This window comes from Etheostoma spectabile, chromosome 12 (assembly GCF_008692095.1).
Source record: "Etheostoma spectabile isolate EspeVRDwgs_2016 chromosome 12, UIUC_Espe_1.0, whole genome shotgun sequence".
NCBI classification, from domain to species: Eukaryota; Metazoa; Chordata; class Actinopteri; order Perciformes; family Percidae; genus Etheostoma; species Etheostoma spectabile.
Window position 1 is genome coordinate 14,540,170 of NC_045744.1, and position 203,303 is coordinate 14,743,472.

General features: G+C 39.4%; 5 protein-coding genes across 7 annotated transcripts; 2 read left to right on the forward strand and 3 right to left on the reverse strand.

Annotated features, from left to right (window-relative positions):
- Positions 1 to 352: 352 nt before the first annotated feature.
- On the forward strand, positions 353 to 18,401 carry acss2l (acyl-CoA synthetase short chain family member 2 like). The gene is given in 18 exon segments (XM_032531962.1): positions 353 to 614; positions 768 to 963; positions 2,633 to 2,724; positions 3,117 to 3,220; positions 10,499 to 10,571; positions 10,716 to 10,791; positions 11,742 to 11,826; positions 12,224 to 12,361; positions 12,564 to 12,734; positions 12,911 to 13,044; positions 14,342 to 14,474; positions 15,151 to 15,207; positions 15,475 to 15,555; positions 16,070 to 16,178; positions 16,355 to 16,423; positions 16,669 to 16,845; positions 17,747 to 17,821; positions 17,919 to 18,401. Coding segments are annotated over 18 exon segments (2,022 nt in total). The 5' UTR covers positions 353 to 490; the 3' UTR covers positions 18,047 to 18,401.
- A 13,668-nt stretch (positions 18,402 to 32,069) lies between these two features.
- On the reverse strand, positions 32,070 to 59,889 carry LOC116699415 (microtubule cross-linking factor 1-like). The gene is made up of 10 exons (XM_032531959.1): positions 59,759 to 59,889; positions 56,630 to 56,731; positions 55,233 to 55,457; positions 52,066 to 52,236; positions 48,201 to 48,368; positions 45,337 to 45,612; positions 43,964 to 44,296; positions 43,205 to 43,281; positions 41,205 to 42,774; positions 32,070 to 32,823 (listed from the first exon to the last, which is right to left on the reverse strand). Exons 1-10 carry the CDS (start codon positions 59,801 to 59,803, stop codon positions 32,620 to 32,622), a joined length of 3,171 nt encoding a protein of 1,056 aa, XP_032387850.1. The 5' UTR covers positions 59,804 to 59,889; the 3' UTR covers positions 32,070 to 32,619.
- Positions 59,843 to 109,035, reverse strand: LOC116699416 (ras-related protein Rab-12). 3 transcript variants are annotated; one of them, XM_032531960.1, is made up of 7 exons: positions 107,597 to 107,657; positions 98,983 to 100,058; positions 93,586 to 93,810; positions 90,935 to 91,093; positions 66,970 to 67,029; positions 65,054 to 66,436; positions 59,843 to 60,316 (listed from the first exon to the last, which is right to left on the reverse strand). In XM_032531960.1, exons 2-7 carry the CDS (start codon positions 99,826 to 99,828, stop codon positions 60,245 to 60,247), a joined length of 2,745 nt encoding a protein of 914 aa, XP_032387851.1. In that variant the 5' UTR covers positions 99,829 to 100,058; positions 107,597 to 107,657; the 3' UTR covers positions 59,843 to 60,244. The 3 variants fall into 3 exon arrangements, 2 of the variants coding, with proteins under 2 accessions (XP_032387851.1, XP_032387852.1); XR_004334426.1 differs by lacking the exons at positions 59,843 to 60,316; positions 65,054 to 66,436; positions 66,970 to 67,029; ... (1 more) ...; positions 93,586 to 93,810; positions 98,983 to 100,058 and adding exons at positions 90,580 to 90,591; positions 102,346 to 102,909; positions 103,695 to 103,799; ... (1 more) ...; positions 104,908 to 105,046; positions 108,618 to 109,035; XM_032531961.1 differs by lacking the exons at positions 59,843 to 60,316; positions 65,054 to 66,436; positions 66,970 to 67,029; ... (1 more) ...; positions 93,586 to 93,810; positions 98,983 to 100,058 and adding exons at positions 100,726 to 102,909; positions 103,695 to 103,799; positions 104,267 to 104,356; positions 104,908 to 105,046; positions 108,618 to 109,035.
- Positions 109,036 to 110,237: 1,202 nt separating this feature from the next.
- napgb (N-ethylmaleimide-sensitive factor attachment protein, gamma b) lies at positions 110,238 to 115,651 on the forward strand. Its single transcript, XM_032532056.1, is given in 13 exon segments — positions 110,238 to 110,461; positions 110,724 to 110,791; positions 110,881 to 110,965; positions 111,047 to 111,064; positions 111,156 to 111,186; positions 111,282 to 111,391; positions 111,624 to 111,690; positions 111,794 to 111,864; positions 112,176 to 112,186; positions 112,189 to 112,253; positions 112,567 to 112,646; positions 112,918 to 113,047; positions 114,198 to 115,651. Coding segments are annotated over 13 exon segments (936 nt in total). The 5' UTR covers positions 110,238 to 110,405; the 3' UTR covers positions 114,342 to 115,651.
- Positions 115,652 to 117,891: 2,240 nt separating this feature from the next.
- piezo2b (piezo-type mechanosensitive ion channel component 2b) lies at positions 117,892 to 199,647 on the reverse strand. The gene is made up of 54 exons (XM_032531833.1): positions 199,013 to 199,647; positions 189,557 to 189,652; positions 183,801 to 183,926; positions 179,395 to 179,437; positions 176,112 to 176,274; positions 174,372 to 174,639; positions 173,025 to 173,238; positions 169,545 to 169,630; positions 166,687 to 166,904; positions 165,938 to 165,973; positions 165,135 to 165,252; positions 164,009 to 164,190; positions 162,727 to 162,957; positions 162,010 to 162,130; positions 160,804 to 160,997; positions 160,113 to 160,261; positions 152,354 to 152,527; positions 149,303 to 149,571; positions 147,654 to 147,814; positions 146,406 to 146,582; positions 146,150 to 146,272; positions 145,544 to 145,744; positions 145,248 to 145,452; positions 144,785 to 144,886; positions 144,495 to 144,660; positions 141,059 to 141,302; positions 140,500 to 140,617; positions 139,927 to 140,074; positions 139,050 to 139,139; positions 138,225 to 138,349; positions 137,894 to 137,962; positions 136,578 to 136,681; positions 135,321 to 135,419; positions 134,839 to 134,959; positions 134,655 to 134,732; positions 134,156 to 134,322; positions 133,796 to 133,989; positions 132,702 to 132,875; positions 131,561 to 132,214; positions 130,898 to 131,156; positions 130,435 to 130,614; positions 129,154 to 129,460; positions 128,673 to 128,805; positions 125,148 to 125,295; positions 124,859 to 125,070; positions 124,341 to 124,499; positions 122,658 to 122,805; positions 122,140 to 122,328; positions 121,728 to 121,820; positions 121,057 to 121,226; positions 120,424 to 120,543; positions 119,987 to 120,066; positions 119,269 to 119,461; positions 117,892 to 117,997 (listed from the first exon to the last, which is right to left on the reverse strand). The coding sequence occupies exons 1-54, from the start codon at positions 199,074 to 199,076 to the stop codon at positions 117,892 to 117,894; spliced, it is 8,769 nt and encodes a 2,922-aa protein (XP_032387724.1). The 5' UTR covers positions 199,077 to 199,647.
- Positions 199,648 to 203,303: the final 3,656 nt, after the last annotated feature.

Below are 203,303 nucleotides of genomic sequence, written 5' to 3' on the forward strand. Positions count from 1 at the left end.
AATTGCAATTATAATAACTAACATTTTAACACTTTTGAAAACAATGCTACAAAGTGCTTCTCAGTAATAAAAATATTTACTTAAAATGTCTTAACAATCAGGGATTTTGTTGTTTTCTCTCCTCCCCCCCTTCCTCAGTCAGTGTCAAACCTCCTGGTGCCTGCATGAATCCCCAGCATTCATCTGCTACCGCACACTCTTCCACCTCCTTGCTTGGGAAAATAATGTGATCAACAGGCCAGGGAGAGCTCATCCAATGAAAAAGTGGGAGTGCCCCACCCGGCTAGTCGATTGGCTGCCCTGGCCCTAAGCAGACTGTGCAAAACCTGCAGCTCAGGGATTAGAGGTGGGTCTTTATGCATGCTGAATTGTGCTGCTTCAGTACAAGAGGCCTTGTAGTGTTCTAACTTTACTCAGGAGGATCCAGACAGATCAGCAGTGACTCCAGATTAACCCATTTTCTGTCTCACCCAGCATCTGTCCTTTCACAATGGTTGTTACTGAATCCCAGGACAAAATGTACTACCCTCCTGATGACCTAAAGACGGATGCTCATGTGCCTGATTTCAACTCTTATCTGGCACTGTACAGGAAGTCTCTTGAGAATCCAGAAGGTAGGTCAAACACATCTGTATTGTAAGTGCAGTGCTTGCAGTTTTTCCACGCATTCCACCTCCCTCAGAGCCTGACTGTATTCAGTATCTCTCTGTGTTAACCCACCCTGTCTGCAGCCTGTAACACTTACCTGAAATATCACTTTGTTTCAGCTTTTTGGAAGAAGGTTGCGGATGACTTCTTTTGGAAGAAGCCAGCAACAGGACCAATGCTGCAGTACAACTTTGATGTGACAATAGGTGACATTTATGTCAAATGCATGGAAGGGGCTAAAACCAACATGTGCTATAATGTCCTGGACCGGCTTGTGAGGGAGAGGAATCTTGGTGAAAAGGTTGCTTATTACTGGTAAGCAACAATGTCTGTCGCCATGCATGTTTGCTTTGATGGGAAATACTGTCTGGAGATAGGCTATAGTATGTCAGGTATTCCAGTTAACAGGAACTGCTGTCCCCTGTGTAGATCCCAGTGCACAGAATTTTATATGATTTGGGTAGAAGGCATTTTACAATGTAAGATTACAGCAGGTTGTAAAAACAGGTTTTTGGTGTTTATTACAGTACTTCTACTTAAAACTTGCAATGAAGACTTATAAGCCTTTTGGATTTGTTTTCAATGGCACTCACAAGCTTCTGGCTTCCACCAAACATTTTAAAATTATTAACGTTCAGTAGCTTGCTGCTAACAGTAAAACCTCACACCCTCGCAATGTCACCAAAAAGGTTCCACTATATGTCGTTTTATCAATAAGAAAAGGCTTAGCAAACAATAAAAAGTGGTTATGCAAGCTCAGCCCTAATAGGAGTTCAATGGAACTGGGCACAGTTGAGACCAGCCATCACCCACACACAAGTGCCTTAACGCGGTTTACACTACATCTAAACACTTATGTGTAATATATCTGCTTAAGTGTTTGCTATACTGATTTATAGAATGCAATATGAGGATGTGGCGTGATCTATGTTAATACCCTGTTTATATTAAGCTGCTTATTATTGTCCCGACATGGCTATTAAGATTTAGATCTGATTCCCTGCCCACTACACCAAGAATTCTCCCTTGGGTTTTCAGTCGCAGGCAATAATGGTGAACATCACTTTTCAGTCTTCTTTAGCACATAAAAAAAAAATGTAATTTTATCTTCATTTAAATGTGGGAATTGTTGACACATCCAAACATTGTTTTGCTCAGTGCACATTCAGAGCTAACAGGAACATCAACAGTTAAATTAAAGAGTTCAAGAATTGGACCCTGTGGAACCCTCTGGAATTTGGTTGGCCCTGATACTGTACATATCTGCCAAGAGTCATATCATATAAGACCTCTGAAGACAATCAAATATATGCACTTTATCAATAGCAGTTATATTTATGAGTGCAGAGATTCCTTTATTTCACCATCATCATGGTGATGCCAGGTTTGTAGAGTGTGTTGGCTTCTGTCCTGCACCCGAGGCCTGTTGCAATGCTGCCAGCTCGCCTGTGAAACATTGTGCCACATAGCTTTCTAAACAACTGTCATGACAAACATCCAAACCCAATATAGACCCTGCAACAGTGGGAACAAGTTATCTCTTCGGTGAACTCAGAGAACTCACAGAATGACGTTATGTTGTCTGAGAGGGTACGTTTGGAAGGAACAGTGAATCTGTAGGGTGTCTATGTCTGCCATCAAATGATTTAAAAAAAAAAGCCAAACCCCTGGTTAGCACTATGTATTCAACACTTACAGATCGTCATACAATCTGAGACAGGTTTGCATTTCAGTAACATATTTGGGTTGCGGTCCTCTTCTATGTTGACTTCCCCGACCGCTCAGGGCGCTGGTTCAGCTGGCAGCCCACTCACTCTGACATCTCTCCATGTATAGTGCATGTATAGGTCCTGAGCATGTGTGTGTATTTCAGGCCTGTGTGTGAGTACTAACAAAAAAGTGTGTACACAGAGTGTAGTGCAGTAATTTCCCCATTGGGGACTAACAAATTATTTTTATTTTTTTTATTTTTTTTTTTTCTCAGGGAGGGGAACTCACCTGACCACCACATGGCCATCACTTACAGCCAGCTGCTGAGCCAGGTCTGCCGCTGTGCTAATGTCCTCAAGAAAATGGGTGAGAAACTAAAATATTGCATCTATGTGAAAATATGAATTGGCAAGTAGCTAAAGATAAAGATTACTTGATCCTTACAAATTACCTGTAGCAGTCCAAAGTTTTAAGTTAAACAAGAAAGACATCAATATATGCCGAAATTATTGCTAAATTAAGCTTGGACATAATAAATATAGCATGCCAAAACACAACAGATTTGCCTCTATGTGGTATGCCCAATGCACTTGTTGCATATTAGACAAACATAGTATCTGGCACATACCCAACATATTGAAACTCCCCTTAAAGCTACATTGCTGGTTTGAGTTGAGAAGTAACCCAGATGTGACCAAGATGTCATTTGTGTTATCAAAAACGTTGAACCAAAAAAAGTACTTGTTTCTTTGTTTAAGGTGTAAAGAAGGGAGACAGGGTGTCTATTTACCTTCCCATGATCCCAGAGTTGGTCTACACTATGTTGGCCTGTGCAAGGATAGGCGCTGTTCACTCCGTTGTGGTAAGTAGTACACTGAATGGCCACTTTCTTCATGCAAATTATGTTTAGTCTTTGTTTCATCCATTTTTAGAGAAGCAGAAAAGTGTGGTTGGCTACATAAAGATGTAACATCATTAAATGTCAACATGTTAAAGAATACAAGATTTTTATCTTCTCAAATTATGTGAGAAACATTACCTTCTCTGCTGCTCCAAGCAGGATTCATTCAACATTGTTTTATGGTACCATTTAACCCTTATGTAGCATGCATAAATTCTAATCTGTGTGAAAGTAATTTTTCCTCATTTCATCTCAGTTCAAATTAAGCTTTTGCAGACAATATGTAGGTAAGCAGTGTTTGCCCTGCTTCTAATCTGTAGTTATCAGCTGTTCTCTGTACACAGCACTGACAGCTGAACGGCACTAGATATATGGGTCAGATATTTACTGGCTGGATCTAGCTTGGGAAGACATTTTTAATCAGACATTTTTGCAAGAAAGCCAACACGTTTTTAGCTTCTCAATCATCATCCATGTGAAGGTTAGTATGCTTGTTAAAAATATCTCCAGGCTGCTCCAAGGTAGGTTTGCTTTATGACTTGCAAAGGCCTGTTTTGGCAGACTTAAGTGTCAGCGACCTTGTCTTTGGTCATTGTTGTACATTTTCCAACTTTTTATATCTTATTTGATATGAACATCATTTAGCAAAATAAGGATGTTTGGGATAGTAACAGCCTCTTGGATTCTCACGTGACTGTTAATGTTAATAAATTAGCTTGGCATGAAATTAGCCAGACAGCACAGCCAATGCCACTCATGCAGTGACACTTTGCTGAGTGCAGAGTCTTCAGTGATTCAGGCTGTCATCAACACTGAAACTTTATACTGTGAACTATCAACTGTGGCCAGAACACAAGCGTTTAAGTATTCTTGCTTTAAATGTAAGTTGAAAGTCAGAGCTTAATTTTAGATTTTGAATGAAGTGTAGATAGTTTTGGCCAAATTTGTTTGGTTGCCACATTTCTGCTCAGTGCACATTTGGGCTAAAGATACAGTCCAGTTTATTACAATTTGGGGCAAATTGTTAAATTTCCAGGAAATGGGGACCCAAATACAGAGAGTATGCAAAAGTCTTGTAGCTGTTGTAGGTTTATTCCAGAAAAAACAAAACAAAGTACATTCCAAAAAGCAACAGGCAAAAACTAATGCCAGAACCAACAGACAGTATCTTAAAAAACATAAACTCTAAGACAAAAGGGAGCAAGCACACACAAGACTAAATACAGATGGTAACAAGGAACAAGAGGCAGGTGACAAAAGGGCTGGGAAACAGGTGAAAGACATCCGACAATCACAAGGGCGGGAAAACTAAGGCAGGAAGTAAAACTAAACAAGACGTCACAGAAAACAAGACTATCACAATAAAACAGGAAACAGAACACATACAAGACACTTCCAAGAGACCACAAGACAAAAACAAGAGAGCGACCAAGGACTAAAACATGAAACAACACATGAACAGAATGAAATAGAACATGTACAAAACAAGACCAAAAATTGACACAACACAAGAAAAACAAAAACTTTTGGAGGGGGGCGGAAGGGGACCAAACCTGTAAGGGGGGAAAAGGAAAAAAGGTTTTTTTGGGGGAAAACACAGCACAACAGATCCAAAAAACCAAAACCCGGGGAGCCAGGAAAAAAACCAAAAAACCCCAAAGGGAAAAAAAGGGCGGGAAATCACGGGGGAAGGTAAACACAAAATTCCCGGGGGGGAAGTTTTCTGGGCGGGAAACAGAGGAGAGGTGACACACGTGAGAACAAAAGGATCAAAAGAGGCAAAGGAAACATGGGTTAAATACAGAAAGGGAAATAGGGAACAGATGGAAAAAAGGGGGAACATTAGGCGGGGGGGGACAATAAACAAAAAAAAGTAAAGCTGACTAGACAAGACGGACAAGACAGGATTTGATCCCAAAAAAAAAGCAAAAAGCATAAAAAACACCCCAAAGGGAAACTAAGAAGAATCATGACACCAACTGGGGAGAAAACCGGGACAAAAACCCCGGGGAAAGGGCCAAAGGGGAAAATACCCCAAACAAAAACCCCAAAACCAAACAAACCCCCCCCCCCCCCCAAAGAAGTACCAATTAAAAAACCCCAAAAAAAAAACCCAAAAAGAGAACAAAAAACAACCCATAAGGGCGGAAGACCGGAAAAGAGGGGCCCCAAAGGGACGGAGAAAACTGGGGGAAGAAGGAAACCCGGAGCAGGGTAAAAGGGGGCAGGGGGGGAGCAGGACAAAAAACCCAAAAAGGGAAACAAAAAGAGGATAAAAAGGAATGAGCGGAGATAGGAGAGGGCCAAAGAGGAAGGAGGGAGGGAGCGAGAAGGGCCCGGGAAAAGGGGGGAGGGGGGAGAGGGGGAAAAAGGAGGGACGAGGGGGGACTGAGAAGGAGGAGCAAAGGGGGATGAGAAGGGGGGAGCGAAGAGGGAGGGGGGGGCGAGGGGGAAAGGGGGGGAGCGCCGGAAGAGGGGGCCCAAGGGAAGAGGAGATGGGAAAGGAGATGAAGGAGGGGGGCGAAGGGGGGGACAAGACTGAGATAGGGGACGCAGGAGGGGAGAAAGGATAGGACAGAAGACAAAAAAAAGAAGGCCTAACGGCGGGCAAAAAGGAAGCCCCCAGAACAAGGGCTGAGCCCAGTAGCGAGCGAGGGACCAAAGGAAAAAAGAGAGGGGGGAAAAAGGTGGGGAAAGGGGGAGAGGAGGGGACACGAGAAAGACGAAAAGGGACGACGAGGAAAAAAGACGAGCGTAAAAAACCACAGAGACCCACTAGAGGAGAGAGAGCGACAGAGAGAATAGCGCAAACCGAATGAGAGAGAGAAGAGGAAAAGACGAAGCAGCCCCCGGGAACGAAAAAAACAGGGGGAAAAGCCCCGGACGGGAGCAAAACCGAAGGGAAAAACGAGAAAACCCCAAAAAAAAGGAGGAAGCAGACAGAGCTCAAAAAAGCGAGATGACACGAAAACAAGGACAGGGGGGCAACAGAGCAGACAAGGGGGCGGGGGGGACCAAAAGACGCGAGGGATTGGAGGAGAGGGACAGAAAAGGGAGCAAAAAGGAACAGGGGCGGGCACGAAGGGGCCCAGAGAGAGAGGGGAGAGGAGAGAGACACGGCAAGAGACAAGCACACGGAAAGAAGCGAGCACACACAAAAAAAAAACGGGGGGAGAGAAAGGGACAGGCCGAGTGCAAAAGACGCCAAGAAAGGGAAAGACAGAAAGCGCAAGACGGGAACTGCCCGACACAGGGACCAAGGAGACATGGGAGAGAGGGACCCCAGAAAGACAGGAGACACGAGCCACACCAAAAGGGGAGAAGCACGAAGAAAAAAAGGGGACAGATACAGAAAAAAAGGAGATTGGAAAAAGTAACGGGGAAGGGGAGGAGAAGACAAGAGAGGACTGGGGGAGAAGAAAGAAAAGGAGGGAAAGCAAGCAGGACGGTACAGGAGCCTAGATAAAAGGAAAAAAAAAAACTAGAAACGGGAGGGGGGGGGGGAGTCCCCCCCCACCCACAAAACGGGAGAAAAGGGACTAAAACCCAGAGGCGGGACAGACCGGGAAAAAGAGACACCCCACAAACAAAAAAAAGGGGCACGAGAGGGTTGGTGGGAGAGAAAGCGACCCGACCGAGCAAGAGAATGGGGAGCAGAAAACAATGGAGGGGAAAAGCAAGGGAGACACGTAAAAAGAGTCCAGGAAGGGGGGGGGACGAGCCAGGGGACACACAGGGCCTGGACAGAGGGGGGAGAGAAAAAAAAGGGGAAAGACGAACCAAAAACCCCGACAGAAAAAAGGAGCGAGAGGACAGCCCACAGAGGGGGAGCAGGGGCACCGGGCCGAAAAAAAACCCAACGGGAGAAAAAAAAACTAAAAAAAACAAAAAAAGAACAAATAAAAAATAAAAAAACAATGGACAGGAAACCAAAGGGGGAGGTACAAAGAAGACCAGACCAAGGAGAGGGACCGACTAAAACCAAAAGGGGGAAAAAAGACACAGAGGAAAAAGAACAACATAACAAAAACAGAAAGGGAGAAGGGTACAGAGAACGTTGATCACCAAAAACAGGGGGTCGACGACCCGGGGAAGGATTAGGGGGTTCAGGGGGTGCATAAACTGCCCAACAGAGGGCGCACCAGGAAGCGGAAACGGGCGTACAAAAAAAAAACCCCAAGAGGGGGCACTAGAGCCCAGAAAGGGTATACACAAAACCCCGAGAGGGCGATAGGATACGAGGAAAAACTGAGAGCCCCAAAGGGGGCGCATAGGGAAAAGCCCCGGGGGAAAAAGCCCCCCGGGGGCTCAGGGACCCCAAGGGGGGTTTTCCGAAAGCCCCCGGGGGGACTCACGGAAAAAGCCCCCGGGAGGGGTCACGGAAGGGCCCGCGGGGGGGTACGGAAGACCCCCTGGGAAAGGACGGGTAGCCGGGGAGGGGGGACCGGCGGAGAGTTGGGGGGCACAAAACGGATCGGTTTTGGGGGCAAAAATTGGGCGGGGGGGAACCCCGGGACAGGGGGGGAGACGGGACAGGAACGGTGACGGGGGCGAGACGTGACCGGGAAAGGGCAAAGACGGGGAAAGAACAAACACGGGCGAGACAAACACGGGGGAAAACGTAGAGGGACAAAACCTGGGACAGGGAAAAAACCGGTATGGACGGGGGAAAACAGACAAGTGATGGGCCCAAAAACAGTGACAGGGCGGGCCCCAAACCCGGGGACTAGGACTAGGAGAAGCAAACACGGGGGGGCCGGGGTTCCGGGGCCCCGGGATGAGGCAGGACCTGAGGAAGCCCGGGGGGTGAGCCGAGGGATCCCTGGGAACCGGGGGCCAGGGAGACCCCGGGAGCCAGCCAGGGAGGACGGAAAGCCCGACACCAACTTTTGGGGCGCTGACGCCGAAAGAGGGCCAAAAACGTTTGGCCCTCGGCCGGGGGGCAGGGCCCCGAGCGCCCGCCGGGGTCAGAAGTGCGGGCCCCCTTGGTCAGGGTGGGTGGTTGGGGGTGCTTGGGGGGCCTGGTCGCCGGGCGGTCAGGGGGGCCTGGCGGCTGGGGCCCCCCGGGGGGCCAGTCCGGTCTAAATAAGGGGCCGGTCGGTGTCTGGGTCAGGGGGCCCGTCGGTGGTCTTCTGGGGCCCCCGGGCAGCTGGCTGGGGAAAGGGGGCAAAATCCCGGTTGAATTAAGGGGCGGCGGCGGTCTGGGGCGGGGGCCAGCCCGGCCCGGTTTGGGGGTCTGGAGGGCTGGGGCGGCCCGGCGGGGGCGGGGGGGGGCCCTCGGGCCCGGTGGGGGTTGGGGGCAGTCGGCCGGTTTTTGGGTTTGGGTTCCCCCGGGGTCGGTCGGTGGGCTGGGTGGCCGGGGGACCGGTGGGGGGCAAGGCGGTTCCCAAGGGAGGACTGTCCAGTGCACACTCCCTGGGATCCGCCTAAAGGCGCGGGGGGGGTCCCTGTTGGGGGGGGTGGCGGTGGGGGCCCCCTCTCGGCGGGAGGGTGGGGGGGTCCGCCTTTTTGGGGAAACCGGGGGGGGGGGCCCCTCGGGGGGAAGCGGGGCTGGGCTGGGGGTCCGCCCGTCGGCGGAAAAGGCGGCTTCCGCCTCGTCGGGGGAGCCGGCGGTGGGGGCCCCTGTCGGGGGGGAGCGGCGGCGGGGGCCGCCCCGGGGGGAGCCGGCGGCTGGGGTGGGGGTCCCCTCGTCGGCGGAACCCGGGGTGGGGGTCCGCCGCGGGGGCCCCCCCCCCGTAGGGGCGGAGTTCCCCCAAGGTGGGGCGGCCGCTGGTAGGAACAAGGTGGTTTTTCGGTGGCTTTTCCCGTGGTAGATTTTCTTAGCAGGGGTTTTTCCTGGAACCGAAAAGCCCCGGGGGTTTTTTCCTGCCACAAAAAGGGCCTGATCGGGCAAATGGTCACCGGGGGGGAAACGGGGGGGTCTCCCCAAATTTTGTACAACCCCGGGGGAGGGGTACTCCAGCCCTCAAATTCCCCACGCCCCCTCCCGAGAGCGCTGGGCCGCAGGGCTCCCGGAAAACCCCCCCCCCCCCCCCCGGGATCAAACGGTTCCGCCGGGTCCCGGGAAGGGGCCAAACTCCCTGTTCCCTCTCCCACGCACCCATCATTGGGCCCCGTCTCCGTTTGGGGTCCCCCTCGTGCTGCGGCAGAACGCAGGAATTGGGCCCCCAACGGGTCCAGGGGGTGGAGAAGGGCTCGAAGGTGTACTCTGGGGTCCATGATGGTTAGATCCTTAGTGTGATGGGGGGGGAAGGGGACCCAAAACCCGGAGCAGGTGGAAGGCAAAACCCGTTTGGGGGGGAAAAACAAGCGCAAAAAATCCAAAAAAAGCAAAAAAAGGGAGCCAAAAAAAAAAAAAACCAGCCAAGGGTGGAAAACACAGGGGAAAGGGAAAAAGGCAAAAAATCACGGGGAAGTCTTATGGGCTGGAACGAGGAAGTGACGACACGCTGGAGAACAAAAGGATTAACAAGAGGCAAAAGGAAAAACTGGGGGTTTTTTTAAATCCTGAGGAACGAGGCAAAAGGGAAAAAGAGAACACAGGTGAAAACATTTGGGCGGGGCTGGACCCAAAAACAACAAAATAAAGCTTTGAAGAAAGAGGCAAGACGGGAAATTGACCCCAAAATAAGCAGAAAGCATAAAAAACACACACAGGGAAACATAAGACAGAATCTATGACACCAGACTAGGGAGAAAACCGGGACAAAAACACCGGGAAGGCCAAATGGGAAAATAACCCCAAACAAAAACCCCAACCCACAACAGAAAACCAGGCTAAGAAATTAAGACAGAAAAACAGACTACGACAATAAGAGAAGACAAAACACCCAATCCATAACATTAATTTCTTCCATTAATATTTATAATAATACAACATTGTATTGACAAAGTTAATTGCAGAGATCCAGAAACGCAAAACTACTGCTAAAATGGCATCTGACAAGAAACATGAGCAGTTGGAGGATCAAACAGTTTTTCAAACAACTTGTTAGCTAAACATCCATCACAGTCTACTGACTTGCACACAATTACAATGGTTGTGTGCCAACATTTCCTGACCAGAGAGGGATTGGTTTAGATAATCTTTGTCCTGTTTGTGAGCATGTCCCCCCATGTTACCGTGTTGAATGAGTACAATGTTATCAATATAAATGATGTACAATACAGTAAGACACACGTTGTACTAAACCCAAATTGTTCTTTTGAAGGTCATTCATTTTGTCTTGTCTTCTCCAGTTCGCGGGCTTCTCCTCTGAGTCTCTGTGTGAGAGGATCATGGATGCCCAGAGCAGTGTTCTGGTGACAGCAGGCATGTAGTGTAGCGCTCAAGTATTAGATGGTTTTCAAGTTGTTAAGAGACTCAGTGTTTAAATACCTTCTCCATGTCGGTTCACACGGTTCATCATCTGTCTCTCCATCCCTCTCCTGCACTACATCCCTTTGTAATACACAGATGGTGTTTATAGAGGAGAGAAGCTGATCAACCTGAAACAGATTGCGGACGAGGCTCTGGAGAAGTGCAGGGAAATGTAGGTCCTGCCTACGAGGCCACCAGTTCTTAGGAACCGCCATTGTTTACACTAGCTGTTGGTAATGGGACTCAAATGCTGGCATACGAGACACACACACACACACACACACAACACACACACACACACACACACCACACACACACACACACACACACACACACACACAGAGAGCAAAGCCCTATCAGCTGTTATCAAGGATGTTGAGGAAGCACTGTCCATATTACGGGGTAGCCGGGCAACATGAGATCAGATTCAATTGAGAAGCCCAAGCTGCTCGTCTCCCAGGGCAATATGAGCCTGGGGGAGATGTGTTATCAGGTGTGCAGGGGTATTATTTAAAAATAAAATATATTGTCCATTATACCAAAGACTCATGTCCCAAAACAAAAGTTGAATCCAAATTTTTGTTTTAAAATATCCCATTTTCCATATGAAACAGAGAGTTTGCCTGAAACTATTTGACACCGACCCTTATTAAATTCACTATTACCTTAATATTATGTCATGTACTTTTTAACTTTATATTATTATTATAACTTTTTTCCATTTTGTACTTCTGGTACTGCTACTTCTGACTGTCTTAAGAGGGATCCTTCCTCTGTTGCTCTTCCCGAGGTTTCTCTCTATTTCAGTTTTTTCTGTTTCTGTTTTTAATTATACAAATCAAGGGTCAAAGGACAGAGGGTGTTGAGACAGAGATTTAATCTACATAATTCATAAGTGCAGTTGAGAAAAATAGCAAAAGAAGATTCATTTTCATGTGAAAACGGGCATACACTCTGGTAGAAATTTGGTCCAATGAGAACAAAGACATGTCCCAAAAGCTCACATGCCACTTGATATTTTTTAAATACACACAAAGCAGGGCACCAAAACCACTTAGTAGCCATTAGAAGAGGTTTCAATGCCTTTTACAGCCTCTTACATCTTTTCTTTCTTTTCCTCAGTGCGTCATTCAGTGTCACTAAATGCCTCATCATCAAGCATCATGCTCTCATGACAAAAAGTGGAGCTGCATGCAACAAACTACAAGTAGGAATGTTTAAAAAAATATTCATTGCAGCCTGTTAATACTGCTCCTACTGTATATATCTAGCATAATCACAGATTCCCCCTTACCATTTATTCCATTCTATATGTAACTGTTTATTCTGTATATACTATGTATGTGCTTTTTGCACTTCTGATTAGATGTTAAGCTGCATTTTGTTGTGTCAGTACCAGATTATTCAGTAGTCAGTAATCTAATCTATTATATTTTTTTTTTTAAATCACTACAAAGCATGTTCTCTTCCAATTTGAGTATGCCTCCAATGGGCACAGTAAACCAAATTGAGTATGTTGTTGCTTGTATTTTTGTGCAAAGTTGTGAGCAAATGTAATGACGGATTTTATGTCTGGCATTTGTTCCCTGTTCTGGTGTGTTCAGACTCCCTGGGACTCCGAATGTGATGTGTGGTGGGAGGAGGCGATGAGAGACTCTCCTGAAGAGTGTGAACCTGAGTGGCTGGATGCTGAGGACCCGCTGTTTATCCTCTACACCAGCGGCTCCACTGGCAAACCCAAGGTAAGATGCTTAGGTGTATGTATGTACAGTGCTCATTTTCATACCAGGGCTCAGAACATTAGATAGTAATAACTGTTCTCTCTCTATGTCACACACGCACACACACACGTCGTCTCTTCAGCTACCTTAATTTTGAAGTCTGCTGTCTTTGTGCTGACCAATCATTTCCTCATTCATGTTTCCGTCCTTGTGTATGGTAAAGGGTGTTCTCCACACTGTTGCCGGGTATCTGCTCTACACGTCTCTGACCTTCAAGTATGTTTTTGACCATCACCATGACGACGTGTTCTGGTGCACCGCCGACATCGGCTGGATCACCGGCCACTCCTACATCACCTACGGCCCCCTTGCGAACGGCGCCACAAGTGTCCTAGTAAGTCTGAAAGAGACTTTTATTTTATTAAAAATGACCACAGAAGAAGACACAAAGAGGTCCCTTTATATACTATGTATGTGCCTTAGAGTGGTGTTGTGTGTGTGTGTGTGTGTGTGGTGTGTGTGTGTGTGTGTGGTGTGTGTGTGTGGTGTGTGTGTGTGTGTTTTACCCAGTTTTAAGGTATTCCAGTTCACCCTCATGTCGGCCGGTTCTGGGAGATCATCGAGAAGTACAAAGTGACAAAGTTCTACACAGCTCCAACAGCCATCCGTCTGCTGATGAAGTATGGACGGGAACCACTGCAGAAGTAAGAGCCTTCATCATCTGAATGTCAAAGCGGCTCAGATATATCCAGATTTCCAGAAGCTACAACAGGAGTTTGACTCACAGCTTGGTGTGATAGATGGTTCGAGTGTATTTTTACAACAGCTTTCACATGGAAATTTCCACCTTTCATTTTTGAAAGATCTCTTTATTCAGTTCTCACAGAGTCCTTGGTGGTGAGGGTAAGAAAGCAAACTGTATAAATGATGAACGTGCCTTTTTCAACCATTTTCAACACTAAATTCACAAGACTCAAAAAACATGCAAGGAAAACTCACTGTCTTAGTTTGTAAACACTTACTCCAAAGGTAAAGCTTTGAGAAAACAAGTTTTTGATAATGATTCAGAATTTGTATCAGCTTGTCAGTGCAACACAAAAGCTTGGCAAAAACAACAACACTTAAACACACCTTGAAAACAGGCACTGCTTGTGTGTATTCCTTTTCCAAACCTGTATTGCTTATTTGGGATGACAACCATTAACCAGACATTTCACACACAGCTCTAATGGAGTTCTATGGCAATAGTGTGATATTTTGGGACATATGCTCAAGTTTGATACAACTCTCTTGCCTGAATATGAACCTGGAGCCAGCAGTCAGTTTGCTTAGCTTAGTTTAAAACAACTGGAAACGGGAAAACAGCTACAGTAGTTGGGTTCTGCCCTTCTCTGACAAGACACCAGGAAGCCTGGCCCAGCCAAGAAGTAGTTGGACACTTTTTTTTACAGATTAAACCATCAAATATAAAGTGTTTATTAGTGAGCCTTAGAGGTGCTTTTAGGCAGATGTCTAATCTCCATACAGAGCTAAGCTAGCCAAAAGCTAAAGAAAGTAAATAAGCATATTTTCCAAAATATCAACTACTGCTTTAATTTCATAAACACTAAACATGTAAAACATCACCAGTGAAGGTGATAACAAATGTCAGTTGTCAGAATAAAAGAGCATCATTTTACACTGATGTCTATAGCATGTCAATAATATGAAGTAGTAGATTTGGCAGAAAATAACATGTAACGTGATTCAATCAGTTAGTCTCATTAAGATAGAGATCTATTTTTCATGAGACCTGAGAACAAGAAACATTCATAGTCAGACAACCAGCATACAAAAACAACACATGTAGGACCCATAGACCGTCTATGGTAGGACCCAACAACCAATGGTCTGTTAACCAATTAGAGTTGATATAGAAAATATAAAACCAGAGCAGTGATCAGTACTACATAATGATAGAATATAAGATATCAGAGGGAAGTTTTCTCATCTGCCTCTTAGGTATGACCTCTCCAGCCTGAGGATTTTGGGTACTGTTGGTGAGCCGATCAACCCAGAGGCATGGCTTTGGTACCACGAGGCCGTCGGTAAGGGCAGATGTCCCGTGGTCGACACTTTCTGGCAGACAGAGACCGTAAGTGCCGGAAATGCCGTCTGCCTGCAGTTAACTCACACTTCAGTTTAGAGGGTTAGAATACATTTTAGTCCATATTCTGTTTAGTTCAGAGGAAATACTCTAAAGTTGAAAACATCAAATAACAACTAAGAATTGCCACAGATTATTTTAATTTAAAGTCTAGATGTCTGGATGATATGGATGCAAATAAAATGAATGACTGCGGAAATGACGAAGCCTAGTTTAGTTGGTTGCAATGGCAAAGATAGAAAGCCGTAAACTGTATATTAGACCGGGATGAGCTGACAACAACCAGAACTAGAAATGCTTTAGAGCAGCTCCATCAAGTTCAAACCAACAAGAAACCAAAGGAAAAGTGTATTTGTGCTGAACTCTAAATGATGATGTATACAGTATATATATATAATATATATATATATATATATATATATATATATATATATATATGTACATATATATACAGTACAGGCCAAAAGTTTGAACACACCTTCTCATTCAATTTTTCCTTTATTTTCATGACTATTTACGTTGTAGATTATCACTGAAGGCATCAAAACTAACACATGTGGAATTATGTACTTAACAAAAAAGTGTGAAATAACTGAAAATATGTCTTATATTCTAGTTTCTTCTTTCTAATAGCTACCCAAAGTATCCCTTTATTTCTCTACAGGGAGGCCATGTTTTGACCCCTCTGCCTGCTGCCATGCCACTGAAACCAGGCTCTGCTGTAAGTAATATTGGCCACCTCATACTGACAAATAAACAGACATTTATATGTAAATCTTAAACACACCAGCCTCTCCACAGTTGAATATCATCAAACAAATCATGCTGGTAAGGAAGGGTTGGATCTGTCATTATTTTTTGTAACTAAACCAATGCAGGAGATGTGTTTGTAGGTTATGATCCAGGCTATGAGCTGAAAGAAACATACAGTAGCTGTTTAATAAGAGAACACAGTTATCTCACATTAAATCCACATCTTATATTTCAGACCTTTCCTTTCTTCGGGGTAGAGCCCACAATCCTCAACGAACACGGAGAGGAACTGGAAGGCGAGGCAGAGGGTTATCTTGTACGTTTTCAATTTAGTTCTTTCAATATGCAATCAGCTCACCGCCCAGATCAACAGATACACACACAATAAATATAGGGAAGAAAGAAATATACTGTTAATCATAAATATCCAAAGACTATAAGCTTAAAAATGTATATGTACTTTCTGGGATAAATACACAAATGACTATAAATGACAAGGTTAGTTCAGTTTCAATTAGTATTTGCTATTACAACTACAATTTGTTTTTTTTCAGTTTGAAGTGATGATTAGAATATTATAGATCTGATTGCACTACTAGCAATGTATTTGCTTATTTCAGTTTTTTATATTATTGTATTGACTGTATTTTTATTTACCTGACTTGATTTAGTTCTTAGTTCTGAATCATGATTTTCCTATGTAAAGCATTTTGTTTTGAAAGGTGCTGTAAAAATAAAGTTTATTATTTTTATTAATGGCAGCAATAGAAGCAGCACTAGCAGTAATACCGCTGTCATGTTCTGTATGTGTTTACTGTGTTTTGTTACAGGTATTCAGGAGGCCCTGGCCTGGAATAATGCGCACTGTGTACAGAAACCATGAACGCTTCGAGAACACCTACTTCAAGAAGTTCCCAGGCTTCTATGTAACTGGTGATGGTAAGTCAACACTCACATTTACCCGTCTGCAACACAGATTGTATGTCAGCAGAGTCTAAATACCAAAAATGTGTTTGATTTCTCACCAAAATACCAAATAGAGCCTTATAAAAGACAGAAAAAGATGCTATAAAAACTGTTTTGCAGGTTATGCAACTTATTTTCTCCTCTCTCAGGCTGCAGGCGGGATAAAGACGGCTATTACTGGATCACAGGAAGAATAGACGACATGCTGAATGTGTCAGGTACTCTACTGTGTTAGTATTTTTATAACACAGCTGATTCTTAAAATCTGGAAAAAAGGTTATTACAATCCAAAACTGAGTTATTTTTTACTTCATGTAATAAGCAACAATAACATCAACACACGTTTTAACTTGCGGCCTTTTGAGAGCATGTTCTTTCAATTTCCTGCCCAGAAACCTTGTGTTTATTGATCTCCCACATGTTTATGTTTTGTCTTTTATGACTTTGTGTTTCTTGGTGTCAGGCCACCTGATGAGCACAACGGAGGTGGAAGCGGCTCTAATGGAGCACCCGGCTGTGGCGGAGGCTGCAGTGGTGAGTCGGCCTCACAAGGTGAAGGGCGAGTGTCTGTACTGCTTCGTCAGCCTCAAAGACAGCAGGGAGTTCACCCACACGCTGGTGGAGGAGCTCAAGAGACTGGGTGAGGCTCTCCCACCGGGGGGGTTTACTCAAATCAATTGTGGTTTTAAATATTTTGTACAGGGTAATCTGTATATTTGTCTGTCTTGGTTCATCTTTGAGCAATTTCTTCAATTAAATGAGATTTGTTGATCCACAAGTACATCATATAAAAGTCACATGGTTAAAACAAGAGCTGTTGGAATGTACAGGGTTTATTATAGTGCTGTGTGGTGTGCTTTCTTATTCTCACTCTATATAACTGGGGCTTTATTAATAACATAAACTTAAATGGTAAAGTCAATTAATTTCTATGAAATATTTTCCTGCCTCTCATATTTGTAGATTTTCTGCTGCTTTGGGGTTTGGACTGTTGATCTGTCGTACAAATTGACAGATTAATTAATAATGAAACAAATGATCAGTTCCAATTGCAGTAGTTTTTGTTCTCCTTCAAATGTTTTGGCGCTCAAATAAGCAATATAGCTTTGAAATATAAAAAGAAAATAGCACAATACTTCACTGATCAAAGAAGAAAACTATAAGTATATATCGGATGATCCATTTATCACATTTACAATTTACAATCTGGATTATAGTGTCTAAAGCACATTTGCAATGTAACTATGTAAATGTTTTACATTTATATAAGTGTGTAACTGTACACAACAATGCACTTTTTTTAATTAAAAAAGATTGTGCCAACATGCAAAAAAGTTCAATAAACATATTTGAAAAAAAAAAAAAAAGATTGTGGTGAAAATAAAGCTTGGGTTGTTTACAAACTATCTAACATGCTTTTGCAAACACCATTGAATGGAGGCAGACAATTTCATGTTATTACAATTAGTTATATATTAATTTCAGTCCAGATGAGCTTTATTCTGCTCTGCACTGATTCCTTCTCTGTATTCTGTTGTCAGTGAGAACGAAAATTGGACCAATCGCCATGCCAGACTTCATTCAAAATGCTCCAGCGTTGCCGAAGACTCGCTCAGGTAAACAGCTCAACGCCTCTTTAAAAACCCCATCCTCCTCTACTCTCCTCCTCTCTAACATCTGTCTCCTCTTCCTCTGACTCTGGATCCATTTTAGGGAAGATTATGAGACGGATCCTCCGGCAGATTGCACGCAATGAGAAGGAACTGGGTGACCTTTCGACTCTGGCCGACCCGAAGGTGGTGGAGGAGCTGTTTAGGCAGAGATGTGAAGCTGCAGCCTGAACAAACACCTCTCTCTCTCTCTCTCTCTCTCAACAGTACACATGAAATCATTATTACATAACTGGGATCAGAAATGTGTATCGCTGACACAGAGACGTTTTAAAGTGTTGTTTTATGTGAAAAAAATAAAATTAAAATAAAAGTCATATCCAATGTCATTGGTTGCTTTAATGTAGGCTAGAGGTCATACATCGTGTTGTTGCTTTGCATTTGGGCCAAAATGTCAAACAAACCAAACACACTATTACTAAATTTGATATTTTCTTAAGTCTTTTCATGTCTCATATTGATGTAAGAGGAAGTTCATTTTTTCTCTCTTTTTAAATCTTTAAATGAAAGAGTCAGCTTTGCACACCTTGTTTTTGACTGACGCCCGATGTGTATTTTTAAATCTGTGATATATGTCTCTGACCTGAGAATGAAGTGTTTTGTTGCCTTTGTCATTTTACCTTCAAGCTCAGCAGCTGATTGGCTCCCTCATGTGGCAAATAAAACCCTCTACAACTGTTTTGTGATAGTTTACTTCAAAAGCCCTTTTTTCTACTGCACAGGCTTTTGCCTTTTGTCCTTTAATGATGCACAGAGCAGACACACACAGGGCTTTGAGTGCAGCAGAGAGCAGTGATTATGTGGGACAAAGACCAAGTGATGCAGAGAAGAAAAGAAGAGAGGCTTGTTTTATTTTAAGTGCACCGGATTATTTTGAAATTACAAGAATCAGTGGTCTTAAAAATAAAAAAAAAAACACTTAGATTGCAGCAGATTGTTCTGAAAGTAGCTCAGCGGAACTGCTTTCTTATTTTTCAGTAGATGTCGACTCACATACAGTCTGAGGATCTTATTTGTTCATTTTTGTCTCCTCTAAACCGTTAGAAATACATGCATGCAGCAATATATGTGTGTGTATGGTGTGGTGTGTGTGTGTGGTGTGTGTACGTGGGGAACGAGGAGAAAAATGCTTAGAAACATGGCGATGGGTAATATTACATCATCACCACCAGCAGCGGAGGAGGTTACCATAACAACCTATTCATCCCCACCTCCCACCTCCTCAACTCCCCCCCAAATTTATTTATTGATAGGTAATATTTAATCCTCCATACATCAAGAGATGTGTAATTAAAACATATTGTAGCAGCCACACACATTCAAATGTCCAATCTGAATCTATGCTCTGCACCACAAAACATCTACAAACAAAAACACAAACGTGCACACAGCTTTCCACTCTGAGACACTAAGAAGCCTACATACATCTAGCCAACATTTCCAAAAATCAATAGTTTGACAACACCCCGAAAAAGGTACAGGTAGCAACATCAATCAAAATATACAAAATTTTCTGGTCCTTACAACTAAAATATTTCCAAATATAGATAAAGTATAGATAAAGTGCCCGAAATCTTCTTATATATCCTACTCACAGTTTTGCTTTTCCAAAGTCAATCTCACAAATGGTAAGAACTGTGACAATGGATTAATAATAATACATTTTGTTTATGGAAACCTTTCTGGACACTCAAGGGCACCTTACAAGACACTACAACATTAATAATAATAGTAAAAACATACAAAACATTACTAAGTACAGATGAGTGGTGATCATGTTGGATATGCCAAAGTGAAAAAATACTGAACCACAAAATAGATGCTCTTGCAATGAAGGTATCATAATTTATTAATTATCCTTCTGTTATTCTGTTTAAAATAAATGCAGAAAAGGGTTTCTAATATTTTGCCCAACCTATTTATGTCATTATTGATGGATTGGTGGAAAGATCTTTACAACGCCGGAGCAGTTTATCAATATTTCATTGTGTGCCATAACATCATCGTCCTCTGTTGGAGTGTGATGTGATTTGTCACTTTGTCAGGACTGCTCTGTCAGCAGTGAGCAGCTCCTCCTCCCAGCCAGCCATGCTTTAAATTCAAAGTTTGTAACTGAAGTAAGGAGATTGAACTTCACAAACACAAAATGCTGTCTATGGTTAAATTGACACCTAAGGCAACTTTACTAGTAGCTATGCTAGAGTATACTTTCCTAGTCACTTTTCTAGTGTGAACACACTACATACTCAAAACCTGCTAATATTTAGTCTATTGAATTTGGGACATGTTTTTCTGTTTAAATTAGGGTAAGTCATGTAGTGGTTAGGGTAAAGGTTAGGGTATGGATGGGGTATTTATGCAAGTCGCTAAAAAATATTCTCTACAAAACACCGCAGTAGATGTGGAAAATAAACATTATGGCAAATAGATTTTAACACATTAAGTGTACATGTTTCTATACTAACTTGGAAGGAGAAGGAGAAGCAGACCAGTAGTGTGTGTGTGTGTGTGTGTGGTGTTGTGTGGTGTGTGTGTGTGTGTGTGTGTGTGTGTGTGTGTGTGTGTGTGTGTGTGTGTGCATGTGTGTGTAGCATTGTAACTACTTTTCAACCTTCCTCAAACCCCGAGCCGCCGGAGGATTACGCTCTAAAATCCTCAGTCATTGTTTTTGATGTGGTATCTCAGAAAGAGAGACTCAGCCTCAGATGTTGTGGGACCAGGACCTTTCACCACTATACATCCCAGCAAAGCCCCACTGTGAGTGAAACAAAGAGTGTCTGTGTGTGTGTGTGTGCACGTCCAAAACAAATCACAAAAACAAAAAAAGGATTCAAGGAGGCACCAAATGAATGACGTCTTTTTGTTTTTGCTTTTCAATAGACAGACAGATGGTCTAACTGAACTTGAAGCCTGCTGGACATTCGTTATTTTGAAATGGTGCTGTATGCTGAAAAGGGAGCTTTGAGGTAACCTGGTGGAGATCAATCACAGGTCACAGAGCCGCCAAAAAGTAAAGCTTGTAGCCTGTAGTAATAATAATACTGAACAAGGAGCAAGAAATTGGTTAAATTTCTTGTATATATTTAGAGTTTTCCCACTTCCATTCGGGAATACTTCCTTTCATGTTTATGCTTCTTCTACACTACATTTCAGAAGAAAATATTATACTTTTTATTCCACAACATTTATCGTATTGCAATAGTGGTTGCTAACCATTTTGGATTGCAATTCCTTATAAAAAAGCAGTTTCTGGTTGGGGCCCCATGTTACATTTCAGATGTCTGAGTTGTTCCACCAAAGAGACATTTACTCCTTGAAAAAGGAAAACTCTACTACTGATTTCCACAATTCATAAAGTAAAATCATGAATGTATTCTGCCATATTTCTCAGCATCTCTTGTTTAGCTGGTTTCATCTTTCTGAAAATGTTTTCCTTGCTGGACATTTTGTTTCTGATTCAGCGCCAGCCTGGGTGACCGTCTTGCTGGTTTAGTTCAGGGTTCGAACGGCCGTCACACTCTTCAGCACAATTGGACAGTCTGTTTAATCATATAATAGTGTATGTCAGGGGGGGATAAAATCCAACAAAAAACAACAACTTGACACCCAGCCTCTGCCACGCTGTTTCCGCAGCTTGAACATGTTGGTAGCTTCCAGCGCCGTGGTCTGAGGGCCTCAACAGGAATTCTTAGAAAGAGGACAGGCTTTTTTCCTTCACATGAATAATGATTTAACAGAAAGTGAGTGAAAGTGAGGGCCCTCCAGGCAAACCTTTCACTCAATATGAAGTCTCCTCTGGGCTCATGGTGGATCTTGGGGCTTTTTGTATCGTTGGCATGACAACCTCCAAAACCAATGCTCATTGTGTCACTCATTGTTTGAGGCCTTCGTTCAGAGCTGCAGGGTTGTAAAATTTGGCTTGAATGTTTGACAGACTGCACGCTGAACAAGGCAGCGCGGAGCGTCCCAAAGATTAATTCTGTCAGCATGACACATGGAGAATGATCAGTTTAGTAAAATTGATGATCTATGTCAGCTTGTATTGCACATGCTGTTATTTAACTGTCTGGACAGCAGGTCACTTTATTTTTAAATAGTTTTGACAGTGAACAAAGAATGCATTCCCTATTCAGAGAAGATTAATGTGTTCTTGATATTTTGGTTTGAGTTTTTTAGTATGAACAGCATTTATATAGGGCTTTTCTAGTCTTAACGAGTACTCAAAATGTTCAACCATTCACACACACATTCATACACTGGACATGTGGACTACAGGGGCCAAGGATAGAAGCGGATTGGTAGACAAACTTCATAAAAAAGGATTTACAAGTTTTTACCACTGGTTGATTAATGGTTAAAATATTTATTGATGTTTATAGCTCAGTAATAAGCCAGTGATAATAATAACTTTTGGGTTGCTAAGTGGTGAAAATCAATTTGACTGGTGTCAATTTTCACAACCTGGCAATCCCAAACCCCTATTTAGATATTACTGATCTACAAAGCATTAATAAATTATCTATTAACATTAAAAAAGCTAGGGGCCCAGATATCTCAATTGGTAGAGCAGGCGCCCATAGGTTTACTCCTCAATGCAACGGGCCTGGTGGCCCTTTGCTGCATGTTATTCTCTCTTTCACTCCCCTTTCATGTCTTTATCTGTCCTGTTAAGTAAAGGCCTAAAATGCCCAAAAAAATAATCTTAAAAAAAAAAAACATTAAAAAAGCTGTTACAGCTGTTATCAACTTACCTTAATACCTTAGAAAGTACAGCACTTTAAAGTACTAAACTTTGGCCAAACCAAATTAAATTATACAGTTTATAAATATGAAAGTAAAAATTTAAAGGTGCACCAAGGAAACGTGTTAGGGGCTTGGGTATGGGTGCTTGAGTACTTTAGTGTGAACTATGGCACTAAAAAAAGCAAAAGAAAGGATTAAGGGGGTACAGGTTAAGGGGTGAAACGGTAGTTAACCTGAGACACTTTCTGACGATGTAGAGGGGTCCTCAACAATGTGCCCACCTTCTCACCGTGGAATCCCATCTCAAAGACACTATATCCAAGTAGCTCTTGCAATTTCTGCTTGTAGCAAAGCATCTTTGATGTTTATCTTACCTATCAAATTAGTTATTAAAGAGGAGTTTTTTTCAGCCTGGTTCTTATTTTCTCATGTTTTTGTGTCAAAGACTAAGGTCAGACTGCAGGCCTTAATGCTCAATTGCAATTTATTGCTAGATCCAAATGTTTTGACTGGGTGTTAACATTTTTTTTTTTTTAAATGTAGCCCGCATCAGACTCAAGTATGAACTGGGCAGTGGACACGGCCTGAAAGTGACCTGCATGTGCAACAGACACAGCACCCTGTTTAAATGCTTATCAAAATAAACCCATGGACGTATCAAGAGAACCAAGGAGATGTAATTATTATGTTGTGCTACTACCTACTGTACCGCTAGCCACTAGCTAATAGCCGGCAGTTTGGGAAAGAGTTGTCAATAATGTTCCCGTGGGTCTGCTATGTGTTTGTTATGCACGTTCATTATGCCTAGCTAATAGCTCTGGATCAGTCTATTAGTGCATGTTATAACATTTAAAACATAATGCTTTAAATAAAGACTATTTAAGTGTTCAAGTTTAAGTTGATGTAGCCTACCTCAAAAAACTATTTTCACTGATACACAGACTTGTTTACCGCTAGCGCAGAATTGTGACTATGGTCGCTCGAGAGTGTTGAATTCCGATCTGACTGACGTTTTTTTTTTCTTCTTTTTTTTTTAAAATCTGACCTGTTAACGATATGGACCACAAATGAAAGTGAAAAAGATTGGATGCCATGTGACATGGGCTGTCACTGCCATGTGACATGGACTGTCACAAAAAAATCTTTGCCTGCAGTCTGAACTGTTGAATTGTTGTTTCCATTAGTCACTTAGGCTACCTAAGTGACTAATGGAAACAACAATCTTTGAAATTGGTCCAGTAGCACCAGGAGCAGTGAAAGAAGCTGAAATTACTATAGGCCATTGCGAACCTTCAATTTACATCCACAAAAAGTGCAACATTATGGAAAAGATCCCTTCAGAGGACGGAAACGGCCATCGCCAAACCCACCATACTCCATGTAATTTTATCATCGTAAAACATACTTCATTCAAAATCGAAAGAAACAAAATAAAACCATCAAAAGCTGTCTTGGTTTGTCTTTCCACTGTTCCAACAATCACCATTCTGGTTTGCTCTGAAGAAACCCTTAATTCAATTCAACTATTTACATACATAATATGCTGGCTCTGTACACTTTTCTCAGCTGCAGTTTACAGTGGGGCTCGAAGGTTTGGGCAACCCAGATAAAAATTTGTATTAGTGTACAGAAAGAAGTCAAGAAAAGATGGAAAAATCTCTAAAAGGCATCAAATAACAAATTAGACATTCATATAATATGTCACAAAAAGTTAGATTTTATTTCCATCATTTACACTGTAAAAATAACAGAAAACAAAAAAATGGCGTCTGCAAAAGTTTGGGAACCCTGCAGAGTTTATAGCATGCACCGCCCCCTTTGGAAAGCTGAGACCTGACAGTATCATGGATTGTTCTCACTCATCGCCTGGAAAGACCAGGTGATGTCAATCTTAAGGTTTTAAATGCCCAGACTCATCTGACCTTGCCCCAACAATCAGCACCATGGCTTCTTCTAAGCAGTTGTCTAGAAAACTGAAACTGAAAACAGTTGACGCTCACAAAGCAGGAGAAGGCTATAAGAAGATAGCAAAGGGTTTTCAGATGCCAATATCTTCTGTTTGGATTGTAATTAACAAATGGCAGTCATCAGGAACAGTGGAAGTTAAAGCAAGATCTGGAAGATCAAGAAAAATATGAGACAGAACAGCTCGCAGGATTGTGAGAAAAGCAAGTCCAAACCCAAGTTTGACTGCACGATCCATCCAGAAAGACCTGGCAGACACTGGAGTTGGTACACCATTCCACTCTAAAGAGAAACTTGTACAAATATGGTCTTCGTGGAAGAGTCATCAAACGAAAACCTCTTCTACGTCCTCACAACAAAAATCTGCGTTTGAAGTTTGCAAATGAACATATAGACAAGCCTGATGCATTGTGGAAACAAGTTCTGTGGGCCAATGAGATTAAAATGGAACTTTTTGGCAAAAGTACGTTTGGAGAAGAAAGGGCACAGAATTTAATGAAAAGAACCTCTGTCCAACTGTCAAGCGTGGGGGGGCATCAATTATGCTTTGGGGTTGTATTGCAGCCAGTGGCACGGGGAACAATTCATGAGTTGAAGGAAAAATAGATTCAATAAAATTTCAGCAAATTTTGGACGCTAAATTGAAAAAGCTGAAGTTAAAGAGAGGATGGCTTCTACAAATGGATAATGATCCTAAACACACCTCAAAATCCACGGTGGATTACATCAAGAGGCGTAAACTGAAGGTTTTGTCATGGCCTTCACAATCTGATGACCTCAACATAATTGAAAATCTATGGATAGACCTTAAAAGAGCAGTGTGTGACAGACAGCCCAGAAATCTCAAAGAACTGGAAGACTTTTGGAAGGAAGAATGGGCGAAGATACCTTAAACAAGAATTGAAAGATTCTTGGCTGGCTACAAGAAGCGTTTCCAAGCTGTGATACTTGCCAAAGGGGGCAGTACCAGGTACTAACTCTGCAAGGTGCCCAAACTTTGGCAGACGCCTTTTTTTTTTATTATTCTGTTATTTTGAAAGTGTAAATGATGGAAATAAAATCTAACTTTTTGTGACATAATATACAAATGTCTAATCTGTCATTTGATGCCTTTTGGAGATTTTTCCATCTTTTCTTGACTTCTTTATGCACATTAATACACATTTTTCTTGGGTGCCCAAACCTTTGAGCCCCACTGTAGGTGGAGGGTGAATTTCTACATATAAATTGGGTTTCTGGTGCTTTTAAACCAAAAAAGAAATGTGCAAAAAACGACATCTGTCTACCTCTAAACTGACTGCAGATCCCCAGTGTTCAGATTTAATTTTCAGCTGAGTCCTCAGACAGCAGCTGAAAACAAAAAAGGCAAAAAAGAAAATGTTTAGTCAAACACACAAAGATTTTGGAACACGAGGGGAAACAGCTCTAAAGCAATCTGACAGAGATGTCTTGACAGCCAACGCTGCATTATTCATTGCATTTGCTCTTTTTTTCTCTTTTTCAATCACAGTCAAATGTCAGAGCAAATATTCTAAACCATCATCTAAAGAGGTGGTTTAATACTTTGGGACATCAGACAGACAGTTCAACTCAGTATACTTAAAAAACCCTGGACTAGCTGTCCTCCATGTTTTAGCCGGAAAAATGATTCTGTAAGAGGTTTTCCCACCATTTGCAATGAAACTTGCAACAAACATCCTGCAGTTTTAATTTATTCATGGATCAGCATTTTTTCTGTTGGCTCCACCTGACTCAAAGCAGTAAAGATGATGACCCATTGGAAAGTTTTCACAGGTCTGGCCCCAATTTATAAGAATATGCTTCATTGTTTTTTTTAGATAACTGGTGTGTCCTGTCAAAGACCCAATGATCACTTTGGGTCAGCAGATATCTTTACTGAATGTCCTGACCATCATCCTGTAGCTTACTTTACTACTTTAGAAGAAACTGGGGTGAGGTCAGACATAAATCACAAATGTAATCCTAGTTTCATGCCATTTGCAATGATGAATGGTAGTGTGATGCGTTTTCGATTTAGGAATTTTGCATTTATCCTTTATTCAAACACTTGTTAGAGAATAACGTTGAGGAGAGGGACTAACCAAACAGCAACATAAAATATTTGTTGTTGCTCTTTTGTAGTCAGATTAAGAAGTATAAAAAAGATAAACTACTACTAAACTATTGTGGGTTTATATCTCAGCAGTGATTCAAGCTTTCTGCAACTCAGTCATTATTACGGTGTCCAAGAGAGCTCAAAACGCTGCTTTACTTAAGGAAGAAAAAGCACATAAAGGGAACATCTTTACCAATGTGACACCACATTTTTTTCAAAAACGCTGCAAATAATTGAACAAATTAAGAAACACATTCGCTAATTTGACCGCGAATGCACAACAGCATTACATGCTCTGCAAATACAGTAATGTTGCTAAGTCAGTTTGAAGTTACAACACAAGGGTGGGGACACCCTTGTAAGTGTTTGCAGTGCGCCAAGGGCCACTGTAAATTTCACATTTGTGATTCTAAACACGAGGTATCTGGTAAATCTTTTCCTCCTCTCCCACACAAGTTATATGAAGCTATAATCAGGCAACCAAGGTCAAAGGAGCACAACCAGGCAGGAAGGCAGAGAGGTACTAAACAACAACTAAACACAAAGAGCAATGGAAAGCGATTGCCAGGATGTCAAAACAGACAATCTGGAAGTGGTAGCCTATATTAAACCCAGCGGGTCGCCGGCGATTTCCTTCATTTTACGGAAATCACGAGCACAAAGTATGATTCATAATGGTAATGTAAGTGCTTAAGCCAATAAACAAAAAAGATGAGAAATCATGACAATTCCCTACCTGGGAGCTGGTCCTAAACGCTCCTGGCTAATTTATGTTCCTCTAGTCCATTAGTCTCCACCAATCAAAACAATCAAAAGGGTTTCTAATAAAAATGTATCCAAGTTTTGAATATTGTCATGTAAAATCCATTGCTAAGTGTATGTTAACTGCCTGCTAACTTCTTCCCAAAACTTAATAAAATTAATTTTCTTCTCTTCCTGTAACATGTTGCTAGGTATGCTTGTTCTCTGTAGGTTGCTGGCTACACAATAAAAGAATCCCCACCTTTACCTGTTTAGTTTTCATCCCGGGACATCTCCTGACTTAAAGCAAACGCTCCCAGCATGGAAGGCCAATGGGGTTATGTCTCTGCGCAGGCGGGATTGCTGCTGAACATCACATGGGAGCCTGCCTAAAGGAATGCATGACAAAGTTCAGTCCCTCCTTGTCAGAGCCAGCAGTCATGTGACTGTATCTTGTGAGTAAAAAGATGATGAACATTTGAATGAATGTAAAAAGGTGTTCTCTAAGTCATCTAAATGCTTCAGTATGTTTTTTTCCCCACTGTCTCATAAGTGAATAAACACATCTGGCACAATTTGGTCACTTGGAGCGCTTTTTAAAGAGGCTCAGGAACACCCGTGACATCACATACAGAAAACTAAGGTTAGGCCTAAAGGTTTGAAACTTCATACAGGTGTTGTTCGCAATGTTGGTGGCCAGGTTGGCTCAGTGGTAGAGCAGGCGCACATGTACCTTTGAGGTTTATGCCTTGACGCAGAGATCCAGGGCTTGAATCCAACCTGTATGTCTATCCCCTTTCTCCACTAACTGTCCTGTCAAAAATTAAAGGTGGAAAAGCCCAAACAATAATCTTAAAAACAAAGTTGGCCATGTGTGGTGTTTTTGCAGTGTGGCAAAAAGCATGTCTTAGTTATTGTTGTTAAAATATTAATGATAGACAAGGAAAAAAAATAGTTTTGAACCATGTTTAAACAGATTTAGTTAAGGTTGTGTTTCAATCAAATGACAAACAAGCACATTTTTAGAAACTAGAGGAACTTAGGTTTCAAATGCAGACTTATACACACATTTTGGTCTTGCAGGTCTTCTGTTATATGGTTTCCCATTTGGGTTAGGCAAATAGGCAAAAATCAAACGAAGAGAGGTAGATTTTAACAGAATATATGTTTGGGGAGCTGATAAGGGGATTGGGAACAGGTGTGCAGGTGGGGGTGGAGATGGTAATGAGGAACAGAGGGGAGGAGGGGAGGAGGACATACTGAGAACTAAAATTGGTAATCGGCACCCAAAAATAACGACATTAACGTGACCTGTACACAAATCAATAGATTAAATAACGGGACCATTGCACAAAACTGACATGAGACTGGGTGTTGACTTGGTGTTATTTGGTTAGTGTAATTTAAAGTAACATTGTTCAAAACTTCATTAGTCTGGATCAACCAAGGGCGTAACTTTGGGTTCAACATTGGGGGTGGGGGGGGGGGGGCGGATGAGATCTTCACTTTTGAGCAAAATAAAAAATTTCACTGTCAAACACTTCTGCATTGTTGTAAATTTTCCTACAATCTTTGCTTTTCTGAATCAAATTATGTTGCAAATGTAGTTATTTATGTAAATTAAATTTACAGTTTTTGGGGGGTTTCACTGGCCAATTTTGATCATCCCCCCTGTAAATTAAACAAAATCACAAATTTCCGGGTGAGCCCAACTTCCCCTGCCCCTCCCCTATGCTATCTAAAAAAAGAACTATTTAAAAAACATTTAAAAGACCTCAAATGTTGCATTGGGGTGCAGTCCCGCATTACAATTACAATGGGCAAATTTTGATTCTTAGGGGTCAATCCCACAGTGTTTTATAAAAATTTAGTTTTAGAATAGATTTGGAAAAAAATTTCTTTTTTAAAAAATTTTCCTTTTCAGTACCCGGATATTAATGAACCCCAGACACACCCGCAAAGTTTTTAAACACTCTTTATTGTACACTTTGGGTTTTGACATAATAAAGTCCCCGCCCTATTTTCTTTTTTTTTTTTTTTTTTTTTAAAAAATTTTTTTGCCCCCCCCCCCAAGGGGGAAAGCAAAAAGCTGCCTCCCCAAAGGCTTTGGTTCATAAACACCAAGGGATCCCACCTATAAAAAAAATTTAAAATCTTAAAAAGTCACCATTAAATTAAAGGGGTTTTAAGACTTGCCCTTCTCCATTGGCTTCCAAAACCCCCGTACTTCATGGATTTTATTTCCCAAAGGTCACTCCTTTTGTGCGCCCCCACTCAAACTTTAAAAGTGGAGTCCAGTGTTAGAAGTGCTGTTAAAAAATTTAAAATTTTTCGGGGAGTGGTGGGTTTTCCACTCCGGAAAAATGAAAAAGCAGAGCTCTTTTCTACTTCCTTCTTCTGACCTGCTTGGTGCCATCAGCAGCTCCCAGAGTGCAGCTGGGCCGCATTAATTATTCATCGTTATATCTCTGTGAAAGGTATACAGAGGCCTTCAGCTCTCTGCCTCTTTATCACTCTCTATTTCCAGCTCTCCACTACAACCCCCTTCCCCTCCCTCAGTGCCAGTAAAAAGCTTTGAGTTCTCCAGTAAAAGCCAACAATTTTAAATTTACAGATTTAATTCTTGTGCTGTATTTCCTGCTCAGACATGACGTGATATTTGTCTCTATTAGCTGACAGCAATATCACACTCTAGAGGCTGCTGCACCTTAAACATAAATGTGTTTTAGACATTTTATTTTTATTAAAGTTTTATTATTATTAATTCAGTTAAATTACTTCCATTTACCTAGTAGTATCTACCCATGTAGAAAGTTTTTTGCTTATTTGTCCAGGTACAGAGATCCGTCGTTTAGACTGAGTTGACAAATACATGGGCCTTTTATTTTAGTCTAAAGCTGACTTCTTAACATTTTACATGAACCCTATTTTCTAATCACTTCCTACAAGTTGTTTCAATCTAAAATCTATTCTGCATTCTTGACTGTACCGACTTCTTGCTTTGAAGGATGAGTCGCTGTCAAATACAGCCCTGCAGATACAATGGACTTTTTAAATGAAAAGTTTGAACACACCGGTTACATTTAAATTATGACATTTACTGAAAAGAGATGAATGAAAATGATCTGTAGCCATGATTTTCCCATGTAGTTGTAAAGCGCAAAAATATTAAGTTTAAAAATCATCAGGTCATGGAGAGACCTTAATCATATGAGTCATTCGGGGAAGACATTTTTTAATGTCCAAACAAGATTGAATTTAACTTTAATCATGTAGGCCTGTTGACAGAAGACACTTGTCTCAAGTGGGAAAAGCACAGGTGTAATATAATAATAAAATTAAAGATGGCTGAATCCCATTTGCTTTGGTTTCAGGTTCCTGGTAATGTGCATGCTTGCTCACTTTGAGACTGTCATGACATTAGAATAGAACAGGGCCATTGTTAATGTTTTTAGTAACACCTGAGATTTTCCTGCTCCAAAATGCCAGCAGTAACCATTTTAGCAGAAGTTTTATATGCACATAAATCAAAATGTTGTCATATAGAATGTATTGCATAAAATAGCAACTAAGGGCATGTTTAAATAAACTAGTCTAGATTTATTTTAATGGTCTTTACCTTGCGTGACAAGATGAATTCCCCGAGTAAGGTGGCACATGTGTGACCGTGATGCAACAGGATTTGACGTCTGGGAGGACACAATCTACTTATTCACATTCACTGTGTGTATGTGTGTTTCTGTCCCCCCTGACCCACTGTAATCCTGTGGTCTGCCTGCACTGTAATCCACACACACACACACACACACACACACACACACCACACACACACACACACACAACACACCACACACACACACACACACACACACACACACAACACACACACAACAACAACACAATCCAGCATCAGTCTCTGGGAAGAACACAAACTCAGGTCTACGGAAAAAGCACATAACATATCATGAGCTGCATCCAACCTTAATCATAGAAAGATACATATAAGACATGACCAACAACCACACAAAGACACAAAAACACACCCACCCACAAACACACACACAGGAGTAGGAGGTCTTGGAAATACACATTCATGTTTATTACCATTTAGTATTAACATAAGACAATAGATCATTAGACTTTTTTGACATAGACTTTTCATTTAAAACGTTCATATTTTTTTCACAATCCCCTTTTCTTGTCAAAAAAAAAAGTAATTCATATCCAATAGTAACAACTGTACAAAGACAGCCTGGTACGAACAATAATTCACTTAGAAATTCATCTTATTTAAGTCAATGCAAATCATGAGACAACAAAAACAACAGCTCAAGAGTTTCCATCACAACAATTTTTTCTTTTCCCTCCACAGCATAGCTGAGTGATTACGAACGACTAGAGCTCGTATGTACTGTACATGCACTAAAGTGCTAGTGTTCAAAAGGCATGCAAATATTTGACTGATATTTGTACATTTGCCTTCTAAATATGCATAAGGTTATTCAGTTTGTTGTCACCCTTCTTCTACATGTTCACAGAGCCAAACCTTCATCCCCACCTAAAAATAAATACATTAGCATCAGAAATGACATCATGTGTCTCTGCTTCAGACCCGATGAAGCAGAAGTAGTTTGTTTTGCTTGTGTTGTCCTTCCTCTCCTTGAAACTAAACAGAAAAGTCAGGCTTCAAAGGCTGGCAACAAAAAACAGAAGGTTTGCTCTTATTAAAAAAATAGTTTGAACATGAATTGATGCAGGACAGCGTAAAAAAATAAAAGTGTAAACAGATGAGAAGAAATGGTATAAACTTATACTAAATACCAATGCAACAGCTGACCTACAGTTTTCACCTGAAAAAGGTTCAGAATTGTGGCTAAATATGTATATATATTAAATACATATGCGCACATGTAGGGTGATGAGGAACTCAAGTGTGTGCAGGCACCTCTTTTGGAAATGTAGTTTTAAAATCTTACTTTGATTACATTACAGTACATCCAAGTTCTTTTAAAAAAAGGGTTCTGGTTCCTCGATGGTCAGCTGGTGATACTGGGTGGATCACACCCCCCTTCAGGCTCCGGCACTGGGAGTCTCTAGGTTTGGGGGGGAGGGGAGGGGTTCTGAGGTACTGGGTCTTTTAGGCTGAGCTAGAGGAGGGGGACAGGAGGTAGAGGCAGCCTCAAGCTGGCTCCTCGCCCTCCAGAATGGTCTTCCGTAGTCCCAGCGGCGGGAAGGTGAACCTCCTCTTTGAGCCCTCGTTCCACTTGGGGGAGGAGGAGGGGGAGTGGGCGGCCCAGCGCGAGGGGGGTCGGCGGTTGGCCGGGCGGGCCGGTCTCAGGAAGCAGGAGTCCAGGGGTGGAGCCACCGGAGAGCGAGGCAGGTCCTGCAAATGACAAGGAGCTGTCAAACAGGGGGGGAGGGAGTGGGAGCAAAGAAAGGACTATGGAATGTGTCAAAAATGAAAAGAATGTCATTTTATTAGGAACTTTTATTTCCCTATAGCCTCCTTATGATATTTGTATTGTTTGTGTGTTACCATTCTGTACACGCATCATTTTATATTAGTGGAGTACCAGTTCATTAGGTACACCTGTGCAATCTGAACCTGCAGTAGATCCAGATGAGGATTGTCTCATATGGCCGAAAGCTCCATAACAAACAAGTTGGTGGCCCAGGAGATTTTTTTTGTCAACTGTTTTTTCTTTTAAAAGGTCAAGGAGGAACTGTCTAGATCACTAGACTAGACACGAAGGTTTGTAGACATCAAGGTTACAAATGTAATCATTGCTATAACAAAATTGACAAAATTGAAACTGACTACATCATAACATGTATTTAAGATCTGCTACAGTACATTTAAAAAACAAAACAAATTTAGCTTAATTTTATCACCTTTTCACCTTCAAATCACCAAATCAATACTTACTGGTTTTTGAGGATATAGTTAGAGGTGTAGTTTTATTGGAGTGCATAATGCTTTGATATATTTCTAATGTTCTGTTCCCCTCGAGTACTTAAATAAGGGAAAAAAAAATTTGAGACAGCTTTAAATAGACTTTGTGCCGATAGCCCATACTGTATGAACGGATGATGAGCAATGCAACAACTGTTAATGTTAATGAAAAAATAAACTTTAAGGATTAAAGGACCTAATGATCTCACTATCACTGATTGAGATTATTTGCTCCAAAATCACAAGCCAAACACCACCACTTCAAGAAGTATGACCTGTTTTACACAACTTAAACAAGCTTGTGTAACTTGACTAATAAATCAACTGATTTCATTAACTGATGAAAACACTAGAGTAAAATAAATGATATACCCTGATAATGGTAAGGAACAAGGCTAATACTGTTTACATTAGTTTACTTTATGTAATTACAATCGTAATCACAGTACGACTAGAAAACTGGAATTATTCCAATTGGTTAATTAATAACACAGAAGTGCCTGGAAACCAAATAAACATGGACGCCATTTCGGAATGGATCAGCCAATGTCTCTCACTCAAAGTAACTGAACCACCAGTTTAATGGATATCAAGTTATTTCGTCAATGCACATTGTTTATAACCCTCACACAACTCTGCAGTCTTGTTGAGTTGTGCAATGATGTGAACAAATTGTAAACATAAACATTTCCCATTTTTGTCGTTAGTGAAATAAAATCTAATCAAATACAGCACAACAAAGAACAGCCTTAAAAAATGATCATACAGCTGAAACCTTTCTGAAGTGCGGAATAATGCAAACTACTGGGTTTATAAATTTAGTTTAAAGGAACACGCCACCGTTTGGAAATAGGGCTTATCACGGTCTCCCCTAGCTGTAGATGGGTGGGCCAATGACTTCTCAGACAGTCAAGATCCAGATGGTGTGATAAAGTCAACTGGGAAAACGTTAATCTGTATTGCTATTTGTAGTTGTTGTGACTACGCAGGCCACAAGAAGTAATTAGGTTGTTTCTTGTTGGCTCACTTTTGGTCACAACATGCTAACCGGTAACATAGGATTCCATTCACTACACTAAGCTAACAAGGAATGCGCTGGCCCACCTTTTTACAGCTAGGGGAGATTGTGAAAAGTCCTATTTCAACAAACATTGGCATATTCCTTTAAGTCCATGTAGTATGTATGCATATTAATGCTGTGGTATACACAGATTAATAGTGATGGAATCACAGAGGCTTTTATGCATTTTTCGAGTGCGACAAGAAGAGAGAAAAGTGGCTTTGGGTACGTATATTTCTCCCTTTTAGAATCATGTCAGAGTGTTGATGGGTAATTGATCACACCGAGACATCACACCACTGGCCCGATTTATAAATAGCTCATCAGGCGTAAGATTTTGGCTAAAGGACAGGGGACATCGAGCCAGCAAAGCAACAATCTAGTTCTGCTAAAAATACACGGCAGTGGCAGTGAAGCTGTGGTGATGTAAGAGTATGAACTGAAGAAAAAGTCAGGTGGATGAAAAGATAGGCCAACCAATGAGTGATGTGCTACACAAACTGCAGTCCTGATGAAAATGGCAGAAAAACAAGTCACATAGATGGATGGGCGGCGTCACCATCAATAAATAAGTTGTTTTTGAATACAACTGATGGATTGTGTACACACACCGGAAATACAGACATTGTTTAATGGGAGGCTTGTGGGTTACTACAATTTTCTATGTGATGCTAATACATCAGATGACACAACGCCACAGATCATGCACCAGTAATGCACAGGAATGGCTGCTGAAGATAGCAACGTGAACAGCTTAACATCAACTCTGACTTTTCATATGCTTCAACCTTAAAAGTGAAATCCACCGTAAAAAAACCTCTTACACTGTTAAAACAGATAATGTGATTACATCCGACTATAAGCAAGTCGACTCTCAAATCTGAAGGCCTCTTCCTGCCCTTTAACTCATCGTCAAGGAGAGTTATTAAAAAAAGGACAGATTGTCCGTCGTGTTTGTTTTTCAATTCCTGTCCAGAAAACTCTTTGCTTCAGCCACGTACCACATCTGAATGCAAAAAGTAGGATGTTTTACCTGCTAATTTGGTTTTTCAAAAGGTATTTTGCCTAATGTAGGAAATCCCTAACTGAATTACAAGTAGGCGAGGAAGGTTGAGAAACCAGAAAACTAACTACAGCACTCATTATAAAAATGCAACAACAATCTGATAACATTTTGTAACAGTGGAAGTATATCTGATGGTGAAATTTTCCTTTAAGCATGCAACATGGACCAGAGTAAGTGGTTAATATCCACAAGGCATCAAACACAACCCCGGAGTATAGAAAGTGATGAGTGTTAGCAGCGGCCTTCTTCAGTATTACTGGAGGACTTGTTAGTGTGAGAGGAAATGGCTAAGGGGAACTGTAAGAGGAAAGAAAACACTGTCTGGACAAAAGGTGAAAACTTCACAGTTGCACACATGGTGACAAAAAGAGGAGGACCTGGTAGAAACACAATGTTAGATATTATATTGTTGGGGCTTCACAAGGCCCCCCAACCTGCACTGAGGAATGTGTGAAATGTTGAAAAGAGTTGTCTTTTTTGTGTCAGGTATACTGTTCATGTTTTATGATCAGTAGTCAAGACACAATCAGATGGACCAAGTTTGCTTTAAAGGACCATACTGGTGGTATTGCAGGATCTATCCCATTAATGTCAAATCATATATATTTTACATTACTGCCAATCTTCATTTAATATCTTCTATGTGGTATGACAATCAACTTGCTGAAACTTTAGATGCATACTCCATTACAGATAATGTTTTAGTTTTTTGTAAAGCTAATGTTTTCATCATACACTAATCTATTGTAGAGAACAGGAAATGTACTGAGTTTTGATCACGAGAAACTCAAATTCTCGTTGACAAAATATGTATGCTCGCTTATTGTTTGTCTCTAAGAATTAGCGGCCTACGTTAGCTAGTCATAAACATTAAGCTCAGGTAACACTAGCGGGCAAATGTCAACTTTAGCTGTGTTTTTTTTTCAGCTAGCTACCCACTCTAATTTAGTTACCCTGAGTATTAGTTTACCTAACCTAAGTTAGCAAGTGAGCAGTCTTAAGCCAGGGTTTGACAATAGCTAATTTTAACGTTACCTAACATTTGTCCAAATATTCTTTTTTTTAATTGTGTGTGACTTTCTTTCAGGTTCTGGGATAGGTTAACATTAGCTCACTAGAACATATAATAAAGTAATCATCTTGAAGATTTTCATTTAAACAAATGTGTGTTAAGTCACTCTCTATCGCAGAATAGAGATGAAAAGCCCTTGGATTTGCAGTAGTACAAACAACAGGGTGTCTTTGACGACCTTCCTGAGGAAAAGTCATAAGCAGCGATCTCTGAAAGGCAGATACAAAAACACTTCGAAGCAATTACCACTTAATGCCATGGGTGCCGTGATAAAGACGAAAAAAAATGAGATCTTCAAGATTGTACTTAAAGTGAAATTATTTTGTAACAAACAGCCGATAGCTGTGTTTGAAATACAGTTGACTATACAATCATCATAGTAGAATTATTAATTTGCAGCCTGAAAAAAACCAAATGCTATGGCCAAAAAAGTTAACCAGGATTTAGCTTACACCATGCATTGTGAAGACAAAAAAAGTGTCACAAAATTGATGTATGGTTATTATTATCTCCCTGGTTTGTCTCTTAGAACTAGCCTTGGCTAATGTCAGAAGCCTACGTTGGATAGTAGACAGCTCGGTTTACGCATGTTAACTAATTTCAAAGTTAGCCATGTCTTTTTAACTCTAGAATTTCCTGTATAGTGAGCAGTGAAAGAGTTAATGATTTTATGTACAGCTGATATCCTTTACTACCTGTCATAACATAGCTTATGAAGCTGTACTGCCAACAACAAGAAGATTTATCAAATTAGTTGTTGCTCTCAGATGCAAAGATGCTTACCAATACAAATCCAGCTTAATGAATGTTCGCTGTTGATAATTGATAACCAATATTGTGCAAATCTCCTAAAGTTGATTTTCATACTGCCCTGGTGGAAAATTGTATTTAAATCTAGTAATCTCAAAACGTATGGTATGACATTGGAAAACAGTTTATGTGATTTATGTGGTTAATGGGATAAAACATGCAACAAAACACCATTATGGTCCTTTAAAAAAACAGATGATCTTTTACGGAGCGTGCATGCATTAACACGAAGAAACAGATGCATAGCTGTTGCACAACTTTTGACACCACTCCGATGGCTTCACACACTGTCACTCTGCCGTCCTGTGAAGCATGCATTAATGAAAAGGGTAAGGAGGGGGAGGAGGAGGGGTGGGGTCTGCAGGGCGTGAGGTGAGAGTTCCGTGTGGCTGGTGAACCCACCGCCAAAGGTTTGTAGAAGAAGAGGAGGAGGAAAAGGAACTTACATCGCGGAGACAAGCTGAGTTAAAGTCCCCAAGGAGTTGTTAGTATGACAGTTTGGTTCTGGATCAGAGCACAGCGGACAGGGAGGAGGAGGGAGAGATAAAGCCCAGAGGGGAGGAGAGAGGAGGGGAGGAGGGAAGATAGAGTGGGAAATGTTAATAGGTATATTCGGGCAAAGTAGAATTTTGATAATTCTGGCATATCAAAGGCAGAGAGGTTTACCAGAAGAAATAACGTGGCTGTGCAGTCCACACAGAAAGCAGTAAACACACACCCATTCACTTTAGACCTGGAAAAAAACACAACTGGGACGTTGACCTTAATGTAGATACACACAGGCCAGTTGGAGAGTGTTGGAGATAGCCAAACTATTAATATGAACGGCTGCAAATAAACCACACTACGGTTGGATGATATGTCCATTTACACCACAATAACAATAAGGTTTTGTCTACCTGGAGAGATTTTTCAACACTGTTTCTACTGACAAAACTCACTAATACTTAGGTTATATTAGGCCACTGCAGGCACTGTTGCAGATCAATGAGCAGAACTGCTCCTGTGCAATGTGATGAAGTACCTTGATTTGACAGGTTTTTCATTCAGGCTGGCTCTGGGGACGTGGAATGTCACCTCTCTGTGGGGGAAGGAGCAGGAACTTGTGCGGGAGGTGGAGCGCTACCAGATAGATCTGGTGGGGCTTATCTCTACACACAGTCTCGGTTCTGGACCCATACTTCTGGATAGGGGTTGGACTCTCTTCTACCCCAGAGTTGTCCAGTTTGTGAGGCGCTGGGCGGGTGTGGGGATACTCACAAGCCCCTGGCTGAGCGCCGCTACGTTGACGTTTACCCCGGTGGACAAGAGGGTTGCCTCCCTACGCCTGCAGGTGTTGGTGGGTGGGGAAACTTTGACTGTTTGTGCATATGCACCAAGGCAGTTGCAAGGTACCAAAGGGTCCAAAGGGCTACAGCCTCTGCCGTGAAAGAGGCAAAGCAGCGGGTGTGGGAGAAGTTCAGAGAAGACATGGAGAAGGACTTTCGGTCTGCACCATAGTGCTTCTGGAACCGTTCGCCACCTCAGGAGGGGGAAGCAGGGAACCATCCAAGCTGTGTAGAGTAAGAATGGGACGTTGTTGACCTCAACTGAGGAGGTAATAGGGCAGTGGAAGGAGCATTTTGAGGAACTACTAATTCCAGCTAATATGCCCTCTAATGTAGAAGCAGAGCTGGAGGATGATGGGGAATGGTGGTTCCCCTCTTCAAAAAGGGGGACCAGAGAGTGTGTGCCAATTACAGGGGAATTGCACTTCTCAGCCTCCCTGGTAAGGTTTACTCCAGTGTGCTGGAAAGGAGGGTTCGGCCGATGGTCAAACTTCGCGTTGAAGAGGAACAATGCAGATTTCGTCGTGGAAAAACGGATCAGATCTTCACTCTCACAAGGATCCTGGAGGGAGCCTGGGAGTATGCCCAACCGGTCTACGTGTGTTTTGTGGATCTGGAGAAGGCGTCCCCTGGGAGATACTGTGGGAGGTGCTGCGGGAGTATGGGGTAAGGGCGTCCCTTCTCAGGGCCATCCAATCTCTCTGTATGACCAAAGCAAGAGCTGTGTCCGGGTTCTCGGCAGTGAGTCAGACTCGTTCCAGGTGAGGGTTGGCCTCCGCCAGGGCTGCACTTTGTCACCAATCCTGTTTGTAGTTTTTATGGACAGACTATCGAGGCGTAGTCGAGTTGGGGAGTGGTTGCAGTTCGGTGGGCTGGGGATCTCAACGCTACTTTTGCAGATGATGTGGTCCTGATGGCATCATCGGCCTGTGACCTTCAGCACTCACTGGATCGGTTCGCAGCTGAGGGTGAAGCACCTCTAAATCTTAGGCCATGGTTCTCAGCAGGAAACCGATGGACTGCCTTCTTCAGGTAGGGAATGAGTCCTTACCCCAAGTGAAGGAGTTTAAATACCTTGGGGTCTTGTTCACAAGTGAAGGGACAATGGAGTGGGAGATTTGAGAATCGGTGAAGCGGGTTTGGTATTACATTCAATTTAGTGCACCAAAAAGAGAGCTGAGCCAGAAGGCAAAGCTCTTGATCTACCAGTCAGTTTTCTTACCTACCATCACCTATGGTCATTAAGGCTGGGTCGTGACCAAAAGAACAAGATCCAGGGTACAAGTGGCCAAAAGGGGTTTCCTCAGAAGGGGGGCTGGAGTCTCCCTTAGAGATAAGGTGAGAAGCACAGTCATAGAGGCCTCGGGGAAGACCCAGGACTAGGTGGAGGGATGCCCCCGCGATACCGGATAAGCGGACAAAGATGGATGGAAAATGCAGTTTGAGTATAGACGAAAGGCCAAAAAGCATAGAAAAAACTATGGTATAAAAAAAATACCTATGTATCTGTGGACAAAATCGAAAGATAAATCTAATAATGGTTTCACACAAAACGTATCTAGTAGAAATTTAAATTGGGTTAAACAAGAACTTATATTTCCTCTACAGCTAAAATGATTGAAATTGCTGAATACCAATTTTGATAACTGATCAATCAAAGTAATTTAATAAGGAAAATGACTTCTCTGTGTTTATTTATCCAACACAAGCACACACAAAAAACAGCAATATATGATCCATGTTGATGTTTATGTAACAAACAAAATAATAAACTGAATGCATTTTTCTTTCTGTTTCATCATTTAAACATGACCAGAAAGATGATTTTCTGTCTGTCTTTTATTTTTTCCCACAGGTCAGCTGAATGGGTGGTGAAGAGGACCCGACCCACGTGTCTTTGCACTGATTTCACTTTTCTTAGATGAATTTGATTAGGGGAAAACAAATAGCTTTGAAAACTGGAACCACTTAAAATTCTGGTTGATCATTTAATTGGAGAGTTGCTGATAATGATTAAGTATGTAACTTTGTAACTGTGATCTCACTCAGATCATTGCAGTGAGATTATTAAGTTTTACTTCTCCAGTCTTCAGACACATACATCAAGTTTTGGTCGGGCCTCAGTGAACGTTAAAGCACAGAAATGAAAGGCAAACTACAAGAAAGCCATAACAGTGAAGAAGAAAGTACAGAAGAAGAAGAAACCATAAAGGAAAGTTCAGTATTTTTGAAGAGGGTCGAATATTTTGACATTACCATTGCATCAGTCAGTGCTTTCGTCCTGAGAAAAAAGCAACATTTTAGTGATATTATAACGTAGTTGATAAGCTTTTTCTATAACCACAGATGCCTTAAAGTTTATCTTCATAATAAGGAAAATCCAAGGCAAAGTCATAAATATTTTTGCATGATAAAACATGGGCCCCAGAGCAAATGAATGATGAAGCGATGAATCCCGTGCGTCTGTATATTTACCTCCATACATCCAGACTGTCCTCTGTCTGAGTCGGCCTGCCTGCTGCTGTCTCTGCTGTGGCTGCTCTGTCCTCCAGCCTGCAGCCTCCTCTCCTCTCTAAAGCTCTGCTCCTGCAGCTTCTTATTAAGGATGCGGGCTGTGTTTTCAGCCAGCGTGTAGCCCGGCGGGGCCGATAGGTCCTGCCGTATGCTCACCACCTCTGGGTTTCTGTCCCCCTGTGTCTCCACTATCAGCTGCACGGGGCTGGGTGAGCGCCCACGAGCAATCCGCAAGCACTCGGTCCTGGGGTCTGTGGCGAGAGCCCCGTGTGCAGGGCTGGGCTCGGTGGTGGAGGGAGGGGTGGGGCGAGAGCGACTGGGGGACTTGTTGAACTTCTGCATGGAGTCGTAGGCCACGGGGGTGTGGTCAATGATGTTGAAGAGACTTGAGAGGCCGTCGTTGATGGTGGTATGGACAGGGCTGTCACGAGTGGTGGTGGAGCGGGCCCACGCTGACTCGCTGTTGCCCTTCTGCGGTGTGGTGGGGGTGGGAGCGCGGTTTGAAGTGGGTAGCTCAGCCTTGTTGGATGTGGACAGTTTGCGCTGAAGCTTGGGTGAGCCATACTTTGGCGAGCAGCAGGGTCGCTCAAACTTACTTTGGATGACAGGAGAGTACTGAACCTTCCTCATGCTTCGTGACGGGGAAGAAATAGGCGTGCCTCCGCCTTTTGGGGTGAGGCAGCGGTGGGGGCTGCTGGTCAGGTTCCTCAACAGGTCCGTTTGTAGACCCACATTGCTGGTCTGGGTGGTCTGAGTGCTTCGCGTGGTGAATCCGTTGGTCTGGCAGGCGGTGTCTCGGATAATGGGCCCTGGTGGTGAACGAATGGCGTTCCTCACAGAGATGGCCACCTCCTTCATGTCGTCACTCATGTTTCTGGAGAGCTGAAGCTCCAGAGAAGAAGTGTACCCCACAGTGGGGCAGATAGGAGACTGGCTAGGAGAAGTCCTCAACCCCCCACCCTCCAGGATTCCACATGCCCACCTCCCACTGCTGAACACCTCATCTGACCCGCTGGCTCCCACCACAGCTTCTCCTCCGCCCCTGGCTTTGGTCCCTTTGGCATACAGAAAGTCTGGGTCTTGGGAAATAGGGCATTCAGCTGCCCCAGATCTGGTGGGGCTGTGGAGCATGTGATGACCATAGTGCTCCACTCCCACCCCTGCCTCCCCTGCTCCGTTGCCCCTCAGCGGGGACTTGTGGCAGTGCTCAGGGCTGCTCAGGGTGCTGGTGGTCAGGGTTGCGCTGGTGGTGAGGAACCAGGACGCTGGCTGGAATGGTTCAACGAGCTCCCCTCCCCGGGCCTCGGGGGGTTTGTCTGTCCACATGTTCCGAGCAGGATCCAGGCCAGAGGCAGATGATGGGAAGTCCCAGCCCTTATTATGGAACTCCTCAATGTACTTGAGGTCGTCTGGGGACAAAGGCGGGGTGGCGTCATCTTGGCCCAGATCACCGTGGCGAGTCTTGTCAGGGAGGAACGGCGAGCTGTCCATTAACCGCTGGAAGTCGCTCATGGAGCACACAGACTTAGCTCTGGACAGGACACACAAACACACAGTTCATTAACATTCACTTCAGTTGGGACAATGAAACCAAACATTACAAAAAAACCAACCCAATCATGATCTCATCTACTTTATAGATTACCAGTAGTTTTTCACTGCAGAAAAACAAATTCTAAATAATGTATGCATGTATTTAAAAAACAGAAACTTTCACAGAAAAATCACCAGGGGGAAATCCACTGTCACTTCAAGTAAGAGTTAATAGAATCAATGGCAAGGGATCGATGTGTATGTATGAGCAACACAAATTCTGCAGGAGGCTGAATAATCTGCAGCCACTGAGACCAGTTCTTGGTGATGTATTTACTGTTGACATCAATTAAAACGCAGCAGCTGTTCCAGAACAGTTTAAACACTCTTTGAACTCAGTTTGACTTGAAGCTTTTTCATGAGGTTACCTGAACAGACTTCCACCACCCATCTCGTCCTCTGGGGTCGAAGGATCAAGTTCTCTCTCCGAAATCTCATTCAGGGCCTGAAACACAACAGATACAATAGTTAAATCATGTGGAAAAGGGTTCAGTGTAAGATGATTAATCGACAGTAAAACAATTTATCCTAAAATGAGTGAGTATATTTGTCATATGAAAACAGGGGTACCTTATATAAAACAAAGTATGATAGCGTTCTGACACTATTTGAGCACCACTATCATTTTATTGAGGGGTTTGACCTAATGAAATTGTCTCCACTAATTCTGGACTAATTAATTAATAATTTTGTATTTATGTATGTATGTATGTATGTATGTATGTATGTATGTATGTATGTATGTATGTATGTATGCTATGCTATCTACATTATTATTTTCTGTTTGATCAGATTTTCTGTTTTCTTTTACATGTTAAATATAAGTTTCAATTAATCAATTAATCAATCAATCAATCAATCAATCCATTAATTGAAAAGTCTATAAAATGTCACAACACAGTGAAAAATGCCCATTATGTCCGGTACATAATGGTTCAAGAGCAATATATAACTTATAAAGCTCAAAGTGATGTATTCAAATTGCTGCAGCTACTCTTACTTCCATCACACCCACACTTTCGTGCTGCTGTTCAACACTCCCTGTCTCCCTGGTGCAAACTGGTTTTATGTGATAAAAGCACTACATTAAAGGTGAGTTTTCTTGATGCGGCTGATGTATGTGTTACCTCCTTCATGCAGGGGAACCTCTTCTCCCCCTCCAGTCTGGAGGGTGGAGGGACCTCCAGGCTGCCGAGGGGGTCCAGGGACAGTGCGTCCAGGAACAGGTTCTCCGTTGGGCCTTTCAGCCTCAGTGCAGCCCCATGCTCCTCCAGCATGGCATCAGAGTCAGAGTGGGAGCGCATGGGGGGTGCAGGGATAGGGGTGGACGTACAGGGGGAGCGTGGCGACCGGGGGGCCTTGCAGGGACTGTCCTGAGGAGAGAAAACAGCTCTGTGGTCCGAGCCACCATCTTTGATGTCGATGCCCTCACCTCGCCGGCTGTTCAGTTCTCTCTGCATCTGCACGAAGAATATAAACAGATATGAGGGGAACAGTCAGAGAATTAAATTTACAGTTGAAGTTTACGTGTCTATTTTTATTATTTAAATTGTTTACACTTAAAGACATCAATAAATATTTTGTTTGTTTTTGTTTGTGAATGGGTTTAAACATTACAGGCTGCATTTGTGTAGCCAATACTGATAGATATTTAGGAATTTATAAAAATTCTGATAACATTTCTTATGCATTGCTGAATGATGCCTCGCTGCTTCCTGCTCTGTGTCTCTACAATTAGGGGGTGCATCAGCAGTTGTTTTTTTGCTGTTTTCAGAGTTTGTTATTTTTCCACTCCCTGCTGTATATGTTAACACTCTCACGCTTATATCATATTAACCAGCTATTGTTTCTTACTCCTACCCTGAACATCACACACAAGGTGAGACCCTGCAGTTGGTCTAATTAAATCTCACAAAGGATATCAATTATTCAGTTATTCTGGGTATTTATTGTATCTAGCATTGACTATTCTAAAGTACCAAACAATAGAGAAGATAATCGCCTTGGGTGCTTTGCCTCTCTCTCTCTCTCTCTCTCTCTCTTCTCTCTCTCTCTCTCTCTCCACACACACACACACACACAACACACACACACACACACACACACACACACCACACACCACACACACACACACACACACACACACACACACACACACACACACACACACACACACACACACACACACACACACAGCATTACAAGCAAAGTCTTCAGATCTTAAAGCTGTGGTGGGTTTTTCTAGTTTGAGCAGCTACTAAATAGACCCTGTGGTGATTGTTTTGACCCTGTGGCGATTGTCTGTTGATTAATTATCTACTGACTGACTAATCAAATATATATGAGCCTGACTTGACTTTAACTCTCCCTCTCTTTTTTCTCTGCATCTCTTTCTCTATCTCTTATATGTTCAACCCTGTCCTTCCTTCTCTTCTTTTTTCTACTAAAACTCTCTTCACTTTTTTCTGTCTCTTCCCAACTCCTCCTCTCTCTCTCTCACCCTTTCCATCTTGCGGTGGAGCTCCCTCATGTTGCAGTCCCACTCCTTCCGCTCTTGGTCAAAGCGCTCCAGCAGGTCGCCCCTCTCGCGGCTCCACCTCTTCTCTCCATGCTGCAGTTTCCAGCGCAGGTCTAGGGAGGTGCTGTGGCTGTCGGCCAGCAGACGCCGGTGCTCCTCACGTTCCAGTTTTATGGCCCACTCGGGGTCTTCGACAGGTTCCCCTTCATCACCTCTCTGAGATTCACCTCGCACCTCGCCTTGAGCCTTCTCCTCCAACTGGTTTAAAAGCAAAGATACAGGGATGTTGAGTTGATTAGTCATTATCAAGTCGTTATTATGCTGCACAGTATATACAAAGAAAATAAGACAAAGAAAAGGCAGTGTTATTAGGCAGTATCACAATCTAATACCCAATTTTTATAAAACTACTTTCGATTGAAGAAATATTCCCTATGAAAACAGTTTGCAGTAAGGTTTGTTGATTATACACAGTAACTAAGATACTGTTTCTGGAAAGAGGTGCTTCTGTCCAATCTTTTAATGAAAAATGACATTGTTGGTTTGGAGACAAATAGCAAAATAAAACCAACATAACGCTGGAGGTAAGCAAGAAAATATGTTTTTTGGATGAACCTCTGCTGCTGTTTGAAGGCACGACTGACCAAAAAATCTAAAACGATGAAACAACAATAACAAATAGCTTCTGCCCAACTTGTTTTAGCCCTGTTTGTGTTTTGCCCTCCCGATGGATCAGTATGTTTTTTAAAGCAGTAAGATGAATCATTCCTCAAAGTTTTGTACAAATCCAAACAATAGTGTCTGTTTGTTCGTACATGACATACGAACAAACAATCTTTTGCTTTTTACTTTTTGATACTTTAATCTATTTTACTAAACTCTATTGAGTTTAATAAATAAAAAATGATAAAAAAACACTGAAAACAGAAAAATTCCAGTGCTCACACAGCTATTAAATATAATAAATGAGTGTCAAAGCAGATTATAGAAATGACAAAAATTGTATATCTTATTATTCTGTGTGGCTTCCTCATGATACCAAGATCATGATAACAAGCTATTGAGGAAATGGCTCACTTGGGCTGTTTATTTAGACATACAGCCAAAATAAGACCGACTGAGATTAGTCTAGCCTGCAGCAGGGGTTTAAAAGGTTTAACCTGCTTCAATTTTCAGCTGCAACGCAACATCAGCTGCGATGCATTGTGTTGGCAGATCAAATACATGCAAGCACACATTCCTGGCAGATCAACTTCTAATCAGCCTTTTTCTACTATTAGCAATTGTAGTGACAAAAGACAAAATAAATGCTGTTGTAATAGGTTTCCAGAGTTGTAAAATCCTGTCTTAAAATATTAAACCATAATGTGCACAATTTTTCCTGTTCAAAAAGAAAAACACAATGAAATTAGGAAAATATATCATAAAGTAAATGTTTTGTAGCCGACAGAGACTCAAAACTTGAGTGTGGGCTGCCCTCCGGAATTTATATTTTAAACCACTCACTAGTGGAAGGACATGAACCTAGAATTCAGATGCACTGCAGAAATCTTCAAAGCTGTAGAGCGACAGAGAGAACTCCGGAGGAACAGAGCGTTGTAATCTTCAGATGGGCTTTGATCCCTCAACATAATGGTACAAACCAGAGTCTGCAGTACTGGAGCTGTGTGAAGAGCAAGTCAAGGATGCCTTGAAACATCCGCTTACATAACTCCCATTCACAAATGTTTGTCTTGTGTAGTTTATTATAGTGCTTGGAAACTGTCTGATTACATACTGGAGAGGATGACATGTACAGTAATAGCTGTTGACTCAACGCTAAGAGCCAAGATGTTAGACAAAATAAATATAGACAGTTATTTAAGAGGCTTGACACGGTCCCAGTGACCAAACCAGAGTATGAAACATGAGCCAGCCTTATATTAATATCTCAAAACTTAATCTTATAAATCTTATACATATAAATACACAGGTGAGGGTATGTAATTTTAATTTCTGCTCTGCTGGGCAATGTAATAATTATCATTAAAAACCAGCAGTGTAGGGGCATATTTCTTAAGTCTTAATCAGGACAAAGCACAGTGGAGCAAGAAAAGAACTGGTGTTAGCAGAAGAAAACTTAAGTAAATTCGTTCCTGTTAAGGCCCTCATCGACCTCTGCTCTGAGAAAGGATATGAAACATGTTGAAGCTGTTCAGTTTAAGAGCGTGAGAGTTAAAAAGATAATCTCACTCCTATAAAACTGATTAATTGGGTCCCAAACCTGCAGTTAACTTTTTATCAGATATAGCTGGGAGAAGACATTGCTCTGCCACTGTGGGTTTGAAATTTGATGTTCCAATACTGACACTCGTAAAAACATTATCCTCAAATTGATTGGAAGCTATTTTTTGTACATTGTTGGCCACCTGTCCTGATTGTGCTCTGCCTCTCAAAGGGAAAGAAAATCTCAAGTTGAAATCAGACACAGTGGACTGTGAGGCTCCAACTGTACCACAAAACATTGTGGATTCAATAACCTTCTCTGCCACACTGTTGTACCTTTCCTACAAATGCAGTTACCCTTACTGCAAACAGAGTATTGATCTTTTTGTCTATCATGAAATTCAAACACAACCCAAATAGCATGTGCTCGGTAGAATTGGGGTGTCAGAATACTAAGCGTTTACAGATATGTCTATAGTAGTGAAGGAAGTACACAAAAGATTTGTTGTTTTTGACTTGTTACCGCTTTGCCATGAGTGGGATGTTTACTGTCACCTCGCTGCTTATTGAATGTCCCGCTAGTTTTCTACACCAGATTGTGTCCTGTGCCTTTAAAGTGGGTGCTGAGACGCCATCTGTACCTGGGCAAACTGGCACTTCATCTCTGCCCACTTGACCTCCCAGGCGGCTTTGTCATTGGCGTAGGACTGCTGCAGTTGGCATCGCCGCATCTCCTCCTCCCGCAGCTCGTCTCGAAACTCTTCCAGCAGCGTCCGCAGGGCCTGCAGCACTTGCCGGTTCTCCCCAAACTGTCCACAGAGGATTCAGGTAAAACAATAATTTAGAAAAAGGTTAAACCAACTCACTCAGACACACATGAACATGGCAAGTTCAGCAAGTTTTGCCCTTATCTTGATGGGCTTGTCTTATTTCTTTTGTTAAGTTTATTTTTTGGACATTTTCCGCCTTTATTGAAAGGACAGCTGAAGACATGAAAAGGGAGAGAGAGGCAGCAAAGGGCTTCCGGTCAGAGTCAAACTCGGGACCGCTGCGTTGAGGAGTAAACCTCTATATATGGGCGCCCGCTCTACCAACCGGTGCGTCCCGTGTCTCTTGTTTTTATCAGTGTCTTCTGTTTCTCTTTAGCTCTTTGGGACAAATCTGCTTCACACGTGCTATATAAATCAATTTGACTTGAACCTCTCCATCTCTCTAATCTTCTTTTTTATCCTTGTCCTTTGTCATCAATCATTCCTTGACTCTTGCCATTAAAGCATTAAAATATGTACACATGGAAATATAAGTTTGTACTTAAAAATCCTAACTCAAAATTAAGTGACATCCCTCAGGAACCTCTGAGAAGAACTAATTAAATTATAATATAATAAATAATTAAAAAGTCATTCAAACTGCACCTTGGACGTTGGACAAATACAGATTTATTTTAGTCCAATTAGGATGCAGGGTTTGAGACAGTTAAGAGAAAAGCATGTTTTCCTGCTCAGAGAAGTGTGTGAAGAGCTGTTTTCTAGTGGTCCTGCTGTGGAGAGTCTTCCGGTCTTGCCGGGAGGCAGGGAAGCACAAAAGAGTCTGTGAGTTAAACGTCACCTAACTACAGCGCTGCCGGCTCTGCCAGCCTCGGGTGGGAACTCGACATGAGCTCAGGTGCTAAAAGGCCAGTGCACTTCAATCCAGTATAACAAGAGAAAAAGTGGAATTTGCATCAATAATTTTTCCTGTGAGCAGATACAACCAAAATAGACTTAACGTTTTTTGTTCTATTGTTGTATTATTTAAATATGAATCATATGAGCAAGGGTTAAAGTGGGATTTGGCAGGTGGGGAAACATCAAATTCAAAGAAGCTGGTTCGCCTGTTACTCCCGTTACATCCTTCTTCCAAAGTCATGAAAAACATTAAGAGAAATTCCAGAAGTTGAGTTTACAGTAAAACAAATTATGACTGTGTTAACTGCATGCCAAATTAATCAGAGCACACAAGGCCATATGTCCTCTTAATATGACTTGTTGTAATGCTGACAAACAATGTAGCATATAAAAGCTATTTTATTAAACTGACGCCGGCACAGTGCTCACTCCTCATAAAAACGCTACATTACATAACCTACAGCCAACTTTACAGAGATCAATAAGGGCAAAACAGCTTCACTGGTCTGTTTTAACCAAATTGTTTCTGGTCTAGTCAGTTTCTGATTGTTTTGGCAGTGACATCTGCATACAGTATGAGATTCAGAAAATCATTTTTTGTTGAATGGATTCCCTGATGAAAAAATATTTAGATTTAAAATGATAGAGGTTTGCTTTTAAAATGACTATAACTAGCAGGCCTGCCAGCTACCAGTTTTCTACCAGTGATCCCGCTTGGTAGCTAGCTAACTGACGAGCTAATTTTCCTAATTTGTTAAAACTGTGGAGTTTTCTCACACCAAAATGCACGTGTATGAATCCTTGAGGTCTAACAACCATGTTAAATCTTTTTCCTTTTTAATAAAAACACATTTTAAAATATTTTTTTTAACCTTTACCCTCAATTGTTTACATCCAGGTTTGTTTACAACTGTCTTGAATAATAGAGACGTGAATACAAAGAAGAAGAAAACAAACTCATTAGTTTAAATTATGGTGTTGTCAACAAAGAGTACCACTAGGACACCCCAAACGGCTAGCAGTCTTTCTCTGCCATAAAAAAATAGCTCATTCGCGCCATTAGTGTCCACGTGAGCACCTTTAAGGCATTACTTGTAGCACTACACGCTACTACCGCACCACAATGATTAGGCTAAAACTCACATATGGCTTGTATTCATTTTCACAGGGACTATGTCTAATTGTGATGGTGAGGTGATGGCACAGGGGATATAACACATGCCTGGTGGGTTTGATAAAAGCGTCAGCTAAAATGACATGTAATTTACATTTCTTTTTTACAAACAAAAGCTAATGCTATCAAGATGCTATAATGAAATATTTTCCCATTGGGATTATTTCTCCTCTGCACCTAGCAACCATCAATATTCAGGAGCTTTGGCAAGATGCAGTGACACTGACAAGTATTGTTTAATAATTCAAATGCCACCCACCATGTGTTAGTTGTGACACAGAAAGGTTCCAGTCAGGTCCAATTTAGGACCTTCTTAAATATCTCTGCAAACATTAATTTCACCATTGAAAGAGCTGTTCCAGATATTTCAAGCTCATTTGAGAACGATTATGTCATTGTGAAGTCCTCATGTTTGGAGCAACACTATTTTAACATATATGCAAATGTATTGAGTTCCCTACACTAAATGTGATAACATAACACCACTGTGAAAAAAACATCTGATCTACAGTGTTTACAGTACATACTTAAGCACCGGCAGCACCAGAGGGTCTGAATCAGGATTTTTACCTTACCAAGCTGCCAAACTTCCTAAATCATGTCCAAGTCTTTACTTAAAACTTTCAATGACTTCTTAATGGCTTAACATTATATTTTCTCACTCTGGCTGCAGGAATTATCATCTGCTCTGCTCTAGTAGCAATGTGTGCAAATGCTTACTAAAGCAACTCTGCATTTCTGCTCTCATACATAAAGTATAATATAGTCTACTAGGCGTGCTTGTTAAAAAACTGCTCACAGAGTAAAGCAACAATGTCAGATCACTGTACAAACCATTTTTATGATGTTATGGAAAAATCAAAACAGAGAGACAAAGTAGAGCACTTAGGGATCTGCTTAATAATGTATCAAACCCAAAATGCTTATGTACTTTCTTTAGTTTTACAGAGGGGCAAAGTGGTTGCTAGACATACTGAGAGCAAATCTCAACACACGCTATGTCTGTGTGAAATTTCCTCTGAAACATTTGACAGCCTGAAGAACAGACGCTCCTTCTGTCCTCTTTGCATTTAACTGAGAGTCAATGTTTTTGTTTGAACAATAAGCACAAAACTGGGTGTACACAAACTGGACTTTAACTAGGCCAAAATGCTCATCTGCATACTGTGCCAAACAGGCTGCCAAACATTCTATTGAACACAATGAACATGAGAGAGAAATAATTAAAGGCCGAGCTAAATGTCCAAACTCACTCAATACACCAACTCGTTCATTTCTTTGCACTACAACTTTACAGTTATATTGTTTATGTGTGTGTATTTATATGTGTATATTTGCAACTGTATAATTTATTTGTGGTAAAATCCTAATCAGCCAAAGATCTAGGCTTTATCCCAGGTGTCCCACATATCCCGGGTCACTGGACTACCCAGATATTTCAAAATGTAATTTTAGATTTGTATGATGTTTTGGGGTAATGTCATCAGTCAGTCTGTACCATCTCCGCTGTAGCTGTATTCTATTTTTCACCATACACTAAGGTTAATATGAATGTAGCTGTCAGAAAGCTTCTAGATCACAGCATGGCTCAAGAACCAAAACATTTACGGATGTTAGAAAGAGTCACTGGAGTTTTTTCTCTCCAAATTGTAAGTGCGTGAGTACCTGTCTTTGATGCCGCAGGTGTCGATCAGGTGACATCAGGGGGATGATGGGCCCCGGGTCGGGGACGTCCCCTGGGGTTTGTGGTAAACACAGTTTGTCGTCTTGATCCGACTCCCCCTCCGCCTGCTCCATTATCACTCCCAGCTCTGGGATTCCCTCCAACTTTTCAAACTAGAACAGATGATATGGCCATGAAAAGCCTGTGTTTTATTTCAGGCACTCATGTTGTCTGCACCAACACATTCTGTTTTTAGGCTCACAGTCCCTGAGCCTTTCCCAGCATGCAATGGGAAGAAGGCAGAAAAACTAGTCCATCACAGGGCTAATACACACACTCAACCTGTCACATTCACATTCACACAAGTACAGTCATGCATCTATTTAGGTTTGGTTTCTTTGGATTATAGGATGGATTATTATTTATATTTGTGTAAGTTTTTATGTCATCAAAGAGTTCATTTTTACTTTAATTGTACTGTGTAAAAAGAGCCGTATGCCAACAGAGCTCTGACAGACCTCCATCTAAAAGAGAACCAAACCCCTAAACTGCTCCAAGGGCGCCGTACCATGGCTGATCCTGCATGTGTGTTTATTAAGAGGTGTTAGCAAAAGATACATTTCATCTGCCAATTAAATGTAACTTGTGGATTGTGTGGATGTGAAAGTGTTCAGAAAGTATAAATAAAGGTTGAATAAATGAAAGTAAACTTGTTCTCTGCAGCCTTTCCCCTTTTGTGTGCCCCTTTTCCCCATATGACGTCATAAGGGGAAAAGTTACCTCCCCTTTCTCTGCTTTGCCCACCCATGAGAAAGAGACATCATGGCTTTCAAATGAGCAAAGTGGCTGTTGGTCAAGGCCACACCCCCACCCTCCACCTTGCCCCCCCTCTCTCCTCCTCAAAAGCTACAGACTCAGAAATGGCACATACTAAGGAAAGGTCATTGTGGGACTGGCTCTAGTGGCTGTAATTCTGTACCTTGGCTGAATTTTGGGAAAGAGACTTCAGATACAGTATTAGGGGACCACTAAGGTCTACATAAAAGCATCCAAATAGCACCATGTCATGGGACCTTTAATTTGACTGTTTCTAAATGTGAGCACTGTGAAGCGCTTTGAAACTGTAATGTGATTAAGGGATTTAAAAATAAACTTGAGAAAATGTTCTATTGGGATTCAACGTCATGTCAAGGGCAAGTGGTAAACTTCCCGCGAGGTACACGTGGACTCCTCACTGCTGCGCCATCTATAGACGCAAATTAGGTTTCACGACAACATTATCATGAATAAACTGATGAGAATTGAGAAAAACAAATTTATTTAAAACAAAGTATAATATAATTACATCAAAAGTGCAAAACCCAAGATAAAAGAAAAAGTAGGTAATGTTTCACAACAAAGCAAAGGGTTATGTGTATGTACTGGTTTTCCTGTAAAGTGTCTTTGAGTACCATGTAAAGTGCTATATAAATAAACTGTATCGTTATCCTTGTTGTTATTATTATTATTATTATGGTTAGGACAACAACATAAGTAGTTTCTTTGGTATTGTAATGGGAAAATTACATTTAAGCATGATTTCATATGTCCTTCTATAATATGCATGTGTTGATTATTCATATAATTATTCACAATTCTTTGCAGGGCGTATGACTTTTGAATCTCTCTTTGTGTGTCCTCCCTGAAGGAGAAGACGACTGTTTGTCTTTGCAATTTTCCTCCAAGGACAAATGCAACAAAGTCTAACAGAAACAGTTGTCCAGAGCTATGTTTATCATAGCAGGTCCCAGATCGAGACCAAAGACACAAGTTGTTCTTCTCCAGCTATAACAGAACGACCGGTAGAGAACTTTGGCACACAAAGGTCAGTTTCAAAAAGATGTAACAGCTCCAATTTGTCTACCTGGGAAGATTAATTGTTATACTAAGATTAGACTGTTTTCCAAACAAGGTATTCTTTTCTCACTGATGTACGGTTGCGAGACGCTTGTCACTCTGTACCTGATGTGTGCATTGTGAAAACTGTTCTTGTCATGTGATTGTTCTCTGCAGAAAACCATTAAAACTTCACCGACGACCAAACCTTGATTCAGTTTTGCAGCATGTCTTTATTTTGTTTTAACAAAGTCTCACTTCTAACAAATTCCTCTCTCGCTGTACAAGAAACTTCCACGACAGTATGAACAGGTGGAACTAGATGGGTAGTGTCTCTGTCAACCGACAATTCAAGGAAAAAGACTTCACAGTGCCGGCAAGTTTAATCAACTGGAAAGTGAAGCATCGACCACTGAACCAACAACCTGAACAACAAATGGAGTCGCTCAATCAGCCTGGCAACCAATTAACCAGACTATTAATCAGTCCTGCACCCTGGTGGGAAGTACAGGACTGGACGTGGTTAAGGATGAATCACTTCTATGTTGCCAGTCTTAACATCTCATTTCAAACCACAACCTGATAGGCTTTATTGCTTCCAGGATTTTAGGATTGTTCTGCACCATCTACTGTATTTGCAACATGTTTGGTTTTAAAAGAAATAACTTTAATTATATGTCACCCATGTACTTGGGACTCTGACATTTGACACACTATCTAAAAACCATTAGTACAATTCCATCGTATCCATTGCAACCATGGACCATACTACCTATACTGTACGACTACCAAATTTCCCCATTGAGGATCAATAAAGGTTTATCTTATTTTATCTTACTGACATATTCTAACATCACAATAATTTTGATGAAGCCTAAATATCCTGATATGTCAATGTGAAATACCATTAAAAAGAGTATCAACCCAACAGAATCAACTGCAACAACAACAACAAATTCACTCTCATTCTCTTCATCATATCTGCTTTACCAAACTATCAGAGTTCTTCTAATTCACAAATTCTGACATCATCATATCTGTCCGCGTTTCTTAAAACAACACAGACAGAAAGTTGATTGGCCAGTTTATTTAAAGGCATCATCTTTTCTGTTAGTCCCTCTTTCCCACTGGCCATTGAACAGCCCACCGTGATCTTCAGATCATTCTAAGTGATTCCACTAAGAGGTTTTATTTCCAACCACCCGGCTTTACTCAATTACCACCAGCATGGATACTATCTTACTTGTCGTCTTCATGTTACACACATGCATATCTTGTCAAACCTCTGGCTCACCTCTGGGTGCACTCTCTCCTCTCCAGGGTCGTCCTTGCGGCCAAGCCTCCAGTGCATGAGGATCCACCTGAGCTTCATGTAGAAGAAGATGGTGTTGCGTCGGAAGAGGCGGACCTCTTGTTGCAGCGTGGCTCTCTCCTGAGGCCAGGGCACCTCATGAGTCTGAAGTCCCTGCAGCTCCAGACCTCCCCGCTTGGCCTCCAAACGCAGACGCTCATCTTCCTGCTGCAGATGGGAACAGGAGAAAGATGTGATTCACATAGTCAGTAAAAGGTTTAATTCAAAACTGCCATATTTAATTGTTAAAGGTACCATGGCATGAAAATTTCGCTTTTTGATTTTTTTAACATTAATTTGAGTTCCCCCAGTCTGCCTATGGTCCCCCAGTGGCTAGAAATGGCGATACGTGTAAACCAAGCCCTTTGTATCTTGTTCTGCCTTTGAGAAAATGAAAGCTCAGATGGGCCGATCTGGAATCTGGCCCCTTATGAGGTCATAAGGAGCAAGGTTACCTCCCCTTTCTCTGCCTTGCCCGCCCAGAGAATTTGGCCTACCCATGAGAAAGAGACATCATGGCTTTCAAATGAGCAAAGTGGCAGTTGGTCAAAGCCACACCCCCAGCCTCCACCTTGCCCCCCCTCTCTCTCCTCCTAAAGAGCTACAGACTCAGAAATGTTTTTAAATGACTTCAGAAATGGTATTAGGGGACCACTAATGTCTATATAAAAGCATCCAAAGCGCACCATGTCATGGGACCTTTAAGTAAGTAAGTAACATCCAGTTAGTGAGTAATGTATCCAGTCATTTTAACACGTTTGGATATGTGTCCTCTCTCAATATTACAGCAGGTCTATAGGTTTGAAAAGGAACTTTACCGGATATTTAAATATTAAATATATTTTATGATAATGTTTGGTCTAAAAAAATGTCAGACCAACTATACAAAACCCCAAGATATTTAATTTCAGAATATTGAAATATTGAAACTCGTACAAAAAAATGTACATTTAAGAAGCAAGAGCAAGAGAATTTATGGCATTTCTGATTTAAAAAATTGAGTAATTGTTTCAGCACTACATGATGCTGTATGATTTTGTGTGCTTAGAATGGCAAAAAGTTATATTTAAAAAATGTTTTACTTTGACATTTTAAAGTAATTTTACAATAGTTCAAGTTGCATGTGACACACACAGACAGTGTAACTTCAATCTGAGTTTAAAACACAAAGCAGATAATTGATGTTAAAGCAAAACTCTTTCCTTTTCAATGGTGACACTTAATTAAAATCATGTTTAAACTTCAGCAAAGATAGCAGAACAAGTGAAGTGTGATACCAAGGTTCTTGTGCTCATGTTCATAATCTAAAGGCATTCAAACATGACGACTGACTTTTGTACCTGAGGAAGAGAAACGAAAGCCTCCCGTTCCTCAGTCGCAGCTCTCAGCCTCCGTTCATGATCCAGACGAAACTGGATGTCAGAAGCAGGCGTGTCCCGGAGCTGAACCCACAACAGCACACAGTTATTTTGGATAAATGACATCACATATTGATAACTTAAGTTTCTTTGATCAACAAAAATCACTAGGATTTGTGTATGAGATGGTTACGCCTTGACTATATTTGTTCTCTTCGATTTCCAGTGTAAAACAAAAATTCACTGAGAGGGACTAAAAAACATCCAATGAGATCTGACCTGACCCACAAGTGGAAACGCATTATACCTTCTTCTGTAACGTCTGCAACAAAATTATTATAATTTAATGCTGTCCATTTTAAATCTGGAATAAATATTTCTTTAGCCAGCAACTTCAAAGCTTTTTGATCAAACCTCAAATGAAAGTGTACAAATCTTAGAAATACTTTGGGAAAGAGAAGATCGATAGCGCTGTCATGTCTATCCCCTACATATAAACCTATAGCCAGCAGCCGGTTAGCTCAGCTTAGCATAAAGGCTTGAAATGTGGGCAAACAGCTAGCCTATTACTTGTCCAAAGGTAACACAAATCTGCCTACCAGCACCTTGGCAAATAAACTGCAACCCGTCTTTTTTCACTTTGATATTTGTGCAGATTAAACAAACAAGGAGATTTTTTTTCCATTCAGAGCAGGCTGTTTCCCCTTGTTTCAAGTTTTAATGCTAAGCTTAGCTAACCAACTGCAACTTTCTATTTACTGTATGAGAGTCGGCATAAAAGCAAACGTATTATTAGAAAACTATCTAAATCGCTGGTGGCCTCTTTTTTATGATGAAACATTTACTTTTGGCTTAACAGAATTAGTGACTAGAAACTGTGATGGGCAAAAGGATACTGTTACTGTATATATATACCCTACTGTATATTCATCAATCAATTAATTTTTTTTGACACATGAAATCGTACGAGGTACAATTCCTGACAGTGAATGTAAAGAGCTGCATGACACTGGCAAACGCTCTGACCAGTTAGCTTCGTCTGTATCATGGTTTCTATCACCAAAATAAAACATTACTAAAACGTCATTAGTTGTCTTGTGACAGGTATTATTTCTAAAAACGCACTTAAAAAATAAAATAAATCAAATATATCACAAATTCTTATTTTCCAAATACAGCAATCACAATAGGAACTGAATGCATGAAGTTTACTACAGGTGAAAAAACTGCTCATAGGAAAATGAAATGCTTATGTTTATGGTTTGGAATGTAATGATTCTTAAACTCGTTTACATCACATCCCTGTCTGCCCTTCTATGAAAACTCAAAGTGCAGACTTAGACAATTTGGAAATTGCAGTTTTAATGCGATTTAATTCTTCAATCTTGTGGCATTCACTATACCTCCAACAGTAAGTTGAGCTGTTCAGTGTGTACTGACCCTGAATCACCTCCCTGTCAGCCCAATGTCGAATGCAAATCACACAGGCCTACAGTGCAGTGCTAATCCTGCCATATCTGAGCCGCTTTCCAAATCATTTATTTCACCCCACAGATTACACTGCAGCAGAAATCATAGGAACAAAAAGAAATGGATGTGCTGTAACTGTAACTGTAATGCTGCCAGTGCTCTGCATTACATAACAGTGGGTAATTTCTCTATGAACACAAGCATGAGGCAGTGCTTGTGAGTTACAGTGTCCAGCGATTACATAGCCGGTTTATAAAACAGACGAGTCACTGAAGGATTTAACAGATCTTATCTGATGTGTGCTGCAGCAACGTTACCACTCGCCTCTTTGGTTGCAGTTGATTTTGTGTTTAAAGTGTATTGTGACACTTCTGTGTAAGATGCACTTTTACATATGTTTAATCTGCTGAGTCGAGTAATGAAGGTGCTGCCGGTAGTAATGAACCGGTGCAAGAGGGCATGACTGCAGTGTGCAGACTCAGCCATGATTTACTGAGTGCGTACATATGCCTAACAAGTCGATATACTGTAGCTGTGGATGACTGCTGTCTCACACTGTTTTAGAGGACAACATACTGTCCACCAGCAGACACATTTATCAAAGAACACACCATACAATTGAAACATTTGGTGCAATAAATCCTCTTAACTCTGTAGTACTATGCAACGTTCTAGTTGTTTCTTCGAAATCAATCATAAAATGTTATGGGGAACATGAAGTGAATAAAAAAGAAATATGAAAATGTAAAAACATATAAGATAAATAAATAATGAGAAGTGGCTATAGAAGTGGATATTTATTGTGAAAGTAGAGTGAGTGAATTGAGTGAAATTGTGCTCAGCATCAAAAAAGTGACTGTGGCTGGAGCGTCACTCGACATGCTAGACGGAGTGGCCTTTAGATCACAACCCCCAAAAACAAACCCCCAAATTTGATCCTCTGTAGTTAATGATCAGACAAATTGATAAAATATACAGCAGTGCTCAGAGACACTTCATATACTTTGGTTGAGATGGCAGAAGGGTCCTTACGGCATGAACAACATCTTCAGAATTGACTTTAAATAGATATAAGTAGATAAGAGTGTCATACTTTGTTGAAGTAATCAGAGATTTAAACAAAACTTTTTTTCAGTTTTTTTGTTTCCAGTAATAAACTGTGATGTCAAACTCCTCAGAATTGACCTGTACCTGTAAATGTTATCAATTGCTTCACTGTAGGGCAAGTGAGGTCTTTCTTACCATGGTGCACTGCTTCTCGGCCCGACAGACACTATAAAAACCAACCCCAGAAGTGCCCAAAATGTCTTTTTCAGTATAATGACACACATTCTGTATCACTGACTGCATTTCATTGAAGGCGCGACCATGATGTGACAACCTCCAAAATACATTTTGCAAAAGCATGACTATAGATTATTTTTATTCATATTTTTGTATTTTGCAACAGTTCACCGTGAGAAAGAAAGACCACAGAGAAGAAACCAAACCAGATTTGTCTTTCAATCAAATGAATTAATCAAATTAAATGATTGAAAATAGAGTCCAGGTCGACAGAAAGCCTGTGTACAAGGCTCATGGTGGAGTCAGTGTCAACTCAACCCCACAGGTGAAAGGGAGATAGAGGAGGGAGGCACTGACCTCTGCTCTTAAAGCCAGGGGCCTGTGGTACCTAGTGAGTCCCATGGCTCCCCTGCTCTGGGCCTGGCCCCCACCCTGGCTCTGGCTCTGGGGCTCCACGCCACGCTCCTGTCCTAGACGCCACTCCAGCTCATCCCTCTGACCGGACTGTGAGTGACGTGGGGTGGGGAAGGGGAGGGAAAGGGGGTGAGGTGTGTGGATGGTGGGTGTAAGGGGTTAGGAAGATGGGTGACAAGAGCAGGACACAGGGGTGCAGGAAGTGGTGGTGGTATTAGGGATGTTTGAGGTGGATTGTGGACAAAACAGACAGAAGACAACAAAGGGTTGAGGGGACAAAGAAAAGAGGAACGGGAAAAACAAAAATAAAACAGAAAATAGGTGAAAATATAAAAGCGGGGGGGGGGGGGGGTTAACTAACAGACTACAAGGTGTGGAGAAGAACAAACGGACTAGAGTACGAAGAAAAGCGCAAAGAGAAAGACCAACTTAAAGATGACGCCGTATGAGAGTGATGAAAGAAACGAGAGTGAGGATGAACAAAATCATGGGCTGAAACATCTGGCGGGAACACAAAGAGGAGCAAAGAGAGGGAATCGGGGGGGGGGGGGGGGGGGGAAGAATGCAAAACACTTGTTATGAAGCGCATGCAATGAGGGATACATGAGTTCAAACCAACAGCTGAGAGATACCACGGAAAACTGCAAAGCGAGAGCTAGCACGCTAAAGTTTTCCAACATATGTGTTGCCTGTGTGCACAGCCGTGTATGTTGTAGAAGCAGTCAGCCAGGGAAAGTTGCATCTTAAGCCTACACGATGCACATTGTTTTCAGACATTACAGCATTTAAAATACACTGGAGGCATTTTAGGCTTTAGTTGAGCTTTAAGACTGCAATGCTGGTTGCTCCCTTTTAGTAGCAGTGCCCACATTTTATTTCTGCAAGTTAGCATTCTTCCTAGCTAACAGGATCTTTATGCTATCGTGCCAAATAGGTATCTGCATAAGTGTGTAGGATTCAGTAATGGAAATCAATAGCAGACATATTCTCATATTTATGAATTCCATGACTTGAAACTGTTTTTGAATATATAATTTTTTTTTCTCATAATTGTCTCGTAGCAATTACATAATTACACAACCTTTAAATCAAAATGTTATAGTAATAAAACAGTAAAAATAAAAGTGAGTTCAACACGTGTTTGACAAGAACATGAGCTATAATTGCGAGAGAACATTTCTAACACTTTACAAGATAATTGCAAATTTAAAAAAGCTTGTAATTAGTGCGAATGATTCTTTTGTTTCTTCATGATCAGCATCTTGTTTAATATGCGATGAGTTTTGTCACTACTACGGAAGTCATAATTACCAGAAAACACTTAAAAAGATCATTACAAAACAGTGCTAACAAGATATAGAAATGATTATTACATGTCATATTCATACTTTCATCTCAATTTCAATTGTCTTGTAAGGATCTCATAATTACAAAATCCAAAATGTACTCAATGATGATGGTACTGAAACATAATTTTACCAATCAATAGTGTGTGGGATACTTTAATTATCTCAAGATCCACATGCTATAATTATGAGATACAAAACATTTCCATTAATTTACGAGATAATTATGAGATCAAGATCTTGTAATTACAACATACGGCTCTTGTTATTATGAGACAAATATAGTAAAATGATGGGACTTTAAAGGTAATAATTGTGAGAAAACATCTCTATGTTTTTTCCTCTGGTGAATGCGCTTGAGTACATATCTTAACTTTTTTTAAATGGACTATATATACACAACTTACTCTTTGCTGCTGCAGTGACTATTGTTGATCTGTAATGTATTACATTTAAAACTCCACTGCTCTACAACTTTGATCATCTTCAACAATTTTCAATAGACAAATCCCTTATTACTTTGAACAGGCTTGAGGTGTTAGTACAGTGATTATCTTTGACTAAACCACCCAGCTTCACCCAGACTAACCAGTGAGTCCTAGGCAGAGGAGCAAAGCAGAAACAAGTCATTGGATAGAATGAGTATGGAGGCAACTTTACTTTTTTAACTCTACAAAGCAGATTGGGTTCTTGAAGTGAGAAATGTTTGAGGAGCTGTTTGTTTTATTCCATACGACAGTCGGGCTGATCAGAAAACGCACACACACGCACACGCACGTCTGCCTGATCATGCATCACTGAGAACTAGCCTTGGAAGAGTACACAGTATGTTGACATGTTGACTTACACTAAGCTGCAATAACACAAGAACAGAAAGCAGGATGCCAGCCAGCGAGGTTCTGCCAGAGGCAACTCACACAGCACCATGCAGACGTTTTTCAATAGAGGTTATTTTAGACAGTGCACACATTTTTATGGCTTGTCTCCTTGGCAACACCAGAGAGTAACCAATTCCGTGTGTGTGTGTGTGTGGTGTGTGTGTGTGTGTGTTTGTGTGTGTGTGTATGTGTGTGTGTGTGTGTGTATGCAATAATATGTAGTGCAAAAATAATAGTTACACCATTTGTGTGTCTTTATGAGTCACACGTCATATGCTGGCATGGTGTCATCATGCAACAGTTCACCATGTCAGGAAAAGCTCTGAATCGAGTCAATGGAAGAAGCTGCTATAACTCCTTAAGTACTTACTCCATTCATACCAAGCACCCTCTCAAGCATCTTCCTTTGGCCCTGGCAGCTGCAGACAGTGAGTGCGGGGAGAAGAAGGCAGGCAGGGCTGCTGACTATGAGGATGTGCATGGAGATGCAGATGTGAATGTGACAGCAGCAGGAAGCAATAATGGTGCGGTGGTTCAAGGGAAGGGTGGCGCTGGTGCCAGTATGGTAGAGCTGGGTGGCTCATGTTGGAGCGGGGTCCTGCTATGTCACCCTGTTCGGGCATTGAACGTCTGAGTGTCTCAAGGGTTCTCTCAAGGAGTCTCTCAATGTTTCCTCCACTTGAAGCTTTAAATAATAGGTTCAGATTCTTCCAAGTAGGTCTATCTGCGTGTGCACATTACTACAGGACCCACCTACTACATGATACGCCTTCAAAACGATAGCAGTTGTTGCAGTTTGGTTAGGTTTAGGCGCCAAAACTATCCGGATAGTTTTAGGAGGAGTGAAGCGGGGATTGTCACGTAGATTGTAAGACTGCAGAAAGACCCTTTTTTATTTATCAAGTCTATCTAAAAGGTGTGTAGGATTCAGAAAATGTCACGATTTGATTTGATTCGATTTTCAGGCTCACGATTCAATTCAGTATCGATTTTGAATTCAAAAACGATACTCAATTAAAAAACGATACAGTATGTAAATGTAGTTACTTTTCCCATGTATGTATTCATGTATATATGTATTCATATCCATATTATTCATGTAGATTTGTTTGTTATTTGTTATTTTAACATCCTGTTATGATGTACTGTATGTGTATGCTGTGTGTGATGTCTATAAGCTGCTGGGACCTTGAATTTCCCCTTGGGGGATCAATAAAGTATCTATATATCTATCATGTGATTGTAGTAGACCTACAATAATATATATATTTTTTTAAATAAAATAAAATAAAATTGATTTTTGGTATTCTATGAATCAATTTTGAATCGGTAGAGCTTTAATCGCGATTCAAATACGAATAATACAATACATAATCTGTATTATAATGGTCTAATCTCAGCTCACTTTTTCTATATATTAGGTGGGTGACCAATCCAACGCTGAGTGAATTCTTCTTCACAATTATGGGAAAAAAACAACACTGAAGGATCCAAAAGAGGAAACTCTTGTGACACCTCCTGTTTATAATTCAAAAGATTAGAAAGATAACAAGACCTTGATTTCAGGGTCTGTATTCTGATTAAAAACCCAGATCAAGCAAGCATTTGCCCCTTTTCACTGAGGGAGGTTTCTGTCTCCCCTGAGCTCGCCTTAGGACACCTGCGTTACCGTTTTACAAGTGACAACTTCCCACCTGCTATAGCATGACTCCACAGTAGTAAACAAAATACACAGTCCTCGCTCTGTGCAAAAACAGTTAAGCCAAGGTAATGTGAGGCTTCAGCAGTCTAAATTAGCTACTTCATACTTAGATACTTCATATGGCCAAATCAGACTACTAAGGCCTTATATTTGGCTTTGGCTGCTTTGAAAAAGTTTGAAAAGATTTAGTAAACAGTAGTACATGGTGCACTACTGTAACATTGCCAGACTTGAGGTCTCAAATCAATGCAGCATACAATACCCATAAAACAACTCAACCTAAGTTTGGTTGGAGATTCAGGTGTGTTATGCTAGTATAGCGTCTAATGTGGCCTTGACCCTCTAGCAGAGATGAGGAGCAACTGTACAGATGTCTGGTAAGCTCACTTCTTTCTAACTTCCCACCCCCAGAATGTTTTCATTTCAAACTTTTAGTCTTGAGCTTTTTTACGTATGTAGTACTCACACTTATAGACATACTTTTTTAAGTAAAATTGGCACACTTCATACATTTTTGCATGGAACGAAGACTGGATTTTCTTCCCTATTTCTTACAGTGGAGTGCACTACTGCCAATGTGAAAAGAACAAATTATTACAGAAACCTTTAACTATCTTAGAATACATACAGGCATCTCAATATTGTACTAAGATTAACTTGAAAGAATCTCAACCTCTCCTAAAAGCTATGTTTGCCTACAACTTAATAAGATTCTCAATTGACAGGCATGGCTGTGGATAGTAAGTGTTCTGCTAGAGATGTACGGTGCTGCCACTGTTTTTAATTAGAGCTGAGTTTTTGCGCACAGTGCAGACTTAGGATCTCATTTAGTTTAGTTTGTCCTTAAATTATCAACTAATGACTACATACTTAGGGCCATTTAAATGCAACCTAAATCAATTCTCACATTTACAAACACACCAGTGAGCTTTCTTATGACTATATTGTTTTTTTTTTGCAGTTTTGAAGCAATGAAGCCATCTGGTGTGATATTGTTTTCAGTCTTAGTTTCAACATGATGTCGTCTGAACAACCAGGTGGGATGCTTTTGAAGTTGGATGCTAATAAATGTTCTTCTGTAAGATTTTAAAAGAACATCTTGTTTGCAATGGTCATCAAAAATCTTAAATATAGATTTTCCTCATCATGGTTAACTGCCATTCTGGTTGACAGGCTTTCTCCCTTATTATTGATATTTCTCTTTTTTGCAAAAGAACCAAGCATCCACGGAAAGAAAATATCTAAATGTGCTGAGAGATCTCACCTTTATAACAGTAGAAAAGAACACAAGAAGTCTATCCTTTGAACTTACCTGGAAGTCCGTTACCAGGTCTCTTCCAAAGGTGCCAATGGGAGAGTCACGGGACATGGATGTGACTGTTGACAGGAAGCTGCTTGACTCTGTGAGATTTGGCATAGGTGACAGATCGTCTGTCCTTTCTCTCAGCCCCTCCCCTACATGGTCCAGCTTTTCCATGAAGATGTGTAGCTCAGTGCTGAAAGCCTTCATGCGAGTGTTGATGGTGTCTAGGACCTGTGTGTCTGGTTTGGATCCAGACGCTGCATCTCCTTCCAGGCTCTCTCCTGTTGTCACCAGTAGCCTGCCGTCAAAGATCAAACTGTCGGTGTCCGTGATCAGACGGTCCACCGTCTTCCCAAGCCTTTCCGCCTCACGTTTCACATTTGTGAACGACTCCCGTTCTTCCCTCCTGTGGTTGGCCAATTCAGTGGCGCTGAGCTCACTGCCATCTGAGGGTTTTATGCTTCCCAACCCTGAGGTGGTTGCCGTTTTCTCAAACAGGTCTTCAGAGTCACTCTCGCCACCAATAGGGCCCTCCCTCTTGGGGTGAAGGAGAAGAAGTTGCCCTGCCTCTTCTTCCTCAGCAGCTTCTCGCCGGCCTGCATCACTCTCTGCGTCGCTGTCTCGAGGGCTGCTGTTGCGGAGGCCCAGGTGTGCAGCCAGGTCGCAGCGCTGGACGTTGGACATGAGGACTCGGTTCTCGTACTGCAGCTTCATCACCTTTCCACTTAGCTCATTGATCTGCATCCTGGCTGATTTAAGCTCATCCATCATCACCCCGCTGCTGGAGCCATTACCATTTCCCCCATTCCCAGTTTTAAATAATCCTCCCTCACTACCCTCCTCGCCAACAGAGCTGCTGCAGGGGCCAAATTTGAAGCGATTGAGTTCAGATGTCAGCTGCCTGTTGTGGTCCTCAATCTCTGAGATGGAGCGGCGCAGCAGCTCAGCCTCCTCCTCCACAAATTGTAGATGGCGACGAAGCTCACTTGCCGAATCCAGCGCATCACCACCGTATGGCGACGAGGGCATGCTGGAGAAGGGTTCCCGCCCAAAGCAGTCTCTTTCATACTGACACCGAATGTCTTCGTTTTCTGCCCGTAGGCTGCGGTTCTCCACTTCCAGCTCTACAATCTTTCTGCCCAGGATGTTGGCCTCCTCCTCCACCAGCTTGAGCCGTAATCGTAGCTCAGCCTCTCGAGTGGTGTGAGGACCACCACCAGAGCACTCAGCCAGGGGAAGGGGACTGTCCACGTCCCCATAAACTGACTTGTATTTCTGCAGCTCTTGCTCCAGTTCGTCCTTCTCCCGGCCCAGCTTTGCCATCTTTTTTCTCATCAGGCTGGACTCTTCCTTAGCAAACTGAAGCTGGCACCTGAGGTCTGCACTGTCATCCTAGCAGTGTGATAGGAAAGAGGAATCTTTAAAAACTTTAAAGGATAAAGGTGGTGATACATTTTACGTTTGTTATTGTCAACACTGTAGTTTTTAGCACACGTTTGTATAGTGTATTGAGTGGGGACTATTTACAGCAATGTAGTAATTCACATTTGGTGTTCTAGTGAGTAATTAGTGCAGCTGGACGGTGTGTGTGGCACTGACCAAAAATAAACTACAGTGTATGTGTTTATGGTAATGAAGGGACATGCCACCCAGTGCAACAGTGTGGCTACTGATGTGTTTTTAATGGTTTTTGGACAACAATGGGGCTCTATGGAACAGAGAAATAAGATATATATATAGCATTGCAGAGGTTTGGCTACAGAGGCAATACTTGTTGATCAATTCATTGTTGGTTTTGTCTTTTTATGGGATTTGTTGACAATAAGAAAAATATAGAGTATCACCAAGCTTACTGTTTAATGCCTATGGCATTTAAATTGTTGAATTGAATTAAGGACAGAATAATATTTTTAGAATTGATTTACCTGAGTTGTGGACTTCTTGTCTTTAAATGTTTCCCTGCTACCTCGTCTTCTCAGTACAGTCTGTAAAAGAACAAAGAAGAGGGATGTAAAACATGTAATCATATACACCGTTGAAAAATATTCTTCCAACATTCAGTGGTGCTGCAAGGGAAACAAAACATAACAGAAACCAACACACAGCACACTGGTAAAAGCAATACAAGAGGCTTTGTGAATTCAATAGTGAGGATCTCTGCAGTTTGGAAGATGCTATTGATATTTCGATAGATCACAATGCCAGCGTTTATACAGACATGCACAATAACTAACAATCATAGTACTGATTGTACCGCACACAAATGCAGTGGAAAAAATAGGTTCACTAACATGTATGCCAACTCGCCTAATGTGAAGCAGACTCTGCTGAAGTCCGGAAGAACATTAATATCATATTACATAACGTTTCCATCATCAGGTCAAAGCTAAGACTAATGACGAAGTATTTACTCAAAGGCAAATTGCAGCTCATATGACATAATAACTGATTGATGTATGCAGATAGTATGGTAATAGCCTGTATCAAAGGCCAACATCTGGTTACAAAGTTAGTGTTTAAACACTTTGTGTGATTTGCATGATGTAAAGTAAAACGTCACTTCAGACCCTCAGCATCTAGTCCAGAAGTACAATGATGAGGATATTCTGTCGTGCCTTTTTATATATGTAGGATGCATCAGGGTGCTTTAGATCCTATTCAGAGCTCAATATGACAGACATCTTATCCCGGCTCAGATTCAGTGACACATGGCGCTTTGACAATGCTCAGAACGGGGGGGGGGGGAAGCATCTGTCTGTCCAGTGGGGAAATCTGTCCTGTAGCTAATACTAGGCATTGCATGCAAAGCCCGGATAAAACAGGGTCCCCTGCACGCCAGCTTAGTCTTAGAGAGACTAATCAAATCAATCATTTTTTTTTTTTTTAATCAAGTCTGGTCACTTCCTTTCACCATTGGCTGCAGCTCTGACAGAGACAGAGTCAAGATGAGAGAAAGGAAAGGAGTCAGAAGAGAGGAAGAAAGTGAGGGAGAGAAAGAATTTCCCTCTATAAATGCAGAGTGCGGAGCTTTCAAGCGTGAACCTTTTTTTCCAGGAACAGATTGCTGTCCTGGCAGAATTATTTAAAGGTTCTGGTGATCAATTAAGCTGGGCTCTTTTCTAGAAGGCATAACTTGATATAAATATATTCACTCTGATGGTTTCAATCAAATTTCAATGTACTTTACAAATGCTTTGTGATCATTTTGCTTAGACTGCAGCGAACAATCATGTTTGAAGCGCTTTGAGTGTCTATGATAAAGCACTAGATAATTGTAATAATTATTATTATGTATAAAAATTGTTTAAACATAATATATTTGTAAAAAGTAAAAATTGGTTTTGGTTGATAAATGACCCTAAAAACTAATGATTATAAAAATCATTGTCAGAAAGAAATTCTCCCTTGAAGTAGATCAGAGAATATTGACAACGTTTTATATTTCTCTTATTTCAAGTATTTAAAGTCTTTCTTTGCTTGTTATGACGCTTTTCAAAAGGAACAGAACTAATTTTTAAACTCAACTCTAAAATGATTGGCAAAACCCAGAGAATCCCTTAAATAATACTGAACAAGTCTTCAAAAAGGCCCTATGATTTTGATAAGATTGTGATTGGTTTGCACACTATACATAAAGCGATCTGTTAATGTGACAACATTCAATTCAGTTTGTGTCATGTTTAAACTGTTATGGAAAAGTTCCCAGTAAAGTTGTGACTTTTGAGGGATGAATTGAATGGCCTCAGTCAGTGAACAGAACATAACTCATCAGTGTTTCAGCTGCTGCTGTTTAAGGATACAATGTTCTTCTTCTACTTCTCTTTTACATTTTTACTTCGTATAAAGCAAACTCTTCACTGTACAAGCTTTGTTGCCGGCCAAAACAGACCACTAGGACAGTGTGAATCATTCATGGCCAGACGGATGGAAAGTGTGAGGGGGAACCTGTACTGCCCAGAGCAGGAAGAGACCTTGTCTCAGTTGTTTTTGACAGGAAGGGAGCGCCCACTTAGAAACCAAACATGAACATAACCATAGTGTGGGCAGTCATAGTTACAGAAAGAGATTCAAGCCTTCTGTTTTGCCCAGTTCTGTGACACATTTTATCTTGGATTTTGTATGATAAATTTCCACTGCAGCAAAGGCTGAAGATAACTTTCATTTGCTGCTCAAAAGACCTTAGTTTCATTAGTGCTAATGCTTTGGTGATCCATGCTTTATACTTTGCCTTACATCAACATGTAACTGAAGAAAACACAGGATTTTGGACACAGAGAAGAGTTTCAAACATCTCTTCTCTGCCCTATTACAGTCTCCTTTGACATTTCTGTGTCTGATCCAAACTTAATCAAAGGCAGAAAATCACTAGATCCTAATGCAGAAAGGTTAATACCTTTTTGGGCCAATCCCTTGGCTAGCATCTATTGCATGATATGTTTGTCATGCTTGATCTCCACACGGCACAAACTGTCTGGTTTTCCCTTCAAAAGAAAGTAAACAGATGTGTTTAATCCCATATTTAACTTGCAAGTTAAAATGTTCAGGGCATCCCGAATCGTTAAATGTCAAAATGACTGAGAGCGCTGAGACACACCTCATGGCAAACTCCACTAATACACAGATTGGTTCACATAATGTACTGTATTTCATCCCTGGGAATCTTCTACAAGACTATAATTGTTTTTATTTGACAATGACAGACTGTAATTCTGTCATCCCTGTGGGGGGAGGAGAGAATAGTGTCTGTGTCACTATCTCCAAGACCAGTCGTGGTTTAATTCCCAGCCCTGGTGACGGAGCAAATCTCTCTGGGGAGACAGCGGATTAAACGGCCTCTTGTGCAAAGATCCCGGCCCGCCACAACCAGGGATCCCTGCTTACTCTATACAGAAGTCAATTTGTTGCTTGGAGAAACAACTGTGTGATCAGAGCAAAAGAACACTAATCAAATAGTTTGTCAGAGCCAATTACCTCAGTCTGACCTTTTAACTCATTCACTGCATTTCAAATAATATATAGTAACAAAACATTATCATTAACTTAGACAAACTATAGTAGCATCCTGTGAGCTTTTTACACTGCAAAAAAAGGGGTGTCTAAAAACAAGATACGAACTGATTACTCTGGATTTTGGACTAAGAGAAAAGAAGTAAAGGCTGTGGGCATTCTGATGTGCATTTTGCACTATTGTCTGACATTTCACACACACACACACACACACACAACACAACACCACCACAACACACACCAACACACACACACACACACACACACACACACACACACCACAAACATTCCTTGCTCTTTTTTTGCGTGACCATATTTTTCCACTTTAACACACAATTGCACTCATGCACACCAAAAATGCACAGAGGCACAAACACCCCTCTTCATCATCATCTGAATGCACTGCTCTCGCAAGCCTGTTAGCACGGGTTAGTGGCAGTCAGTTGTGCAATAGTAGGCTGGTAGGCAGCTCCAGCTGGTATGGGGACTGCCTGTAGTACTGGTGCTGCTGGTTTTACTCCCCTGGGCCCCAGCCAGCCTGCAGGATTAGCAGATTGTAGTTACACAGTTGTTACCCTGCTGACTGAATGCCAAGTGCTGTGTGCCCCGACAGAATGACTGACGGGCTGTATTTCTCTGTCTTCCCTTATACCTCCTTCTTGGACTTCCGATTTTTTTTGGACCCCTCCTTCTCTGTTTCTTTTCTCCTCTGTTTTTTCACATCCCACCATCATGTGACCCGTGACAGACATCTAAAATGGAGGGGGTCACTAATGGTATATATGGTTCTATCGTTCTGAATGACAGTTTCAGTTAATGAGGTGATTGTAGCCATAAAAAACCTCTTCAAAGGCCTCATTATGGTTGAGAGTTAAGATGAGAATTAAGATTTGATTAAGTTTAAAGTTGAGGTTGAGGTAGATTTAAAGCTATAGTTCATAATTTCTATCTCCCCCATGAGCAATTCCAAGAAATGAAACAAAACTGTTGGTGCGTCCATATGAAACAAGCCTTCCGTGATCGCACACCAACCCCACCCCTTCTCCACACAGCTACGGAGTTAAGGAGGACATGGAGGATTAAAAAACACAATGGACTTTTCAGAAGAGGTAATTATCTTTGCTCAAAAGTCGCCAGACGTTCAGTTTTCTGAACATAGTCATAATGAGAAATACAGAGAGACTTTTGTGGAGCTTATAGTCTTAATTAGCTTTGTATCAACTCATTTGGCAATGGCTTGAACGTTTATTAATGTAAAAAAGTTATGCATTAAAGCTTTGGATTTGGCTTTAAGATAAAGGCTAGAGTTAGGACAAGGTTCAGGAAAGGTTATGGATTAAGTGCAAGATTTCTATGGCAACAACTAAGGTTCATTTAGTGGTCAGACCTGAAATAGCATTACATTTTAAAAAACCCTTCGTGGTGGTTTTATCATGACTTCTCTGGTTGAAGTCCAGCCAGGGATCTTTGTTGTACAGTATGTTGTTCCCCGTCTCTCATTCCCCTTCTGTGATCTTTCTACCATCAACTATAAAAAGGCATGACCCAAGAAAAACAGCAGGCTGTATGGTGGAGGCTTATTGCTACAGTTACCGGTGAGAAATACAATTGAGGATGCCCAGTTTGAATGAGTTTAAAGGTTTATTGATTCAAAAACACTGCACAGTGGTAAAGAATACTATGAATATAGGTTTTAAAACTCTGTATCACAGGTCCTATCATTTCTCTTCTATCTAGACGCTTGCAAAGTCATAAGTTGAAGTGCACTCTTCACGATTTTGCTCTTGATTGAGCAACGCAGTGCATTACTGGATAAGATCTTGCTATACAACAATAGTTAAGCCAGGTTTAAAATCCGGATGACATTTCACAGTGACATCACCAAAACAATCCCAATATGGGGAGTAAGAAATATTTTGAGGGTGGAGTATGAGTGAAAATAGGAACACAGCGAGTGTATTTTCGGTAGCATCTGTACTCAACAGCTTGGCCTATTTATGATTTTGCTCAAAGACCACAACACAGCGCAGAGAGAGCAATACATCCATAAGAGAGAGGCGTCTGGCTCTGGTAATGGGATTTAACAGGAAGTGTGGGATGGATGGATGGCTGGGGCGAGTATTGGGAGAGTGGAGCCCAAAAGGAGCTGCGACAGGATGCAGATAAACCCCTTCTCAGCACTGAAAGAGAAGCCTAAGACTCCAGCACAACAGAATAGATATTACTCACCCGACGGGAGAGCTCAGAGAGATAAGTCGGCATGAAATGTTTAGAGGCAGATTATATTAGTGAGATCTGGATGAATGAGTGCTCAATCTGGAATGTAATCCGTTTCAATAAATTAATTAATACTACACAGACACTGAAATGAATGCGTACAAGTGTCACATGCTCTCATTTTATCATTTAATTCAATTTTTTCTCCATCCAAGGACACAATTGGCTGGACAAGTGATATATTTTAAAGCTCCTGCTACACCATGATTTACGGCGCTGTGTGTATTTTTATAAGGAGAATAAATCTTTGGCTTGTAGCACCTGCAGTAGGCCAGTACAGTCTAAATATACTGCATCTGGATATACTCCATCAATATGAACGATGAAACCTATTGGAATTCAATTTGATGTTGAAAATGGAACACAAACCCCATTCTGGCTACACTGAGGAAACATCAAATAGATTTGGCAGTGATGTTTCAAAAAACCCTAAACCAATCAAAGCTAACTGAATTAGAGTAATCCAGTAGAGTACGCTGCTCAGTCAGTGTGTACACGTGTGTTTGTGTGCACATACGTGTATATCTGCAGTCATCAGTCTCCCACATGTGTCTAAGAATGGGTGGCTGCATGTTTTTGTGCTTTTGCAGTCACTGAGTGCCTGCTTGTGTGTCCTATTGCATGTGTGTATGAGGCTGAGCTGTTGTGGGCTTATTTACTGTACATCTGCCAGTGCGTGCATATGTTGGCAGCGAGACAGGTTAAATGCAGCACTCTGAAGTCATTCCAATGTTAGGCCATCCCCAGCGTATATGGGAATCTTGTAAACAGACTCGGGCTTTTCTATTGCCCCTGCATCTTGACATCAATAGCTGCCCAGAGATTACTTTCCACCTCGGTGGTGAATGTGAAATCCTTATTGTTAGAACCAAGGGAATTATGATTATGAATGCCAAAGCAGAGCTTTTGAGAGGATGCCTGCATGGGACTGCACATCAGACTTCCAACAAATCAAATTTAAGTATATTACAAAATTTTGACTTGGTGAAATTGAAAATGGGCATGTTTTGGCATAAAGCACCACACTGGTCAAAAGTAAAAAATTAGACGTCACATAGGAGCAGATGATCGTAAGCTGCATTAATTCATGTTTTTACCAATGGATCAAATGGCGTAATGTGAGAGGGGTTTACATAGCTCTACGAAGCTCTGCTTTCACCGCTCTCATTGGCATCACATTTATGAGTGAAAAGGATCAACCCACTGTAGTTTACTTGCTCCTACCTACTATACTTTACCCAGCATCAAATGGCAGACAAACAAAGTGAGCACCTAGCTGGTGAATATAGAGGAGCATTTGGGCAGCTCAAGAGCCATATACTTCCCTCAGGAGTTGTTGGAGACAAAAACAGAGTTAAAAAGGAGCGTGACTACTGGACTTCCATTTGACTCCACATGACTGATAACATTATTCTGTGTCTGTAGGTTGTGTGATGCTGCTCTAAGTAAAGACATAATAGCTATATTTTAATTGCTTACATATAAGGACAAATATCCATCAGTAACTGAAGTGCTCATTTTTGAAGGGAAGTTTTTTGGTGACTTTGGTTGCTAAACATATTTTTATTTGATTCTATTTTGAAGGCCATTTATTTTTTAAACCCCTCATAATGTTATTTGATTTTTCTCATTCAAGGATTTTTGAGTCAAGTGAGAACAGTGAAAATCATCATTCAGTAGTTAGATTATTAAATTAACTCTTTCTGCATTCTACAATCTGTTTACAAATTCCATTTAGATCAACATTTCTCAATAGCAGAGTGTGGAGAGTGTTCCAACTATGGTAAATGTGCTGGTTTGTGTTTTAAGATTTACTTAAATTACTGAAAAACTTAAACTTAATTAATCCTTAAAGCACCTTCTGTAGCGCACAAACCTGCAATGTTGAACACTTTGCAACAAAGTTGCACCCAAATCTTTTCATAATTTTTTGCTCAGGTAAATTTCTGATAAAATGTACTTGTTTGAGAATTAAACAATATTTAGCTACTGGTTTAGTAGTCCTGTAAGACCATTCTCCCAGTCCTTGAATGCAGCATAATATTTATGGCTGAAATGTGATAATTGTGTAATATGGGAACTCTGTGAACCGTATCATCGCATAAATCTAAGTAACTGATTATTGGACTAAGAACCTTTTGTCAAACATATTTCAAACAACATGAATTATAACTTCTCAACCTATCTCGATAACAGACAAAGAAAGGTAAAAAAAATAACTACCTAATCTTCTTGACAAACATAAAAACAGTTGAAAATGAGACCACATTTGCATAGTAACATACAAAAAGCAGCTTTTGCATTAAACCTGTGACAATTAACAGGTGTTATATGATATGTCAGCAGGGCTGCTATTTTTGGTCGCACACTAGAGACCTGTAGGCCCTTTAGCAGATTAAATCGACACTGGCCGTAATAGCGACCGCTGCTGACATGCATAGGTTTTACATCATCCGGTGTTGCAACATGCGCACAATATGCCTGCCTGTGTGTGTGTTTGTGTGTGTATAATTTAATATTTTTTAGGCCAATATGTGTGTCTGCCGGAGGTTGCATGTGAGCTGCGGAGGGTCACTCCCTTACTGTTCCTCTTCATTAAGCCAGGCCCTGACCTCAGTCTGAGAGCTGACATGCATTAAAGAGCAGCACAATAGAGCTTTTATGGGGCGTGTCACACCGCTTTAACTCGCGCTTTACAAATCTCCCTCAACAACCCCACAGACTGGCATGCAGCTCGCGGAAAACCCGATGCCACTGTGCCAACTGGCGCAAACCAATGACACAAGATTGAGATAATGTTTAGGTGAAATAAGTAGTAAGAAATGAACTAAGAGTTTTTCTACTAATCCGATGTACAGAACGGAGCAGTGTTGTTTCATTCTGATTCGAAATGAAACAACAGGATACGTTAATTAGCTGCTAATAATAATGTTCTCGATCAGAGGATAAAGACTAAACTGTTTTCCTCAACAGTGAATCAGGTTTAACAGTGTAACACAAGCCTTGTGATTAGTCATTGTGTGTGTGTGTGTGTGTGTGTGTGTGTGTGTGTGTGTGTGTGTGTGTGTGTGTGTGTGTGTGTGTGTGGTGTGTGTGCGTGTGCGTGTGCGTGTGCGCGTGTGCGTGTGCGTGTTGCATGCATGGTACATTTGCCGTCAAACTGGTTCTCAAATGGCTTGAGTGTGTAGTGCTGAATCGGCAGATCCCACGGTAAGGAGAGGGCAGGAAAGAGTAGAAGCTACACTTCAGCGAGCACTCCCATTAGCAGGTTTAGCTTCTCTGATATGTATAATTACAACCAGCACCACCTTAAGGTCCCTTTATGACACACAGATTAATTTATATTCTGTCATTTTCACTAAAGCTCTGCCCAGTGTGTGTAACAGTAAAGTAATCTGCACATTCTGCATTTAAGCAAAAGCAACAAATGAAGAAAGAAACAGATAGCTCTGTAACACAGTGCTATAGTGATAAATGTGGGACTCTTTAATGATCAGCAGTAGAAAAAGGGGATTAAATAAAGGAAAAAGAGAAGCAGTAAAGCTTCTGTGTTATCTTTGTCAAAATAGATTAGGTTGAGACAGATAAGAGCAAGGGCACAAAGAGCCCTCTTATATCAGCCCACACTCTTAAAATCCCAGTGTTCTCATAATCATTTTCTTTGCTGATTATTATCTAGTTTAGTGGTTATGTCTCCTTCCTTCTCAGTGTTTTATTTGAATACTTTTTAAAAGCCTGACAAGGTCAAAGTATCTTGTTTTTTTTCCACAAGAAACAAGAAAAGGTTAGATAAAAGTCAGAAAAGCCCAGTATTCTGTGGACCAGAAGCCTATTTTGTCTTTGTTCTTATCCTGTAAAGCATTTTGAGACCCCTCAGGTTCATTTTGTGGCCTCTTGGAGGACTCACGACCCCAGGATGGGAACCACCAATCTAGATTAGCTGACATATTGTTTACTTGATTCTTTACATGCTTCTTCTGCTAGCAAACATAGTCTTACTGGATAAAGTATGTACTGTAATACCAAGTAACTAGTCTTTATTCCAAAGAAAAAACAGCATTAATTAAAAACAAATGCTTTTGAACTTCTAATAATTAACAATAAAGCTGTCTCTGCTGGCTCACAGTCAAAAGCTACACTGGTTGGTTGCCTTGTGAACAGTAGTAAAGCCAGAAAATCTTCTCACAGTAATTAATGACCCATTGCCTGGCTGGGCTGCCCATCACTGGCTGCCATAGTATTGGATGGTTTGAGAGAGGAAAATCAAAAAATGTGACCTGAGAATAGACTGACTGAGACAAGTGTATCTGTGTTATGGATACACTTACATTTCAAGATTTACAAAGACATCTACATGTACTGCTCTAGAAGTACCCAATAAATTCAACTAATTACTTAATTAGCTGAAAATCCAAGGAAAAAAGTTACAACACCTTGAATCTGGTACAGTTTTATTTATAGATGTTGTCTGTTAAGTGGGAGTAAAAAAACACCACAGTCAACCGGTCAGTCAGTTAACCACTTGATACATCCCAATTAATGGTTTGGTGAGGCTGTTGAGCTTTTCGTTTTCAAACAGTATATATGTGCTTATATTATACACCGTATACACTACAAAGAAAACACTGTTTTGGCTGCTTGCTTTTTTTGCATTTTTAAACTGTATTGTTACGGCTGCTGTTAGAAGCCGTTGTATGTGGTTGCTGTGTGATCCCCGGCTAGGGATTGGTTGGTGCCATGATCCTGATTGGAGCATCCACCAATCGGTGATCTGTGTTTGGGGCTGCCGAGCAAACGAGAGCTGTACCTCCATTTAGTAAGCTGCCTCTGTGCCGATCACTGTGTTTTTTAAGAGTGACAAATTGTATGTATATTGTGTTCTTGTTCTCTGTAGTGATCCCTCCAGGTTACTAGGCTAAACTGTGTGTGATCTGCTGCCAGCCATTTTGTTTGTTAGCTGTGTTAGCTGTTTTCCTGTAGCCTAGTAGTTGCAGTGTTTCTGTACTGAGAGTCAGTAAGTGTTTGATTCTGTTTAGCGTTTCACCCTGGAGTTGACAGTGGTATGTGTTTGTAAACTTGGGCTAGGGTGTAGAGTAATACTGACTCCATTTACATTGGCTGTACTTCCCTTTATTAGGTTCAGGGGTGCTGAGCTCCATGTGTTTCATCCAAGATAGTGAGTTTTTTGGGTTTTCAGTTTGTTTTCTGAATAGTTTAATAATCCCTGTTTGAAGGGATCTCTTTTGCTAATTTGTGTTTATGTTTTCGCAGCACCCACATGCCCAACTTTTGTTGTTTATGTGTTGAAATGACTCATGTAAATACCTTTTCGACCATACCAAGATCATCTGGTTTATGCTGTGTCCCTTACCCCTAGACATCAGGGACATAACATAAATGAGGGCTTGTCCAGGAAAATTAACTGACCTGTGTGGCAAAGCCATTTGTTTTTACCCAAAGAGTTAAGTGGTTGAGCACTTGAAGGAGTGTGCAGCTAGCTAATTGGGTTTTACTCTTAGCGTTACAAGAAAAAATGTTTTAAGGGAGAGGCTGACCTATCCATAAAACATAACTGTCTTGAGTAACGTTTGCTAGAGCATTAACTTCTCCGACAAAGCGCAGGACAGGGCTGCTAACGTTAACCTAAACTACGATAGCATCCGTGGGGAAATATTGCACACCGATTGTGCTAGTCATGAACTAGACTTTGTTTTTAATTTATTTATTTAATTGTTTTTAACAGACAAACACACTGTTTTAATCCTTATACTTTATAAAAAATCCATCAAGTTTCAAGCATAACTACAATATGTGCTGTTGTCTCAGCCAATTAGGAGGCCAATTGATTGATTGTGATCAGTCTGACAATGCAACTAAAACTACTCTAACCAATCCATTTTTGTGCTGTCATTCATTATTTTATTTTTTATCTGTATGCAATATGTTATCACATGAAATTAAATCTTTAGACTGTGGGATGCCTTGACACTGTATTCAAACACTGTCTCTTTAAAGAACAAAGTGACAGACTAGATGCAGCCATGATAAACAGTGAGCTGCTGCTCCTGATTTAGCCCTCTCGCTGATGTGGAGGGTTGACAAGTGCAGAACTGGCAACCAGTGGTGGGGAGGCAAGTCCCCAATTGCTAGAGGCCAGAAGGGGGAATTGGTGATTGATATTTCTGTTATAAAAGAGACATGAGGAGACGGTCAGGCGGGATGAACCGACATCAGTGAACAACTACATTTTGAACAAATTTCCAGCCTTGAGACAAGACTTATTTCCAAACAGCTCTTTTTATCTTTGTTATAAAGTGTTTACTGTAGTGCAATGTTGGGTTTCCTGTATTGTGACATCATGTACTATTTTTAACTATTTCAATTTAACTATTTTCATGGCAAAAAAGTCAATAACATACTTATAAATTGAGCAGTGTAAAACTTCTCACTAATTGACATGTTGAATTTTGCGTGCTTAATCTGTACACAAACAAAAATGTAAAAGCATCAATTTGCTGGAACTATTTCTTGGTGAACAGGCTACCCAGATTCTCCTCTGGGCCACGAGGTTGCGAGGCAAGAACTAATCAGGCTAGAGGTTGGCAGGCACACTTTTGAACTTAGGAAAAAACCTGGCTAGCTGTTTCACCCGTTACCAGTCGTTATGCTAAGCAAAACTAAGCTAAGCGCCTCCTGGCGGTAGATATTTAGTGCGCAAACATGACAGTGGTATTAAACCTCTAATCGATTGAGTGTGCGAGTGTCTACGCAACATAAATGTCATCATCAGAGGGGGTACGTGTAGGCTCTGTGTGGATAACAGATTCTTATTTGTGACTGCACGGACTTGTACACGCAGCCACTCTGCTAAAAGTGGTAGCGTAGCACTCTACTGAATGTGTGGAACATGTTCTCCAAGATAGTATTAACAGAGCTACCAATGCGTCCCTGGTGTCCCTAGCTGTCTGTTCATGCACCTAAGTTTGAGTTTATCGAATTCATGCTCACAGTTAAACAACTGAATAAAAAGCTGAATTTACATCAGTTAAGACAATAAACACAATTTTGTTCTGTGTTCCTAATTCAGTTTAGTACAGAGTACGCCAACACAAGGAAGGGTGTCTCCACACGAATGGATAGAAAAGCCACGCAAAGAAGGGAGAAATGTTAATTTCGTGTTTTTCACTATCCAGTGTTATAGAATATGCACATGGTGCACTTTCGAGACAGATAATTAACTTCCCTACTTTCATTTAACAGTGATTTAGGTGTTGTAGCCTATACTAACAATATCTTTTAGCAAAATAACATTATTAAAATTCACAATACATGTTAAATAGCTGAATTTGTTTCCTTTTAATTTCACAATTTGACTAACAACATAGTCAAGCAACAGCTTTGAATGAAATTCCACAGGAAGTATACAGTAGAAATATGAATGAGCATCCCAATTCCCACTCCACAGTTATCTCATAGCCCTTGGTGAAGCAAGGAGCCTGTAGGGAGCAGCTCCCATTTGGGATTGTGTGTAACTATGAGCTGCATGCAGACTCAGAAGGACGCCTCCCGAGGGAGAAACATGTGACAAAAAACCTCAATAAATAAATATATGTAAAAGGCATTCACTCCACTGCTCTGTTTGGAGGTCAGCCACAGCACATCTAGTCTAAAACGCCCGCCCTCCACACAGTCACAGGTGTAAACTGTGTCCATAAAAACAAATTCTATGTGTCACAAGAGTCGTCCTGTTTGTGGAGCCACACTAAAAGCTATAAACGACACTGTGGCTCAGACAGGCCAGGAGGAGGGAATAGCTGCCATGTCATCTGCCTGCAAACCCCTCAGCAGGTCCGCCGAGTATTATGGGACGGCAGACTGGCAGCGTGCCAGTGGCGCGTAATGTGCATAAAGCCATGTGGCGAGGGTGAATGTCGCTCTGCTCTCATCATGATGTGCAGCGGAGATGGATAAGAAGGGAGAGTTACACTCAACTGGAGCCCCCCCTCGGCAAAAATAATGCTGACAAATCACAAGTGGAAAGATGTATTACATTTCCCATGCTGTTCTTGTCATAGCAAAAAATCACCAGCTCAGACATGTTACACGGATCAGCTCTTTTTTATGTCTTGAACCACTTGCAGCAGCTGAGATTAAGATTTTTTCTTTCAAAGGAGACTTAAAGGGTAAAGCTCGGGTTATTTTTCTTTAAATTGACTTCATTTGGCAAACATTGTGTTCAAAGAGACACTTATTTAAAGCAAATTAATGTTTTTATATGTTTTAACTATCAGCAAATCCCACCAAAACCAATTATTGATAGTAGTGAAAAAAAGTCTTTTAAACATTTAATCAGTATGATAGAATAAAAGTGATGTTTGGTAGCTGCTAGGTCCTCAATTTTAACAGGTGAGTTTTTATGATTTTGACAGTTCCGACCACACTCTAAGGCTGCTTAATTTCACAGAGAAAGAGAGGAAGAGAAGAGACAGAGAGCCTGTGCTGTGTGCTGGAGCTTGTTGCAGGAAACAGTCCGCTGTTACACAAACTCTTGGGCAGTTAAGTGCTCGTGTTTTGTTATGGTTTTTTAAAAGCTTTCATGTAACAGTGATGCCAATAGATCCCCCTAAAACCTACACACATGTCCTTTAAAGAAACAAAACCTTTGTTTGTGCATCCAAAACCTAATCTATCTTATTTCTTAACAATAAGAAACCGAGGTTTGTCAGAGGTCATGATAATAGATAATGTATAAATAGAAAATACCTTGATATTCACAAAGATAAGACAATTGAATTCACTGGATCAAATCTAATGTCAGTGGAAAAGTGGAAAAACATTAAGACTATTTAGTCTGTGCTATATCTGATTGTGTCAGTAAACAGCCTTCTTAAGATGGCTTTCGGGCTTTAAATAAGTCTTTATCTGCAGCTTATTATCCTTCAACCCGGGATAAGCATCTAGCTAGGCCCTGCAGCCATTTCTTAGATCATCTACTATTCATAATTAACGTGAGTCAAGTTCTTTTTAAAGACGATGGTGAATAACTGTCCGTATGATAAAAACTTCAGTTTCAGTCAGTTTTTCTAGGACTTCTACTCACTAATGGCCACCAGACAACAGAGTGGTTGGTTGGCGGGGGGGGGGGGGGAGAATAAGTGGAGGGCATGGCCGTCCAGCTGGCTTGTAATGAGGTCGTCCTCACCCCCGCGCCACTTTCCGTCACTAGTACTTCACTGTCCCCTTGTGTGTCAGAAGGTTCACAATAGATTGGTAATAAGGGGGAGGGGTCCCTGGCTTCTGCACACATGCTGTCTTTTGTGGCTTGAAAATGGTAGGAGGGGGCCCAATAAAGGATTTGAAATACTTTGTTATTACCAAAGCCCAGGGGACCACCGAGCCACCAGAGAACATTGTAAAAGATAACAAACTACGAGCTCAGGTGGCAGCAGAGGCCCACAGTAATCTAGAGGGTCGTTACCTGACTTATTATCAGCCTCGATGGAGGTTCCTACCAAAGGGTTTGTGTCTGTAGCTACCAGCTGAAGTGGAGTTTCTGAAGCTGTGGAGGTTTTTCTCCCTCAGCTATACTGGATTTTCCGCTGAACAGAATAGCAAGCATTAATGAGATTGCAGCCACAGTCAAGCCCCTTGCTGCAGAACTGATTATTACTATGAAAAGGAAGGATCTTTATGGGAGTTAGATGTTTTATGGTCGCTATTTTTTGTGTGCTATGCACTTCACTATACAAGCTATTTTTTGTTTTTAATTTTATATATGACATCGTGAAAAATAACACATTTTTAATCCTACTTTTGCAATCATTTTTATTCAGTTTGTTTTGTTTGATCCCCTCTTTCCTTTTTACTCAAGTGTTACTTTAAAAGGTAAACACATTTTTATAGAAAAAAAAAACAAAATTAAAGAATGCCGCTTAGTATTTCAATTCACTATAATATATTGAATAGATAAACAGTCTGCAATATGCATGTATAAAGTTATGGGGTATTGACATCTTATGGAGCGATTTCAAAAAACACTTAAACATTTCATCAATTTCTGTGTTTATGCAATTTAACATGCAATCTAAAGCCACTAATGCTGTATCATGGTTTATCTGTATTTTACAGCATTCTGACATTTATTTATTATTATTCATGGGGGGGATTACACAAATCTTCTTGGAAGTAGCAGGAATTCTATATTATTGGAAAAACTGGTGATGATAACAAAGAAGAATTGGGACATGGCTCATGTCTTCAAAAATAAAAGGTAAAATATTAATTTCAGGCTGTTTTACACGTCTGCATGATGTAAGCCTTTATATTTTTGTTTTAAATCTTTGCAATTTAGATGATGTTCTTCTTCTTAGGGTCATAATCATACTCTCACAATTTCTATGTGACCCATGAATGATCCTTTCAGTGAGAAGTGGCAGGATGAGACTTCTTTATTGTTAAATACTATAGCAGAGACAAGAAAGACAGGAAGAGGGGATTATTTTTCAAAAGAAAAGCTATTGAAAGCAAGAAGAAGAGATGTAGAGATATAAGATTAAGATAAGATATTTGTCATAACTTTTGATTAAGTCTTGCCTTGCAGGATAACAAGCTGTGTGGGCAGGTATCTGTCTTTATTGCTAAAGTTGTCATTTAATGCTTGCATGCAAAATACATCCCCACAGAGCTGGGAGTGCCAGTATCTGTCTCTCTCCTCAGTCCTCCACTTCCTCTCATCAATAATGAGCATGCTCACTGCTCTCTCACCTCAACCTCACTCAAGAACAACAACAACAACAACAAGCACCAGATGACAGACACAGCTAGAAACTAGCTGCTGAACATTGTGGAGCATTTAAGAGTTTTTGAGTTGGTGGAGACCAAAACAGAGATAAAGAAAAATTAAAATGATATATAATAATATAACAACTCACAAACTGCAATTAATACAGGTTTTAGTAAAACTTCTCAAATGTTAAATGTTAAATGTTGCTTAAAGACAAAACACTGTATTAGAACTGTCTGATCAAACTAAGAAGAGTTGGCTATATGGCAGCAAACGTATTTTTAAACGTATTAGTGATGAGAAAGCAGTGGTATTGGTATAGTTTATTTTTGTTCAAAGAATTCAAGGATGTTGTTGCGCCTCCTGATGATTGGGCTATTGGTATATTTTTTAACACTTGGTCCAATAGACGCATTTCGTTCACCAAAAATTATATAATTTCCATGTCTTTTTCATGACAAAGGATGTGATATTCTCCTGAACTAGACAGCCTGCAGAATCCTCCTTTTAGTCTCTTGTACTAAACGTCTCTGTTGATGCAGCCCTGTATCACTCTGCTGCTGTTGGCTAGAACATGGTGACAACCCTCAGTGACTCAAACAGCCTCTGACCCCTGCCACATCAAAAGAACTCTTTAAGTTCATCAAACTGCAGTGGACCTCAGTGACTCCAAACACTGGTTTTTGACACAGAGTGCCGTGGGCTGACACCGAACATGTGACTGGGCTTGGATTATTTAAAGATGTAACAAGTGGTGCTTACGTCATCATGGTTTCGATTTAAAGGAGAGCTGCTGTTAGTTCAGGGTTGTCCTCACAACATGAAACACTTGGTCACCAGTGCATCAGACTTACAAAAAAGAGATACGTTTTAGGAGAAAATGCCAGAGAAATTGGTGTTTCTAGCCTCTCAAATGCCAGAATTCCCTGCTTTGATTTTTCTTGCATTATAGTAAACATGGTTTTTGAACACTTGTTTGCACAAAACAAACAGTTTAAAGGTGTTACGTTGGGCTGGCATTTTTAAGAATAATGTTTAAAGAATGTTTGGAGAGGTTTCCACGATAAATAACATTAACAAATAACATTTTCATTTCTCTTGCCAAATATATTTCAATTTCCTATTGCAGATTAAATATTCAGAGTTTGAAATGTCTATTGGGTTAGGGTTCATTTAACACCTAAAAGCAAATCTGCTTGATTATCTTTGCTGTGATGTTTTGTTTTTGTTTTTTTAATCAAATTCAAAATGATTAACAACCTAAAAAAGGTGGCAACTCTGAACTTACACCAGTCATGGAACCAATGCTGGAAAAAGAAACGTTTGACAAGACAAGCATTTAGAAAGCAGCTCCCAGGTACTGTTTTATCTGTCATAAACCATGATTTGATCTCAGAATTTGTAGACATTTAAAAACTCAAAACGATATATCTTGACTTGCTTTCTACAAAAAGTAAAATTGTGAATACATTTTTTTTTAGCAAAAATCAAAATTAAATGTGAAACACAGTCAGAAAAAATTAAGATTGTGTTAAAGATGAAAAAACTGTGTTTTTTAAAATTGATTTAAAATGTCCGTTGACACTCAAAAACACTTTAATTGCTGCTATAGCGAATGCTTCAGGATGTTTCATAATTATAGGGGCAGCTTTGCTACTTTTGTAAATTATAATGCTTGAGAAACATGTTCATACGGAGGAGGAATTTCATTTTTTATGGGTTTTAAACTTCAAAGGATGCCGCTCAGAATTATAACACATCACTCTGGGGTTTCATGCAGAATTGATGATTTCCCCATTTGCTTAATGTCGGGGATAGTTTGCCTTTAAGGCAACAATGTCATTGGTTCTGCTTTGCGATACGTCATACATTTTTAGCCTATTTCAAATGTCATAAAATTTGAGATAAGCACATATTACTGTCATCTAGTTGAAACCTTTTTTCAGGAATCGACTAATATTTTCACTTCACAGCAACTTTTAATTAGAGTAAAAACATGAAAACCACCAAAACAAAAGTTGTGTGGTCTCTACCTAAATACCAGTAATATTTTATAAGACACCTTCTCCTGTCCATTGTGTAAATGAAGACTTTCCAGCACAGTCTCTTCATATGGATGTGTGTCATCGAACAGATTCCGACTTACAGCAGAGTCCCTACGCTACTTCTTTCCTCACGCCTGCTATTCTTCCCATTGGTGGAGTCAGACAAGATATTAACTAGGTCAATGAGATTCCTTCGCACTCTTCCAACAGAGAACCACAGCAGAGTGGAGAGAAGAGGGGAACATATGAAGGATAAGTGAGAATCAGTGATGAGAAGAGGAGAATCTTCTTCAAAGTCAACACTTCTGCTGAGATTTTGTGAGAGAGAAGATATGAAACAATGAAACAAATCATGTCTGCAGTGACTCTCACTCAGGCATTGTTGAAGCGACCTGTGAAGAATGCAGGCATTCCCTTTCGTATCTTTGTAGTAGAGAAACAACAAACAACAAAAGACTTAAGGTTGTGGTTACACTTGGAAATGAATGGATTTCTATTTTTATATGCGTGAAAAAAAAATGCAAATACTGCCAGTAATCTGATTACCACAACAGTGCTAGTTGATATTAGTCTTTTAGTTTAAAAAGTTACCAGGGTCCAAAGTGGTGTCTTAAAGTTGCTTATTTAGTCCAATTAACCTAAGGATTTTCAATTTACAAGACAAAGTAAAGCAACAACTCCTATTTGAGAAAATAGATAAAAAAAATCTCCAGCATTTTTTCACTATTTTGGTTGGAAAATGACTGAAATGATAACTTGATTATCAAACCAGTAAAAGATTACTTTTCTTCCAATTGAGTAATTGATTAATCAACTAATTGTTTCAGCTCTACTCTGTTTTTATCTAGTTATTACATATTTTTAAATATCTAATGTTTGTGTTTCGGACTGTTGGCTGGACAAAACAAGCTATTTCAAAACATCCCGCTGGGCTGTGTGAAATTGTAATGGGCATTTTTCAAAGTTTTCGTTGACTAATCAACTAATGTAAAAAAAGTAAAAGCATATATCAATAATGAAATAATCTTTAGTTGCAGCCCTATACTAACTATGTAAACAAGAGTTTATTTATCAATGTTTTCCGGTATTTCTGATTTTTGTCTCTACTCCAATACAATGGAGGTGAATGGAGTTTTGTTTGTGGTACCAACACAAAACAAATTACATTTATAAGGCTATAATAATAACAGTTTCCAGAAACAAAGTCCTAGTTACTCAATAATCCTCAAACCTTGTAGTTTTCTTTGGAACTACCTTTTACCGAAGAAATAGCCCCTATGAAACTGTCTGCACGGATACCACAAAATACTTCTACAGGCACATCTTTGGAATTAGGGTAACTAGTCCCTTTAAAGAAAATTATTTGAGTGCCAGCAAAATGTGGGTACTAATGCACCTTCTTCAAAGAGTAGCACAATCACATAATCAGAGTGTGGTGTTTACGTGGGTAAGCACAATAAAATATGCCTACATTTCCATTGGAATGCCTCAAAAATGTGTTATAAAATATGTCAATTTTAGCTGTTTATTGTGTGATGTCTTCATAAGATCTGATGCCAAGTCGGTGCTTCTGTATGCTGGAAACTCCAGTCCCCTTGACGAAAGTATTGGCATTACAACTGGAGTTGGTCCCAGGCGCAGGACTATGGCTGCCCACTGCTCTTAATTAGTTTGGATGGATTAAATGCAAGTTACACTCCATGTATGTGTAAAATGTACTTGGCAAATATAGGATATATTATACTATTATAATATAATTATTATTTTGCCGTAATGAAAGATGAATGAAATTATCACAGGGAACAGAGAGCACCTTGTAAATCACTTGATGTTCATGTCATTCTCGTTGACATTTCATTAGTTCCATTTCATTACACATATCAGTGGGCCTTACTTCAAATGCCAGAGGAATGAAAAATCTCTTCACCAATCTTTGTTCGCCTTAATAACGACCACACAGAAGCAGCAGCAGTTTTCTCCTCAGGCTGATACTGTAACAATGGAGGATGTCAACCAGCCCTTGTAAACTGTTTAATATCAGGTCTGTAAGCTGTGGAGCTGTGGTCATATTGTATACAGCAGGGAGGAGATGGGCTTCAAAGGGCAGAAACGTCTAAACTATCTAGGGTCAGTTGCCCTTTTACTATGGTGGTGAGAAAGCTAGACAGGAAAATAAACTTAAGCTCTTTGTATTCTAAAAGTGTGTTACCACTTAACTTTAGTGGTGAAAGAACAAAAAAAGATAATTTAAAAAACTGACACACAGGTGCTTCGGGTAGAATTTTTAAAAACTAGTAAAAATCCAAAGAAGTATGTACGTACGTTTTTTGCTACATCACATTAACCGGATTCGCCAAATGGTTTGTTACACAGAACCATCTGAGAAGCTGTCATTAGAAAGGGTTTGGGAAAGGCAGGCAGTTTCAAAAAATACCTCTGTAGAACATGTCTGCCATTGTTGTTTTGAACCGTCGCGGCTGTCACACACACCTAAACAATAACCGTAGCTGCCAGTAGCTCCCTACTGGACGCTAATTGATGCGGTTGGCTGGTAGTTTAGATACAAACGCTTTAGGTTGGAGCCTGACAAGATGGATTTTCCTGTGACACGTGATCCAGCGATTTTCGCGTGATCTTATGATATTGAAAGAATCCAGCTGACGTGCAAGGTAGGCATTACATTACACCTGGGAAGCAATTCACAAGGACTGATTGAAGCAGACAGGTAACAACCTTTCAGTCCAGTTGAACCACATTCTTATTAGTAAAACATGCTCCTCCCTTCTCCTCTGAGGTTTATCTCTGTGACAGAGCAACTCCAAGAGCAGAGAGCTGATTCTTAGATTTAATCATATGCATCCTGAATTAAGTGTTTGCAAATTATCTTATCATCACCTGCTATCAACAATAAAAGAATGAACTGGTCACAGACTGTGCATTATGAATTTCACGGGAATTAAATACTGTCAAAATGATTAACCTACAGGAAAAATCCCCGACAAAGAAACTGTATTTCCATGCAACAAAATAAAATGTTGGGGTGCTGCATTCTAAATGCATGACTTTGATTAGAAAATGGGGAGAAGGGCGATGGCGTCACGTGATGTTGGAGTGCAGATTCAGACACAGCTTGTGTTTTTCTGGGACAAACCTCGGGGGAACACAAAAGAAATCTGCAATCATTTGGAGCAGCCGCAATCTCAGCCTCTCTCCGGCTCCCTCGCCTGTTTCTCTGTGTACACGAGAGTCTGTCTCATCCTGTGGTCCTATGTATTGCAAAACTGCTCAGAATTTTAGGTATGGAGCCACCACCAACACTGCAATTGCTGTGCAAAATTTTAAAAAAAACTCTCCACGTGAAGCCTCCTCTCACTTCAGTCATACTGTTCGCAAGTCATTTCCTTCCAAGTGTAGAGCGATGACTACAAAAACTGGAGCTTGCATTTGCTGCATTAGCACACCCAGACTACACAACGAATTTTCTGACTTTGTCTGAGCACATGCAGCTTTGTTGGGGGCTGATAAGTTGCCTTTAAAAACTACAATGTTGCAAACATTGATAGTTAAGGTCCTAAACGGCTCTTATTTTCAACCAGCGGAAGAACAATTTGGAGAGTCACATGACAGATCATATGGAGTCACTGTGGCACAAGCTGGGATTCAAACCAGCAGCACATGATACCACGGAAACAGTGTCATCTAGTTGTATAAAGAAAGCCACGTCTATAGACTGACTGGTCTGGTATTAGCCTACTTTCTTTTCTGCCAGACAGCATGTTGCCTGATGATGTCAAAAACGATTAGTCTAAGTAGCTGAACCCTGGCAGCAAGAAAAGCTTTCGCTCATCTTATTACCTGCGAGAAGACCTTCCTTCAAATACTCTCTCTGCTGAGCAACAAGAGATAACATTACACTTCTTGTTAACATTACCCCAAAGCAGAATGGGAGCTGTAGTCTTATAACTCAAACCATAATCATCAAATTGGATATAATAATGAAAACAATAAACGTGAAAATAAATGAAAATGTACTCTTTTTTTTAAATGTATCTGCACATTTTTGATGTTACTAGCTCAAAATGAGTCCTTATAATCATTAAATGAATTTACTGTGTGTTCAACACTTTTGGAGTTACAGGCAAAAATCATGGATCATGCATTGTACCAATGAGACTAATGTAAGATGAGATTTAGTTTGTGAATATTTAGTTAACAGATGACCTTTTTAGGGTTACTGAAATAAGTCACATATTTCCATCAATTGTAGCTTCATAGTGTATTCTGTTCCTTGAGTTAATAAGGGCGCTATCTAACATGTTTTACCCTGCCTGTAATTCGGTAACAGGTTGGCGGAGGGATATGATGATGAGATGATGAAGCACGTTTTGTTATGAGTCTTGAGTTGTTCTAAGCTGGAAGAAGTGTCATTAAAAAGAGGACCAAGTTACACAGTCAAAGCTGTCTCCGTGCTCTAACTCTATCCACGCCCCAAAAGTACTTGTATGTAATAACGACGAGTTAATAGTTAACGCTAACAATCACTAGCGTTACACTAATTTCAACAAATTTCTAAATTGGCCTAACATTCTGAAAATAATAATACAAGACATAATAGATAATAAGAATAAGAATAATTATTTTGCAAAACAAAAGGGGAAAAAAAGAGTCTTGGCTAGAGGAGGACTTATTGAACTTCTTTCCAGACAGACGTTTATGGGAACTGACTTGGATTTCTTTTTTGACACACCTCAGCTGTGAGAGGGGGGTTGCAGATTCAAGTACTATTGAGCAGAACCACAGTTCTGAATATCATCATTTCAGTTGTATTTGTGTAGTTTCCAAGTGTGGACGCATTTTTTTCTACTATTCTACCAAAATGGAGCTGTAAATAAGGACATGTTCATATTGTTGTAGGACTTTAAAAAAAACTTGCATGTAGGCTGACGTTTACTCCAAAACTCTCTGCATCGTTGCACAAAGCAGTTGTTTTGAAAGGGCTGTCAAGGAGCGTTTAAGTGATTGATGAAATTATTTCACTGCAGTGACCCTGGTGATTGATTCTATCAGGTTGGTGATCAACAATAATCCTCTTGTTTATATGCAGGTAGTTAAGAGGCCACAACATTGACTAGCATCTCATGGTAGGCTGGCGATTTATCTTGTGCAAACAGCATAGTAACCAACATCAGTTTAAAAAATATATATATATATATATATATATATATATATATATATATATATATATATATATATATATATAATATATATGAAATCACAATAGGGCTGGGCAATATATTGATATTGTATCGATATCGATATATGAAGCTAGATATCGTGTTAAATTTTGGATATCGTAATATCCTGATAAGACACAAATGTTCTGGTTTTAAAGCTTACCGTAGAGTGATATAATTTTCTAAAAGCACCAGACTGTTCTAGCTGTTCCATCATTAGCCTTTACCCACGTAGTTATATATTATATTAACATAACTGATAATTATTTATAAAAAATCTCATTGTGTGCATATTTTGCGACAGCATCAATTGTCAACCCTACAATGTTGCCACAATATCGACATTGAGGAATTTGGTCAAAAGTATAAGATATTATTATTGTGTGTATCTAAGAAATTCTTGGTTTTATTGTTGCTTTGTGTCTACAAGCGTAACACACGATTAGCATCTGCTGAGATGAAAACACAGCTTTGTGCATGAAAGCAAACGTTTTTCCATGAACTGCAACAGCCTTGTATTAAAAAAGCATCTCCATCGTCTCACCTCTTTGGTCCTCTCCAGTTCGTTGTGCAGCGCCTGTTTGGAGATCTCCACCTCGATGATCTTCTGTCTGAGAAGCTCGTTCTCATCGTCAGCTCTGCTGCGTTTGTCCTCCACGCTCTCCAACTCGTTGTGCAAACGTACCGACACATCTTTAGCCACCTGAGATCACAGGGACAGTTATGTTGAAGGACAAGCACATACAGGTCAAAGAGATAATACAAAATGGATGTATAATTATTTAAAATGTGCCTTTAACACACATGCTACACTATTTATAAATGGGCTCACATCTAAACACCAACACACATACCATACATGCACATGCATTAGACCATTATATCAAGCAGAGTTAAAAAATACCTAAATCCCACATCCACAATCGTGTCAGCTTATTTGACTACTACATGGAAAAAATGTATTGTTTAAATTATTTGTCAATCATTTTAAATTAAAGTCACTATATGTAACTTTTGAATGTTTCTGAAGCGCCGTCATTTTTCATACAATGGTCTTAAATGAACTGTAAAAAAAAAAAAGACACCAACAGTGAAAATAACATCATTTTTTAATAGTTTTTAGTAAGGCTTCTTCCCGGGTTTGATTTGCGGCAGGTAGACATTCTGGTCACAGATTTCTTTGTAAAACCGGAAAGCCTGTGTCAGGATCCAGCCTTTTGAGCCAGGTAAAAAGAAGCAGGAGATTTCTTTATACAGGCCTAATTGTATTTTAATCTTATTTTAGAAGTTGTTATTGCTATTGTTATGGCTGATTCTGGAGCAAGGCTATCACAGAAAAGAAGGAAATTTAGGTTGGAACTATGGTCTAACAGAAAGAAGGTTCTGGATTTGAATCCAGGTCGTTCCAGGCCTTTCTGTGTGTTTGTGTTTGTATGATCTCCCCATGTTTGCGTGGGTTTCCTCCGGGTGCTCTGGTTACCCCACCATCAAAAAACATGTACTAGGTACTCCTCAGATCTGGAATTGGTCTCCGGGCACTGTGATTGGCTGCCCACTGCTCCCTTGAGTGATGGGTTAAATGCAGAGAATGAATTTTGCTACATCTATGTGTGTGACAATAAAAGTACCTTTAAAAGTTTAAAGTTTACCTTTAAAAAACGGGGGATAACATGAGTCACACGCGGTCTGGCTATCAACAGAGAACACTAGGGGTTTGTAAATGATCCAAAACTCTCCCTGAATTGGCTCTCGGGTATGTAATAAGTCTATTTCATTCATAAAATAACTTTACCATGCGTGTGGTTGTACGTCAGGAGCCCACATTAAATTACGCCCCCCTTCCATTTAGTGCAGACATTTTCCTTTTACTCCATGTTTGTGTTGGCCTACTATTTTCTTTTCCCTGTAATGTTACTTGTGTAAAGCGTCTGGGTTTCATGAAATGCTCTATATGAATCTAAGTTATTGTTACCGTTGGTTGCTACAACAATCTCTTAATGCTTTGGCTTGTGGCAGTGACTGTGATACCTGGTTTATCTCAAGTTACCGTATGCAACACATGAAATGCAACAATGCATCTGTAACTTATTCTTTTATTGTAAATGAATGGTTTACAGTAAAGTGGGCAATACAGGACCATAAATAAAAGATCTTTATGACAGCAGCTTAAAGGGATATTTCACCATTGGAAAGATGAACATATCTTTAATTTGGGTCATTTATGTAGTAGAAATGTTCTTTTTTCAAAATTGGTGTCTTCTACGCCAGAAAATGTGTTTTTAAAGTTCAGCTAATGCAACTGTAGCATTAGCGCTAGGAGTGATGTAAACTCAGAGTAACACAAACATGAATTTGCGTGGAATGTAGAATATTCGGCATTCAACAGTCACAAACACGACCAGCGTTTAGCAGTAGTTGGACAAAAGCACCGCAGTTCTGCACCAGTCTGTGTCCGTGTTAACACAGCCCACCTCCACCAGAGCAGCATCTCCTCGGAAGGCTATCAGGCCCGGTAGCCAGATAGCGGAGTCCGCTACACTGGTTCACAGCCATGTTTCCACAAAAACAAAAAAACAGCAGTCTCTGAACCCGTGTTGGGAGTTTCGCTGAAGTTGGATGTAGTCTAGTTTGTTGTCTAATGATCGGACAATTGGAAGCAGGATGGATCAGACAGGTGGCCGTCTAGCTTAAGCTTTCCAACTAGCTGGAACTCCTGTCCTTGTTCAGTGTCCCCTTGCCCGGCTAGAGGCATTAGGCGACACCGCTGGCTGAGGTGCTAGTCTCCATAGCAGGCGAGGCGCAAGTAGTGTGTCGAGTATTTGGGTGGGTTGAAAACATGCAGAACTAGCTGGCTAGTAGTTCACTAGCTCTGGGCAAATATGCCTCCAATGACGATCTGAGGTTTTTTTCCCAGACACACAATACGGAAATCTCTTGTCTCAGGGGGACATGAGGGAAGGAAACACAGTCATTCAAAAATACTACCGGGTTTCTACTATTACAAAGCTTAATGCTAATCAGTGAAGCATCCCTTTAAGATGCTGTTTTAAAGCTTTACCCGGTTGCAATGATGTAATTCTAGGGGAATACTTGTAATATTTAAGCACAGTTAGTAGTTGGCAGTGGTGATTGGTTAATCCCTAATACAAAGACACAAACGTACATATGGACTGACATTGACACACTCTTACAGACCTTCAAGTCCTGCTCCAGACTACGGAGAAGCTCTCCGTCCACGTGGCCGGTCTGTGCAACCCGCAGGCTCTTCTGCTCTGCCTTCCGCAGGCGGTATTGAAGGATGCGGCAGTTCTTGTTTGAGCGGTCCAGGTCCCTCCTCAGCTCCTGCAGCTGGTAGACCTCCTCCTCCAGGTAGCTATCTCGCACCTCCTCCATCTCCGCCCGCAGCTCGTCCACTTCATCCTGAGAGAGACAGAGGAATACGGAGCTGAAACCTTAATACCAACTCCCCACTACAATTACTGACAATAATGTTATGATCCATGATGATGTTAATATCCAACATCTGTGCCAGCAAATGTTTTTTTTTCACACCAATGAAAGTTGGCATTCTGCGATGCCAATAGTAATGACTCACATGTTTACGCTGTTTTAATGTTATAATTCTGCTTTGCAAACAGCAGGAAGTACTTTTGAGTTGTGTGTGTAAAGGTCAAAGGTAATGATTTAGGTTTTGTGTTTACAAAAAAATATATACTTTTAAAAGGTTATTGCTGTGAATGATGTCTAATGTCTAATTCTGTATTAACAATAATTCTGTTGATCTGAAAGATAAATATTGTTTAGCACTCCTTTGTGTATTTCTGAAGCAGTATGGGTATAAAAAAGCACTTAACCTGAGCTACAGACAAAAGCTACAGACTCAGAAATGGCACATACTAAGGAAAGCTCATATATCATATATCATATCATAAGCTCAAATATCATGCTTTATTTGACTCTAAATGGGACCATAATTTCCTAAATCAAGCATGCTGTATTAAAGAACACTTGAAACTAGCGATTGAGACCATAAAAAGACCATATTAGGAAAATGTCTGCTAAGGTAATAAATCAAGTAAGATGTAGGATCATTTTCTCGTAGACCTCTATTTGCAACCAGTGGAGTCGCCCCCTGCTGGACATTAGAAGAAAATGCCGATGTACGCATTAACTTAATTTCCAATAACAACAGAGGGACAATGTACATTTTTCCAATTAAACAAAATAACTTCAAAGAACATTTAGGCATAAAGCTATTATACAGGTTATGCAACGTAATATACCTTTGTAGATTATACTTTTGTATGATTACATATGAATTCCAGTAATGCAAGTACTCTTAGTGCTGATGATGTAACATCCCTATATGGCTCTAAGCATCTTATCTCTTAGACTGGATGTATTCACAGTCCCCATCTCCTATCACTATAAAACAACCCAACATTGATGGAGGTAAGAATGGAAAGATTTATCTGTAGTACAATGATAGTTTGTTCGGTGTTCTATATCCACAACGTTCCACTTCCGGGATCGTTCAGGTGCTGCTGATAATTCCGTAGAATCACGCTCTTTTCGCCCGGATGTCCTTTACCTTACAGCTTTCTTTATGTTGGAATTTTAAATACCTGTCGATTTATGAGGCCTGTGGTCAACCTTTTCTCAGATTTCAGCAGGGTAAATTGAGACAGCTAGCTAGACTATCGGTCCCATCTGAGTTTCCTGTTGCATGACTAAATATACTTTTGAACAGACACATGTCCCACCAAAACAAGTTCCTTCCCAAGGCTATTTTGCATCAACACCGTGCCTCTGTTGAGCACCCATGACAATTGTGATTGATGATGAAGTTTTTCTCCCATCCCTGAATGCAATGTGGACTAGCCAGACCCTCCTTTGCAGCACTGTGGAGGAAGGTCTGGCAAAGCAAGACTATTTGTTCAGTAACTTCCAGGGTATCTCTTTACCTCCGTCCTAATTCAAAAGGTTTGACTGGCACCTAATAGAAGGACAATTGTATGCTGAAGGGGGGTTTGGGAAGAGTGTGTCAATTAAGTAAAAGTAAATCTATCCTCATTTGGAAAAGCACAGAGCCCATTGTTATCTGAGGAGGGCCCTGGAGGAAGGAGCTAATGACCTTCCACAGGGTCGGCCCAATCAATGACCAGGTTAAAAGCAGAAGCAGAGCAGCATCCTGGGAGAAGGTATATTTGGAGAATGTCACTAATGTTTATGGGAAGTGTGCATACCGAGTCATCACCGGTACTTAGTCATCTCTTAAAGGGGGTGAAGTGGGGATATCTTTACTGAGCAGCTGCTGCAATTAATTACTTTCTCAAGTGATACATTTCTTTTCTGGGACGTGTCAAACAAATTATAAAAATATCATCACAGTTTCTCACGCCCCAAGATAGTGTCCTTATAAGAGTTGTTAATACTATTGCTATTCCAACTGATTGGCAATAAAAAAAGATATGCAGGCAATCAGCTAACCAATAATTAAGTAAGCTGTGGACACAGACTTTTAGAAAAGAAATGGTAAGATTAGATTGAGAGAAAATTCAAGCAGCATCAACTTTGATAATCCATTTATCCAAAATCATTAATTTGTTGGTATTTTGAAGACAAGGAACTTCATGGGGACATTTTTTTGTAATTTTCAGACAATAACAATGACTTTATTTATTGTAAATTATTCAACAGATTAATTGATAGTGGCTGTAACAATTATTTTCATTATCAATTAATCGGACAATCATTTCTCAATTCAGCAATTCTTAATCTAAAAAAGGTTTTTTAAACAGTTAGAAATGCACCCTGATCTGAGTGTCACATATTGAAATGTTTTGTTTTGTCTGGCCAAACCCAGATATTTAATTTACAATGATATTAAATAAAGAAAGAAAATGTTACATTTGAGAAGCTAGCTGAACAATGACTGAAATGCAGGGCTCAAGACTAACTTTTTGCCTTGGCTACCCTGGTGCGGCTAACTTTTTAATTTAGGTGCACCGGCACTAAATTTAGGTGCTCCCAAATTTTTCCTCGCGTCGGCGTTCAAGCTACAATTTCAAGGTCACCTTTTTATCACGCTCCATATACATTCATATATATTATGTAAATGATTTTAAACAAGAATAAGGTGTAGGCAAATACTTTATTTGAAGCACAATTATACTGTATATAAAAATAAAAATATCAATAAAATAGCTACTGTTTAAAAGTGCTTCTCCTGAGCTGAGACCTAACATTTCATGGCTCAAAGTCTTATAGCGCCCCCCTCTTGCTGTCGCGTGCCCCTCAGATGGCCAACGACTGTAATTTGGCCTCCTTCCCCTTTGGCCTTCGCTAAACCAGCTTACCACACTCCCTAGCATCAAAATCCTCCAAACAGGCGTTACACACGTCGTGTGTATGAAATGTCTGTATCGTCACTGCGCTGCATTTTCATGAACTATACTATTGTGGCCATGGATCACATCTCTTGCCCAGGTCCAGTAGGCTCCGTCTCACACGCTACTACTCTACAAACTGAAGTTAGTTGCATTCAAAAACTTCTTCTGTGTTTATCACCGTGGCGGCCGCAATAACAGAGAGTTACCAGCGGAAACACTGGTACAAATACAGGCTTGCCTCTCAATCTTAACAATTAACAGCTGCGTTAATTAACAATTAAAACTGTAGACAAATGTAAGCAGTGTGGACCGCCGCTGTCGCCGCTGTGTCTCTCCATGTTGCTGGGGAGCCGTGTGTGAGTTAATGGGGGCGGGGCTGCGTGGAGATGAAAGACCCAAACACAGGAACAGCTTTACAGAATAACCGGTCATAACGCAACATATTGATATAACCGACATTACTCTGTTCGTGTAGAGGCAGCGGATGCGAAGACATTAGGCGCACCGGTGCATTTTTGTTTTGTTTTTTCCCATCTTGTATATACTTAAATATTTGTTCTTACATTCTTATATTTTTATTCTTATATTTTGTTATTATAATTATAATTATTTCATGTATATTGTATGTATGTATATTTTGTGTGCTGCTGTAACACTGTAATTTCCCATTTTTTTGGGATCAATAAATATCTATCTATCTATCTATCTAACCTAGGAAAATTTTAGTCGCACCCTTACAAATTTTGGTCGCATGGTTCTAGAGTGGGACCAAATTGCTTGCACTCTAGAGCCCTGAAATGGATTAATTGATTACCAGAATAGTTGGCAGTAAATTTTCTGTTTACAATTAATCAACTAGTAATTGCAGCTCTAAATGAAAATGGTTGGTTGCAGGCACAATAATCAGTTTCCTGGTGTTGTGCAAATTATGTATTGTAGGCCCAATAACACAGGTGGGAGTCCCCTCCATGACCACATCTCTTCATGCTATCAAAAGAAGCAAAAATACCTAAAATATAATCTAAAATAAAACCTGAAGCTGTCAAAATAAAATAAATGTGATAAACATGTTTTCCACAAGCAGTGCTGGTGTAGCAGTTTAGGGGACTCCCAGACATTTTGGGGCATGGGGGGAAAGGGGAGGTAGAAGAGTTCCCCTCAGAGTCCCAGCTGGCAGACCGACAGCCAGGCAGGAGGGTGTTTGAACCCCACACACATGGGACATCTGACTGTTATCAAGTCCTGTGGGATAAAGCCATTACAGCCAGAGCCAGTAAAGCTGATTAACTCTGTTTTCACCCAGCCAGAGAGAGACACACGCAGACATGCGTAATCAAGTTTGAAATAATACTCAGAGTAACATGCAAATAAACCTGTCTCCCATCTAAAAACAAAACCCTGCAAGATTGTTTGCCGCATTATCTGTTAGCCTCCCCTCCCCAACTCATGGGGATAGCCTACTTAAAGACGGGGGAAGGGTGGGGGGATCCTGCATGTAATCTTCAAGCAAGATCTTCAAACAATATGTAAAATACCACTATGAAACGTTGATAAACAAAACTCTGAATAAAAACCTACTGTGCATCTCCAAGTACAATCTGTTCACTTCATTACAGGAGATAATGTTGCTCTGGTGTCCCAGATGTAACATGGGGAGGGGGGGGGAGGATAAAATGTTGAGTATTTCTGTCAAAATAAGACTTTGGTGACTTGACAGCAACAATATATATTTAAAAAAGGCTAAGAACACATCAGGGTGAAGCCATTATCAATAAAACTCCCATCAATAAAGGTCAAACCCACAGGCAAGACCGGGAAGGGTAAAAAGACGACATGATGGATGGAGAGTAGACAGAGGGACATCAGGGGTATGACAGCTGGGCATTAAACAAAATGGGTTTAGATTTAAATAATGTGTACATTTAGAATTTGCTTTCAATCAGTTGTTTTTGTTAAGTTGCTCAAGGACACTTAAAAAACCGGTGATGGTTTGATTTAAGCCGTCACGGTCCTGTAAAGTGACAGTTTTGGGTCCTCTTTGGGAAACACCTGCTTCTGGGCTAGGGTCTATGATCATTGGGGAAAAGGGTGTGTTTTTAAATATAGATTTTAAATGGTGTGTTTATATAAAACATATGCAACAAATAAGCATAGTAGCAACGTTTGCCCGCCATGTAACTTTGAAATAACATCAACCTACCTTGAGGTAGTCGTTTTCAGATCTCAAATCTTCCACCTCCCGCAGCAGGTCCTCCTCAGTTACATTCTTGGTGCCTGGCAGTCTGAATTGGGAGCCTGATGAGGGTTTCTCCTGCTTGCGTTTCTCTCCGTGCGCCCCCTGAGCGGGCTGAGCCTGAGACATGCTTCCCTTCGCGGCGGAAGCCTCGGTTGTGCGCAATGGAGCGACAGCAGCCGTTCCGGTCGCTTCAGTCCGCAGCGGATTATCGCCTCCCACCTGATCCCGGTCACTGGAGCCGGTACCGGACTCGGCGTCGCTACTAGCGGCCGGTGCCAGCCTTTGCTCGTCAGACAGAGGCTCAGACGGACAGTCTGACAGGTCTGAGCTGCTGTCAGTCTGGCTGACCCGGCCCAGAGGCGCTGCGGTCGGTACCCGGATCGGGGATCCATGGCTGAGAGGGCCTGGGGAGCCCGAGGCTAGTTTCCCCTTCTTGCCTTTGGCGAGGATCGGACTGCTGGTGCTGTCCGCTTTGATGCCAGCGGGTTTGGGCTCGGCCGCTGCATGCTGCTTTACGGGCTTTTTTGCGAGAGAAGACTTGGTGTTACTTTTTGCCGTGGCTGTTTTCTCTTTGGCCCCGGTTGTATTGCGTCTGGAGCTGCGGTTCGGATGGACCAAGGGCACTGAGGCAGACTGCGGCTGCTTGCTGAGTTTGGGCGATTTTGGTATGATGGCAGGTGGTTTGGTGGAGCGAGAGTGCACATCCTTGATGAAAGGTCTGGCCGGGGAGGGCGCTCGGTTCAGTCTCTTCTTCTCCAACTGGTGGTTCTGCGGTTTGGTGTCGCTGCCAGAGCCATTGGAGCTCTCCATTATACACCGACACCGGCAGCAGGAGGGCGATGAAGGAAACGATCAATCCACAGCAGCGCGGAAAATCTCTCACATGCGAAACCAGAAAAACAGCCAGGTTGCTTTACCTTCTTCCTTGTTGGACTGGGGATGCGCATCCTGCGCCGTGCTTGATGTTTTACTCCATCTAGTCTGCATTCACCAGGTTGTCATTGTAGTCCCCTCTGCTTGTAGCCCCTTTGGAGGAAACACTGCAACAAAAAAAGGATCACTGGGACGGATGGGATGACAGGTAGCATCTGCAGACAGGGCTCTTAAGGCTTAAGTTAGAAAGAAAAGAGTCCGTAGGAGTCAATCAGCCCTCTTCTTCTTCTGTAGATCGGCTCTCCATCTCTCTGTTACACCCGGGCTGTGTGTGTTGGGCCCCCGCGTCTCGTACCTCTTCCTATCTGACATGTAAAATCTGCAAACGCTGCGGTGTAAGGCTCGAAGTGATTTTCTGCGGGGCGCATGCGCTGCTGCCTTACAAGCGCCCAAGCACACCCCTTGTTTTCTCTGGGACCAGGCGGGACCAGGTCTGACACGCTTTGGTGCGCATGCCCTAATGACACACACTCTATTGGCTATTGTCCACCTTCAAATGAGGTGCAGAGATGAATTCAGGAGGTACCAATACTCTCCTCTTCCCATGGCAAACCTTACACTCATTATCTATGAACCAAATCCTCAAATCAATGTGTTATTCCCACAATCCCAATCTACCATATATTATTTGTACAACAGCATCTTTCAATGACTTGAACCTCTTAAGTCGAAGAAAAGCCAATTGAATTAAAGCGTTTCTTTGAATTATCATCTCCTGGAATCCACATCCCACTTTTGGAAAGACAGTCACAGAATAAAATCAAGACGATAAAGTGGTAATAAATATAGATATCTTTAATTGCATTTCATTAGTTTAAGAATGCCACAAGTTATAAATACCACAAATCTGGTTTCAACATGCCAAACCTTTTTCCAAGACATATAACAGGTGTATTACTAAGTACAGTATTCCATCTTAAATGATACACATTTCAAATAAAAGCATTTCTTAAAATTCATATTTAAAACACTAAGTAGTATAAGGCTTGGCTATTATAACAAAGACCACAGGGTTAGTGCCAAATGCTAAAAGTTAAGGAGGGACAAATGAAAGGATGCATTCCACAAAACAATATGAAAAGAAGTTTGTGTGTGATAAAATTGCAAAGTTGTAGAATGTGTATGGTTGTTTGCTGGCTAATAATCTTTTTTCAAGATGTGCATGGATGTCAGTGATAGCTTTGTCTCAGTTTTTTGTTTTGGTGTAAAACTACTAATTTGTTGTAATACATCCTGTGCCACTTTAAGTCCACAGAAGCTTGACCTTAACATAATAATTCAACAAAAAAATCTATTTAACCAATAGCAAGTCAGTTTAGGTCATTTTAGATCAGGTGGGCTCTTCCTTACACGTAAAAACAAAACAGAAACACTCACGGTGCTACAACATTGCATTAATTTAACAAAAAAAGATGGAAGAATTAAATGTTTTTTAATATCTATGAACACAGGAGGGCTTAACATGCATTACCTAGAGTTTTTAAAGAGTAATGGGATACACCCATACTGGTCTGTAACAAACTGCCGTATCATAAATAAAACCTTCTGACCTCCTCTTAAAAATACAAACATCCCCTTCAAGCATATGAAGACATTTCTTCATCAATTTATTATGAAACTCGACTCAAATCTGCAATAACAGCCTGTCAAAATGAGTAGATAAGAGGGGATCAAAGTTTCCCAACTCTTTCAAATACTGAACAAACCTTTCTGCCCTTTTCCCCCCCAAAAGAGATACTTAAACATTCTTCTTTAAGCTGTATCTGAATTCAAAGACAAAACTAAACATTTTGCCATATTAGTAACAAAAACAAAACAAAGGCAGAAACCATGTGTGTCTACAAGCTATTTATTGTCTCTACTCCCTTTAAAAAGCCAGTGACACACACAGAGAATGCCCCTGTAAAAACACTAATACTTCAAAGACTACATTATCCATCTCTCCTTGCATCTCCATCCCACTTCAACAGGCCGTGGAGGAATTCAGAATGGCCACTACAGAGGCAACATTGATCTTTACTAAGTACAAATTGTGTACTTCTGCATGTAAGCTTAACTAGGTAAGATGGATTGTAGTGCAAAACATTACAATTTATACAAAAGTGAAATGAGCCAGTTCAGCCACTTTAACACTTTAAGGCAAAGGAATACAAACTGATATGATCCACCACCACACAACCACCTACTGATGGCCACAACTATCTGCACTTTGTCCAGTCATTACAGCAACACACCATATTTACATTATGTGCTTTTGTTTACCTCAAGTCAACTTGTCACTTAGGTAATAATACCTATTAACAAGAATATAAAACTATTGTTCCTAGATCCAGAATTCAAACTAAGAACAAGAGACGTAAGATTTAGTTATCCCTTTTCTGTAAGCTAGATGACAGGGCATCAATGTCAAACTTAGTGTACAGTATGTGTGATTAATATTCTTTAAAAGAAAGCAGGAAACTGTATGGCCCTCAATAATCACCCTTCTAGTAAAGTGTGCAACTGCTAAAAGAGGGCTTTCTACCTCGAAGGCACCTGCAGGGCACAGCTAGCCTAACGGTCCGAGGAATGAGGTAGTCTGGGTCAAGTTTAGACAGAAGCGGTGGTAGGAAGTCGTGATTCACCTGGCCTAAGTGTTAGTTTGGTACATGTCATAGTGTACAGCTACAAAACAGGAGAAGAAACCGGGGAAGATAATACTAGTTGTTGAGAGAGTCCATGAATCTTACATCCGCAGTCACTAATTCCAAACTGCTGCTGTTTGCTGCCTACTTGTGGTCAGATAGGTAGTCTGCATGTGCGTGTGTGTGTGTGTGTGTGTGTGTGTAGGATGGGGGACCACACTGACTCTCAGCAACAGCGCATGCGGGGAGGCGGCAACTCCGGAGGCACTTCCGGTTCAGGCTGCAGAGACAGGACACTGTTGGAAAACTCTGTGTTAGGAACCTCCAGAGGCATCTGAGGTATCAGGAAGAAGAGGACAAATCAGGAAACGCAGTTGATGTATTTAATATTTAGGCAGTGTTCTTAAGATCCACAATAATTTATTCTGTGCAATGGCTGAATAAGCCTCAGTTTGCAGAAAAGACACATAAGGAAAAAAAGCTTTAAAGAGTTAAAAATAATCACAGCGTATTGATAACATTCCTGTGACTGTATGAGGTTCATGATACAGATAAATGCTCTGCAAAACTTTTTTTTTTACTATAATAATCTTATCTGATGAACATTAAAAAAATTCTGGCCAAAAGTGTTGAATTTAGTGGTGCTAAGACACAGCACAGTATTGTACTGACTTCTCACTTAGATTATTATTGGCCAATATCATACAATATTATCAGCTGATATAAGCTTAACATATACACACACATACATATACACACATACATATATATATATATATATATATATATTATATATATATCTCAATATCAGCACATGTAGGCCAAGAAACTGCGGCAAAAGATGTGTTTGAAGTAATTTAGTAATAGTGTCACTATTACATAATTTGTCACACTAATCAAATCTGACTAATGATATGTTTTTATTAAAAAAATTAACATTGATAGAATCTACCAGGGGACAACACTAGCACCATCCACCCTGGTAGATGTGCTTCACTCACCAGCCAAAAAAAACAAGGGTAACGGATTGAGTGGCTGGTAAAGTGTGAACATGCACTAGCCATTGGTGGACAAAAAAAGCTAAATTTGCACACTAGGCTCCACTGATAACACACCAACCTTGCTAAGGATGTCATCCACAAGCTTCAGGAAGATTTCATCGACATTGAAATTATCCTTGGCACTAGCTTCGCAGAAGCGCATTCCACTTATTCGAGAGCAAAACTGCACAAAATAGCACAAAATGAGTAAAATTGGCATTAGCAAAAAAAAATCAATTAATTCCACAGGAGCAGAAATTAAATTGAATAACACAACTGGAAACTTAATGAAAAAGTCTCTCCTCTAGATTTAATGACATTTATTGATAAGTTATACATAATGTCAGTTTATGAAGGAGGGCTATGAAGGAGGGCTTATGTATTATTAGTGTGTCATTGAAGTACATAACGTTCATATTCAAAGACAACTCACCGGCATATGGAAAGCTTCTTCTGAACTACATTCTGCACTTTTTTTTTTACTTCCCTGCAATCGTTTGTTACTTAACTTTCAAGATGTTCTGCTCATAATACATATGAACACATCAACTACTGCATCTTCTTCTAGATAATCTGATATCAAATTTATAGAAACAGATGAGGTTTGGTTATATTACGGTGAAGGGTAGCATTTGTGTGTGTTAAACGCACCCTCTCTCCCTGCTGTCTGGAGATGATACGATCAGTTTCACAGTCCAGCTTGTTCCCGACCAGGAGAAGCTCTGCTTCCTCAGAGGCGTACTGACACAAAACAGAAAGAAGACACATCAGGAGTCACAGTGGTGTCCATGTCAGGTGACAAATAACAAGACACTGAAGTACATAAATGCCAGAGAGAAGTGACAAGTTACATTTTAACTGTTCTTCCCAGTAAATTTCTTGGACAAAATTGTTAGAAAAATAAAGGTAACACTATATTTTTTTTTTAATTTATGTTATGGGTTGCGTAATTCTCAAATATAAATATCAGTATCAGTCTCCCAAATCCAGTAGCAGTCGGGCTATAATTGAAACGTTGCTTCTGCAAAGAGACACCTTGAAAAACACCTATAGCTTGTGTAACTGCTGCCAGTGCTGGCAAGCTTAAAGACAAAGGTAGAACTTAAGGGTGAATATCACAGGAGGTATGACTGGGTTGGCAGTTATTGGATACAATTCCTATGCAGAATCCAAGAAATTGTTTTGTCACAAGAGAAAAGTTCAAAAGTTATAACACACTTTCTGACATGTCTGGTGTATAATAATGGCAGAAGCACACCCCGAAGGACAAAAAATCATGTCAGTTAGTTTACCTTGTCTATCATTTTCATCCATTTTGGCAGGTCGTCAAAGGTCTCCTGCTTTGTGATATCATACACAAGCACTATTCCCTTGGCGCCTCTGTAATAGGCTGATGTGATGCTGTTAAACCTCTCCTGGCCAGCAGTGTCCCTGGATGACATGAATGAAACCCTATATAATTAAAAGTCTGCAGGGTCACCAAGACTTCTCTGAATACCAAACAGCTGATTGACTGTTTTGATCACAGGTACTTTTTATTTATTAAAAATGACTATGAAGAATAGGAAGAAGTTTCACAAAAAAAAAACTAAGACGGACAACAAAATGGGGGGAGGAAGAATCAGTTTTATGACAAGTCATAACCAATGTGTCATTAGTTGTCTTTAGTTAGTATGTACAGCATTGATTTTAAAACACAGAATCCCACTTTGTGTGGGTTAAATCTGGTATCCACATTATTATCTGGTATCTAGCTAAAACACAACAAACAGAAGAGTTTTGTTAAAAACTTAGATATCTACAATTTGAGGAAATGATTGTCAACTCTGTAACACTAAAGTTTTACACCCCTTCCCGTTAAGCATTATAAGCAATATATGGTTTCCAACTACTCATAATGTTTGCACATAATAAGTAATAAGTATACATAATATACAATAATAACTAATTATAAGCAAGTGTTTTATTCATGCATTTGTCAACAACAAGAACTCTTCCTGTGGCAAGTGGAGGCTGGTGTATAAACCAATAATAAAAGACAATACAGTAGAAAAAACAACAACAAAAACAGCTGTTATAATGTCAAATATGTCTTCAGAAGAGACTTTATAATTGTTAGAAATACTACACACACAACTACATTATAGTGTGTTTACCATTACCATTTGTTGTGTTTATATAATGCTTTTAAATCCAGTGTTGCCATTAACTCAAAATGAAAATTAGAGTTTTAAAGCAATAGCAGCTCTTATAGGTTGATCAATAAGAAGCTACAGCACTTGAAATTAAACCAAACTAAATATAAAGCATTTTGGAAATTAACTCTTCTTCTTAAAAATGTAAAAGGTGCAAAGATATTTTCAAATGCATGTATGGATTCATTTCAGGTTATGTTATGATTCAGCAGATCATCGGAGGCTGGGTGAGCAGCATGATAAGCAGATTAAGCTGCACTCACAGTGCAGTGTTACTGTACCTTCAGCCAGCTAGTCTCTCCCTGTTCCCATTGTGAGTCACAGTCAGGCATATGAGCAGAAGAGCGGACAGAGACACAGCAGCACAATGGCAGGGTTAGGTAAGGCCAGGCGTAGCAATGATGGAGCTTGATGTGAGCAGTTCAACGTGAAAGACAAGACACAATGAGGACGATCATCTTCAACGGACAGGACAGGTAGCATGGTGGGCAGAGGAACGGGGAAAAAACGGGACGTGGTGAAGGATACATGTGATGTTAAGGTAGGCGGGTGGAGTTATATAGTCAGTTAGTACGAAATATTCCCTAAATGTAATTTGTGGCATGTCAATCAGTTTTTCAATGGCTGGACAAAAACAGTAGATGTTTTTAAAAATGTAATTATGGTCTAGTTAAAGTCACAGGACACAAGTACAGGCATAATCAAACCTCGGAAATAGAGTGGTTATCTGTTTGAGCAATAGAACAAGTTGGTCTGATTGTTAAAACTACAATAACCCTGCATGTCTCCAGTGGCTAGCTGCTATACAATTCACTGTTCACCAACAATATTTGAAGTATCAAACATGCATCACTAACTGATAAATGAGGGAACAAAAACAAAAGAACAAAATATGATATTTTTTCTTAGTGCATCTTTTTATCAGTATTATTGCAAGCCAATTTTCCGGAAAATCAGATAATAAAAATTTAAATAAAATTGCTACTATTATAAAGGCCAAAAGAGATCACTTCAAATGTAGGTGTAGTTTATAAAATAAAAAAAATACTACTACGTACATTTTCTAATTTGGGTATACGCATACACATAAGACGATGTTGACATGCCATTATAACTGCCAGCAAGGAGCTTCATCAGGAGGGCATATCACACACAGAGGTTCACACTGCCCTGACAAACCAGTGGCATCTGCTACAGTGGCTTTCCACTCGCAATAATAATTGCACTGATTGAATTGCGCAACAAAGTCACACATGCCACTACCAAGGTATGAATAAGGTTAAGTGTTCTGCCTTAGTTTTACTTTTGAACATTGTATTATAATAAAAAGTGCAATTAAACAAATGTGTGTGTTTTCTGTGTGTTTTTACATGTGTGTATTTTTGTATGTCATTCAACCAAATTACTGGAACAAATTCAACAACAGTAACTGATGTAACCAAAACTAAAAGGTACTGCCAACTTTAGCCAACAACACGGTGAGTATGCATAATCATGTGTGCTCTACATGAAGCTAAAAGTTATATTCCCACTTCAGCCACAGGTTTTTCATATAGAGCTTTGGATAAAAAATACCTCATGGCATGTTAATGTTGACAAAACATGCAATAATGGCATTTTTAAGAAGTATTTTTTTGGCACATGCATTACCTACTGTACAAAGCTGAGAGGCATCAGTAAGCCACCAGTAGTTTTTGTTAGAGCAGCCAGTAGGGTGACGGACAGACACAGGAAATGCACCACGCAGAGGAGTAAAGGAACCATAGACTTCTGTTCTATTACTCACCATATCTGTAGTCTGATCTTCTTCCCTCTAAGCTCTACTGTCTTGATTTTGAAGTCAACTCCTATGAGGGGAAATCAGTACCACACATTCTTGTTTCAAAACAAGCTACATGGAAAAAAAAACATTGACTTCCCTACTTTGCATTATGGGTGTCTGTCTGGTTAAATTCTATTTTTATTTATGGTATATCTGTAATTAAGAAAAACAATATTAGTGACAAGCTGTGTGACATGAATGATATGGCACAAAATGGAGCTTGGCCATAGCAGCTGCTTGTGTGTCTATTTTGGGATTGGACACTATGACACACTGTTGTTTGGGTCACAGGACTGTTTAACCATTTCCACTTATGTAGCTTTTTGGTTTTCAATTTAAATAAAAATCCCTCAGCTGAATGGTGATTTTATATATATATATATATATATATATATATATATATATATATATATATATAAATGTGTCAGCTCTTAATATAGAAATATGAAAATATCGGTTCAGAAATGGAGATTGCATTCAATGATGACACTCGATGGTACAAGAAGAATTTACCATTTGCAAATTAAGTTAACTAATTAACTAACTAATTACTGGACAGCTGAAGATGCTGTCCAAGTAACAAATCTCTTCCTTGCTGTAATGGGCTAACATCCGTACTAGACATCCCGTCTAACAACCTAAAAATTGCAACAACCACCCAAAACACTATTTCAACCCTCAAGCGTGTTTGTCTGACGTTGGTTGCTTTATTGCAACATAACGTTAGTTTAATAGCTAAGACAGTTTTGTTAGCTAGCTAACGTTAGAACATTGTTGTAGGTAATGTTAGCTTTTAAGTTACAGTAGCTAGCTACAGCCAGTAGTGTAAGGTCTGTTCAGTCCATTACACAGACGAAAATATCTTAATAATGTCCAGCACATGGCTGTTTAAGTGTATACCATCCAGTAAGTAGACAGAGCCCAGATAAATGCTGTCAATAAAAACTTGACAAAAACAATTCCCGCAAACGCCTCTTGTCCTCACCTACAGTCGACTTGCAAGCTTCGCAGAAAGTGTCGTCGGTAAATCTCTCCATAATGCTCGTTTTACCAACACCACGGGAGCCAATAATGATAATTTGAAGTTTAAAATCAGCGGGTCTGGGAGGCATCTTCCTGCGGCGCGACTGAGCCCCTAGAGCGGGGGAAGAGTTCGCTGAGCCCCCGCCACCACCGGCGGCCCTCCGTTGTATGTCATATCTAGAATCCATCAGTAATTCCACATTTGTACTTACAAGAATGACAGACAAACGCGCCTAAACTCGTATACTCTCAAAACAATTTTCTATTTACAACTTTCTTTTCGTCTCAGTAGAAGTTCGTGAAAGTTTGTCACTCGCCGACCGTTGTTGTTATTCAGCCATTAGAGACCAGAGCCGTCATGACGTCATTAACCATATTACAACACACTTCCGCTTCCGTCACGTCATTACAATATAATATTTAATTTCAACAAAAAATACAAATAATAATATCATTTTCTAAATTGTGCTTTTTCTTTTTTTTAATTTATGTGGTTTGTAGTGAATTTAGAACAATATTTTTACATATTACTTACTTTACTTTTAAATATTTTCATAATAGACCCTTGATATTTGGCCGTTAGTGTATATGCCATAGCCAGCAGAAATCCCCTGGCCCCCCACCCAAATAGAAAAACATCTGATATTCAACAGCTGCGTATCAATCAACACTTCAATTCTTGACTACATACTATACAACATACAGTAGACCTATATAGGTTATGCATATCTTTCTTAGTGTTTTTTAAGTTAGTAAAGAAGAAGTCAACATGCTCAACTGTTTTATACTATCAGGAAATTAAACTGTGACTTACGAATGCCACTGCCAATAGCCTTCAGCAAAAAAAATGTTTCAAAACAAATTATATTTATTTTTTTGTTTTGTAAAGTGTTCAGCAGTCGGCAGGTCATTCATTTCCTTTGTGGGTTGGGTTGTGGGAGGATAATATAAATCAATAGCCCACTTTTTTAGTCTGCATGCTGACTTTGTAACCTTTCGACACACTTCATACTCAAAACCTGCTAGGAATTAATATGGAATTGTGGCACAGCAATTACCTTTTTGTTTATTATCACGAGCCAGTGTACCACTTTTTTCACTTTGTGCAATGTGCAGTTTTTCTGTAGCCTACTGAAATATCTATATATCTATATTGTACTTTTTACTGCGCTAGATTTATTTGGCAGTTTTAGTTAATGTTACTGGTTACTACAAAATAAAAATTAACTAACATATTTTGATTTACTATTACCCAGCAATAAAGAAAGTTAAAATTAGATCTAGCTTTACCAGCTACAACATTAACGCAATGTATATGTGGTGATGCTAATACTTTTACTTGAGTAAGTTTTGAATGCAGGACTTTTACTTGTAACAAAGTATAATAACGCTGTAGTATTTCTACTTTTGTACTTCTTCCACCACTGGCCAGCAGCCAGTGAGGCAGCAGCAGTTCTACTTGCCTTGTCTTGAAAACGGTGCCGTGATTCTGCCACATAGTTAATAATTAGGTTTTACAATAATTATTATATTTATATATTTTTATATTATTATAAAATAAACACAATTCACTGCAGCCATTATTGTTTCGCATTCGTGGTGTACTTTGTCTTTGGCGGCACCCGTAGCCTGCGACATCGGATGACGTTCCACCCGAGAAGGAGTTCAGTAATCCTAACATCGACGAAACATCACCCACTGCTATTTGTTGATAACAAATTCGTTATACCTCATCAAGTCAATTAACATAATGGCTGCTCAAAAAATAAACGAAGCTCATGAGCACATAGCTAAAGCAGAAAAATGGTGAGTTACGATAAATAATCTCGTTTCTTTCCTTAAGCAGCAGTGGGTTTTACTATGATGCTAGCTAACGTTAGCTGCAAAGGCCACTGTGGCATTTTCACCAGGGCTAATGCGACATAAATGACATTATTTTGGCATCGTCAGTTTATAATAAATGGATTTATTATACAAAGATGGGCCACACTTTTGCATTATTCTGTAATTTCAAAAGCATGATCATGCAGCCGTTTATAGTTTGCTCATAATTATGATGTTTTTGTAGCTTAAAGACAGGTCTGACAAAGTGGAAGCCTGATTTTGACAGTGCTGCGTCAGAATACGCCAAAGCAGGTAACGTACAATTAATGTTCTTCTTTAATACGAAGTCATTTCACAAATAGCCCACATTTTTAACGTCTAACTGTCTATGTGTTATTTAGCTGTGTGCTTCAAGAATGCGAAGCAGTATGAGCAAGCGAAAGATGCTTACCTCAAGGAAGCTGAATATCACACAGAAAACAAGACGTATCCTCTCTGTAGTCTGGCCCCAGTTGCATGACATTATACTGCTGTCTGTCTTTGTAATTTCCTTAACTTGTCCTACAGGCTTTTTCATGCTGCAAAGTAAGTATCTTGTGTTGCCCCAGTGTTAAGTCAGCAGCGAACAAACACAAAATAACATTTTATTCAAACTCCCTTCCTTTTTATTTCTCAGGGCTATTGAACAGGCAGGTATGATGATGAAGGTGATTGCTGATTAAACATTAAAGTAATTAACAAATAGATGTAAGTAAACCATCTGCAGCAGGATTGTAACTCTGTTGTGTTTATATTGCAACAGGAACAAAAGAAGATGCCAGAGGCCATTCAGTACATAGAGAAAGCCTGTATGATGTACATGGAGAACGGGACTCCTGACACTGCCGCCATGGCTTTGGACCGGGCTGGAAAGTAAAAAAATATCTTCTTATTTAACTCCACTAAAGAAGTTTGATCTTAGGTGAAACTTAAATATGTCAAATCTTAGCTGTTAGTCTTATTATGTGACACTGTACCTTTTAGTTCTGATTAAAATCCTGCAACTAAAAAGGGAACACGGGTGTAATGCCAGGCTAGCTCTTAGGAGAAAAAAAAGATTTAGCTTTTTGTTCATCTAAAAACACCTTCTTTTATTCTTCCCCAGGCTGATAGAGCCTTTAAATCTAGAGAAAGCTGTGGACCTGTATCAGAAGGCAGCTGGCGTGTTTGAGGTGAAATGAATCTTCTAACAAAACTGGAATGAATCATTTAATTGATGTGGATTGTTGATTTTATTACTTTTTGCTCATATACATCCATGTTTTCTCTCCGTAGAATGAGGACCGCCTGCGTCAGGCCGTTGAACTGCTGGGGAAAGCCTCCAGACTTCTGGTCAGGCTAAGAAGGTAAAGGAAATGAAGCTAAGGTAGAGGGGACAGTCACCAACGCTGCCAAATTGTAGGTGGTGTTTTATTGATGAAACGCAGGACCGGTTGTAGCTTTCCTGTTGAAATGTTGATGTAGAATACTGAAAGCGATCTATTCTCCGGAAAACTCACTTAGGTCTCTCCCACAAAGTAATGGGTTAAAGCTGTTTTAAATATTCACCTGCCACTGTGACAAATGGATACAACAGCCCCAAAGCTGTCTCTATAAATAATGTTAAACTAGGGTACCTGCTCTTCATCATTCCTCGCTTCCTCGTCTTTCTCACCAGGTTGGATGAAGCATCAGTGCGCTGCAGAAAGAGAAGAACATGTACAAAGAGATTGAGAACTTCCCCATGTGCTTCAAGGTGGGTTACTGTTGTTTTTATGTTATTACATTCTCTATGTACCTTATCAAACTTTTTTTTTTTTAATTTACCTATCACCTTTTTCAGACTTAATATGTTACCACGGTCAGATAGCATTGAATTGACCAGTTAGGCGATGTTGTGGTGACTCCAACTTGCAACCTGGATTGCTCTCAGTTAATCAGTATACCCCGGCAGCCTAACCCTCACCTCTGACCTCCTATGAATGGAAACTTATCAGAATAGAATAAAACCTATGATGTATTCAGTGCATATTAATCATACATGTTGCTCTGTGCTTTTCATTCTTTAGAAAACAACTGCTCAAGTGCTGGTTCATCTTCACAGAGGGGACTTTGTTGCAGCTGATAAATGTGTCAGAGAAAGTTACAGGTATGTTTTTATCACATTCTCATTTCTGTAATCAGTAGCCTACTGGAACTACAAGGAGCCAAGGTTTCTTTGGGCAAGGCATTAAAACTCCCCCTGCTGACAACTGATTTCCTGCAGTCAAACCTTTTCTGCCTCTAGTCAAAAGTTGATCGTATGCAAAGGCCCTCTTGGGAGATTGTTTACCTTTGACATTACCTCACATTCATGGTGTAATGCTTCTGCCACTTAAAACTGAGCATCATTACATGAAGTAACTCCTGGTCACCACCAGTTTGCCAGGCTATAGTGGAAGCGAAGATAGCGTTGCCATGGAGACGCTACTGCAGGGATACGACGAGCAGGATGAGGACCAGGTCTACCGTGTGTGCAACTCACCTTTACTGAAGTACATGGACAATGATGTGAGTACCTTATAATTACAAATGAATGTGTTGTGTATGTATGTATATATTTATATATCAGACTATATGAGTCTGATACTGCTCCAGTGGGCTGTGATTATGGGCAGTGCGTCTACCAAACCAAGAAAGAAAATGCCTTTGCACTCAATTGGATAGATTTACAACCAATCAGAGCAATGGAGTATGTGATGTATGTTGAGCCTTTGCCGAATCTTGTAGGAAGGACGGCAAAAACATCTTTCCGATTGACAAATGCCTTGATCGCGGTTCTTTGTCCCTTTTTTAAAATGAATGCGCTGTTGATATCTTCTATAACAGTCACAATGGCAAAATCTACACATCTCAATTTTCCAGCGGCAGCCGTCTTTGTTGTAAACTAATTCAACCCAAGCACTGTTTGGTGATGTGGTTGATTACGTTAATGTTGCTCATCTGTCCATCATTGTATAAAGCCCGCCCTGACATTTTGATTGGTCATTAGCATAGTTACACAACGGATCAAGTCGGACCGAACTTCCCAACCTCAAATGTTGTGGGCGGGGCTAAATTCAGCTGGCATCAGGCTATCAAAAAGCTGCTCTTCCTGGGGAATAAACTCAGTGATTCACTTTAAGATAAAAGGTTGTTGCTCCGGACAGGATTAAAATTACAGGAGGACCAGCAAGTTCACACACAAAAAACACAAACAGGGTTGTTCTTAAACAACTGTGTTCATGTACAGTATGTCAATAACTGTGTTCATGTACAGTATGTCAATCCAAGTAAGGCAAGGTAGCTTTATTTGTAAAGCACATTTCAGCAACTGGGCAATTCAAAGTGCTTTACATTAAACATTGTAGAGCAATAAAACATTTAAAAACAGATAAAATCTGACAATAAAAGTTACAGTGCAGTATAAGAAATGAACAATTATTTAAAGAAAGGCAGCATCCAAAAGAAAGGTCTTCAGCCCTGATTTGAAAGAACAGAGTTGTGGCGGACCTGCAGTTTTCTGGGACTTTGTTCCAGATATGTGGTGCATAAAAGCTGAACCTAAAACTGAAGGAAGAAGCCCATCCATGCATCTTTGTCTGGTGATTGAGAAATTATGTTTTCAGGGTCTTTAAAATCTGAGATCTGATGACTCATTTTATTCCCCGTTGCCTTACAGTACGCCAAGCTAGCCATTTCCCTGAGGGTACCTGGAGGAGGAGGAAAGAAAAAGAAGGCTGCTGCTGCTGCTCCACAAGGTGGCGCTAGTGGGGCGCCAGCTGCTGCAGAGGATGAGGATGATTATGAGGGAGGGCTGTGTTAGCCTGGAACCTCCAGAGTTCCGACACTATCCATGTGTTGCTCCACCACTACACCCTCTGTGTACAAGTTAAAAACCTTGACAAATTCTTTGAGCTCTGAAGCCCAGATGTGCGGCTGTTTTATTGTGCAAGAAAGAAGAAAAAAGCTACTTAAAAAACAACAGTTGGGGTTGCAGAGGAGTCAACCCAAGTTTAAGCAGCCTTTTTAATTTGTGTTTCCTTGAGGTGGATCTTCAGTGTAATGAAAAATCTTCAATGTTCAATAATGTATGGAAGCCTGTTGTATGTAAATGTTCTATTATATCTTGTCTCTGTGAAGCTGTAAATTTTGCTCTTGTCACTGAGTCTTAAGAGTGCTATAGGTGTAATCAGAAATACTCTAAAAATGAGTTTGTCAGTGTATAGGTGTTTATTTGTACAGAGTTAAATTATTCAGTATTCCTACAGCCTGTTAAAAATGTTACTGGAACAATATGCAATCCGTTTGTAAATGCATGTGGAATAATGCAATGATAAATCAAAGCTATGATTAGTGGTTATTCAAGTTATTAAGAAAATTAAAAGAAAAATACAATTCCTGATGGTACAGCTTTTAGCCGTGTGCGCGTGTGTGCGCGCGCGCGTGTGTGTGTGTGTGACCTTAAACTAAAATGGCTTTGTCTTTATTTCCAATTTCTATCCTCAAATTAAAGTGACTAAAACATGAAAACGGGGCCATTCAGCAATGCTTTCAATGCATTTCTCCCTATTTCCTCTTCAAAGCTGAAGTTGTGTATTTCTGATTTAGCTTATCGCTCATACTGTAAATGTGAGAAGCTCTATTAGGGACAAAATCATTTACATGCTAATTAAAATTATTCGGATACCACGTAACTAACGGTGATAAAGGGATTGTTAAAATGTTTTATTTGTGCTGTTGCCCACTTCTTGTATATTCCTCAAAAGCATATCTCCAAATGTTGCACATGCATCAATAAACATTTCCATTGTGTGGCATTTTATGGTTTCTGTGCATTTTCTAAAATGAGTTAGTGGACAGATTTTCCATCTTAGTGAACAGCGGCTGCAGACGTCTAGCCCAAAATGGCCTCTGACAGACATGTAATGACTGTGTAGCCTCCCAAGACCTATTTAGCTTTAATGAGGCTAATGCTCTTCCTGTTAAGCGATATTTAATGCATACACATTCATGCTACTTTTGTAATGCCCTCTCATTATCTGTGATGCTTCCGTGCATTAGCAAGATCAAGACTGGACTTGAGTATATGTACATAAACTTTGCCATTGGTGAAAATAAAAATGCTTAACTGTTCCTCGAGTGGGTTATTACCCGAAGTGTTCCTTAAATTAATGTGTACAGTATTTACGAAAGACTTCTTTAGTTCGGGCAATGTGTGAGCTGACTTTGTATTGCAGTTCACCACTTTACTATAATATCAAATAGAGCTGAGGTGTCCGTTTTAGAAGGCCTTCAGGGAAAAATATATTTAGCTACAAGTGGCCCTTATTAGTTGTACCACAATTAGGCTGTTGAAACTTTTATTTAGTATCTTTTCTTTTATTGTCCATTTTATTCATGTGGATTTGTTATTTTATCATATTGTTTATGATGTATATGTATGTTGTGTGTGACGTCTTTAAGCTACTAAGACTTTGAATTTCCCCTTGGGGTTCAATAAAGTATCTATCTATCTATCTATCTATCTATCTATCTATCTATCTATCTATACAAACCATTCTACAATTTCTTAACCTATTTGCTGCCTTTCTTTTTCTAAAATTTTTCCTTTCCCCCCTTTTTACAACCCCTCACACATGCAAATGCCTGAAAATAATACTCAACCTATTGTTTTTACCCCCACACTAAAAATTCCATTACTTACACCCCTTTTGGTTTTCCTTATTTCTTCCCCTTTTATGCCCAAAAACTGATTTTAAAATTAATTTAAAAAATTTAAAATAATTTCAAATATTGGTTAGTGCTAGTTTTGGTTGTGGTGGTGTCCTTTTGAAACATGGTTACGATTATTCTTGCACATCAGTTCCCACAAGCAGCAGTTAAAGCAAAATAACACCTTTCCGTTTTTATTTGCAGTCTCGCCCTTAATAACCGTACATGCCTTAACTACGGGTAATTCACTTTTCTTTTTCACCGTGATGTCCCCCTAAACTTGTAGTACGTAATAAAATATATTGGAAAATATAATTTTTCTATCATGACAATGTCCCTTAAGCAATTTTTGGAAAAAAGGGCTTTGTTTTCAGCCCTTCTGTCAATTTTTTTTTGTGTCTATTTGTTTTTTTTTTGGACTGAATCACAAAGGCCCACAGTGCCCATGAGGGGAATTTAAAAACAATTTCACAGGATTTGGGCGGAATCTACCACCTACGCCCCTTTACCCGATTCAAAACGCCCCTGCTGTTCAAAACCTACCCAAAACCTGTAAGATTTGAACATGGGGACTGAACAATCTTTTTTAAAAAAAACCCCCGAGAAAAATTTACGCTTAATAAGCCTTAAACTTTTTTCCCGTGCAGTAAATATACGGGGGATCATCCGTTGAAATACCACTTTAAATTTCATGCCATTTAAAGTTCCATTTTTTCAGCCTCATTTTCTTTTACATCCATCAAAAGCCTAATATTGTACATTAAAATCCCCCTTATTATCTGTGAAAAAACTTTCCTGAGAAAGTTGAGTAATTGAAACAGTTTTCGCATACAAACCAAAAAAAGGGAAGTAAAAATTGTTTTTTGTTGTGTCTCTCAAGAGGTTCCCAAGTGGCCTCTGAACTTAAAAAAAGAAAAGTATTTTCAGGTTTCTTGGTCAGAACCAGCCTTTTTTCCCGGTCCACTTCCCTTTTACAAAATGGGAAAGGACCCAATTGCCAGTCCCACAGGCCCCGCATACAGTTGGGGGGGAAAATATGACTTTGTGCTCATGTGGTCATTATTGTGCATTTATTTTTTGGTGGGAAGCCCTTAAAGATTAATGTTGCAACCATTCCTCCCCTACCATGAAAATGTAAAGGTTTAGGGGGCTGGGCGTTTTAAAAATACCTTTTGTTCGGATAAAACTTTTTTTTAATTGGGAAAATTTCCTAAAGATTTGCAGTCCCAACTGGACACCCCGCTTTTTTTATCCCCTGGATGCCAAAATTTGGGCCCGGTTTGGCAAGAAAAACACCCGGCAAATCAAAATCCTCAATTAAAATATGCTACAATTGTTGTTTTTCATCAGTAAATAGTAAAAAAAACCTTTAACTCAAATGTTTTGTGTGGGTGCCCTCAGAGCTCAGTTGAAAAGGGGCAGGTTTGGGGGGGGTGACTTTTTGCTCCCCCCATAGGGGGGCCCACCCACTAGCTGCTCAAAACCAACAGGTCTCCTTTTAAATGGGTTTTTCCATCATTGGTCCATTCCCCCATGGTTTCACTGATTTTTCTTCTGGTCCACTTTTAATAGTCTCTGAGACGGTAAAAGGAAAATGATTTGGCATAATGTCCCCCCCAGGTCCGCTCCCCCTTTCTCGGACCCGGAAAAGCGGGGGCCCTTTAAGGGGCGGGGCCCGGGGGAACTCCCCGACTGTGGTGGGGAAATCCCCCTGAAAAACTCCCGACAAAATTGCCGATACCGCCACAGAGGCAACAACCCATGATACTAACAGGGAAAAGAAAGGAAATTTGACAAGTGTGTTCTCAAATGTTTCTTCTTACTGCAATGACTACAGGGTATCGAGTTGCCCCCCAAAAGGTGATACGAAGTACAGTGACATCTCAAAATCTAATCCACGGGGGGCCCCTCACATCATTAGTAAAAATTTTAGCGCAGATACCTTTGGACTCTTCTCTCATAGATCCCGGCACAAAAAAGGTTTTTTGGGGAAAAGGGTTTTTCTATTTCGATTTTTGGGTGCCAGTCTAACTTATTAACTAGTCCTTTATGCAGGAGACATAAGACATACTGTCCATGTATTGTATAAGCTCTTGTAGTTAAAGATAGAAAAGGTTATAAAAGTACTCCACTTTTTCTTTTATTTCACTAATTTTCTAAATTCCATATTGTCACCTCTAACCAGAAACTTAAAAAGTTTATTATTGACCTGTGAAATAGTAGTTTGCACAATGGCCTTTTAGCTGCATCCCATGCCTTTATCCACAGATGGAATTTGTGCAGTTGTCATTGCAGTTTGTTTAATCGTTATCACAAGACTTACTTTACTGGAAAAGGTCCAGTAAGTTTACCTGGGTGTCAAGATTCTTTGTCAAACTCTGGAATTTTCTCTCAGTCTATGTGAGATGAAGCCCGATTTACCACCACGGTTTTAAACATGGATGAAAGCATCTGGACATTTTGCGCAGGTCATCAGTCCTCAACAAACACAATTTATTAACTCTCCTCACCATCAACAACTCATCTGCTTGGGAACTAAAGTCATGTTCGGTTGCCACTACATGTTTCAAACCAGTCTTGTTACTGTGATTCATGTGTGCTGAAAGAACAATGTGATTGTAAGTTTAAAAGAGTAAGAGGCTGATTATTTGCTTAAAATTTTGCGGGTTCTACTCTGGCCTGTGGCCCTTTGCTGCATGTCATTTCCCCTTTCATATCGTCACCGTCCTGTGGAATTAAAGGCCTAAAATGCCCCAAAAAAGTTCTTTATACATGCCAATCCTTAAGATGAGTGGTCCTAAACCTTTTTAGCTTGTTACACTTTAAGTTAAAATTTTGTCTACCTCAACGATTGTTTCTCAAAACGCGTGTTAACTCAAATCACCATGCGAATAAGGTGAATGATCACTAGACCCCTAGATACCCACTGGTTGCACAGCTTTGGATAATAAATAAAATGCAAAACATACATTTCACTGAAATATCAAACTAGGACAAATCTTTTTTTTCCTTTTAAATCCCAAAGTATCACCACATACCCATATCCAGCCAGAAAGCCCAAACTGGGTGGGCTGACTTGGTCGCTGAATACGTAGAGCTCCAGGCCTGTATCAAACTTGTTTTTTAATATCGGGCCGCGCTCCATCTGGTTGACGACCCACCATTCCTGGATCTGATCCGAAACCTTCTGAGCTCGCTCCAAGGTCAAGGTTATGTTTAACATCTTTTCATCTACAATGATAAAGGATAAAATAATTAAATTTATTCAGAATAAAACTGATAAAAATTCAGATCAAACCCTATCTCCCATCCATGATATCCATGTAATAAATCATTTTTGGTAAACAAGGCAGCTTAACATATATATATATATATATTGTATAATTAAATATAAATAAGAATTTCAGGTAATTGAAATATATAAATAATGTCAGACTTCTACTTAATAAATAAACATTATGTATCCATTTTGAGAAAAAATGACAATATTTAATCATATTGTAAAAGCCATTATGTGTAGATATGCATTGATTTTTGATACTGCTAGTCTAAACATAGTGGCTTTAAAGAAATGTACAAGATGATTCAACACTATTCTTATGAGCCCTTTAAGAAAAGCTGTCAATTTATTGATAGTGGAATTTTATTTTAAATAGAGGCTCTTAAGTTTCCTTTGCTGTCACCAAATCAAGTATTAACTATGCCAAAAGTCACAGTCAGTCCAAGCTATACAGTAATAAAGATGGAGACGTTCACCTTCTAAAAGATGATAAACAGGCTTGGCATCTGAGTCACTGGGCGCTCGAATAAAACGAGGGAAGATTTCTTTTAGGATCCTGCAAAGGAAGAGAGGCTGTTACTGCAGCAGAAAACCGATTATGTTACTTAGTTTCTCAATATTTTGGAGTATAAGAGTAAACTATATTTTTTCTTTGTTAAAAGACAGATTCCGGGTTTTATATTATGGTATGGTAAAACTTTATTTAAATGACATGTCAATGAAAGGAGGAAAGTATGTTGTCGGTGACTGACAGCTTTTGATTATCATCACAGACATTGGACCACAGATGTAAATTAGCTGTATAAAGGTTAAAAATGGTTCCTGATAAATAAACTAATGATAATAATTTAAAGAATATATCACATCACATTGGAAAAGTGAAAAGAAGAGAGTAATCAGCGGATATACTCACACGTGTGAGTTGCTTGTCGTCCCATTTAGGAGTGCAATGAGCTCCTTCTTTGTCTCTGAGTCAAGAACTGTCCCCAGTTTTCCTGATGCTATTTCAGCCTTGGCGCCAAAAGTAAGGTTTCTTACAACAAGGGCAAAAACATACAGAAATGAGTTCAAAGGATTTTTTACCTCATGAATTTGCAGCAGTTTGTAAGTATACATTTTTTACTTGAAATATTGATTGATTATTACATGTATATGATTAATTGATTTGGCCATACACCAGTCTGTGTATCAGCCTCCCATAACAAAAAAGTCCTGCACGACCAAATTATTTTCACAACTTCAATTCATGATTGAAATATAATTCTGAGAGATAATTCATACTACTGCTGGACCTTTTTTTAGGACAACTGATTGTATGCGTTACTGGATTTTAAGGCGTCTTGTAATGTTCGGACAGACCTGGTAAATTGTCAAATAATGTGTGTTATGATTTTATATTGCATTGAGGGGGAGAGACATGAATGCCCTTTTTCTCCTTTTTAGTTTCACTTTGTGATGCTCACTGACTATAGGTCATAATTCCTCCACTTTCTTGTTACATTGGCAGATACAAGAGTATATGGTGAATGGACAAAATGAGATGTACCTTTGCACAGACCAGGACACAGTGATGGGGAAATCGTCCTCGCTATCCAACATATTTATGAGGTTCTTTCTGCTTGGTGGACTGATGGTCCACAGAGAGTTGGAGCTGCCTTTCAGCTCTGCAATGATCAGGTCCTCTGGCATGTAGCCTTCCAGCCACTGCAAGGCGTCCTGACCGCAGCACAAAACCACATAGGAACATTATTTAAAAGGTTAAAGCCACTATGTGTAGAGTTCTTAGCCAACCACATAGCAGCATGACTGTTAGCAGGGCAATGTTGGTTGGTTCCAAATTTTGGTTCAGAGTGAAATATCTCAACAGCAATTAATGTTGATTGACATTATCACGTTGTACATACATTAATTTCCCCCAGAGGATGCAGTCTATTGACTTTTGTGATTTATTGGCTACTCCTCTGCTGTATCTCGACAACTAATGAATGGACTGACATTCAATTTGGTACAGACCGTCATGTTCTTCAAAGGATGAATGAATGTTAATAACTTTGCAACCATTAGGTCAAATGTTTAACTTTTCCAACACTCTGTTTTCCTTTTAACTTTGAGCAGAATCAACTAGTTAATTAATTAAGTATACAACTGACAGAAAAAAATAGAACGACAAAACTACAACTGACATCTTGTATTTGCATTGTATTTTTTTTTACTTACATCCTTTTTCATATATCTCTTCATAAACTTTTCATATTCATCTGGTTTCACATCCTGCAGTTGTTTTTGCTGAGCACTCATGGTGAAGATGGGCTGTGAGAAGACACACAATCAAACATTAAACCCTGCAGCCAGCATACTAACACAACCTTGGAAATATAATCACAATCCTCTGGCTTCCCTCTCTCATAAATCACACAAACTGATAAAGAGCCACTTCAAGACATTCAAATTTAGACCTGACATTATCTGAGAATGAATCCCAGATTTATTTACTTCATCAAGATCTACTTGAACTCTCCACAAATGGGGCAGGGTTTTATTTCATTTCAAAAAGATTTGAGTTCGGGCTAAGTTTCTTAGTAAAGCACTTGGCAAGACGGTTTTGGCTCGAATTATTTGATGACCACACCTGAAATCCAGCCAAGGTGATTTCAAAAGACACATCCAGCGGTGTGTTGATGACTCCAGCAACAGACTTAACGAGGGACATGAAGAGAAGCGGGAACCAGACAATACAGATCAGCAGTGCTACAATCATCCCTCCCATGCCGTACTTCACCACCTTCTTCTTCTTCTGGCCTCGCGGCTGGGGATACCTCTGCAGAAGGATGCAATAGAGGACAGTAAGATGTATTATTTGACCTGGATGCAGGGCAAAACAGCTGTTGTTTTTACATAACAGTGCCGTTTTTCAATAGGCCGTCGTCATTACACTTTGTTCCATATTCCAAAATATATCCTTGTTATCTTATATACAGATAATTTTAGAAAGTGAGAGCCCAGCTAATCTTTGAATAAAAAAAATAAAAAAATCCACTTTGACAAATCAAAAAGTACATTTCAGCATGAAGTCCGACATGACAGACATTGGCTCTGAAAGTGATTCTTCTTCTCCTCACACTAGACTGATGCCACAATGATAAACACCTTTTCAGACTCTCTCCAGCATTTCAGGATAAAGATGTGAGCGTAGATGTCCTCCACACAGATCCAGCTGGACAGAGACAGCGAGGTGTCAGTCCAAACCCAATCCATCACGGCTCGCAGCTCCGTCAGGAATGGCACCAGACGGAAACTACAAACAAAAGACAAATCTAAGTTATTCTGGCAAAATATGAGACGAAAATAAAATCAGATTCAATACCTTTAGAAATCTTTAAGAAAGTTTTGCTTATTAATTTTCTTTTTTTTAAGATTATTTTTTGGGCTTTTATTTCCTTTATTTAGCAGGATATATTAAAATAGGAAAGTGGGAGAGAGAGGGAAATGACATGCAGGAAAGAGCAATGGGCCAGAGCCAAAACCCTTGGCCAATGCGGCAAGGACTGAGCCCTGGCACATGGGTCGCACGTGCCACCAGGGCCACCCGCCACCCAAGAATTTGTTATTTTGTTCAGGCCAAATAATACGAGCTAAGGCTTTAGCCCATGTTTTGGTCATTACTATACATGTTTTCACATACATATTATTTAAGTATTTAATATTAAATATTGATTGTGTGTGATTTTGAAATTTTCTGAAATAAAAATGATCTCAATTAAAATTATAAAAATAACAGCTATTGGCGACCATTACAAATGTTAACATTAAAATCAGTTAACAGCCCTTACATACTATTGTATAGCCAAACCTCTAGTGCACAAATAGTCTGGAGAAGTTCAAGCGCAAAGGTGGTTAAAACTGGTAGAAAACACAATGTTCTGGGCTATTCATAAAACCAAATTAATGATGTCATATATGCTGGAGAGAACTTCTTTGTACGTTAAAGGTGCTCTAAGCGATGTCCCGCGTGTTTTAGGCTACAACATTTGTTGTCACATACAGGAAACATCTCCTTACTATCTGCAAGATGCCTGTCCCCAGAACACACTGTAAAAAAAGATGGTCTTTGTAGACAGCCCAGGGTCTACAAACGGCAACAAAAACAAAATGTGCCCACCTGCACAACAAAGCCTATACAAACAGTGTTCCAGCTTTCCAGCCAATGACCAACAAGAAGGATTTGGTGGTGGGGGTAGGGGGGTTAGTGCGCGGAAGCACAGAAGGGAGGTGAGGGGACAAGATGAGGGAGGATGGAGGGGCAAGCTAGTCTCGTTTTGTTTGAAAGTACTTCTAACGTCAGCAAGAAGTAACGTCACCCAACATCGCTTAGAGCACCTTTAACAGAAAACTAATAATCTAGAAACTGGAGGTGTGGTTTCCAAATCTAAAATTCATTAATTTAATTGTAAGTATTAAATAACATACACAAGGTATGACCAGGTTTGCAACAAATGATTATTTTCATCATCAATCAATCAATCGAATATACATACAATACATAGAAAATTTGTATAATATGTATAAGTATAGCACCTTGACCTGGTTCATAATCTCACTTTTTACAATATGGGACCATGAATATATCAACGAATATACCAATGGAGATGCCCAAAATACACTTAATAAATATCTTGTTTTCACATTTTTTAAATAAACTACTCCAGTTGTAGTCTTTGTCTGTCTCCTTCCATTCTCGCAACAGCAGCTAGTTATCAACCCCTGATATGAACAAAGCCTTGGACCTGTTAGCCCAGCTGGAAGAAATGATACTTTCCCAGGGTAACTCACCCTTGAAACAGGAAGAGGTTGACATAATTGTAGCTCTTGGTGAGGAAGTTTCCCAAAACACGGGTGGGATAACCACAGCGGATCTGATAGGCTGACAACCCAAAGTAGACGCACTTGACAAAATACCACATCTGAGCAACCGTGTTCTCGCTAAAACGCCTATAAAGGGGAAGACAAGTGAGACAGTTTGTAAAATTGAAGAATGAAGTAGTTTGGTTCTTTGTATTTTATTTATAAACAGCACAAATATTCTTGATGGCAAATAACAAAAATCCTTTCAGCTGTAAAACATAAAACATCTAACGTTTTCAGATTTTCTTTTCTTTTCGTCATTTGAATAGTAACAGACAAAAGAGAGATGAAAAACATGCACCAAAGATACTAAGCCATATTTTAAACCCGGGATATTGTCCCCAGGGCACCTTAAATATTGAACTTTAATCTAATTAATCAGGACACTTACTGACTTTAGATGAAATAAAGAACATATTTAATGTGACGTAAATGTGAGTTCTTACTTATCTGTGACTCCTGGCAGGATAAAGAACATCCAAAAGTGGATGCCAAAGACTAGGATGACCTGGAAGATCACCTTGCCCATGACAGACTTTCTGAGGTAGAGCGCCCGGTCCACCACCATGGTCCCAAACTGGATCAGGACCATGACCAGGAAAGGTCCCGGCACTTGATCCTCTGACAGGGACGATGTAATGTCTGCAGCCGAGTGTTTCTAGAAGGGATGTAAATAAATATTAGCTTTGTCAGAAGTTATTTGTTTATGGATCTAAATCTAATTTTAAAACTTACACCAAATGCCCAGAATCCAAACACAATGATGATGAAGTCAACAGTATCAGCAAGGAACATCAGCACATAGACATCAGTGACCGCGCTGTATTCTGGGTGGATCAAGTTATAGAAGAACTGCCTCATAGGAAGGTAGATCTCCAGGAACCTACGTGGAAGTAAAAAGAAACAATGTTATTATAAGCAAAGAAACATGTGAAAGTGGTCCAGGTGGGTCTTGCTGTTGCTGTAATCGCTCACCATAACAATAAAATCTGTAAAATCAATCAATAGCTATGCTCTTCATTCCCAGGTCTCAGCTCAGTTTCTAAAGTCTGCTGTGCACTTTCCAAAGAGATGTGTATGTATAGTATGCTGGTCCTTCTGCCTGGGACATTTCTGCAGTAGATCTAAAAATGCAAAAGTTGTTCCATCTTTATAAATTCAAGTCATTGCTGCAGGAACTGGGGGTCCTCTTTTCATCTCTCTTCTTTTTTACACAATGCTTCATAGTTCAACAAATAATATTAAATGTTTAAATCTATAGTTCATATATAATTTTTTGATCTAACAAATATATAATTTATAATCTGGAAATATGTTTAATATACGTCTAATTTCTGGGGTGACCTCTGAGCTTTACCCAGTTAAGAGCGCGCGCCCCATGTATGCTGCAGATGCCCAGGTTTGAGTCCAACCTGCGTTTTTTGCTGCGTGTCATCCTCCATCTTTCTCCCACCTTTCCTGTCTTTCCCTGTCACTTTTAAATAAAAGGGAATAGCCGCAAAAAATCATCTTTTAAAAAAAAAAATACATGTCTAATTTCTTTGTAATACATTTCTCTGTGTTGTTCTTAGACATAACTAAAACTATAGAAGTATAAAAAAAATAAGCTATACATACTAACACAGTAATGACAGTAATATGTTGTTCGCTTGCCACTGCTGTGCTCCGGTTGTAACACCTACAACTTTCATACAGTATAGCTAATATTCAACTTTTAAATATATACATTCATTAAAACAATTATCACTTTTCCACATTTCTTTCAACTTCACCTTCCTCTTACACATTTTAACCAGTAATCTAGTTTGGCTTTAGCATTAGCTTTTCAGGAAACCCTATAATTATTCCACATCTTTTTTACATTGGTGGTGTTATTCAACTTGTCAATGAAATTCGTATCAATTAAAACAATTCCCACATTTCCAAATATTCTCACTACTGCAACTTCTTACAGATTTAAGATATTAATCCAGTTTATCTTTTGTAATTTAGCTATTCAGCATTCACACAGATTTTCTGAAGAAAATGCATTTTCTAGTTATTGTTATTTTTCCAAAGGACATAAGGGGTCTCTCTCTATCTATCTTGGCTGAATAGAAATTGAGAACCTCTGTTTTAAGGCACCATTTAGGTTGTTTTTACAACCTGTTTTTACAAATAATTTTTGTATTAGAAATGCTGCATGTGGTTTTAAAATTGCATTTCTCTTTATTAGACTTTTAATGTATATTTTTTTCTGATAAGGACAGGTTAAAAGATTTAATAAATCCATATGTGTTGTCAGACACCACTGGTCTTATTTTGAGAAAACCTTAATGATTGAAAATATAATTTCTATGTGTATCAGTTACTGTTGTAGACATGACATCTCAGAAACCACTTGTTCTGTTGTGATTCAATTTAGAACAGTAATGTCATGTTTTGATTGTCTGTCGCAGCACTTACAAACATTACACTGACTGGCCTAACGGGAATGCTGTAATTAAAGGTCTAAATTTAGACCTTTGAAAGGTTTTAACTGCTGTATGACTAATATGATTTTCCAATATTTGTCTAGAATACTTGCTGAGCACTGTTCTCATCAATGCCCTCATAAAGTTACATTCTTTCTTGTATAATCCCAGTTATGAAAGCTGGCTATGGAGGAAATATTTCTTCATAATTCAAATTGAAAATCCAAAGAGAAAATTAAGCAAGATCAAATTAAAAATATTATTTTACCATGCTACTAGAAAAAAAATCCTGCCATAATTCAATTTAAAAAAGGTAACATAAATGCTTAAACTGAAATCTTTGAAACCTTTTGAGAGAAACATCAACGATGAAACTCAAAATGGAAAATAGAAAAGCTTACATGGAAATACTTAAAATCTCAAAAAGAAAAATTAATTTATTTTAGTCTTTGCACTTTACATTTTTGAATTTTCAATTTTAGCTTTTCAATTTTACACTTGGAAATTTCCGTTTGACATTTTAAGATTCAACTTTTCAATTTCGATTTAATGTTTGGCTTTTCATTTTTACTTGACACTTGTCAATATAAATGAGGAGGCGTGGCCCAAAGGCTGGAGGGTTGAGAGACTTCTAGCCGACAGCGGGGTCTCTGAGAATCACTGGCCGGCCGCCGAGCAGGCGAGCACGGTCGCAACAAGCTGGCTGTCACGTCAGACTGGAGCTTACAATTTTCGTCAGATATTTCACCACTAAATTCCCATCTGAGACTTTTTTATGCGAATAATTTACCGTGTAGAGTTTGAATGTGGGCAGTTTTACAAAAATAGATGGCCAATTGCACATTTTCTCCGATGTTGACGCCGGATTGGAGAAGCTCCGGTCTGACGTGACAGCCAGCTGGTGGCAGCCGGGATCGCTTGCTCGCCTGCCGGAAAGTCATGCTCAGAGAACCCGCTGTAAGCTGGAGGTCTCTCTCTCTCTCTCTCTCTCTTCTCCCTCTCCCCCCTTCTCTCTCTCTCTCTCTCTCTCTCTCTCTCTCTCTCTCCTCTCTCTCTCTCTCTCTCTCTCTCTCTAAGGACCGTTGCCGTGCTTGCATCACTCCCTTAGGCTACTTCTCTTAACAGTGACAACATGAAAACTTCACTGTTGTTTCATAAAATGTTCTTTGTGTCTAGCCTACATCATCAGTTTCTATCATCTAATGATGAGGCCAAGCAAGCCTGGAAGCGAAACTGCAGCCAGATGCTCTTCAACAGTGCTCCCCAGCAGTCAGCTCCCCCAGCTGTCCATAAGGTGCCTTTGCACCCCTTTAGTTTCAGACCCTCCCACCAGCCTTTGGGCCACGCCTCCTCATTTACATTGACAAGGGTCAAGTCAAAATGAAAAGCCAAATGTTAAATCGAAATTGAAAAGTTGAATCTTAAAATGTCAAACGGCAATTTCCAAATGTGAAATAATTTATTTTTTCTATTTGAGATTTTAAGTTAAATATTACCTTTTAAGCTTTTCTATTTTCCATTTTGAGTTTCATAGTTGGCGTTTCTCTCAATCAATAAAAGATTTCAAAGATTTCAGTTTAAGCATTTGTGATTCCTTTTTCTTTTTGAAATTTATTTGTGGCATGATTTTTCCTAGTAGCATAGTAAATTAATAATGTTTTTAATTTGATGTTGCTTCGTTTTCTCTTTGGATTGTCAATTTGAATTATGACTAAATATTTCCACCATAGCTGGCCAGTAAGGCAATGGGTGGAGACAAAAAACACAACTGCCTCAACTTTTATTAACCAGCTACGCTTCATTGTACCGCTTTATGATGAAAGCTTTTCCTTTGAGGAGTTGCTCCCTCAACTTCTCCATGATCATCTGTTTGCGGGTCTTCTGATGGACGCTGGCCTGGCTGCCGTCCTTGTGGCTGCTGTTGTGGGAAGTAGTACTTCCTGTGGAAACAATTTACATTTTGAGCTTTAAATGAACCATGACAAGGCGTTGAGCCACTGCCTGAGATAAGGCAAGATCCACAAACACAAAGACCTAATCCAAGGATGAAGGCTAGAAAACACAATGCATTTTTGTCACATAAATGTTTTTTGTGACACAATCCCAGAGGATTCCTTCTATTTATTGTTGTTATTATGATTATTATTGTTAGAATAGTATCAGCTATGTCTACTACAAAATTACTTATTACTCTCAGTAAGTGTTAATTGTTAACTTTCCAACTTTTAATGTTTTGAACCGGTTGTCTAGTTAGTGGTAGGAAATAGACAGTAGATAAGGATCTTCACCTCTCTTAGACCTTGCAGAAGAGTGGAGAGATCGGTGAGAAATGTGCGAGCCTCCGCCGCTGGAGCTCTTGCGACGCTGGTGGGTCTGCTGCTGCGGGTAGTGTACCTGGACATGTCCTGAATCGATGGAAGTCCCAAAGTTTATGGATCTCAAGGTGCGAGTGGAGCCCCTCTCATCATTGATCAGCGAGGAGGCATGTTCGGACCCCTTCTCACTCTCCTTGTCTTTTCCCTCGTCCTCTGACTCACTTAGACGAGAGGGCTCTCTCCTTTCTTTGGGGTCCTCCTCATCCCATAGACCATGGCACTAAAGATGGAAAGAAAAGGGAAAAATGCTAGACCATGTCGTATTTTACGCACAGATTAATTAAAAATCTGGTACAGGAAGTGTAGTTTTATTCAAACATTTCACAGTATATCCAAAACAATCACAGTGTTGTCCCATGAAGGGCTAACAGTGCACTCTGCAGTTTCTTTTATTTGTTGAGAAATAAGGAAAACTGCCAGAAACAATTGAGAGAAATGTTCTAGCAAGATTCAATCTCTTTGCTGCAAGGTCACGCAACATCTAAATTTGGGTCAATAATGGCCTTTTATTCCATACTGAATATCAGCCAGCTTGTGTTGCTAAAAGCTAATATACTTCCTGCATGGCCACAGATACATAATCAACCAGAGAAATTTCATTTTCTTTGCAAACTTTGCATTATTTTTGTTTTTCACAATTATTCATTAAGGCAGTAAGGGGTTTGTAATTAGCTACAGTTTTATTTAACCCCATGTAATCTTTGAGTTGTTTTTTTAACTGCACCCAATAATGCACTTTATGACAGATACTGTATATTATTGTAATTTTGTGTTATGATTATAAAGACATTTCAAGATATTTAATATATCAACACAGGGAATAAAGTATATTTTTAACAAATACATTTTATATAGGCTTCCTACAATATTTGTATATATGGGAAGCACTAACAGCCTGTACGTGTTTAACAGATAAAGTTGACAATTTTCTAGATTTTTCTTATTTCAACAAATTGCATAAGAAGACCAAAACCAACAATGCGTAGTCCATCTCACACCACTTTCCGACTTCCTCAACCAATCTGTGGCACTGATCCCCAAGCTCATTTGTTTTTACTTTTCTAAGAGATACATCTTTAAAACTAAATAAATTCTAAAATCTAAAATGTCTACTAAAAAAAGCTAGCAAATAAAGACAGCTGGAAACTTTAATTTTTCAGTAAATGTCACTAAATATTGCAGGTTTGCAGAGACCTTGAGAATGGATCTGTGGAAGAAGAGAGCCAGTAACTGGACCAGGTCGTAGTGGACGTAACCATCCTTCTTCTCCACACCAATGATGTTGGGCGGGTGATATGGTTTATTCTTATCTATTAAGTTCTGGTTGAAGGGGAAGAAGCCAAACTGGAAGAAGTACTTGACAACGATGGTAACCTGGAGGAAAAGCAAAATGTGCGTCAGTGAAGGGATTATGTCAAAGTTTACCAATGAAACGTAAAAATCAATAAAATTATTTCTCTTATACTACAATGCGATTAACTCTTTCTCATCTTATCTGTGTATTAAAATTAGCAATTTCCCCCACAATGTCACAAACACACAAAAATGTACTTATTGTAGGACAGCCAGCAACATAATCTAATGGTTGACAAAATAATACCACCTGCCAATTTTATTAATCAGCTGATGTTTTGGACATCTTTGTATCTGACTATACCTCAGTATAGACGATGGCAGTCATCCAGTAGCGCTTGCTGGGCCTGGGGACTGACAGCATGGCCCAGAGGAAGATGGTGGTGGGAAGGACCAGTGTGGCGCAGGATGCCGATACCATGTGGTTGATGATGATGACTAGGTAACACACCATCTCTGAGTGGGCCACCAGCATATTGTAGAGAGCGTAGCAGAGCTGGAGGATCAGAGGCTGCTTTTGGTAGAATCTATCTGACTGTTCTAGCTCCTCATCATAAAACATCCTGAACAGACACAAAGAGATGCAAAAAGACCACAAATAGATTAAAGATGAACACAAAGAGATGCAAAACAACCCCGACCACAGAGACACAAAATGGCCAAAATAAGACACAAAACAACTATCTCTTTCAGTCTGGGACCTTGCTCCTTGGTGAGAAGGGTGAGGGGCCTTTACCATGTCCATGGACCAATTGTCTCATCAGCTTCACAAGTGCAGCATTTTGAAGTTAAATTTTAAAACTGCTGTACAAGATACACCAATACCAGTTTACATATATGGTGTGGCAAGGATCTTCTTAATCTAGATACCAGTTAAAACAGGATAAGGCATTCAATGAAAATGACCGTTGATTCTGATTCCTCTGAGGCTTCATGTTAATAAGGCTTTGGTTGTTTTTGGACTTACTTGTTTAGCAGCAGTTCGCTGGCGGTCAGCTCAGTGGTCATAGAGGGCAACATGATGTCTGACCTGCTGTCTGAGTGGCTGTCAGAGGTCATAACCATACACCTCCTCCTATCCATGTCACTTTCGTCATCACTGAGTTCCAGACGGTCAAAGCTGACGGCCTTGCTGTAGCTGGGTGGCACATCAGCGTCAGACGTTTTAGAAGCATCTGTATCAGGGGTGTAGAGCAGCCCTTCTCGCCCCTCTGTTTGCATGAAGTCCTGCTGTCCTCCCCCATCCTCACTCTCAATGGTAAAGTCCTTTTTGTGGGCAGAAGGAGCAGACTCTGCCTCCTCCAGTCTGAGAGAGTGGCCCTCGTCTGGACCAAAAGACTCCCAGGGAGCTTCTTCTCCCTCTACTCCCACCTGGTCCTTGGGTACCTCTACTACTTTCTCAACCTCTAGTCCTGCCGGGTCATCACCCTCCTCCTCCTTTTCCTCTTTCACCCTGGGTTCTCCATCACTCCAGGCACCGCCCTCACTCTCGTTTAGCTGTTGGGATTGCAAGGGAACCCGCTGTTGCCTGTCTTCCCCTTGATCATGCTCATCATCCACTTCTTCTATGGTGTCTGTGGTGCCCTGTCTGGAGTAGAGTGTGACGCACTGGGTTGCTTCACTGCAGGGACAAAAACAGTAGGAATTGTGTCAATCTGCGCTCAAGTCTGTCTGTTCACATGGAAATTAAAAAAACGTGATGTATGAAATACAATTTGACTCCCAATTTCCCAATCTGCCCCTTGCACTTCCTCAGGTTGCCAGGTGTGCTGATATGCATTGTTATAATGTACCAACCTATATTTATTAAAGCCTTTCTATTTCTAAGCATCCATTATATTGGCTGGAACTGGAGTTTTTATGCCACACCCTATCCATGGATGATGGCATGCTTTTCCTTTTGCATTTTCCTGGTTCTTGACAGGTGTAGTAAACAAAACGGTTATGGAAAAGCCATGCAATTATACAGCAGAAGTTAAAAATAAAAAAAAAGGATTGAGAGAAAACTTTTGATAAAACAGGAGTCAGGAGATGCAATGGTCTTCTTCATGTCAGTGATAATGATATGAAACAGGTGTGTGTAAATGGGTGATGCAGAAGCCAGGCACCTGGACATGAAGCTGCTACAGCTGTCCACTGATGAATTGGACACGTCCAAGCCGTACATCTTACGCAGTTTGGGCCTGGCACGCTCGCTGGTTTTTGGAATGCACTCTGGCATTCCATCCAGGTCTTCCAGGGTGGATTGACGGGAAAACAGTGTAGTAGCCTCAGTGAAGGCACTGAGAGGTGGTGAGAGTGACACATGGAATGATAAGTGAGAAGAATGAGGTGGGATCTATGTTATGTTACACAGACAGAGGATTCCCCATATGCTGTGTGATAACAGTATTTAACCCAACCTAACATTAATTAGGGATGAGCAGGGAAATGATCTTTGTGTTTACTTTAAAAGTATGAGATGCAGCAAAGAATGAGGATGAAATGGCTGAATGTGATGTTATTGAACAACCTCACTGCTAGCAACAGCCTCCTTAAAGGGTTGGTTCACCCAAAAAATATTCATTATCTCAATTTTGTTAACCACCTAGCCATGCAGAGAGTTTTGGTGTTACTGGCCAAAGGCTTAACAAATATGTCTCTGAGAATTTTGCATCCAATACAATGGAGGTGAATGGAATATTGTTTGTGGTGTTCACAACTTAGACAATGCCGTCTAAAGTCTTATAGTCTTATTCCAGAAACATTGCATCTGTTACACTGGATAATCCACACAACACAATATGGTGACTATTTGTTCTGCAGAAAAAAGTTCCAATAAAACTGTTCACAAATGTTGAAAATCTTTAAATGTAATTTTAAATGCCATAACCCACTACCTGGATAAATAAAACCAATCTGCATATCCAGATAGCACAAGAGGTAAGTAAGAAAAACAATAAATGTTTCCTGCAGTAAAGTGATATAGTAATATCATACCACAGAAGTATATGGGTTTAAATCATTAATTCACATTTCAGACCAACAAAAACTGTGCAATGAAAGATTACTTTTCTAAATGTACTGCCTAAGAGGAAAAAGAAGGCAGATGGATGTCATAAAGCTAAAATGTATTCTTTTGTTGTCTCTGTCACCACCTAAAAACATTTCATGATTGGGACTCATTTGGTCTCCCATGTTGCATTGCTGAGGCTGTGTGTACCTGGATATGCTGTCTCTGGATGCTGTGGAGTCCTGGCTCTCCATGGGGTAGCCTCTTCGCCTTCTCCGAACCCTGTTGGAGCCCGAGGCTGACTCGTCCTCACTTAGTTGATCCAAACTAGCCTGTCTAGACATGTTAAGCCTCATGGCCTTCTGGTAGTAGACATGGATGCTCTCTTTAGACGGCACATTGCCCTGGTGGTAGAGGAGTTGATCATTCACTGGTCCTCACATCACATCACATCACATTGAAGTACTTAAATTTGCTTATAAATTGCTAAAAAATATATGTATTTGTGGATATAAAACTAAGGTGAGTCTTTTTCTGCTTGTCAGAAGTAGACGTAGTGGCTCTTGGTACCTTTTTGACCTCTCTGGTGAGCATGCAGCGCTCTATACGCAGCACAGTGGAGATGTCAATATACTCTCGGCACATGTCATTCATCCACTTGGTGAAGCTGTCCACTGTCGTCTGGAAGAGCACCCAGGTGAACTTTATGATGTTGAACACCCGCTTGATGATGTTGTCTGAGGGTTGGCATACAACACAAAAGAATTCACATTAACTAAACTTTTTAGGTTGAGTTAAATATCTTGAAATTGTGGCTCCTAATGGAAGTTACAAATATGCACAGACAATGAAAGAAAGTAAAAACAAACATACAATAGTGATTAACACTGTTAAGAAGGTTCTTCACGATTAAATTCCAGATTCAGTATCTCTAGTCCAAACTTAGAGCAGGTTCAGACTCAGAAGGAGGAACATGACATCATTCAAATCAAGTCAATTTTCAACATCACTAAATCATGTCTTTTCTTTCAAATATTTCATAAAACCTTTTTCTTAAGGAGAAACCAACCTGGACCACCAGACTTCTCATCCTCCCCTTCTTTTTCTTGCCCATCTGAGAGCTCACCAACCTCTATGGTCAAATGACCTGTTGAAGTGCAGTAAAGACACGTCATTATGGTTGAAAGAATGTGAAATTTATTCCCATTAAAGTTTGGTTCATGTGAGTTTTTTTGTCTCTAGAACTTGCTTACCATCTTTCTTGCTTTTTCTGTGTCTAACTCCTTTGGTGTATTTTTTCCAAAATTTGCGTTTCTCTTTGCCTCTTGCCCTTAGGGCAGCTTTAGGGTCTGTGATCCATGCGTGATATAGAAACTGGAGAGCAGAGAAAAGGAGTTTAGTTTTGATAAAAGGATGTGAAAAAGAGTGACTGAGGCCAAATATGCAAGAGCAATAACAAGGAAAAGGATAATTTAAACACCAATTTAAGGTCGTTTTGCACAGCAAAGGTAAAAATCAATTCCTTTGCAGTTTATATTTGATAATTTATGCCAAATAAGCCTTATTTGTGATACAAATGAACTCATCTATCACTGTGGTGTGTGAATATGTTCAATATTCTGTTGAGGCAGAACACCAAACATGGAAAGGCAGTTTGCTGTGCCGTTAGCTGTTACCTAAAGTGGCAGATGTTTATAGAAAGCAAGCAGTGTTAATTAGTTCTGGTGGTGAGTACCTTGCCTGCCTTGACTACACACTGCAGTATAGTTTTAGGCAGCTTAATGATAGACTTGGGCAAAGCCAGAAGAGCAGAGACAAACTTCCCAATAGCTCGCTACAGAGAAACATCAGAGTGAGAGGGTTAGTAGAAAATAATTTCATATAATTAAAAACAACAGAGATTAAATGTGTTAGGAGACAGTGAACAAGAGAAGATTATGTAGTCTAGGTGCAGATGAGGATTAAGGGATTTATTATCACATTCTCCTGAATGTTATTATTCAAAACGTTCAATCCTTCGTAAAAAGAAAGTAAAAACTTAAAGTCTGTTGACATTTTTTTATAATAGATAAAACATTTACATTAGTATGTAAGGTTCAAACAACAAATGTGTGCCTTAGTGATATTTTGTGCAAGCAATGCATCCTATTCTATTAGTTTATTGAATGTTTATCATATAAAAGTTCAATCTGTATGATAGTACTGTAAGTATCACCATCAGAAACAGTCTTCGGTGGAAAGTAACTTTGTACATTTACTCTTACTTCAAACTTTACTACATTCCAGAAGGAAATATTGTACTTTTTACTCCACTACATTTATCTGCAGCTAAGAGTTGCTTTTTAGATTAAGAATTTACATTAAAAAACATGATAAGCTTATAAAATAAAACTGCTTAGTTGTTAGCTGTTTCACCAAAGAGACATTTCCTCTCTAAATTTTTCACATGGATTAATTTAAATTAACAGTTTGAGGCCAAAAGAGGTACATTTACATAATACTTTACAAAAAAACAAAGATTAGAGAAAAGTAAAAAACAATTAATACAAACATTTGTATCAGACATTTTTTCTTCTTTCCTCTCCCATTATTAACTAACGATCCCTGAGATTATCTTGTGATCCTTTGAAGGGACCAGAGCCCAAGGTTTTGAACCACTGGACTACCCAACTATCCAACAGTATATAAAGCAGTTAAAAGTAGCTCCACTTTGCCCAGGTATAACAGTTAATTTATGCTAACACTTTTACATGTTAATATAACGATGACTGCAGAATAAGTACTTTTATTTGGAGTAAAAATTTCCAATATTTCCATACATCAAAACTGTACATTACTTGAGTAAAACTTTTTTTATTCCTTACCTTTTGCTGAATGTAACATCCTCATCAATAATAAAAAAGAGGTAATCAATTGATTTAAATAACTGACATAATTAAAATCTTCTTTCACACTAAAATGGATGGAAAATTTATCCAATAGTGTAAATCACCTGAAAAGCTGACTTCTTTGGCTGTTCCTCATCTTTTTTCTCCTCCTCCTCTTCTTCCTCCTCACTGTCTGTTTCAAACAAGTAATAGTCTCCACTTCTAACCACTGGAGGGGCAGACGGTAAAGTTTAGTTCCATTAAGTCAAACAGAGGCCAAAGTCATTCAACAACATTAAAATGAAGTTAGAAGTTTCCCTTGTTGAAAGAAAAAGGGAGGAAAATCAAACCACTTACCATCAAATCATATGTAATTCGCTACATATTAAACATTTAACTGAGTCTACAGTAAGTCGTAATATAGACACACATTTAAAAGCATCAGAGACATGACAAGAGGAAACAAAAATTGCAGAAAACACATTCAAATGTAAATACGGCTGATATAACTCAGAGCACAAAGCACAATGAATCTTGTCTATTAAAGATGCTTATTCCAGTAAGCACAGTCTTTAGTTTAAGCTAGTCGACAGAGCAAGTGACTCCTGTCTACAGTAATTCAGTGTTAGAAGCAATGGGATAGACAAGGCTGACTTATGTCCCTGAACAGAACCGCAGTGGGTGGGAGGTGAGGGAGGATGCTGGGATATGGAGATGAAACATTAAATGACAAAGAGATAAAATAGAGAAATAATTTGAAAATGTCATGTGGGGGTGGAGTACAACATGAGACATGAGTTCAAACCAAACAGACGACCACTGTATTGACTCAGAAAGATGCTGGTATTTTTTTTTTTTATTCACCACAAAGAGACTTTAAAGGTTGTCATTGTATATGTTCAATCCGATTCAATCATTCTTGCTGTTTTATTTTCGCCTGTTTGGTGATCATGTCTACAGGCAAAGAATGAACAAACCCTTCACCCTTTATTCCAGTACTGAGAATAAAGGCGAGTCGACTTCATGTCTTTGCATGAAAATGTTTTACAACAGAGTGATTCTCTACTGTGGGCTCTTTGGGGGAGACTAATGATTATGTTTTAAACAATGTCAAGTACAAACCTCCAGACATTAGACATTTTCTCTTGCCTTAATGTCTAATCATGTCTATTTAAGGCCACCCTGCTCTGCAATGATACTGACATGGTTTTATCTAGAAACAGAAGTGCCTCTCCACACATAGCGTACAGGAGAGCTACAGGCAGTAACGTGCCCTTAAATAGAGACGGAAAAGGACTAAAGTCTGGATGGAGCAAGTCTACTGTGTGTTAGTGCCTTCAGAGCCCAGGGGCAGTATGGGAATCCTCAGCGTTCTGGTCAAGGACACAAGGGCCAATCAGAGTGGAGGAAGAGAAAAAAGATGGTTGGGGGGTCAACCTACTGGAAGCATGGTCAACCCACGGCCTCCACCACTGCTTTTTTTTGGTCTTGGCTTTCGTTCGCTGTGCTCCTAAAATTCCACAAATACATCAATGCAACATTTCATAAGTGTATTATTCTACAAAATCAAGGCATAATTTTTCACTCTATTAAGCTTTTCTTTTAGAACACATACTAATGTAAATACATGATTACAGAACATATGTTAATGAATTCAGTCATTATTCACTTTAACCTATCTTCTTTGAGCAATACTGGCAAACATATAACATCAACACCAACTTTTCTAACATTGACTGAACCAGGAGAGGCCCCAGCAGCCTTTATCATACCATCATCATCATCCTCCTCCTCGGGCTGGAAGAGGGTCTGTCCATCTCCAGACTCCTGTGCCATGCTTAGCATCTTTTCCTTGCCCCTCTTAAACTTTTGCTGCCTCACTTTAATGCGCTCCATCCTGATTAGATCAGAGAGTCGGTGAAGAGACACAAGGTATCGACACAGAGGAACATCACTGACGGCATACCAGACTGACCATAAATATCTCCAAGCTTCATATGGAAATTACTGTGTACGTTGTGAAACAGTGGAGTGCTCATTAGAGCGGGTGAGTGGATATTATGAGTTAATGAGTATTTCCTTAGGTAGCTGTAAGTGGTGGAAATACATTGACCTTATGTAGTATGATATATTGAGCGATGGCTTCCTGGAAACAATAAAAACTGAGCTAGGAGTTCCTTTTAATACAGGACAGATTTGAAATGGCTTTTTGACTCATGTATACTTACTTATGTTTTAGTATGTTATGTATTGTATATATTCCTATAGCAAAAAAATAAAAATAAAAAAAATCACATGAAAAGACCAAAAACAAGTGTGCATTAATCCATCTGAAAGTAGTCCTGAATGAATGCCCCATTTACAACATTTTTCGCCTTTTCAGACATAACTTGTATCTGAATTGGTCCTGAAGTACTTCTAAAAAATGTCCAATCTAGTCCAGAGTAAGACATTATGTAAATGTTAAAAGGTAATTCTAAGTCTTGGGCAATGCCTCATCAAATGTAATGGTCAAAACGTCCCCTAGTATTGCATATTGTACACGCAAACCACAGCATTACACCACATAAAAAGTAAGTAAATGCTTAAAGTCTCACTGTCTCTTCAGCTGCTCCACAGATTTGCGCTCCTCCTCCAATCTGGCTCTCACCGCCTTCACTATTGTGGCTTGGAAAAGCTCCGCCCCTCTGAAACACAATCAAATGTTCAAAAAATCCAGTGTCAGAGTGTGAAGGCTTGATCCTACTTTACTATTTAATGTAATTTTGCATTAACACAAATCAGTACAAATGTAACTACCAATATCCAAATTGGCATCAAGGCTAGAACAAACGCAATTTCAGATACCTACAATTAGAAATATGACTAGAAACAATGCAGTCGCAGATATTCACAAATTCAAAACTATGTCTTGTTATTGGACATTTAAAATTAATATAATGACTGGTAACAATTGGATTGTAGATATCTATTCATTCTAGCTGATTTCTAGAATATTCATTCTGGATAGGAAGAATGACGTTGTGCATATCTGAAATTGAAAGGTCAATACATATGAATGGCAAAAGTGATGTAATTTTTCCTAGGAAGAATGAAATGGATATCTGCAATGACAACAGTGGATGAGAAGAATGTCATCCTGCATCCGGCATGCAAGCCAGCATGCTTTTCTGGCTATTCTGATCCACAACTATTTTTGCAGTATATATGTGCAAGAAGGTCAAAGTTCAAGGCACAGCAGCAGTACATAATAAAAGTAAAACAAAAAAGTTAGCGATTTGGAATTCAGCCAACTATTTGCTTACTGAATAAATCTGACAAACTTTAGGTCTTATAGCGTCAAGGAGCTCATGTCCAGCATTTTCAGATAACTCAGATTCATAGACCTTTTTCACAGCTGACTTTTTCCCATGTAATAGCAGAAAAAGTAATAAAATCCCTATGTTGCGGGCCAGTTTATCCTAATCTGTGTACCTGCACGCGAGAATCTGAGATGCTCTGATATCTGCCACCACATGGAGGAAGTAGTAACTCATGAAGACTCGTCTCTGCAGCAACAGGAAGGCAAAGCAGATACTATCCCAGATAATCCCAGCCTCGTTGCTGGGCAGCTCACACAGCTCTAATGACAGGTGAAAGTGAGGACATTTAAGGGTGTAAATTTACAAGAATATTAAATTAGACTGTTATCAATATTTTCTGCATTAATCTTACTGTTTCACTGAGTATTGGGGGCAGTGTTTTTGTATCCACTGTAATTACAGTATGATTAACCCAAAGACTGCACTCAACTAAATTAGCCCTGAAAGATTGGCCTAAAAAATAAACAAAACTGTAGGTTTAATTTCAGTTTTTTGGGAAAAAACCTTTTTAGAAAACCCAATCTAAAACAAATCACACGGAAATGTTATGTACAGTATGACTAGTAGTTGTAGCCATAATGGGGATTTATGCTCCTAAAAATATTGAAAGGAATATCTCAACTTCTTGTGAAATGATTTGCCTATCATAAGATGCACAAAGAAGTAAAATGTTGAGTTCACTCACTCGCGTTTGCTTTACTGACGTTGATGTTGTATTCCTTGATGGTGCAGGCCAGACTGAACAACTGGATCAACCAGCACTGGTTCTCAATCAGAGAGTTAATGTAGCCACAAGCCAGGATCTAAAAACAAGAATCCTTTATATACAATAACTTATTTTAAACATCATAATTACTTTTCCTTAGGTATCTTTGAAAACATCTTTGATTAACACACATGCAGTGTTAATATGAAATGTGTATCCTAAAATACACACAAACAAAACCAAACTAAAGACACAAACTCTTTAAACTCCTCCCTCCTGGCAGAGGGCTGTAAAAAAATGTGGTTCAAAACCGCACTCCAGAAAAACAGATTCTTCCCATCTGCAGCTGGCCTTATTAACAAGACCCAGGACCCCCACTGACACTGAGTGCTCCAATACACCAAAGAAAATGCCTTGCATGTGAAAACTTACTTGGCAATAAACCGGATTCTGATTAAAATATAAACATTCTTTGTCTGGCTTTGTTTATCATGTAGTTTCAGTAATTGTTCTTGATTTACAATTTGAGGCTACTCACAGACAAAACATTCTTCATGGTGATAACAAAGATGTTGTAGGCAATCAGGAAGTCCCAGTAGTGAAGGATCTTTTTGATTGGTTTGAGCAACAGCTCACCACCAAAGAGCAGGAAGTAGAAGCAGGCTACCAAGTAGCCCATACAGAAGACACTGATGCGCGTAGTCCCCGTGATGAAGATGATGGTGAGGACAAACCAGAACAGATAGCTAAACATGATGACCTTTAGCATGTCCAGGTAGGACCTAGAGGACAGTGGGGAAACCAATATGTCAGCACTATATTTCCAATAAGATTACATATTCGATTTCAAATTCATATTCATATTCAATATTATCTTTTTCGGATGCTGATTCAAATGTATGTAATGCATGTGCAACATACAGAGTATCCTCATGCTGCATTCATGACATATTAATAAAAATGTTAGTGTTATTGTTAGTTCATATATTATTCCAAAACAGTAACTCCAACTTCTTGTCCTGTAGTCACAACTGATACAGTACATGGAAAACACTAACTTAGCTGTTAAAGGTATAAACTTACTGTGTTGGATTCTATTTACATTGAACTGCCAGCAATGGTACTGTACCATATCTCTGATTTCTCTTCCCTAAAGAATCCAGAAATTCCCTGATTTCCTGAGTGACTTGAACCCCTTTTCCCATACAGCTGATATATCCACGGTAGGCAGAACATAACGTGAACCCAGCATCAAGTTTACAATCCAGGCTGCAAGCGTTAACTTGCTGCTATTCAGGAGGAAGTTTGTATTTTGCTCTTTGTTTTTTTTTTCATGGTTACTTGTTATAGTTAAAGAGCATGTAAGGAAACTGAGAACATTTACTACTTCACTACATTTTTTATCCCCTGCTTTATTGTCAATTTTATAATAAATGGGACCATAATTAAAAAATTAACATCCTGATATATTACAGATGTAGTAACGATTTAAGGCATAAATTCATTATGAAAATGTTTATTGAGGTAATTAATCAAATGATACGCAGTGTAAATTTTGGACTTCTTTTTTCGTAACCAGTGCAGTCGTCCACTGCTGAAAATGGGATAGGATGCAGGTTCAAGTCCCTTTCGCATTGGCTTCACTTTTCAGACCCAGAATCTTTGTCCATTATTTTTAAAGTCTGTGGCATGTACTCGGTCAGTTAAGCTAACTTGCTAATAAGGATGCATGCTTACCACATAATAAAAGTCAAAACAACATTGCAGTTAATTCTGTTGCTGTGTGTAATATATTCCACCCATCAATCACACTCATGTATCACTTTGTATCACTTAGTGTCAGAACACCGGTAAGACTCTGATCAATGAATGTGAACCAGAGTGGAAACCAAACTCCTGTCACTCAGCCCAGGTAAGTGTACACTTCTGCATGACCTGAGGGTGTCTAACATGCTAAAAGCCTGCATGTGGATCCTGTGTTATCATGTGAGAGACCATTAATATGATGTGTGGAGTGAAAACATAGGAAGCAACGTGCGTTCATTTGGTGGACCTGGGGAAAACATGGGACCACAACAACAGCTGCACTGTTTAGGAAGCAGCTCTGATGAAGTGGGTTTGGATCGGACAATGCATTGATGGGCCGGAATAGCTGAGTGAGTGTCCTTCTTCATCAGGGGGAGAAAATACCTTTTCCATACTTAAAAGCTATTTATTGAGTTAGAGTACAGGGCAAAAGCTTCTGAGTAGCGAAGTGACGGACAGAGTGTTTTTGCGGATTATGGATTTCTCCCCCACCCCGTATCCGTAATTTGATCCTGGAGGGAAACGATAGAATAAGTGCAGAGCTGCTGTGGCGTGGACAGACAGGCTGTACAGCTCTTTTTCTTTCTACTAGGGCTTGTTGATGGACACAGAGTGCGTTAATAAAAGACTTGTCCACTTTGGGCATCAAAACAGTGGAATGTGAAGAGCACATAATCAATGACTGTGGACAGGTCAGGATGCTCTTGCTGTCTTTCTGACTTGCTCTCTATTACCCTGCCTCTCAAAACCATCTCTTCACTATTTTTTATGCGCAAAGTCAGTATCTAGATTCAAATATTGGATGACAGCCAGAATTCTGATTAGTGGGTATTCAATTACATCTCTCACTAAGCTACTGTCATTTGTCTTACCTTTATTTATCTAGGATAAGGGATTTGCGGCGCCAGAATGTTCTTATCCAGCACCACACCACTTAAGATTCCTACAGTTACACAGTTAGCAGTCAAGTACAACAACAGTTTTCTACTTAGCTGCTGGAGCAGCTCAACTGTAGAGGCTGGAGTATGCAGCAAGCGCCTTACTCAATTGTACCTTAGTGGTTGGAGAGAATGATGCCTTTTCTACCAGTCAGACATCTGCAACCATCTGTTACCAGCCTGCTCTACTGCCTTTTAGCACATCAGTGAGTTTAAAGCTCTACTTGGTTACTTACACAATAGCGGCACCCTGGTTCACAATTGGAGTCTGTGACTCCTGTCGCACTTATTGATTTAAAAGCAAATTTAGCAAAACTAGCAAAACTGATTTATGGCCACTTGGGGAAAAAGCTAAACAAATATCTGAAACTGTAAAGCAGAGGGGAGCCACAGATCAAATTACAATTCTCTGTAGGTACACGACTTAAAGCAATCCCTCATTTCATTAAAAACTGTTTTATTTTAGATGACGTAAGACCAAAATCAAACATGTTTTGCCTGAGGCTTGCCAATCACACTGAATCTAGAAAAAGATAGAACGTTAAGATAGTTGTTTTTGTAATTTGTGAGACCATTATAATAGCATTACAGAATTTAAACTAGCTTTAGCATCTAGCAAGTCTTTAAAATCTACCAACAGTGATGTTACATAAAAAATGTAATTCCCTATGCTGCATCATAATTTCACACCAGTGTGATATCAATTAAACAATAGACCAACACAGACATTTCTGCATTGGTAGGACTAAGTCACAACAATGGTAACACTTTAAAGTTGTACCCCTAAAAAATGTAAACAAAAAACAAAGCTTTAACTCTGCATAGACATCACACGTCTTCATGACTAAATCCAAACTTCTTCTTCTAATTGTGGGATGTAACCAATATAAAATACAATTTTTGACTTAATTGTAGGCATCTAACATCATTAAGCATCAATTAAGCCGGCTACTTCTCTTCCTATTTATTTCTGTGTCTTGTTGTTGTTCATGTTAATAACAGTTCTGTCAAGCTTCAATGGCAACAAAATGATTACGTCTGTTTCAAGTAAATCTACTGTAAAAGCTCATTTAAGTGCTGAAATACAAGCCTGGGATCCATTGTCATATACTGTATCCATGTAGCCTTATAGGCATTAAAAAAGAAAAAGAAAAAAAGGAAATCACACTTCAATTTCTGCTTTTGTGTAAAATGTATTACCATAATAATAATTAGTATGAACAGCTGTACCTGCAGTGGATAAAGTCGGGGACGGGGTTGTGGACACTGAAAGAGGCTGCGTCAAGGTCTCGGCAGATCTCCACGTTGTCACCAGCCATGAGGCGGACTGCTGCCTTGTTCTCATCATCAAAGACCTGCCTCTGGAGAGAGGCACAAAGCAGCAACATGAAGTCATCTGGAAAGGAGAGAGGAGAGTAGAAATCTAACTTATGGTAACCAAAATGCTTGCTAATACTAATACCAGAAACTATAATGACACTCATCCTAACTACTACTTATCTACAAATTGGAAAACATACAAATGAGGAAAAATGAGTTGGGTTGAGTCAGGAAATCTGGAACATAGAGCCACTTGATCACATTGGAGTCTGTAGTAGAGGTGGGAGACCTCCAGGGATAGTCTGAAATGAAAACATGCATCATTATCATCAGATATATATGTATAAAAAAAAACATTAAAATTACACTTTAAAAAGGACAGGACTGACAATAGTTAACAGACATAAAATTAACTGACAACACTTTGGATAATCTATTAAATACCAAACATTAGTTTTTGTCAGTTTCTCAAATGCAAAGATTTGTTGTTTTTCGGTTATTTATGTCATTATAAATTAAATTCTGTGTGTTTGGGACTACTGGTTGAAGAATACAAATAAAATGACAGTTTATACATTAAATGATTACTCAATTGACTGTAAAAAAATAAATTCTAGAAATCATCATCAGTAAGTACAATCTGGCCGAGTCTCTAACACAAACCTTTACAGGCTGCAGGTGGGATCCCGATGCAGACAAAGTACTGGAAAGTCAGCATGCAGGCCAGGAAGAAGCAGTACTTGGGCCAGATCTCAGCGATGGCTTTCCTCCTGCGTCTATACATGACTGCAATTAGGGCAAAGGCGTGAAGCATGGCGTAGAAGTCCATGCGCTGCCCGATAACATTGACCCCCAACAGCAGGCAAGTCTGAGGGAAACACACGAGGACTATAAATATGAAGTGGAGTTTTTCAGATAAAACATGTATTTTAGCTCTTTTAACTTGTTTCTACATGTACCTCAAGTCCAAACTTGTAGAAGAAGTAGTTGATGAAGTATTTGATGAAGCTGATGATGCCAATGTCTAGATGCTGCCGTGTGATATCATGGAAGATAATCCTGGCAGCCGGAGGCGACAGTTTGTTTCTCAGTCTAAAGTATTCCTGATGACGGTAGATGGTCACCTCAAATGCTAACAGAGCCATTATCAACAGGTTGTTCTGCACAGATGACAGAGAGAATTTCTTTAATTATGTATTTATATTTTGAAAATATTTGCTTTTAAATAACTGATTGGTTATTAACTGTACTTTTAAAGTATTTTTTGTCATTTTTGTCACCTTTTCTGATATTTGGTTTTAAAAAACATTAAGTCTATTTAAAGTTAACGACTTAGGAACCGATTTTAAAATTTATTTTGTATTGATTTTTGAGTTTAACAGAAACACCAACAACACAGAAACAACAGAAAAATCCAACCCAAAATGAACAGCAAACGCTGCATTGTCTTCAATCTAAGTTCAAAGAAGTATGGAAAAAAGTACTCATAAATTGTTCTTTCATTATTGTGTTGATATTGTGTATATTCTGCAAAGTATCAGTTAACAAATGTTTCCACTCCTCACCCTGAGGTAGCCCAGCAGGTCAGGAGACTTGTTCAGGCCAACCCAAATGGCTGGATCCACTGAATCATTATACAGCAGAGACTTGCCCAGCTCAGTCCTCTGCCCCTCTGAGTAGTTTCCTGTCTGTGGACAGAAAAATATAATTGCATAAATGTAATAAAAAATGGATTATTAGCGCAATCAAGAATAGTAAGGATGATGTTGAGCAGTATCTAGATATATACAACAAGGGTCAAAAAGCACATATCATATTCACCATATTGCATTTCTTGGAGTAGGTAGTGGGGTCTATAGACTTCAGCTGGTATAACATTTTGCATACGATAACTACACACATCCAGACAGCACAAACACTGGAAGCAAGGGGACGATACTGGCTGTAGGGCAGCGCAAAGGCCCAGGATGCCAGGAACACATAGTTGAACAAAGACACCTGCACAGGAGATATAATACAGGTAATGATGACATCAAAAAACACTCAAATCATTTTTCCACTAACATTCTCTTTTTCTTTATTATTCTCCTACTACAGTACAATATTGGTTGAAGGTTAGAGGTAAAAAAAAAAGAAAAAAAAAAAGTAAGGAATAATGTGAGGCAAATCAAAAAAGGATAAGCGCGCACACACACAGCTTGAGGTCAAGAACCATAAAGAAAATATTATTACATTACATAAATCTACATCTATTAAAGTGAGTTTTAGGCAAAACCACTAAGAGGGGGAGCAAGAAAATGCAGATCAAGACTTTGGTTTCCATTAAGAAACTGTGACAGCTATTACAAGTTCATCTAAATAACCCCACACTACTATCTGGCTAGACTGTAGTGTAAATAGACAATCCTGGTTTATTTCAAGATTGTCTGAGTTGGCTCAGTGTTGCAAGAGATCAACTTATTTCATACAGTATCTGAATTAAATGTCTGTATATCTTTATTAAATGTGCTTAGTTATAGAAGATTGTCATTTATGTATACCTCATTTATTTTACATGCTACAAAAAACTGAAAAACTCTTGGCAGTGTAGAGACCATGTTAACCAGGTGATGTGAAAACACTCAAGAAATCCACTTTAAACATCTATGAATCATAAAAAAATAACTTCATTTAATGTTTAAATGCGGTAACTACATATAGAATGTGCCAAAAAAACGAAATAAGCAACTACTAAGCTACGTACAAATAATACACATAAAAATTTGGATTTGTTATGTTAAGTTTCCCAATTTTACGAGTAGCACAATGGAAACACAGTAGTTAAAACTGTAAACTTACACTTAAAGTTTAGTCTTTCTGTTTTTTTTTTAAGTAAGTGAGAGAAAGTGAGTGTGTGTGCTGTGAATCTGTTACATTCCATTTTGTGAAAACTCTGAACCAAGCCTTTCTCATCTGACTTCATTGGTATCATTAATTGTTGACTAAATGACTGGAGCAATTGTTACAATATTTAATTAAATATTCTTGTTATTCTCTCTTTTTCTTCAGTGGAATCTCAAGCATTCTTACCTCTTTGACAGAGACCATAACAATGTAGCAGGACACAATCTTGATGATGTGGATCTCCAGTAACCACCAGATGAACAGCTGTAGTTTATGAAAATACTCCAGGAACTTGAGGAAGAGCACAGTCAGACGGTCAACCACCAGGTGCCATTTATTCTTCAGATCTGAAAAAGAAAATAAAAAAACAGATGCATTTAAACGGAAAAAAAGCAAGACTGTAGGCGTGCAAAAAGAGTTTCCAGGTGTCATCTCTTAAAAACAGCAGTATGTCTGCATTATCTCAGTAGTATCTCTTTTAAACAAAATAATTTCCCTGCTGGCATTTTGCTAAAGTGTTATATGTGAAGGTTCAAATGAGGTGAACTGTGTGACAATCTGCATTTTAGTGACGTAAAGAGGAATTTTAATACGTTTATCCTTTTTGTGGGGTCAACATAACAGCTAAACATATGTTTTACACGTATTCTGAAATTGTAAAATGTTTGTTAATGTAATCGTTTTCCCATATGCAGCATCTCAAGATGTATAAAAACACGCCTAAAATCTGTATTAACAAGCAAATTCCAAAGTGTTGATTTAATTACCTGAGAATGAAGACTTAATATTTAGTTTTATATTCTCACAAAGGATATAAAACCTCCAGCCACGGTTTGGTGGTGGGTTAATGCTTTTACAAAAGCCATATAATCTCAGGTTCTAATAGAGGCCTCATTGTTTGGATTAGAAAACTCTGAGGGCATATAGCTAAACTAGCTTGCAGCTCATTATAAACTGAGAGGCCATGCAGGCTTGTGTTTTACTACCCATTTTATTTTTTGTGGATATAAACATTTTAATTTAAGACCAGGGTGACCGTCTGCGTAAATATACTATTGGTGCAGCGTAAGTTGGCTTTAACAGGACAATGTAATGGGTGAAAGTGAGCACTTGAGCTACACTCTGTGTCAGAACAGAAAACTGAAGATAAATCTTACTAAACCCCAAAATCTGCAATACAACAGATTTTTTTACAGCTTTAACTAGGGATGATTAATGGCTGCCTGTTGAGAGTGTAGTGCAGCAGATACTTCTAGGACAGCAGACTAAGCTTCTCTAAGAGAGCTTTGGCCTGTAAAGATTGTATCCAGCAAATGTCTTCTGAGGAGACAGGCTGAGAGAGATCTAAGAGAAAAGGTCTCTACACTTATGACTGTAGCCACTACATGACAGCTCATGTGCACCTCAGTTGTAAACACAGTAAGAGGAGTAAACATGGCTGGCAGTGAGGTAAGCTTTAATAAACATTGGAATAAAACACGTGAGATGCTCAAGTACAAGTCTGCAACATGATCAGCCACACAGCCTTCAGATCAACTGAAGTGGAGAAAAGATTAGTAAGTTAAGTTCATAATATAGTCGAATACTGTAGATTTAAATACCACTCTTTGTCGTAAATACAAGTTTACATTACAGTTGGTATCAAATGGATGTCTTGCCTACTCAGAATTAGAGATTGGTCTCTTGGAAGCAGATTTTAATAGACTGTCAACTGATTAATCAAGAAAATTCGGACCACATTAATTGATAATAAAAATAATAGTTAGTTGCAGCCCAGACGTGATTGAGTGTCTTGTTGAAGTTTGTAGACCTGCTGTGTTGCATCTGCTCAGTACCTGAGCTCTGCTCGGTGCTTGGCTCTGGCTCTGTCCTCGCACTGCAGTGGTGGCTCTCCTCTGTGCTGGACTGCCGCGGGTCGGAAAAGCTCCTGGGCTTCTCACCAGTCATGTCAGTGTCATACATCACCACCACCAGGTCCTGCTCCTTCTCCTTCTCCGTCTCCCACTCTCCCTGTGGCTCCTGTTCCTCTCTGGACAGCGTTGCCTCCACCGAGCTGGCACTGAGTATGGTGAGGTCTGCTAGGCTGCCATCCTGGTGCACCAGTCTGAAGACATGTGAAGAAGTTATTACAAACAGTCCTATGCATACAGACTCACACACATCTGGTATATCTATGCTTACGAGGACCTTGAATTACTTTTTGATTTTTTTTTTTACCAGCTAGATGTTATTTTTAGGAGCATTTTTTGAACTATTAAGTAACAGTTGACAACAATATCACCCCCCCAGGTCCATTAAGTAGCTATTCTGGAGTCTTTGATCATATTAGACACAATCTTAGGACCTGAACTGTTAAAATGAGTTTATTAACGTCTGACACTTCCAACGTTTAAGTTTATAAGTTAAGATGAGCTTTTTAAGCCTTTTTTAAAGACAGTGGGAAGAACCTAAGTAACAAAGATCCCCAGACTGACTTAACCAGGGACGTTGCAGTTCATAGTAGTCACCATGTGAAAATGTGTCCTACTCCTTTATCAATCTGACTTAAAACATACTGTATGTCTTTCCACTAAAGTAACCCTAACTTTAACCTTACTAGAAAGCAATCTGAATCTTGTCTTTATAATCTTGTCTGAACAGATATTTCATGGACAAAAAACAAATTCCACATACAGTATATAATTTAAATTATATAGATATAATTTATTATATCTGACGCTCTCACATTCCTACATTTTTGAAGGCATTCTGTCCTCATAAGTATATAAATACAACTCACACTCATACACATGGTCCAGGTGATTGTCAAAATGCACTGATGCAAGCTCTATGTCTGCTAATTGAACGGCAGACCAGCGTTTTATCAGGCATTGCAATCAATAAGCATTGCACATTCCTTCTGCATTCTTTAAAAACAATATGTTGTTTGCTTTTGGTGTGTGAGGGATATGTCTTCTAGCAGCAGAATAATGGTAGCATCTGAAGGGAGGCATTAACCCTTTAAACTCTTCTCAGGCAATGGAGCAAGGTCAAAGGTTGGGTTTGGCTTGCATGAACCGGCCGCATACCAAGGCAAGCATTTTGTTATCTAGGGATCATACTTACTTGCTCTGCTGAGTGGTAATGTTTTGCTTGATGCTGCTCAGAACAATAAAGTTACACAGAAGTCAAGATGAACGTTGAGGAGAGAAACTGACAAAGGCAGGCTGAAACTGACACTCAAAATCACCATATGCATGTAGTTTTATTAAAATGCAGGAAAACTGGCCCAAAGGCTCCTGTGGTTTGGGGTAGGAGAGTTTTTTAGGAAGGGGTTAATTTTCTGGGGTTTCAGTGCAAAGAAGTAGGTGTGTGGCAAGATACTGGAAAGGAAGAACACTTTGTTCAGATTCAAACATGCTTGTTTGACAGTTTGTGAAACTCTTGGAGAGGAGTAGAAAGGTTTTGTTGGGGAAAAGGCTGGGCTTGATTTGGAGGGGGGGCTAAAGATCCAAAAAGGTAATAGAGAACCCAAAAAGAGTAGGCTACAGGCAAAATAAGAACGTACAAATCCTGAAAATGAACACCATTCATGTCAGTCAAATACCTAAACTCCTGGGGTAAGATATTTCAGAAGATCATCAATGTATTATCATTGGCAAAAACTGGGTAACAGGGACAAGCCAGTGTGGGGTAAAGGACTTCTTGCAACAGGAAGAGGGAGTGAAGACTCAGAGGTGGACTGGGATGGTGATGGATGCCACAGAAAGTGAGCAGATACCCACCTATCCATGATCAGATAGACACGGCCATTGACTTTAGCATGGCTGTGTAAAAAGGGTGGCAGAGGAGAAATGGCAGCAGGTCACAGAGAGAAGCAGAGCAGCAGAGACAAGCTAAGCAAGCGACAGCAAAACAATGAAAAATCCACCACAATACGACCGTAAAGTTAAACACTCCACACCACAGACTATGAAAATGTGAATGCTATTACACGGTGTGCACTTAAAGGCATACAATGACAGATGTGCAATAAAAACAGTGGTTATATTGGGTGTTTAACAGGCTTTGTAAGTGCAATTATCCACAGTTTGAGATGAAAAGGTGTTGTAACTTGCTGAATTCGAAACCAATCTTTAAATGAAGAATGTTTTGACCTCATGCTCAGCTATAGACTGTTAACATGTATACATTGTCAGTTATTATTTTTGACTGATGGGATTTCTTCAGTATTATTTTTGTCAACTCTTAGTGGAATCATGTAGTGATTTACTTTGTGCTTCTATTGTATTATTACATTCGTGACACAGAGGGAAGCCACTGTTTTCCTAAAAGATGCAGTGGTGTCTGATTGCATGTGTTTTTTTTTGTGTGGGCATTTTTAGGCCTTTATTTATAGAGGGCAGCTGAAGACATGAAAGGGGAGAGAGAGGGGAAATGACCAGTAAGCTACCCAGGGGCCCTATTGTGATCAGAGATTTTATACAAATGAAAGATTTCATTTTTTGATCTTTGAAAATTCCAGAAAGGTGTCGGACAACTCTTACTGCCGTTTTAAAAAAGTATTTACAGGATCATAAAAGACTCTTCTAAAAATATTTGATGAATTCATTGAATGACTTTTCAGATAAACTTGCTTGTGCAGCATAAGGTCACTGTTAAAGGTGAAGTTGAAATGCCCATTGCTCAGGATTTTTAACACTAAAGTTTGTAGATAAATCTTGCTAAGCAAAGAAAAAGCGAGGTCAGGTTGTCCATAAACAACATCTCTGTTGGGGCATCATGTTCAAAATACTCAGCTTGTTTGTAATTGAGCTATATGGAATTAAAGAAAGTAGATACAAAAGCACAAAAATCCCCTTTTCAATAATGGTTTGGACCACAAAAAAAAACATAATGTGTCTTACCTGTAGATAGTGCTCTCCTCTTTGGCCACTACAGCCTGGAGGTCGGTGAGCTGGAGGAAGCGGTCGTGGAAATAGTGCAGATGGAGTATACACACCAGCAAGAAGGAAGTGGGAATGAAAATCCTGGTGAACAGCACGGAGACTTCAAACTTATTCAGGCCCAGGTCCTCCAAGCTGCATAGATGAAACAAAGACGAATAAAAGGAAAAACATGAGACTTGAGCTTACATTTTTTTTGAGGTGAGTGAGGAATCTCTCAAGTGTAAATGTTTACAATTTAGTAAAAAAGAAAAGATAAAAAAGACAAAAGATGAAAAAAGAAGACCAATGTAAAGTCATAATTCTTGGAATAAGTAAAAATTAAAATAGGAATCAAAAGCTATTCTGTCAATGCGGGATGGTATACAATTATGTTTTTGTGTAGTATAACAAACTATCACACACTTCCTTCAACAATACCTTGTTTACAACCAAAGGCTAATGCATTTAACAATATTAAATGCAGGTTATCTGATATTAGGCGCTTGAAAGCAACTTGAAAAATGAATTATCACCTTACTTTTTTAATCAATCTCATCCCACCAAAATGTTGTTAAAACTGAAGATACTCACATATTTATGTATTCTTTTTTATTGAGTTTGCATGTGATAAAACCTTTTCCATGTTGTTTTTTTACTGTATAACGTCATATTTTTACCTGTTAAAAACAATAGGCTGAAAATGTTTAATGATAAATGTTTCAAGCCATCAAACTCTTTTCATCATAAGTAACCCTGTCCACAGGAGAATAATGATTTTAGACCTATTGCTCAAACCTCTGTTGTGAGGAAGTGTATGGAGAAGCTCATGGTGAGCAAACTACAGATGAATGTAGGCCCAGAACTAGATCCCTTCCAGTTTGCATACACCCACAAAAGAGGCACTTATGATGCTACCAACAGCATAGTGCACCTAAAGACTAAACACCTGAAGAATCCTAGGGTCTATGCTGGACTGTTGTTTGTAGCTCTCAGGTCAGCCTTTAACACCCTACAGCCTTAAGTTCTCCTGAATACACTCCAGCTGATGAATGTTTACCCCTTCATCACTGCATGGTACCACTCATTCCTCACTTACCATACCCAGCAGGTCAGGGTGAACAGACCTTGTCTGAACCCTTGACCATCAGTACTTGCACCCTGTACACTAATGAAAGTACAATGTAATGTTACAATTATATGTAGTGCTGTCAAATGTTATTATTTAATCACAATTAATTGCATTAATGTCATAGTTAACTCGCAATTAATTGCAATTAATCAAAAAAAATGTATCTATTCTAAATGTCCCTTGATTTCTTTATGTCCCATTATTTTTTCTTATTTTAATGCCGGACGTGCTGCGATAATAGCTCAGTTCAACAACAAAACGCACAGATCGCTTTGGTCTTGTCAATGGAACCATTTTGCAACTTTTAAAAAGTAAACTTTTCATTCAAAATCGTATTGGCATCCATTTTGGCGTCTCACGCTCACCATCCACTCAAAATATAACTACAATACTACTTTTTGGCCGGCCCGCAAGCCCAAACAAGTGTGTGCGGCGTGCCTGTTGTTTTGTATAAAACAGAGATCCAGAACTTTGTCCAGTTGTGCGACAGACATTTCCTCATCCTTAATGTCAAGAAAACAGGGGAGATGGTATTTGACCCCAAATCCATCAGAGATCACCAGGGCCGCGGGAACATATTTTGAATTGGGGGTGCTGATAAATTTTCAAAATGTAATACTGGAAAACATGCACACTCCACAAGCGAAAAAACAAGAAAAACGTCCATAATACAAAACAAGGGCTAGGCACGAGTAATGCAGGATATAGGCACACGGCTCATTTGGTACAGATTAGGCCTACTACAAGCTCAAAAACGGAGCCACTAAACCACAGTGTATAAAAAATTATGTTAAAAGCGAAGCAAGCGCAAGCCAGTCGGATCCTCCGCCGCTCTCTGCTGGTTGCCACTGCTCCCACACACGCAGTCCTGACACAAACATTGAAATAGAGAAATGCAGCCTTGAGTTTTTTTAGCGTAGCAATAGCAATTAAACGCTTAAAGATATTGGGCCATATGTATCAAACGTTATTAACGCGTGTTAAACTGGGCCTAATCATTTTATAACAATACGGTTGGATAGTTAAAAATAAGTGTGACCTCATTCTGGTGTGCCAAGTAGTCTTTACACGCGTGTAAAAAAACACAATTATCCCCAATAATTACAATTAACTTTCATTGAATTGTCACTGAACAGTTGAGAATATGCCAATTTACTGCACGGCGGCAGCATAATAATAAACCAGAATTCTTACCTTGTGCTGCAGTCATAACACTCCAAAGGTTTTTTTGCGCTCCGGGTTGACACTGATGAAGTTTTCATCATTGCATGAATATCCAACTGGGCAACGTGTCCCCGTGTACGTGGATGAGGTGTGGTGTAGTTAGTCTCTTTTGGGACATGCTGCTCCGCAGCCAGTTTTAAGGCGTCTAAGGTTGAGAAAGTTCTCTCTGAAGAAGGCAACAGAGATCGGTATGCACATGCAAAGTTTTATAAGATCCTCTACTTCTCCAAATAGAGCTCTGGTTTGAGGGTGGCAGGTTAGACAGATGTGAGGCAACTTCTTGTACTGTCTCGCATGGGGAGTCGGCCTCTTTACACACATCTCCCAACATTTGGAGCTGAGGTGCAGTCGCCCTGTGTCAAGCTGTTTAGGAAGCTGAAGAGATTGTGCGTCAAGTTCCGATGATAGCGGCTGTTTGCTGCATCAATTACGGTCTTCTCCCTGAATGCAGCTGTTTTCATCCCGTTCTGGTCGAATCTCCTGGTGAGTTCAGACTGGACCAAATCCAGAGCTTCATAAAAGTCAGCTTTCCATTTGAGTTCACCTGTTGCCTGTGACAACGCTTCAGGGCCGACAGCTTGGCGATAGCGAGCAGGTGTTCTGCTTACTCTGGGCTCAGCATCTGGCATCTTCAGACCATTCTGGGTAGCACACACTTTCACCTTTTCTACCATTTCAGCCACCACCTTGTCATCTCTCAGTGACCCTACTCTGACCTTGAGTAGGTTTACACAAGCAATGGCACCAAGACCACTTGTTTTGCACTCTGAAGGCTCTTTGCCACAGTTTCACAGGGCCCAAAAAGGGCTTCGGGGAGCAGAGGAGGCTGAAAAGAGTTTTTCCATTGAGTGCCTTTTGTGCAGTCCTGATATTTTTGCCCTTGCATCCCCTCTTACGCCTCTATCGTCTTTCAAGCTTTCCAGTGTCGCCAAAACACAGTGTTACGTTGCGCAGCAGCGTTGAATTGCTTTGGTGCGCACACACCATCTCGTTGGGCATAGTCCTAAAATGTTGACAATGATGTCATCACAGCCGAAAAGTGTTTCAAAAGCTGTTTTGCGTTTGAAGATTCTTGATAACACCTCACACCCTGTACGAAGTTAACCCGTCAGCTACTAGGCTCACCTCACGTGCAACTTCTTGCAGCACAAGGTCCAGGGATGGTTGCTGCAATGAACATACAAGGACTCGGGGCATTATTTCCTTCAGTCGGGCCTGAACACCGAAAAGCGGCCCGACATGTTATTTGCACCACAAAACAATATCCTTGAGGCGATCCAAGAGATGTTCAATCTCACAAAGATGTCTTTCAAACACTTAAACAGCGTTTCTGCAGTTGTGTCAGGCTCGAGTAAAATCCCAAGAATTTACAGTGAGACTGAAGATTACTGTCACAAATTGAAGGCTGCATGAGAATTGTTCCGTAGCATTGATATCCGTGGTGCTGTCAGCTGTCAGTCCATAGAACGGGGCAGTCTGATGCGCGGTTACTATGTCCTTTTGAACAGCCTGAGCAAACTGTTCGATTATCTCATTCTGTATTGTGTCAGACATCCAATTATCCCCTTCTTTATCCACTCTTCTTCTTGGGTAAATTAAAAGTCCGTTCCAGCATCAGGTCATAGAGCACACCCTCACGAGTCGTGTCACCCCTAAACGGGATTCCTTTTCGTCCCAGGAATGCTATGGAGCGAAATAATATCTCCAGGACATTCCTTGCTGTTTGCTGGTCTTTGGCGGCAATATCGGAGAGCAGAGCACTTATTGGCGTTTTTTCTAACCCCGCAAGAGTGCGAATAGCATCTTTATGAATGGCCGATTCTCGTGCAGACAAAAATTTTGCAGATGCCTTGCGCCAGTTAAAAAATCCTTTCTCGACGAAAAGCCTATCTTTATTCACATGCTGACGGGAAGCCACCAGATTTTTCTCAACAGCCTGGATACAAGCAAAACAGAAAGTGCAATCATTCTCAATGTCATAGTGTATCCACCTCCATTTTTCAAACCACTGCGGCTGAAAAGAACGGGAAAAATCCTCATCTCCAAAACGTCTGGAAGGAAAACTGTGACCCCGAGGCTGGCAGCACTGAGTTGCCTTTGTTGATGTTCCCTCCACGGCTGCCTTGGTGCGGCTAGCTTGGCTAGCTCCCTCGTCGCCTGTTGCTAGCAGGATCGCCCTGGGAGTAACCAGTGCAGCGGTGCTGCTGCTACTTTCTGTTTCAGTTGTAACAGAGTTTTCTGCCTCCAATTTTTTAGGCTTTTTAGCCTGTGGTTGTATAAAAAAATCCAAAATGCGCTTTTGTGCCATGGCTAGGCTAGCTACTGTTGACGAGAAATCAATCGGTATCTTCACTCATGAAAGAGCATCAGATGTGCGCAGCGCGCCTCACTCTTATGGGGCGCCGTTTGTAAAGCGGCTCGTGCTGAAAATAACAGCAACATTTTGTCACATTTAGCTTTAAATAATGTTTAAATAACTGGTATGAAATTTTGAGGGTCACTTTCTTGCACATTTACAACAATATTTGTCAACTTGGAAATATTTTAAATAGTTAAATCCAAATATTAAATGTTACACCTAAATGTTAAATGTTAAATCTATATGCTAAATCTAAATCTAAATGTTAAATCTAAATCTAAATGTTAAATCTAAATCTAAATGTTAAATCTAAATCTAAATGTTAAATCTAAATCTAAATCTAAATGTTAAATCTAAATATTAAATCTAAATCTAAATGTTAAATCTAAATCTAAATCTAAATGTTAAATCTAAATATTAAAACTAAATCTAAATGTTAAATCTAAATCTAAATCTAAATGTTAAATCTAAATATTAAATCTAAATCTAAATGTTAAATCTAAATTTAATGTTAAATCTAAATCTAAATCTAAATGTTAAATCTAAATATTAAATCTAAATCTAAAAGTTAAATCTAAATCTAAATGTTAAATCTAAATCTAAATCTAAATGTTAAATCTAAATGTTTCGGGTGAAACTAAATATTTAGCTAATATGCAAATTAATGTTGGTAACCGAAGTACCAAAATAAAAGCTCGAGGAGGTCAGTGTATGTTTATAGTGTCAAATAACGAATAAAAATCCTCTCATCGGGAGATATGGACTCTTGAACTTGGATAACCGTGAAAATACTACCTAAAATAATAAACACAGTTGGGGAAAACTGTATTTGAAGAGTACTTTGAGTTTTTAGTGTCACTTTTATGAATGGTGTGGGAATTATAGCCACTATAGCCAGCCACGGGGGGCTCACTTTGACTGGTCTGTCACGTTCGCTTGCATTAACGTCAGCAAGAGCCTATCCCCGCCCGCCCCCGACAAGGCACGGTACTGTTGGCCATGGTCACTCTGCGTAATGTCTAACGAATCAGCGTTAGCCGAGAACATCGGCAGAGCCGTCCTGGTGACTGAACAAACTTATTCAACAGCGACAGCAACAGCCTCAGGGCCACCGCAGGCCACCTCGGTAAGCATGTTTTCCAAATCACGGAGCTAGCAACCCTGTTGTCAAGGCTAACTTAACTACACTAGTTAACGGTAGCTAGCCAGTAGAGATTTGCTACTACCTTGACAACAAGACAATGCTAGCTCCGTGATTTGGAAACATGCTTACCGAGGTGGCCTGCGGTGGCCCTGAGGCTGTCGCTGTCGCTGTTGAATAAGTTTGTACAGCCACCAGGACGCCTCTGCCGATGTTCTCGGCAAACGCTGATTCGTTGGACATTTCGCAGTGTCTTGTCAGTGCCTTGTCGGGGGCGGGCGGGGATAGGCTCTTGCTGACGTTAATGCAAGCGAACGTGACAGACCAGTCAAAGTGAGCCCCCCCGTGGCTGGCTATAGTGGCTATAATTCCCACACCATTCATAAAAGTGACACTAAAAACTCAAAGTACTCTTCAAGTACAGTTTTCCCCAACTGTGTTTATTATTTTAGGTAGTTATTTTCACGGTTATCCAAGTTCAAGAGTCCATATCTCCCGATGAGTGGATTTTTATTCGTTATTTGACACTATAAACACACTGACCTCCTCGAGCTTTTATTTTGGTACTTCCGGTTACCGACATTATTTGCATATTAGCTAAATATTTAGTTTCACCCGAAACATTTAGATTTAACATTTAGATTTAGATTTAGATTTAACATTTAGATTTAGATTTAACTTTTAGATTTAGATTTAATATTAGATTTAACATTTAGATTTAGATTTAGATTTAACATTTAGATTTAGATTTAACATTTAGATTTAGATTTAATATTTAGATTTAACATTTAGATTTAGATTTAGATTTAACATTTAGATTTAGTTTTAATATTTAGATTTAACATTTAGATTTAGATTTAGATTTAACATTTAGATTTAGATTTAATATTTAGATTTAACATTTAGATTTAGATTTAGATTTAACATTTAGATTTAGATTTAACATTTAGATTTAGATTTAACATTTAGATTTAGATTTAGCATATAGATTTAACATTTAACATTTAGGTGTAACATTTAATATTTGGATTTAACTATTTAAAATATTTCCAAGTTGACAAATATTGTTGTAAATGTGCAAGAAAGTGACCCTCAAAATTTCATATCAGTTATTTAAACATTATTTAAAGCTAAATGTGACAAAATGTTGCTGTTATTTTCAGCACGAGCCGCTTTACAAACGGCGCCCCATACACTCTTGGCAAGATCGGCAGATTCATTTTAATCAAATTATGTGTTTATCTCATACTTACCAAATTTTAAAATGCATTACATTTAATTTTGATTGAAAGGGATTAGGTTTATATTAATAATCAATTTATTAAAAATAAATGTGTTTAGTTTTTTAAATTATGGTTTTAGTACTTTGTTCCTTCCCTAGGGGGTGCTGCAGCACCCTCCGCACCCCTAGTTCCCGCGGCCATGGAGATCACTCACCAGTGGTTATGCGTGACAACACCATAACCCAAGTCAACTCTTATAAATACTTGGGCGTACCCAACAAACTGACATGGAGTGTTTAGGCAGATATGGCTGCACTATGGTCCAACAGTGGCTACACTTTCTTCGTAGGGTGAAGGTCTTCGGTGTCAACCAAAATGTGTTGCTCCTCTTCTACGAGACAAGATTCCAACACTTAAGGCTGTCTTTGACAATACTATCCTCAGGCAGGCCTCATAAATGTCTGATTTCAAGACAATAAAAAACTCTATCTTCTCTTATTTACATTTGAGAACATGAGAGAGGCTTGAAACATTATCAGTAAACCTGGTGCGTCGGTGCAACTAGTATTTTTAACTCTCTGAAATTTCATCAACATATGTAGCAGCACATTTTTATTACCATAAAATATCAGCATTTGTGTAAGTAATTAAGGGAAGCTCACCCCTTTTCATCCATTCCTAACTTCTTTGACCAGAAATTAGACCAGCGAGTAAACTGGAAGGTGTAGACCAGTATGAGGACCAGCATGGTGTATATCACGACAGACATCCAGAAGTACTTCAGGAACCTTCGCCACCACTCATAGTGGACCTAGATAAGAATACTTGTGATAATTGTGTTTTAGGGGTTATGAATTCTCTGAGTGCACAGGAGGACATAGCAATATATAGTGAGTGCTCTGTTTTCACTTCTGGTTATAAACAGTCGAGAATACACTGTGGATTATGAGCCTGCTGTACACAACTCTTATGCCATACTGAAATTGTCAGCACCTTCTGTCTTTGGGAAATTAAATTTGTAAACTTGAAAGTGTTCTACTTATATGCTAAGTTTGGATTACACACATGCAGAACCACTTAGTAAACAGCCCTTTAAAGAAATAACGTGCAGTGCTTTCCTTTAAAAAACAATGTCAAAAAGTAATCCCTCTCAATCATCACGTATGACCTACTAGAAGTGTGTGGTGGTGTCTGTATCAGAAAAGACAGATCCAGAATATATGTAAAGGATGTGCAAAGTTTTTTGTTTTTTTTAACATTGGAGATAAATGAGGGGAAATTTAAGAGAAAAATTGGAAATATGTGGTTATATATGCGTGCAAGGCACTTAGAATCACCAGTTTGTTTTGTTACCTGGTAGAGCGCCACACAGGAGAGGAACATCATCATGTAGATGATCTTGTACATGACAATGGTTCCCTCGAAGCTGACGATGAAGAACATGCCACCACAGATGTAGATCCAGTATTTGACTAGCAGAGCTATGACCATGTTGCCCAGAACCTGCATGATGTCCTGCTCCCCTCCATCCTCAGAGTCCTCTTCCTCTATAAAACACATCAGCAAAGCAGAAATTGCTGTGCTAACTGACAAAAACCTTTCAGCGAACTATGAGTTGATCACTCAACAGACGTTCCTAACTAACATACACTACATATACACACATAACGTAAATTAAAAAACCTCCGCAGGTGAAGTACAGTAGGAATCTGAAGGTGTTTAGATAGACCTTTTTAAAAAACTGAGAACAAGAGATGAAAAAATTACTTTCATTTTAACTAAGAATGGATAGCAGTATAGTTACATTATTTTTAAAGTCATTTTTCTTAAAGGATTTGCCTGACTTTGATCCACCCCATTTGCAAAGTAGTAGATAAACATTTAATAGATGGTTTATAACACTATAACGTAGTTGTACAGTAAACAAATACAAGGACATTTTCAAGTGTTTGTTAATGTGCAGTTAGTCAATAATTATAACTTCTCCTATTAAGACATTATTACAACTATGTTTTACTATACTGTCATTCATTATCTGTTTATATAAACCTTGTTAAATATTTATATATTCCTTACAATTGCTAAACAGATGGGTGAAAGTAAAATGTTTGCAAAGTTTTTAAAAGTAAACAAAAATGGTGCACAGTGAACAGTTTGCAAATTTGACCTCCACAAAATAGTGCCTGTATATCTCAATAAAAAATTTAACTTTTCAGACATTTTGATTTGTTTTTGGAACATAGGGAAAGGTCAAAAATGTGTAGACTCCCTGGTAGAATATGAATGAATAACTGAATTGGTTTTGAAAGAAATACCGATAAGTCTTGTCTGACCTTTAGCCTTCAAAAACAGGGAAGGTAAAAATTGGGATCATACTGCAGAACAGCTTGAGCATTATTACCTCATTGTGATAATAAATTTGAGAGTATAATGTGTGCAATGTGAACAAACTCAGGCAAAGCTAAAACGGTGTTACTGTAGTAGCTTATGCTGTAACCTATGATATGGTCATATATTATTTCTAGTACAATATAAATATAATAGGGGCCCAGGTCTTACCCTTCTTCTTCTGATCCTCCACATGAACATCAGAGAGACCAGCACTGTTTTCTTTTTGTTTTTCCTGTCTCTCTGTAAGTGTTTGTCTCAGCAGCAGCCAGAAGCTCAGCAGACACAGAACCTACACAAAATGAATAAAATGTTTTGTCAAACTGATGACTGGCAAGAAAAGAAAAGAATAACAAATACATAATTTGCATTTTTTTTTGCTGAGAGTACAAAATAGATGGTAAAAAGCAACATCAAGAGATATACATAAATCAGAATTGAGTTTTCAAACTGGTATTGGATTCATTTGATATTGTATATAAAAATGTAACTGCATCCTGTCACATGCACTGTTTAATAAAACTGTTTGAGTGTTAATGAACACACCACTGCATGTTTGTGGCGACTGACTGGCATATACAATCTTTTTCAAAACACAATTAGGTATTTGAGCCATTTTAAAACATGTCAAAACACTGCAAACATGACCTTCTCCTCCAGGAGTAAATTTGTGACTGCCCTCTATTCAATTAATTGACTATTAGAGAGAAACATTTTAACGGTTTATTCCATTAGTTGCATACAGAGTACATCTCCTGCATTATTAAATAACATCTGTGTTTTCAGATCGCAGGTTGTCCCTCAATCTAAAGGTCAGTTTAAATGATTGCATGTATTCATAGTAGACAGGGCAATGTCGAATTCAAAAAAATTCTTTGTCTCCCAAACCTTGGATGAAAGCGAGTGGAAAGGGTTTGTCTTCACGGGAAAAAACTCTGGGTCTCCTGTCATGCTCTCAAAAGTGAATATGTACTGCAGAACTATCAGCAGGTTGCCGTAGGCCACCATGAAAGGAGAGGACAGCATGGCGTAACGCCTCCGGTCCCTCACCATCCACAGCATGCAAGACCAGATGAGGAAAACAAATGTCAGCCAGCTGACGTATGTGATGCTCCATGCCTGAAGAGAAAATAAATCACAGGAGATCTAAAACAAATGCTGAAACTCTGCTGTTGACAAAGGACTAATGAAGGTGAAATACAAAGATTTGTGGGCCAATCCTTGGCTGTGTTTGCAGTTTTCATAGAGGCACAACATGACTCATAACATAGCAGGACATGTCATATATTTCAGCATAAGGTGACTTACTCAGAAATGGTCATATTTAGCATGTGTGTGGAACTTCAATGTTCGTTAGGGCACTTTTGAGGGATGTAATAAAGTTGAACACAATAGTTTGGGTTTCTTGCCAATATCTCAACAGGTTTTCATTGCACAGTACATGTGTATATATGAATGGATGGAGGAGAATGTGTTGTCCACGACAAAGCTAAATTTAATGGATTTCTTTTGTGTTGTGAGTGTTCACACTACAATTCCCATCATACTTTGAGTGAAACCAATTTGGTCAGAGAGTTAGCTATTTTACACTGCAGCAATAAATGCACAGATAGATAAGTATCACTTTGATTACTAAATTCTAAATTTGATTAATTGATTATATTGTATATTAAACTCTAAAATAACTGTCTCAGAACTTTGCCTGTTATTGTCTTATAATTAAAACAAAACAATATTTTATTCCATAATTAAGACATTATGGCTAGCTGTATAAAGTATATTTATTTCATATTAGTTTTTTTGTAGCTATGTACAAATGTAAACAGTGGTACTGCACTTACAATAAAAGTTTTTGTCATTTTACATTGTGGTAATAGAGTTGTGTTCATGTCATGTCAAATTAAACTATAGATAAAAACCGCAATCTGGAAAACAACCATTACCTCTTCATTGTAACGGGTTTAATCACTGGAATGCGTTTTGGGAGATTTGATTCACACACATCAAAATAATTCACACTAACACAGCCAATTCTATGTCAATTTTAAATTCACAATTAAAAGTGTTTTTTGATGGTTTCCTTTCGGACATCCAAATACACCACATAAATGCAGCAAAAGCCAGCTTCTTTAGCTCCTAGGTTACACCCCGTGTGGGCTGCATTACTCACCATCATGGCTATTAGAGCACAGATGTAGCTCTGTTTCATGATGAAGTGAAAGATTTTGACCATTGCACTGACTCCTCTTTTCTTCATCCCATCCTCTCCTCCCTCAGACTTCTCCTCGCCTGCCTCCAAAGCCGAATCCTCCAGGGGCAAACAAACTTCATACACACACTCTTCCTTCTTCTCTGGTAGGACACAAAACACAACTCACGGTTAGTGAGAATAGTTACGGTTACTCTGTGAACTTATGGAGTTAAGTGAGGCACTGCGGTTATTTAGTGTTGAACTTCTATATAGTAAGGGACACATTTAAAGAAACTCAACAATAAAAATAAGACAAATTTAGAAAGGAATAGTCAAAATCTGTGCAGCAGAGGTCAAGATATCATGACTTTTACACCAGATTATGGGAAAAATATTAATTTTCATGGACAAAGAATGTTTGGCAGACAGACAGACATTGCCATCCCTTGAACCATGCCGTAAAAATGGCAAAAAAAGTGTGTAGTCTCCAAGACCAAAACAAAGCTCTTAAGGTAACAGAAGACATCAAACAGCTGCATTCACAGGCTGTTGAGGGCCCCCCATGACTAGTAAATTGACTGTGACATATAAATTCAGTGAAGTGCCCCTTTAAGACAAATTTGCAAATTCAGTGGCTACAAAGTGCAAAAATAGTAAATGCTGTACCCTCAAAACGGAGGAAGGCTCTATGTCTATGGCCGACAAATTCAATGATTTCTGTTTTAATACACCATGAATTTTAGAATAGAACTAAAAAGATAATCAAGCCAGATTATAAATCTTCAAAATATTTGTTGTTTGTTTTTCTAGACTGTGTATCTTATTCTATGAAGCTTTATATCACCCTTCCATAAACTAGGGAAAACTGCTAAAAGTTTCTGAACATGAATATAACATAAACCCTTAAACACAAAAGTAACATAAAACTGCTTCTTTAACTTATACACCATCTGTAACCTAAGATACAGAGCAAGCGGTGGTTTTATAGTAATTTAGTTAAGTATTCTCTCTACAGTAGTTCCACTCCATTTTCATGTCATTCAGTTTTACCTTTTCAAGGAAATTTAGAGAAAAGACGCAGACAGTTGAAGGTAACCAAGCTGACCTGTACCTTCACTAGGCTGGTCCATTTTATACTGAGGGGTGGAGTACAAGTCCAGGCAGACTGGTCCATTCTCAGTTGCAACAAAGTCAAAAGACGTCCCGTTTGAGGTCGGTATAGCCTGTAGATCATCATCACAAATTACAAATACATTTCTGTAACTATGGAACAGGTTTGTTAAGGGATCACACTACTATACTGCATTATGCACCACAAAGCAAAAACAGGAGTAACTGCTTTTGTGTGATGAAAAGATTCACCGACTGGATATTGTGCTTTTTCTTCATTTCAGTTTGTTAGCAGTTTAGTTACCATACTTTGGCTTTGTAGGGCAGTACAGGGATTATTTCTACTTTTCAAACTGCACATTCTTTAATGTAACCTTGCACAACCTTTCTAAACTACTGCAACCAAGAGCTAACAAACATTTTATAAAACATAAGTCAACAGGGAGTTACTTTGATATGTTGATATCATTTCTGTGCTTTTGCAAATATGGGAAATACAAGCAACCAAGCATAGAAGTAATTTTTTTTTCTTAAATCTTCAATGTTTCAGAGGCAATTGAGCGCATTGGCTTTATGATTAGAGTATAACATGTAGAGTATATACAGTACCTTTGGGTTGGTAGAAACAGTGGGAAAAAGAGATAAACATGTACATTTTAACAAAGGTTAATGATGACCCTGTTCTATGAGGGTGCAGTGTGAAAAGCACTTTGCAGTGATTCCTTTTCTTGAAGCAAGACTGAGAAATTAAGGGGGTAAAAATGCACAGATTTAAGACACATCCAAAGCAGCCCCCACCTCAGTTGTACTGAAGCCATCCTGGGTGGAGAGGAGCTAGGAGGAGATAAGAGCATACAAGGCAATGTGTGTTATCGATGAGCTGCTGAAGTCAAAGGCCTCCTTGTTCTTTATAGTCTCTGATAAGCAGGAATAAAGTCGAGCAGCGCTACTCTGTAAATCGAGCCCATCACTCATCTGTGTCTGCACACCCTAAAAGCTTTTAAACCTCAGGAGGTGGCCGGTGGAGACAGACTACGGACCTTGATATGGGAGCAAGGTCAGAATGTGTGTGAGTGCGTGCGTGCGTGCATTTCCATCTGAAATCTTTCCAGGGATGAGTCTATTACAAAGGTGAAAGCTCAGGGAAAATAAGCTGTTAGCTTATTAGTTAGTTATTTTACAGAATAAAAGAGTATGTTTTATCTTTATTTTTAATATAATTGCACTAAAATATTACATTTTTCTTATCCTACCTTATTCTTGTTTAAAAGTTGAATTGAATCAAAATGTTTAGTTCAACAAAAAATGTTGTTTGGGGTTTCAGCAGCCAAGCTTGTTGAAAGAAGTAAAACACTTCAGAAGTTAAAGAAATATATTCTCAACCGATATTTTTAAAAAATAAAACAATTTCTTAAGCATGTGTTTTTTTTGTTTGTTTTTTTACAATGGGATTCCATACAATGGTATCTCAACCCAAGGATGACTACTTCATGACCTGTCCAATAATCTATACTTTGTTAGTCATGTGCGTATTAACTCTGACGTACATTTTTCTCATCTGTGCCCTGGCGTGATTCCCACCACAGCTGCCTCTTCCTGTTGGCTGAGTTATTTGTTGTGTTTCCATCCAGATCTTCCTCCTCACACATATCGCCGTCCTTGTCGTCCTGAAAAAACATAGATAGACAGTTTGAATGAAACATATCTTCCCCACTGGACTTTGAACTCAGTCCACTTTTGTGCAACAGAGATGATACTCTCAAGAATCACAGTTTTAATCAGCTTCTATTGGACACTGTTTTACAGTGTAGGAGTGCCGTATCTGAGGAGGACTTGGTTGACCTTTTGAAAGATTAACATTTCTCATCCTCGACTTTCTGTATTTATTTCACAACAAACAATATGACCTTGGCAGTGTCCACAAAAAAACTCAGAAAAGAATGTGCACTGGTACACATTTGGAAGGAAATTCCACTTGTTCTCAGTGCAGGAATTTTGAGCGTCTTATTAATTTAATTACTTTTAATAACATTTTATTTAAATATTTGGTTTTTACTGCATTGGCGAACTACTGCTGAATAAAATCAGGCATTGAATTAAATTAGAAATTGTTACAGTGAATCCAGATTTTTCTTGTCTTTTTGGTTAAGATGAGATCGATCATAATCTGGCATCGCCAATATCGAACAAACCTGTCAGCTGCTGATTTATGTTGTAATCAGTTTTATTATTAGTGTCGTCTAAAGTGTAAGAGTAGGTAAAAACACTCACACATACACACCCCTCTGTAGAGGGATCAATAACGCATACAGCCCCGCAGGTTTACAGGGAAGTATTGACCCTTCTATAAAAACACTGATCTATAACTCCATTACAGGACAGAGGTGCAAGGCCTTGTGCTACGTTTGGGGGGAGAAGGAAGACGGGTTTAACTGGGGCTGAGGGTTTTATGACTTTTCCCACTTTACATAATTTCTTTGAGAATTTGCAGTAATTTTCTTTTCAAGGGGGAGTTAGTTGATAAATAGGGGTGAAGTCTTCAAAAATAATTATTTTTGGGCCAATATTAAAGGAAATTTTAAAGGGTTTTTCCTTTTTCCCTTTTTATAGGGCCTTTTAAAAAGCACCCCCAATACGCTTTCAATGTAAGAGATGGAGAACAAAATCCAGAAGATGCTGACTTGATTTGATTTACTCAAACTAACTTTAAATCAACTTTGGAGTGTTTTTTTTTTTTCCATCCTTTATTGGAAGCAAGTTAGAAAGGGATCTATTAATGGTCAGTATGAACAAGTGTAATAATTGCTGCAAGCAAAATCTTTCAAAAAGTTTCAACATACATATAGGCACCTGAACATTGTTTTAAAAGAGACTTTAAAAATGTGAACCAATTCTTTAATGTTTCAGTCCTCAGACCACCCAAATTAATTGTTCCAAAAAGATTTGTTATAACGACTAAAGTGACAACAGTTTTTGTTAAATTTTGTCATTTTTAAAAGAACCCTTTTTTTATTGTTTGGTTTTTTTTAAAAAATTTTAAAATTGATTCATTTTTTAAATTTACAAAATACATACTTACCCCAGTGATTTTAATTTGAAAACAAAAATTAATCTTTGCTGAAAGTCTAAAAATTTAAAACCATGGGGTCAGAGTTGTTGTGTAACCATTACATTTACCCCTAGAGAGCATTGGAACACAAGATGCATCCTCCCTTTATGCTTTGTCAAAATTAGACCATCAGGCTCGATAACCCTGGCTACGGCGGACAGTTTTCCGTTGGTTTAATTGTCCGGGAATTCCTAAATACATTTTTGTCCCAAGGGGAGGTCTGCCGTTAATCAATTGGTTCTATTTTTGTTAAGTTAATTTTACCCCTTTGGGCCATAGGGTCTGAATTTTAAAAAAACACCTAGACACCCACTGATGCCTTACCACCCTTTATATTTAAATGCAAACCGTTTCTCTTAGCACGCTCATTTAAGTTTTAAAGCACAATCAATTTTTAATCAACAGTTTTGTGGGGAACAGGTTTTTATATTGAGGAGAAACTTGCTCTTTCATTTTTATTTATGGTTTTTAATTAAGAAAAAATCCCCAATGTTTATTAAGTATTTTATTTTGCTGTGATTTTTTTTTGAAGTTGTATTTAAAAAGGGGTGTTCCCCAAAAATACTTTTTGTTTTTATTGTTGGGCACTTAAAATTGTTGCATTTCCCAAAAAAAACGCATAAGGCCAAAAAAATGGGTTTACCTTTCAAACGTGTATTTGCGGGGTTGAAGAGAGGTGCGTTTAAAAAAGGGAAAGACAAATATGACAATTTTTGGGGGCTGCATTGGGATGCATTTTTATTTAGGTTCTGCCCCCCTTCACCCGTAAAATTATTCTTATGAAAGTTTAAAAATCACTGGAAAAAATTTGAAAAAGCCCTAACCCCTTTGTTTTTAAAGGAACAGAAAAAATTTTTTTTTTGATCGCCCAAAACAAAAAAAAGGGGGAAAAAAAAAAAATATTGCACAGTACTAATTTTCCCTTTGGACCAAAGCAACGTGTCTTCCCTTTTTTTTTTTTCTTTTAATCTGGAAACCCTTTGGGTTTTTTTAAAACCAAAACTGTAAAAATTTTTATTTTTTAAAAGGGCGCTATAAAAAAATTTTTATTTTTATATTATTTTGCTTTTCATTTAAAATAGCTAATTTTAATAAACCCGTATGGGCCCAAATTTTTGGGGGATTTTTTACAGTAAATTTCCCAAAGCTTTGCCCAAAAAATCTACCTCATTTTGCTTTCATTGCATTTCAGTTTGCGGGCCCCCATCAGCTGGTCAAAAAGGGTTTCCCCAGGCCCGAGCGATGAGCGTGGCCCCGGGGGGTATTTTTAAAAATCCGCAGCAGGGTGGGATTGACCAAAATGGTCCCCCTTTGCCCGGGTGCCCAAAGAAAATTCCCCGGGGGAGAGCAAATTCTCTGAACAAGGGGGACAGCCAAATATCCTGCGCAGAAACCCAAAAACAGGATATGAAAAAAAGGGAATTTTGACAGGACTTTGAGTTATAAAATATTGAACTTTGACAATAAATTAGCAAGACCACTGTGTAGAGATATAGTATACATAGACAAACAAAAGCACTGTACTTAAAAGGTTGTATAATAACAATGTTAAAGTATGTTACAGCTGACTTGGCTCATTTAAGGGAAAATAAGCTGTTAGCTTATTAGTTAGTTAGTTTACAGAATAAAAGAGTATGTTTTATCTTTATTTTTAATATAATTGCACTAAAATATTAAGTGTAGTCTCTTAGTGTCGTGTAGACTTTTTATTTGATAAAATTGCTCTAAAGAAAATTTCCGTCCACACTAACTTTGGAGTCTGCAAAATGAACTGAGGTGAAACATCTGTTTGTACCACAAAGGATGCCATATAATTCACTCCTTTTCCTCCGAGTAGAACAAAGATCCTCTACTCAACGGGAAGTGCTCTGACGTATTCCAGTGACAACCACACAGATTAAGATAACCCCTGAGTCTTTTCTGTCTATGCCATGTGGAGGAGTGAACGCCCCCTTCTGACCCCATCCCACTTCCTGAACTTTTTTTGTTGCAGCTGGGGGAAAGCCCACTGGTCACATGACTGAGGACTTCCATTGTAAGAAGGGGAGGCAGGAAGTGGAGTGGAAGCCAGGCCTCTCAACAGTCTCACTCAACACCGGTCCAACAGCAAGGCCGAGTCACTGTCAACAAGCACAATTAGGGCAGGCACTGAAGTGGCCTATTGTCCAAAGGGGGCTGCACATATTTACGTCCTTAAGAGTTTCCCTCAGAGCGCCTGAGGATGTGCACAGAGGAAACAGGCCGAATCAGAGGAGTGTGTTACTTTTATCATTACATTGGGCCTTAGTTTCTACACAACGGCAAACAGAAATACCTCAGATCTGTAGAAAGTCACCATGAATACACAAGGAGATGGCAGATGATGAAAAAGTTGGCCTGTTCATGTAAAGAGCTATCAAAAAGAATCTGAGTTGTGGAAAACTTTCCAAATTTAGGATTTTAAATAGTACACAAATGAAGAGCTGTTACAGAAAATGACTCACACTTGCTCATATTTACTGCAGGGAACTAAATGAAGCAAATATTAAAGTTAGTATTGAAGTTGTGATTCATGTTAGTAATAATTTAGCTTTTTTGTAATATTTATGTAACTCTTTGGCCTTATGAATTTTAAAAATGAAGCAATGTCAATCTGGGAACACCTTATCGCAGCTTATGGCATCTGTGTAGTGATTGATTAGCACTGAGCAGTGATTTTTTTTTTTCGTGTCACATTTCAAAGATTTTTAGAGGCCTGAGGAGGTGACTTTTCAGTATTTTACTTTACAGTATTTTGGAGGCCTACAAGATCAACGTATTCAGTATTTCTTTTTAACTCTAATGATTTTTAGAAGTCCAAAGAAGTAAAAGTACCCAGAATTTCACAATAAAAATGAATATTACAAGCTTTTCTGTATAAAACCTTTTTAAATTCTTTTATTTATTTGTTGATCCCTCAGATTTATCTTGGGGAGTCTTGACCCAAAGGCTGGAAACACTTATTTAGATGGTACTCCTACTGTTCAATTACTACAGCATGCACATTTTAAATAGACTATTATGGACTTTGCAGATGGTGCGACAGTGGTCCATTTATTCTTTTATGTTTTCTTAGAAGACGTCCATCAATGCAGCACTGTAATCACACCTTATCTGCCATCTGAACCAGGAGAATGATGATAAGGACACAAGGTTTATCCAAGGCAATTCCATCTATGCATAGCTGTAAATAACCTCGATCCTGACTCCTGACACAGCAGCACAGCTTTTGATGAGAAATCCTGAGATCAATAAAACCCTGCAACACCAGGGGCACTTGGTGTTGCAGGGTTGACACTGAGACAACTGTGACACTGAGACTACAGCTACACTGAGACTAAAGCTACACTATTATGACACCTACAGTAAGGCAACAGCTACATTGAGACAACAATCACACTGAGACAACAGTTACACTAAGAAAACAGTTAAGAAAATAATATTAAGAAATATATGTAATAATAATGTGAGATGGGATATTTTTCACATATTTGTAGATTACATTTTACATGAATTTCCTCATGAACGTATTATTATATAACACTATTTCTTTCATCAATGTGTGTATTTTGATGCAGCTGCAAACCCAAATGAAGATTAAATATGAACACTGTCAACTGTTACAATTATATAAAATTTAGAAGATTGTTATTAGCTAAACTGATTTAGGCACCATATTGTCTCAGTGAGACTTTCATGGTAAATTAAAAGTAAAGAAAACATACATTTATCAGTATTAATATAATTTATGATTTTAAATTATTAGAACTCTGTAGTTTTATTTCATATCGTTAAATGTTCTTCCCTTCTTGCTCTAGCAAAAAAAAAAAATCACTTTTTGTAAAACAACTCAGGTGGTAGTCTTGATGTGTATTTTTAAGTAATTAGTAAATAAACAGCATTCTTTGCATTCCAGGTTGTCAGTCAAACACAATGAGCTTAGTGACTCAAGGTACTTTCTGCAACAGAGTTTGTATTCATGACAACTGTGACTAACATATGTTGGCAAGATGTGCAACAATGTGGCTTTACTCCAACCAAGTTTCACAGCTGCAGCCAAAGACAGCTGATTGTCTTTTCTCATGCATAATATAACAACACTGGTTGTAGTGAAGTGCCTAAAAGCTCTGCTTCTGATATTGATGTGCTGGGAGTAGGAGTTTGATATATCTGCTCTCCAGCTGGGTTTGCATTTTCCTTTGCCTTCTTGTTTGTAACAATAGTAAATATTTATTATCGTTTAAACAAACTTGCCATGGACGCAATAAATACTGTTGAATCAAATGAACTCAGGCTGCTGAGCACTGTCATCACGTCATGTATTTTCACATTAGAAAAAGCCAGACAGCATTAACCAGGGCTAGTGCTGTTTAACTACAGAAATACCATTTCACCAATTCATCAAAGAGACAAGAGATCTAATGCTGGTAAGTTCAACTTTCTCAAGATTGAATCACTCACTGCTGTTTGTATTTTGTTCTAAATGTTTGATTAATCTCTTTCTGTAGGTGGAACAACCATCCAGTTTAAATTGGGAAAATAAATCTAAATCTATTGCATCTTAATAAGCAGAGAGATTGCAAATTAAAACACTTTTAGATTTAGACTGATAACAAATTCAGATGTCTAATATTTGAACCTTGAACCTGGCACAATATTACAGATTTAAGGCAGACTTTGTAAATAACAGGATTTTGACAGTTTCAGTGAAATTATTTTAATTTTAATAAATGTATATTATTTCTGCATGTGTCTCACCTGATGTAGTTATCATCTGATGGGATGGACTCCTGGAAGAACTGGAACTGGTAGAGGTAGAGGACAATAAGGTGCCCAGCGCTAAAGATGGCCATCAGGACACACATACAGCTGAAGATTAGTGTGTCGAAGGTCCGGCAAAGGGACCACCAGGTGCACAGGAACAGGAAGATGAAGAAGTAGACAGCCGAGGTCAACGAAGGCAATATTATACCTGCAAACATAAATAATGGTGGATACAAAGTCAGTGGACTGTGGTTTACTCATCTGATCAGAATGATATATAATTTTCAGCTTTGGATTTGACCTAAATAGATCACAACACTTCAATTGCTGTTGGAGGTAAATTGTTAAATCTCAGAAATGTTAACTGAATTATTTCCAAAACACTATGGCACTCAGTTTTCTTGAATGTGGCAAATCTCACATCTCACATATGGAGCTAGAGACCAAGTTCAAACAAAGGTTAAGAATTATTTGCAAATGCAGTTTACAATTCAAATTGACTTTGCACTACTGCACCCTTACAATCAAAAGCACACCTTAAAGCAGTGGTTTCCCAAGGGGTTGCCCATGGCTGTGAAAAAAACGTAGGTATTTCACGTAATGGGTAAACTGTCATTGAGAGCTGTGTGGAGACAATCCCAGCCCACTTTTTTCTGTATTTCGATTATTCCTCCTTTAAAACTCTCTGCTTTTAGTACATTAACACAGAATAAAAAACAACAGTTCAGGTACTGAAAAAGGTGCCAACGTATTTACTTTAATACTTACATATTCAGATGGCAATGCTATAAGATGAATATGGAGATTCACTTTACAGCAATCAATTTTTTTATTTAACCTTTATTTAACCAGGTTAGTCTCATTGAGATATAAAATCTTTTTCAAGCAAGACCTGTTTAAGACAGCAGAAAAAATTTATTACATGTAACAAAAATTTTAATCACAAAAAAAAAACACAAAAAGAGGAAAAGACAACTCAAGTGGATTACAATTAAATAAAAGTTCAATACAACAACAGTAACAAGAGTTCCTAAAGACACTTTACAGATAGAGCAGGTCTAGACCACACTTTATAATTTAGAAAGACCCAACAATTCCAGTAATTCCCCCAAGAGCAAGCATTTAGTGTGACAGTAGCAAGCAAATACTCCCTTTTAGGGAGAAACTTTTAGTTGTGAGGAAAACTTCTTTTCAGGGAGAAACCTCGGACAGACCCCGGGTCTTGGTAAGCAGTATGTGACGGTGCTGGTTGAGGGTGTGATGAACAGTGGCAATAATACACAATAAAAATAATGGAACCAAGACTAGAAAAAGTAGTTGTAGTAGTTCAAAGCTGCTCACCTGTCATGCCCAACAAGATGGTGACCACCACCTTCCCCGCAGTGGTAATCAAGTTCCCAATAATCTCCTTCACTTTGGACGCAACCTCTGCCACAAGCCGCAGGATCTTCATCTTGGTGCTTTCTCTTTCTTCCTCCTCCTCCTCTTCTTCCTCTTCTTCCTCCTCGTCCAGCTCCTCCTCCTCTTCATCCTCCTCAGCCTCGTACCCCCGTTCAAAGTCCTCCTCTAGCAGGATGTTGTCATCCAGACTCAGCTTCTCCTCTTCTTCCTTTTTTTGGGGGGGTTGGATTATGGTATTCAGTATTGAATGATGAATGGTGCAGCTTCAAGGTCAGAGCTCTCCATGGTACTTAAAACAGTTCCCTACAGGTAGCACCTGCATAACAATACTTTTGCATATTCCAGTTTAGCTTATCTAGACATACTTGTGGTCTATTTGGCTTCTTGAGACATGACTATCAACCCATGGTAGATGTTTTCATCTGGAACCACATGTTAGCTGAGTATAATAAAGTCACATCTTCCTTGGCTGCTGTATCTAACCAACTATGTGTTGCTCTTTTCCTACAGTATCAATAAAGTAGGGACATAAAACAAGTGAGCCAATCACTGCAGTTTATATAGAACACACAGGGCACCGGACAAAGAAAGTAGCAGGTGATACAAAGCCTGTTTTGAGACTTGCCAAGGGGACAGAGTCTGTATTCCAAGTTAAACAGTTAAGGGAACTCTCAATTCAAACTCTTGCTATGCTTATCTCAACTTAGAAAGCTTAATGTAAACGCTACATACAGAGCAGGAGAAGATCACCACTCCACTGGCCACTAAAGCCAGTAAAAATGTTTTCTTTCTTTTTTAAATCTGGTTAGTTATGACATTGACATTTGAATATTGTGGCCACATTTACTCTTTAAAATGATGAGAACATTCTCATTAAGCAATTTTTTACTTTTACAGTTTAGTCTTATGGCCCTAATATGCTTGTACATAGTCTTTAGATGTTTATCCTAATACATACCCTATGCCTTCACATTATTTGCTTGTCTATTTCAAATTAGGACACTAAGCAATAAGTGAATTATTCTATCAGTGTATCAGTTTCCCAAACTTTTTAAAACCATGACACACCCTTGTTTTTTACATGTGATCCTGTTTTAGCTTCTCTCTATTGCTTTCTCTGAAAATCACTACTTCTGACTGCTGTGCACTTGGAAAACTCACATGCAAGAACATGAAAACGTGTTATGTTACTATCAATGTCAAAGCATAAGCTGTCATGTCACTAATCTTATCTACAACATAAATGCATATTTACTGTAATAGGAGTTTTAATAATTTTGATGCTAATTGCTTATGTCTGTTTTAAAATGTTCACAGTAAACAGTCTGGCTTATGTAATCAAATGTTGCATATAGCTTTTATTTGGTAAAAAGTTATCCATCCATCCTTAATGTACAGTTCATTTGTCAAATTTTATCAAGGAAAAATACTATATACTGTAAAATGTAAGGATTTGCCGCTTTTTTCTGATTTATGTCATTAAAAATATAATATCTTTGGGTTTTGGACAGATACTAAAACAAGTTATGAGAAATTGAAATGGCCATTTTACAAAATTTGTATATGTATTTAGACTTGCAGCTTAGCGTACTAAATTAGTAATAAATTAATTCAGATATATGGATGTAAAAGTCAGACACTGTTTTCAGGACAATGCATGTCATCACAAATTACACCTACTTGTTCCTCTGTTTCAAAGTCGTCGTTGTACTGGGCCATGTCCTCAGGCGGCCTCTTCTGGACCAAACTGCGACACAGCAGCCAGATGGCCAAGCCAGCTACGAACATGCCAATGTCAGGGATGAACACTCTGATGCCGTTCCCTGCATCTGCACCGATCACACTGGAGACAAACAGAAAACAGAGGATACCACACTGACAGAAAGCAGACCCTAGTTGCAATGAATCCCAATATCTCCCAAAAGTAGTGATTTTGAGCAATATTGCAGGCTAGGATCGCATCCAAATGATGGGAAATGGGACAGAGTACAACAAACCTCATGAACTGTTCATGGACAAACACTTATAAACACTAATATGAAACAGTTTTTCTAAGAAATCCTAGGACTTGTGGTTGCTTGTTAAGTTCACTTGGATCAGGATCCCAAATAGCTGGGTTTAAATCTTGCTTGCAATATTTGAACCCTTGTCATCTCCCTCTGTCTCTCCCACTTTCATGTCTCTCTGTTCAAAAATCTTAAAAAGCATGCAAAAGTTGTCACTAAGCATTGTTTTCCTACAATCTGTGTTCATGCAGACTGGAACTTCACTCAAATTCACGAGAATGGATATTATTGCAGCAATTATATCTTTCAGAAAACACAACCCGTTCACATATATGCATGGGAAGCTGGATTTTTTCCATTACTCAATTGTTTTTTTAATATGTGTGTTAAATTCTTCAGCTTTTATAGGAGTACCACCCACTTCAATAAAATCAGGCTTGCCGGTTTAAAAAGTATTGCCGTTACAATTGAGTGAAATTCCATTCAAACAAAAGGGCCATGAGAGTTGTAGGGTTTTTTACTGAAGTGTGAAAAACATGTTTACTCCCTTGAAAATTACATCCTTTGTTCATAACAATAAATACTCCTTTTTCCTCATTAAACTGCAAAAAAATAGGGTTTGATCTACTTTAGATTTTCCAGATTTAATGTGTTACTTAAGGTATGATGTCTATTGACATCTTACCTTAAAACTGTGCCGATTTATTAATAAATTAATAATGTATACACAGATAATATTTACCCCAGTTCGTTTTTTTGTCTGATGTCTTGTGGTTATATCGCCGTGAGCAGACAAAGCTTTTGTAACTTGTAAGCTTTTGTATTTGATTAGTCTGCTCACCTCTAACTAAATATCAAAAGGGTTGCTCAAACAGGAAGCTAAACAGTGGCGGCCGACTGTTGCCATGACAACTATGGAAACGTCAGACTTCAAATGATCCAGTGAGATGTATTTATGCTGCCTGAGGACACGTTTTATGAGGTGTCATGATTGCATGTGCAATTAAAGCAAATAAAAAATGTCCTTTAAATGGATGGCAGATTTTTTAAACCTTTAAAACTCACTTTTATCATTCAAACCAATTTCTATTTCAGTTTTACAACAATCACACTTGCATCCTGTGTTTGGCCACCAAAGGGTTTTCTCTACATTTCATGCTGAGCTTCAAGTGTAATTAAACTGTTTACAATAAACAAAACATACTGTTGATTCTGCGCCGCAAGCAACAGAGAAGAAGTTGACCAAATGTTTGTATAAAGCACCTGGCCATTTCAAACAGAAACCAATTTCATTCTGGCCTTGAATGGTTCATAAAACTTATAAAAGTTAACAAGTTGAAAACAGAGAGCTAATCAACACGATGGAAAACGCATACTCGGATAAATAGTTGGGCCTTTGGCTGCTGTTGGCCAGTTTAATCTAATCAAGGACGTCTGTTTCCATGTGCTTTATTGTTGGGAAGCTTCGTGCATCCTCATTTGAATGAAAGAGATGGAAACCATCAGAGCCAGACAAGGTTGAGCCAGCAACTTTAATGACCCCTATTTTCCCCTGCTTATCATGTGAGAATATTTCAATAAAATCAGCAGTGCTAAGACCTGTCCTCACTGCCTCAAGCTGCAGGGGTAATTACTCATGAGGCATTGGAGATAACCTGAAAATACAGAGACAACAAAATATGTTCTCAACCCAGTAGCGTTTTTTGGCATGGGCAAGGTGGGCCGCCGCCCGGGGCAGCATTTTTCATGACACATGGGGGGGCTGTGCAAGCACTTTAAAAAAATAAATTAAAAAAATCAAACCGGTTTTCATTTCACCGTGTGGGGAATTGGCAAATTTTCGCCCCTGCTTGCTGAGAAGGTACCGTGCACAGATAAGCTGTGTGAGAAGGGGAAAGGGGAAGGGGGAGCAGGGGACAGTTCACCTCTGAGTTGAACGGCTTGCGTATAGGCACCGACACCTATGGTGCTCCGCTAATACTGAGCGCCCATTTTGTGTTTTTCAAATGTTCTAATTAAGGATTAAGGACACACACACACACACACACACACAACACACGGGGTCTTGACCGGGGCGTAATTCAATGTAGAATAGCCACTTTTTCAACCGTATAACTATTTTGTATTTCTAAAAGGATTTGAAAGGGTCAAGCTTGACAGCTGTGAATTCTCATGAAATTCCTATTGACATTGACTCTGCATTTCTTCCATTCAGGCCATAAAAAGGGGGGAAGCATGCAGCTATGCTGCTGTAAATACTGTGCATACTGTATATGATCCCCAACACAAACAGGTAAATGCAGGCGGGATAAAATGTTTATGGCTCTACTTCCGCCACTTACAGTATACTATCCACCAAGGGCTGTTGAGTACTGGAAAAAGGATGTGGCTGAGTTTGGACATTCCCGTACTTACAAAACCACATCTAACACGATCATGGGGGTGTGAGGAGACAGACACAACGGCCAAAGCTATGAAAAATAGGCCTGTCAAGTGATTGTCCGACGTAACTGGGTTTAGCGTTCATCAAGAATCCACACAGGGACAGGTTAGGAGCATTTATAAACCTCGCCAGATGACGGGCCAGTGCAGCTAAATGCAAAAAGTGGTGTTTAATGTTATTGTGGGGTTGCTATATTTAGGACACTGTGCACAGACAATATAACCTTCTACAGTGGAAGAGAACCGTATATCTGATCTATGACAGGTGAGATAAATATTTAAATTTTAAAAGCTTTTGCTGTTGATTCTGATTTTTTTTTTTTAAACACATTTTCTGTTGTCACCCTCCCTTTCAACAGTCTTATCACCTCAAACTACTTGAAGGGATTTATATTCTGTTCTCATCAAGCTTGCTATATGACTTATACAATAAAATAAATAAAATATATTGTCAGAAGATAACAGTATCATTAGTTTACTTGTTGTGAAAGTGTTTTTAATAATAATTAGCTTACCTCTCAAAGCCAATTTGTCTTATGGATTTCTCCCACGCGGAACCTGGACAAAACATGAAGTCAGTTAGATAATATGGATGTTGTTTGGAAAAAAAATGTACTTTTAATTACATTAAAGAAATGAGTAACACTATTGGGCAATTTTGTCAGAAACAGGAAACTGAATTCCACTCGAGGTGAATAAACGGTAATGGACTTTCAGTGCAGACACTGTTATTTCTTTATTACTCATCAGTGAATAAAATAGCTGCAATAATAGCTTCATTATCATAGATGTTATGTGGTCGATTAAATTTAGTGGGGAGGTCAGTGTGTACCTGAAATTAAAAAAAAATAATCAACAAACAAAACATCTGTGATGGGAGGAGCCCGTATGACTAACCCTTCACACAACCTCTGACATCCTAACCCTTTCACTAACACCCGTCTGAACTGTGAAGAAACTGTCCACACACACACACACACACACACACACACACACACACACACACACACACACACACACACAACCACACCACACACACACACACACACACACACACCACACACACACACACTTTAAAGTACTCAGTAATGGAGAACAGGCGGTGCTGTGACTGTTTGAACTGTGCTGCAACACATCCAACAATGTATAGCCTAATAAGTCAAAACAACAAATACAAATCAGTTATTATTATGAGTGTGCAGCAATGCATTGTGGTACATTATCCAGAGCTAGGTGATATGACTTCAATCAAGACCACAATGATTTCATAAATTTACCAAAATGACCTTGGTACCACTTTTTCTAACACCATGGGTCATTATTGGTCAGTATATTTTTTTTACCCAAGACGTCATATCTATTCATATTTTAATTTATGATTATTTTTTGGCATTTCTGTTTTTTTATTTTTGATAGTAAGAAGGACAAACAGGAAAGGAAGGGGAGTGATGACGTGCAGCAAAAGGCCCCGGGCAGCAAAAGGCCATGGGCCAGACTTGAACTCTGCAGGCCACTGCAGGAAGGACTCAGCCTTAACCATCCAAGCTCTACTCGGTGAAAAATCTGTATTCTTTACTCGACAAAGATGATAATGATAAACAAACATTCTCTCTTCTGGGGCCTCTTTAAGCCTAGTAGTTAAAAGGGGCTGTACTTTATATTTAGCACATTCATATACTGTATTAGCAAACAAATTATTTTAATGCAAAGATATGGTGGAGCAATGGCATCCTGAGCAGAGAATGAAGTGACAATCCCTCTGTGTGGGTTGTAATCCGAGCTTCTCTGATATTTGTTTTGATAGCCGGTCTGGCCGCATGTGCATGTTGGTGCATTGGGCCGTGAAAAAATATACGTAAAGCCGTGTGGAGGCAATTCCAGCACGCTGTTTATTATTCCCCTTAAGAATGCATACTATGTAACTGCTTTCTTCTGTTGTACTAACTTAGATCCAGAACACCACATGAACGGAGTGTAAAGTGTAATGTAATAGTTATTAATAATTCCGAACCTGCTAAGAATAACACTCAACTCGGCTTCAGCATCTAGCTGCTTTAAGCTCATTGTTTAGGTGTAATAGCCTGTCCACAGACTATATGGTTGGCTCTTACTAACTTAGTTTAACCCCAAGTTAAACCATGGGCAGTCAACAATATCAGATAAGCAAATACAATACCTGGTGGGGGCTACTGGTAAGGGAAGTCAAACGTGTAGCTAGCAAGATGAAGACTCAGACTTTTGTCTGAGGAGTTGGTGAAAGCTATACCAGAAGGTTAGCCAGAAATATGACTCCAGTGAAATGGGCATATTGCTCTGAGTTTGCTGGAAGCTTCAGTAGCTAGCTGTCAACAAACATGTTAGCCATAAAGCTTGATAACACAATGATATATTAAGCTGTTTTGAGAGTTTGTTTTGGAATCATTCTGTCTCGTAGTAGTCTAAAAGAGCACAATGCAGCTTTAATTTAGGGGACATCTCACAATAATAAACATAAAAGAAAACTTATACCATACAAGCTGAAATAAACTAATTGGGCTGGTGAGAGAGGTTTTAAGCATTAGAGTCAGTAAATGTAATGCCAACCAGCCAGTGGCACATTATATCAACTCTTCACTTTAAAGTGTTGGGGCCTTTGGTCAAATTACTGTCACTTAAGAGAACATGGTGAGGGGCATGCCAAAAACTTTCATAGGAAGAGATAAGGTCAACTTATGTTGTTGTAACCACAGGCAAAACAGAGTCTATTTCAGCAAAGCCCGAGTTGAAATATCTGCAACACCTTACTTCACTCTGCCCAAACTGAGCTCACAGGTGTAAGAGGAAACTAATACCATACACAAGGAATGCCAGATGTAAAGACAGGCCAGTATGATCAATAGGATGAGAGGATGCTGTGTCATAAAGCTTGAACTCAGCATGGAGACTTCTGGAAAAGTGTGTGAGACTTTCTGCCCGTTGAGGCGAGGCTGCCGTCCACCCGAGCTGAGCACCAAAAATACCTGTCCTCAGACTTTATGTGAACGTCATAAAACACCCTTTGTACTTGCTGCACCATTAACCTCTCAGCACAGGATTTCTTTACACTCTCTCTTCTATCTCTGGGGCGTAATGCGAGCTGCCCTTTTCCGCAGAGACTGGTGATATGCAGCGTCAAAATTTCAGCACATCATGACTGTAATCAGACAATCAGTGTGTAAAGGAAGAATTCAGTAAGTATGTCTCACATTTGGGGAAGGGTAAGCAAGATATGTGTGGATATGGAAGGGCAGTAAAGGTCAACAATGGCATCTATGTGACTTAATGAAGACCATTCCTGAGGAACTGGTCACAAAACAGCCACAGGACTCCTTATGAGCTGGTAAAATATCCATTGCCATCAGATATGAGCCAAATCAAACGTGCACATTTTTTTAATGGTTTATTTTAAATGTCTTGATCTCCAGATGGGTGGAGGCTACCACTAAGGACAATCACTGCCAGAAAGTTTAGACAATCACAGGAAGTATATGGTATCTGGTGGTCTTTGACGGTTAATACAAATGCTTTTGACGGTGCTGACTCCACATGGTGAGAACTGCATTTACAAACACAGGAAAGACAGATGACTTCAAAGGAAGCCAACCCCAGCTCATCTGGCGACCAGTCACTGACCTGCTCGTACAGCTGGAGGTGTTAGCTTTTCAGGAAAGGTTTTTTCATTCATTCTCAACTCAGTGTACTGCTCTAATGGTGTATTTGGCTACAGCAAATAGGGGAAATCATATGAATTTATCTGGAGGGAGGATAACCGCCTCACCGCAAAGGAGGACTCCTTGTATATACTTGGCTGCCAAAAGGAAAAGGGTGTCAAGGGGCTAAATGCCAGATATAGAAATCTGAGATAAGGCAGAATGTAGGCGCTGGATCAAGGGGACAAAGAGTAACGTTGGGCTTCCTGTTGCACATGCAGCTCAAAAATAAAAATAGGATGACATTTACTTCAGGAAGTAGAAATCCAACAATGGACTCACTGTTGCATTTCGTATTTTCTGATACATACTTAAAAAGTCAATGAAACAACCAATCAATCAATGGTTTGACTGGCATGAAATTAACTTGCTTGTACAGCAGTTAGAAATTATGGACTCATCCCAGCAGGGTTAGCTCTGCCAAAAAACTGCCATCCTTTAGCAAAAAACATTTAGTCTACCCTCTCTGAACGGTTCTGTGTTTCTGCCTGAGGCGATAAGGTCTCCTGAGCAAAGTTGGCTGGACTTTGACGATGGAAGGCGAGTTACCTCAGAAAGAACAAGTCATTCGAACACAAGGTCAGGGTCTGTCCCGTCTAGACACAAATTTTATAGTTTAATACTGAGTTTCATAAGAAGCCCAAAGCCCACTATTTACACCTACCAAATACTGAGTCAGTAGCTTACAGTGTTTGTTTTACTGACAGCAAGAAAGTCTTATTTTTTTTCCTTTGTCGCCATATGGCACAAGGAAGCTAAATACATTGAGGAACGTTACATAAAAAATCTTCATGATGTGACAAAATGCAATAAGAATTATGATGTTCCTATACATTCTAAATTGTTATTAGAGAGGTTATTTTACCCTTTGCTGCAAATGAAATATGTTCACTTAGTTTTGGAAACATTCCCTCTACACCTTCTCTGGTGGTATACAACTCTGTGACACTGAATCAATAGCTTAAACACATAACTTAGTTTAATGGGGTTGATTGTGACTTTATTAGTCTAATGACTTTTCTAAAAACAAGTGTCTTCCTGTATGTCTTCTAAAAGTTTGCACACAGTAAAAATGGAAATCAGCCAAGTTCTTTTTGGATTCTTGACCTGCAAATCGCTTTGATTTCAACATGCACAACAAACATCACTACCTTTAAGCCTTGACAATAAAGGCGGATGTGTACTGTACTCACAGTTGAAATCAGAAGTGATGGAGTTCCCGGCCAGGAGGCTGTTGACGGTAATCTGATAGATGATGTGGAGCAGCAGGAAGGACATACTGGTGAAGCATAGAGACTGCAGCAGACGCCCTGTGTGGCCTGGAGGAGGAGAGCAGCTACAGTCAGTTCACCACCAACACCACTCAGTTTACACATGTTATTTCTGCCGTTCATGTACTGAACCCCAGAAAAAGTTTCTTTGCTGGTAGTCAGAGAACTGAATGAAATTTGAATACTTTTAGGTTTGTACAACATCAAGAAGTGCCTGGTATTTCTGACTTCTGATAGGGCTCTTAGGACAGAGAAATAAGAACAATCCATATCCATGTGATCAGCTGTGAAGTGTGAAGTCTAAGACGATAAAAGCAATATATGTGTCAGTGTTGACTTACAAAGTTTTTTTTTTTATGTAGGTAAATAATACAGCTGTCAATCAAAGGACATTACTGATCCTGGGAGGAAAGGATGGGAGCAGTCCGAGGAGATGCCACAGCTGTTCAACACATGGCTTTTATAGTCCACCTACGGGTATTTGGGATAATTTCATGAGTTGTTATGGTGATAATTCTATACAGTAGGATTTCTCATTTGTGAAAATGTTCATCCTCAGAAAAGAACAAGCTTGATTCTTCTTTGATAAAGCAATGACAGTAATGGATTTTATAAGCCCCGAAAGATTGAATAGTCCCATATATTTGCACGGTTTGTTCCACTGGTTCTTCACAGAGAAACATCTCCATCTCATTAAATTTACTGCATCCTTGCGGGGAACACATAACAGTTTTACTATAGTGTATTGCACAATATCCTAGCTAAGGTGAAGCACTACTGCTGAGCCTCAGGCCATCAAGGGCTAACCTAATCAAATGTGTCCAACAGATCATGGCAGGCGAATTAAATGCTGAAGTGAAAACAATTTGTGCTAATTTCCCATTGTAACTCCCTTGGCTTTCACAAAGAGGGAAAAGAATGCTTGTAAATACGGAGGTATGAGAACTAAGCGAACTAAACAAACTAAGCGAGCAAAGAAATTGGTCCAAAGGCTCTGGACAACACAACCGCTTTGGCTCTGTCCCGTTTTCCTATTTGTAATACAGCATTTTTGTTGTGTGACGATGATCGGTCTTGGTTGCCTGACACTCATCTTGAATCAATGTTTCGCTTTGCTTCATTATTCAGTCTCAGCGTTGCGTCCCAAGAGCACTGTTTAGAGGTTTCTAAAACAGAGGGCCTTGTTCCCTTTTTTCCCCTATGAATCAAATAATCGTATCCATTTGACAATAGTAAGACCTAATTTAACCACATGTTTTTGCCAAATCACAGTGTCAGAGAGGGCCAATGAAATGTTTTCATTTTGAAAAAAAAGTCCTGGCCAGGAGTGATAGAATGTAACTTAGTACATTTACTCAAGTACAATTTTGAGGTACTTTCCATGCATATTTCCATTTAATGCTACTTCATACTTATAGTACTGTACACTACATTTTTTTAAAGTCACTATTGTACTTTTTCCTCCAGTACAGTTATTTGACAACAGTAGTTACTATTTACTTTGTAGATTCAGATTATTGATACAAAATCTTAATCAATTTATAAATTACCATGTATACTGCTACCTGGCAGTATATAAAGTAGATGAAATTAGTTCCACCTTTACCAGGTGCAATATTAGTGATGCTTACATATGAATACTACGTCACTAATTATAAGTATGATTTTGAATGCAGGACTTTTACTTGTAACAGAGTATTTCTATACTGTGGTATTGCTACTTTTATGTAAGTAAGTACTTCCTCTACCACTGCCTGCCAGACTATACACAGTAGAAAATTGCCTCAGTTCTTAAAAAAAAGTATGATAAATACACCAGACACCCTCTGTTAGAAGTCTACTAGCTAAAACATAAACCTGATAAATCATCCATTACATCAAATATTTATACAAATTCATGCAACAGTTACTAAAAGACTCCCCAAAGGAAAATTGTCATGTTGGTGCCCATTCAACGAGGCATATAGCACCTACTGTAAAGGCTGTTAAAAAGCCTGCTGCCCATATGAGAGCAACAGTTTAGATGTTGTTCACCTCCACGGAGAATTGAATGCCTTCAAGGGGATGTCGAGCCAAATAGTGCAATTACGACATTAGAGAGTAAAACACAAACAACAAGTTGCACAATGTATTATTTGTCTCCAGTTAGGATTGGAGTCTTGTATACTGTCATATCCTTGGGCACACAGCACTGCTGTTGCTTTTCAAAGCAAATTACACCTAGTGAATTATTCATGTCTAACATTTGGTTTAAATGAACTTTACTGCATGTCCTTTAAGATTCAGCAGACAAAATGAAACAGACCATCAAAACAAAGCATTGAATTGAGCTCAATCCCTCTCTTAATTTTCTCTAAAACAATTTATTCAAAAATGTAGAGAGTTTCTTTTTTCTGCACAATTAGATGTGTATCTTTGTATGTTTGTACTGCCAATGTGTATTTTGGATGGTTTTAATATAAATGCCAAGAGGGAAGAGATAACTGTCAAATTGTTACTTTTCGGATTCAATTATCATCTGTTTAAGATCATAACCGCTGTATAATTAAAACCACAGTGTAGGAACTACTTTAAAACTAACTTTTATCCTTAACTGTACACAATCTGAAACTATTGACTATTTACAGTACAAATAAATGTTGACAATGCTATCCCAATCATCCTGAACTACAACCAGCTGTGATTTTTAACTCTATAAACTGGCGTGGCACCCAAGCTTAATTATTTTTCCTTCAATAATCTGACAAATATTTACCTAAATTAAATAATGATTATAGTTTCCAATCATTTCATAATCAGTCAAAAATAATCCTGTTACTAAGACTGTGCTCAGTGAAATGTCCTCATACTGTGGCTCTCTCAGCTGGCAGTTCCCCTCCCTGATGACAGACAGGTGAGGCAGACAAATGTCCTGGCAGGTGTTGTACTAGAAGAATAACTAATACTATATGCGCCTGTGGCAATTTACATGCATGATATTCCCTTCTATTGTTTTTCTGCTTCTTTACATGACCACTCTATACAGTAATTAACAATTCTGGTTAAAGGTCACATGAACATAAGCTGTTCACAAGCAGGGCCTTCTAGACAAAAAAAGTTTGAATGGTTCAATGAGATCTTATTGTTTTTTTCAGTTGTTTAAAAATATTAAAAATATTAATAATAATAATAACAGTGGATGGTCTGTACAGCATTTAAGAGGTTGTTTTGCTGTAAGCTGGAAAGTATTTAACTATTTTGATTATCTTTAGATCACCATTTACTCACACCTGCTTCAAAAAAGATTTTTGTGGATTTGTTATTGTCTTTTGAATACATAAAACAATTAGAGGCAAATAAACAAATAACCTGGTTCAAGTATGATTTAAATTCTGTGAGTTATTTTATATTACGCAACAGCCTTTTAATTATTGGCACACGAGGTTTGCCTTCTTTCTGTTGATTTCATTTCAAAACTTGTGCCACCTGTTCTGCCATGAAACATTTGTTTGGTGGAAACCCCAACTTCCTAAATGCATTCATGTTTGCATTCTCAACTCTAAAAATGCAAACATTAGTGAATGACTGTGTACCAAAAGGAATTATGACAACTTTAAGAGATTGGCTGTGAAGGGTTTCCTTTCAGCTTCACAGTTGGCAACACCAGAATCCACAAAGTTCCTGGAATGGCTAGAATCAGAGGGTCTGCAATCATTTTAACACAGCACACAACAGAGTATCACATTTTGTTTAAATGTCAAGCTTAATGAAATTTAGGGGGAAATAATTTGTATCATTAGTATAGTAATTTGTATTAAGTATTATTTAAACCATTTATCTGTTTGTCCACAACACAGCCTTGGAAAAGCAGCAGACAATCAATGAATGGATGAATGGACAGTCCGACAAACCAAACAGATATCAGCAATAACAATTCATTCCTTTTTTCACATCGTTCCAGCTGAGGGGTATGGTTTTGTTCCATATTAAATATGTTGTTTGTACTCCATACCATGTTAACATTTAAGATAATAAAGCAGTAAAACCCCATGTTGGAATTGCCTTCCAATGGGAGAATGAGTGGGTTATAAACTGTAAATTACATTCTAAATACACACTGAATTAACTTTTATTATATACTATTATTTTAAACCCAGAAAAATTAACATTATTTTTGTGGCTACAAACATCTTTAAAATGTTTGAGCTGCCTTACATTCACTTAAAGTTGAATTTATTTCTTGTTGAAGTGTCTACTATATATTTTTGCAATACTACTTTATCCTAATTAGGTGCACAGGGCATTTTGACAACAGGCACACTTCATGATTTAGACTTATAAGAAAAGAAAAAAAGACCTTGTAACTGCCGTGTGTTAACCCACGTTTGAAGTCAACAGCTATCAGATACATGAACACTAGGCTTTACTAGAAGACTTCTCTCTTTAACTATTGATGAGAGTGTAAGTGGTCCACTTTCTCTGCTCACTCCTCTCCCTCACTTCCTCCTTTACTTCCTGATTGTTATTTCAGCTGAAGATGAGCAGAGACGGCTCTTGGACTGGATGTTGTTCCCTCCACCAATATGGGTTTATGTATTATTAAACACAGCATGTGGTCTGCTACAGAAACCCATATTATGTGTAGTGTTTTGTGGTAAGGGGAGTGCATAAAGGCGCGGCTAAAATTGCAGACCGCAATCCCACATTCATCACCCGTAAGGAGAACAGTCACCTCATTCTCAAAAACCTCAGCCTCAGAGGTCCACTGTGATTTATATATTTAGAGGATGAGTGGTCATTGCGTAAACAAAAATAGCAAAGAGCTTAAATACTTACCTTTACACCAGCTTAATTTAAACAATAATACTTGTGAAATTCATGCGCATCATGGTATAATGAAATGAAACCCATCGAAGGAATCAGTGGAGCCTAAGGAGCAACTTTTATAACCCCCTTTGATAATTGAAGTGGTTAACCATTATCAAAAACAGCCCTCATCTCAATTTTCTTCTATTTTATTTCTCTGAAAGATATTTACAAGCTCTTTTGGGTTTCTTTGCCCAACATCACAGCATGTGTGTTTAGTTTGTATCTATATGGACCTTATCTGTGCAAATAAACCAAACCTAAGCCTAAAATGTAATATTTTAAGTGGATGTAAGATCTGGTTTCTCATGGATCACATCTCATCTTTTTTATTATTACAGATGGACTCAAGCCCACATTAACCGATATTACCTTTCATGGACTAAACTATGTGCCAAATCCATCCTCATCTCAAAGAAATTCAAGTCCTCTGGAGAAAGGCTGGTTTACATTACAGTTAACAATATTGCAATTTAAACAAGACTTTTGGGAAGCACTCAAGATTCTTCAGGCGATAGACAAAGTATCAAAGAGAGTTACACTGTAGTTCTTACCTATGGCGTTATATATATGTGCCTCATTCCTGAGCGAGTAATTGTAATTGTATGTTTTGAGCAAAGAGAACTATATTTTGCAAGCATGTCACATTGCATTTTGAACAGAAATTAACTCTCACAAAAAATAATTTAGTTTGGGCAAACAAAAACCTACAAAAACAGTCAACACCTATTGGTGTTGGTGTAATGTAACGTGCTTGCAAAATATAGTTTTCTGTGCTCAAAACAAATAATTACTCACTCAGGAATGAGGCACATATGTAACGCCATACTTACCTTGCATTGTTGTGCTTGTGGGCTCTGCGAAGAGTGGAATAAGCAGGAGGTAGATGAGGTAGACGAAGGACAGGACATTGTACCTGAACAGGCAAGCTGCAGAAACAAAGACACAAATACACACTGAACAGCAAATCCACCTTTTGATTATTATAAACAACAAACAGTCTTTTTTTGCTCCGTGTCCATTACATGAAGGTTAACTGTAAATAAAGTGCAGTAGCTGGCAGTGGTAGAGGAGTCGTCATTAGGATAAACTAAACACAGATTTAAAAGAAACTCTTGTGGTGAAAACTCATTAAAATGTTCCTGGTGTAGAAAAGCTGCTTGTAGTCATAAAAAGCCGGAACATTCCTCAAACCAAACTTTACACTCACAAGTCTCATTATCTGTTCATCTGGCTTGCATCACAAAAAGAGCCTAAGCTTAATTCAGTCATTCAGGGAATTGTTGTTTGTTTTGAAGTACAATAATCAAATGATAGTCCTTGGGTGTTAAGAAAGACAATTAACAGCAGTCAACTCTGCGTCTCCATGCTATATAACCGAGGGCCTCACAAAGTACAGCTTTATATATATATATATATATATATATATATATATATATATATATATATTTTATATGTGTGCATATTCCACTCTTTAAATCCGATGATTCAGGATCCTTCACAAACTACACTACTAAACTTCACTACTATTTCAATACTGCCACTGTTCTACTGTGTTTTTAAAAGATCTTGGAAAAACTAGTGTACAAAAGAATCCTGAACCTAAACACATGTAATATTCTCTATGATCAACAGTATGGATTCTGTAAAAAAACACTCAACTTATATGGCACTTTTAGGATTTGCTGATAGAATATATACAGCTTTGGATAATAATGAGTATGCAATTGGAATATTTTTAGATTTTTCAAAGGCACTTGACACCGTTTACCATGATATTTTGCTTTCAAAAATGTGTAGATATGGCTTCAATGCTAATGTTTATAAGTGGCTCAACAATGATGTTCTTAATATAAATATATATTCTTTTAATGGTATTGACTCAGAAATAAATATAATGAAATACGGGGTACCTCAAGGATCCATATTAGGACCTTTATTAATTCTTAGATTGTGAAATGTCACAACCAGTATTATTCAGTGTTTGGTTATAGTATTTTTATTGAGGACTAAAATTAGATTTGATAGGTTGTGTTGATTGATTTTAACTGTGATATTTTCACTGTAATTTTTGCATTTCCTACATTCCCTTAGTTTGTTGAATGTATTATTATTTTAGTGATGAATATTAAGGACATAAAGGTAATCAGTCAAATGAAAGACCAATTTGTGTAGTAAAATACATACACTGTTTCTCAGATTTCTAAGACAAAAAATATGAGTCCGTTAATCTAATAATTCATTAGCAAATATTTTTGATAATTGATTAATTGTTTAAGCAAAACACCCTCTGATTCCAGCTTCTCAAATGTAAGAGTCACTTTTCTCAAACTTTGGCTATGTGACCTTTTTCTGACATTTTATAGACCAAACAATTAACAGATTAACCAACCAACAGATTCATGTTTAATGAAAATAACCGTTATTTGAAACCCAAGCTTATTGCTTTAATGCACTGATTCAGTTTTTAGGAAGTGTCACTACACATGATGAATGATGGATTATGTAACTCCACACACTCACCCTTTCCCGAACACTCCCTGTACTCACACAAAAACATATATACACACCCCTTCGAGGCAAATCAAGGAAGTCTTTTGAGCTCATGATGAAAGTTAAAATAGTTAAGTGCAACCATGACTTCCAAAAACCATTAATTGATCTATTGATTAGTAACACACTTCATTTCCCAGAGTTAGACAGGGCACCATCTGCCCTGATTGGGGGCTTTACCAGTTAAACGGTTCAAATAACCTGCTGACTGAACATCGATTAACCTATATGACCACTACACACTGTAGCAAACACTAATCCATTTCACCCCCTGAGCATAGGCATGAAGCACATTTTGAGTTTGGATACTGTGGTATTTTTCACGGCTGTATTTTCAGCTCAAATAATGTCACATAACATTTATAACCCACAGTTTTTCAGGTTTTCCTTAAAAATGCAAAATATGCAATAAGCTGCCTGACATTTCTTTGAACATTTTTAAGGTCAGGAGGTAGTGAGGGAAAAGAGGGAAGTACACAGTAACCTTGTACAAAATGTGGACACACAGTCTGACCTCCCAAATTTATCTTAGCGGTTATATCAACAAGCACAAAGTTTACAACCAGGTCGGCTCCGTGAATTACCGTTTAAGTCCCAGAGGTCAACCCGTCAAGGCAGCTACTGGTCTTGAACTATTGAAAAATTACACTTAACTGCTAAAAATTGTCCTTTTATTTATCTTTGCACACTCAATGGACCTATTCATTGACATTTAACTTGGTACTGACTTTTCCCTTGCTAGAGCCCTACAGTAAGTACACTTCCTGGTTTTCTCTGTGCTCAGATACAGCCCAGAGTGATAGAGAAATGGTTCTAATACAGCCTAATGAAAACCAACTAAAGTTGTCATCTTTACAAAAACCACATACATCTGTAGATTATGTTATTAAGTTTTAAGTATGCACAAATACTTGAAATGCCAGACACAACAACATCTATCATTATTAGTCTAATGGTTTTTTTGTTTCCTTTTCAAACAAACACAAGTAGTAGGTGAGGTACTTTTTCAGCCTAAGCCTCAAGGGTAAATGACTCAATCTTACATTTTTGGTCTCACACTCTGCACCATTTCTATCAACACCCACTTCATTTTAACTTTGTTAAATGTAGCATTAAATAGGCTCTAAAGCTGCCCATGTTGGTAGTTTGGAGCTATTATTTTGCTCAGAGTTACAAATCTAAAGAAGTCCTTTTGTATCTATGGAGATAATCTATCTGTACTGTACTGTAACTGTGAATCCATTGTGAGCCTGCACACACTTGACCGCATTCTTCCTGACCATTTGCCCTCGCTATATGACTCACCATCTAAGGATTTTTACACAGCAGGGAAAGAAAATAAGATGCTGTTGTTTTCAGACATCAGATTACTGCAAAAACTACCCGTTCACATCTGAGTCAGGCTTTTGTCTCTTCCAGTAAAAGCTATTACTACAGCCACACAAAGCCTAAACACAAGAGAAGCAAGACAAAAGTAAAATCAAAGCCAAATCACTTCAGAGTTTGAGCTCAAAAACATGAACGTCATGACAGAAGATAAGGTGGTGCGGTGCCTGGCCGGACCGAGCACTGGGCCAAAGGGTTTTTTGTAATTAGTGCAACCTCTTTGACTGGGCAATTTAAACACCTCTGAAGAACATAATACAGAGCATACTACATCGTTGATGGAAGTCACATCCACAATCCAAATACTGGTTTAAAGAAACAAAACTGCTTACCCTCTCAGATGATGAGTAGCTGATTTCATTCAAGGCTGCAACTGCAAAGATTTTCATAATTAATCTATCAATTATTTTCTGTTAGTGATTTGGTCTATACAATCAACAAATTGTAATTCTGTGTACCTAGAGTTCAGTATGATTTATTCATTGGCCCAATTTTGTCTGTTCAACAGCCACAAAACCCAAACATACTCAGTTGACTATGATAGAAGAGAGAAAACTTGAAAATATATTTACATTTGTTGAGCTGTAATTTGTGATGTTTTTTTTAAATTGAAAAACATGATTTTAAAAAATGTTGCCAATTAATATTCTACGGAGCGTGTGCACCTTATAACTTGCACACTCTTTACTAATGCACACACACGCTTTGAGTCGCAGGCAAGCTTTAAGTAAGTCGCATACATACTTTACTACAATGCATGCATGCTTTAAATAATTTGCACGTGACGCTGTCCCGCTGCTGCCAGCTCAGTTCCGGTTGTGCCCGTTGACTGTGCCTTCCTGGTTGGAGCTCCTGTTCAGAGAGCGGCAAGGTGTGTAGTCTATTTGTTTGTTTAAGCTATATGTTACAAGTTAAGCACTTGTAGTTATCCAGCTACTGTATTTAACTTGTTTACTATTTTACTCAATGGGTTAGGGTTAGCCTAGTCTCGCTTTGCCAGAACATCCTCCACACGCTGCGGAGGAGGGTCTAGTTAGTCCACAAAGCAATCTGGGATGGGAGAAAAAAAAACGTGCTCTGGTTAATTGGAATTTCTTACAACCAATTACGATTGTCATGGGCAGCGCTAAGCTTTGCACAGGGACGCTGCAAAATAGCCTTGGGAGGGACTTGCTTTGGTGGAAGTTGTACATTGAAAAGTCGATTTGGTTGTGCAAGAGAAAACTCAGATTCAACAGAGTTAGCTAGCTGTCTCAATTTACCATGCAGAGATCTGTGGAACAGTTAAGCATAGTCCTCATAAATCAATGGTAGTTTAAAATTCTAACACAAAGAAAGCAGAAGGAAACGGACATCGGGGAATATACATGCATCCGCAGAATATCCTGTGGCACAGGAGCAATCCTGGAAGTGAAACATCGTGGCAAAAGACTGAGGTTAGCCCTAACCTCTAACTCTAACTCCCGTACAAGGCTTCCGCACTAAGAGCATGCATGCAGACATCTATGGTCAATGCATTTGGTTTGTTGCAGTATTCTCCGAAAAAACCAGGAGGCATGCAAACAAAATAATCTGTGAATAAACCAGAAGTAGTAGAAAAGAAGAAAACAGGCTGCCTGGCAACAGTAGTAAACACATACACATATGATAGACACCGACGACGTACTGCTAACATTACATTTATCTACAGTAAGTATTAACCCAACTGTCATTTATCTCCAAATCAAAGTTAATGTCTACCTCCAACATTGTTACTACTACTACGTACTCTTTCTGTAACGAACGCCTTTAGCTTAGACAAAGCAAGTTCATATTTTTCCACATTCTTCAGCAAAATCCTTCTTTTCTTCGCAGTGCGGTGCCTCTCTCTGACCAAATTTTTAAGACTATTTGACTCCATGTGGTCTGTACTGTATTTGAAGAATCACACATGTTTTTACAGGCAAACCTTCTCAACCAGTCTTCCCAGCTGACCATGTTGAACTGAAAGTGCAGCATGCGCCGAGTTCCAAAAATTCAAAGGTGCACGACCACGCTCCGCAAATTGCGGAGCCTTTGCACTGGACACGACAGCCATGGTGATGTCAGGTTGTGGCTTGTGCTGGGAACACTGCAGCAGACTACGGTGACGATAAACCTAGCTTTACTTAAAGTGTGCATGTCCTTTAGTAAAGCAACCTGTCTGAAAGTTGGTTAGCTGTGCCAAGAGAAATCTCAATAATGCCAAATCTTACAAAGACGGAGAACGTGGGTATATGTTAGGAGATAACATAGACACAGGCTAATTATTGCTAGCTAAAATGCTATTTAACCAATAAAACAGCTAATGTAAGTCAAAATTGCCTGCAAGCTTATCCTCTACGGTTCGGTAATTTGTCTATAATGCGACAGAAAGTCGCGTAGTTACGACACAATCGTTAGCCTATCTTTACAAAAACTGCTTGCTACAGAGCCATAACGTGAGATTAAAAGGTAATGGAGCCTTTTATACATTGTTATGTTTCTTTAGAAATAAACAGTGGACAAATAGAGTCTTTAAACGCTTCAGATGTAAAGTTATTCACTGTCAAAGTGCCGCCAAAATGAATGGCAGTCAATGGAATGAAAACAGCGGGTGATGGCTTGTTAGACATAAAATGGCGCCATAGGAGGTACGCTTTGTGAACGCTCGCTTACCACCTCGTTTAAAATCAACTGAACTTTGCTAACATTAACTTAGCTAGCATTAGCTGGTAACGTTGCTTGTCATACCAGAACCTACAGTCTGTGACCAGAAAAAGTTGGTTGGGCAATAATAATTAATGTGTATTGAATTGAGCCACTGGGTGCTTTGTTTGTTTTTAATTCAACTTTTTTTGTTAGTAAGAGGGAGATTTTAATAACTAGCTAGCTAGCTAGCTACATTTACGTCAGAAGCTTTGATACACTGATTGATCCATTGGCCCGCTAGCTTGCTGCCTAGCTAGCAGCTTAGCCTGCTAGCCTGCCAAACACGATGAAGCTACAAGTGTTATTTTTAGTGTTTAATATTTAGGCGACCAATCTCTAAGTTCTTCTTATCAAACATTTACTCACAACCATGAATTTTCCCACAACTTTCTTCTTCATGTATCTCTTCCCCTGAATCTGGTATTAATGTTGTTGGGTTTCTTTTTTTTACATCTTTTACCGCTTTTCTTTTTCTTTTCTTGTGTGCACAGCTGCTCCTGATTGGTTTACAGACTGAACTAACATGGTAAGATTAAATGAATTACGTATCAACAGTTTTCACCACTGACACAAGATAGTATTTGCCTCTGTGTTTAGCACTGGATTTGTCTGAGTTTTTGTATTATTAGTTGCACATTTGACAGTTTTTTTCAAATTATTTTAAGCGAATGTTAAGCAATGGTAAAAATATGGCGAACGTCAAAAAGTTAGTTTTTTCTCTACATGACCTTTGATTTGAACTAAACTAACTACACCTGAACTGAATTTCTACCACATTTTCAGAGGCAACTTATGTTTCTTCTTGCTTTACACACAATTTGGTTTTAACAGTTTTGTTGCTATGTTTTTTGATATTAAAATAGTTTCTTGTCACAAGAGACAAGTAAAATATAATTTGGTTAAAAGTGTATTTTTAGACAACTTCTCCTCTGGAGCATCAAACTGTCTGCTTCAAGATTTGTGATGCAACAACACTTCTTCTATAGCGCAATGTTTATTGCCTGCACATTTATTTTGTCTTTCTAAGTCCAAATAAAAACCTAAATCATCATGATTCCAGGGATACTCCCAGCATCTGCATGTCACCTCCCACCTCTGTTTGCCTCAGTGTTCGGTGCTTTACTCAGCCGCAACCTGCCCGCCTTATCACATGTGACCTGCAGCCCTGTCTGTACATTCACACCACAAGTGCATGCTTCTAATCATGTTCACACTCCAAACTTTGCCAGTAAACACATAAACAGCGACCTGTTTATTCAGCTAAACTGTAGCTGTGTGCAAATGTGTGTGTGTGTGTGTGTGTGTGGTGGTAAAGGAGACTGTGTACACATGGGCCCAGCAGTTCTGTGCTTTTCAATAGAGGTGCTGTCAGATGGCCAACAGGAAACACAGACTATGTAACGTCAGCAGACGGGTCTTTCACTAGAACGCGAGAAAAGAGACGGTTTTTTTATTACACTACAGTATATATACAGTAAGGGTAATGTAACATCTGCTGTATTACACTGTTTCCTCTGTTTATTCAGCAAAGAGAACTTTTTAAAAAAAATCACATTTGGTCCCAAAAACACTTGACACGAAAGCCTGACCAAAACAAGAGAAAGAAATTAAATGACACCTTAAATTATCTTCCAGTCACAAAAGCTGGTGGTTGATGGTTATGGATTTACACCAGATCGATTCAGTTTTAATTAAGATGAGATCTTTGACTGTCAAACAGAAACAATGAAGGAAAATAAGCTGATGCTGGTGGCAGTAATACCTTCTCTCATCCCTGTAACGCTGTCTGTTCCTGTATACATCCCCTTCTTTCCACTTTACATTTCCTTCATCCTGTCAGTTACTGTGTAGAAATGCAGTGAATGACAAGTGCTCATTTGCACTTTGAAAAAACATGAAATATTAAAAGGTATGTTTACGATAAAAGGGAAAGGCAATTCTTCCCTCCCTCACAACCGCATTATTAATTCATACTGTTAAAACGACTTTCCACGAATTAATGGAGACAATGCATGGCTTCACAATTGCTTTTGGAAATAAAGGGGCCGTCAGGCTGTCAAGTGATGCATTATGGTGGTACTGAGTGGGTCTTATCTATAGAAAGCATGCTGTTAGCTTTAAAAGTACCTCAGCCACATATGTCTTACACAGACACCACAGTCTAATAACGTTTTACTTGTGGCCTACCACAGAATCACAGCTTAAAACAAAGCAAACTGCATTTAATGAATGCCTCGAGCTTCCTCTCCACAAACTCTTAATCAGCATTCAAGTGTGTGCCTTCTTCTTCTGTGAAACTAGACTATCTCAGTCTATTAAAAGCTGCTAAAAGTCAATCCTAAATTTAAATAAGCTGCCAAGTTTGACTGTGAGTAATCTTTTAAATCAGCTTAGCAAAAACAGTAGATCAAGCATTCACAAACAAAGCAAATGTAACTTCATCTGTGTAGAGTGCTTTTCAAAGTTACAAAGGCTGTAAACAAAACAAGAAGCACTGCTGACTAAAACTCAGAATTGTTATTACTATTAATGAACATCTGAATTGCTTTGGCACTGTTACAGCTACATGTCTTGTGTTGTTTAACACTGACATGTATGTCCAGTCAGCAGTAATAACGAGACTGGTGATTCATTAATAGGCAATAAGATAAACTCAGAAACCACACTAGAAACTACATGAACTAATTTCTAATTAATTAAATAATTTCTAAAAATATCCATTACACAATTTAACTGCAATTTGATGTGCCGTTTGAGCCACAGAGGCGACCTACAACAAAAGGAGTATTTTCTGTTTTTATTCTTAGTAAAATATACTAAAACAGTAGATACAGAAACTGTTGATCCTATTAGCATTTAAAACTTTAAAAATTGAAAAGATGCACTTGTTATTTCTGGTTTTTTTTATAAAACATTTCTAAACATATAAACTGAGACATAAGCACTGTGCACTGAGTGTAGAGACTCCAAAAGTTTGTTTCTGACTGGATTAGTTTCCTTTACTAAATCCAATAAAAGGTGACAGCCAGGTGAAGAACAGTGCTGGTACACCGCTGCTCTGGTTTGTAATTTATATATATTATCTATTATAGCTGGTGTGTGACTCTGTGCAGTCTATTGCTTTAGTTTGGACTCGGTTTAAGAGCACACAGACCTCAGCAGGGATGAGAAATGAACTGCGACCTCCAGCATCATAAGGTCAATCACAAATCATCATAAACATCTATTACATCTTCACAATAATTTATTTGATTTGGTCTTAAGAGTCTGCATATTAAAATAGGCTACTTCATGTTTGTACTCAGATTTTTAATACATGTCATAGATTTTCATGAGTTTAAAAAAAGTAGGACATTTTCCAAATAAGTGTCACAACCACAGCCTATGAACTACAGCCTTCTTTAAAAGGTTACATTTAGAATGTAATTGTATTTAAACAGGGACAATGCACAATTAAACATTAACCTTGTATAAAGGAGAGATACATTGTCCCAGGCTGAATTAACTGATTTGTAGAATAATATCAGATAAAGTATTAGATCAACTATAAATTGACCAATCACCCAACCCCACCTGGTGCACACACAGCACTGTAGGCCAATTAAGATGCGTACAAATTGTGGATTAAAGGAATAACTCACCAGCTGCAAGACACACTGGAAGCAGTAACCTGAAGATCAGACCGCACACCACCTCGGATGCCATGGCTCCGGCTAGCCTGTGTTGAATCCAGATAAAAGTAGCCGAGGATTGTCACTTTAAGGTTTCTCTTGCATCCCAAACTCCAGCGCTCTGTCAAATCCTTGCCGACATCAAACTGATGCGCTCTTCCAAACGGCAAGCAGCTCTCCCTGATGTCACCTGGACTCCGGTGGTAATTCCACAGTGAAAGATTGCGCATTTAGCCAGGTTCTCCACAGCAGGCATGTTACCCGTAAGTAATGTCACCATGATAGTTTAGTTGCTCCGATCCATTAAAGGCATGTTGACGCTGCACAAACTGAGCAGCGGACCCAGGTGCGCAAACAGCTGCGCTGGCAAAGCACGTAGAAATGCCGGAGAAAGGAGCCAACAAGTCCAATTAACCTCCTTTTCTTTTTTACTTTTTACAACAAAACCATAGGCCTATTAACGAGAAACGTTCACAATGTTTAAAAGTCGAATAACACTTATTTACTCTGAAGCGTGACAGGAACACTCAGAACAACCGAATCATATGTCCTTGTCTTTTCTGTCCCCTTGGTGAAATTTGACTTTCTTACTTCTGGTGTGGACCGTATTCGCCAACTGGAGGCTACAGGACGACCCTGTGATTGACACCTGACTCAGCCAACCAGATGTCTACGTCTGGAAGATCGCAGCCCACTGTGATAATTGGAAGCAAGAGGTGGGACACGGAGATGGAGGAAAATGGGCTACCACGGGTATTAAAAGATAACGTGTCTCAAATCCATAACTTCTTTTAAATTACAAAAATGTTCTCGTAGTTAAGTATTCAATCTGCATATTCAAGTCTATAAACACTGAATAGGCCTACGCGCGACCACTTCCAGAACGGTTTTATAAATGTTTGTCTTTGAGAGTTTCACTGAACATTGCATCCCTCCAGTCTTCTGTCCAGTAGTTCATAAGTGAGAAACAGCGACGCCTACTGGTTCCAAACCAGTCAGAACAAATCAGCACATCCACTTCAATCTGATCCTTGTTACCACAAAACAGGCCTGTCAGATTTCTCCTTGCAGGCTGGAAAAAAGATGTTAACCAAAGATGTTTTCAGTTCTTGAAATAATCAAAAACATTTTAGCAAAAACTTCTCTGATTACATTTAATCCAGTGGTCTGTTGAGAAAATAGACATGTATCACGACTGAAACCTCAACCCCGAAAGATCCGTTTGTGTATTTCCAAATGTTGGGAAAATGTAGGTCGATTTGCATCATTGTGATGCTAGTTGTCAGTGGGTTAACATGCAGAGGTTTAATTCCTGTGATAGCTGCTGAACTGTCTTTGAGCAAACAATTGAAACTGAATCTCTTACAGCTGTACGCTTACCAAAGCTGACATGTCTTTAGAATTATTGATTGATTATATGCATGGTGCCAAATGGATGAATTCTAATGACTTTGGAGATGCCCTGATGTGTTTTTGAGCCACCAGAAGACCAAACCTTTCACTTATCCAATGAAATATCCCTACATTTACTTGAGAGACATTCATGGTCCTCAAATGACGAATCCTAATTACTTTGGTAATCCCCTGACTTTTCTTGAGTCATTAATGAGTCAAAAAAACTGTATGTTTTTAAAGTTCATGGTGAAATGCCATCAAGAAAGATGCCTAAAGCAGCTCTACTGTATTCTGAGAACCTGTGTTGACTCACATAAGATTTACGTGAGCCCAATTTTAAAGTAATGGAAAGAAGGATGTGCCAACATACACAGACATTTTCCAGAGTCCAAATATTATTTTTTTCTCATGACTAAAATCAATTTTCATTCAAACTCTTCATTAGCATAACAACATACAATATGTTTAATGCTTATTCCTGTCTATTGGAACACAAATTAAATCTTCCCACTTACAAAATGATCTCAATTGAAGACAAATAAATCATGTCTTTGAAAGTCCCGATTGCTATAAAGAGAAAGGAGTAACCACTAAAATTAAATTGAAAATACTGTAGCGAAAGGAATATATAAATATTGAATTTACTTTTAACTGGTTTCCCCTCATTTCCCAGATATCAAAAACACATAAATCTCCACCTAAGGTTATTTATCACAGCTAATAAAAGTAACCGCATTCAACAACAAACCAAGGAGAGCTGACCTCATGTTTACTTGTTGTGTATGCTATAAAGAGGAGCAGCTGAGTTTTAACTGGAGCATTGACATATGATTAAAACCAATCAATCGCGCATGCTTTGCTTTGTTTAAGGACAATATTGACAAGGAAATGATCCACGCTGTTTCCTTTGTATCCTCCAAAGTGCATTAGGCAGAAGAAAAGCAAGGTATGAGGGGCGTCGTCAGGCCTGAGCCAAATGACCCTCCTCTACCTCCACGTAGAAGAAACAGGGCACTTAGAGCTGCCACATTTCTGCTTCTTGGGATGCAATGAATCACCGTTTGGCCTAATCACCAAAAATGGATTCAGTTTATGAAAATAAGAAAAAGAAACAACTAAATGCTTCTGAGGGAAAAGCTGACTTTGAGGGATCATCAACATGGTAGCTGCCAACCTCTTTGCCCTGAAGCCTGACTTATTCCTGGAAATCCAGAGCGCCTGGATGCTCTGCTGCAGCGGTCATATGGGAGCAGTCAGCGAGTCACCCATGAGGCCCTGAACTGTAGCCAGCCATGATCAATAACCAACCTCAAAACATTGCAGCCCTTGATTTGTTTCTGCTGTTTGAAGTCCGGACCTGCTGATCTAATTCCTCAGATGGATGGGAATCATAAATAACATTTGTCTTTGATCCATTATTCATTTGATTCTTGAGAGGGAGTTATTGATAAATCGGCCAAACGGACACAACCGTTTTACAGAGTACACAGTGAAGGTTTAGGTCACCTTAAAGAAATCCTCACACCTCAAACCTCCTCACGTAACCCACACTCCGGAAACAAAGCCCTCTTCCCCCCAGGACCAAGCTCCGCACCATGGGGGAACAGGCTTCCTGCTCAGCAAAAGTCATATTTCTTATTTATTCCTACTGTTTTTAACCTGTTTTTTAATCTTGTTTTACTCTGTAAAACTTTAGGATTGATTTTAACAATGAAAAGTGCTCTGCAAATAAAATGCATTATTATTTTCTACTATTACTGTTCCTGACTGACTGCCCCACATTATAACAGCAACATGAATTAGTTGTGTTGCTTTATAATGGATCCTTGTTCTTTTGAGGCCTTGAGCCATGAGCACGGTCTTGGCGATTCTGGGGAAACTAAGGGGTTGATATATTAGACAATAATCTTCCTCCATCTTTGTGCCAGTAGATTAGTTATTACCCAGCACAAAAAGCCATATACTTAAATAAATGGTTTTCCCAGTGTGGTATGGAAGAAGTTGACTTGGCCTGCACAGAGCCATGACCTCAGTCTCATCCGATGTTAACGCTGACTGTGAATCAGGTGTTTTCACCCAACATCAGTGTTGTACCGCTCTAATTCTCTTGTGGCATGTTGGGAGCAAATTCTTGCAGCCATGAGGTTCCAAAATCCAGTGGAAACCCTGAAACCAGAAGAATGGATTATGTTCACAATCACATGGGTTGATTGTCCGGATGTGTACATACTTTTGGTCATATAGTGCACATCTTTGGATGAACGTGAATGGTGAAGATGATGCAGGCCTCATAAAAACCGAGGCATTATTTGCCCGAACAGGGCAGCAATAATTTCTTAGATTTGTAAGATACTATAGAAAAGATATTATATAGAACATATGCCCTACACTTCCCTTTCAAACTGAAAAATGAGTCATCAGGTCTCAATTACACATTGATATGCATAAGTAAAACAATTATGGTCCTATGATAAAATGACAACAGCGCTTTTATAGATTGTTTTATATGTTCTTTTCATTCATGTGAACCTCGTAAAAATCTTTGTTAATGCTGTGTGTGTTGTAATATCCCACACTGCCAGTCTGCAGCAGCTTTTGCCAAAAGGAAAACTGAAGTACAAATTAGATTAACGTCCAGATTGCTTCATTATTGATCCGCGAGTGAAATCCAAACTGTGTGCGTGTTCAATATTTACATGGATGCACTTTCCATGCACTCTAAAGGTGCCTCTGTTTAAGTGGGCTTTTTAGTGTCTTTTTGTGGTGGCTGTGGGCAGATCGTCTCTTTTGGAATTTAGACAAATGTACTGAATATCGCTGTATAAAAACCTTGTAACTCCATTGACGTTCATGTTTTAACTGCACA

What these genes read in the sequence shown, in the direction of transcription:
- piezo2b (XM_032531833.1), bottom strand. Translation starts at nt 199,076, where the DNA reads ATGGCATCCGAGGTGGTGTGCGGTCTGATCTTCAGGTTACTGCTTCCA. An exon ending in CCCGACTTTATCCACTGCAG is followed by an intron (nt 141,303 to 144,494) that starts GTACAGCTGTTC and finishes ACTGTCCTCTAG; the next exon opens with GTCCTACCTGGACATGCTAA. An exon ending in CAAAGAAGTCAGCTTTTCAG is followed by an intron (nt 135,420 to 136,577) that starts GTGATTTACACT and finishes GTTTCTCTGTAG; the next exon opens with CGAGCTATTGGGAAGTTTGT.
- LOC116699416 (XM_032531960.1), bottom strand. Translation starts at nt 99,828, where the DNA reads ATGGAGAGCTCCAATGGCTCTGGCAGCGACACCAAACCGCAGAACCAC. An exon ending in AACTGGAGAGGACCAAAGAG is followed by an intron (nt 67,030 to 90,934) that starts GTGAGACGATGG and finishes GTTCTTTTACAG; the next exon opens with ACTGTACTGAGAAGACGAGG. An exon ending in ACCTGGTAACGGACTTCCAG is followed by an intron (nt 60,317 to 65,053) that starts GTAAGTTCAAAG and finishes TGTTCCCGCCAG; the next exon opens with ATGTTTCAGCCCATGATTTT.
- LOC116699415 (XM_032531959.1), bottom strand. Translation starts at nt 59,803, where the DNA reads ATGGGACTCACTAGGTACCACAGGCCCCTGGCTTTAAGAGCAGAG. An exon ending in AGGAGAGAGTGCACCCAGAG is followed by an intron (nt 52,237 to 55,232) that starts GTGAGCCAGAGG and finishes CATCTGTTCTAG; the next exon opens with TTTGAAAAGTTGGAGGGAAT. An exon ending in GGTGGTGGAAGTCTGTTCAG is followed by an intron (nt 42,775 to 43,204) that starts GTAACCTCATGA and finishes TGTCCTGTCCAG; the next exon opens with AGCTAAGTCTGTGTGCTCCA.